General features: G+C 36.4%; 1 protein-coding gene across 1 annotated transcript; it reads left to right on the top strand.

The window, feature by feature from the left end:
• The first annotated feature begins 14677 nt into the window (after nucleotides 1–14677).
• Nucleotides 14678–120007, top strand: CDH10 (cadherin 10). The gene is made up of 12 exons (XM_074873881.1): nucleotides 14678–14976; nucleotides 52731–53108; nucleotides 79501–79795; nucleotides 89672–89791; nucleotides 91188–91355; nucleotides 96449–96636; nucleotides 99474–99727; nucleotides 102857–102993; nucleotides 105161–105282; nucleotides 115974–116082; nucleotides 117806–118057; nucleotides 118933–120007. Exons 2-12 carry the CDS (start codon nucleotides 52878–52880, stop codon nucleotides 119424–119426), a joined length of 2370 nt encoding a protein of 789 aa, XP_074729982.1. The 5' UTR covers nucleotides 14678–14976; nucleotides 52731–52877; the 3' UTR covers nucleotides 119427–120007.
• The last annotated feature ends 168351 nt before the right edge of the window (nucleotides 120008–288358 follow it).

Genomic DNA, 288358 nt, shown 5'->3' on the forward strand with positions numbered 1-288358 from the left:
CAGTGCCATTGTCCTGAATAGTTCATTCACTCACACAAAAGTCTGTGTTCCCTGGTTACTTACTGATTTGCTGATGGGTTGCTAGAGAGAGATGGAATGATTTCTGCACACTTGCTTAGACTAAAAATGATCTTTTTTTTTAATTCGGTGTATGATTTAGATGAAGACATTCCCTAAATTTGGTTAACATGTCAAAATTTGACCCTCACATGTTTTAGCAAATACATCTATTATAATGTAGTTTACCTCTCTATCCCTCTTTGCTTTTCTTTTCCACAAGTAAATGGAAATACAACAGAAATTTTGAAGCAAAGAACTGCTTATATTCAAAGTAAGTAGATAATGAAATAGCCTTTTTTAAGGATTAGCTTGCAGCTGGTTTTGTGAAGCCCTGTTCAAAGCCAAAGAATGTTAAAAGCTGATTTCTAGTTTGAAAATAAAGCTAAATGCAAATTTCAGAGTTTACAAATAAGGCCAAGATCAATACATTTTGAAATAATTAAAATATGTTACATAAATTATTGTTAAAATTAAGTACTGTTTAATTTTACTTTCCATCATAGTATGTTCAAGATTCCTTTTTGAAATCTTCCAAGAAAAGTAAAGGGTTTTATTTTTTAAAATACACCGCATTAGAGATGCACAGAAAACCACACAGTGAAACAAAGTAGATCTTGATATGGCTATTCACTTATGTGTGTTCTCAGTATATCAGAGGAAAGTCGGTAGGTACATGACCTAAATGTAATATTGCTGTCATGTGACAGAGATTAACCTGCAAGGCTAACTCTGTAGCAATACCTGTCATCTTTTAATAAAACACAATATTCTTGCATCTTTCAGTTATTTTCTCAGAATCTGAAAAGACATTTCTAATTTATACCTTGAAAATCAAAAAATACTGATTCTAAAAGGACAGAAACTTCAGAATATGACTGTAATCTAAGAGTGTTGCTTTTGATATTTTGGGTATTTTAACAAGATTAATTTTGTCTTTTATATCTGCAAAGGCTTAAAGTGATAAATAGGGATTTAAAGCCAAAATAGCTTTGAAATATAGCATGCTGTTAAGGAAAACCATAATTGTACCTTGCCTGTACGATGTGAAAGTTAGACCAACAAGGCATACTGCTTTCTCTGGAAAACGTGGCTTTCTGATAGCTTGACCCAGAAAGAATGCCATTTTGAGAAAAGCAGCATGTCTCTAATGAACACAACAGTTGTCTTATTTTGGATTTCTTTTTGCCTTTCTGTTGATCCATAGCAGGTTTATCTAATCTTAACTTTCCAATGACCTCAACGCCATAGGCTAGAATGTTTTGTTTTGATTTTTTTTTTTCTTTTGGCCAGTATTTCCTATGTATGTGTTTCTTGACACAGTGAAAAGTTAACTGCTGCTCTCTGCAGGCACTGTTTCCATCTCTCTGTGTGTAGGTTCTCACTGTGGAGTAAAAGATTGTTCTGGAAACATTCCTGGGTTCTGGGGAGAATCTGTTGACATTTCAGAGTGGGTGGTGACCTTTCAAATTTGTCAAATTTACTGCAAACCTTAGAATTGTTCTTCCAGCTCCAAATAAAACAAAAATTGAAAAAAAATCTCATAAATATAATATGTATTTTAATACCCTTTGTAGAAAGCATATGCTCATTGTAAATCATTACTGTTTCTTTTTATTATTGTCAACATCGTATTGCCTTCTAATAACATGGTACAAACATTAACATGACACTTCTTACAGTTCTTGGGAAAGCCGATGAATCAAAAAGAAATAAAATTATTATTTGGTAGTATTTACTCAGGTTATTTCATGTTCTTCACTGACAACTGAAGGATTATTTCCCATTATATTTCTGCCAATATTTTGTGGAAGGTAGTTAGGAATTTGTGGATATGTGTGGCTGGTAATAAAAGTTTAATTGGTTAAAAGCTGGCTTACCCAATTAGGAGAAAAAAGACAACGTCATATATGTTTCCAGACAAAATTAGCCAGCATTGCATGAGTTTCAGTGGAAAACATTTGTCAGCTAAGTTGAATGATTAATTATGCAGAAGTGGTGGAAGGAAACTATAAGCTTTGCATGAGCAATTTCAAATTGAAGGTGAAATACATTCATTCCGTAATTAATATCTCCATCGTAGTGATGAACACAGGTAAGTGATTGGCCAAAATTCACAAAAGATGTTGACAATAGAGATAGAAGAGAGGTGATTATCTCTAGAACTGTGTAGTTGCTGTTAGACTAGACACCTTTACAGTTTACAAGCTATTGTATAGTATCTATAGAAGGAGTTTTCTGTTATCATCTTCTTCCTACTCACATTATTTTTCCTGTAGCAAACTCATTAATAGTGAGTGATGTCCCATGCATCATCTTAGAGCTTTCATAGTTTAATGTTAAATTTTACATTTTTTGACTCATTTAAGTTATGCCAGTTTTTAAAATATTCAGGAGTGTTCTTTTCTTCGTAATGAAACCTTGGAAGCTGTTATGATAGTCTCCTTGAGTGCACTGTATTTTCTACTCAACTTAACTGTCCTGAGACCTACTTTTGAAGAAATTTCCTTTTTATTTTTTTTTTTTTACTTGAAAGCAAAAACTAATCAACAGCCATAGTATGTTAAAAATGTTATACAATGATATTCTGTTTTTCAAGGTTCTGTTCTTTTGTCTGCATCTCTTAATTACTAATTCTGCATATGACATTTATGACAAAATGAATATTAAAAACTATTTGCTAGGTCCTAAAAAAACTGTGCTAATAGTCTCCCGTAGGCCTTCATTATACCTTATAACTTCATGTTATATTGCACAGAAGCATAATTTTAAAATGCCAGAATTTGGAACTATCGAATACTTGCTTTCTTGGGGATGAGAATGTAGCACAATAAATGACCTAACAAGAGAGTGTACCCAAGCTTCTTAAGAGGCTGATGTCCAGTTTGAAGATAAGCTATAAAAGGCTGTTGGCTATTTTGGGTCTTCCTTGTTTCAGTTTGTTTGGTTTGGTTTGGTTTTTTTAATGCTACTGTCCTGAGTTTTATAAAATTAAAAATTTTATGGTCTTTTATAAAGCTGTATGCAAAATTCATTTTATGCTATGTTGTGACATTTTTGAACAAGAAGAGAAAGCATTAAATGACTGAAGTGTGAATCATTGTTTAGAGGTTTATGTTACTATTCTTGCCATAAAGGACATATTGTGATGAAATGGTGAAGGGTCAGAACTTGAAGGTAAATTAACTTCCTGTAACTTTTAGGTCACTTCCTGACTCTTCCGTAAAAATATCTCCTTGAAGAGGAATATGTTTCTAGAAAGGTATATCTTTAGTTTTATTCAGAATATTTCCTTTTATGTATCAGTGTATTTTTCAAAGGATAAGAAGTAGTTGGAAATATCCTTGTGTTAAAAATTATGTATATAAAGCCCAGAAGTTTTACATCTACTTTTAGGATAATATCAAAGTAACAATTCCTAAGGTTCAATTAGTAATGAAAACAATTTACATCTGTTTTTAAAAATATATCTAGCAAAACACAGAAATAATGGTTTCATTTTTGCTTATGCCTGAAAGTGTACAATTTTATAGAAAAAAGCATAAAGCTATACATACGTCATATACAGTCATCTTAAAGCATAGGTTTAACTGTGTCATATTATAATAATTGCAAGAAGTTTCCCTTGTCTTATTCTGACTAAGCCATGTAAACCAGCAAGGAAGCAACACACTGTGTGTATTAGCTTTCATTCTACTTAGGGACAACCAAATGTAACACGTTTATTTATTTATAAATTTTAAACTCATCTGATTTCATAGGCAGTTTTCTGTGCCAACTTTTTTCATCCATTTTTATTTTGGCATCAGATGTTATGCTGTCACCTAAACAAATCTCCTTTCCTTTTCTGTTGACTCTGCCAACAAGGTTGCTACTCTAATTAGTACTGATAACGATTTTTATGTGTGCATATTTATGCTGTTGGTATTTATTCATTTGGCAGTTGTCCAAGGCAATAAAGTGATTTTATGTAAACCACTAACTGGACATTAAATGATGAAGATTTCTCACATTAACTAGAGACTAAATTTTAGTATAAGGTACCTGCATAGTCTTGGTCTCAGTTATATACTTTGTCTATTCTTATGACATCCATTTCTAAAATGAGACTTGCCTGTAGCTATCACATGACTTTGAATTGAAATTTAATATGCTGTTATTTGGCTAAAAGATGTCTTTTAACAGTTAAAATGTTTCTTTTTCAGAAAGCTTGATGATGAAAGTTCTGCACACAATGTAGATACTGATCTTTTAATGGAATCAGTAAAAGACAGACTGGCTTGAAAATGAGACATTGTTTTGGTGACACTTCAGTAGGATTCTTCTCCCAGCACAGAAGATCAGATTTCAAGGCTTGAGGAGGGGCAACTCTATCATCCAAACATGGATGGGAACACTTGTTGACTTCTGGTAATTTGACCCTGGGGTTATTGTTGAACACATACCTGCACCCTGTAGTCTTTCCTGCTGGGTGAGGACGGTCATTCCTCTGCAGCCTGGAGTTCTGTGTCTGTTTTGCATCCCTCTGAAATATTAAGAGCATAAACTCTAGGGTGCTATTTCATACCTAAACCCCTACAAGTGTCCTGAGCAATCTGTCTCTGGTCTTGTATTTGGAATAAAGGAGCTGATGATTTGACTAAATTTTCCAGGAAAAAAGAAAAAAAGTAAAATGGTGAATACAGAGGATAAAACCCAAACAGTTCTGCTTGCAGATATTGATGATGGTTTTGCAAACTATAATGGGTGGTTTGACTTTGTGTTTTTCTTCCTTCCTCAGAGAAAGTTATTGCTATTTCTGTGGCAAAGATGTTTGCTCACCTGAGGAAATTTAAGACATGTTACTATGAGAGGAAAAGAAAAGAAAAAGATGCTGTGTGCAACAGCAGCTACATTGTTTTAGCACAGATGCAGAGTTTCAGTGAATTATCTGGCAATTTTTTTTTAAAGCATAATCCTTCTATTTTATGGGAACCTGTTGTTGGGCTTTTTTCTCTTAATTCAGAGTAAATCATACAAATGAGAGATTTGGCTTTGCAATTGGGAATTTAGGGTAAATTTCAGTGTTAACAAAAGGTGCTAATTTTTTCACTCTGGTGCCTTGTTTTCTTTACTACAAGAATATTAAAACTGCCTTCTGCTGCTTGTACATGTCTTTTACCATCCATCTATGCAGGATATGATTATTTTGTTTTAGAGTGGGACTTTGACTTTTCCTCACATTTTGTTTTCCTTCTAATTTAAAATATCAGTAACACTGTATATTATTCTTCTCTTTACAGTGTTCACCACACTCCCAAGTTTTCTGCCTTTCCAAGACTTATTTATAGTGTATTAATGCTTTTATTTATTTATATTTATTTTGAGATACTATCTTCAAATCCTGATTTAGAAACATTATTAACTAATCTCTATTGCAAGCATAACTTCTCTAGGATTATTTATTCTATTAATACAAGTACAGAGGAAACTGAAGAGAGGCATATATGTAGAGAAGAGGACAGTTCTGGCAGTCTGATGGGACTGATAAGACTCTTTCTGATACTGTCATGGTGTAACCTAACTGGGAGAGGGCAGAGCATTTAATATCTCTTGGTGCTTCTGTTTCTTGAAAGATAGCAGGGATAGTAATGGCCTTAAGGATATCCTTCTGAGGAGAAATTCATCATTATCTGTGATAACCAGAATCTGTAAGTATTTGATTTGCATGCTGATAATATGATTTGTTTTTTGATAAAGATCCTAAGCTTGGTCTCACTGCTTCTGTAGTATTTCAATGCATGTCCTTTAAGTGTATGATCTGAAACTCATCGTCTTCTCTTTGAGTTATGGTACTGAGTAAAAAATTGTACATTGAGGTACCCCCTCTATCTATTGTCAAATATAGACTGAATTATTGACCAGATTATCTAGAATAAATAGAAATATTGCCTGAACTATTTGGAACCAGAGCCCAGGCAGATTTTGCACCCTTCAACAAGGGACTTACCATTACTGTCATTTTTGGTAGAAGGTGAAACATTAAATGCCATATTGCATTTCTGTTGTTAGACAACTTCCCTCGCTCTAGCTGTTAAGTTTATCCTTATGCAGACTTAGATCTGCAAACCAAGAACTGATACCTGAATCAGTGCTAATAAGAAAAGAAAAAAAATTTTTTTTGACCTCTGCTGTTCCACAGTTTTGTATTCTCAATCAGAACATGAATTCTCATTCAGTCTCTAGTCTAAGTTCTGCTAAGGAGGTGATTCATAATAAAGGTGGAGTACAAGCACAGGACTGATTGCTATTAGGAGAATTTATAGGTGAAAACTTTGAAGGAGTAGAAAAGACTGCTAATGGGACTTCCAGACCTGCTGGTTGCAGCTGGACTTGGTAACTGCAAATCATTTAAGATCTGTTAGGAAAAACTGGGGATGGGGGGGATTGTTTTTGTTGTTGTTTTGTTTTATTTTTTCTTCATCTGGCTTGTTCCCTCTTAATGTAAATCTCTGTAAGAGAGGTTCACTGGAAAAAAACTTTCTCAGGTGTGCTGCTTTGCACATTGGAAGCTTGACTCATATCGGAGACAGCGTAAGAAAGAACAGGTCCTTTATTTCACTTCTTTTCTGCTAAGTTTAAGGTGTACCTCTTGATAAATAAGAAGGTGGCACAAGAGTAGCACTTCTCATAATCTGTTAAAGCTGAAAAGAGAGTCAATGTACATTCTGCTAATTGCATATGAACACTTCAATGAGTAAGGAGCTTAAAATGTCCCTAAGTCTCTGAATCCAAATGTGATATAGCTACAGTGTTATACATGTTAAAATGTAGCATTTCTTTGTATTTTTGTCTTTTTTTTTTGGAGCGAGGTTATGCTTTACTGTCTGCTTTTGTCTACAAATGTAATGCCTGGTATTATTTAGACTGAAAATGTATGCTTCATTAGATTTTATTTTCTGCAGAAATACAGCTTCTTTCAAGTGCAAGCAATTGATCTAAAGCTGTTTAGCAGTTTAGCCATTCTTAACATATCACCATCACATTTGCCAAATGCAAAATTGGTGCTTTTAATCTATGTTCTTTCATATATGTTATCAAGGGAGGAGCGGTTTCTTGTGTATTCATTTATTTGCAATTGCATATACATGCACATCCTTATTTAAGTGTAATGGGATGGCACTAAACCTCCTGACAAACCTGTAGAGACTGATATATGTATAACGTTGTTGGTATACAATAGTAAAATTAGAATCATGCAGCTAAAGCAAATATCTGAATAAACCCAATGTATAAAAATATTATTTACTTGTGAATGCAGGGAAACATATTAATGTTAAATGGGAATCAAACCAGTTGTTGGAATTGTTCTTGACATTTATGGTGCAATTGTCACCGAATAGAAACTAAGAAATGGAAAGACTAAGGAAAAGAGAGATCTGGTAACTTTCACATTGCTGTTACTAAGGACAACTACCATAGCAGTGCTGTTTACACAGTGTAATGACTTATATCTGCTTTAACAATATTTAAGCCAGTACTAACAGAAAAATCACAAACAGCCAACTGACTTGGAAAGGAAAAATCCAAAGAATAATTTTATTGGAGTCAACTAAAGATATTTTCTGTTATATTTATTTTCATAGTGTTATACAGAAATAATACCATTTGTCCAAATGAGAGGATACCTGTTCTACCAGAAGGCTTCTGCTTGGTTGTATTAATACAGCATTGTTTCCAAAGAGCACCCTGTCTGTTCATGCTGCTAAAAAAAATAAGTGATTTGAAGAATGCTACCAATAATCCATAAAGCTTTGTCTTTGTGGTTGTTTTATTTTTTTTTCATAATCATTAGATAAGCCATAGATGAGTTTGTATACAATATAGATGTTTCATTGACATTCTTCTTAGTAATTTAATCTTTTGTGTGTCAACTTTTGTATGAATTATGTTCCATTTATACCACATTTATGGATATTTTCTAAGTAACTATAAACTTCTTTAGTTTACTGTACTAAAAATTCAATTGTAGCATCAGAATATTTGAACTCTCAGATACAGGAGTAGGAGGGCAGATGATTTATAAAAACAAAAGAGTATTAGCAGATACCAGGATGCATGTGCTCTGGAATAACTGCAGTGAATGAAAGAATGGTTAGCTGATTCTTTGGAGGCAACTTATGCCTTTCAACAGCTGGAAAAAAATATGTGTTTGGGTTAAAATGAGATGCCATAAACTTAAAGAACTCAAAAAACTTCTTTTTCTTTCCCGTCACAATAGATCAAAGGAGATTTATAACAGAAGTCAGAGCACTGCAGGCATTGGTGAGACTGTATGGAGAATTAGAAGAAATGGTGTTATCATCAGAGCAGGAGCTGCAGCTGGTATGAACATTACTGAATGGAATGGAGTGGTAATGTTACTTTTTGAAGAGTAACATTTTGGACTGGGTAGTCCTCTGTTGATTTTTTTTTTTTTCTTAATGCATGTACTGTGAAATATTTTGCTCTTCCTTCATAAGCAGCCTTTTGTTCCTAGTAATATGTGTTCCTCCACAGCATTCAGGCTGTTTGACATGTGAGCCTCTGCTCCTTTATTAGCACCACCTCTCTCTACTATTTATCACTATTCTTTCCCTGCTGTTGTTTTTTGATTTTTTTTTTTACTTAGCCATCTTTTTATGCTGTGCTGTCCATCTTTTCATGTCTTTTTAGAAAAAATCCCTCTCTGTGGGATCTTTTGTTGTCATATTTTTGCCTGTGTGGTCTCACAGAATGGTTGTGGTTGTAAGAGACCTCTGGAGGTCATCTTGATCAACCCACCCCTGTCCAAGCAGGGCCACCTAGAGCCAGCTGTCCAGGACCATGTCTAGACAACTTTTGAATACCTAAAAGGATGGAGACTCCACAACCTCTCTGTGAAACCTGTGCCAGTGCTCAGTCACCCCCACAGGACAAAAGTGTTTCCTGATGTTCAGAGGAACCTTCTGCATTTCACTTTATGCCCACTGCCTCTGGTCCTGTCACTGGACACCACTGAAAAGAGCCTGGCTCTGTCCTCTTTGCACCCTCCCTTCAGGTATTTGTATACATTGATAAGATCCTCCTGAGCCTTCTCTCCTCTAGGGTAAAGAGTTCCAGCTCTCTCAGCCTTCCCTCATATGTGAGGTGCTCCAGTCCCTTACTCATCCTTATGGCCCATCACTGGACTTCCTCCAGTATATCCATGTCTCTTGTGCTGGAGTGCCCAGAACTGGACACAGCACTCCAGGTGTGGCCTCACCAGTGTTTAGTAGAGGGGAAGGATCCCCTCCCTTGACCTGCTGGCAATGCTTTTCATAATGCAGCCCATTAGCCTTCTTTTCAGCAAGGGCACATTGCTGGCTCATGTTCCATCTGGTGTCCAGTAGAACCACCAGGTCTTTTTCCGCCAAGCTGCTTTACCGCTGGTATATATTCCCCCCAGGATATATTGGTGCCTGGGCTTGTTCCTCCCCAGATGCAGGACTTTGCACTTCACCTTGTTGAATTCATGAAGTTCCTGTCAGCCCATTTCTCCACACTGTTGAGGTCCCTCTGGATGGCAGTATGACTCTCTGGCATATCAGCCACTCCTCCCAGTTTTGTGTCATCTGCAAACTTGCTGTGGGCACACTGTTCCCCATCATCCAGATCATTAATGAAGATGTTAAACAGGACTGTACCTGATACTGATCCCTGGAATATACTGCTAGCTAGTAGCCTGCAACTAGACTTTGGACCTAGGTACCTAGTACATTCATGGTCAGTTAATGAATAAGTAATAAAAATTTCAAATACTGATGTGCATGCAGTCATTGTAAAAGAGCACTACCAAGATTTCAGATTCAAGCTTGCAGAACTTAGGAAGTGCTAAAATTTTTTGCTTATCCTGCAACTAATATGTTGTGGTGCATAAGAATCATGAAATTTTGCTATATTATTATATTGAAGGCATATGTTTTCTTAACAATTTTGTTTCAATGCCATTATTCAAAGTAGTTTATGGCTTTGTTTGAGTCACACTTTTAAAATCATACTTTTGTATAACTTTCTTAAGGACTTCTGTAGTGCTTAATGTTATAATTGCTGAATGTTTTCTAAACATCAACTTATCATTTCTGTAAGTGTCTGACGTGGGGTCATGATGTTTGAGGCATAGCGAGAGATCATGATCAGAAGTACTTGGTGACAAGACACAGGGCACCAGACTTCATTTTTACAATTTTTTCTTTTATTATAGCACAGTGTGTGCTGAAACTGTGAGTGTTCAGCAACTCTAAATATCAGACACAGCTCTTCAGTCAGACACCTAGAAATAATAGGACATAACAGGAAAACAGCCATGAAAGAAATCTGGTTCAAGTGACATGCTCAGCATCATACAGGCATAGGTGGCAAAGGATTAGATATGGTCTAGTTCAAAGAAGAATGTTTTCATTGTGAAAGCTTCTATTTTCCCATCCATTCAGCTTCATTCACTACAAATTTTCTGGCTTCTACACCATAAAAGACAATCTTTTCTGGACAGCTGTTGCTAGGTTATGAGTTACCCATAGACCAGTCCATCTTGTGCAATGAGGAAGCATACTTTTGGGATTGTATGAAGGTAGATGGAAAGTAATGGAAGCTGTGGATGCCCCCTCCCTGGAAGTGTTCAAGGTCAGGTTGGATGAGTTTTTGAGCAACCTGATCTAGTGGAAGGTGTCCCTGCCTGTGGTATGGGGGTTGGAACTAGATAGTCTTTAAGGTACTTTCTAACCCAAACCATTCTATGATTCTGTGCTTCTGTGATAATTAGGAGACTTGTGTAATAAATTGGCTTCTTTTTATATATGCACTATAATTATTTTTTTTTAGTTTGCATTATACATAAATAAACAATTCTGGCCTTTGTTAATTTTGAAGCACTTGGGTTTTATTGTTAGGATTTGTGTGTATGATTTTATAGAGGTTAAAATATATCAAGCATAGATAAAAACCAAGGAGAAATGGGATTATCAGGTTCCATACAGTTCATTGCTAGGTTTGGAGTCTTTAAAAACACCACATTGATCACTATTTCATGAGCTCATGAACCAACTACTGTAATCTCTTACTCCATGTGGGTCAGCACTGAGTGGAGAGAATTCCAGTAGGTCTGACAGGCATTTGTCAATAGTGATACTTACGAAAATGGGGTCTAATTCCAGATTTTTTCCTTTCTCATCCTTCTTACACCTCATCATCTTCCTACAAATGCAAGTGTTGGCTTCTGGGATCTCTGCCAAGTTTGTAACCAGAAATAAAAAGCAAGGAAATTATCTCTACTGTAGTCTGAGTAAGCATCATGCTAGACCTATCATTTCAGAGGGTAAAGCTGCCTACCTTGAAGACAGAGATGGCAAAAAACAACTCCACGGTCCCTGGTAAGGTCTGTACCTCTCTGACTTTTTTATCTTGTGTGCTTTGGGTTTTGGGTTCTTTTTTGTTGTTTTTTTCCACCCCAGGTTTCCTTGTTCAGTCTCCATGAATTTGTCTTTACCCCTATTCTGCCACTGTTTCTTCCTTCTTGCTTTGTCAGAAATATGGCTTTTTTTCTTTGCTGGCCAAGAAGAATATGTCCTTCAGCCTCCAGTCCTTCTGCTCCTACCACTCTTCCTTTATTTTAATGCTCCTTGACCTAATCTGTCCCCATTGGTAAGCTTCTCTGACTCAAAGGCCAGCTGTGGAATTTCACATTCTGCCTTCAAAGTATGAAGGTTGTTTAACTCCTGTGATAAAATTCCAGCTGTATAATTTTTCCTCCTTCTCTGAAATCTTGGTATCATTTTGGCTGAAATATTTTAAAATTATTTCTGCCTGAGGCAGACCATCAGTGTAGAAAATTTAATCCTAAATAATTTGTTTGGTAAATTTATAAGCAACTGTAAAAGGACTCTTCTAATGGGAAGTATTAGGCAGTGTTAAAAATAAGTTATGATGCCACCTTGTTTTAAAGTTACTGTCATGTGTATGAATAAGTAGATGGTTGAAAAACTGTTTTCTTTTAGATATCCATATGCTATCAGTATAAATAAATACTGGCTTTTAAATAGCTGCCCATACCAACAGAAACAGGAGTTAGTAACAAAGTATGGCTTTTCTAGAGTTAAACCTTAACTCCAAAAGTTAGTCCAATTTAAGAGTGCAAGTGTGACTTGCAGTAACTATGCCTGAATAAATTAATATATCTCTAGGATAAGATTGGTTCATTCTAGCTGAATAAAACCCTAGCAGAAATATACCAAAATACTCTGCAGAAAAGGGAGTAGGCACACATTCAGTGACTCTGACGTTCTTGTTCCTGAATAATTGCACTAGATCATTTATTTTCTTTGACTTCAGAATTTGGTTTAGCTCTGTGTGTGCATATATGTGTGTGCACATGTGTAGAATAAACTTTTGTATATATACACAAATTGTCATTTATTTTCCACTTCATGGTTGCAACTTAAATAACAGAAGACAAAATGTTAAAAGGAACTGAAGCTTTTAACTTAATCTTCAACACTCAATATTTTGTTCATCACCCAGAAAGCAGTCCAGCTTTAAAGAGCTATTTCCCAGCCATGTATATACATTTCCACATATTTGTGTCTCCTTTCATTATCATTCGTCTGTATTACCAGATTGATAGGGCAACTTTTATTCTAAGACAATCTTTCGCTTTCTACTATAGGGTCCAAGCCTAAATCTAATATTTTAGGAGGCAGAAGCACAGTTGGTACAGCCAGAAAATAAAGTTGCATGAAATTTACCTTCATATCAATGTGAGAAGATTTGCCCAAAATAAGAGAATCTTATGCTTCCAGTTTTGCAGGAATACATAGGTAAACTTGGAAGACAATGCAGATATTGTCAGTTCCACATGGATCACTGGGAACTGTGAATGTGTCTTTACATAGTGTAACACCAAATGGTGACAGAGATTAGGAAACTTGAGTTAGATTCTGCGGTCTCCTCCTTTCCTGTGAAAGGACTGAGAATGAAGGTCTTTGGAAACCAGGAGCAGATCGACATATGACAATTCTAATTTTTGTATTGATACAACAATGGGAAGGGCAGAAGGAAGGCACTGGAACTTTTTCTACAGATGTGTTACGCATTGCACTGTGTATTTATATGCCCAAGTACAGTCAAAGTCAATGAACTCAATTGCCTTTCCTTGAAAGATTAAAAATCTAGCATGGTAGATATTTTTTTTTTCAAAACCAAATCATTTCATATATGGTAGCAAGAAGAGATTCCCCCCACCTCACCCCCTGGTATTTTGCTGCTTTGCTCCTTTCTAGCTCCAGATGTGTTCACGTGCTAGTATAACATGTTACTTAAATGCTGACTTGCTCATCTGCCGTCAATAAGGTTGAGCTTAGGTGGTGGGTCATTTCTGTTCCTGCTGATGGTTACAGATATGGGAAAACAACAGCAGTTGGTTACATTAGGAAGTGATACTAGGCACAATAAGGATCTTACCTTTCTTTTTAATTGTCTTTTCAACTGATAGCAGCTGAAAACAAGCAAAATTATTACCACTGAGCAGCCTAACAGCCAGTGATCTATCTACTCCTGTATTAGATTTTTTTAATAATGAAATAGTTTTCATTTTTACTTTGTTCCTCACTCCCAAATACATTTTTCAGCTCCTGTTTTAATAGAATTTGTCTTTTTTTTTTTTTTTTGGAAGACTTTTTTACAACCAGAGAAAGTCCCTTATGACACTTTTTAGATAGAGCAATACTGACATCCATTGGTTTAATCTTATGTGACTATTTGTTAAATCTCTTCTAACTGATGTACACATAACCCTCTACAGTATCACAATGAAAGGATTGGACTTGGTACGATCCAAGGAGGATTGTGCTAAGTCCAATTTGCTGTATTAGAAACATGAAACCAACAGATTAACTTGATGAAAAGGAACACATTGCAAAATGTGAAGTCCAAATACAGTGACTGAAATAAAATAAAAACATGCATTGCCAGTATCAAATGGGGAAAAAATATTAATGGGGGATTAAGTAGTGACGCTGACATTTTTTTTAGACAGCCTCTGGAAATGGAAAAATACCTAATATTGTATGACCTGCTCTTGTTTTATATTAATCATAAAACTGGTGAAGCACGAGGAAAAATGTTTCTAATCTAATAGCATAAGCAGTTCAGTGAAGAAAATAACTACTCTGTGGTTTCATCTGAGCCCTCTGAGGTCGTAATTTAACTTGGCACCATGCTATTTTTTTTTTTAATGTATATGTATATACATTTTATAAATATTGCTGTAAGATCACTGGTGGTATAGGAAAGTGGTTATATTTAATCAGGAAAAAAATACACCACAAAAACCGGTGGTGTTACGACAAGCTAAGCAGATGAGGCTGATTACCTTAGACTTCAAAAACAGAGAACCATTCTGTCAGCGAAGGGAGGGCAATAGGCTTTAACAGAAAAGCTCTCCGTTTGCTGTACCCTCCCACCGCATTCACTTGCAAATCACTGTGTGCTTGGAAAAGCCTGCACTTCCCCAGTCTCCAACCTTCCCAGGGTAAGTGCTGCGGCTCTGCCAGCAGCGCCTCTCCCGCTCTCGTCCTCGGAGGGAGAGCGAGTGTGTGCGTGTCTGTGCAGGGTCCGTGTATGTGGTGGGGATGGTGTGTTTTTTTTTTTTTTTTTTTTTTAATCGGGAGCTCTGAATGAAAGCCAGTCAGAGGGAGAGCTCCCCCTTAGCTTTGGTTCCCAGCTGTCCAGAGTTAAGTGATGCTGAGAGAAAAAGCCTGAGTTAGATCCAAGTATGATCAGTCTTAGAAAATAATAGGAGAAAACAAACAAAAAAAAGGACTCTAATAGCTCGGTTTTCAGTTTGGTTGGGGTGGACACTACTTCACTTTCTCAGAAGCAGAATAAAAGGTAGGAACCTTTCTTATTTTTATTTCCTTGAGCTCTTTGTAGTTGTTATGATTATAGCATGAACAGTATGGTCTTTAATACGATGCATAGAATTGTTCTACTATATCCAACTTTTTACATTTTATAAATATGCTTCAGGAGTAATGAGACAACGGATAGGAAATAACTGCTGTGTATTCTCTCCTCAAAGTAAACCGATATCATATTTATTCATGATTGAGACACTAAGCATTTATTTTTTTTTTTTTTTTTTTTTTTTCCTCCTAGTAAGCAGGCTATCTTTTGAACAGCAATTTCCATCTGTATTCAGTTCTTGCAAATTCAGTGCGGGGGAACAATACTACTTGAATTGAAAAAATCACAATGTTTCATAGTGTAACTGTTATGAGCATAGCATGAAACACACACATATGTGCCCTCACTTTCACTATACCAGTGCAAGTCTGTTGCAGCTTTCACTGCTATTTGTTCTGCTCTGAATTGAATTTCAGAATAATTATACACACTCAGAGCAAATGCTTCTTATGAAGGAAATCCCTGTAGAGAGGGATAGCAGGGTGGATACAGGCAATATTTCAAATATCTGTACAGAGCTACATACACACAAATGGTGAAAATATTGCCAAGGTTTGACATTTCAGTAAAGGGGGGATAGGAGGAGAAGGGAAGAGGTAGAGGAAGGAAAAATTTAGTCTGCACCTGTGTGAGCATTTATTGTCACTGCTGCAATAAAATCCATATTTGATGTGGTGTTAAATTAATGCAGCACAATGCAAGTCTAAATCCATGTTCCCAACTACTATTGATGGCATTGTCAGCTGCATTAGAAATTTGCAATAGGCTAATACTGTACATCATACTAGTTGCAGACATAAAAATCTAACAGTCCTTCAGCTTAAGGGAAGGCATCTGCACGTGCAATCAGTGACAAATAGCAACCAGCATTTTAAAACTGACCTATCATCTCCGTTGCTTCCACACAAATGGAGCTGTTGCCTATAATCTTCATCTTTCATTTCAGTAAAAGCCTCTGTATTACCCCAGCTGCACACCCGTTGCTTTTAAGGTATTTTTTGAATTCTACAACTTGTTGTGTATGCATGTGCTCACGCATATATGTGTGTGAGTATGTGCACTGTGTGAGGAAGCAGATTTGTTAAAAATTCCGTGTAGGTTTTTTTTTGTGGTGTTTTTTATTTGTTTGTGTGTTTGTTTTTGGTTGGTTTTTTTTTTTTTTTTTTTTTTACCTAGTAGGCTTTAAATTTACATGGTGATATTACTGGAGGGGGGAAGCAGGGAGTGGGAGACTGGAACATAGTTCTGAATCACTAAATCCTTTTTAAATATGCCGTTTAATAGGAATATTATGAGTCTGGTACAAGCATTTATTGAGATTTTCCAGTTACTCAAACTTTTATATTAATTGGTTACTTTTTGAATGTAATAGTAGTCTGTGCTATTTTAGAGAAGGAGATGAAAGAATGAACTTAGGGAACTGGGAAAGGCAAGTAGAAAAGACAAGCTATCTTTCTCAAGAGTTGAAAACCAGCTTTTTAGAGTCAATATGGGTTTACATCAAGAGAGGAATACTTCTTGGATTATAAAGTTGTAATCTAGTTTTTGCCTGAGGGAGTCTTCTCATATTTTTCTATACTTTGTTAGATAAAAGTGTGAATGAAGAGGTCATTTCTGTAGCAGTTTCTCTTAATTTTAGTTTAACTTTACATCCATGTTTTCTTTGTGTGGTGTCAAGATGATATTGTACACTTAAATAGGAACTCTGTGATGTCTGAGGAGTGTTGATTATAATACAGATATTTAAACTTGAAACTGTGGCTGCTGATTTGATTTTTTTTGTTACTTTGGGTAGCATTGGAAAATATGTCTAGTTGCTTGCTTTGCCAACAGTGTATATTTATAATGCTTTGTAACAGTTCATGGAAAAGAAAATAGCAAATACATCTTAAAGGGACTGCATGTAGTACCTTATATATTCTTAAATGGTCTTGTTGGCTTTGCATTAGGGTAAATGAATGTAGATGTACTAAAACTTTGTACTTTCGTGTTTTCAATAGACAAAGGATCTGTGAAGTAACTGATGAAATACTGAAATGTGCTCACAGTAGACACTGTGGTTACTGTTCTTTTCTGTGCCTAGTTGAAAAGGCATAAAAATAATGTTATATGTCAAAGCAAATGAGCTCATCATTAATTAAATTTAGAGAGATATTTATAAGATACACATCTATACATGCACACCAGCATACAAATTTCATCTAAGTAATGTAAGATATTTTTTTCCTTGTTAAATAATTAAATGTAAAAGGCAGAAAAGGTTAATTTGAAAATAATGTCTACCTCTGATTCTGAGAAAGTAATTTTCTGATCTCAACATGATTTCCCAAGGAAACAAATGAAACAGAGCCTGTCTCATCTGAATAATTCTGTGCAGGTGACTTAGTTTCTATGACTGGTAACCGCATTTACAATCAGGTTGCGGGTCGAAGTACTATAATTTTATACCTTATGATACCACTAGGTTGCAGCACTAGTGTAGGGGGTCAAATTAAGATTGAAATATTGTTGAATAGCAGCAGTGGGGTGAAGTTTCTGACTGTTACAATAATCCTATTTTAAATTCATTCATTATTTTCTCTTGAAACCAACTTGGTAAACACCAAGGTATCTTAATTGGACTTAATATGTCCTTGTTCATAAATTTTAAAGAAACTTCTGTACAGTTAATTCTTTGCTATTACATGACACACAGAAATAAAGGGAAAACATTATTTTGGCAGAATATAAGGATTTAAGAAACATTTTGTGAGTGCCTTAAGTCAGCCACATAAATATATATTCTGTATTACCATTGTATTTGCTATGGGCTTTTTAATAACATACTAATTGATGTATCACAATAATGTTGTATAACAAATGATGTATAAAAAAATTATATATAACAATATAAAAGAAGAAAATTTAAATTAAAAAATAAAACTTCTTTACGTATGAACAGTTTAATTATGCCAAAGTAAAACATTATGAAGGGTGACTTCACTGCACATAAGGATGACATACTATAGCACATTTTCAATTGTTGAATAGTATGCAGCTATCAATGAAAGCTCATGCAAACTAAAGGTGCAGTGCATTGAAACCTTGGCTGACTATACAACACAGACACTGCACATCCTGCACCCTCAAATCTACTAATGTGAACACTTGCTTTTTGAAAAACACATACTTCTCTATTGTCCAACTTCTGGAAAAACTTGAAAGCAGGAAACAGTGAAGAAACAATGGTATTCTGAATTCTGTCTTGAGCTAAATGTTCCCCAAATCTCCCTTCAGGCCAAGAGGAACTCTGGTGTTGAATGTTGCTTGCTTTTATCTCCCTGGATTTCCAGCTCTTCAGCTTTGAGTCCTTGGCATGGCGACTTCCCTAACTTGCACGTTTCTGTGGGATAGCAGCTCTACCATAGAGCAATGCAAAGTAATCCTCATCTCTGGAGAGCTGAGTGTGTTACAGTTATCAGGCTGTATTACTACACACAGAAAAAATCAACTAGACCTGAGCACTGCTTTTTTCCTTTGTTCTGTTTTCATCTGATGGGAAGCCAGAACACCATCCAACCAAAGAGCAATTGAGTTTATACGTTCTGTTTACTGGCTTATCTGTCTGATTTTTAGTATGTGGAAGATCTGCCAAAAATATGCCAGTTAAAGCTTTATACACATTTCTTTGTACAGGCAATCTTCCTGATTATTTAAACATCAGAGCCAGTTACCTCAAGTGTGTGTGTGTATAGTAGAGGCAAAACAGGGAAAACCTTTGTCTTATACAGGGATTACATACTAGCAAGCAGAATACTGTACCATTTCTCTCTTAATTTGTATCAGCTTTTTATTACTTCACTTTTTCTGTAACCTCCCACTACCATTTCTTGCCTCTACTAATTTATATGTTTATCACTTTTTTTGATAAAGAAGTATGCAGGAGGCATAAAGCTCTAGCAGTATTTCAGAGGTACTCTCTAGCTTGTGCTGTCACGGGACATCTGATCTGGGACATAAACTCAAGTCTGCTAGCTGGAAGTATGTAGTAACACATCTGTACCAACAGGCTGCATCAGGGGAATACAAATACTTAGAAAGTTAACTGGATATAATGAAAAACAACATGGCAGGTGTCTTTTTTAATATTGTTCCCACATGCACATCATTCTTTATACAATGGGGTTTTTTTTATTTATAACTTTATTATGGCACCTCTTAATTGTAATTCAAAGTGAACTTTGAATCATATTTCAAACAATAAGAAATCACATAAAGAAGACAGCATGTGTGTGAGTTTATGTAAAGGTGATGATTCAAAAAAATTAATTGAAAATAGATGTTTCCGGAATTCTGTTGCTCAAAAGATAGAACTGTGTTCTGTGTTTTACAAAAAATACAAAACCTCTCCAAAACATTTTCTCATGAAGAACTGTATATTAGGTGATATTATGTACGCATATGTAGGTTTTATAATTTTACTTTTAATATTCCACCACCTGGCACACTACAGATTGGACTTATTGTATTATCCTATTTCAGTGCTCTGCATTACAGCATAAAGAACATGACATACCATCACTTAGCCTGATCAGAACATGATCCTTAAAAATGAACGCAATCCTCATGAACTACAATGTTATAATGTTCAGAATCTTAAGACGTAAAGGATAGATACCAATGTAATTTAGAGCACTATGAGCAAGACTCAAAATGCAATGTCCAACTGTTAATTTTTCTCCCAAATTAACATTAAATAAAAAGATGTATAACTGAACCATATTTGTGTGCTTGTGTCTACCACACTTCAGTAGTTCGCATTATATTTACACCTGTTTAAAAAATAAAATGATTATCTTTTTAATTGTTATGCTAACCTATTAGTAAGCACAAGTAAAACAGATATGCCTGTGTCTAGGAAACTTAGATGCTGGGCATTCTGTCATTGGCTCCTCTAAGTATCCCAGGTATACAGCAGATTTTTACGTCCATTGGAATCAAGAGCTATACATGGATTTTCTTGAATATCTTTCATATCTTATACATAAGACAAAATACATGGAAAAAAATCTTTGAGTTTTTAAACCAGGGTAAGAACAGAGATAGGAACCCGAAGTATTTGTATTTATTTAGAGATAATATTCAGGACAGAGGGAGGATGGTTCTGCTTCTAATATTTCTAAGAAAAATGATCCTGTAAATTCCTTTCTCTTACATATAGTCACCTGCTATTTTCCTCATATCTTTTCTATGGTGAGTCAATATCAGTAATGTTTCTGTATGTACAGTGTTAGCATCCTTGCTTCTGTCCCCTGTCCAGGCCAAGCTCCTGTAACCCTGAAAAGGTCTTTGTTCTGATCCTGCTACTGCAGATGAAGTTTCCTAAAAAGGGACCTGGACACCCTTTCAAAAATAGGTGATGAAAGATGGGAAAAATGAGACCTCTTCCTCTCTCATGACACTGAGATTTTCCTGACTGACTCCACATGGTTTAATAGACATAATATAAATTTTTTTTCTTCATATAGTTATCATTCTCATAGTGTTCTTTTAATAATACTGTTCCCCACTAGACCTTGAAATGCTGTCAGATACAGCCTTGACAGGCACATGGGATTCAATTATGAATTGGGACTGTAGTGTGTTTTGTCTACAAGTTCCTATTTTTTGAGGGAAGGACTGTCATCTTTTCTCCCTATATCTTTCTACGACTCTGGCAGAGAGAAAAAGGGTAGAAACATGTTCTTGTAGTCTTGACTGAAAACTGTGTATAGTATTACTATACTTAATTGGAAATAAAGAAATATCTTATTTCAATCTTCAGGTTGTTTTCACTATTTTTTTTAAGTACATGCACTTACAATCATGTTTTCACATTTCATTGTTTGTTGGAGAAATATCCAATCCTAAACATATCAGACAAAGTGTGAATCTAAGTTTCTGTATGGGTCCTTCTCTGTTTTATGGTATATAAGATTTCTTGAAGACCTATAGATGCATGTTATCTGTGTGTCACCAGCAAATTAGCTAAAGGTAGACTTAAATGTCATTCGTCTTCATCATGAAGATTCTAAGTAATACATTCACTAGAAGTGTACATGTGCTAATTAGATGACTAAGATTTAATTCTTAAAATAATGTGTGTCTGTTTTTTTTAAAGTTGAGGCTACTCTAAAGATGACCTGGACTTTCAGTGGTAGACTGTCAGTTATTAAAAATAGAAAGAATACAAAGAAAGAAAAAAGAGCAGAAAGTGTTTAAAATTTAAAAAATCCCCAAACATGATGAATTGAAACAGGAGAATGACAGTATTTCCGCTCTTACTTTCTTTCTACCTGTAAGAATAAATTTTAATAACAAATTATGCAAATAATCATTCACAAAAATTTTACATCATGCTATAGATCATATTTTCATTTTTAATATAGATGTCTTCTAATTATTTTTTTTTCATGTAGTGGGGAAGGATATTTACATGTCAGTACTGTTGTATATTTTTTTTTCTTTCATTATAATCTTGATCCTGTAAAGTAAGCTATGTAGAGCTATTAGCCTGCCCGCATGACTTTCTGCTAAAAAATCAAAATAGGTGCCCTAATAGTCCCTTGGGTCATCTAGCAGTGAATTACAGTTAATTACATAGTTTAAAACAGAAAATCATCAGAATCTATAAACATTAGAATCTATAAAATCACTACAATAGAATAAGTGGAGTTTCAGCAGAGATCAACAGCATTCAACCATTTAATCAGCAGTCTTTAATCGAACTAGTCCTGTATTAAATGGAAAGTAATAATGTAGGCCTCAATTTATGAATGAGTTACTGGGATATACCCAGTCATTTTGCAGCTATGTGAAAAGATTTGCTGATTTCTAAGATTAGGGAAGGAAGACATTTCATTATGACATGAAAGATAGTTTAAGATCTGCTTAAGCATATTATATCCATGTTCCCCAAATGTGCTACTACTTTCTACTTCCCAAGGCCATGTTTTAAATAGTCTTTTTGTCTCCAAATTCTGCTTCTGTTTGGGATAGTTTCCACAGGCTTTTGGCAGAAATCTGTAGCGTCCATAAAAAGGTAGGACATAGAACACTATCATGAGTTGCATTTTAGGGAAGTGTGATTTTTTTTTTTTTTTTTTTTTTTTTCTGCTGGACAAAGTTTCTTCTGTCGTAGTGTGCTAAGATGTGTTCTTTCCCTTGAGTAAGAAAGAGTATGGGGCTCATAGTCAAGGTATTATTGAAGCTGACATCTTGATTAAAATGGGTGAACCAGGCCCCAGACATACTATGTACATTTAGTTCTCTCCATGACTTAATACTTCAGGGCATTTTGTTGACAGTTTGCGTTTAAGAACTTAAAAGCATATTTGTTACTAGACCTATTTTTTTCTGGTAGTTATGAATGGCAGATGTACAGATACAGATAGATGTTTTTTCCTCTGTAACATTGTTCTTTTATAAAATATATACTTTTTTCCTTGCTTGTACAATTCCTTCAAATTTATTTTATTAAGTGGTTTCAAATGAAGTAGCACCCTGATTTGACTACTTTGAGAAAATCTTTCCTAAGGTGGAAATGTATACCTTTTTGATTTATTTATATTATTTAGACAGTCATTAATCATTCTGATGATCAGAATAAACTGACCTCTTTTCTGAAATTTAAGTATGTATGTGGAATATATGTACAGAATGGAAAATTAAGAAAAAATTATACATTTCTTATTCTTCTTTCTATCCTAACAAGACACCTGAACCTACTCTGAAATACATGTGCTATTTGAGAATATATCCTAATTGTGGCTTGGTTTCCTCTAGTTTTTTATTTGAGGTCAGAATAATGAGAATTAAAAAAGAAAGATGAAATAAGACATAGTGTATTTAGTGTATTATAGTAATAATCCCATTAAAGTTTTGATGAGCATAAATCTTCAAGAGAATTTAGGAATTTGTAATGTGAATAAGAAAAGTCACTGGTCTTGAGCTATTCTAAACTAAATACCTAGAAGTTTGTGACAAAGAAGGAGAAATCAATTATTTAAGTTCTGAAATGCAGAGGTTTTTTAAAAGAAAGAGTATAATTTCAATTAATTACATTCAGAGGTTTCTTTCTGCTTGGTTTCTTTCTGGCTGAAGGCTGTGAACACTTTTTTAGTAGTTGTTTTGTTGGATTTCTTTTTAATAGATAAATGAAATCAAATAATTGCCAGTAAAGTAATTATGATTTGAAATTTTTCATCCCCCACAAGGCTTTGGTGATTTTGTTTTGGTTTTATTCAGTTAGTGCATTCTGACCTGTTCCTATAATATAATGCAGTTCTTTGTGAAGGATGAGGTTTTGCCATGGGAATAGAAAAGCATTCATTTGACAATAAAATATCCTATAAGCTAGAAATATAGTTTCTTCAGTATTTCTCAAATTATATACCACATAGCTTTTTTCAGAGTTCAGTAAATTTGAGATCAGTTTTTTTTTCTTTAATTGAAATTGAGTGGAGTAAATGAATAATTCTTAATGTATAAGATGTTGAACTTTACTTTGATAAATTGTCCTTTAGGGGAGACTATAAATTGTTGATGGGTTTCAAGTTATTTCTTCTTGTGTCTGTTTAGTTTTTATTCATACATACACATATGTTCTTATTTCCTTTTTAGGACAGGGAAGTATATAATTCTAAATGTTCATTGCTTGCTCTTTGTAATTTGTAAGAAATTTAAGCTTAAAACCTTTTTCTCCATATTCATTAACTGTGGAAAGTCTCCACATTTCAGCAGTTTGTCAGAGTAAGCAGAATGATGTTCATAACTTGCTAACCAAATCGAAAGTCAAATGTTGATGACATTTTTTGCGCAATTCCCTGAAAAGTTTGTTCATTTTTTCAGATGAGAAACTAGGAATGCAGATATTTTTAATCTTTTGGTGCCATCTTGTGGCAAGAGGATAATTATATGAAACCAGGAGGTACTGTCTTTTCTAGTCCACAGTTTCTATGCCTACCAGCAAAATATCTTGCTTAGGTGACAGATACGTATGTATGAATTTTTATAGTGGCTGTAAAGTAGCAGACCAAGTCATGCACAGGACAAAGTTCTCTTTTGTTGCTTTTTTTTTTTTTTAATCTTTTCAAATGCATTACTATAAACACTGATTTGAGAAATCTCACAAAAATTCACTATAATTACCACATAGAAATAGATTTATATTCTGTAATGCATTCGATCTTTGTAGAATACTTAAATACTTAAGTAGTTCAAGTCAATATTCACTTCAGCTTTCTGTAATGTTTAACAGAAATCCAAGGCCTATGCTACCATTCTTGTTTTTTGCTTTGTTATCTGGTTTTGGCCTGGGCAAATTCATACCAGCCTGCATCCAAAAAAGCAATAACAGAACGAGACTGCTGTTTATTTTCCTGATATTTTCATTGGGATTCAGCAAGATGGGTGGCTTTGGTTCTGTGCTAAATGAATATTAGTTTTAATACCTGTTTTTTTGAAGATAACGCTTGTAGACATCTGTCATCAGTACAGATGACATTCTCACTCAATTTCCTAAGGAGTTTTCTATGTGATAGTCCATATTTGTTTACTTATTTATCTCTAACTTCCAGTCATGCTGAAAGTTTCTAGATGCAAAAATATTACTCCCTGTCAATAAGTGGAAAGAAAATCAAGATGTCAGTCCTGCTTTTACTTAACCCAGTGGTTCTCATTCTTTTAAAAGAAAGGGTTTGTTGGTTGTTGGTTGTTTTTTTTTTTGAGATAACATTTACTATAGTCTGGTCCAAATAACATCTAAATATCTTGTAGTCATTGAAGAGCAACTGCATATTATAACTTGGTGAGGTATTATACCCTTTTTTCAGACAAGAGATATGAAAGCATGTAAAGATTAAAAGTGCTCATACCTCAGGGCAGACTGAAATTTTGAATTTCAGTCCAGTACTATAGCCACAAAAGACCAAAAAGAAAAAAATTACAGTATTTTTGATAGTTATATCTTCCCAGCTGAAGGAGGAAATTCTATCAATCAAAATGAGTAACAAGCGAGAACAGTGTTTAATACCTCACCTTTGAAATGGAAGTAGTGTTCTAATGGGATATTCTTGCAATGTCAGATACTTCCATCACTTTGTGTACACATGGCCAATACTGCCTTGTTTATTATATGTTTTCTAAACTTACACAGAAAATGAAAATATGATAAGGATGTTAATACAAGATATGTTTTCTAGCAATTATATGGTATATATTAAAATATTAGTCACTAGAACATGATTTTTAGTAAGCAATTACTAGCAGAGGTACAGTTGTATGCTGTGCCAGCTCGTGACTGTGATAAATCAGTCAACAGCTGAAGTGTTCCTTTTGGATGGTTAGAGATTGTGTGATTTCCCTGATTATAGCTGGCTGGATTAGCTAGAGATTAAACTCTGTTGCCTATCATCAGGAATGGAGAGAAGAATCATAACGTTAGTGTAATAAGATATAGAATTTCAACAGTTTGATACATGTATGTGATAATGTGTTTGTTAGAATTTTCCCTTCTGATCCCAGTAAAATTCTCCTGGCAATTAACACCCTTGAATACTTCTCTCTCTCTGTATCTTTTGGTGCCTTCTATGGTATACTTTGCCTACAAGATTGAAGTGGCAGGTGAATTAAGGAAAGAAAGAATTGCAATTGCTCATTCCAGTGAATTCACATGGTGTGAATTCCCTTACAAGGAAGACAAACCTAGATATGTGTCATAGTCTTTTTGAGGGAAAGGTGTGAAGTGTCTTGGAAAGATGAAATAACCCAAAGTATCAGTGTCTCCATTGAAGTTAGGGAGGGAAGGGAAACATGATCAAATAAGGTGATTATTCCTATTTGTGGAGCTTTTGGAGATTAAAAGAAAACAGAAGTGGTTAATGATTTTGTGATTATAATCAGGAACACCTGGAAATCTGTATAGCACCATTTCAGAACATGTTTTTGAAAGAAGTGGAATTGCTAGAAAATCTTCATCTCAGTTGCTAAATCCCTTTTATGCCCTCTCAGCAAATTACACCTGTTGAATAGTAGATTTTTCTCTCTCAGTCCCAGTGTGCTTAATTTAGGTAGAATTTTAGGTAGGTAAGTAAATACATTATTTATGCTAGAAACTGTTAGATCCTGTATATAAAGGGGAGACTGAAAAGTGTCTGTCACAGAACCTGTCTACATGATCAAAAGGAAAAAATGTTTTTTAAAACTGTTTCTGGGGTTAGTCCGTCAGATAAGATTGATTGCTGATCTGTGGAACTTGTATATTTAGTGTGTTCTCCTGACTGTCAAAATTATTTATGTCTAGTGTGACTAGCAGCTAGTCTAAGCAACATGCACCTAGGCTGTGGCAGTGAAAGAAGAAAATTCATCCTGCTGTACAACTGCAGTAATATATAACTGACATGTTTCAGGGCCTGAATGCCTAGAGAAATTCTAGACAAGTTATAAAGGTCACAGAAGCACAGGATCCCAACAACTATGGGTGCTCTTCTTACATACAAGACACAGGTGTATCATCTTTTCAGACAACTGCAGAAACAGTCTGAATGAGTTTGTTGCTATGACTTTGTTCTTAGGAGATTACAGTATTTAGGGCAAACCAGGAAGTGCCATTTAAATTGGAAAGACCACTGCTAAAATAAGAGTAGTGGCACTGATATTTCAAGTTATGTACTTTTTGGCATTAGGTTAAAATATCTTTCCTTTGCCAAAGTGAACTTGGTTGTTTTCTCATGAAGAGAAAACTATGTAGACGTTCGCTGCAAGTGAAGCACTTTTTTCCTTCCCTATTTTTTACAATGTAGAAATAATTTAAACTGTCTTTGATGTATGAATACACAAATAGACAAAAATTAAAATTATATTTTGTTGTACTGATGTAATGAAGTCTATTCTTTATTTCTTCAGAAATAAGACTATTTTCTTGAAATTGATTTATACCCATCTCCTTTGATGCAGAGCAAACTGTGAAACACTGTTGTCACTTTTGAGTATTCTAAAGAGAATATAGGAAATGTAAGACAAAAGACATTGTAGTTCCTTAAAAATGGGAGGAAAATGTCCTTTCTTAACAACTTTTAAAACTTTTTTTCCCCTGATTTAACAGTAATTTGGCAGTAGTCTCACAATGTCTTACGCAGGAAAAAAATTTTCAGAGAAACTGAAACCTTGCGTCTCTAGAACTGTCTTGCTCCAACAGTGTTCAAAGTCTTCTCAGCCAAAGGAGAAAAAATATCCCGATATTCCAGTAGTGTTACTGTAGTCTTAGACAGGCTACAGATCTTTTCTAGCTCCATAAGAGTTTGTGACAGCTGATTTACATGAGAAAAGAATGGTAACAATGATCATCTCTCCTGCTTTCTTTTTGTTAGTCTACATTGCTATCCACAAGAGCTCCACAGTTTTTGCACTTTGAAAAGACCACACTAGAGTCTTTCTTGCTCCTCACTTTAAAAAAAAAGAAAATCCTGAAGGAGAGGAAATAAGAGTTAATTTACACTGCCTCTTTCTGTGTGTTTTGGTGCTTTCTCTGAAAGGCATTTTGGTTAACAGCAGCAGTCAGGTGCTCTTGTCAATTAGGCCATACTTGAAATATTTTGTACTTGTTCATGCGTAAGAGTCATGCATTTGAAGAACCAGAAGATGCAGGGCTGAACAGCACTGCAGAATCTCCTGTTTTCAGTGGATTTCTGATGCCCTCTTCCAAATCAGAGGGAAAGAGTTTGCCTGGAGGGAGGATTAAAAGCCACCTCCTCCTCTGTATTGTAATCTTGGAGGTTGTATTAAACTGCAGCGTTTGAGGGCCAGGGTAGTTGTTAAACTGATGTGCTTTTGTGCATGGGAGACACCAGCATTTTGCAAATGATTTGTGTTTAATTTCCATTATCAGTGAGAGGATTTGATCCATATAGATACATTTTAGCACATTTAAATTGGTTTTAACATTGTGCAGATATGTACACACTCATGTGCTTTGGCCAGCTGTACCGTGTTTAGAGACTTTAATTTCCTACCAGAAAATAAGAATAAAATGGCTCTGTATTTCTGAGATTAACTGGATGTTAACCATCAACCTATCAGTCTTTGTCTCAGTTTGTGTTTAGCAGTACTGTGTTCAGGACTTCTAATTTTCTCAGACATTTTATTGGTTTCCACCTAGATTTTAATAAAAGGGTAATTTTCATCCCTCACATAATTTTTAGAAGGCAGTGATTTTTTTTTTTATAACCTGTTAATGATGTCCAATAGGTATTTGTCACGTAGTTGATTTAAAGTCAAAGATGAGAATTCTGCTTTAGTAATGAAATGCAGAGGACAGTTGGAATGAATTAATTATATAGAATACATGTGATCAGAGCTTGTCCTGGAAGACAAGCGCAAAATGAGAACCTACACTTAACTGATCATTCTCATTACCTAGGAAGTGCTTAATTTCATTTTTGTTTCAGTGTGCATTAAGCAGAAATTTTTGCATCCAAAGCAATATATAGAATTATATATTTAATAAAATATCAATATGCTATCTCACTAAAAAGGCTACAGTGTTGTAAGTCAAACACTGCCAAATATTTTAGAATTATTAAATCTTCAACGTAAAACTATGACGTAAAATTCTAAGGGAAATCAAATTGTGAGCTTTTTTTTCTGTGCTTTCTTTCACGCACATATTTTACTCCTAAAATGTTAATGTTTGTTGTGTTATCCTTTATGTGTTTCTGTTCATAAACCTTCCAAATTATAAGTGATGTTTTTGTAATGTTTCTAACATCCTAATGTTGCCCAACTCTTACTCAGAACTTAATCACCTGCTTTCTTTCTGTGCTGTGCAGGCGCTGGTAATTTGGTGTTCTTTGTATATGTCATGTTTTTTGCTTAGGACATACTTATGTTCATTGCTTCTCACTTCATATTTCCTACCAATGGATGTTTGACTTCGATCTGTATTATGCGATATAGCAAAATAAAAGTTGAATACTTTGAAATCACGGTTCTTGTGAACAAGACTGAGGTTCACTCTGAGAAGCTTAAATAAGCCTGAAGTTCTCTGTGAGAAATTTTACTATGTAGCTGAAACATAGCACTCTTTTTTTTTTTTTTTTTTTAAACAAAATATATGAATTCTGGCTGGTCATAGAAAATTTCTGTTCCAGTGAGTGGCTAAGTACTATGAAATACCTCTTCCAGGTATGCTCTTCCTGGGCTGTATCAGCAGAACCCACAAAAACTGGTTAAACTTTGATTGACATAATTTGAGTAGCAATGCCCCAAAGAAACATGCCACATTAGAGACAATGTGACACCCTAGCAAGGAGAAATGTTGAAAAATTGTTCAGACATAAACACTCATGTGATAAGTCCCTTTACATCTGTTCATAAAAATATATTATCTCTAGGTATCAGTGCACACATCCAGATACTTCTTAAATACTCTATGATAGTTTGTATGTCCTTGCAAATAGGTTTTTTCCTTGTGTTTCTTCAGTCTCTTACTCATTTTTAAATATGGATTTTGTGGTATGCTTTGGAGATTTTAAGAATATTCAATGCTATCAACAGTGTTCATGATACACAGCTGTATTTCCTGGATATTTTTCAGTGTACAATGGATATTATTTGTGAAGATTTAATTAATAATAACAGGTTTTTATCATATATCACTTATTACTCTAATCAGTATGTGAAGTACTGGGGGTTTTGAGTTGCAACAGTGTTTGAGCTTAGGCATTGTCCTCTTACCTATTTGTGCACTGCCCGGTTGTTGGCAGAGCAGCAAGGGCTTCAACCTCACTGAAGAGCTTCAGGCCTTCTTTTTGTCCATATAATACATTATAATTAATGAACACAAAAAAACCCACAAACTGTACTCACTCTCCTTAAGTCCATAGTCATATTAACTCCTAGAAATTTTCTGAGTTATGCAGAGTGTGGTGCAGCATAAAAAGATTATTACGTGAAATATAAAATAATTCATAATTCCATAACTGGTGTTTTTTTGTTTTGAATCTAAACTGAACTAACAATCAGTAACATTCTAGAGAGAGAACACCGCTGTTACCACTGTATACCAAGTAAAACTTAAAATCAAGCCTTTCTGATTATTTGGGATTATCAAATAATATATAATACAGTTATGAAGGTATAGATGTTGAAAATGGCATTCTATCTCAGTTTCATCTTGGAAGTTTGTCCTTCTAATTGGACTGCTTTATACATAATCACTGGGGCCCTTTCTTTATAGACACCCTGGTGGGACTTGGTTATCCTGTTCAAAAACCTTTTATCGGCTTTGAAGTCCTGTGCCATGATACTTGCTTGTGGAAGGATTGAGAAAAAAGTGGTTTTAGGGGAGAGAAGAACCAGGAAGTCTGAGATACTTACTGGGAGATAAAATATGTAACCCAGGTTACACATAATGTGTACAGAGGCGTATGGTTCTCTAAAGATGTGCAGATTTACCCATTTAACACTGTGCAGGAGTGAAAAGCAAACAAAAATGTCTTACTGTAGTGTGTTGGGGCTTCTAGCGTTAAATAAGACCTATGTAAACTGTCTAGTCTAGCTGCTTGAATTTCCTTTTTCTTTTGGAAGTATTTGCATAGAACTCTTTGTATGGAAATGTGGCCTGTTAGAGACTGTCACATATATAAGGCGTTTATAAACTAAGTAGACAAGACTGAAAAAGGCTAGAAGGTGGGGAATAGCTCACTGAGATTTGAAATTACTTGCTCTAGCTCACTCTTCATATGGCTTGAAAACTTAGGAATAGAAACTCTTTCTCTCAGGTTCATCCCTGTCCACTGACTATGTTATACTTAAGGAAAAAACTATGAAAATAGATAATAAAATAAACATGGGAAAAGGAAGAAAATTTCCTGGTACCTTTCAAGCCTGATGAAGAAGTAGTTTACCAATTTAACAAAATGTTGGGTTTGTTGGGTTTTTTTTAAAGAATTTTCTCTAAATTAAAAAATACTGATTTGTTTCCTCTGCTTCCCACCACAATCTCTCTGGAAACATAACGTTTTATGTTTGATGATAAATGACATACCACATTAGAGCTAAGTGTGATTTGAAATGGCTGAAATATCTAAAAAAATCAAACATCATATTGGAGGCAGGTCATCCTTAATAGCAGGGTGATTACAGTTTTCATACTACTTGTCCTCTTTCAGACAGCATTTCTTCTGCATACTTGGAATCATTCCATCTTCCTTTCTTAGCATTAACCATTGTGTGTTCTGGCCCGTGGGCTATGTTTCCCATTTTCAGTGATGTTAAAAGGTACTTCTGAAAATCCTATAGTCTAAACTGACAACTCTAAAAAAGAAAATGTATGGTGAGCTACTACTAAGCAAAATATAAGTAGACATTTAGTTTTTCAAATTATGTTTAATCCTTAGAGGGCTGTGGAAGCCAGGCTGAAAATATTACTTATTTTATGTTAAATCTAGGTTAGCAGAACTTTTTATTATTTTTTATTTCACGATATAGGGTCTGTATGATTAAGATTGGCTCAAAAAATTTGATTCTCCTACTTTGTTCAGTTACTGTGTGAAACTGAAAGATATCTGAAAGTATATAAAATAAAATAACCTTTTATTACTTTTTTCAGTGTAAATAAAATAAAGTTCAGGGTTGGTCTTCTGGGTATAGCACTTACAAAATTAAGGATGGATAGAGGTGGGAAGGAAAGTTAATCTCCAAGACAGTCTTAAGAGATGAATTGTACTATGTAAATGTGTGCTAGTTCTGTCTGTAGATGTAATTATCATTAAAGTTACCAAAAAATTCATTCACTGGGCTGGGTTTTGTGGGTTTTTTTCCCAGCCACAAATTATCTCAACCATTACTTCTTGTCATGTTCAGTAGATATGGCTAACAGATTACCCCCTGTCTCTTTTACAGGAGTCTTACATATTTGAAAGTTGTAACTTGTTCTCCCCTCTCACACACTTGTCTGTTATAACCCAGTGGCACCAGTTTGGTCACCTGTGCCAAGATAGTCATGACAATTCCTCTTTTACCTTGACTTCTTCACACTTCTCAAGGTGGGGTGTTCAAAAATGGATTAGTGGTTTAACTGAGCCCTTCCCATTGTTGCCTGAGTAGAGAAGATATACTTTATAGGTAGTAATCCTCATTATATATCAGTTTCTTTTTTGGATCCAGATGATGCTGTGGATCATATTCAGTGATCTGTTTGGTTCGCTAACATTAAGATAGTTGAGATTTACTGTTTTGTTTTGTTGTTTTTTTTTTTTTTTCTCTGTCTAAATAGCATGATGATAATCCAATCAGAGAAAGAATTTACAGTGGAATTGGAGTGGAAAATATACTTTTAAATAAGAGAATGGCTAATTATTCTGAAACTGCTTCAGCCAATTCATGTTCTGTACTAGCAGTAAATTGGTTAGGCCTAGTGCTTTAAAAACCTGTAATTTGTAGTGAACAGTGCGTGGTCCTTGAGCATGCCTGATACCCATGCTGAGTTGGTTTTATTTCATCAACACATGAATGTGTTGATTCTGGGTTGCTGGGTTTTATGAACGTCTTGTCACTGAAAGAGTCACATAATTGTGTTGCCTAGGTCATAGAAACACACCTTGTCTAGTGTCGTTCCATCCCCTTCAAGAGGAGTTCATATCAATTCCCACCTAGCAATTGTTTATGGATTTCTCCAATGTCTCATGACTCTTGGTTGCAAACCCAGCTTGTTACACCGCTAATAAGATTGCAAAGGCTGACCAGTCTCATCTCAGGTCTTCAATTAATCTTTATTCTAACTTTTTCCTGTTTAATATTGAGATCATAACACCTTGCTGCCAATATTAATTGTATTAGATATCTGCCCTAAATTTGCTCTTAGAAACAATACTGCTGAGAAAAGACACTGCATCCTCCAAATTCCTTCATTCTATCTATCAAAACACTATGTTTCCACTGATTCTTGAACCAAAGTTTTTAATCTTGGTCCTGTTGCTAACTGTCTCGTCCCACGCGGTGGGTTACGAGGGGGGTGAATCTTTTGAATTCCCCGAGAGTCTGCAAGCTGGTGGAAGAGCTGGTCTCTGCTTGGCAGAGCCTCAGGGTGGACCGAGTCACCACAATGACTCAGAGGAACAATTGTGCTGGGGACTTTTTTAACTGACCACTTTAGTAAGTGAATGGAGACAATTTGGCAACAATCAACTGATAACCATCCGGAGAACGAATAAAGGCACTTTGGCGATGAGACCCATCAATGATCAACCGATCGCAATTCAACTCCTACAAAACTTATACACATGAATATATGTGAGAAAGAGAGAGAGAGTAGAAAGAGAAAAGAGAGGAGGAGGGGATAGGAAAAGGGGAAATCACCACCCTTGGATCCCACGTTGTCGCAGAGTAGCCAGTGTGGTCTGTAGGTGGCGGGTCAACACGTGGGGTTTTGCCTTTCTTACACGTGCGCAGTAGGTTGTTCCAGAAGGTTCTCATTTTCTCTTGCTTGTAGCTGCACAGTTAGACAAGTTCTGTCTCTGGGCAACCACAGGAGGGAGGGGGAAAGAAATGGCCCACTGCCCCACCTCCTCAGAGGGAGAAGGCTCTGCTTCTCCCCCACAGGGCATCCCACTCAAGTTGTTTGAGACATCCTCTTTATGAACAGTTTCTTGTTTATAAACAGTTTGTGACACTAATTCTCTCACAGAATTATTTCAACCTAGATGTCTCGGACTTCTCATTTTGTGCCTTGACATTGTCCATTTTGCCTCTTTCTTTGCCAGCTATTCCTTTATACTCACATTTAACAATACAACATATTTTATATTTTTGACATGCTTGCATCCCTGTGTTTTGGATTAAACAACAGTGGCTTAGCCAAACTCTGTTCTTTACTGTATTTCCTACCCAATTTTTGCACTAGAAAACTTTTGTTTGTGCCATACAGTTTCTTTCAAAAGCTACCTCCTCCTTTGGTCTTTCTGTCTTTCCTGCACATAATATTATCATAATCTTCTAGTCCTATACTTCACCAGATCTCTATTATGATTATTATATGATTGTCAGATTTTAAAACAAAGGACTTCAAGACTTTTTTTTTTTTAGATTTGCTCACTGTGCTTTTTGTATTAATGTACAGATGTCAAAGACATCTAGATAGATGACTATTGTAGTACCTTCTTCATCCTTTCTGACTTGCTGTCACTGGTTCTTTTTATCCTGGTTGCCCTTAGACTGGTTTCCAGATATTTCCTGTTTATACGTAAATTACATGTTTATGTTATCATACCCATGTTTTATCTTACTTTAAAATCCTTTTTAGTCAGTTAGTAACTGAATCTTCCTTCCTTATTTCCCTCCGGGTCCCATAAGAAAGAATTCATCTTTATATAATAACTCAATGAAAAATGTCCCCTAAGTGAGAAAGCCATAGCAGTCCAGATGATACCATCAGTCATTATTTCCAGAATATCAGTCTATAGAACTGATGTTTTCTTTCTAATGAAGCAGTTTTCTAAAAGATGATGAATAAAAGGAGCTTGCTAATGAAAAGAGTAAGAGGTTGTTACATATATTAGTACTGTGGACAAAACTTGCATACCCTGGCACTGATGAACATTTGTAGAAGACCTCATCAGTTTGTGTAAGTAGAGCTTTTGGGAAAGAAAGTTTCAAAATTAATTGGGACAGGCTGTGGAACAGGATTTGGAAAAACACTGAGGCACAGAGGCTTTGAAGAGGCTGATGTCCAATTACAGACCAGAAGAAGGGACACACATGGAGCATCTGTCAGGAGTGAGGATGAAATCTAGTTGCTCTGTGACACATGACTTCTTGCTGACCTCATTGTCTGTAAGGTGGTGTTTGACGTCTTACCTCACAAGTTGCCAGAAAGGTGGAAAACTTTCAGCAGTGTGAAAATGACTTTATATCATATTCAGTGTATGGCCTTTTTTTAAAAACCTGGGTCTCTTCTAGAGCTGGTGTGTTCATTGTGGTTTTGTTTGGTTTTTTTCTTCACTATCATACAGCTGTCTTTCTTAAAGAGTTGCACTGAGTAATGTGATGAAGACATTGCAAATTGGAAGATTTGTTCTTAGGCATAGGAAAAATTTACACTTGAGTTCTTCAATCTTCACTCATATAACAATTATTAGAGATGATAGATCTATTTTATTTTATAATCGTGTTTAAAGGAGAGGGAGGAAATCATTGCTTGACATTTTCTCTAAGTTTTGTTAATGTGTCTATATATATAATAACATTGTAGTTCTGTGTTTCTCATCACTTAGGAAAAAATCCCCATAGTTTCTTTAAGTATGGTAATATACACTTTAAATATATATCACATTGTGCTCTGAGTGACACCAGTGAATATCTTCAGCAAATACACTTCAGTCACTGAAGTAGCTGACTTTTTGTTGTTAAAACTGAGAACAGATCCTTGACATTCTTGTAGTAACATAAATATAACACTTTCATTGACATTAGATTCTTATGCTAGCCTGCCTTTCTGAAACAGGTGTTTGGAAGAGGACCAAAAGAAATGCCAGGGATAAAATGAAAATGTTAGGGAAAGAAAGGATAGGTAACATATCAGTGAAAATCCATGTTCAAAATACAGGCTAGAGCAAGCAACTCATGAATAACACTGGATGGAAATTGCGAAAGTAAATGGAAGGAGTCATAAGCAAAAAACAGTCAGTGGCATGTATTACCATTTAATTTATGCAACATTTACAGCCTGTTAAGAATCACTTTTAATTCCAGTTTGGAAACACTGTTTTTGTGGACTAATGAATGGATGTAGGACCTCAAATAACCTTCCTCCTACGTTTGTTTAAAGTCCTAAACTTCTTATAATTGCTTGCTTTACTGTAAAGCAAGCCATAAACAAGAATAAGAAGCTTTAAATGTTCAGCATTGCTTCTTCCTATGCTGATGCTAGCACTAGGTCTATGCATGTTTCTTGGCAGGTGCAACAAATAAGGTTTGTAGCAATATGACATAGATTCAGCCTGACATAAGCCTTCCAGAAGTGAGAAGCTGGATGTCATTCTGTGAAAATATCAAGGCAGATTAGATAAAACAGTAATTCTTTGGCTATTAATTAAGTCATGGTATGCTTTGGATGGAAATGGACTTACTTCCCCAGGAGTGATTTTGATCACAGACAGTCAATATGTCCTATATTGACACTTCCCAGAATATTTTTTTGCAGAAGGTATCTGAGTATATTGTATCTTTATGTGTACTCTTGCATTTGTATCTTTGTGGATTTATTTCCTAGCCAGCTTTTAGATGATAGTGTTAGTAGAAGATATGAGATTCAGATTTTCCTGATGACTTTGCAACCCAAGAATGGTATGGAGAGTCTATTACAAATAGTTCTGTGATGTCCTATAGTGCTTCCCTCTCTGCAAGAGATTTGAAGGTATTTGTTGGTAAAAATATACAGGTCATCCGGTTCTTGTTATCCTGAAAGATTACCTTTATTTAAGATAGCTTTCTGTGAGGAAAAAAATGGATGGATGCTGTGGGTTAACCCTGGAAGTCAGCTAAGCACCACACAGCTGCTTCCCTCACTCCCCCTGCAGTGAGAAAGTGGACAGAAAGGGAAGGATAAAAGTGAGAAAACTCATAGCTTAAAATGCAAGCCAAAATCTGCGTTCACAAGCAAAGCAAAACAAGGAATTCATTCACTACTTCACATTGGCAGGCAGATGTTTAGTTGTTTCCAGGAAAGCAGGACTCCATCACACATTAATGGTTATTTGGGAAGAAAAATGCTGTGACTACAAATGTCCCCCCCTTCCTCTTTCTTTCCCCAGATTTTACTACTGAGCACAACATTATATGGTATTGAATGCCTCTTTGGTTTGTTGGGGTCAGCTGTCCCAACTGTGTCCTCTCCCAACTTCTTGTGCACCTCCAGCCTACTCACTAGCAGGGCAGTCTGAGAAGCAGAAAAGGTTTTGACTGTGTAAGCACTGCTCAGCAACGACCAAAAGTTATTCCTGAGTTATCAACACTGTTTTGGTCATAAATCCAAAACACAGCACTATACAAGCTACTGTGAAGAAAATTAACTCTATCTCACCCAAAACAATACAATGGGAAAATGAATTGAGGCATTCTAGTTTATTATTACTATGCATCTAGTGGGATTAAGCGATGAGATTTCTTTGCTTTTTGCCATAGCTAAGTGAATATTTTAAAATACTGTCTTACAGAAACATTTTGTTTCTGTCCAAGCTATTAGTTTATAGTGTCAAGAAATTCTATGTAAAATATCTTGGTTATATGCCCCATATATTTATATATATTTCACATATGCAGATTTGAAGGGGTTTGCTTTTAAATATGAGAGAGCTATCAAATACCAGTTGTCCTAAGAATACACCTTTGTTCAAGGCAGCTTTCTCAGGATATTAGGTGGTATTTACATCATTAGTTTTTCATTTATGAGGACAGGATGGGATGGAAGTCTGTTTATCACTGAGTAGACATGTTGTTTGAGTAGGTTGTTGACTCTTGCAATTAGTGAATTATTTTTCTGCAGTCTCCTCATGGTTACATAGTTGTGATCTTTACAAGAGAGATTTCTCCTCACTTTCTGTTCTAGACCTTTGGTAAGTTTACAGAAGAATATTCTGTAGAGGAAAATCTGTACATATGGCCTAAGACAGCATCACTCATTCAGAAACAATATTAAAAAGTTGCATATAATACAGCACAAGGTAGGGATAAGCCCCTGTAAAAACACTTTAAAAGTTTTTGTAGAAAAAATTGCTTTGTACCCTGTAAGTGTTGAAGATCAATATGTCATTAGTCACTGATAATTTTTCAGTTTGAAAAAAGACTGTTGTTTAAAACAAACCTTTAAATTATTAGCTGTGCACATTGTGACGAAAGAGTGCCTAATTCTAAAAAGAAGTAAAAAAATGGAGACTAGGTAATAATTGACAGACATAAAGAATTCTAGTAATCTAAATGTCTTGTAATTCTTATGTACAATTGTTATTCAGTCACATTAAATACAAAGAACATTTTTCACACAGAAGTATGTTTTGACTCCTAATTGACTTTCAGTTATAATTAAACTACAAAAATTTGGTTTCCAATTACAATAGTAATTTATTCATATTAGATTCAAAATACCAAAAAGAAAAAGGAGTGAGATAATAGGAAAATTTTATAAATACTGCATGCATCATAAAAATTCTTTGTTTATGCAAAACCACAGAATTCACAGTAGATCATGTATATTGTTATAAATCATTGAATTTTACTGGGATAATCCTACACCAGAATCTATCAGGAAAATTTTTGATTTTTCTAGGTAATTGTATTTGTGGAAATATATAATTTTAACTTAAACTACTTGTTGTCTAACAAAAGAATGAGTTGGATAACCCTATAACATATGAATCCATTTTCACTGGACCATGATAGCTACCTTGCTATAGTAATACAGTATCCTTAAATTGTCTTGCAGTCTGTTTTAGTTGTTTGATTGCTAGCTAACATATACAGAGTTTGCATTTTCTTTTCTGGTTGTTGTGGGTGCAGCTGGAGAATCATTTGAGCAAAATAGAAAGACTCATTGTCACTTTGTATATGATGTGGACAGGCAAAGACTACCTCGTAGAGGCCCTTTCACCTTTGCATTTTCTGTTTGGACTAAGAGAGCTGTTAGGCAAAAGATAATCTCACTGGATGTGACAAGGCCCAGGGAAGGCTGGTCGTTATTGGTTGAATAGTTAATATTGGTTGCTACTTTACAAATCTCCAACAGCCATGTAAAAGGAATCTGTAACTATAATGATACAGAAGTGAAAAGAAAAACTAAAAACCAGAAGAACAAATGAAATGCAATTGATCAGAGGGGACTTGTCAGAGAAACAGAATAGAAGTGGGTTTACTTGAAACAGAATATTGAACAGAATTAATAATAAAATATAAATTAAAAAGCAAAACAAAGTCTTGAATGTTTTTAGTTTTCTGTTTCCCTTCAGATATTTTCCTATCTTCATATAATATTCCCACTATTATACACTTTGCTGTATATTATCCTTATGTCTGCAAAGTTTATACATACACACATACATAGAAATGAAATAAACAAGTAACTGCCCCCAGAACTGGATAACTTAAAATTTTATCAGCCATCCAGCCACCTGTCAGATAACACTTGTGATAAAGCCATTACTGTTTGAAGAGCTCCAATTTTGTAATCCTGATTCCAAAGTCTTTCTTGAAATTATCTCACAGAATTCAGCTGAGAAAGAAACCAGCATAACACTAAAATCTATCAAAAAGGTCCAACTGTATCTGTATTCCTCCAGCTTTTTTTCATCTTGACCTTTTTATGTTATTCTTAGTTCCTAATGAATTTAAAAAAATAACTACAGACCATTGTTTTGCTTACATGACTATTCTCTTCCTTTCCTTCAATCTTAGTTTTTGTCCAATAGGTGAATTTCTCATTTCTTTTGAGTGAAAAGGATGAAAACTTTCCAGCAACTGCTGTGTCTCATCTGCTGATTGCCAATTCACTACATTCCAGTCTTCCAGTTTGGAAGTTTGGTTGGTTGGCCAAAAACTGTTGTAAGAACAAAAACGTAACATCTGTCACCAAAGTAATCCTTACCTAAGTTCTCACCTTCCAAACATTTTTTTTATAAATACCAAAAGCCCACAGTAAAAGAAAATTCCTTTTATTATCTGCATTGTATCTAGTAAAGAATTTGTGTATGAAGTTTATTATCTGTAAATTACATTGAAACCTTGTTCTCTTCACTACAGAATGTTACAAAATAAAGTTACTGTGCAGATGATACTCTATGCCGTTCTGTCATCAAAAAACCCCCCAAACTTAAAAAAGGTGCCCAATGCAGGTTATATTCTGTTAGGTACTGTCAAAGTGTTTAATATAGTCTGCTGGATGATCACTTCAGAGTGGTATTAGTGGTCACTGGGTTTGGGAAAAAGGAGGAGGACAATCTTATCTGTCAGAAGGATCATGACCAACCTGTTCAGTTGTCCACAGGTTTAGAGCACTTCAGTTTTGAAGCCCCTAAATAGAACACTGAGGTTAGCCTGAAATTCATGGGTAATTGGAGGTTTTTGTGATTGTTATATGAAAAATTAAGTCTTGCAAGTCTCAAAATATGTTTTCAAAATGTGTTAGCACCTTGGAAATAATTGATGAAAGCACTGTTTTATTCAGGTTTTTTGTGTGGTTCCCGGAGATATTAATTTGTGTTGCAAGCAGAAGGCAAGAGCAGTGAGAGATTTCCAGAATGCAGATTAGCAACAACTATAATATAATATTCTGCCTGGCTTTGATTTTTCTTCCTTTGAGGCCTTCTTGAATGGCATGACTACTGGGCAGCTGCCATCTTCCCTTACTTTTTTTTCCTATGTTTCATCAACTATGAAAAAGTCTACTGTGTTGAATAATTTCAGTGAAAGGGGCTGTGAGAGATCCCAAGACCTGGTGATCAGAACAGTCTTCTGGAGAATGGCGTCGGTTAACATCTCTGCCTGATTAGCTGCCATCTGTACTGAATTTGTGAATGATTCTGGAGTTAATGAAGTCACACTTCAGAGAGAAAATATGTTGGAGAAAAAAAAAAAAAAAGCCCCTACCTTTTAAACAAATCCTCCTTTCTTGTATTAACAATTTTTAAAGTTAGTATTTTACAATATATCACCTACACACAGCACTTAGTGGGCTTGATGCCATGATATAGGACAAACTGGAGGAAAAGAAAAGAAAATTTAATACCACAACTGTAGGTGAAGCTTTTGCTTTTTTATTTGTTTGGGGGTGTTTTAATTGAATGCTTGGCCATGACAATAAATTCAAAATTTAAATTCAAAACCTCAAATCCAGTAGACTTTTCTTAAGGACCTGTCTGTCATCTTTCCTCTTTCAGACAGTCTGCACAGACCACCAGGAAGCATCTCAGCTGAATGCCAAGGTCTGGGAAATTTCCCAGACATTCTCTTGTTTTCTCCCCTTTACAGCTCTTTTAAGAATAAGTTTATTTATCATTACATGGTATTATTCCAGGCTTTCTTAAGTCCAATCACTGTGTCAATTCACTTTCACTTAATGCTGGAAGATCTTGACTTCCCAGGCTAAAACAAATAAATATGCACACATACCAATATGGGATAATCATTCCTTCTAAAACGTACCATGAGTCAGAGCTAGTTTCTTGCTTGCTGCCTGATTCCTCTCCTTGCAAATGTCATTACTCTGGAGTATCTTCATGCTGTACACCATGGATGTTGTTAATTCATTACTTGCTGCTAAACAAGTTTTTGGGGTAGGAGAAGAGATTAAGAAATGGAAGATGCTGATTCTCTACAGTCTGTTTTTCCTCTCACTTTCCACTTTTTCCTGTTTGCAAATATATGTATTGTCTCATTTTCCAGACACTGTGAACCATGCTTAGACCTTCAGGATACAACCGCTCATGCACTAATTACAAATGAATTACAAATTCCCGAATATGCGTCAAATCTCACATCTTTTGAAGACAAGGCCTGCTTAAGCTTACCCACAGAACTTCACTCAATACTTCATCTCGCACAAGTTTCTTCATTTGGGGCAGCAAAGCAGATAGTTTTTGGTCACCTGTACCTAAGAAGCATTTACTATTTCAGTGTTTTCAATTTTCAGCATCTTCTTTCTGGAGGACAATGTCTGCCCTGTATATCTCTCCAACAGTTCCTTATACACTGTATGATTCATTCTTCTATTATTTATCAGTCCTTGACAATTATGTTTTAATAGGTTACCAATTTCATGTTTTCAGATGTAGTCTCATAAACTATGACACTTGGTACCAAGTTTTAAATTTATTTTATTCATATTTGAAAGTGACATATGGACACTTCTTGGTCTGCACATCCTCTCTCACATAATAGCATAGATAACTTCTGTAAAACACTGCTAGTCTTCCTACAGAGTAAGGAGATTCTGCTTGTTATTCCATTTTCTAGTTGCTCACCAGTCCACACTCAATTATGTCAATGCTCTATTACTTGAGTTATACAGCTATAATAATTTCAGTGTATTTATAGCTCTTTAGAACATAACTTTATCCTACAGGTAGGAGCTTACTATTTTTTTTCTTGTCTACCACACACACCTCAATCACTGAGCGGCCAAATGATTTCACTTGACTAATAGTAAGCCATTACTATTCATAAACTTGATGACTTCATCAAACAGGCTTGAAACAGGATAGAGGATATAGAATAGAAGCCTCTCCAAAGAGGATAAATGAAAGACCACTCAGTACTGTACCTTGAGACTTCAAAAGATGTAATTTGACTACTTGCTTGTCACATACTTGCTCTGCAGTCTCAGGTGATCACTTTGTCTTTACGTGAGTTTATTATTCATACAGTCTAGAATAACAGACTAGAATAACAGAATAGTATTTTATTATTGTTGTTCTGTAGAGTAATAGAAAAGAGTATATTCCTTGTCTACATCTTGGATGAAGCAGTAATGAATGACATAAAGACTGTTAGTGTTTCTGTAACTAATGATCCAAGGACTTGCAGATGAGGTATAGCTTTTTTAATAAAGTCAAAATATTTTATTATACTGTCTGGCTGTATCTGGAAAAAAATTACATTCTTTCAAGCATACAGGCCCTTTTTTAGATCTGAAATAGAAAAAGTGGACTAACGAAAGACTAAAAAAAGTTGAGGACAATTTCTCTAGTTTTAATTAGCTATCAATTACATGAACTCTATAAAGAAAAATATATATACATATATATAGTTGCCACAAATGAAATAGACTTGTATGAGAAGGGTGCTGACGAGGAAAAAAAGGTATTTATCTCTCAAAGAGAGACTTAAGTAGGTTATAACCTGAAGACGTACAGAGGTTAGAAGAGAAGTGAGAGAGATTATAAAGTTCAATAAAACCAGAAATTCATTTGAGCCCATTGTTTTTGGCTTCCAGCTGAGTTTTGAAGTTCTGTTCAGGTTTATCTTTGAAAAGTGTTTTGTTGGTTTCCCTTGAAAGTCAGGAGTGAAAGATCAGAGATGGAATGACTATTTTGAAAAAAAATGTGTCTCCTGTGACAGCTCGGTGTAGCACTTCAGTATTACCTGTGCAAAGTTCATTTCAGAGCAAAGTGGTTGCTGATTTCCACCCATGTATTTATCAGAAAAGAGTACAGCACAGTGTGTGAAACATACCACATTAGGGGAAAAAACATATGTAGAATTCAGTGATCTTTTTCTCCAGGTGAGTGTTCTTGTCAGAAAAAGTTCCTCTTCATATTATTGAGGTGGATACCATAAGTGTTCTTCAGTACATTGTTTTTTTTCCTGAAATAATAATTTTTAAGTATTTGTCTTCTGAAGCATTGTTCTACATAGATGACATCTGGATGGGAAAAGTAGGCACTTCATTACTGGCTTTCACCACAAATTCAGTAACTGTCTTCACACCATCTCTGTAATAGTCCTATACTATTACCATTTTCTCAGATGCTATGGTCAACATCAAAAACCATTAAGCTACAGCACATAGAAAACCACCAAACCAACATATATCTCTGTATAACCAGCAACCATGAAAGACAAGTCAAAAAAAGTTGTATGTTCTTAAATATCATCAGATTTGCTTAGAGAATATTTCTGAAATCCACAAGTATATCTCCCTTTCCATTAAGATGGACAGTAACAGATAATGTATAAAGCATAGAAATATACAGATATTTCAGGAAGCATTCAGAACAGCCTTCATGCAAGTGTGGAGCCCAGAGTCAGAATGTGCATAATTTCTTTTATCTGATCAATGTCTGCCTCTATGTTCTTATATAGCAGTGCCAGTATATACTGATTGTGAAGAGCTCTCTAAGTGTCAGTATAATTACAGTGCTGGTGAAGTTTTACAGTACACAGAAGCATTCTTAGAAAATTTCCTTACCTCTGAAGTTTCTAATTGACACATGTCCATCAGCAGTTTATCGTGCCCATATGTGATGCCTTATTGTAAGGGTAATATGCTACTTAAGAGCAGATATCTCTTTTCAGAACTAGTCAAGATGCATCCTTTTCATTACTGAGATATGCAAAAAAGGTAAATTTTTATGATGTGAATTGCAGGTCTTTACAGTTATTCCTGGTGTAAAAAAATTTTTAAAATATGTCAGTTGCAGCCTGCAGAGTACTGTTTCAAAGCAAGTACTGTTTGGGAAAAGTAGGATGTGATCTTCTAATTAGCTCTTATCATCATGCATACATTGTACACCTTGCATACACAATACCATATATTATAGTGCCTAAATTGAATACCTGATCTACAGTACTTCATCTTGTTGCAGTGCACTGTAGATGGTACAATGTTAGGCTACAGATTATTATGCACTATACATATACATAGTATATTCTTAAGAGGTTTCTCAACATGATTTAACATTTAAAATATCTTACAGACAAGTTATAAAGGAGGCTCTGTAATTCTGACTCACTAATGGTGAAGAAATTATGATCATTTTATCCAACCATAGCAAACCAGTATAATAAATTATATTACTTTTTTTTTTTTTTTTTTTCTTCATAATTTCAGGTCATCCTGGCCCAACAAACTGCATTCACCCCATAAAGGGATTTTTACTTTGCTTTATAAACTGATAACAAGACAGAGAACTCTAACAGGACTTTTTAATATGCTAAAATAATTATAAAGGAATTGAACACAAGGTGAAACTCCAAGCACTTTAAGAAATATTTAAAGTAAAATGTTCCAAATGCATTGCAAATATACCTTCTTGTCATTCAAGTTTTATTTTTTTAATGCCAAATACAACATTTATGGGATTTGTGAATAATAAAGTGCATTTTTTAATACTTACACTTTAATGAATGTGTGAGATACAATCATATGCTTTAACAAACTTTCTTAAAATCTGATTCTCTCTTATATTTCAACTGTGAGCTTACATGAGAAATGGTTGTTTCCATTTCTTCCTGCTTGCTAAGAAAGAATGTAATCCTTCTGTTATCATCTAATTAGCAGGAATGGGACTGTCCATGCTGCAGGCACAGGCACTAACACAAGTTTGAGGAGCCACTGTGTAGACATCAATGAACACTTTATTAAATTACACAGTTTTGTAAGCAGGCACGGTCTTTCAATGCCCCAGTTCTTTATGCTTTACTGAACTGTCTCTGCTCTCTGAAGCTGTAAAGTTTCAGCCTGGGCTGAAGATATAAACTCCTGATGAGATTATGGTGAGTTTTTAGATACTTGGCACGCGTCTGTGCTTATTCTGTTTCTCTAATAAGGCTTAGTTTGCTGGCAGGTGAAAGCATTGGATAGCAAAAACTAGGAGATTTAAAATTCCACCTGCCCTGAAGGAAAAGAATGTCTTTTTTGTAACTGTTCAGCATTATTCACTACAATTCACCCTGTTCAGGAAAACCCTTCAGTACAGGGAGAAAGAATATTAAGTCCCCAGGTCTCAATATTCAATGATCTCTCAGTTTTGGCTCTTGGCAACATTCAGACAGAATTTTCTGATCTTTTCATTTTCAGAAAAATCATGGTCTTTCAAAGATGGATTGTAATGAATAAAGAAAACAAAATGGGGTGTTAATAGCATATACTCTTGTGTCTAAATTACAATGCTATAGTGATGCAAATAGATTTACTTTCTCTGATAAATCACTATTTTCCTCCTACTCCATACTTCTTCAGAGAAGAAAACAACATTCTGGAACTTGTTGTTTGCTGCTTTCCATCAGAACAGGTCATTGTCCTCCTCTCCACCATCACTCTTTTCTCCCCTTCCCCTAGCATGTATGTTAAATATCAGAACAGTTGGTTGTTTAAAGTTTTTTTAGATTATGAGAGGTGTTTTTTGTTTGTTTCTTTTTTAATTAAATAAACAAAGAATGAAAGGAAAAAGGAAGCCTAATCAAATACTAAAGGCTATAACTGGTTTGGGATTTTTTTGTTTGCTTGTTTTTAATAGTAGAGGACTACCTTCTTTATAAAAGAAAAAAGTTTGTTAATAATGGAATGTGGATGTTTTCAAAGGCAGCGTGGCCATAGGCTAAACACAATGGGGATAATCATTTAGGAAGGAGTATATAGGATGAATTCAGGATGGAGTAGGAAAGAGTTAAATTCACTCTCTATCTGGAATAATATAGCAGATAATTGATGGGATAACAGCAACTCCAAAATCTTACAGAGGGAGATTCAGAGGACTGGTACAGGCCTTATCTAAAAGGGAGGGAACCGTGTGGCTAGGACTATCACTTGATGTGGAAAGGAATGCTATGTTGGCTGACAAGCAAGAGAATTTAAGTTGCTTTCAACCCACAACAGTATATCTACAGCTGCTTTTGAGATGAAATCAGATAAATGGTAAAGAATTGGTTGAGCTGGAATGAATACTACATATTCATATGTAGGAGAATAGGGTCACCACTGGTAACACTGGCACCAGACATAGGAAGACATAATGAGGAGAAATAATGACATGGAAAAAGATGGGATAGAGTTCTACAGGTCAGAGCTTGTAAAGATGTTGAGAAATCCTCTGGTCACAGCAGCTGCAGGCAGCCCATTTCTGAAAGCAGTTCACTCAGACTGTTCTTCTAAACCTTTAGTTGCATCTCATCTCAGCTGCCAAATACCCCTGCAAATGCATAGGAAGTTTTTCTTAATGCTTAATCTAAATCTTCGTTGTTGTGATTGAGGTCAATTGCTTATACTGTCTGTGGTGTGTATTGAGAATAATTTCTTATTTTTAACAGAGTTTCTGAAAACTACAGTCTTACCACCTTCTTCATCTTTTTTCCTTCCTGTACACTACACAAATAGGTGTAGTTGTTCTTTCCTCAAAAATAACACTTTCTTTCCTAAACACTTTGTTGCTAGCCTGATTTCTGATTATTTACATGTTAGAAATGTGATATTCAAACCTGGACACATATTTAAATAGTGCACTACTCTCGACGTCTTGCTGTGAGAAAAAGTAAATTCACCACATATAGAAAGCTAAGAATTATTGTAAGGTATCCAAGTAATCTAATTAATACAGAAAATCCTCATTAATAAAGAGTCAAAATTGTTATGCTAATATCTTCTACCTTTTCTATGGTGTTCTGCTCACCCCTTCAATGCTCCGCTGTGTCTTAAGACTCAGTGTTTCAGTCTTCCTTAAGAACAGGGAAGGGTGTCGGTGAGACATCCAAAGATTGTTACAGGGAGGAGGACAAAGTTCAGTGCAGCAGGGGAACTGGGGGGAGTGAGGTGTTAATGCTTTCTTCTTCCCCAGTTTACTGTCTGCTTGGGGTTATTTTACCCATTTTTTGGATATCACATTTACTGAACTACCAGTGGAAGGCAGACTGAATCTTTAATCTTCCACTTTGAAATCAGTATAATGCATGTTAACTTGCTTTTTTAATAACAATTAGGATTTGTACTATATAAATATGCTCCAAACTAAGACATAAGTAATTCTTCTATGTAATCTCTCTCTTGCCTAAAATATTACTTAACTCTTGTAGCAAATATTATAATACTTAGTATTTCCTTTTCTTTTGTTTCCTCTGCTTGTTTTTCAGTCTTTCTCTCTGTGAACTATGAAAATAATACAAAAAATCTCACTTGAGTGAAATAGTTCTGATGATTGGGGAATATGATTAGTATTACTAATTAAAATAAGTAATTCCTGAAATGTTAGTTCCTTTTTTTAGTTTAGCATCAAGCTATACTCAATTCAAATTCCTAAATGGATCAGTGGTTGCAGGACTTTGTAAAGAGGATTGAGTTATAAGTTCAAAGGTATAGCTGACTACTTTGCAAATCCATGTTATAAAGCGTGGTCACTGCAGTGTGTGTTTCACTGGAGGCTATGAAATAAGCAGCTTATTGACAATTTACCAATTATATCCTTAGTTCAGAACTACGCAATTAAATTATGAACAGCTTTAGGCAATTTCATTTGGATATAATAGACAAAGCAAGGAACATAAATCTATAATACAAGGAATGATGAGATAAGAATCCATTAAGAATTGATCATTTGAAAGAGCTCATTTGTTTGTTTCAAGTACTCTTAAAAACCTTTATGGAAAGTATTGTCATCTTGTTCCTTTAAGGGATAACTTACAGCTATAAGTTACGCTTACAGAGGGAAATATTTTGTTGTGTTTTGAATAAGAATCTCTTGCAAAGGTGTTTGTTTAAAGTACTTGCTTCATCATATTGTGGTCTAAAGCATTAGAACTTTATTCCTGGTTTTTACAAAATGATGGCAAATAAGTTAAAATAAATTAGCTGAGCTGGAGGCTCTTCTGAGGTCCATTGACAATGCAGCTTTTTCTGCACTTAGCTGCCTTCCTACTTCCATTTTTACTAGCTTGTTAAATAGTTCCTATTATTTCAAAACCTAGCCAGAGTTTTGAATTCTGTTCATGACATCATAAGCCAGGAGTCAGACTTCTAATGAAATAGAGAGGCACCTTATGAAGTTACCTACTTTAAGGAGGAAACCAAAATGGCAGCAATTGTGTCTCATGGCTGATGGCTTTAGCTACTTTGAAAGAGGGTCTGCAGCCTGTCATGGTAGCTCTATACTTGCGGCTGGAGGGGGACCAAAGATTGGAAGAAATGGGGCAGAAAATATGAGAAGTTTCTCACAGTGGCTGTATAGAAGAATAACTCTATTGGTGTCACCTCTGCAGATCAATAACAAAACAAGAACAAAATATGCTTCAGTGTCTTCAGTTGTAATAAAATTAAAGATTGTACTGCTCATAAAATTCCAGTGTAGTTTAACCTAATTGTCGTGAAGCATCTTCGGTTCCAAAAATATCTTTCTTTTGTACAAACATAGCAAAGAAGGACTGAAAGACAAGATTAGAGATGTGAATAGATAATGGCTCCCCACTGAAATAGAAACGGTGAAAACAGAAATGGCATTGCTTAAATATCTTTCTTTAAACAAGCTTTTTGAAATGTTACAGAATTAAAATTCAGTTCAAGTTTGTCCAAGGTTAAATACAGAAAAAAATTATAAATAGCAACTATCACAAGTAAAGTGTTTTGCTGTTCAAATTTGCATTTCACGAGAGAGGTTTACTAATATTTCTTGATTAAAACAAAACAAAACAAAAAAAACAAAAAAACCCTCAAGCTATTGAACTATATTAGGTTTTTTACTTTAAATTTAATTCTGCTGACTTTTAAAAGCAGATATACAGTAATGCAGGACAGGCAAAAAGAATAAATTGTACACTAAAGAAATAGCATCTCAGTTGTAAAAGAGTAGCCTTCTGGAGCAACCAGTAAATGTAAGTCTGAGAAGGGCATCAGTTAAAGGTATTCATGTGCTATCTTATATGTCCATTAAATCTCATGAGTTTCAAACAGTATAAAGTATGTTTTAGTATTATTAGGGGAATTGTATGACTGAGCAAGCAAGATATGTTTTCCAAATTTTGCAAAAGTTACATCTGAAATTACATGAATACAGTTAGTGTTGCATTGAAAAAAAAAATGTATTCTAAGTTCTAAGAGATGTAGAAATGATTAACCTGTGGAAAGTGGTGAAATGGTTAGTAACTTCAGGGGTGATTGATCCATCTCATCCGTACCAGAGATTGTTCCAAGAAAACTCATTAAAAATAATTCCAAAACAAAAACCTGTGTAAACAAGAGCAGAGTTGGGCATAATGTTCCTCTGTAGTAAGTTTAATGTAATTTAGAAGAATATTACACAGAAATACGGAACGTTGCATGTATTTGATAGTTTTTAGAAAGCTTTGATTTCTTTGTTTGCTTGTTTTTCTCTATTTCCTTTTTATCGTGGGAAAAAAAATGAGAAGTGATCTTCTGGAAGAAGAGGTAGAGAGATTTGAGGATATACACTGGTGAAAGAGTTTCATTTCAAGCTATTTAAACCTATTTAAGCCTATTTCAGTTCTTTAAAAAAAATACTTACTTTGAAGCCAGCAAAACTATTACAATTCTGCTGGGTTCTCAGACCCTCTTCTAAGATAAGATTTTCACCAAAATTTAGACATTTTCCAATTAGTTTTTTAGGGAATTAAAGAAACAGATCATAAATTTATCTTCCTCTACTAATGTTACAGCTCTGGCAGGGTAGCACAGAACCCAGATACGTGATGTATTACAGAATTGGGACTTCCATCTGTTTTCTGTAGTTATATATTAAAAGGTTTCCTTCATCTAGTTCTCTTCAAACATTTCCTTTATTCCAGTGCTTTTTGTTATTAGTTCAGTCTGTTTTTTCTTTTTTGCTAGTTTATTTTTAAAGGTAAATGTTATTGCTTTAGTGTAGATTACTATCAGACTCATTACATTTAAAGCAGGAAGCTGAACTCCCAACAGGAGTCTCAAAGGGGGGAAAAGACCTTGCTGGTACGTACATGCATTAAGCAGCTATGCTTGCCAAGTCCATGTGCATTAGCTACTTTTATAACTCTAACAAATTTCATCTGAGCTTTCATTCTGGTGACCTAATTTAACAAGAAGGAAATTCAGTAACAACCCCTAATATTGAAGGACTATTTCCCAAGAGGTATTTAACAACACTTCTACATCAAATAATAATGTATGATTAATGGAATATAGATATTGATGGTGACAAGAAGGCAAAAAAAGAATAAAAAATGCCAGACCAAAAAAAGAAAACATTTTACCTTCTTTAAAAAAAAAAAAAAATCGCTTTCCAATTTATAGGAAAAACTGATAATATCCTGAAGAGCTAATTTCAAGTTTGAAATTCCTTTGATCTTTGAGAAGAAACATTTCTAAGTATCTGAGAATAAATCATAGCCCTCCTCTCTCACTCAATATACATCTGTTTCAAAAGAACATAAATATGAGTTGTGACAAATAATTTCCAAGGTGGAGGACAACATCTCCAGTTTGTACATGCTGATACAATTCAGCATATTTTATTAGTGGTTTATATTAGAACAGTTTGTTCTAGTATTCAGAGTTCACAGATCAACTAAATGTCAAAATTTTAGGAGAAAAGAAGTGGTAAAAGAAACAATACATAACCTGGTGTTTATTTAGACAAATGGAAATGAACATCTGAGTTACTGTGAACAGCCTTTGTGCTAAAGTCCTTGAAAGCAGTGGCTTTGAGAAGTACTTTAGACTTCCAAATGTTGGAGGAGAGGGAAAAACATTCTCTGAGACAAATTAACTCTGAATACAAAAGCTGGTTCCTGAACTGAGTCTGTTAACACACACACACATATGCACGCACACACACAGAGTTAACTGTAAGTAATCACTACATTTCATAGGCTTTCTACTCTAAAGCCCTGACATATTATTACAAACTCTTTTAATCAACACAGGCTTACTGAAAATATCTTAAGTAGAACATGAATATCAAACTGAAACACAGAAAGAATTTCTGAAAGTTATACATAGCTCTATTTCAAAAAATAAAAAAGATGATAGTGAGCTATTGTATAATATTATTCAAACCAGAGGACACATGGGATTGTTGTGTGCAATGTTATCTACCAAAATCAGAAAAGTGAAGAAAAAACACCCCAAGCTTTATACTACTTGAGTTTTGTGCCACATGTAGAAGAATATACAAGGAAGGAACCGCAACCACCATCCATGTATTTTGTTTTCTGTGGGCATGCTAAAGAAAAAACCCACCCTGATTAAAATTTGCAGAAACTATACCCTATTAAGAAGACAAATCATAGGTTTTCATGATTTACTGAAATAATGAAATATTCATGAATTACTGACATTTTCATGAATTACTGAAAAACATTACTGAATGATCTCACTAGCAAAAAGTGTTACTCTGTAAATGCTGGGACAGAAGTAAAGTGAAGAGAACCTGGCTAAATTTGTCTGGCTGAAATAATATCTCATTGTTCTGTCAGAAGAAGGAAAAACTAAAAGAAAACAAAACAAAAAAAAAAGTGGAGACAAAACAAAGATGAGTTAGGAGAGGCTTGTCTTCTCTATTATTAATTTCAGTACTTTCCAAAATCAGTTCTCCAGGATACTTGCAAAACAGGCCCTCATTTTTGAAATACTTCCTACATTTTACGGCTAAGTTTCCATCAGTCCATATTGCAAGATCATCTAAAGAAATTTTTCTATTTAAAAGTTCACTTCTTTTCATGTTGTATTTCTTCTGATGCATATGATGTTCTCTTTTACCATTTAAAATACCCGGAGAACTAGTGTTTTACCATTTCCTCATTTCTAAAACTACTTTGTGTTGGCAGTAAGATTAATAAAACACTGGAAAGCTTGTAAGTCAAATTGGGTGGAAAACATTTGAAGTAAAGGCAGCAGTATTTAATATGTAAGTTTCAGTAATATTAATCCCCCAGTCTATATAAAGAACACTCTTAGAAATTTCTAAAGTTTTTCACGGGGAAATGATCTCAGGGCACTCTTACTCCTTCTTAGGAAGTGTTTTGACATCAGCTACCTAACATATCCACAGTGTACTCCCTGTCTGGATAACCCTTCTATTCCTAACTAGGTTGCTTTCTATGTCATAATGTTTTGTATCTACAGGGTACAGTAGCAGGGGCTGTTGGACACTAAGGAGTGAACGCATTTCAACTTACGTGGTCTCTTCTCTGTTTACTTTCAGGATTTGGTTATTATGTACAGTTCAGAGATGAATTGCTGGAAACTGTTTGGCTGTATCAGCAACTAGAGACATAAAAATCAAGTCAAGAAAAACAAAACTGTAGACTCCATTGCTGACCAGCTTGAAGAGCATCAGCAGCGGAGAACTATGACAGTACAGCAAGTCCTATTACTTCTGCTGCTCTGGATGTGGCTGCCACATCCCTGCCATACAGAAATGCTGTTCAGAAGGACTCCTGATGTCAGACCCAAAAGCTTTGGAGGACGTACATCAGGGAATGATGGAAAAGCAATTCATCGCCAGAAGCGAGGCTGGATGTGGAACCAGTTTTTTCTTTTAGAGGAATACACAGGATCTGATTATCAGTATGTAGGCAAGGTAGGTTTCTCATTAAGATTTCTGTATAATCGTCAAGTTTACTTATCTTTCTACAGAGCCCTAGTTTCTATGTTTCTAATGCATAAGAAGCAGATTTCCAGGCAACATATATATATTTTATGTCCTGTTAGAATCACTAAATTAATGTTGCTAGTTAAAGTTAGACAGAAATATTTGAATGAAAGAAATTAAGGTATCTTTGATAAATTTATTTGCTTTAGCACATCATTCCTACCAACAGCCCACTTGGTATCTCTTCTGTGAAAAAATATTTTATAATTCATTATAAAATTCTTTTTCAACTCTTTCTCTTTGAATATTTTATGTTTCACACAAGATAATGCATTCTTTTTTTGTGCTTATGTTTGAAAAATGCAAAGTATTTTGAAGAAAAAATATTCTTCCTTTTTTTTTACTCTCCATGAATTTCAATAAACCGCAATGAGTAAAATTAATTAACAACTGTGTGATAGAAATGAGGTGGTTGGGAAGTGAACCACAACAGAAGTCAATATAAGTGCACGTATGACTGCATAGCATACTAGATGCATGCATAAAGGACACTGGAAGTGTCCTTTAAATTATTTTCAGTTGACCCTTTTGTTTTGCCATGTGATTTATTGAAAAATATATAATGATTAATGCCACAATAATATACAAAGAGGTACAGGGAAATAACTCAAAATGGTAATTTGCTTGAAAATGTAAGTCTGTGTCAGCAGTAATGGTTACCAGTTAGCACCAATGGTTGGTGATAAACACAGAAATTTAATTTTCTATAATACAGATTTTAAATTTTTACTTGGTTTTGAACTTGTAAATTACTGCAGAGAAATACTTGTTGAAGATCACAGAATAGCTGAGGTAAGGCATCTCTGGAGATCACCTAGTTCAAACCCCCCTGCTCAAAGCAAGGTCACCTAGAGCTTACCCAGGACTATGTCCGGTCAGATTTTAAATATCTCCAAAGGTGGAGAATCCACAATCTCTCTGAGCAACCTGTTCAAGTGTTGGACTACCTACTCAGAAAAAAGTTTGTTCCTATATTTAAAGAGAATTTCTTGTATTTCAGTTTGTCACTGTATCAAAACACTTTGATATTATATTTGGAAGTCTATTGCTCCCAGAAGTCCCAGGAAATGAAAAGCTTAACAAGGAACCCTGAATTTCAAATTATTTAGGCTCCTTCAGAAACCTGCTGATTATTTTTTTTTTTAGTGCATTATTTCTGAATATTTATGATCCTAATCGTAAAGTGTGAGTGTTGTTCCTTAATTTTCTTCCAGTCAAGATGAGTGAAGGAAGACTCTTTAGAGGGAAAATGGTTAACATTTTTATAGGATAATTCATCTGCATTAGAAAAAAAGAGAGTGATCTTAATAAACACAGAACTGCTTTGGCTGAGAGAAAATACGTGTTTGCAAATGGGAAGTGATAAGTAAAGATAAGTTAAATGGCAAATAAAGAGTAAAGAACTGAGAAGAAATTTGAGGAGCAGTTAAGACTGCACTTTCACCTTTTCTTCTCTGCTTAGAGCAAAAAAGTTGTGTGGTGGTTTAGCCCCTGCCAGGGTCTGAGACCACGCGGCCGCTACCCCTCCCCCACAAAGGGAGTGAAATACAAAGCCCCAAGACTGAAATAAGGAAAGGTTTAATACAACAGTGCAATAGCAACACAACAAACCACAACAATAACAATAACAGTAATAGTGATAGCAATGAACAGAGCAAAATCGCTACCAAATACAGCAGTTTGAAGCACGATGTACAAAACCACGAGTGCACCGCGCTCCCGCGCCAGGAAAAATGTGACCTGCCAGGATGTGACGTCGGCATGGTATCTGAATAACCCGGCTAGAGCTCCCCCCCGCACTGCTGAGGAAACTGAACCCTATCCTGGTTAAACCAGGACAAGTTGTTAAATTGAACAAGCAAATTTCAAATTAACTTGAGTATATAAAGTTGCCTATAGTATTTTTTGACAAGTTTGGGAAAAGTGCAGGAAACACATGCAAAACAAAGAGTATCATAGCACTGTATGTGTACAGGGAGAGTTTTACACAAAGGAAGTAAAAGGAAACAAAGATTATATATGGACCTAAAAACTGATTATGTTAATGATAGTCTAAATTCTCAAACTATTACATAAAAAATAATTCATTATTAAAATCATAGTACATAAACTTTATAGTAGCTATCACTTTTCCTTGATGTTGCACTTACCTTTCCAAAGGCCATCTGGGTTGTATAGTCAAAACATTTCTGGATGTTTCCTTTTATCTGATTTTATACAAAGTCAGTATGATTTGGATAGGTAGGTGACATAAAATGCCACCTTCCTGTTAATTTCTCTGCAACATGTTTGGAGATGATGTTTGGAAATTATGTGAGATAGTAAGAGAACAACTTAGTGATTTGTGGCCAATGACTAGGAGAGAATGTTTGTCATGGAGAGGTTTCAGTCAACAATAAGTACTAAGTGTGATTTTTAACACTGACAACAATAGTTAGATGACAAATATGCCAGTGAAAGAATTAGCAGAAATTCCAAAACTGAGGCTACCAGATTCATCTGGATTTGTGATTTACATCTGCTTGGGTTTTGAGATCACAATTGATATATTTCTTCTTGTTTCCTGGATCTTTACATCTGTCAAGGGAGCTTGAAAACTGTTGAATATTACTCTTGAAACCAGTATCTACAATTCACAATGGAATTTATGCATTCACTTATTCACTGTTTAAGTTGGCTGGAGAATGTTCTACTAGAATAATATGATGGAAATGAGGTTCAGTGAATAAATGGGATATGTAATCCAGTAACAGCTGAGGAGTTCCTTGTTTAAGTCAACATGCTTGTGAAATGGCGGCAAAATACATATTGACTGATTATGGATATTCACCGGTTGTTTCAGGTCAATATTTATTATTATGATAAGAAAGGATGGTCATCCTTTCCTTCATGTAATGCACAGTATCCTGAGGGTAGAAATCAAAACAATATAAATGAATTTTGTATGTGCAGAACCTCAAGTAATAATTACAACTGTAATTTCTAGTAAAGGTTGAAGCCATAAAAAAGAGCAGTGTGGGAAACCAGACCTATATATGTATTACAGAATTTATCTTCGAGCTATCTTTGCAAAAATGTACTAAAAGACAGTAATTCTGAGAAAAGTACTTTTCCCAGTGTCAGATGCAAGGATGTTTAAAAAGAAGCTTAAACCTCATATCAGAAAAGCCATTTTATTCATATTTGGGTTTAGAGTCATGGTTAATACTTCCTTTATGTCTTGTTCTGTGCAGAAAGTCTATGTAGGCTCTATTATTCTTTCTTAACATATGGAAAACTGATGAATAATTTTTATTTCCTGTTGTTAGTATGTAGTTTCGAGGCCCATTTATTATTTTTCAAATAAAGTGGTGCAATTACAAAGTATTATGCATTTTCAAACTTGTTCTGAAAAACTTCAGTTTATTTTGAGTAAATCTGGAAAAGACATTTTTCTTTTAAATCAAAAAATTATACTCTAATAGTTGTCACCTAAAGGAAGCACTACTGTGTACAAGGAGTGTCTTAATACATAGTCATTCAAAAATAAATTTACAAATAAATTCTTCATCCACAATAAAGTTTATTATTTCACCAGATCTTGGGGTTTTTTTTTATTCTTGCAAATATTTTTCCCACTCTGTTTTGAAATAGTGACTTTTTCCAGCAATTTTCATCACAGTAGTTTTATTGAGTAATCAACTGACATGAATTTTTCAGTATTTTGAGCGACTGAATTTCTTAATTACACTGCAGTGGTTTTTAGTATCTTCAGAGATAATTTATCATATATTTGCACATAAATTTATATATAATTTTGCATGTGCCATATTAGAACTGTTACTAGAAAGGATTATCCTGGTAGTATTCATAATTGCATACTTCTAAGAACACCCATTATCTTTGATGGTGTAAAGGGCAGAACATGTCAACTTCACTTAATCTGTCTCAGTTCGAGAACCGCAACACAGACAGGATTCTGAGGAAAGGACTTGCGGTATTAGCAATGTATACATACATCACACAGTTTCAAGAACAGTTACTGGTTGGTAGCCTATCATTTTCTTTTAGTAACTATCTGTGTCTATTGATACTGTGGATAATATACCACAGAACTGCTACCTGAAGGAGGGTCCCACATATTTAACTGGATAAAGCCTGAAAGACAGCTATCCCAAAAGTGGCATTGCTTTGAGACATCTCAAGAGTAATGTGTAACAGAAGTGTGAATGGAACCCATAGTCATAAAGATGTAAAGTAAGGAAGCCTCAACTGTTGCTTGTACTCTAGTTAAAGCTATACGTATTGGAATTAAATACATTGTTTTAAGTTATTATTGCTAGTATTCCATCTTATTGCTTAGAATTTTTAGTATTGCTTTGTACAGTCCATAATCCAATGAGAACTACTTTACATAGAATTTGACATCAGAAGTCAAAAGATGCATTTTCCTAAAAGTCCCTGCTTTGTTAACATAAAAGCATAAAGGTTATCTAAGATCAGACGTGCATAGAGTCGCTGTTGGAGAAACAGTCCATTTTAAGGAAAGATTAAACAAAACAATTTTCTGAAAGAAATGAAAGACAGTAACTGTACTGGGCAGGAATTTTGAATGGACTTTTCCTTCTGATGAAGCAGCTACCAAGAATACTGGTTTTGGAGAGGGTAATACAAAAGAGCATGTTGTCTTCACTTCAAAGGGTTTGCCATAATATCGGACACAGAAAAAAATATTCCAATGAAGTGTTGCTGTTGTAGTGGTAAGATGAAGACTTACTAAAACCTTTTAAAAACTTCTGTATTTTGACTCCTGAAGAGTGTTTCTACCATAATTCTTTCTTTTATAAAGACATTTGGTGCAATGAGAGACTAAAGAGTAGGATTTTAATTGAAAGTGCTCATATGCAGGCTTAATATTTGGTGTGAGCGTCAGATTGAGCATAAAATTCCTTCCCTTTCAGGTGAAGGAAACCAGCTCTGTGGCACTGAAGTTCTGTACAGGTTGATTTTTCATCTAGAGCAGATTCTTGTGACAGGGATCAATAAAGAAGAATCAAAAGGGAGAAAAGATATTCTTCAAACTGAATAAATTAATTGTGATCTGCCGTGTCTAGGACTCAGCTGCCAAGGTGAAAGAGGACAGCTTGTCTTTTAACAGTTTCCACTTGGTATTTTTTTGGTGTAACTCTACAGGATGGAAAAAGCAAGTTGTCCATAGCTATGTAACTTCAGAAATCTTATTGAAGACGCTGCAGTGTAGTGGAATCAACATTTGAGGGACAACAAGATTTAGAAATTTATTTATTTCTCTGCAAGACTTAGCACATAGGCAGTGAGGAGCGTTATTTCAGGCATCAATTTATGGCAAGGATATGAAAGCTTGCTTTTAGGGATACAGGTGTGGGCTCCTAGATATTTCAGCACAGGTCAAGAGTGTCAGAGTAAAACACATTTCAATTTCTTTTCTTTTTGAAGGGCTAGTTCTTTTCTACCTCTTCTTGTAGTGCAGAGCACAGGAACTATGATGGTTTCTCAAAACACATGGTACAACCATTGTTTTTCCATAACAGCAGAGGTATCAAAAACTTCCTGTAAGATTGTCCTGGAAGCTGATTGATTCTCAGTGAGTGCTGAGATGAAACTTTTTCTCAAACTGTTTTGGGATCCAGCTTAGCAAGGAGTTTATGACTACAACTGGTTAGATTCATCATTTACCCTAAATTGAAGTGTACAGAGGGTTTATATTTTCTGTTTGCAAAAGGACTATTCCTTTGGAAACCTCTGTGTATGTTGGAGTGTGTGACTTCTTGCTTCATTAAACAGTAGCAGAAGGTACTGGTGGCTGACCTGGCTGAATAGTAAGATTTTATTCCCATAAAAAATGAGTTATTTGTTAGCTACTCTACTGGATGTATCCCTGTGTCATGTCCCAATTTCTTGGGATGATGACTCAGATTTGCTCATTCCAGGGTCAGGATTAAGGTGAAACGACACCAAGGATTCTTAAATTCACAAAACTGAATTTTTATTCACTCACAACAGATATTTGGCATGAAACTTTGTCAGTAAGCCTTGTAACCTCTGCAAGAAGCAGTAAACCTCATAACATACACTGACAAACCTTACAACATAACACCAACTAGTGGCAGATCTTATAACAAGCCACAACAAGCCTTAAACATGCCCTGACAAGCCTTGCCTTGTATGCAGGGATACAAGGATAGAGAATGGGAGATAAAAGGAGAGAAAGAGAGTAAAAGAGAGCGAGAGAGAAAGACAAAAAGGAAGATTTCACCAGTCCTGTTTCCATCGTTGGTCCAGTTCCAGAGGGGTGCAGCCACCCAGGGCTTTGACTCATGTCCTCTTATAATTCCTTGCCCCCCCTCCAGGGGGGCACTTGGACTCATACTGTTAATTAGCATCATGTGCAGTCTATGCTTCTGGAATTCTCCTTGGTTTGGTACATGCGTAGTTCATACCTTCAGATTCTTCTGGAAATGGGTCGGTGGGCTTGGGGATCGTTGGGGAGTTACTCCACTCTACCTGCAGGTATGACCATTGTCTGGCCTTTCCTTTTCGCACATGCATTATGAAAAAGGCTTCTCTATTGGGTCTTTACAGAGTCACTCAAGATAGGGAAGTTCAACCCCAGAAAAGTGTGGTCCCACCTCCTCATGACCCTCTCCTCTTGCTGAGTCTTCCTGCCATTACCTGTACAGCACTGGCATTTCCACATAAACAGTTTCCTTTACCAAAGTTCTTTATTGTATCTTTGAGACATTAACTATGGTTTCATCAGACTGTCACACCCTACAAGACACTGGGTTTTGCTGGATGACACAGGACAGAATTAACAGACAGTCGTTGAGGAATGCAAAGGCTTTGTAGCATCCACCAGTCTTTTAGTGAACACCGAAGAAGCCACAATTGTCGTGTGCCTGAAACCAAAGCCAGATACACTTGTTCAAAGGCTGTGGATTTCCAGCCCTGAACAAGTCTGTGCATATGAGTTTCTTAAAAGTGTTGCCTGGTAACAAGGGAAGAGGGGTTAAGTCACTTGGGTAGGGCATACTGAGGGCATACTCAACACAACTGCTTAAGGCAATGATCCCCAGTGTTCAAATTATCTGCTTGTAATTTTGCTCAGATGTGCCAGGCACTGTAAATGAAATACTGAAGTGAGCATTCCCTGTTGCCTCTTTAGACTGACAAATCTTGGAAAGGTTGAGGAAGAACAGAAACCTACAGTGAAACTCCAGTTCTTCACAGTGAAATAGTACTGTAATGGATTACTGTTCTTTTAGACTTTTTTTATTTTTTTCTTTTTTTTTTTTTTTTTTTTAGGAGTGCAGGCCACATCCAACAGAGCTGAGGGTAGATGTTCCAAGGAAGTTTTTCCCTTCTTGGGGAGCTCAGTGTCAGTATTTGTTCTGTTAAGAAGAAATGCTGGACGTTTTGAATGTGTCTGTTTAAAATCTGCCCTTAAAGATCAAACAGGCAGACTGCTTTGGGATTGTGCTTTTTCTCTAAAATGGTAAAGTCAATAGGACTGTTCATTCAATCAGAAACACCTAGCACTGCAAGAGACATGTTTCATAAAACCAGTGGGGTCTCATTAGGTGCTGGTACCTCAAGCTGTCAAGTGAAGTATTAGAGGAGATACAGCATGCATAGGTCAGAAAGAAAGGAAGGAAGGAAGGATGGATGGATGGATATAGGCAAGGATAGCAAAATGAATCAAAAAACCCTAAAAAGATGAAAAAGTAGCCTAACGAACAGTGGTGTCATTCAAACTCTAGCTTAGAAGAGATCTGGTTTCACAGAACCGAAAGGCAGTGTGTCCTATGTATTTATTACTGTATGACTTGGACACAAGGAAAAGAGCTCAGAGAATGTCAATGACTGTATGGGTGCTGCTAGGGAAAACTGTCTGGCTAACAGTGCTAATCTAGTTGTAATCAAATGGACTACCAGCTGGTATTCTTTACCAGCTGGTATGGTGAAAAATGGGGGAAGCACCACAGCTCCAGGTTTGTATCTGCATCAGATTTTCACTGGCAATGAAGTCTGTGCCAGTTCCAGGCTCACATCACACATCCATTCATAACTAATTGCCAGAAGACCTTGAGTCACATGGCAAGTCATGCCCTAGTGAACACAGTGAACCATGGTCCCAAGAAGACACAAACCACTCTCTGAGACCCCAAGACTCCAAACAGAGAAGTGAGGCAAGCCACATAAAAAGAACTGTAAGACACTAACTTGCTTAGGTAGACATATCTGTGGCTTAGATTGGCATATGTAAATGTGTTTGTTAGACAACAGCTTGAAGTTAAACACTAAGCTCAGTCCAGGACCTTTTTCACTTCTACGGGTACAGTGTTATACATACTTTGCATAATTTTAAAAGTCATGATAACTGGAAGAGCTATAGTGAATGTAGTGGGGTATCATCCCTAAAAGTTTTATTTGCTCATCTTTCAAGCTAGTTGGATAGTCTGTTCTTATTTCTCCTTGGACCATAAGTACTATACTTAAAAAGTTTAATACTAGTAAACAGAAGTTTAACACTGTTAATGGTCTTTAATTGAAATTCAAAGCATGGAAGCTGAAATAGATTCTGAAAAACATGAGATTGTTTTAATCATTATTCTTTTTTTCACCAAATATCCAATATTGGGGAGGGTCTTAAATGATCCCAAGAGTGAGATTAAGACACAAACAAGGTCAGATGCAGCACAAACCTTGTAAGCTTTAACGAAATAACTGATAATAGCGATAGGACAGAAGGGAAAAGAATGGAAAAGTCTGAATACCCAAGCAAGCAAACAAAACAGATGCAGCAATACTAGTTACCACCACCACGAGTCTAGCAGCATTCCGTTGGTCCAGTCCCGGTGCAGGCGGATGGAGAGAAAGCTCAGCAGGCGATGAGGAGAGAGCAAGCAAGCGAAAAGCTTCAGCACGCGATAGAGAGAAGGCAAGTGAAAAACTACTGGAGGTGAGAAGCTTAGCCAGAGAGGAACATGCAGCCCCTTTTATCCAGTCTCCACCACTAGTTGGCTTGTTGCCACATTCGCCGCCCTGTGTTACCCCATGTGCTCATGTCCAGATGTCCACAGTGGTTGTACCAAGGTGGGGATCGGCCATTGATGCCTTCAGCTTCTGCACGTCCCCCTCATCCCCTGGCCCTGTGCGCACGTGCAGCTTTTCTAGCTCAGGGCAGATTTTGTCCTCCCGGCAACGGGACGTCAGGGCCCGGACTATGAAGTGGCACGGTGCTGAAACAGACAGCTGCCATCTTACACCATGCTGTGGCTTGGGGCGGGGGGGCTGGGGTGGTAATGGTGTAACAACAATGCTGAGACAAAATGGCTGACAGTCCCTTACACATCTTAAGGAAAAGAAACTAAAACTGCATGTCGTTTCTTGTAGGAGCTGCAAAGTACAGGAAGCTGCTCATTGAAACAGGTCTTGAAACATTAAATTCTGCTGAACAGTTATTAATCAGTTGAAAATTAAATAAACATTCTAGGTCTTCCTGACCAAAATGACCCTTTGCAGGCATTTAAAAGGTTTCTGTTTCAAGCACAGCTTTTACATACTACTATTGGTATGTTTAACTTCTGATGTAAAGCACTAAAACGTATTTACTATTTGCTATAATATGTCACATGCAGCGCTTTGCCCTTCCTTACCCAGGCTTTCCCCGAGGCGCCCGCCCGGGGCTGAGGGGCTCAGCTGTGCCCTGCGCTGGGGCCGTTGGAGCCGCCTGGAACCGGCTGTGTCCGGCGCGGGGCAGCCCCGGCCGCTCCCCACAGGGGCCCACCCGGCAGAGCCCTCACTGCTGCCCGCACCTGGGCACCTGCACCCTATTTGGTAACATAATTAACTCATGTATATTAAAACAGTTTTTTGTAATTTCTTTTCCTATGCGTCAACAGATCTCAGTATTGTAGAATCATAGACTATGCTCATATTTATTTTCAATCTGCTGTGAGTGCTTCACAAATAACACTTTCAAAACAGTGTGGGGGTTTCACTTCATGATTTTCTACATCCATCTAATTGTTCTCATGTCCCTACCCCTTATGCAAATACTTTTCAAGTCTACTCAGAAACTCATGCAAATATGAGTAGGGACTAGTAGCTGAATATTGTTTCTTCTTTTTCTGTCAGGTAACTGGAAGCTACATCTAACGGTGTTCAATGCTACAAGGCAGCATGGTAAATGCAAGCCACTGGGCATGTATAATGAAACCTTGCTAGTTTTTATACAAGAGTGAAGAAGATTAATTTGACTTCTCCATTTTACTTTTTTTACGCATTGATACTTTAGTGCAAGCCATTTATCAATTTGATGAGAAGTTAAGTGATAATGAGACTGAGTGGTCAGCATGGTCCTACTAGTCACTGGGATAGGTTTCCTACCACTGCCTTTCTCAGTCTCTGAGAAAATAATTTTAAAATGTGTGACTTTGGTTTTTTTTTTTTTTTTTCCCCTAATAATCCCAATAGCAGTGGCCTGCCATTTTGAAGCTAATTTCTAAAAGAGATCATTCCATTCTGAGCAAGCACAAAGTGCAATAGCATCAATCAGTTGTCAGGAAGATTTAGAGGGAAGATAGTCTAAGTTATGGACATCCTTCCAGCAGGTGTAAAATCACCAGCAAGATGCATTTTGCCACCTTCACAGAGAAGAGTTATAGCTCTCTTGGGAGGTTTCCAAATTCAGAGTTTGTACCTGGTTATGCGGTGCACTTAAAATAGAATCATGCTTCAGAATAATATAAGAAATGTGAAAGTAGTTTAGTCTGAACTCTCCAGTTCCTTTTAGTTCAATTTCTCTTTCAATTTTAAAATTGTACCTGCTTGTCACAAAAAGATATTCCAAAAAGGAAAGAACTGATAAAACTGAAATGATTTATATTCAAATCCATAGCTCAGGAAAAGTAGAGTCCAATTCATTCACTCAAGGAATTAAAAAACATAATAGAAAAGGGAACTTTAGAAATGTTTGACCTACACCTTGTTTGAAATGATAAATGTATAAATAGCCAACAGTTTCAAGAGCAATTCAAAAGTTGATACTTTGGAGGTTTTTTTTTCCTCTCTTGATTTTTTTTTTTTTTTAAATCAGATGCAGATGACCTTTTAAATATCCTATATACACAGATAGCAAGGAAGAGCCTGGGGGATAATACTGAGGGAAAATTGGTGACTTGTAACAAAATACCCATGAGGGAGAAAGCTCTAAGAAGTTAAAAGTTGATGTTTACCCTTTTAAAATGTCTTCTGGCTGGAAGATTTTCCTTATGTTTATAAGACTGTCTTTGTCTTTGAAGATAATTTAAAATAATCTGAAACAAAAAGTCTGTAACACCAAGATCTTTCAAACCCTCTAACACCTTCTGTTTTGAGGCAGTATGTAGCTATACAGTCAATGTATCTGAAGTCCCTGGCGTACAGTAGGATTTGTTTCAGGAGTAAACAAACTTCATTGTCCAACTCAACAGTGTTACTTCCTCAAACTAAATTATTTCTGTTTCCTGAGTCTTTTAATAGCTATTTTCTTGAGAGTGTTAAAGGAGGACTGGACCACTGAGGGGCAAAATATTTGACAATATTTTGGTCTATAGCAAATTTAAATGTGCAACCACAGGTAAGTTGATACACTCTTCAAGTCTGAGAAGATGTCTTGTTTTCATTTCAAAGATCCAATTCACTGACCATCCGGTTGCCTGAAACACAGGTGCAAGGTACCTTACATGTCTGAACACACCTAACTTGGAAAGGCATTAATGAATATTCAGGTGGCTTGCATGCTAAAAGGCATGTCCAAACAGACTGTATGAATACATCTAGATGAAAAACATGAGTTGAAAGAGTGAATATTATGTTCTGGGATGTTCATGATATTGTAGTTTTGAAAACTGTGTAGTTGCAAAGGTTACTGCCTGCACTGTAAGACTCATAGCCATCCAAGAATATGTAGAAATTGAAGAAAACCTCACTGCTCAATTGCAATTCTGTTCATATCTTCTGTGCCTCTTTCCCTAGCTGTAGAAAAGCCTTGTCTCTTTATATTGCCTTACATTTATACTCTGTGCCTTTCTACTATTTCCCACATCTGTGGTCATCAGTTCAGCTATGCTACCTGGATTTAGCATTATCTTTTACACACAATGCAAACCCATACAGAATTAAATTTTCTTGGGTCATTTTTATTTAGGGAAAAGTGTAGGTGATTTCTGTTTCTGCTCTTTTATTCCTTCAAGCCTGGCTTTTCTTTCAACTTGCTTATATATTAAAGCAGTGGTGGGAAGACATGAACATATTAACTTTCCTCTTGATATAAGTTCAGGGTATTCATACTATCCTTCATTGCCAATATTTTGGTGACTTCTGTTTTTTATTGCCCAAAGAATGGTTGTCCTTTTGTAATAATTCTCAAGCACATTATGTTTATTAAGACAACAAGGTTGGAAATAGAGGTTGGACTTGATGATTTGAAATGTTTTAGGGTGAAATTGTGGTGGGGGAAAAAAAAAAAAAAAAACAAACAACAACAACAACAAAAAGCCCCCATACTACTTTGTAGAAGAACTTGGAAGAGTGTAATTCTGAGTATTTTGTAAAGTAGCTGCATGATACAGTAGAGATGATCATTCAGAATACTTTTTCTCTTCCTCATTCAAAACAGTCTGAGTAAAGAAGCAAACTCTCTTCCTCCCATTTAGTTTAGAAACTGTTTTATATTATGAAAATACTTTTCTGGGATTTCTTCCTAAAAAGTTTTAATAGTTTTTTGTAATTATATATAATTTAGAAGTACGTATGCTACAATATAGTGATTAGTAGAATAAATTACACTTGATATACAGACATGAAGTAGTAAGAAATATTTGTTCCTTCTATAGTAAGAACCCCATCTTCCAATGAGAACTTTTGCATATCTATTTTTTGAAGTATGGCATTTATGTAAAGTATGCATAAATTAAAATTTCTGAGTCTCTGTGTTTATGATTGCCAATTCCATTACAAATGGGATCTTTAGGAAGTAGAAATATTTAAGAAACCTAATTTTGGAGTGAGTATAATAATTAAAAACTATTACTACCTAGGCAATCATGGTTATAAATAATCTAGTTTACTACTTAATGATAAAAATTATATTGATATTTTAAATTTTGACAGTGGGAAAAATGACTAATGTAATTTTGCAAGAGTAAACCTGGAGAAAAAATGAAAGTTCTATATAAATTTTATTTTTTAAAGTGTAGGAGTTTAAACAAATGTCATGAAACAATCAATTTTGAGGAAGGAAATAGAAAAGATAGATAAGGTAATGCAGTGATCCAGGCCATGTTACTAAAATTTAGGAAAATTTTTAATGAAGTGGAGGTACTTATGAAATGCTAAATTAATGTGATAAATAGAATATATGAGCTTCAGGACAGGTTAAATGGGTATAGCTAAATAGCAGATAGATACATCTATGAGGGGACAGAGCCAGGAAAGATACAAGACTTGTAAATTGGTATTAATTTTTTTACTTGCAAAATTTCCCAGAACTCTCCACTCCTTTGTACTTTAAAAATATCTGTCACTTGTAAGAACTACTATGCAGGAATATGGTCACATTTTTGCACAGTGATGCTACTGAAAATGCCAGGTCCACAGAGAATTCCTCAGAGGACTTAAAAATACCTTTAGCAAACAGCAGGATGTCTTAGGTCATTCCAAAAGGATAATGAGTCTGCTATATAAATAATAGAGTTGGAAGATAAGGAAATGGATTGTTTAATTATCTCTTTAGTTAGGTCAGGTTATTTGACAGACCGTTCTCTATGTGTCAGGAATGGCATGTTGTCTAATAAAAACCGAGTAAAATAAATGTAATAGCTAGAGGACTACCAGGTGGTGTGACACTGAAAAGAGCTGCATGGGATTAATCAAGGTTTATCATTTAAGAATAATGGTAGAGATTTCAGTAATACTGATGTATTTGCTAGGAAGGGATAATGACATGCTATAGAAAACAAAGTTATTGAAGGAACAAGGAATACTATTTCAAGTGCCATGTAAGACTGTGTATCATAAAAGAGACTTAGGAATTTTTCTAGGAATAGTGTAGAATTCATTTTACTGCCAACAGAAGTAGGAGCTAATAGCTCACAAGGCAAGAACTAAAGCTTCGTGAAACTGGCCTAATTCTGGAAAAAAGAGAATGCAAAAGCTTTCTGTGGTTCTATATACAAAACAAAAAGAATAGAGGGTTATGGTATAAATTATAAAGCAGTAATTTATGCCAAACCAAGGGGATTTAAAAAAAACAAACAAACAAACAAAAAAACCAAACCACAAACCCAAACCAAACACCAACAGCATAACTAGTATAGTATGTTTTATTTGAAATTAGGAAAATGGAGATTAGGTACAGAGTGCTTCTGATGTCTTACAAATGCCAGCAAAAGTCATAGAAGCTTTATGGAAATACCAGCTGGCCCTATCAACTGATTACCAGAGTTCACATAAGTTAGAAATAATTTTTTATCAGTGATGTACTACACAGACACATTTTCAAAAATAACTAACATTGAAAAGTAAAGTAATTGCTATGGTGTACAGTTCTTAATTTGTAGCAGTGAAGATCAGGATGGGCTTTCTGTCTCCATAAAAGTAGTTGAGGAATACAGTTCACTGGGCTGATGATGCTGTTTTGTATGTATACACACACAGCATGTAATGCGGTGTATGATTTATGGCAAGATTTATATATAGATCTGGTTATTTTCTATTTTACAGTCTGATAGAGGAATAAAATATGCTACTTTGGTAGGATGTCTTAATTTCAATATTCATTAAATATTTAATTAATACCTACCCAGTCTTAATACAAATATAATCAAATTCAGTTAAATTTCACTATGTAATTGTAATTCCCTATGTAATTCAGGTGCCCACAAGGTGTCTATTGTGCATAAATCTCCCAAACCCTCTCTGGGAACTCAACATGCTGGGATTCCCCTCTTAAATGCCTATATACTAATGCATGCGGTATGGGGAATAAATACAGTGAGTTAGAAATCTGTGTGCAGTTGCAGGGCTGTGATCTTGTTGGGATTAAAGAGATGTGGTGGGATGGCTCCCATGATTGCAGTGTTGCAATGGAGGGATACAGGCTCTTTAGGAAGAACAGGAAGGGAAGACAAGAGGGAGTTGCCCTTTATGTGAGATAGCAGCTAGAGTGCATGGAGCTCTGACTGGAGATGGAAGAGGAGCCAATGGAGAGTTTATGGGTTAAGATTATAGAGAGGACAGGCAAAGGTGACATTATAGTGGGTGTCTGCTACAGGCCACCTGACCCTGAAGAGCAAGTGGATGATGCCCTCTAAAGACAGATAGGAATAGCGTCACGTTCACAGGCCCTGGTACTCATAGGGGATTTCAAACACCCTGACATCTGTTGGAGAAATGACACAGCAGGGCACCAGCAATCCAGAAGGTTCCTGGAGTTCATTGATGATAACTTCTTTCTCCAAGTGATTGATGAGCCAACAAGGAGAGGTGCTCTGCTGAACCTCATATTCACCAAAAAGGAGGGCCTCACTGAGGACATGAAGCTCAAGGGCACCTTTGACTACAGTGACCATGAGATGGTGGAATTCAGGATCCTGAGGGGAGGAAGCAGACTGAAAAACAAGCTCACAACCCTGGACTGCAGGAGAGCAGACTTTAGCCACGTCAGAGATCTGCTCAGAAAAATACCATAGGATAAAGCCCTAGAGGGAAAAGAAGCCCACAGGACCTGGTTACTATTTAAGGATCACTTTCTGCAAGCTCAGGAGAGCTCCATTCCAGCAAATAAGAAGTCAAATAAAAATGCCAGGAGGCCTGTGTAGACGAACAAGGAGCTCCTGACCAAACTCAAACAAAAAAAAAAAAAAAAAAAGTATACAGAGGGTAGAAGTAAGGACAGGTAACCTGTCAGGAATACAGAAACATTGCCCAAACATCCAGGGATGGTTAGGAAGACTAAAGCCCCAGTGGAATTGAATCTGGACAGGGATTTCAAAGACAACAAGAAGGGCTGCTATAAGCACATAGGAGACAAAAGGAAGACTGGGGAAATGTGGGCCTGATGCTTAATGAGATGGAGGACCTGGCTGCACAGGACATGGAAAGGATGGAAGTACTGAATGCCTTCTTTGCCTGTCTTTATTAGTGAGATCAACCTTCAGGAATCGCAAGTCCCAGAAACCAGGGGAAAAGGTTGGAGTGAGGAATATGTATCCTTGGTGGAAGAGGATTAGGCCTGGGAACACTTGAGCAAACTGAACTTTCACAGGTCTATGGGCCCTGATGTGATGCACCCATGAGTGCTGAGGGAGCTGGCAGATTCTTTGCAAGGCCACTCTTGATGATCTTTAATTGGGAGAAATACCCGAAGACTAAAGGAAAACAAATGTCACCCCCATCTTCAAGAAAGGCAAGAAGGAGGACCTAGGGAACTACAGGCCAGTCAGCCTCACCTCAATCCCTGGGAAGGTGATGGAGCAGCTAATCCTGGAAACCATTTCCAGGCACATTAAGGACAAGAAAATTATCAAGAGTAGTCACATGGCTTCACCAAGGGAAAATCATGCTTGACCAACTTGATAACCTTCTGTGATGAAGCGACTGGCCTGGAAGATGAAGGGACAGCAGTGGATATTGTCTACCTGGACATTCTCTTCATAGAGAATCTGCTGATGTACAAACTGGATGAGCAGACAGTGAGGTGGACAGAAAACTGTCTTAATGGCCAGGTCCATCGGATGCTGATCAATGGCACAAATTCTAGTTGGAGGCCAGTAGCTAGTGATATATCCCAGGAATCAATATCAGGTACAGTCCTATTTAATATCTTTATTAATGATCTGGATGATGAGGCACAGTGTACCCTCAGCCAGTCTGCTGCTGACACCAAATTGGGAGGAGTGGCTGATGGGTCATACTGCCATCCAGAGAGACCTCAACAGGCTAAAGAAATGGGCTGACAGGAACTCTGTGAAGTTCAACAAGGTGAAGTGCAAAGTCCTGCATCTGGGGAGGAACAAGCCCAGGCACCAATATATGCTGGGGGCTGACCAGCAGGAAAACAGCTTGGCAGAAAAAGACCTGGCAGACACCAGACGGAACATGAGCCAACAATGTGCCCTTGCTGAAAAGAAGGCTAATGGTATCCTGGGCTGCATTATGAAAAGCATTGCCAGCAGGACAAGGGAGGGGATCCTTCCCCTCTACTCAACACTGGTGAGGCCACACCTGGAGTGCTGTGTCCAGTTCTGGGCACTCCAGCACAAGAGACATGGATATACTGGAGGAAGTCCAGTGATGGGCCATAAGGATGAGTAAGGGACTGGAGCACCTCACATATGAGGGAAGGCTGAGAGAGCTGGAACTCTTTACCCTAGAGGAGAGAAGGCTCAGGAGGATCTTATCAATGTATACAAATACCTGAAGGGAGGGTGCAAAGAGGACAGAGCCAGGCTCTTTTCAGTGGTGTCCAGTGACAGGACCAGAGGCAGTGGGCATAAAGTGAAACACAGAAGGTTCTTCTGAACATCAGGAAGAGCTTTTGTCCTGTGAGTCCTGAGGACTGAGCACTGGCACAGGTTCCACAGAGAGGTTGTGGAGTCTCCATCCTTGGAGATGTCTAGACATGGTCCTGGACAACTGGCTCTAGGTGACCTTGCTTGGACAGGGGTGAGTTGAACAAGAAGACCTCCAGAGGTCTCTTCCAACCTCTACCATTCTGTAATGTGATTGTATATAATGATTTAAACTATAACTTCTGTACTGATTGGTAATTAGTATATAGATAGGATTTTCCTTGAGAATACTATTCTCTAGAATAATGGATTTCATAATTAACTCAAAGGAGAGACAAATTTGATGGGCAAATAAAAATGAGAGTTGCATTTAAGGGTTTATACATATTCCATCTCTCTTCTCTCATAGATACATCTTTAATACCTTGACTACCCTTGTAGGGTTGTAAGATATCAATATATCTCTCCTAGACTATGCATCTATTACATGAATAGCCCCACTGATCTCACTGTGATATAAATGAAGCCAGATCGGTCCACAACATCTTCGTTCCTCACTGTTTGAAATCTTATCACAGAATCACAGAATCATCTAGGTTGGAAAAGACCTTGAAGATCATCTAGTCCAACCATTAACCTAACATTGACAGTTCCCAACTACACCATATCCCTAATCGCTACGTCGACCCTACTCTTAAACACCTCCAGGGATGGGGACTCCACCACCTCCCTGGGCAGACCATTCCAATGCCTAACAACCCGTTCTGTAAAGAAATGCTTCCTAATATCCAGTCTAAACCTTCCCTGGTGCAACTTGAGGCCATTCCCTCTTGTCCTATTGCTTATTACTTGGTTACAGAGGCTCATCCCCAGCTCTCTGCAACCTCCTTTCAGGTAGTTGTAGAGGGCGATGAGGTCTCCCCTCAGCCTCCTCTTCTCCAGACTAAACTAATAGATATAGCATCAGTTCAGATTCATCAGTAGTTTCCTGAGACATATGAAAAAGATGTCTACTCTCTCTCTTTCTCTCTCTTCCCTTCCTTGGGATTAAATTTAACGATAATACTGTGTTATCATGGATATCACTGTTTTGGAGTTTATTAAAATATCACCGTAATGTTTTTTATTCCTTAATTCTGATATATACCCTCCACCTTAGCTGACATTTTTCACTTTCTGTGTTGATAGACATTGTCATTCAGTTCTCTGTGCTGTATTTGTTGTTGCCCCTAAGTATACCTCTTCCAAAGGTACATATACTTTAGAATATTCACGAGGAGAAAATGCACACATAATAAAGGTAGAAAACCTTCACAGCTCTTACCAATTTACATGTTACAGTGATTTTAGATGGAAACAAAGACAGTCTTATTTAACATGTTTCTAAATGGGCTCCAGCAGTTGGCAACATGAACTAAGCATCACTATTCTTAGCAGTGTTCTGCATTTGTTTAAAAAAAAAATGCAGTGCTTTTTATGTATAGTGCAAATTGTACATCAAGATATATAAAAACTAAAGCTGTTTTAATGGTTATTTTGTTAATAACTAGGCTACTTTGGGAAAACATATACAAGCTATAATTAAAAATTATTGTTAAAAAAAGAATTACCTAAAATTGCTTCTTAATTACCTCCTTGTCATTAATGCAGAGAGCATGAGGATTAGTGGTTACTTTTCCTTTAAAAAAACCCCAGAACTAAACACACAAAACCCAAAGCTTTCAAATACATAAAAGCTGTACTGAATTCAGTAAATGAAATATATGTGTTGTTTTAGCATATTAAACTTCCTAGACCATTCCTTGGTGGAATAGAGAGATTGTTCTGGAAGCTAGTTAATCCTTTATACAATATTTGGTATAGATTTTTATTTTAGTTCAGAATCAGCAAAGCAACATAAAACATAAGAAGTATGTATATTTAAAAAACACCAAGTCTGAGGAAAATCTTATCAGACATATTTCTATCCTGAGACTGTAGGTTAGTCTATAGAGACTACTCACGGAAATAGGAATACAGGTTTGTGCCACATCACGCTGAGTAGGAGGACCAAAGAATGTTTCTTCATTTAGCCCAATTTTTAAGAAATGGGAACCTGAACAGCAGACATAAGTCAGGATTTTTTTTCCCCATTAACACAAGAATTCCCTTCTGATAATTCATAACCAGTCATCTACAGGAGGTGTTAGGCCAAGCTGCCAGGAAGTAAGGGCACTTCAGTTTCACTGACAGTTCTCTACTTTCTACCTTAACCTCAGGTACGGACTATATTTGTTACACTAAAATTGGAAGAGAACATGCATATTGGCTCATGCAAGAATTCTTTGGTGTATGAAATTCAATTAGTCTCCAGTTCATGTTAGTTTAATGCTTCTGTGTCTTCTAGAGTGGAAACTGCAACAGTCTAATGAAGCTGAAACTTTCTTGTTCTAGCTCTCTGAACATCAGCTAAAGACCTTGGCTTGACGAGAGAGTTAGGTTACTGGCACATTGACTCAGTGCATCTATATAAGACTCTCTGCTGCTCATATCATGTGTCATAAAAAAAGAAACTGCCTTTCTCAACTGAAATCCTAGAAGATTTTGTCAGTGACAGGAACATCTACCTTCTCCAGACTGTGAATCCTTGCTTTAGAATAAGATACAATAATGGGGAAAAAATGCAAGTCTAGTTATGAAAAAATAGCTTTCCTATATGATTAGTTTGTGGAAATTGAAAATCTTGCTGATGATATCACTTGGTAGTGAAGATTGTAGGAAGCTGGGAAAATAATATTTCTAATCCTGTGATAGGCATTGCTTCACCAGGGATGTGTAAAGGAATGCTAAAAATATTATTAATTTTAATTTATCTCTTACCATTTTAAAACATTGGTAGGAGCGAACAAAAAACTTGAACAGCAAGGAACTACTATAATCTTTCTCAATAGAAATGGTAATAATTTTTATCTTTTCTTTGGATAATGCATCAAGGTAAAGTAAACTAATATAATCTGAAAATGCACTGCAGACTGGAGCTTTTCATTTCTGTTTGTGGCTTCTTCTCAGCAAGCAAAAGAATTTCAGAGCACTCCTCATCTTTCATTACTTGTTATGCTTCCATTTTAGTTTGCTCTCCCTTTATCTTTTCCAGTCTCAAAAAATTTTCCTTTTTGAAATGTGCCTTTTTCCTTTCCACCTATCTTGTCTTTTAAATAACACGCAATAGCACAGGACTGGCAAACTGACAATATAACTGAGTGAGAAAATTAAATGTGTGACATGTCTCATTAAAACTTAGTGCAAATTCTTGCATCACTGAAGAGAGTTGCTTTAAATGTTACCTTAAGGATAAATTGAAATAAGTGAATCTCTTTGGTGAGTAAAACCTGTCTCAAAGCCATGACAGTTAAATCTGGCAACTAAGAGAATACTGCACAGGACATGAGCTCGTCTGAAAATCTTTTAGAATAAGTGCAGCTAATGTTAAAAAACTACATAATTTAATAGTTCAGTTCATGATGCTTAAAATAAATATCTCCATTGTGAGAATTCCATATCAATTATTCTCTGCTGATTTCAGGTCAAATCTGCCCACTGTTGTGATTATGTTTAAAGGGACTATCATTATTATTCTACAAAGTATCCAGTGAAGGTGCTAATATTATATGTGCCCTAGAAAATTTAGAGTGAAATTGTGAATGCATCCACAGGTGCATTTTGACATCACATGCCTAATATAATTACTTAGGAAAGAGCTAATAGGTTACAATTTGCCCTGAAATTTGTCCTCAGAATTAGTAGAAATTCAGGATTTATTTGAATAAAATCTAAAACAGAGAGTAATTCAGGAGTTTACTGAGGTCTTATTGTTACTGTGATACTTGGATGAAATTAAAATGTTGACAAATATATTGCAGAAGAAAGCAGAAAAAACATTTTCTAGATTATACAAATAAAAATTACTTATAAACTAGGAGAGTAAAAATGCGTTTAGTGAGGTAATATTGGAATAGTCTGTTATTTGGTAAAGATTACGAAAAACTGAACTGTATTGGAAAGTGTGCTATATGTTATAGCGTATTAAATGAAGGTTAAAGAAGCCAGCTTGAACTGTATTAATGCCTAAAGTAAGAATTGAAATGAAAGGCTGATTCATTAATACAGTCATATTCTTGTCTCTTGTTATCTGAATACCAATCACTGAAAATTCATAGAGGAACTTCTGAATCTGAAATTCAAATAGAAATAGGTGTGACAAATCTTTAAGTCTTTATCTGGCATTGTCATAAATCGTTTCAAATTCCAGAAGTAGTTTGTCTGATAAAATGGGTCTGACTAACCTAATCTGCTCTCTGTTTTTCACAGTAGCATCTTCTGACTTTTTGGTGAAAATAGGATTAACACTTTGTATGCTATTAGAAAAAAGTCCAGGACCTTTATATTCAACTAGGAGATTTCAGATGGGTGGAATTCATTGTGGGGGGAAAGAAGACCCAAACTACTACAATTGGCAGGTTGGAATAATTGGAAGTCAATTAACATAGAATTCCCACATTGTAATTTTCAAGTAGTTTTTAAAGCAGAATTATGTTGTTCCTCTAAAGTCTTCTGAAACATGTTTTACAAAGACCTTTTACAGTTCTAAAAAGATATCAAGCTTAATTTTACTGTGCCATCTTTTCATTAACTCATTTTATTTATGGTTGCATTTACCTTGAAGAGCAAGGTAATATATATTAATTAACTCTGTTTTTATTGTAATTGAAAAAAAAGAAATCCATCTTTTAACACCTGTTTTTCTCTTTGTCTTGGATTGGTAACTCAGTTTCTTTTTTAAGTACTCACATAACACTCCACTGTTACCCTCTCTAAATATTAGTTATCTTCTACTTAGCAATACCTTCCTTTTTCATTTATATGAAATCCTTCTCAATTTAAAAGTTTGTTCAATCAGTTCAGCTAGATGATGAAATACTCAAAATTGTCTTTCACAGTAATTGCAGTTACTGTATGATGAAGCAGGGCTATATAAAATAAAATCAACAGACATTCTGATTTTCTATACAGTGAGAAAAATTATATATAAAGTACATATACCACTGACAGCTGAAAAGGGAGGTATTTCTGTGGAAGAACAGCAAGAAATTCACTGAAACAAGAGTTTGCAAAATATCAGTGACAGATATGAAAACAAAACCACATCTTCACAGCTGATCATTTTGTGCAATAAAATTGCTAAATGAAACAGATGTCTCTCCATTTCTTAGTTTGGCTGACATGAATCACAGATGCCCATTAGCCAAAATAACTATAGGAAACACTTTATACTAAAATTAGCAGAGAAATATTTCACAGAACTTTTTTTAATACTAGAGTAAAATGACAAAACTTTGCAGTGCTGACTGACACAGTGCTCATTTCAGAGCTGGGTAAAGATTCAGTGTTCAAGGTTGTCAATCACTTAGGGTGGTCTTTAGCCATCTTGAGTCCTCTAACAACATCTGGATAGAATTAAGGGCTAAGAAAATGAAATGAGAGCTATTCTCTTTCCTTTCTTATATATAATACACTCCTTTTATTATGTCTAGAAGCCTTGCTCAAGATATCTATAGCTTTGTGTTTCCTGATTACCCAAGAAGACCTTCTGAAATGTCATTCTGAATTTCAATTTTTTCTACAGTAACTGTGGACTCTTACGTGTATACATAAAATTTAAATTGGATTGCCAATCCAAAGTTAAATTATTAATTTTTTTAGAAAATGCAATGTGTTATAGCTTAAAGCATTCTTCTAAACTATGCAGGTTGGTATTCCTTATAAATATGTTACTCTGAATTGCAACTATCAGCTCCCTAAAAGCCTTTATGTGGATGTCTCAAAATCTTATACTCAGGTCTCTTTACAGTCTTTTGGCTAATATAGTTGGGGAAAAAAAAACTATAAAGTTTAAATTTGTTGGAGGTAAGAGGTTAATGATTTTATGAGTGGTGTCAAAAGAATATTTTTCACTTCCAAATCATCTTAGTAAGAATTTTTGACACACACATAACTACAGGGGGAGCAATGGAAAACCATCAACATCAATAGGACCTTATGTATTAGACAAATAAGTATGTTAAAAGATCTTTACATCCTGAACTGGATCTAAATATAATTGTTCAAAAGCTTCATATTTTGTAGTGTAGGGGTTTTCTTCATTTTATGATTCAGTTCTGTTCACTACACTGTTTGTTCTTCTAGTGCCAGGAAACATTCTCAGGCACCAGAATGCGGTTATTGGGATTGCTAAATTACTTTACAAGTTCCTGGCATACTTTTGCTAAATATCACTCTTCAAAACAATTTCCATGCATGATTTGTGAGTTAAATTTGGCCAGATACTATTCCTTGGAACATTTTGCATAGGGTTATGCTATTCTGGAGATAGAGAATTTATTAAAATGGATTTTACCAGACTGATTTCTGAGTTGAAGAACAGGCACTACAGCCTCCATGTACATCATCAACTTTTGTAAGAGTTTGTGATACCAGATCTCACTTGGGAAAGCATATGGGAAAACTGCAATGTGCCTATTTAAAGATCCTTCCCCCCCCGCCCCCTCCAATCTTTCGTGCTCAAATGGGCCTTTATTTTGTATTTCTGGCACACATGTCCAAGGAAGAGCAGCCTTCTATAACTGCTATTTTTCACTCTGCTGTGAAAATATTGTATCTAGTGGTTATGGATCACCAGTGAGCTTTTAGGACCAAAAAGTTTTTGATGATAAGGTGGTATCCTAGGAAGACCTGGAGAAGAAAACACTTAAAAGGCTTTTGAGACTAGTTAATGAAATTATTAAATGGGCCACAGCCTGCAAGATACTGTCTAGTCCCCTAAAAAGAATGTTACTTAGAAGGGTGAAAGGTCACAACTTTAATGGGCTATCAAGAGAGGAGCATGAGGGATTAAAGTTCACAGTAGAAATTCATTCCCCAAAAGAGGGGTGAGAACATCTTGAAACCTTCAGTTTGAAGTCACCAAGAGAAATGGAAGGAAAAGAAAGAATGAGATTTATTTGCAAAAGGCTTCTCTTAATGTCTACTTTCATATTCTTCAGGTTTGGTGGAGATTCCTATTTATTTCTTTATTATAGAATGAAATAAAGAAAGTAGTAAGAAAATGTGTATTTTGTAAAGTAAACTTACACATATGTAATGTAAGCAAAGTTTAATTTGTCATTCTTTGATAAATATTCAGTGTTTCTCAAAGTTTATTTCTGAACCGAAAGAAAATAAGAAAACCTTTATATAGAAAAAGGCTTTGGTCTAAGATCCCACATGAGCTTTTCTGTTCCATATATGGCAAATCCGTGGACAATATTCAGTGTTTGAAAATGTTTCATGGCAGAGTTTACTGTTTGACTACAGCTTATCCCACCAGTCCACTGTGTACATTTGGTGTCAGCACAAAAAGCAAGGAAAGGCACATTCAAAGCCCTAACAGTTGAATATTCTACCTCTGATACTGACTTAAAATGGATGGTGTGGAAGACAATATGAGGGTACCATAGACAAAAAAGAGAAATATTTCCATGACTGCATGCCAAGGTGGATATTTATGCTAAGCTACACGTATAATATTTTCCATCATCTGAAATGTGAGCTTAAATTAAAAAAAAAAACCCTTACATGACTAAATACGATATTGGGGTAGTTCTAATTGATGTTGTTAATGTGTGTTTAAGTAACTCTTTTTAGAAAGGCAAAAAAATGCACTAGTTCTATCTTAAAGTTTTTGCGATGCTCTGATATTTTTAAAGTGTGATGTTTAAAAAGTCTTTATATTTGCACTTCACTTTTGTAATCACAGCTTCTACCTGATTTCATTGTTCTGCTGAAACCCAAAATTTAAAAAGTATACATTTCATGGTGAAAATCAATCTGAATGCCAGATTCTTTCAGTTAATTATGAAATCAATGAGATTGGAAGGAACTTTCCAACAAGGTGATGACAGAAATGAAGGTGTCTCCAAAAGATCAAATGAGCCAACCACATTATTGTACTAAACAAAGCAACATAATTGAATATTTTTTTTTGTTATGATGTACTAAAGTCAGTCAGTATTATAGGTCATTAATAGATGAAGTTAAGCTTTATATTACTTACAGAATGAGAATTAAATCAATATTGAATGCTTAATAAATTTGATTCTTTTAGGCTATTTACATTAGTTGATGGAGTGAAAATTATAATGACTTAAAATTAAATGTTCTCCAGTTTAGGAGAAATATAAATAATATGAAATAAATTTTTAAAAAAATTAGTATGACATGGAACCTGTTGTTCTATTTTCCTTAATTGTCATGTATTCTGCCATGTTCTTTATCTGCTTAGTGAATTTACATCTAGCAGAGCAGGTTGTGAATTTTTAATAGGATCTCTTCAAGGAAGGAAAAGGTCAGTATTAACATAAAAATCTTCTTTAAGAATTGTGGTGCAAAGGTTTCTTGGCAGAGAACAGGTGTTGCTGCAAAACTAAAATCTGCCACAACAGTCAGGTTAAAAGATTCTTGGCACTAAATTAGGAAACAAATGCCTCAGTATGACACCATGACTGCCAGTCAATGGTGACTGAAAATTACTTTGTTGTGTTGGTATTAAACATGTTTGTTCTATGCAGAAGTATTTAATATATAATAATTATTATTAAAAAAAAAAAAAAAAACAAACATGCAATTTTTTATTACTTCTAAATAAAATGTTCTTCTTTCTTCCTTTTCAGCTTCATTCTGATCAGGACAAGGGAGATGGATCCCTCAAATACATTTTGTCAGGAGATGGGGCTGGTACTCTTTTTATAATCGATGAGAAAACAGGTGACATTCATGCTACTAGGAGAATTGACAGGGAAGAGAAAGCTTTTTACACCCTGCGTGCCCAAGCTATTAATAGAAGAACTCTGAGACCAGTGGAACCTGAATCTGAGTTTGTCATCAAAATCCATGACATCAATGACAATGAACCAACATTTCCGGAAGAAATTTACACTGCTAGTGTTCCTGAAATGTCAGTAGTGGGTGAGTGCTTTATACTGAGGCACAAATGCCTGTTCTATGTTACTTGAATAATTTCCCCATCCTCTGAAAATTCAGTCATGTTGGGAATTCTACCTGATGGGTTAAGTATTTTCATTTGATTTGTTTGTTCAAATATTGGAATTGCATCTAGAAAGAGATTTTTGTGATTCGAGATCTATTTCTACTTAGAATATTCAAATTATTAATTCACCGCGATTTGGAATATAAATTCAAATAGTAGTTAATGGTGAATCACACTCCTCCTTAAGAACTGTGAGAATAAGATCACTATTCTGTTGAAAGGCTATTGAAAGCTCAATTAATTTTTTCTTTCATTTTCACTGGATGTCCCAGTAGTGATAAACACTGAATGGAGAGTTGTCTCACTTTCACACTTTCTGTGGCTGAGGAGAGTTACATGTTTACTCATGTGCTGTTGATGCACTGCCTGAAGGTAGACACACTCTTTATTCTCTTTGCTTTCAGTTTTTTAGTGTATGAACAAATCCTCTTGTTCTCTCAGTTTCTCCCTTAACTCATTCATGAAGGGCAGCTTCAAGAATCTTAAACAGCTGTTTGAGTTAATCTTTCTTCTGTTTGCAATGTATTTTCAGTTCCTATCTTAACTCAAAGTTGTGGTCTGGATCATGTCAGCTGGTCAGATTCATAAACAATAGCCTTTTGGAATATGAGCTATTACTACTTCTTGCATACAATTCCTTAGGAAGAATTTTGAAAAGCTTAAAAATATATAGAGTCTTTTATTAAAAAAAAAAACAAACAAACAAACACCATTCACTTATTCACTGTATAACTGTAGATATAATGCTAATTTCCAAATATTCAGAAAACACACAATACCTATCCTAGATTTGCCATTCTAGATCTGTTGTTTATAAACAGAGAGGGTCTTGCGGGCAAAGAGGTAATTGGTGTCTGTCTTGGTTGCAGCAACCACGACATAGTTGAATTTCAGATCGTTGTTGATAGGAGAAAAACTGCCAGCAAAACTTCAACCATGGATATAGGGAGAGCAGACTCGGGCTGCTGAAGGAGCTAGTCAGTAAAGTCCCCTGGGAATCTGCTTCTGAAGGTATTGGGGTCCATGAATACTGGTCGCTTTTTAAGAACCATCTCTTAAGAGCACAGGAGCATGCAATTTCAAAGTGTCAGATGTCAAGCAAGCGGGACAGAAGTCCAGCTTGGATGAGCAGGGACCTTCTTCTAGAACTTAGGCGGAAAAGGAAAGTGCATGGACGTTGGAAGCAAGGACAGGTGACATGGGAGGACTACAGAGGTGCTGTTCACCACTGTAGGGAGAAAATTCATGTGGCCAAAGCTCAAGTAGATCTCAAGCTGACCAGCACTGTGAAGGACAACAAAATGGCTTTTCAAAATATGTTAACAGCAAAAAGAGGATCAGAGAGAACGTTAGTCCATTACTTGATGAGGTCAGTCACCTCACAAATAGGGACTTAGAGAAAGCAGAGATGTTTAATGCCTTCTTTGCTCTGTCTTCACACCAATGATGGGCCTTGGGACCCTGGAGCTCTATGCTGGAAGACCTTGACTGGGGGGATGATGAACTCCCACATGACTCTGAACATGTTCGAGACTTGCTGCTCCAGCTGGATGTGCATAAATCTATGGGGCCTGGTGGCATTCCTCCCAGAGTATTGAAAGAGCTGGCCAATGTCATCGTGGGACCTCTCTCCATTATTTTTCAATGGTCTTGGGAGTCTGGAGAGGTCCCAGTCAACTGGAAACCGTCAAATGTTGTCCCAGTTTTCAGGAAGGGAGTGAAGGAAGACCCTGGTAATTACAGACCTGTCAGTCTCACTTCAGCGCCTGGTAAAATTATGGAGAAGGTTATTCTGGTAGTTACTGGAAAACACGTGAGAGACACATTGTCTTTGGTCATAGCCAGCATGGGTTCATGAGGGGAAAATCCTGCTTAACCAACTTAGTTACCTTTTATGACAAGGTCACCCATCTAGTTGACCAAGGGAAGCCAGTAGATGTGGTGGTTTTGGATTTTAGCAAAGCTTTTGATACTGTCTCTTACAGTATCCGTCTGGACAAAATGCCCAGCACACAGCTGGACAAGTCCATAATATGTTAGGTGAGAAATTGGCTAATGGGTCAGGCTCAAAGGGTTACAGTAAATGGGGGTTACATCAGGCTGGTGGCCAGTCACCAGTGGGGTTCCCCAGGGCTTCATTTTAGGGCCAGTGCTCTTTATCTGGTCAAAGCTACATTAAATAAGTTTGCCAACTATACTAAATTAGGAAGAGCTGTGGAGTCCCTTCAGGGTGGAGCAACCTTACAGGAAGATCTGGATAGACTAGAGAGCTGGGCAATCACCAACCATATGAAATTTAATAAGATGTCATGGTGTAACCCCAGCCGGCAACTAAACACTACACAGCCACTTGCTCACTCACCCCCAGGGGGATGGAGAAGAGAACCAGAAGGGTAAAGGTAAGAAAACTCATGGGTTGAGATAAAGACAATTTAATAGGTAAAACAAAAGTCAAGTGTGCAAGCAAAGCAAAGCAAGGAATTCATTCACCACTTCCCATCGGTGGGATGGTGTTCAGCCATCCCCAGGAAAGCAGGGCTCCATCATTTGTAACAGTTACTTGGGAAGACAAATGCCATTGCTCCAAACATCCACCCTCTTCCTTCTCCAGCTTTATATGCTGAGCATGACATCACACTGTATGGAATAACCCTTTGGTCAGTTGGGGTCAGCTGTCTCAGCTGTGTCCCTTCCCAGCTTCTTGTGCACCCCCAGCCTACATGCTGGTGGGTTTTTTGAGAAGAAGAAAAAGCCTTGGATCTGTGTAAACACTGCTCAGCAATAACAAAAGCATCTCTGTATTATCGACACTGTTTTCAGCACAAATCCAAAACACAGCCCCATACTAGTTACTATGAAGAAAATTAACTCTATCTCAGCCAAAATTAACACAGAAGAGCAAGTGCCGGATTTTCCACCTGGGACAGGGTAATCCTCATTATATGTACAAACTGAGGGACAAGAGGCTGGAGAGCAGCTCTCCAGAAAGAGATGTGGGGGTTTGGGTTGATGGCAAGTTGAATATGAGTCAACAGTGTGCCCTGGCAGGAAAAAGGACCAACTGTGTCCATCAAGCACAACATAGCTAGCTGGTTGTGGGAGGTGACTGTCCCACTCTACACTGCACTGGTGCAGCCCCACCTCAAGTGCTGTGTGCAGGCTTGGGTTCCTCAATATAAGAAGGACATCAAACTATTAGAGTATGTCCAGAGGAGGTCAATCAGGATGGTGAAAGTTTCTGAGCACAAGATTTATGAGGAGAGGCTGAGGTTACTTGGCTTCTTCAGCTTGGAGAAGAGGAGGCTGAGAGGTGACCTCATTGCAGTCTACAACTTCCTCAAGGGGGCAGCAGAGGGTGAGGTGCTGATCTCCTCTCACTTGTCACCAGCGATAGGACACAAGGAAATTGAATGAAACTGCATCAGGGAAAGTTCAGATCAGACATTAGGAAAAGGTTCCTCACTGAGAGGGTGATTGGTCACTGGAACAGGTTCCCCAGGGAAGTGGTCATGGCACCGATCCTGTGAGAGTTCACAGAGTGTCTGGACAATGCTCTTAGTCATATGGTTTAATTTTAGGTAGTCCTTCAAGGAACAGGGAGTTGGAGTTGACGATCCTTATGTGTTCCTTCCAACTTGAGATATTCTATGATTCTATGATAGAACTATTCACCAAATTGTATCTATGTGTTTATAGAATGCCTTTCACTCCTGCTACTGTCTGTGCATCCAAGTTTGATAGTTTACTATCAATCACTTTATCAGGTGGGAAGGTTGGAGCACTAGATGGCACGTACACAAATGCTGCTTTTTAAAATTACAATTTAATTAAACCAACTACACAGAGAAAGATATAAGTATGACTGGTGAGTGGTAATAGCAAAATGGGTTGAATAGCAAATAAAAAGGTATGGCTCTTTCACTACCAAAGGTGAAAGAACACCTGCTGCAAATAGATGGTACTATCGATCAGATGTATTGAGGGAGACAACACTGGAACAATACTTCTTGTTCGTTGGTTCCAGTCCTTGTAGAGGTTGGCATCATCTTTTATATCATCTAGTTATCTTCTCTATATTTTAACCATTCAAGTGATGTTTTACAGATTGTAGATATTTGTTCTTTTTTCTTTTTGTTATACTTTACATCCAAGTCAGTCTGTAATAAGACCAGTAACTTGCAACTTCTATTTATGCCTTTGGGGCCTCTAGTATGTTATTCTGACACTGTATTCTCAAAATCCAGTGCCTGCATTCTCAATCCCAGTCCTGAATATCACTGTTTCAAATGGATGGTCTTAATCTTATCTCTATTTTAAGAAGTATCAAAAAATAGTCAACTAGTCTGCAGTTTTTCAACTCTGTTATCTATTTATACAGATCTATACTGCGACCACAGTAATGAGACGTTCATATTAACTCTATATGTACTCATTTGAATACCAGAAAGATGACAGACATGGTAGCATATCATACTCTGTAAGTTTACTCATATGCTTCATTGCTTTAAGAGCTACACTGTATAATGTAGATAGCAGCTAGAATTCAGAGCTGTTGGGTTTTCTTCATTCATTTCAAGTTTTCAGCCAGATTGCATATATAATTCATTTCATCAGTATATGGCATACCTCTGTTACTTAATAACTCTTAAGGTATCAAATCATGATGTAGCCATACACCAGCCTCTTTCAGACCAGAAACAGCAGTTTTGATTTCTTCCTCAGGCTGCAGTATTAGCCAGATGGAAGCTTGAGAATGTGGCTATTTCTATTATCAAATACAGTGTCTTGACAAAGGCCCATGAATTCTTTGTTGTCTTGTTCATCTTTCTTCTACTGCTCATTAATCATAGTAAAGGCAGAGATAAATGGGCCAACTTCAGGATCTTGCACTTGGGTCAATATCCGAGAAAAGATCTCGTTCTCCTGAAGTCTTTGCACTGATTACAAAGTACATTTTATCTTCTTTCACCTTTTTCCTTTCCTTACTTTCAAAGATTATGACTCAGAATATTATGGTTTTGACAACAATCTTCTGTCCACCACGTTCTTCACCTTTCTGTCTCTTTCTGCTCATTTCAGGGTTGCTTTTCAGAACTGCAGATGAGTCTGTTTTCCTCTATATGGCTTTCCCTGTGGATTTTGCCTATTGGTATCTTTTAGACAAGCTTTCAGAACTTTCTTCTATTTAGACCTTTTTTTTTTTTTTTTTTTTTTTTTTTAATCATCACATCCTTTCTTTTATTTGTTGATATTTCTCTATTTATCTGTTGTAGGCTATAATCATAATCAATCTGTAATCATTCATTATCCTTATTCCATTCTGTATCTCCAGTGCTGTTTCTACTACCTGTCATGCTGGTCTTTTCTGCTTCTGAATTAGGGATATCAATATATGCTTTGTAAAATGTAACCTCTCTCTGGGTTTACCTGTGAACTACAGTTTGGGTGTCCCACAGTTAGCCTGTCATCTTTACCTGTGGTTATCTTTTTGTCTTTCTCTTCAGAAAACATGTAGAGCTACTATTGTTTGTCTTTCTCCTAGGCTTTTTGTACACTCTCTCATTAGTGCTGTTCCACCAATTCCCAATGCTTAGTCCTCTCTGCCATTTATCCTATAATATGTCCTTCTTGTTTCCTATTACAAAGATTTTTAATTTTTTTTTTTACAGTTCTCTTACCAAACCCTTTTACATTATAATTTTATACTATCAATAATGACAGATTTTGAAAACCCAAATTATTGTATTACATTTTTAAATTTTTTACAAACTCTGATTTCACTCTGCACACAAATCTTGCCATAAAGAGAGGGGAAAAAAAGAGGAAAAAAATTAATCTCAAGATTAAACATTATTTTTCTTTAAAAGGGACATCTTAAACAAATTGGAAATATCCACTGATGTACTTCTTTGGAGCTTATTGTTTTCCAAGATACAGGAGTACCATGTAGCCAAAGATCTTTCTGACATTGACTTCTCTGAATATGCATCACTTTCTACTTCATCTCTGCTATTCTGCTGCATTAAATAGTTTATTTCAGGGGAGAACATGTGTCAGTATTTCCTCTCTTTTCTGCTAGAAAGAGCAGAAAATGTCTGTTAATTCGACTTGTCATTTGTATGGATAATTTACTAGGGAGGGTACTTGCTGTAGCTAAATATCACATAACTCAGTTGGGAGTAAGGAAGAGGAAATAAAATTTTCAAATTCAGCTCTACAATGGATATTCTGTGAGTTCTTTTTCCTAGCTAATTATCTTCAGTGATTCTTGTCTAATACATCTACATCATAAATGTGTTGTGAGGTCAAAGTCATTAATACTTGTACGGTGTTTGAAGATGCGTGCAAGGAACACATTAAAAGGGGCCAAATATATTAACTACTATTATAGTACCAGACCCTAGGGAGATTCAAACATTATAATTAAAATTATGTTAAAATATGCTTTCTGAGAAATACAATATTCTGACAAATGACTGTTTATTTCTGGGGGCCTAGCTTACCATCATGAAATTCTAGTTTATCGTGTAATAAAATTTGCAAGTATACGAGGAGAAAATCACAGAATTCATATATCTGATTAATAACATAGCTGGCACCATATTCTCCAGTATATTATCACTGTCTCCTTTATGCCCTCCGATAGAGTTCAGATTAGTCTTTAGATCCTGAAGGCCAAAGACTCTTACCAACTTCATCAGAAGCAATCTATGCTTATGTAAAAGACAGAATGAGGCCCAGATCATGTAGTGCTAAGTCACACCCACACCATAGTTTTTAAACTCCTGTATGACTTGTCATCTTCAGTGCCTTGTGATTTCTGGTCCAGATTTCAGACCAGAGCAAACAATATATGTGTAGTATAAGCATCAGTGGTCTTCAGTGACTTCACTGAACTGAAACAAAGCAAAACAAGCTGATGGTTTGACAGCTGATGTGCACAACATAACTGGTATACTCCTCCTGTTCACTTCTTTGCATGGTTTCTGTCAGGTTTTTCATAGGAATACCTCAGCAGAAGCCTAGAAAGCATGTCTCTCTTCCTTTTATGAGCAAGGGCCAATATCAAAGTGGTGACTTCTGCATCCTGAATGGCAAGCAGAAGTGTAGCAGTGCCCTTGTACTTTTCCTGACAGGTACCTGACTGGTGGCTGGTCCGCAAAAGCCAAAGAGCTGAAGCAACATTAAAAAGTATAGTTTACCCTTACTGGTTTTGGGTAATGGGTTGTATGTTACCCTGAGCACAACCCACTGAGTAAATAGCACTGTGTGATAGTGATGAAATTAAGGGGCCCAGATCTTTTCCCACAGACTTTAAAGAGAACAGGATCAAATCTACAGTTTTCAGAATAAGTGATAGATTTTATTTGGTATATATGCAGCTATGCTCATTGCAGCTAGAGAGAAGGATATGATTTGTTCTGTTTCATGTGTATGTGTATTAAAATAGCATTAATTAATATTTTATAACTGCATTATGACACATAACTGAGGCAGCAGTAACTGTTAAACACATATTATTACATTGCACATGGAAATTTTTTAAAATTTGTTTTAAAGCTATTAAACACTTTCTTCAGTTTTCTTCCAAATTATCCTTCAAAGTTGATTTTCATGGTTTTTTTAAACTAAAATTAAATAAAATTTCATACATTTGACGTATTAATGAATACTTCTAGTTTAAACCTATGAAGGAAATGTGAAAAGTAGAAACAAGAAATTATTCAGTTACATGTAATAGAGACAAAATATCACCTTTCATGTGTTTGCAATGTAGACTTTTCTGGTTAATACATTGAGCTATTGTGATAGATGTCTTGATGATGGCTGTTCTCTGTTTATACAGATATAAAATGAAGGATTTGTAAACTTTACTTGGATAAAGCCATGATAATTGGTGTACTTCGTGGTTTAATTTTTTTCTATTGCCTTTTTTTTTTTTTAGTCACAGCACTTAAGTTACTGAACATGATTTGCTGTTATCTTTTTTTTACACAACACCTCTGCTATTTCAGAGCAAATGTTCTATAGGAGCAGGTATATATTCTAATACTGCAGTTTGCTACACACTAGGATGGTCCAAAAGGTGCATTTCAGAATCAAGACAATAATCCTCAGAATTTAAATATATTTAACAAAAATGCCTCTGTATCTTTTAACAGAATAGTTACATAGACACATATCTACAAATGGAGTTCAGTGTGGCTGGAAATCGCTGAAGTGACAGTGTGAATCAGAAAAAGATTAAGTTGTTAGGACAGCTCTACCACCCCTAAATTCTTATATTTTAAAGATGTTCCTATTTTCAGTTTCAGCCCTAGTCTAGATGATCACTAAAGCAACCATTAGTACTGTGGAAGGTATTCATAATTTTTATATTTTTTTTATCATTATACTTGTGTAGCAATTTTTAATCTTTTTTAAAATTTTATTTTGTGTTTGAGGTTTTATTCTGTTAAATCAGTGATTCATTCCATTTTAGTATCAGTAATAATATTATCAGGAATTTGACTATTATGCCTTCTTTATGAGATGGAAGCACTCTTAGGAACTCACCGAAACAAGTGTTTCTGTTCTAAAACAGCTGAAAACTGAACGTTTCTGAGACCTCATCTGTGATTCAACAGTTAGGCACATGCTCATTCCATTGATATTGGCACAGTTGTTCACATGATTGAACAACTGGCTTGTCAAAAGCAGGTTTGCTAGCATCTTGTGAAATCCTAAACAGAGGAAGCTTAGCATTTACTTCTATTTACCTTTCTATGTATGTTAGAATAAATGTGTAATGCGGTCAGACTATGAGAGGGAATAAATAGTTGTGCTAAGTGTCTTGGATTTGCAGGTGTTTTATTTCACAATATTTGGCAATATTTGTTAGAGGGAAAGAATTGGGGTAAAAGGAGAAATAGGTTTGAAAGTCTTCTAATCTGCAGAGTAGCCTGTGGCTAACAGTCACATGCATATGATGATTTATTATCTTTTCCTTGTTTTTTTCACTTCTTTCCTATATACTTAAAATTATATCTGCACTTTATGAAGGTACAATAGGGGAGATCTTTGTTGTTAATTTATCCCTCTGGTGCAAGAGTTGAACAGGATGTAGAAACTATTTTGATTAAGCAAGAAATGGTAGAGGCAATGGTAAGTGTTTCATGTTTTGAAGAACTGATATATTCCACAAAAATTTAGAGATGGTCTTTAAGATTAGAAAATTTTCTGGAGTCTATCCAGCAGATTTCAAAGTCCATACGGCAATATATTTTCTGGTAGTATCTATCTATATTAGCACTTAGAAGGTGGGAAGAATTGATGACTAGTTTTTCCCAAATTCCAATGACCTATTTAATCATCTTTTTCTGTGATGTTCCTGCATGTGTAGTTTCATATCATGTTGACATCATTGGACAAAAAGAAAAACCTGTTCTTGGTAATGGAAAGCAGATATTTATTGTAATAAAAACAAATAAGTCTTCTGAAAAGAGGAAGTGAGTACATTAGTATGAATTCTTTGTAAGTGGATAAGAATTCAACTCAACCATAACTATTGTTTAGCTTTGTTAACTAGATCTTAATCACAGTTGTGGGGTTAGGGAACTTTAGATTCAATTTATGTAGAATGAGATCCTGAAATAGAGAATAATGTACCTGAAATTGACTCTAAGATCATAAATATTTGAAAAGTCCAGTTGATAATAGCTGAAATTTTCTTTGGCATCTGCTTGAATGGAAATTGATGTTCTTGGACCTCCACCTAGTACCATGTGAAACTAAGTTGACATTGGATGTTTCAGGTACTTCTGTGGTGCAAGTTACAGCCACTGATGCTGATGACCCTTCATATGGAAACAGTGCCAGAGTAATTTACAGCATACTTCAGGGACAGCCATATTTCTCGGTGGAACCAGAAACAGGTCAGGAAAATTGTCATTATTTCCATTTACCATAAACTGTAGACTTTTTCTTTCATTGCAAAAATCTTAGATCACCTAAAAAATTCATTTCAAAAACTAACTGAAATAATATTTCTTGCCTTTTTCCTCATAATTTATAATTCTTATAATAAATATAAAAACTTAGAGATAACAGCTGACACTATGAAGGATAAGTAGCTTTACAGTGATACTATTGATAGCTATTTAACATCTCTGATAAAGGCAAGAATGAAGGTTTCTGTCCTAGAAAATGTTGTTCTTTTTTTCTTAATGGTTCTAACTTGGATTAATAAAAGGTGTTCTTTCTACTCATAAACCATGTGCATAAATATCTTGAATCATTTTTAGCATGAAATATAAACTGGTGTATTGGGTTTGTGAGGCAAGGTTTTGGTAGTAGGGGAACTACAGGGATGGCTTCTGTGAGAAGCTGCTAGAAGCTTCCACTATGTCCAATAGAACCAAGGCCATCTGGCTCCAAGACGGACCCACTGCTGGCCAAGGCTGAGCCCATCAGCGATGGTGGTAGCGCCTGTGTGATAACATAATTAAGAAGGGAAAAAAGCTGCTGCACAACAGAAACTGCAGCCAGAAAAGAGGACCCAGGCTGGAGCAATCTGTTCCTGAAGGAATGCACCTCATGGAAGGAACCCATGATGGAGAGGTTCATGAAGAGCTGCAGCCTGTGGGAAACACGTTGGAGAAGTTCATAGAGGACTGTCTCCCATGAGAGGAACCTCATGCTGGAGCCAGGGAAGAGTGTGAGGAGTCCTTCCCCCAAAGAGGAAGGAGTGGCAGAAACAACGTGATGAACTGACTGCAACCTCCATCCCCCTGTGCCGCTCAGGGGGAGAAGGCAGAGAAAATCAGGAGTAAAGTTGAGCCCAGGAAGAAAGGAGGGGTGGGGGGAAAGTGTTTTAAGATTTGGTTTTATTTCTCATTACCCTACTCTGATTTGATTGGCAATTAATTAAATTAATTTTCCCCAAGTTGTGTCTGTTTTGCCCATGACAGTAATTGGTGAGTGATCTCTCCCTGTCCTTATCTTGATCCACAAGCCTTTTCCTGTATTTTTCTCTACTGTCCAGTTGAAGATGGGGAATGATAGAGCAGCTTCAGTGGGCACCTGGCATCCAGCCAGGGTCAAGCCACCACAACTGGAAAGGGAGCTGTGATGTAGAACTAAGGTTTGTTCAACAGGTAGCCTGTAATGAAGGCTATATATAAAAGGAACAGAAATGTTTACTTTAAAACGTGAAATTAATATTTTTAAAAAGTATTTCAGAGAGTAATTTAAAAAAAGATGCAGCAGATTGCTGCACATCAAAAATAAAGAGATTATTAACAATTTTTGTTTTTTCTTTCTTTATTTAAGGCATCATCAGGACTGCCTTGCCAAACATGAACAGAGAGAACAGGGAGCAGTACCAAGTAGTTATCCAGGCAAAGGACATGGGAGGCCAGATGGGTGGATTATCAGGGACCACCACCGTGAACATCACTTTGACTGATGTCAACGACAATCCACCTCGATTCCCCCAGAGTAAGCTGCATTTAATATTTGCCTTGCACTGTGTGAGCTTCAAACTAAAGAGTTAAGCAATCACCATCTGGTTTAATTTACAGTAAATCTAGATTATGGGGCACACATGAACAGAAGACTTATGTACTGATTTATTCACTATTATTAAAGCAGTGTATTAAATGTTACAGCATTTATTTGTTAGGAAAACAGTTACATGGTCAAATATAACTGCAGCAAACCTGGAATACTTTCCAGTACTGTGGGAGGGGGTGGTAGGTGGACTCATAAGAGCATTAGAGCAATGTTTTTCTTTTCCCTTACCTATTGCTTAAATCCTACATACTCCCCTGCCAGAAAATAAAACATGTAGTAATTCTAGATATGCAGAAATGTTTGAATTGTAGAATCTGCTTAAATATTTAATCATGAAGAACGTGGAAAAAAAATTACTTGAAGGGAATCAAGCAGATTTGTTCTTTTCCAGTTACAGTGTTACAAAACCTAATAGAAAATTTCCGAAAGTAAATTAAATGACATTTAATTTTTTTTAACAGCTTGTGTTTACCAGAGATTTTATAATGCTTTTTAGCTTCTAATAGTACAGCTATCAAGACTTTGTATCCTCAAATTAAAATATAAAAACATTCTTGGTCTCTATGTCATATGGAAATATTAAACTATGTAACATCAAACTTGTTAAACGTTAAGCATTTTAAATATATTTGAAGCTTTTTGCATATACCGAAGTTGTAATATTTGCAAGATGGTTTGGACATACTTAATAGCTAAAGGATCTAGAATATCCTCACCACCCATTTTTTATTCTGTGTAACTACTGAATCCAGTAGTTACTGATAATCAGCCTTCAGGCTCAAAATAACACAATCAGCTTGAAATGATCATGATTTTAATATGCTCTTTATGGCACAAATGGAGTATATAAATTTGTTCAATTTAATATTGTAGTTGATATATATGTGTTTAGTTAAGATTTTGTATTACCATGTGATTTCATATACACACTCAGAAAAAGCATGAACGATTGAGTACTTAGAGTTTGTGCATTTCCACACAGGCCCTATTCTGGACAAAATTTATTGTTAATTTGTCATTTTATGTTCTTTTTATTTCCACAACTTTTTGATTTATTATTTTTGTTTCCATTTATATATAGAAGATTATGGTAATTCCAACGCTGTGTAGGTGAGGATTGCTGTATTACTCCTCTCTAGACCTATTGAGGAAGACTATTCAAAGAGGCGTAATGTTCAAAGCTTTACAGAAAAGCTAATTTCAACAGTTAAATTTAAGACAGCATATAAACATCAAACATGCATATTTATGCTGTCCTTTTTTTAATTTTTATCTTGTTTCTTACACAGTGTGTTAACTTAATATTTAGAATGATGGAATCAACTTTCTAGACCTTTTTTACATGACTTATCTGGCAGTCCAACATCATATTTGAGTCAGATGAGGATCTGATGTAGCATCCCAGAAATATCTCTGCATTTTTCTATTAATGTCAGTGTAAATCAGATGTGACCTTTGCATTAGAGAAATTTTTTAGTTTTACTCTCATGGGGGGGTTTGTTTTGTTTTGTTTTTCACTACTTTCTCTCTGCCAATAGCTTTGGTAGATATAAATGTATGTTTCACTGGAAATGAAAACTAAACATTTATAAAGCTGACTCATTTTACTAGATATATGAAAGTAAAAAATAGCTATTGACTTTTTAAAAATCTTTATATTTAATTTCAAAATGCAAATAGATATTCTAATCATTCATGATTTTAATAGAGTTCAGTGACTACCAGAATTGATACAGGTTAAGTTAAATTATTCTGTTCCACTAATAAAAAAACAGATGTGTATGAGATTCATGAGACAGTCATATTCATATCAGATTTATAAATTACCAGCAAAAATATTAAAAGGTCTATTATGTTTTCTCAGAACTCAGCATATTACAGCTACATGTTTCAGTAAAATGTTTCATAATAGATTAAACTTCTCCCACAAGAAACTCAGAATTGTGGAAATTTCTACATATTTTACTTTATCATACTTCTTAAAAAAAAAAAAAAAAAAAAAAAAAAACCAAAAAAAACCCAGAAGAGCCATTAATTCCTCTGTTGTTTACATTACAGAGCAAGAACTCTTCAGAATATTTTTCTCCTTTTAAAGATCTCCTGCAAACCATATAGGTAGCAGTGGCTGTTCTTCTGAGGAAACATGATAAAATTTAAAATGTTATCAAGGTTCTGCACAGAAAGGTCATCAAAGATCTCAGATATTAGATCTCTGTTTCAACTGTAATATCTCCAAGTGCTCTCAGAAGTAAAAAAATGGTGTTGACCAATGACAAATTGAAGAAGTTGTTTAGGGACTTAGGAGCCAGAGTCTGACTGAAACTCAGTGCATCTGAGTTATGGCAGCCCGTCTCCTGTGAGACTATAGCCTGTATTACTCTATAAAATTTTTTACATTTACATTATGTGCCTATTCAAGAGTAAATAGGAAGAAGGGTAAACATGAATAAGATTGCTTTTTCATTCTTTATGACTGACTGAAGTATTTCCAGACACAAATGTGTAGACTTTAATCTTGCAGCTGATTTCCACTTGCCTTAGTATATGGAAAAGCTTTTCCTTTTCTTGTGCCTCCCATTTTTATTCCTGACAGACAAATGAAAGAACATCACTCACTGGAGTAAGTGCAAACAGTAAATTACTCTCCTTGAGGAAGAGGAGAAGTGAGAGAAAAAGGATTGACAGCAGTTTTGCAAGAATAATTCTAGTTTGATGTAGTTTGTGTTCTTATATAGTGTCTAAAGCTACACTGCATCCCATATTTAGTCAATATATTAAATGTCTTCAGTGACAAAAATAATAAAACAAAATGTCTCATCCTATGGTGATTTCTATAAATGGATAAGTTAGACATAAAATTATCTTTCAGATGATAGGTTTCTGCTTATTTTCACTCTCTGTTTCCACTATTTTATTAGCAATTCAAGATACAAGCTTTGTAGACTACATTGAGTTGGGTATTGCAGTGGAAGTCAAGTACCATCCACAGGGCATAGCTTGGGGATGTGTCTTTAAACACTCCAGAAGAAAATGTGGGGAATAGCTGACACACCATAAAGTTAATTCTAACATATAAATATTAGTTGGGAAAAAAGGTGGTCTTTCACCATAGTCTTACGTAATACTGAATAAATATTAAAGGGAGCAGAAGCTATTTTTTCTTCTGTTTTTTAACCATTAGGCGATTACAGAGGGATTATATATTAATGTAGCAAAGATTTAGGTATTAGAGAAAGGTAATGAAAATGTCAGAGCAAATGCAAGATAAATCACTAGACTGAAACACCAAAATGTAACTGAGCAAAAATAAATTCATATAAATAGAATGTGGAGTGTATATGGCCATAAAGTATTAATTCTGCGGCTGTATATCCATTTCATATGAAAAACTGCCTAAGCAAAATTCTATGAAGAAATTCAATTTCAATATTTCTCATTCAACATTTAATTACAAACTATATGTGAATGTGTTGGGTTTTTGAATTTTTGCTTATTTTTCTTTTTTTATGTTTGACAAACTATAACATAATGTAACAGAAAAGACTAGTTTTGTAGAATAAGAGAAACTCTCAAACATCCCAATGAATAATTGGTTTTTTTTCAGTGAGTGTTCCCAAAATCAAAACCAGTTCCTTTGTCACTCTGTAGCTGGCTTCTAATGTACTCTGTTAAGACACACTGATAATCATGACATGACTCATCTGTGCTTTCCTGAAGATATAAAGATCAAGCTGCCAGTGGCCTTCCCATACTGCCTTTCCACCACTCTCTCCCCACAATTCTTCCTGATCACAAAAAACTAATAACTCCCTTTATGGCCTTTTCTGTAGTTCTTATTTGTAACGAGGTATATATGTGCTGCCTTTTGGGTAGCCTGTTCAGCTTTTCCCTGTTGTGGTTGCTGGCCTTTACCACTTCCACTTTTGTGTTACTGTTAACTGAACTGTCTTTCTAAGTCACTTCACTTACCTTAGGAAGTCTCTAAGTAAAACGGCAAATCTTCGAACACTTAAATAAGGCCAGAGAAGAAAATGTTTTTCGGTAGAGTTTTGATGACTTAACTTCAGTCTTTAGAATGACAACTGTATCTGCATTCATTTTAAAATAATCTGAGAATTCTTCATAGTGCATTATGTATTCCACGTGTTTTCCTGCCGTATGTTCTGACAGATGGGACCAGAGATCTCAACCCTTATTTACAGTTTTCACAGTAAGGCTAAGACATAGAATACTAAAATGTATGGTAAGATATTTATTTCCATTTATTGCAGCATGTCTAAATGATGACAGTTTTATTCCTATGTTTTTTATCAGCTGTATGACACCACAATAAATGGATACAACTGAGCTGCAGAAAGTAGCACAAAACCAAAATTGCAATGTTCATAAGCCTTATTTAAGTATGAATTAACTGTTTTAACAAGTGTAGGCACACCTTCTGCTTGTGGATTTTCAAAAACCTATCCCCTCATTAAGATGTCATTCAATTTTATTTAATATTGTATCTGACTATCTAATTTTGAAAGCTGAAATTGCTCAGAATTGGCCAGCATAGTCAGGGGGTTCTGTTCTTTGTATTGCTTCCATGATAAAATAGATGTAAAATGTATCCCAAAAGATTCATCTTAGATATTAAGGGGAAAAAAGCAGAGTGAATCCTGAAAGGAACCAGAGCAGTCCTTCAAGATGATGTTTCAGGAATGACATAGACAAGAAAAGTACAGACATATCTGATTCTTCTTTGAGATAGGAGAAGTCCTTTTCAAACCTCTTTTTCTCTGAATTTGTTTTTCATTGCCTTTGTTTTTCTACAATTTTGTTTACAGTCTTCTACTTAAAGTTTTTCCCTGCACAGTCCTCTGCTTCACATTTTGCCCATCCTCCCAGTATTAAACAGCAAGTTCTCTAGAATAAAAGATACACAAAAATATGTAATCAGCTATTGTGTGAGACAATGTTACTTAATGCATGGGTAGTGGTTTATGGGGCTCCTGAGTGGCTCTTTTTCTCTTTGACAGGTACCATCCACCTCCGCATTCCCGAGTCCTCCCCAGTTGGAACAGCCATTGGCAGTGTCAAAGCCACAGATGCAGACACTGGAAAAAATGCAGAAGTAGAGTACAGAATTATAGATGGCGATGGGACAGATATGTTTGATATTGTGACAAAGAAGGACACACAGGAAGGCATCATAACTGTGCGAAAGGTGTCTATTAACAACACTCACTAAATGATTTTGGTGTCAATGTTATGCCACAAATGTTCATTGGAAAAAAGTGCTTAGATCATGTGATGACATGTTCTAACTGCTTAACACTTGCAAGCATCCCCCATCAGTGACTAATCGGTACTATTTCCTTTTAAGATGAACTGGAAGTAACAGGTGGTAACAATATCTGAGATGTAGCATAAAGCATTATTGCCAGCAAAGTATGTAAAAAATGGACCATCCCCAATGTTAGTACTAATTATCTTTGTGATTTCAAATACAGACTTCTTTAGTATTCATGTAACCTATTTTCTTCAGCAAGCAATATGCAGTTCACTCACTACTGAGAGACATAGGTTTTCATTATCTAGGAGATTCCCATCAACTTAGGTGACCAGTGTATGGCAGAACACAAACACGCTCATGGAAGCAGAGTCATAAGCTATATTGTTTTGTTCCTGTTTCCAAACGTGTCAGCTGGTTAACGCATGAGCAGTGAATAATGATGGTGTCCCTGTTTCAGATTTAGCTTTAGTTCTGCCCTCTGTCTGGCATGTCAGAGCATTTTCAGAAGTACAAGATCTCACACTTCGAGAAATTACGTTCTGCTGCTGCTCAAATTCTCTTCCAGAAGTACCTCAGTTTTTTCTTTGGCATTTTGAGGTGCGTTTCTAAGGAGTTCAGGCACCATTTCTAACATAAAGCACTGTTTATAATAGCTTTTAAAACAAATCTTCGTAAGCACAGAATAATGAATTAAACACTAATATAAAATATATCTCCACAGGTCTTGATAATGGCAACCAAGAAAAGTTCTGCAAAGATTAGAGTGTGTTCCTTTTTAATCTCTATATTCTATGTTCACAGTCAGCATTCTAGTTAATCTGGGAAGGAATGAAAATACAAAGCTTCCTTTTCCTAGAAGTTTGTGAAGGCTTCTCTTGAGATGCCCCTTTCTTGCTTGCTTCCTTCAGATTTTTCATACAGACTGCTATTATATTAAATCAATATGGTCTTGAAAAAACAGTCTAATAACTGGATCAGGCATAAAAAAATCATAACTTATAACACAGCAGCTCCAAAAATGTCACCAATAAATGCTAATAAACAAGATCTTCTCATTTTGTCATTAGCAATCTGACAGATTTTGCATTTTTCAGGATGCTTTCTCATATTGATAAATAAATAGCTTATTTGGATAGCAACAGCATTAACTAGCAAGGAAGAAGATATGTTCAGTTTGTTCATTTATGAAAATATTATTTATTTTTTTTATTTGGCCACGTTGATTGTCATTTCTATTTTCAGTGGTGAAGAACTACAAATAGCTGGTGTTCCTTTACTGAGTCCTGAATTTACTAAGTCTGAATTTATTTTCTATACAAGTTTTTCTATACAAGTTCTCACAGATAAAATAATTGCTTTGCCATAATTTCATATATTTGGGCAACAGTTTTGTTCATTACTGGTGATATGTTGGAATGCCTGTATAATCCATACATTTTATATCTGTTTTGCAGCATAGCCTGGAGATGTCAAAACTGCATGTGAATGTACTAGTAGCAAGTTAAGTACATCTGTGTGGCACACCTTCTGGCAAATTAAGCCAGTTAATTAGAATAAAGCAGGACTAACATGGCTTCTTTACTTCTAGGCTTGAAGCCAGCATCCCTTCACAGCAGCATGCTGTACTTTATAGACACAATAGTCTCAGATCTAGCATAAATAGCAGCACTGTGTTGTATTTCTCAATTATATACATAGATATTCTCCCTTCTGCTCTATTTTTTAAAAACAAGTTTGGGTCAGTGGGGAAACTCATTCTTTTACTGGACTTCATCTTTCTGCTCTTAAATAAATTATTTAAATTTCTAGGCTGTTACTCTGGCATCTTTCATGAATATTAATTTGTACTTAAAAGCAGTTAGGTGAAAAAAACAAGTCTTCTACCAACCATTTTGATGAATGAAAACCACCAGTTTGATATCTCCCTGAGATTTTGGGGGAGTTAATGAAGTCTTCTTTGTGTCAGAAAGGTAAACTCTCAGCTTGCTCATTTCCTCAATATCATAAATTAGCTAACACTTTTCATCTATGACAGTTAGAAAAAGGAACGAATCAAGGTTCTTCTCTATCCAAAATGGTTTCTAATTATAACCCAGAACCTTTCCTCCTTCCATTTTAAAAAGGAACTGCTGACAAAAATGTCAAATCTATTTTGAAAAAAAAAAATCTCTGATGTTGGATTCATTAAATTAAATGAAAAGGAACAAGATTAAACTCTTACTGTTTCTCTGGATATAGAGAACTTTGACACACATCCCCTCCTGAAAAGAAACAAAAAAACATTCCTGATATTTAAGGCCAGCTACATTTATTTGACAAGGATACTCAGGACATTTTGAGTATTGAAGAGTTTATAGTATTTCTTGAGAAATGTTAGTATTAAGTACTTTGTTCTGAAATGTCAGTATTTCAAGTCTGTATTTCAGTTATTTTAAATGCTTATATGATTGTTTCAAATCCATATTCTCTTGAAACACCTGCAAAATTCACTAAATAATTGGTAAATTTACACTGAAAATTTTTTTGTCATTGGTGCTATGACAATTGAAATAATATTTAGTAAGAGAAACTTCCTCCAAAAACAATGGAAATTTCTTACTAGAGAAAGTGGTCCCTATGCTGTGGAAAATTTGAACTGTATTTGGGGTTTCTGCAACCCAGGGCAAGATCTGGCAAGGCTTGAATCCTCTTCAGTTTCCATTATGTATATAGGTCAACATCTGTCAATATATAATGTAATTTAATAAACTTTATCATCATTATTTTAGCCACTGGACTATGAAACGAGAAGACTTTATACCTTGAAAGTAGAAGCTGAGAATACCCATGTCGATCCACGCTTCTATTATCTTGGGCCTTTCAAAGATACAACTATTGTGAAAATCTCAGTAGACGATGTAGATGAACCTCCCGTCTTCAGCAGATCTTCTTACCTTTTTGAGGTGCATGAAGATATTGAGTTGGGAACAATAATTGGAACTGTAATGGCACGAGATCCTGATTCGGCCTCAAGTCCTATAAGGTAATACTCCAGTCTCTGTAAACACATAATCACGTAATTTGCTAGAGAAATAGTAATACAACAAGAATTGTCACGTACACATGGTGGACAGGAAGAAGATGCTAATATTTTTTCTGTTATTCATTAGTGTCCCAGAGATAGACAGAATTGAGAATGATGCTAAGACTCCGAACACCTCAGGGAACAGCCATTCACTTGCATGCAAGAGACACAGGAAATGTTTTCTAGTACTTCAAATCTCAAAAATCTTTAGAAATTACACACTGATTTCAGGTAGGCTCTTCGGGATTACTTCTTGCTTCACACTGTGAAAAAGTGACAAACCAGTCTATGGCTGAGGAAGGGCACAGAGCTTTCTAATGCTTTTTCTAGTCAGTCCTGGAAAGTATGCAGTGTTGATCTCATCTGCCTGCTGCTTTGTAGGCTTGCCAGAGTGATCAAAACAAAAATAATCTTTGTGTGTGCTCAAATGCCCCAAGAAATTAAACACTAAAAAATTAATATATTTAAAAATCTTTTTTATGTATACTACTAGATGCTACATGCTACACTGCATCTAGCTGAATGCAGTAAACCATATTTTGGTGTGGGTTTTTTTGTTTGTTTTTCTATAATATATAAACTTTAAGAAGCTGGTAAGACAACACTGTCCAAGGTGGATGTGAGTTGTCTCAAATGCCGAACAAAGTACAAATATTACATTCTGGCAAAAGAACCTTATTTACTGACTTTGAAGTCAATTGCCACATACTTGTTAATGAGGCCCAAGTGGTAAAACTGGATTAGGAAGTGAAACTGAATCTATTTTTCTCCCATGGTGATCTGTGTAGATGGAAAAGATAGGAGATGACTAAAATTTAGATCTCTAAAATTTAAGAATATATAAATAACTTAGCATTGCATCTTTACCCACTCTAATTGCATGAGACAACTGACAATTTTAGTAGTAATTTTTTCCTAATCATGACTGGAAAAAGAACAAACTTGGATGAATTGAAGAAGAACTGTGGCAGGTATTTCCCTAATCACTATTATTTACACAGAGTAACTACCTAAAGATTATTTTATATAATTTTTCTATGTCCTGTTGATGTTTCAGGTTGTAGAATTGATTCAATTTTTTCTTCTGTTTAGCTGTTTATTTTAAAATATTAGTTTCTGTTTATTAACATTCTATATAAGGCTTCCTATAGAGTGCAAATAGCTCCTGGTTGCACTGATTTTTATTTCTGTTCGATGAATATGGAGGTATTTTCTGAAAATAACAATTTTGGTAGCATTTTCAGGCATTAGAAATAATATGATGGGGTAAAAGTATGTGCTTATCTCATAGCTATTATCAAATGACATAGAACATTTAACAAACAAGAAACTTGTTAGCCAGAGCAGTGATTATTGCAAATTGGAAAACTGTTAGCTAGAGTGCTGTCAAAATTAGTTCTTTTCTTCATTTAAATGCCATCCATGGATGAAGTAAAATCAAATGGTTATCATAAGCCAAATAGTCTTAAATACAATTTATCTGAAAAATGACAGATTTTTGTTTCATTTTTAGCTAACAGTTATTATGCTTAACTAGTAGTAAAAAAAAAAAAAAAAAAAAAAAAAGAGCAAGTCTTTCCTGAACTTTCAGAAGTCTTTTTTGCCTGTTTTAATTTCCTTTTGTTTTGTTTTTGTATTCACTTTGGTGTCAGCTTTTTTGTTGGAGTTTTGTTTGGTTTACATATTTATGTTATTGTGTGTGGTGAACAAACAAAACCCACCAAAATGTTATAGATATTATTTTCATATTACAGCATTTTTTCATTTGGCTCAATTTAGTTAAGTAAAAACAGATACACCTGATGAACTGTTTAGATCACTCATAAAAATTCATAGAAACTTAAACAATTGTTTCTATTGCACTGTACAAGTGTACTGGCAGACTTTATTTTAATTAGGCCCAATTCTGCCAGGTAGTTAGATAAATGTTCTGTTTTTCACAAAATCCTACATTTAATAACACAGCAAAGGTTCAATCCTAACTTTGAAGGCAGTGTTAAATATTAGAAAAAATGGAGGAAAGTGCAATTTTGTGATTCTAGTTTGACATTCTGCCATATTGTTTTAGTAGAAGTTATGCCTGCAGAAGTATAGCAACTATAGCAACATATAAGGTCCCTTAACATCAGCACATTCATGAAAGTGAAAGTTCTGCATGTGAACTTATTTTTATAGAGGTTTTTTTAACTTGATTTCTAGTAAATTAATATATTCTAAAGTGTCGCAGATGAGCTTATAAAAAGACTTCTGAAAAGCTCATAAATTAGCTCAGTCTCAGTCTGAAGGAACAGTACATCAAAGACAATTTTTCTTTCAGGATTAAAACAATTCTTTAATTATTTTATTGAAATTCTGACATTTTTATGATCCTCATATATATGCATAAAAGCTCAGATGATCAAATATTACACTTTTGTATCGTATTGTTGTGGTTTGAACTCAGCCGGTAGCAAATCACCACATGGCCAGTTGTTTACTCCCCCCCCCCTCCCTGGTGAAATAGGGGAGGGACAGAAAAGAAGAAATTTGTAGGTTAAATAAAAAAAATTACTAGCAAAAACAACAGTAATGATAGTAGTCCAAAACGGGTAAAATGCAGTACTGGCTCACCGAACAGCGACAAGTACAAAGCCCGACCCCAGCAGCGATTCTCGACCGCACCAGAGAAACTCCTCCCAGCCAATCCAGAAACCCAAAACGAAACAAACACCACACGTGAGAGAGCATGTGCCGCCTATATGCTGAGCTTTGACATCACATGACATGGAATGGTCCGATGATCGATCGGGACCCAGCCCTCCAGCTGTGCTCACTCTCAGCCCAAGGAAAGTTAACTCTGTCCTGGCCAAAACCAGGACACGTATTTATTAAATTCTTGCAATTTTTATTCCTTATTCTATGGAACTAACCCTGAGAATTTTCATAAGTGTTTATAGAAGCTAAATGTATGCCTTCAAAAAAATAACCTTTGTAGTGTAATATATAGAACCTAAAAGCTATATTGACTTGTGAAACATATGCTTCTTCCATTGTTTCTACCATTTTGGCAATACTTTTTATTTTTTTATCATTTCATTTCTTTATCAGGTTTTCTCTGGATCGTCACACTGACCTCGACAGGATATTTAATATTCATTCTGGAAACGGGTCCATCTATACTTCTAAGCCACTTGACCGTGAAATATCACAGTGGCACAACCTTAGTGTTATAGCAGCTGAGATCAGTAAGCCAGTTTGGTCTTCTTTTCCTTTCAGTTTTCCTTAGCCTGCAAAGTTACAGCTGTGACTTCATGAGAAAAAAACCTCCCTTCCTTCCCCCCCCACCACTTACTGCAAAATATTCTAGGAAAGTAAATTGGGTGTGGCCAACAGCAACTGTCTTCTCATTGCTTCTTTCCTCACCTACTTCCACCACTGACCTTTAACATCCAAGCTACTTCTGAAATGTTACTCAATTAGATAATAACACTGGAGTAATTCTGTTTCGTTCCTTTTCTTTGAGGACAATGGCATGTTTTTGCTGTTAAAGCAGCAGAGCTCAGGATTCCTATCATATCTACACCTACAGCTCTTGGAATCAGTGCATCTTACAAGTTAGGTTCAGTCTGATCCCTAAGCTGTAGCATTTCTTGGACTATTTTAAACACATAGATATTTTCATGTTAAAAGTACAAAGATGAAAGCTAAACCTGCTACATTATAGAGGTTAACTCAAATTGCCCAACAGAAAATTTCCTAATGGACAAAGGTCTGATCTTTTGAAATCAGCTGGTGAGGATCACTTGGTTTCAAAGACATTGTTTTTTTAAGGTTAATTCTATATCAGCCAGAAAAAAAGAAAAAATGCTGATCAGCAATGAAACATGGCTGGCAAGAACTATGCTGCAGAGAACTAAATGGAACATCGTGTCCAGCCAATTAACTGCTCAACCTGCCTGTCCCCATTTCTGTAGTCCAGAGTAATAGTCTGGTTGTACTAAGCACACCCGATAGCTGTGGGGGGTTTTTTTAAACTTTTTTTTTTTTTTTCCTTGTGATGCATGGTCCTGAGCTTACAGTTCTTCACAGTGCTGTCCAATGTTGTAAGAATACTTTTCAGAAGTATTTATATAATGAAAAAACTTAGTATCCTTGTATGCTTATATCATAGTGCTAAACTTACTTCCTGGTCAGGATACTTTAGCAAATTTACATTCTGGACTTAGCTGGAGTAGCTAGCATTCTCCAGAAAGGTACATTAGTTTTGGAGAAAGATGTGAAAGGAGAGATTTAGGTCTTTAAATCTTTAAAAATATTACCTGTGAAGCATGACACAACAGAAAAGCAGTGTTAAGAATAGAACATATTTGGAAAGTTACTACAAAAATGCAAGACTATGAAAAACAGTGCTTTAAACCTGCCATTTAAAACTGAATTGTCAAAAAATGGATGTCAGAAAGATCCACATTACACTTTAGCAAAGATGTTATTAATAGCAAGTGAACTTAATGCCAGCTACTCCTAAATGTTTACTGTTTTATTTGAAGCAGCTTAAAAGGAAAAAAAAAAAAAAAGTAATTTTAAATCATCTCTATTTTTACTTATCCTCATTTCATTAAAGTTGCAAAATCATATAGTGTTTAGCTACCATCTAGCAGAATTCCAGGTAATGGCTGCACATTTTTACTCCCGGGCATTATTTCAGATTATTGGTATGGTAACTAGATAGAGCAAGTGAGAACAGGAAGCACTCTAAATAATGCTAGGGGTTTGGCATTTGGCAAGGGGAAGGTTACTAATCTTGTTTCTTAATCTAAGGTCTGAAAATCTAAATTCATATTTTTTAAGGCAATGTAACATAAACCCTCTGATTCTTATCAATTCATCACCAGAATTTTGGGGGGATGCTTTCATTGGTTTTCTTGGAATTTCTCCCTACTTAATAAGGCACAAGAGAGGAAAGCCAGGATTGAAAAATTTTCAAAATATGTATACACAAAGTCAGTAATGTCTTTTCTATGTAAAACAAAACAGATCATAAATAATTTTGAAATTAAAAAATCAAAACCTTACAGCAGAATAATACTCTCAAGCCCACCCTATAATGAAATTTGTCATTATAGTAGTGGGCATAATTTTCATAGACTATATTTGCATAGATTATTAACAGTTGCAGCCCCTATTTTCATGTAAAATCTTAATTGCTCACTAGATACCAATACTTTATTTTTTACTCTAAGCAAATAATCTCCTTATTTTTCAGGAGACCTGGTTCTTACCTGGTATCAGTTTGTACACTGCATTTTCACGTTTCACACCTAATCTTGCTTACCTATTGCTTATGAAATTTGGAAGAAAACTGAAAAATTTTATTAGAAAAATAAAGTCATTATTCTTCTCTTCTCCTGTCAGACAACCCCAAAGATACTACTCGTGTTCCTGTCTACGTAAGAATTTTGGATGTTAATGACAATGCCCCACAGTTTGCTGTATTCTACGATACTTTTGTCTGTGAAAATGCAAGAGCTGGACAGGTATGCCTTTGATAAACACTTCCCACTATCCAGTCTTGCTACAGCACTCAACTGTAGATCATTCCTGTCTGTTGCTTGGGAGAAATCATGTCTGAAATAGCTTTTGAAATGTTAAAAATCAAAGCAAAGTAGCTCTGTAGGTGAGGCTTAGAGTGAAAAATCAGTATATTAAAACAGCATCAGTGTGTGAATTACTTTACCTAACCCTGTACTACTGTTAAATCCTGACTAGATATGTCCAAGAGACATGGTCATATCTTCACAAAGTAAAATGATAAATGTAACTACTAAAAAGTTAATCTATATTTTCAATAACTCTCAAATAGCAAAATTCAGATATATTTCAAACAATGGTGATGGTGATTACAGACATCTACATCTGTCACTTTTTTTTTTTTTTGCCATTGTCAGGCTTATCTTTTATCATTGCAGCAAAAACTTTTGAGGAGAAAATACAAAACATACCTTTTTGAACTGGTAACATAATATTTTGGCTTGACTCTTAAAGGCTACAGAATGTTTACTCCAGTTTAAGTGAAATGACTGCACTGCTTAGTATGTAGTTCCTAACAGCCAACTGCTTATTAGAACTGTTAAAAAACTGTTTTCCTATTACAGCACAGCATGTCCCAGAGCACAGTTAGCCGATAATAAATCCTTTAAAGAGGTAGCAGTAGTACCTCAGTGCAATCATTTTAGCACCTTTGAATAGAATGTGGGAGAAGTGCCAGCTTCTCTTAACTGTTTGAGACCTACAGGTATGGCATACAGGTTGTATTACAAATTTCACATTCAGGTTGCCATTCTTCTTTCTAAAGTAACATCAGTTGGAAAATAGAACAGAGGGCTTAAGGCCGAAATCTATAATGCATAAAATATCTAAACATACTGAGCAACTGCATTTGTCTGCTATAGGAGTTATAAGATAATTCAAGCTGTTAGATAACTAGAAATTGCTGGTTAAACAAGTAGAATTTCTGACAGTTGCAGTGTCTTCTGTAAATACTAAAATAATATTTTAATCACTTTCAATATGAGAGAGGGATTAAGTATTGAAAAAGCAGAGCACTGTATTTTCCTCTTCCAGTTTCACAAAAGAAATCCTGGGTAAAAAAAAAAAATCTAAATGCATTAATCTACAAATCTTACTCCATTTGAGGTTTTAGAATCTGTCTGTTCAGGTTACTAACTATAGAGGGTGCCGCAAATGCTTAATAGAAGTGTTATATTTTCATGTAAACATATTTTGAGGAACTTTATTTTTTTGAGCTATCTAGAATATTGAGGTCAGTATAATTTACAAGTAAATATAAAAGTTATTTCTGCATTACACTGGTTTTCTGTTCACATTCAGAAAAGGCTGTCAGTTAAAAAGTTGAAAAAAACCTGGATTAATCATTTATAATTAATAAATGAGAAGCTAAATAAATGTACGCATCCATAAATGTTTGTTTAAATTGTTACAGAGTTCAGTAGTGTCTCCTTTATTAGAAAAAAGTGCCAAGCTTACTAAAAGGGCTATAAACAGTTTTTTAAAAAAAGTCTGAGTAGCAAATGATTGTTTAAAGAAAACAATTAACAAGAAGAGAAAAAAATTCAATGCAGGATAACATAAATGATCCATTGGAAAGTAATTATATTCTTTCTTAGTGGTAGATCATAAGTAAGACTTGTGATTTTGGAATTCTGTCTGTCCTGAGAAATTGAATCTAATCAATCCATACTGAACATCATTCTCTAAGTTTGGTTCCTCCCACATTTATGTTTCGTATTTTTCGTTCCTTTCAGGTTTTCATAATTATCTTTGATCCATGATCAAATTTAAAGCTTCCATTATATCACTGAAACTATTAGGATATTTAATCAGTCACAAATTCTGTGGTATTCATTTAAATATTTCCTCTCTCCTACTGACAAACATTTTAACGAATATTGTAGTTTTCCAGTTTCTTTATTTTCCTTTAGAATTCCACTGTGTGATTTACATAGAAGTATATATAAAAGACACATATATAGACACACACACTATATATAATAAACATATAAAGTATAAGTGTATATACATACACATATATGCATAATATAACAAGAGTATTTTTTAGGAAATGTGATTTTTGGAGTTAGAGTGACTCAAAGGGCCTGTGATTGTTTTTCTGCTTGCTGTCACTACTGATGTCAGATCATACCATAACCTTGTAAACGTGAATACCCCATTCCAAAAAGCTCAAACTACAAACAGGCAGCACCTGTGGCAGAATGCCATTTTGATGGTGGCTGTTCTTTCACACACACACACCTCCCACACCCCCCAAAATGAGGGCAATCTTGGTGTGATGGCATACAGGGGATGGAGGCATTCATGTGAACTATACAAGGCTGACTCAGTAGGAGTTGAGGGGAAGAAAGGAGTGAGATGCTTGTACTGCTGCAGCCTTGTATGCCGAGAAGTTCAGCTCTCCTCTACACCCAGGTGAGAAAAGCCAGGAGCTGGGCATCTGGGCACATGGATTCCCACTGTTTTTGTAAGCTCCCAGATGTCACAAATCTGGCAACTCCGCAGCCAGTCCAAAGATCCTCTAATGTAAAGGACAGGAATCAGCATAGAAAGCAGAAGTCAATCCTACTTTAGAGAGGTTTTACATTGAAGCTGAGTATATTTTTTGTACTTACTCAAGGTCAGAGGAGGGGCCCTTCTTCTCCCTTTATAAATGACCTCCCAGAAGAAAGGAAGACATGAGTTGACCTTGGACAGAAGCCAGGTGCCCACCCAGCCACTCCCTCCCTCCTCAGCAGAATAGGGGGAGAAATTAAGGTGAAAAAGAAAAAGGTTGAGACAAAGACAGGGACATCACTTACCAATGACCATCACTGACAAAACAGACTCAACTTCAGGAAAATTAATTTAATTTACTGCCAGTTAAAAGTAGGGTAGGATGGTGAGAAACAAAGAACTAAAACACCTTCCCTCTATCTCCCATTCCTCCAGGTTCATCTGCACCCCTTCATTACTGACTCCTCTACCTCCTGCTCTCTGCTGCTTGTTCCTCCTCACACTTTTTCCTGCTCCAGTGTGGGTATTCCCCATAGGCTACAGTCCTTCAGGATAAACTTGCTGCAGCATAGAGTCCTCTCCCAGGGCCGCAGGGGCCTCTCTGCCGGGGCTCTGCCTGGAGCCCCTCCTGCCCTCCTGCCGCTCTCCCCTCGGGGCTCGCAGGGCTGTTTCTCCCCCTGTTTCCCTCAGCCCTGGCTGCCGGGCAGCTCTTTGCCCTTCCTTACCCAGGCTTTCCCCGAGGCGCCCGCCCGGGGCTGAGGGGCTCAGCTGTGCCCTGCGCTGGGGCCGTTGGAGCCGCCTGGAACCGGCTGTGTCCGGCGCGGGGCAGCCCCGGCCGCTCCCCGCAGGGGCCCACCCGGCAGAGCCCTTACTGCTGCCCACACCTGGGCACCTGCAGCTGGCACAAATATATTGTGATGTTTAAATGGGCAACTGCTTAATTTTATTTCCCTTTTGCTGTTCATCATCTTCCCCTACTCTGGTCATTGTAATACATATGTATATGTGTGTCTGGCGGTTTATATACATGAAATTTAAAAATACTGAGTAACAAACACATACCAAATCACATCATCCTTGCGTTAACAGACCTATACTGTGATGGGTGCCCAGTAGTGTTCTGCTCCTTTCAAAGATCATGTCCTTTCTTTGAAGGACTGCCTGTCTGAGCCACAGGTATGAAGCTGGTAAACTGTATGGTTCCCTACAGATTTCAAAGCCTCAAAAGTAGTGAGGAAATTGTATTTTCATCTGTTTGGGTCTCTAAGCATGCTTGTTACAATCTTGCTATTAGCCTTCATTTTACCAAATCTATACATCCCCACTCCTTTTTCACATATCCCAATGTTATATGAATCAGTCTAGCTCATCGTGGAGTCTCTTTCAATGACATTTTAAAATATGGATTTTTTTTTTCTTTTTTCTATATCTAAATTCAGCATAAATTATATAAACACACTAGGTTTCTTGAACCAATTCTTCTTATGTTGCTCTTCATCTTATCAACTCATTTGACCCTTATAAAAAAAAACTTTGTCAGGGATATTTTTCCCACCATAACCTTACTTAAACATGGCTTTTCATATCTTTATATTTTCAGCAATTTCCTTATTATATTCACCAGGTGTCTTTCTAATCATTATTCCTTTTGTTGGAAAAATAGCTAATATTTATATATCTATTGAAAAACTAAATTCCTTGTGGGTTCATTTTCTAGCATTCAATTTTCCTTCTTTTTTTTTTTTTCAGATGTTTTTCTAGAACTTGCTTATATCCTTTGATCCTGAAATGTTGTTTTATCTTTGTTTTTTGCTTCTCCCTCAATTTCTTTTGTCATACTACAATTTGTGGTCAATTTATTTGAATATTTTTTTCTCTTTCTTTTCCATCTCTTCTGATTTATTCTTACTTTAGTTCCTTCAGTATATTTCCATAGATCTTATATCTTCCAGTGGTTTTAGTAGTAACAGAATTTTCTTCTTGCCTTACTTATTTCAAAAACTCCCAGAGTTTTACCTTTTTACTCTGGTAAGAGAGTTTTTGTAATGCAAATCAATACAGGGTTTCTAAATAGTTGTGAGGTTTTGTTCCTAATAGCACATTATATTTTCTGCTCTTTGTACTGAATTTAAAAGCATATACATAGTGTGTTTTAGCAAAAAATAAACACTTATTTAAACAGTGGGTAGAACTGATGCTCAGTGAGGACCTACCAAGCACAAAGGTGCTTGGAATATGCAGTCTACACAGCAAACTTCTTTCTTCTGTTTTATCAGTTTTTAGTTGCTAATAACCCTCTTTGACTACTTTTCAGCCCTTACTTTCCTGCTTGTTTTCAGACAGAGTAACATCCTTGGCTTCCCTGAAGTTGTGGCATTGCTAGCAAGGAGAAGCAACTTACTCTGGGTGTAGTGCAGGTATCCCATAGGTGATTGGTCTAAGAGAAAAACAGCACTATATGAAACCATGTGTAAAACAGGATATATCACATTAATATAGTTACCAGTATCATCAGGAAATAGTATGCAAAACATGCAATATAACTTTTTGCAACTTCTGTTTATTTGGTTTTTTTTAATGTAAACCAAAAGCACTCCCCCTGACCTGTCCTATGGGAGTCAAACAGAACAAAGAAAGACTAACACTAACTTATGCATTTGAACACATTGGAATACTAACTAGGCTTGTCTCTTGTCAAAACTCCAACATTATATAAGTTTCTTCAAGTATATACATACTGGTATGCATAACATCATGTAATAACCCTCTTAGCTTATAACTACTGTTTTGTGTCGGTACAATTACCAATATAGCTGCTGTAGCTATAAAGGCTATGGAGAATAATTTTTTGAGAATTCCAGGGAAACAAAAGAATTCCCAAATTTCTATTTTTGGAATAAAAATTTTTGATAACTTCTAAACTTCAGACAACTAGCCATTTCCTGGTAATCTGTCACTTTATAAAAGTCTAGTTTGTTAAATCAGTTTCTCACAGAAAGGCAGGGGGACAGTAGAAGTTAGCTGTACTTAATTCCTCCTTCAAAGGGTCCCTTAATCAGGATTTTCTAATAAGACTTAAGTACTTATTTTCTGGTTAGTTACTGCTGCTTTTTTAATTACATTTTTAAAAAACATAGTACAAAATGGTATAGTCAAATTTAAGAAACTGAGGACTAAAACCTTTAATGATTAGTATCACTCAGTTTTACTAAGAAATAACAAAAATGTACACTAAAAGTAGCAGATATTCTGCAATACCCATTGTCTATATTTACAATGTAACACTAGGTGGTAGATGACCCATAAGGCAGAGTTTACTCTCTGCCATTTCTGTTGCTTTCAATTGTAGGTTTATATTTGAAAGTCACTGAGAAAAGGAAGAAGCTACTAACATACATGTTGGTTACAAATAAAGAGGTGTACCCAGTAAGAAATTTCTTTTTAATTCAATTGGATTTACATATATTTAAGAGACTCTAAGTAGTTACCCTGCCATCATTTACTGTCCAGAGGTTCAAAGTCAAGCAGGCAATGGCTAAAAAGCAGTACACCAAAGTCTTTATTGGTCCTTGAATCTTCAAGAATGAGTCTAAGTTTGGGAAAACACAGTATTGCAAGTGGCTGCCTAGCAACTGCACAAAAGGGAAAGCTCGTGCAACACAGCTCCCCTGGTTAATTACAATCTTAATTACTCCTATCAGTTCTGTGCCCACAAACAACTGGATAATAACTGGATAAAAATTGTAGAGTCATTGGATTTACCTGTCATACAGTGGTACAGTCTGCTTAAAGTGGTTAGGTTTGTGAAAATAATTAAAAATTTGAGCAAAGACCCACTTTCATGAGATCCATAAGGAGCCGCAAGATGGCTGAGACTGGAATGCTGAAGGAACAAGAAATGGAGCAGTGAGCACAATACACTGAAAGTCCAGAAGATAGTAAGTGTCAGTCTTAGGAAACACTTTCTGTCACATGTTGCTTGCACTAGGGAACAAAAGGAAGAGTCAAACACAAAGAGCAGTCCAATACAAATGCTATGGGATGGAAAGGTCTGACTCCATCCCAAGTCTTAATTAGAGAAGTCGTGGAGAAGAGGCGGACTGGTTAGAGTACAAATGGCTAGTCTGAAAAAAATTGTGAAAGCATAAGTCCCTGTGCCACACTGGGATTCTCAGTGGCTCCTCACCTTCATTGTGATCACAACTGGTGAAATAAAGGAAATAGAGCAGAGTGAAAGAAACAAGTACAACAGAACTATTTTGACCAAAAAAAAAAAAAAAAAAACCCAAAAAAAAAGAAATGCAGCTAAGAGGGATTCCAGACATCAACCTACTCTCAAACAGAAGTTGTGATAACTCTTTTTGCTCAAGTCAACAATCAGGAAGTCAAATATATGCTACTTAGGGCATCCAAACCTGTGATGCTGCTGTAATTGTCTATGAGAGAGATGAAGCAGGAAAGCAAAGGAATCACCAAAACATTCTGTATCATTGACTATGGCCTACATCTGTACTTTTATTGCTTCCCAGCAATGCAGGAGGAATCTGTTTTCCCCCTTGCTCATTTTTATGTTATGTCCATGTGTTGTCTGAAGTTCGCTTCACATACAGGCCTTGAAAGAGCACAAGAGATTATGCAGTGCCTCAAAAAGTTAAAAGGAAGATGCTGCTCCCTCCAAAGACCAAAGGCCAACTCTAAATAAGCTTCATCCACACTGAGCTCCCAATCTGGTGAATAGAACGTTCCTTGTGATGACATACAAGAGAAACTTGATTGCACCAGTAATAATGCAAGGAGAACTTTCCAGACTCACACAGGAGTTGATGAGTACTTGCTCCATTGGAATGTGTACTTGGCCTCATTTGAAAAGGAACTAGTAATGCACTTCAAGTGTGAATTTCCAGTAATATCCTTATTTGAAAAAAAAAAAATTATAAATATTTTAAAAGTTTAGGTTCTAATTGAGAATGCCAAAGCAAATAATGCTTTTGTTTGTGATATATTTTACAATTTAATCTAGATATACTTTGCAAATTAATCTGCTGTAAATGTGACAATGTATGTAAGCACGTTTCACTAGGATCATGCTTAAAACTTTGCCTTTTAAAGAATAGAATCGTAGAATCATAGAATACCAGGTTGGAAGGGACCTCAAGGATCATCTGGTCCAACCTTTCCTGGCAAAAGCACCATCTACACAAGATGGACCAGCACCCTGTCCAGCTGAATCTTAAAAGTGTCCAGTGTTGGGGAATCCACCGCTTCCCTGGGGACATTATTCCATTGGCTGATTGTTCTCATTGTGAAAAATTTTCCTCTCGTGTCCACCTGGAATCTACCCAGGAGTAACTTATCACCCCTAGTCTTTTCCATGTGACTCCTTGTAAAAAGGGAGTCTCCACCTTCTTTGTAGCCACTCTTTAAATACTGCAACATGGTGATAAGGTCTCCCCTAAGCCTTATCTTCTCAAGGTTGAACAAAACCACTTCTCTCAGCCTTTCCTCACATGGCAGGCTTCCCAGGTCTTTTCTGGCCCTCCTCTGGACCCTCTCCAGCCTGTCTACATCTTTTTTGTATAGTGGAGACCAAAACTGAACACAGTATTCCAGGTGTGGTCTGACAAGTGCTGAGTAGAGTGGGGTAATGACTTCTTTAGCTCTGCTGGTGATGCCCTTGTTGATGCAACCCATCATCCTGTTGGCTTTCTTTGCCACTGCAGCACACTGTTCACTCATATAGAAATTGTTGTCCACTAGGACCCCCAGGTCCCTTTCCAGAGAGCTGCTCCCCAGCCAGATAGGTCCCAGACTGTGCTACGCTTTTGGATCATGTTTTTCCAGGTGCAAGACCTTACACTTGTCGTTGTTGAACTTTATAAGGCTCTTGTGAGCCCACTGTCCCAGCTTATCCAGGTCTTCCTGCAGGGTGTCTCTCCCTCACGAAGTGTTCACTTCCCCACTCAGTTTGTAACATCAGCACATTTCATCAGGGTACACTTGATCCCATCATCCAGATCACTTATGAAGATATTAAACAGCAAGTAACTTGAAATTGCATAATTTTTAGTCAGCCAAATGATTACTGGTATTTTTTCATTTTCCTTATATTTTAATATCTAAATGATGTTTGCAACAACAACAAAAAAAAAAAAAACACAAAAAAACCCAAAAACAACACAAGCAGGGTTTTTTTATTCGTAATGTAAGCAAATTAGCTGAATTTGCTTGCAAAATGTATCATAAGGTTAAACATGATCGGTATTTGAACAGAGAAGTTCCCAGAGAACTTCAGTTGCTACAATAAGTGATGAATGAGGGAGATAATAGGAGATCTTTTCTTGCTGTCTGTGTTCTACTAAGGGATGCTGGTTGGTAGTACATAGTAGGTGAATAATCCCTGTAAACCATAAATGATTTTAGGCTATAAAAAAATTCTACATACTCCTTTTAAACTAAATATGGACACTCAGAAGTGGACGAGCAGATTTTCATCAGCTTAACACCAACCACATTCGTGGTCTCTAATTGTAAAGTAAAATGGACTAATGTTTTTTTGACTTAATTTTGAAAATCTCTAAAGATTTATTTTCTAATTATTCACTAAATAATTAAAAGTTTCATTCTTTAAAAACAAATAATTTTATATGCTTCTATTGTCTGTTTGGTTAATCTTGTGAATTATTAGAGATTTATGAGAGAAAATAAATTTAAAGACAAAAGTCCATTTGAGAAAGCAAGCAAGCTGCTACTTTAAAGAAATCCAATCCTTGCTTCATATAGAAATTTGTTGCTGTATTCTCAATGGACAAGAGAGAAGTTGGGAGTTAATCATGCATTTGTTAAGGCAAACAGGAGTACATTGCAATTGTTAATGTTAAAGATGATCAGTCCTGACAAAAGCTGTGATATGAAGAGAAATGGCTGTATTTGGAAGAACTGGAAGAGGAAAAACAAACAGGGTTTAAAAAGTACGCCATAGGGAATGAGAGTGTCAAAAATTAGATGTAATTCCATGCCTGAGAAAACACTGCAATTTAAAATGATGGATCAGAAATGAAGAATAAAAATGACTTAGGCTAAAGAGTAACCTACTTCTGGAAGTTAAACTTAAGAACATAACTGAACATTCACTCATGCATGCACAAAAAATTCAGCTATAGGTACAGTTTTTATTGCTATGGTATTAAAAAACCCCAGTCTGAAATAAAGCAATAAATATGTCAAAAATTGTATTTTGTTTGGGAAATGACATTTTGCTACCCTTAGGTATAGAAACTTCAGTGAAAAAATGCCACACATTCATTTACTTGACAGATAAATAAATGTTGATAAAGGGCTTGCCATTACTTCCCCAAAAACTACGCAAACTTTTTTGTATGCATTGCAGAAAGCACTCAGTCCAAGTATTGAACTGACTTGATGCAGTTTACTCTGAGAATTATGACACCGGATTCTCATTCCATGCTGAGGTTGTGCATCTGTAGAGTATGCTACAATGTTTTGCAAAATTTGAAATATATATATAATCTAACTGGCATTTTTCATCTCAGGAATCTTACTGGTGTATTTTGCTATACTAATAAATAGAAAAATCTTGGTTTAGAAAGTTATTTTTTTATTTGGAAATTTAATTTGAAACTTTAACTTCACTATCAGGAGCATCTATTTGATAAAACACCATATTTATCAAAAAGAATATAAAACATCTTCTGAATTCCTGTCTTAGGTGTTGATTTGAATTTAAAATCATGTATCAGAGATGAAGAATAAAAATTACCTAGGCTACAGATAAAACTATTTTTGGCGAGTTTTGTCCTCTATGTAGTTACAAAAACATATAAATATGTATTGAAAAAAAGGAACAACGGAGGACTAAGAAGCTGGCCATTTTATACATGTACCACCACATGAAACATGTACGGCTGCTCTTGTTGGAAAAACTTATATATGCTTGTTTAACATTTTTTCAGTTAATATGTTCTACAGATTAAGTCATTATTAACTATGAAGTCAATAAGTGCATAGTTTGAATATTAAGTTGTCTTAACAATTCTAGTCATTCTAAAGTAATCAGACAGCTGTATCAAAAACCTGGGTGTATTTGGTTTTTTTTGTTGTTTGCTTCCTTTTTTCCCTGCAGCTTATTCAAACCATAAGTGCAGTAGACAAAGATGACCCTCTTGGTGGACAAAAATTTTTCTTCAGTTTAGCTGCTGTTAACCCTAACTTCACTGTTCAGGATAATGAAGGTAAAATTCATGCCTGTTCCAGGGAAGGAGTTTATCTTTGCTGTCTGGCATACATTCCTGAAATATATTTCATTTTGATATCTATCAGTATGTGGAGAAGCCATTGAGGCTACTGCTAGCAAGAATTATAATTTAACCTGACTGTGGTTTAGGACTTCTACATTTCTATCTGTGTAAGGGAGGCAAAAAAATAACATGGCAAAAATGTGATAAAACAAATTATAAAGAAAATCAGTAAAAGTGTTGGTTTGAGGTGAGTAGCTGGATAAAATGCTTAAAAATGGCTTCACCCAACAAGTTCAGATTTTTCACTTTATCAGTATGACTTAACTGAGAGGGCTCTAGATTACAGAAGAAATAAATGAGGGGGGACATGTTATCAGCCTTCAAATGTGCTAAAGGCATAAAGGCAATGGGAATAATCCTCTTTTCCTGGTGAAGATTTCAGGAAGTAATAGCCTGCAAGCAACATGAAGAATTTTACAGTAGATAGAGAAAAAAATTCTAACAGTAGGGAAAGTGGAGGATTGAAATCAAATTGTTTGAGTACCTTATAAAATCCCCAGCAGCAAAGGTATTTAAAGATCCATCAGACACATAATTTTGGTGTTGAGTGAACACAAATAACATACAAATACCCCAAACCAATGAAGAGATGCAATAAACTTTGTGTTTCACATCGTGGACGCTATAGAAAAAAAAAAAAAAAAAGTTTTAGACAACATTATATCCTGGTGACTAAATCCTGAGTGTATAGAGGTATAGATCTTGCTGTTTCTTTTCTATCTGTAATTATTTTCATTCTTTTTGCACATGGGTTATTTTAATTCAGCCTGAAATTGTCTGGCAAGATAGCTAACCCCTTACCTCAAGAGATCCACAACTATCATGAAAATTAAATTTCCCTTCTAATGGAGACTAAATCTGTATTTTCTCTCTTTTGGACTAAAAAGTTAACAACTCCAGTGTTGTGGCCCTAGCTATAAAAGAAATAGTTTCTCCCTGTTATTCATTACTTCCCTTCCTTTCTTTCCCTCTGGCCACTTAGTGAACAGCTTTTGATGCTGAAAGATACTGCATACAACTAAGATTTGTTTGCTACAAATACAGTTTAGTAAATTCACTTCTCAAAACAGTGCAGGAAAACCTACTGCTTTTCACATTTTCTAAATTCCTAAGACAATTTTTACTCCCAAAATCTACTCCATGTGTTAAGGTACATAATTCATTGTTCTACAATACATTGAAAGTGGTTTGGTGTGGAAAATCTCATACTGAGTTTAGAGATAGCATTCCCGTGGGTGTTGTCACAAAAGATCCGTAGAAAGAATCTTTCAGAACAGAGTGCTTGTTGAACAGCATGAAGTGGAAGGTTGTTTTTTCTCAGTTGACCACTTCATTTCAGGGCTTCAGCCCTGAACTGGAATTGTGTCACACACTGCATGCATTAATCTAGAAAACATTTTAAGCTTTGAGAAATCCTCTTTTCAAATCATACTTGAAGGTGGTGCTGAAGCACAGAGAACTGGGCCAGATGTACATAAAAAATTCTAAATAGCTTTCGAATCAAATGGGAATGTTATTAGATAAAGAGAGATATCACTGTGATATTAGGAACAGTTTCAAATGCTACCAGTGATGTAAAATATGATGGTTTGCATGTTCTATAAATGATACATTTTATATTCATATAGTCTACAACAGTATATTTTAATCAATCTAGATAACACTGCCAGAATTCTGACAAGACGGAATGGCTTTAGTCGACATGAAATAAGTACTTACCTTTTACCAGTGGTGATATCAGACAATGACTACCCGATCCAGAGCAGCACTGGCACACTGACCATTCGAGTGTGTGCCTGTGACAGCCGGGGGAACATGCAGTCCTGCAACGCTGAGGCCTTGCTCCTCCCTGCTGGCCTCAGCACAGGAGCACTGGTTGCCATTCTCCTCTGCATCATTATCCTGCTAGGTAAGAAAAAAAAAAAAAAAAAAGCATGTTTCCCGCTATGAACAAAGGCCTGACTCATTTTACAAAACTGTATAGGTTGGTAAAATTAATGGTCATGGGTTTTGCAAGAAGAATTCAACTGCAACTTAAAACAAAAGAAAAAAAAAAAAAAGGCAAAACCCATTTGTCTGGGAATTGGACATTGTAAATAAGAATTCAAGTCCAAGACTGTTAAAGCTACTAGTGTGCAACCAGAAGCTCATTTTTGTTCTTTCGTTAAGTTGTCTGAAAAAGAAAATCAGAGAAGGAATAGCATAATCAAAATTCACTTTCATGTCTTCAATTTTAAATTTTTTGGAGGAAATGTCTCTTTTATATTAAATAGCTATCTAAAGTCAGCATGCAGTATATATTTCACACCGAATATGCAAGTAAATAGTATTTTTACTATATTAAAGCACTGTCTATTCAGAGTTTTCTGTGCTATAATAAAAAGATGTAAATTTTGTAAAACCTTCACTTTGTGGTTTTCAGAATATCACTAATGACCTATAATTCACCTCAAAACCAGTTTTTAACAATATACTTTGGGCTTAAAAAAGGGAAAAGATCTTCAGAACAGACCTGTCTACTTTAAAACTCATTAAAGTTACAGAAAGACCATATAGACAAGCTCATGGTTCTATAAAGCAGAGCACACAATGTGTGTGCAAAAGAGCACATTTTGATATAGATCTTACTGTGCTACTGTAATACAGATGGAGATGTTTATCCATTTATCAGACAGAAATGAATTTCTGAAATATAGCTGAAATAAAGCTTTTGTACTTGGTGGATTTGCTACTAAGAAATTGTTAAATAGAGATCTTTACCCATTTGTTGTTTCTCTCTTTAAGTTATAGTGGTGCTGTTTGCTGCTCTAAAGAGGCAACGAAAGAAGGAGCCTTTAATCCTCTCTAAAGAGGACATCAGAGACAACATTGTGAGTTATAACGATGAAGGCGGTGGAGAGGAAGACACCCAAGCCTTTGATATTGGCACACTGAGGAATCCTGCAGCTATTGAAGATAAGAAGCTTCGACGAGACATTATCCCTGAAACGTTCTTTGTACCACGGAGGACTCCTTCAGCCCCAGATAACACAGATGTCCGAGATTTCATTAACCAAAGGTTAAAAGAGCATGATACTGATCCTTCTGCACCACCGTATGACTCGCTTGCAACCTATGCCTATGAAGGAAATGATTCAATAGCTGAATCCTTGAGCTCCTTAGAGTCGGGTACTACTGAAGGAGACCAAAACTATGATTACCTCCGAGAATGGGGCCCTCGGTTCAATAAGCTAGCTGAAATGTACGGTGGAGGGGAAAGTGACAAAGACACTTCTTAATCTACAGTAGGCTACATTTTTGTTTCCTTTGAGCGGAAGTAATTTTACAGACACCTTCTGCACTCAACAGTATTTAACATTCAGGAAAATTTTCCTGCCACTCAGCACAATGGTTTCCTTTTAAAATTTGTTTTTAATTTGTCCATTAATGTCATTCATTCTTTCTAGTAGGATGCCACTTGGAATATATACAGCATTTTATTTAATCACCTTCCAAGAGCCAAAGCTATGGAAATTCAGTGTTGTCCATTTTAGTAAGTAAAATAAAAAATACCTTACCTTCAGAAATTTGAACAGGGTGATAATCCCTTAAGCAACCTCATGTACAAGCCGCTTCTGTTAGGTACATGTCCTATCCTTGCAAGTGCAGCTTTTAAGATGGCAAAGAAGAAAAAATCCAATATGTCCTGATCTGTACATTAAAATTAAAACAAAATGTACACGTGGTGTTAATAAGTGTAATATGCAGCTGGTTTAAAAAAAAAGTTTGTGCAACTTCATTCCATCAAATTCTATCTGCCAATGTTTTATATTTATATTTTTGTATTTATTTTTAAGAAATAAACCAGGTTTTACAACTATGTTGATGCTTGCCTGCCTGTTCTGGCCATCAATTCCAGGCATGAAGAGATCATGAATTTTCTCTAGTGACAACACAGACAACTGCTAGTACTCTATGCTGCCGTATTCTCCATAGATTTAACACAATCTGAAGTGCTTGTGCTCACAGGGAGAGGATCAAGTTATAGACCTATTTGCTTACTCATTTGTTCTATTTCCTTATTTGTTCTATTGTTCTCCATTTTAAATCACAATTGCGTCATCAGAGGTGATCTGTAACTGCAATGGATAAAGTGTAAAAAGATGTTTGAACAATTATTTTTAAGCACCATCCTTTTATGAAGGCAAATCATTTGGTGACAAACTGCTGTGTGTTGTATTGAAACCATCTGAGGGTAACCGAATCTCCTTTAAAGCTGTCAGCCTGAAGACTGACAAAGTGTCAGTAAAACTAACACACCCCATACCCAATTTACCGAGTTTTCTAATAGCTTGGAAAAGTCTACTAAAAAGAAACCTGAGCAACTAGCCAACTGCAACAGAAATCATACTTTAGTCATCACAAAACAAAGTAGACATTTTAAGATGTCTCTTTTTAATTTCAATCTTTAGATTACACAAATCCATTTAGTAAATAAGCATTGTGATTTTGAAACATTGCTGACATGATATCATTTCAGAGCAAAAGCAGGATGTTATAGGGTCTGTATTTACTTATTTATTGTAGAAGAAACACATCTGAAGGATAATCCCTCCTCTGTCTCTCATAAAATCAGTAGATTTGCAAATATATTACTTCTTCAAAAAGTACAATGCTGACTTCTTCTTTGATCAGATATTTCTTCTCTTTAATGGAGTGATTAAACCCAATGAAGTTGAAAGCTGAATACAGTACCATTATGCAAGCTATTTTGGTGCAATGGAGACAAAATTTTTATTGACTTGATACAAGTTAATGTATTTGATCTATTAAGAAACTGTGAAGATTACAGATTTTTCTTAATTTCACTCAATAATACTTTAATGAACTAAGGAATTTTTATATTCCTTAATAGAAAATATTTCTGAGAATATTAAGAAACATCTTAGATAATCAGTGTTACAAAGCTTTGTAGAAGTCTTACAGGCCATATAAATGGTTGATCTTCTTTATGATTATCTAATGAAATGGATCAATTTTTTTCTTCCTTTCTAATCTCCGTTTGTCCTTCAACAGCATCTAATACGAAGAAACAAACAAACAAAGTTCATCCATTAAATACATCAGTGACACCCTACATATTTAACTGAGTCTGTATTAGGGCAGAAGATAAAACAGGCTGTAATACAGCTGGTTATTGCCTCTTCATTAAAAACAAGATTTTGGTTAAAACATGTCCAGCCAACACTTTTACATATAACTCAGTAAGAATATTTGTTTGTTTCCAGAAAGAAAAACCAAACACACAGAGGTCCCTCACTCCTTAAACATATCAGCAAATGCAAGTAAGACTCTATCATTTTAATTTGCATTACAGTACTTATTTCTGAATAATAATTATATGGAAATATTTGTCTATCACTATGTTTAAGTAAGTTATTTTATAATTGTTCAGCATAATCTGAACATAATGTTTAAAATTTAATCCTGTATGAATTATTAAATAGTAGTATACATTGTAGGAGTATATAAAATATGTAAGCATACTACTAAAATTATTATATAAACAGTATAAATGAAAATCTGTTTTACCCCTTGCCATATCCTTGGATTTTTATTTCCCATTACATTTTAGGAAAAGAAAAAAAAAAATCCCATTTCAGCACTACAGATGTTACTGTACAAATAGCATTCCACTGTACAAATGTACACCATTTTACTGTACAAATATCTCAGCCTAGTGAAAGTGTGCATATGAACATGCAGTCACCTGTGCAGACATATCATAAAAAAGCATTCAGGAAGTCGTAATTCATTGTCATATCTAATTTATTTTGGGAACTGGATCAGTTAAGCACCTGCATCCTGTCCTTAGTATTACCTGCAGTCACAGAATAGTCCACAATGTTCTCCATGTACTTACATGCCACGGATGAGTCATAACAGCTTATTCAAACATAAGGCCATGTAGTAAAAGATAAAAGCCATGAATACCAGATGGCATCAAGGGCACTATCTCAATGTCTTTCTTATACCCTTACAATAGCGAGGAATTGGAAATTGAGACTCCCAGACAATTCAAAATGGATAAATGTAAAATAGGATACCTGCTTCCCACATAGTACCTAATAAGCCTAGCCACATGAAGATGTATGAAACGTAACAAAATGTAACATGTAATAAACAAGACCCATGTATTGTTTAGTCCGAATGAATTTTCTATACGTTCTTATGACACAAATGCCACAAGACCATACTAAACAAAGAGAAAATACATTAATATTGCATTTCAGGTGGAACTTACAAATGACTTACAAGACAGACCTTATGAATGTTTAAAAATTCAGAAACATATCAAAACTGTTTCAGTCACTGGACCCCCGGGAAATGGTGAGTTCTTAGAGTCTGTTGCAACAAACTGATTTTTTTTTTTTTTTTTGAAAAAGGAATTTTGTGAATGAAGGTATGTACAAGATCTTATGTTAACAACAACAGCAAAAATAACAATATTTCATAGGGCCTTCGGGGTAAAGGTTGACGGTAAGAACTGTCTAAGCAGACTAAAAAAAACCCAGGTAATAAAACAAGCACCCAAATCAACAAAATCCTCACATTGCACATTATCAGGTCAATATCTACCAGCTGCCAGCTCTGTATATGCAGATGTTTTTCACTCATTCACTGTTACAAGGTGTCACATTTCCAGCATTTCTCCTTCAACCACATGCAATACTATTCCCAGGCCAAACTATTTATCAATTATATTACTGTTTGTCAAGAGTCTACCCTTCATTCCTCTCACTTATTGTCCATTGTGACTCTATTGCCCTTGAATCACATTTCCTATAGTGATTTTTTAAAATTATTTTTATGCAATTTATCACACAAAGTTGGAAGAAAAGGAACCAAATTTGCTACATTATTCTCTTTCAAAGCTCTTCTTATAATTTGTTCCTACTGGAGTAACTACAAAAATACCTGTTAAGGGCTACAGAGCTGCTTACTATGCTAATCACAAACGGTGGAGACAATTAAATCCAGTCATTGCTCCAGGTTGTTTCAGACTGGTTTGCATTTATTCTAACAGATGTCGAATTATTTGACAGTGTTCATCTAGGTTTATCCAACGTTTGGGAAAAAGTAAATACTTTCTATTCACCCATCACTAGCTATTCAAAAGAAAAATCAATTAAATTTTTAGGAAGCTAGTTAGTAACATATATTTGATATAAACATATCAACAAAATATTTTAGGCTTCCTTACATTTTTGTCAAATGAGTGAGCTAGGGATATGATTATAAAAGTTACCAGAAGCCTTCAAACACTGTATTGTTGTTATCAGACTCACTTGAACAGCACAGAAATCACCCAGCAGTAATCCGTTCACAGCAAGATGAGCAGATAGATGTTCAAGCTAAATCAATTTCACTTATTCATAACATTTTTATCAATTATGTCCAAAAATATTATGTAAATTGTAATCATAAGGAGATAATAGCAAATATAAGGAGATGTGAATACAATTTTTTTTTCCAACAAAATGTCACGGGCTTCTCTATTGTCTCTGTGGTTTTTCAGAGGCTTACTCAAACCCTATTCTAATATGGTTGAACTGGCTGAACAGTCACTTTCCAGACAACTGAAGATGTAAAATATAGTAATAATAACATGGGAGTCATTAAATACAATAAGCCAGATAGGTAGAATTATTTAAAAAAAAAAATTGTTTTCTTTAAAGCTATTTTTGTTTTCCCTTTAAAGGAATATAGTCAATTATGGAATCAAAATGACAGTTTTTAAACTAATGTTTTTTTCTGAATGTTTCTCTTTTTTAAAAAAAATTCAAAGCAATCATTTAAATTTTGAGAAAACGTCATCGTTTTTAAGTTGTCAACTTCAGTAAACAATGAAAAATAAAAAACTCTTTGAAAAGAAATATGACAAATATTCCTTTGATTTTTGGCTTAAAATCAGAGATCAGATATATTTTGAACATATACTTGGCAAAATACTACTGAACATTTCCATTAATGTTTGAAAAATAATATTTTAATTACTGATTAAGCATTGGAAGAAGAACAGTTTCTAAATATACTGGCACCCATGTTTAGGTTCTGTGTGTGGAAACTTTCAGAAAGCTTCTCTTATATCTGTCCTTTTGAGGGAAACAGAACAAATTCTATTTATATAAGTCATTAAAATGCCAGAGGAAAGCCCACAGTTAAATCTAGAAAGTATCTTTTAAATTCCAAATAGACTATAAGATGACAAGGTAGTATGACTTGCAGCTGTATGATCACAAAAAGTACAGCAAATCCAAGCAATTCATTGATCAATAACTCCTGAAAAGTTTTCCTGAAAAGCTAGTTTGTCATGTCCTTGTATTGAATATTTTATTGCAGTCCTTATCACATTCTCCCCCAGACAAGATATTCTAATCTAGAAAAGATAAAGAAGAGGTTGAGGGATGATCAAAGACAGAAAATGGTTTCTCTGTGAGGAACAATGAGGCAGGTTAGGATTCTTCAGCTGATAGTAGATATGACAGTTGTCTATGAAAATCTGAGTGATATAAAGGATCTACTATTCACTGTGTTTTCAATAAAAGAAAAAGGAATCATCTAATAAAACCAAAAAATATCAGGTTCAAAAAGAAGAGTTGTTTTTTAGACAAAATATATCTAAAGCTGTGGACTTCCTTGCTGCAAGGTTTTGTAGATGCTAATAGCTTACATGGATTACAAAACTGTTGAAGGAAATGTTTCAAAAGCTCCTCAATGCAATTTATGGTTGTAATGGTTTAGCCCCTGCCGGGATCTGAGACCACGCGGCCGCTGCCCGTCCCCCACAAAGGGAGTGAAATACAAAGCCCCGAGACTGAGATAAGGACAGGTTTAATACAACAGAGCAACAGCAACACAACAAACAACAACAATAAGAATAACAGTAATAACAATGAACAGAGCAAAGTATACCTACCAATACAGGAGTGAGAGGAGCTGATGTATAAAACCACGCGCCCCACACTCCCGCGCCAGGATGTGACGCGCCAGGATGTGATGTCCACATGGTATCTGAATAACCCAGCTAGAGCTCCCCCCCCACTGCTGGGGAAACATAACCCTATCCTGGCTAAACCAGGACAATGGTCATTCAAGAAGCCCTGGAATTTTACATTACCAGAGACCATAGAAGTAACTTCTGTGTGGAAGTATCACTACATGCTAACTTTGTACTTTCGCTCTTCCCAACCATCCACAGCTGGCCACCATCAAAGACAAGCTCTACAGACCTTTGGACTTCTGGTACAATGATGCATGTTTTCTCATTTTTATGACATTCCCTCTACCCCAAAAACAAATGCCATCCTATAATTCTGAATGCAAATGGATCAGCGGACCTTGACTTTCTTTCTTTATACCTGAAACTGCTCTGAATCATCATGGGATACTTTTCCAGAAAATTTTTTAACAGTATCCACAACAAGAGAAGTAGACCATCAAAATGATAGATGGTATTAATAGAAAAACTTTACTTTGCCCATACTCAGCTAAACTCACCTTGCCTCACTACAGTTGCATTTTAACATGAGTGGGTCCAAAGTACTAATTTATTTGAAGAAAATTTAGTGACTACATTTGCAAGGCATTGCTGGTGTAACAACTAACAATTCTTAAGTCTAATCTAACTATGTTTAAATTGCCATCTAAAGTATTTCACTCTGCATGAAAGTCCATCAGACACAGTAAACTATGTTGTAGTTAATTTAGCTGCTGTAAGCAAAATTTAATAACAAAACATTTAGTAACAAATTTGGTGAAACTTGTTCATAACACAGAGGGTCATGAAAAATATTATTGGAAAGACACTGCCCATCTTCTCTCTCGCTTCCAAATTATTCATGTTGAGAAGTATTGCTTTGCTTGCTACTCTTTATTGATGCATTCAAAGCAGAATACAACATAAAGAAACTAATTCCTCTCATATATAGTATTCCACATATATGTATGTGTATGTATGTACGTATTGTGGTTTAACAACAGGTGGCAACTAAGCACCACACTGCCACTTTCTCAGTCCTCCTCCACCCCCATGGGATGGGGAGGATAATCAGAAAAAGAGTAAAACTTGTGGGTTGAGATAAGAATGGTTTAATAATTGAAATAAAATATAATAATAGTAATGTTAATATTAATATTATTAATAATAGTAATTAAAAGGAAGATAACAAAAAGAGAGAGAAATAAATTGCAAGTAAAATAAGTGATGCATAATACAATTGCTGACAACTTGCTCACTGATGCCCAGCCAGTCCTCAAGCAATGATCGGTCCCCCCCAGCCAACTCTGCCCAGTTTAGATACTGAGCCTACGGTATAGAATATCCCTTGGCTAGTTTGGGTCAGCTGTCCTGGACATGTTCCCCACTGCTTCTTTTGCACCTCCCTGTTGGCAGAGCATGAGAAACTGAAAAAAAATCCTTGACTTAGGATAAGCACTACTTAGCAACAACTAAAAGATTGGCACGTTATTAACATTGTTCTCATACTAAATCCAAAATACAGCACTGTACCAGCTACTAGGAAGAAAACCAACTCTGTCCCAGCCAAAACCAGGACAGTATGTTCTAAATTAATATATATGTACACGATATATATGCATGACATGGGGAACAAACATGTTTTGTTCATCTTAACAAGACACAATTCTGTAAATGTCACAGTAACCTTTCCAGATGACACTCCCAGCAGAGAAACTTTAGACAACTAGTATGCACAATTATGCCAAAGATATATAAACCTTCCTGCATCATCATCTCAAAACAGTGACCTGAGCAGCCCTGTCATAAGTGAGGCTGGAAGACAAAAAAAAAAAAAAAAAAAAAAAGCATGAAGGTTGTCTTCTGACCTTTCATTATATCATCTGAAAAACAGTTCTTGTAAAAAAACAGTCCTTTGTATCTAAGGGCTCAGTCTGGCCTTCTATACTAGTGCACTATTAAGAGAAAGGAAGAAACCTTCTTCCTTATTGCACATTTCCATATACTCCAAGTATTATGGCAATTTCTACATTCTCCTCTATGTTAGTTCATGTTGCTCTATTTTCCTCAGTTATGAACTGGGTAGACTTGCTTTAGAATGGTTCAAGGCTACTGTATAATGGCTATTCTGCGTAGAGATTTGCCTTGTTTGATACAGAGATTGACATTTTACAGTACAAGATTCCAACAAAAACTGCATTCTTCCCAGGGAAGCAGTTTTCTATTTCTGCTTCTACTACAGTATCTTAAAATAAAATAAGCATCGGCAATCATAACCTATATAGGTTTGAATTTCTGAGTTCCAAACTTGTGGAAAAATGTTTCTGATATGAAAAACCATTGATCCTTAAGACCAAGAATTCAGAGCTACATATCTCAGCTGGAAGGTATTTTCTTACTTTAGTAGTTAGTCCTCAGCTTCTAATTTATAAAATACCAATAAATGAACCATTTAGGCTATGAAGATTTTTCTGATTAAATTAATTGTTTGTGAAACACTCAATTTCTATAGTGGTGAGCACCATAGGAACACCAGAAAAAAACATAATACTTGATAGATCACTCTGAGCAGAAGAGCAAATGAAATGTATTGCCGCCCTTTGGACGAGGACAATAGTTACTTACAAAGGGCATGCCAGCTTTCTTTCAGTAAAGGAGAAACCTGAAAAAAACACCACATGATTAAAACTAAATCATAACACACATAAAATAAAGAAATAAGCACAAACTACCTGTGCTAGGTAGACCCTGCCTGGACACCAGGTGCCCACCAAAGCTGCTCTATCCCTCCCCCTCCTCAGCTGGACAGGGCAGAAAAGATAGAACAAAAGGCTCATGAGTTGAAATAAGAACAGGGAGAGATCACTCAGCAATTACCATTCTGGGCAGAACAGACTTGACATGGGGAAATTAGTTTAATTTATTACCAATCAAGTCAGAGTAGTGTAAAGAGAAATAAAAGCAAATCTTATAACAACTCACCCCACCCCTCCCTTATTCCTGGGCTTCACTGCACTCCTGATTTTCTCTACCTCCATGCCCTGAGCAGTGCAGAGGGATAGGGAATGGGACTTGTGGTCAGTTCATCACATGTTGTTTCTGCTGCTCCTTCCTCCTCATGGGAAGGACTCCTCACGCTCTTCTGCTCCAGTGTGGGTCCATTCCATGGGAGACAGTCCGCCAAGAACTTCTCCAGTGTGGGTCCTTCCCATGGGTTGCAGTTCTTCATTAACTGCTCCAGTGTGAGTCCCTTCCATGGCATACTGTCCTTCAGGAACAGACTGCCTCTGTGTGGGGCCCCCATGGGATCACAAGTCCTGCCATCAAACCCGCTCCAGTGTGGGCTTCTCTGTCTCCACGGGTCCACAGCTCCTGCCAGGAGCCTGCTCCAGTGTGGGCTTCCCACAGGGTCACAGCCTCCTTCGGGCGTCCACCTGCTCCAGCGTGGGGTCCTCCATGGGGTGTAAGTGGATATTTCCTCCACTGTTAACTTCCACAGTCTGCAGGGGCACAGCCTGCCTCACCATGGTCTGCACCATGAGCTGCAGGGGAATCTCTGCTCCAGAACCTGCAACACCTCCGCCCCCTCCCTCTGCACTGACCTTGGTGTCTGCAGAGTTTTTTCTCTCACATATTCTCACTCCTATTTTCTGACTGCAGTTTCTGTTGTGCAGCAGCTTTTTTCCCCTTCTTGACTATGTTATCACAGAGGCGCTACCACCATTGCTGATGGGCTCAGCCTTGGCCATCAAGGTCCATCTCAGCCCATCTTGGAGCCAGCTGGCATTGGCTCTACTGGCTGGACATAGGGGAAGCTTCTAGCAGCTGCTACCAAAACCTTGCCACACAAATCCAATAGAAAACCTCAGTAATGGCATTTCCTGAGTTGCCTTCGCAACCTTAATAATGTTAACTAATAAGGTGTTTGAGTATGATGTCAATTTCTATGTGATAAAGGCTGTCAAATTTTTCAGTCTTGTAATGTGTAATAAACCATTTCATAGGTACAATTTTCAAACATGACTGGACTAAGATTCCTTTGTAGTTTTAGCATTCTTAAAAACTGGAGTTTATTTCAAATGCAAAGAAAACTTCTTTGTTTCTTTGTTCCCTGTAAATGAGGCTCTACCAGATTATTGTTTCGTAAAAACCAGAATCTTCTGTTAAACTGCCCAATGAAACTTCAGAATGCTTTTCTGCCATATAGCAGGATTTAAAAAAATACCCCAAACCTTCAAATAATAAAACATTAAAAAATGAAAACCTTGACATTAGCAGACAGATAAAAGTAAATGCTATATATTTCCCTAAAATTCCAGTGCATAGGGTAAAAACACTATTTGAATAATGAATTGTAAGTATTGTTAAAAGTAGATTTAAGATTTTGATGTATTTATTCCTTTCTGATAGCACATTAAGAAACATCAAAATAAGAGTATGAGATACTGTCATTTTATTCATAGGCGTGCCTTAACTAATACCATAGGCCTTCCCTCTACTCTTAAGAACTGTTAGAACAACATCAAATATCTAAAGTGAAACTACATAAAATGCTGTAGCCTTCTACATTTGGTTCAGGGTATAGCATTCTTGCAGATATAAAACAAGTTTGCAAAATGAAAGGGTATATTTTATCTAAGGCAGCAAGCAAACAATCCTCAAAGTATCTGCTTTCAAAATTCAAATCTGTATAGTTCTGGAGCTATAAACCTGATTGATTATTCATTGTTACAGAAGGATGCTAGTTCAGCATCAGGTACAGCATGTGTTATGAAACAAGCAAAGACCATTGTTTCTGAAGTATGCCTTAACACTATTAACATGAATGCCAGCCAGCTTTATTGAAGATGCTTAAAACCAGATTTGAGAGTAACTTTGAAGACTTGTAACAGGAAGATCAGGGGAAACCTTCCTCGAAGTTTTTTGTAAGAAAAAACAAAACAACCCACAGAGCTAACAAGGAAATACATAGTCTGAATAGTTAAGTTTCAACTTTGTAGCTATTTGTCATCTCTGTCCATTTCAATGAAAACAAAACATTTCTATGATTACATCCATTAATTTAATTAAGTAAAAGCAATAGTAATCAGCATTTATCTGCGCAGATACAGTCTGTGTAAGCCCACAGATAATAACTCCTCCTGGTCACTGTCAGCTATGTATAAATTTCTAAGCCATTTAATGCACAATTATCTTACATAGGGTATTAAGGGAAAAGCAACTCATGTTGAAAAGGAGAATGTCAGACAGGAGAGGCAAGCACTTTAGGTTTTGCCTAGATGCAATGTGAAATGAATGAGCATCAATTCATGCTGCAACTGGAGTTGAAATATAAATTAATTCTTATTTATAAAATAGTGCAAGTTGAACAATAAGTTTCATTGATTCTTGTGAAGTGTTACTACAGGACAAAGTATTAAAATAATATAACAATAAAATATTGCTGTATTACTTGCAAAGCTGGCAGATGTTTCCTTCTGTCATCGGTTTTGCTTTATTTCTTCCATGGTAACAGTGGATGTACCTCAAAGAGTTGAGAAGTTCAGTTCGGTTCTGATAAGCACAGTAGCCTAATTGAATGTTTTTACGCTCTAGTCCCTCTTGGTGCCTTGATATTCCATTGCTGATGTTAGCGAAAGTAGAGCCCTAAGTCTGGTAGAGGAGTTTGATATATCATGAGACAACTGTAATGTAAGTTCAGCAGCAGCCAATCTGAGTTAATCAGGACCATCTACTTTATGATTTCTGAGCTTTTAATCTCTTTCATAAGTATAGTGGGTTTTGTCATGCACAATCAAGAAAGTAGAGAGAACGTGTAAATATAAAAATATAAATAAATAAAACCTTCTATTAAAATATTTTGTTTCTGAGAAACAAGTATGTACAAGGTAAAAAACAACTTGTTTATTCATTCTGAAAGTAATCTGTTCTTCAATACAGAAGAACGGTCACAGAGCTATAAAACCAGTGGACTGTGGATTTTTTAACTTTCTTCTTCAGCAGAGATGGTCATAAGCCACTCTCTGTTCTGGGCAGAAGGGAGCTTGAATTTGAAAATAAGTTTTAGTAGATTCTACTACTATACCCTGGTGCAATTCCAAAGAGAAACACCATTAATTTACTTCAATAGCATCTATCCCAGATGGATAAGGAGAAAAACAAGATTAGGGAAAAGAAGATAGAACTCCAAAGTCTGTTACCCTACCCTGATTCATGAAAACAACCAGAAGCAGTATAGCAGGTTTTTACTTATTACTCTCAGAAGACTGACTGAGATTGAAGATTACCTGTATCTCTGCCTGGCATTACTGTGGCTGAAGATGACCTATAGCTCTTACTGGCATTACTGTATTTCAGGGAAAACATTACTGTTGCTATTTCATAATTTCTCCGAGAATCAGATGTATATGTTAATACCACACCACATTTATTAATTGATTTTAATATATTTGGTTACGCGTTGCTGCTATCTTAACCAGAAGGCTTATGAAGGATGACAAGATTTATACAAAAATGGTCCATTTTATGATCTTCTTTGTTAGTGGTATTCCTAAAATGTATACTTTTCAAGAGTATCACCTAGGCCACTAAGGAGAGATTCAAGATACAACTGTCTACAGTACATTCTATATGCCCAAATATTTCTGCCTTTCAGTAAGAAGCCCTGTATTTCTAATGTCGGTGTAAGATATCATCTGTTGTGCTGAATATGCAAAGATCAGCGTGTTGCAGTTATATTTTCTCAAGTATACTTAAATAGAAAGCCAAATATTTAGCAAGCAACAATGATATGTTTACATTAAAAAAAAAAAGTAACTTGCTTAAATGTTAGGTATTGTATTACCAAGAACTTGTATCAAACTGAAGTCCTGACTCCCATGTTAACTGCATATGACATTCTAGGAAAACACATTATAAAAGTGTACAGGAATCTAAGAAATTATTTCAGAAGTACTAGTATATGTCGTAACATTTCCACAATATAGGTATATCAGCTCTCTCTGACAGAGCTCTGATCAGCATATCTAGTTCACATTTCAGCATATTATTCAAGGGATCAATTTCACGAAGATGGAGTAGCTCAAGGAACATGTCATATAGATTTGTGACTACACAAGGCATACTATTATACCACTAAAAGAGGTACAGGAACTTTGAATCAGAACACTTGAAATCTCTTCTCTAGACAAGATCATTTTACAAATACAAAATTAACCATTGAAAAGTAATTCTCATTCCCAAATAAGCAACATCCCAATCATAACATTTTTTCTTCAGTGCTGTGTCAAATGGGAAAAGAATGAATAACATCTAGACCAAAAAAAAAAAAAATTATATCATCTTATCCAAACACCAATTATCAGTATAATTGGTGTACCAATTGATAACATCAAGCAAAGAAAAGAAGTAAAATCACAGCATAATCTAATGCTACATTTGGAAATCAAGGCACTTTTAAATGGGTTTGAAATCTTCCTATTTTGATTTGTGAGTCTTTCATCCCCCTTGTACCCCCAAACATTATGTTTTTTTTCAATTGGACTGACATTTTAAACAGATGCATATTATGCAACAATGCTGCCAAAGTACTTTCACCTTAGTGTTTTGGGCTGAATCACATAATGATGGCATTAATTGATTCCACAGGAAAGATTAGATTGCTGGAATAATTTTTGTTTCAACTGCATTATTTTAAGTCTTTTGTTTAAAGTCTACTCAAGTACTAGATGTCCTATTATCAATTATTAACAATAGATGTCCTATTATCAATGCAATTGATAAAAAACTAGAAAGAATTAGAAAAAGGACAAACTTCAGGTGTTTGTTACGTGATTTTGCATACTAGTGGAATATCTGTATGAATACTCTCTTTTAAAAAGAAAAAAAATTGAGTTAAGATTAAAATAACATTACCTTCATAACAAAAGGTCTCATGTCCCACCCCCATACTGCATCTCTCAGTGAAATTCTATTAAGAACCTCTCAATATGTTTTACATATACTGTAAGTATAGGACAAAATTGCGACCCTCTTCAGCCTCTCTTCTGGACTGAAGTTTCAGAATTGTTCTAGCTCTTTTTCAGCTGGTAACGGCATTCTGCTCAAGACTCTGAGAGACATTTCTGGTCAGTCAAATCCTGTGTCTGATGCCTGAGGCTATGACTATTCATTCTTTCCATGTAAAAACATTGGGAAGGTTCACTTACTGTATAAAGGACCTGTATTGTTTTTCAAATACCAAGATATGAAAATATAATGGTGTTCAAAGTTTCCTGAAGCCTTATCCATTCTCTTACTAAATGTAAGCCATTCTTTATTACGGCATTCACAGACTTAAAGGAAGGCCGTATGATTTCTCCAAGGAAGCTAGATCAGCTGTTGCAGAAGGTTATTGGAACACATATTTTTCAGGCCAAGACAAAATGCAATTTTTGTATAAGGTCTCATCTTTCATAAAATGCTTTCTAAAACATGGCAATAGAACACCTAATTTAGCCAATTCAGCTTCTGCCGTCATAATATTTATAGCAGTGAAACTGATATAATTTTCCTATATGCAAATTTTGAAGGAGAGTAAGTACATTTCAGTGAAGTTATTTCAGATTTTAACAAGAAAAAATGAAATCTTGACATCCTTTTTTCAGATAAACACTTGATACTTTTTTCTTTAAAAATCCTTTGTGAGTAAAATTCTAAGTAGTAGAGGAAAAATAGCCAGGAGCTTTCTTTGAAAAGCACAAATCCTTATTTCTTTTAACCCTTTTGAAAAGGTGTTTCACACCTTATTTCTGCAGATGTTATACCCTATGAACTGCTCCTTACTTTCATGCTAATTAGTTATCTCACACATTTTTCACAGTTCTGTTTTCCTGGCAATGTGTGAGGGTTTGCACTATAAAGTGAATGGCATCATCTTGTGGGGGAGGATTTTTTCCCTATTAAAGTCAAAACCTGTATTCTGACTTTCTCAAACACCCACTGCTATGCAAGCTGTTGTTCAGGGCTTGACTGTCTATAAACTGTTTTCCTTTTCTCTTGGTCATGTACTGGATTTTGACTAAGAACTGAACAGATGTGATCAAATGCAGGAGGAATCTACTAACATACAGTGCTAGCATAAAGGAAAATATGAAATGTTAATACAAAAAGTTTCTTCCAAACTTATTTTAGCCAAACCATAATACTCTTGTGGAAGGCTTTGTTTAATTTGTGATTAAACACAGTGCCACCCAAACAGATGGACAAGGAACACTTGTGACCAGAGGCCACACATGCACATCTGTCATTGGGTGGGGTTCAAGTTTTATTGTTGTTGTTGTTCGAGGGGTGTGTGTGTGGCGGTGTGTGTGTGTGTGTGTGTGTGTGAAGCGAGGAGCAGTATTTCCAGTCAGCAATGTCAAAACTGGCTCATTATTATTTCTGCATAAATTATATGTTCTAAGACACTAAACTGTGGACAGTTTGGGTTTTAATGTAAATCAAATCAAAACAAATATATGTTGCAATATTGCCAGCTGCCAATGTTTGGAATAGATATTTGAAAACCTTTGTTCAATAAAACTTTTAAACAGTTTTGTTTACAACTGAAAATACTGCATCTTTCTTGACTGCTCTTGTTGTTTTACTGAATAAAGAATCACTGATTATTCTTGATACAAACATACCTTATAAAAGTATAAAACATAGATAACTCAGTAATTAAACAGACCGAGTCCAACTTGATTATCTTCAAACAGCTCAGGTTCCAGGTGTGAGTCTCCAACCCTTGTTTTCACACCATCCTGCTCTTCCTAGTGTCAGCAACATTTCAGCAGAGAGGAATAGAACTGTACTTACCTATTTGAGGCTAGAAGTAATGGATAATTGCCATATGGTGATGGTATCCCTTTTAGATGTAGCAAGTTAGTGTGCACATGTGGGTCAATAGAATCATAGAATGGTTTGGGTGGAAGGGACCTTAAAGATTATCTAGTTCCAATGCCTCTGCCATGGGCAGGGACACCTTCCACTAGATCAGGTTGCTCAAAGCCCCGTCCAACCTGGCCTTGAACACTTCCAGGGAGGGGACAGCCACAAGTTCTCTGGGCAACCTGTTCCAGTGTCTCACCACCCTGAAAGTAAAGAATTTCTTCCTTATATCTAATCTAAATCTACATTTTTTTCAGTTTAAAATCATTAAACCAGGTCAAACTCTTGTCCTATCACTACACTCCCTGATAATAAGTCCTTCCCCATCTTTCCTGTAGGCCCCCTTGAAGTACTGAGAGGCTGTAATGTCTCCCCTGAGCTTTTTCTTCTTCAGGCTGATCAACCCCAACTTTCTCAGCCTGTCCTCATAGGGGAGGCACTCCAGCCCCCAATCATCTTCATGGACCTCCTCTGGACCTGCTCAAGCAGGTCTATGTCCTTCTTCTATGGGGGGTCCCAGACCTGAACACAGTGCTCCAGGTGTAGTCTCATGAGAGGGGAGTAGAGGGGGAGAATCACCTTCCCTCAACCTGCTGGCCACACTTCTCTGGATGCAGCCCAGGAGACAGTTGACTTTCTGGGCTGCAAGTGCACATTGCTGGCTCATAGTGAGTTTTCCATTCACCAATACTCCCAAGTCCTTCTCCACAGGGCTGCTCTCAATACACTCTTCTCCCCACCTGTATTTGTGCATGGGATTGTCTTGACCCATGTGCAGGACCTTGCACTTGGATTTATTGAACTTCATGAGATTTGCATGGGCCCACCTCTCAAGACTGTCAAGGTCCCTCTGGATGACATCCCTTCCCTCCAGTGTGTTGACCACACCACACAGCTTGGTGTCGATGGCAAACTTGCTGAGGATGCACTCAGTCCCACTGTCCATGTCACCAGCAAAGATGTTAAACAGCACCAACCCCTGAGGAAGGCCACTCGTTACTGCTCTCCACTTGGACATTGAGCAGTTGACCACAACTCTGAGTACAACCATCCAGCCAATTCCTTATCCACTGAGTGGTCCATCTGCTAAATCCATGTCTCTCCAATTTAGAGAGAAGGATGTCATGTAAGACAGCGTCAAATCCTTTACACAACTCCAGGTAGATGACATCAGTTGCTCTTCCCTTATCCACCAACGCTGTAACCACATTGTGGAAAGCCACCAAATTAGTCAGGCACAATTTGCCCTTAGTGAAGCCATGTTGCCTGTCACCAATCACCTCCTTTCCTTATTTTCATGTGCCCTAGCATAGTTTCCATGAGGATCCATTCCATGATCTTTCCAGGGACAGAAGTGAGACAGACTAGCCTGTAGTTCCCTGAGTCTTATTTCCCTTTTTAAAAATGGGGGTTATGTTTCCCCTTTTCCAGCCAACAGGAACTACGCCAGACTGCCATGACTTCTCAAAGATGATGGTTAGTGGCTTAGCCACTTTATCCACCAGTTCCCTCAAGACCCACTGATGCATCTCATCAGGTCCCATGGACTTGTGCATCTTCAGGTTCCTTGGATGGTCTTGAACCTGATCTTCTCCTACAGTCCTTGCATGCATTTTGCATAGATTGAAAAAAGTATGGTGATAACTTACAACGTTCTTGAGTATCTCTTTAGGGATCAGGTCTGAGGTCTCAGAATTGTCTTAGCTCATTTTCAGTTGACAACAGCATCTTACTCAGGGCTCCTAGAGACAATCCTGACCAGTCATGCCCTATGAATTTTCTCAGCTCATTATTGTTTTGCTGATTAAGGATACCAATTAAACTTGGACACCAGAGTGAAAAGAGTAGGCGTATTTTACTGCTGATAACTAAATAACGTAACAGTGTAATACAGAAAACATGCAGTAAGAAAAAGCAGAATAGTGCACTTAAAGCAACAAACAGGAAAATACAGGGTAATGCATCAAATCATTACTACACAAGAGAGAGAGAATAGTGATTAAGAGAAATACATCACCACTTGCATATATTATCATCATCATCGAGATCCGCAGACGCTGGGGAGCCCCGGTTACAGCGAGGATTTGGAGAGCCTGTCCCGGCAACTGGGAAATCCTACACGGTGCATCCACCCATAGGTGAGGCATCCAAAGTCGCTGCAAATGGGCCCAGCCTTATATACCAGAGATCGACAAGCTGGAATAGCTGGCACCTTTGTTTTGAGCGGAAAATTTCTGGTTTCATTCTCCTGTTGGATTCCACCCAAAGCCTTGCCAGGGCTCGGCGGGGGGAACCAAGGGAGTTTCTAACAAGGCCAAATACTTGGGTTCTCAGCCTTGAACAAGGCTGCGAAAAGAAAGTTGGATACATTCTCTCCTCACTACTGATTATATTTTGTCTAAGCTGCATCTTTCACTAGCAAGTTTACATATTTTATTAATGACTACATGCTAAGTTAGCATGTTCAGCTTGGGGCCTGTTGTTCAGGCTGCAGTATTTCAATGCTTTAGCACTTTTTACACCAGCATAAGTGGTTTGTTATAACTTAGTACAATACCTACTAGCACAATGGTTATCAGTTATAAAATATACAGGATTCATCTGTAGGTCAACTCTGGCTTGGGCCTGTTGTCCAAGCCTTAGCTTTTCAATTATACGTTTCTTTTGTTGTTAACTTTCTCAGCTTTCTTGCTTACTTTTGAAAAATGCCTACCTCTTAATTTGACCAGACATAAAAGCAGCCTCTTCAAAATTGACCAAATGCTAACACAACAACCTTAAAATTGTCTCTGGGAAGTAAGAAATAAAGCCTTAATAGCTGTATTAAACTTGGCAATAATGTACTAAACCAAAGCCATGTGGATAAGCATTAATACTTCACTGACTTCTGAGACTGCCTAATCTTTTATTAGTTGCTTTTTCCACTTTCTCTCTGTGTACAATCATCTCCGTCTAAAAAACTCACAATTTGGATTTAGTTAACTGTCTGTTAACAGCACAATTAGATAAATAGAAGCTAGCAAATGTAATTGATTTTGCACTAAACTGCATCAGACAGTTGTACATGACTGGTGATGAACACAATTGTTTTGATATATTCTTTGTCATATCTGTTTGAATGCAGAAAGCTGGAGCTGCAAATGAATAACTGGACCAAGTATTTGCTGCTTATGTTGGTGGATTAGAGCACACAGCTCCCAATCCCACATGCAATTAAAGTATTCTCTTAAATACTTTACGACAGCTTTTATTTAAATGCTATTACTACCCAAGACTACCCAAAATCTGGATCCCCATATTCTTTTTTGGATTTTGAACAGGACTAGCTTCTGCTCCTCTTTCTCCTTCACTGAAGCCTCCTTCCTCAACACTTTTAATTTCACTGTGGATGAGATGGTCAGACATAAATGGAAATCAGAACTCTGGAAAACATTGAAAATGAGTTTTGGTTTGTTGTTGATTTTTTTTTTTTTTTTAACATAGACCCCATAATTTGAAGTACATTATAGTGCAATATCATTGCACAGCTGGAGGTGAAAATGCTTTTTAGGTGCTAAATGAGTCCAAATGAGTTTGTGGATACATTAACCTTTCAGGAGAATGACAGTGGTAATGAACTTAGGAAAGATATCAATTTAAATATCTTCATATATTATCAAGGTGGAAAAGCAATGTACTGAATTAGTTGGTGGGTGGGTTTTTTTGTGTGATGAAGTCAGAGATGCATCAATAAGAGCCTTTTAGAACAAACAAGAAGCCTGAAACACACCACAAATGTTTATTTTTATAAAGGTATTGAAATCGCTGCCTAGCAAACAGGGACATGGCTAAACAATACAGATGAGTCAATTTGGTAGCTTCCTGACACAAAAAACAAAGGTTTTATTCTTCACAAAGTTCTCCTGTGCATCTCCAGAATTTCTGCAGCATTCTACCACCTCCTATGTGCCAACTCTGATGCTTCTTAAGCTGACTGTTGAGGAATTAACCAAAAGGCGAGTAAGACTTCCAGAGGGCAAACTTTGACCTGTTCAAAAGATTGAGTAACAAAATCCCTTGGGAGGCTGCCTTGAAGGATATGGGAGTCCAGGAAGGCTGGACATACTTCAAGAGAGAAGTCTTAAAGGCACAGGAGCAGGCTGTTCCCGCGTGCTGAAAAACAAGCAGACGGGGAAGGAGACCGGCCTGGCTAAACAGGGACCTTTGGCTGGATCTCAAGAACAAAAGGAGAATCTATTGCCTTTGGAAGAGGGGCCAGGTCTCTCATGAAGACTATAAAGATGTAGTGAAGTTATGCAGAGAAAACATTAGGAGAGCCAAAGCGCAGCTAGAGCTCAACCTGGCTACAGTTGTTAAAGATAATAAAAAATGTTTCTATAAATACATTAACCACAAAAGGAGGATTAAGGAAAATCTCCCTCTTTTGTTGGATGCAGAGGGAAACATGGTAACCAAGGATGAGGAAAAGGCTGAGGTGCTCAATGCCTACTTTACCTCAGTCTTTAGCAGTGGAACTGGCTGTTCCCTGGATACCCAGCCTCATGAGCTGGGAGATGGGGAGGGGAAGCAGAATGAGGTCAGCACAGCTGAAGAGGAAGTGGTCAGAGACCTGTTACACCACTTGGATGCACACAAGTCTGTGGGACCGGATGGGTTACACCCAAGGGTGCTGAAAGAGTTGGCAGAGTGCTCGCCAAGCCGCTTTCCATGATTTACCTGAAATCATGGCTAACTGGGGAGGTCCCATTGGCAAATGTGGCACCCATCTACAAGAGAGGCAGAAGGGACGATCCAGGAAACTATAGACCTGTCAGTCTGATCTCGGTGCCAGGGAAGGTCATAGAGCAGGTCAATCCTGAGTGCCATTAAAATTCATATAATGGACAACCAGGGGATCAGGCCTAGTCAGCATGGGTTTATGAAAGGCAGGTCCTGCCTGACAAACCTGATCTCCTTCTATGACAAGATGACCCGACTGTTGGACAAGGGAAAAGCTATCCATATTATCTACCTGGATTTTCAAAAAGCATTTGACACAATTACCCATAGGATTCTCATAGAAAAATTGGCTGTCCGTGGCCTGGATGAGTGAACGCTCTGCTGGATCAAGCACTGGCTGGATGGACGGTCCCAGAGAGTGGTGGTCAATGGAGCTAAATCCAGCTGGCGGCCGGTCACAAGTGGTGTTCCTCAGGGCTTGGTGTTGGCACCATTTCTGTTCAACATCTTTACTGATGATCTTGATAAGGACATAGAGTGTATCATCAGTAAGTTCGCAGATGACACCAAGTTAAGCGGGAGTGTCGATCTGCATGAGGATAGGGAGGCCCTACAGAGAGACTTGGATAGATTGGATCGGTGGGCCAACATTAACGGGATGAGCTTCAACAAGACCAAGTGCCAGGTCCTGCACTTGGACCACAACAACCCCATGCATCGCTACAGGCTTGGGGAGGTGTGACTGGAGAGCTGTGTGGAAGAAAAGGATCTGGGGGTTCTAACTGACAAGCAGCTGAACATGAGCCGGCAGTGTGCCCAGGTGGCCAAGAAAGCCAACGGCATCCTGGCATGTATTCGAAATAGTGTGACCAGCAGAAGTAGGGAGGTGGTAGTCCCCCTGTACTCTGCACTGGTGAGGCCACACCTGGAGTATTGTGTCCAGGGCACTTCAATACGAGAGAGATATTGAGGTGCTGGAGCAAATGCAGAGGAGGGCAACGAAGCTGGTGAAGGGGCTGGAGAACAAATCCTATGAGGAGTGATTGAAGGAGATGGGACTGTTTAGTTTGAGGAGGAGAAGGCTGAGGGGAGACCTCATCACTCTCTACAACTACCTGAGAGGACATTGTAGAGAGGTTGGTGCTGGTCTCTTCTCACAGGTAATTAGTGATAGAAAAAGAGGGAATGGCTTTAAACTGCAACAGGGGAAGTTCAGACTAGACATTAGGAAAAAATTTTTCACAGAAAGAGTGGTCCGACAGTGGAATAGGCTGCCCAGGGAGGTGGTGGAGTCACCATTCCTGGATGTCTTTAAGTGACGTTTAGATGAGATGCTGGGGGATATGGTGTAGGGGAGAACTTTGTAGAGTAGGGCTGATGGTTGGACTTGATGATCCCAAGGGTCTTTTCCGACCTGAATGATTCCGTGATTCTGTGATTCTGTAAATTCATCTGAGCAACCCAGCATAAAAGTTGTTCTTCTTTTTTTCTCTTTGGATCAGAAAAAGATTAGACAATCAATAGAGCAATTGCAAAGGAAGCAGCAGAAGCACATACTTTGCTCCTGTTGGAGGGAATCTTTGGTAACAGCAAGCTTGTGTCTGAGATTGCTCAGATGAACTCAGGATCTAACCTAGCAGTTCAGCATGAGATGTAATGCAATGCACAAATATCAAGTAAATATTTGAAATATGTTTCATAGCCAGAATGTGACTCATTTGGAGGAGAAGCCGGCTTCTCAGGAACTCTTAAAGTGAGTCATGAGCTTGATTTATGTTTTTCATCTGTTTGAGTATTTTATTTTTCTCTCCAAATGTAGATAGGACAAAAGTTTTCAGAAAATGTTTAAGCACAAAGAAATCAGGTGAATTGGAATGGCAGCATACAAGGTGACAGATATGATTAGGATGCTTTGACTTAGTCCAGGGTCCACTGGAAGAGGTTTAAGAAGTTTTTGAAGATTAATATATCTGTATCAAGCATTAGAAATCAGTCATTACCCCTTCTAACTCTGGTAGGGACAACTCTCATTTTGATATGTAGAAAATTAGCACGTTATCTTGGGACACCGTTTATTTTAATTATCACATAATGAATAGCTATACTTTCTTTTTAAACTCTATTTTTATATGTATGTATGCATAATTTTTTTTATATATAGTTTTGTATATAGACATATATAAGAGGCTGCTTATTCTGGTTTAATACTCCTTCCTTTCTGCTCCACTGACTTCAGGTCTTCACTAAACCACAGAACTCCATTCTATGCAGCATAGATCCAAGAAAAAACATGAGATTATTACATGGCAAAGAACCTTCAGTTTTTCACTTAAATCACATAGTTTGAAGTTAGCAGCATCTAAATATTTCCTTGAAACATTAATCTTAGTATGAACAATATATCTAATTAGAACAGCCAAAAGAGCTTTAATTTTCATCTGATTGATACACATTAGATGAGTGAGAATTAATTTTAATTTCCCCTTCAGATACATGCAATTTTTTTTAGCAATTTGAGACTTTAGTTTCCAATTCTTGCTTGAAGAGAAGTGTGCCAGAGTATATCTTTTTCAGACTGTTCTTTGAAATGATATCTAAAGACTTAGGATGTGATTTTGCTTACCCTTACATTACTGTATAGCAGGATTAATTCTGCTGAAGCTGATAAAAAACAGTAGTATAAAACTGTTGCAAGAGAAGTCAATGACTTTGAATTCTTTCTACTTGAGTTTCCTTCTTGTGACCTAGGTCCCGAATTTTCTTCTTCACCAAGATTTTTCTATCACTGTACAAAGCAATTTGTAGAACTTCAGAAAAAATAGAAGATGCATAGATTTGTTTTAGCAGTCAGTGGAAGTCTGAAGATCTCTGTTGACATAATTCACTGCAATTGGTGTACATTATTCTGACAAACAAAACAAATAAAAAAGAGGAGTGTTACAGAACAAAGTACTTTAAGTACTTGACAACTGATTTTCCAGGCCCATTTAGAAGAACAGAGAATACTAAAGCCAAGCTCCACATTAATTCATCTTCAGTTTTCCAATGGTATTAAAAATTAAAAAAGATGGCAAATTTATTCAAATACATGTGTGTCTATTAGCAAACACATTTAAGAAAAACACACTCTACTAGAAGAATAGAATATATACATACAACCCTCTACAAGGGGTCAGAATCTTGTTGTACCCCATGAAGATGACATCACATAATATTTTGATAGGATCTAGACAGAATAAAATTGACTTGGAATTTATATGAATGAGGCCTCAATTTTTAGTCTGGCAAAGCCTGGGAAATATCACATACTTGCATGTTATAATTGTGAATAATGATTAAATTAAGCAAACAAACAAGCAAGCCAAATAATAAAACACCACTAAAAACTAGTTTTCATGTCCATTATTTCAAGATAGGTTGTCCCTTTTTGACATGCTGTAGTTCAGGGTTGGATTCCATACACTTCGGCCAATTTAATATATAGGGAGGAAAAGACTGTCAAAATAAAATGCCTTAAAATACTAAATGGATTGTCCAGGTAAGGAAAATCTTTTGCTGTCAACCTCACTGAGCAAATACAACCCCTCTCAAATACCTGTTCTTCCCAAAAGACATCAAGTGGGGAAACTAAATTATAACAACTAATTACAGGAGCAGCTTGATGATCAATGTAAGTTTCACATTAAGAAAAGAAAAAGAAAAGCCACTAGTTTTTCATTTATGAGATAGGGTATAAATATGACAGTCCCAACACAAATGAAAGAGCTCTCCATGTTTTTCCACCCTTCCAGAGACATTTGCTTTACAGTTAAGGTCATAATTTCTCCTCTCTTCCTGCATCCATTCTACACTCCCTGCATCAGCTAGCAGAGGAGGAGCAAGCTCACAGAATTGATTAGTTTGCCACATGTTCATGGGGTAGCTCTGGGTGAAATTATACACACTGTAGGAATACAGATATCTTAAGGCAGTTCTGTACCAGTTCTGTCACAATAAGATAAATGTAACAGTACTGCCCCTAGGGCTTGTACGTATTTCATGGTACCTGAATGATTAATATCAGTTGATTAGCTAGCACAAAGCATTCTAAGTAAAATGTGAGAGAAAAAGTAGGCTAAGCTTGTACCTCACTCAGGATCATCTCAACATCTCTTTAAAATTAGATTCATTTATTATATTCTAGGACAGTTTCTGCAACTATCTATTCATAAAGTCCCTACTATCCCTTGTCTGCCAAAAATATATTTCATAAAGTTTACAAATGTCAGAATATTAGTATATGTGAGTGGGAAGATTACACTTTCCTTAGTATTATTACAAAATTAATATTTTAGATCAAAAATCAAACATTCACTGACTCAATCTCCCCAGTACTATCAGGTAGCTCTCAATTACCTGTAAGAACTTTTCAATACATCTTTATATTCTGTCAACCTGTAGAAGTATGAAATGTGAAGTCAGGCCAAAATAGTGCCTATTCTTTCTCTGTGTGAAATATACTTTTCCACTTCTCATCTCTTCCGTGTATGTTTCAAAACTTCACATGGAAGAGATTCTTTAAATTGACTGTCCATGTACAAAATTACCCGGCATTGCCTGTACAGCAGGTATTGGATGTACAGCAGCTACTAAAGTTATGTTAGTTATGTGATATCTGAACAAGTGCCAAAGCCTCCTTAGCAGCCAAGGCCAAAGTAACTGCTGCGGAAAGGTTACCTGTTATATTGGCGTTTGGATAAGAAGCACTGGGGGTCTACCCAAACTGGTAAACTATGGCACATTATCCTTAAAAATTGCTACCAATCAACAAACTTTGTGGCCAGTGAGAGTGCCGCTCTCTACTAGAGACTTTGGATTTGTCTAATTTGGAGAAAAGGAGGCTTAGGGGTGACCTCATTGCTCTCTACAGCTTCCTGAGGAGGCGGAGTGGAGAGGAAAGTGCTGATCTCCCTGATATTCAGTGATAGGACACATGGGAATGGTTCAAAGCTGCAACGAGGGAGGTTAAGTGTGGACATTAAGAAGCATTTCTTTACTGAGAGGGTGGTCAAGCACTAGAACAAGCATTCTACAGAGATGGTCGATGCCCCAAGCCTGTCAGTGTTGAAGAGGACTTTGGACAACGCCCTTAATAGCAAGCTTTAACTTTTGGTCAGCCCTGAATTGGTCAGGCAGTTGGACTAGATGATTGTTGTAGGTCACTTCCAACTGAAATATTCTATTCTATTCTATTCTATTCTATTCTATTCTATTCTATTCTATTCTATTCTATTCTATTCTATTCTATTCTATTCTATTCTATTCTATTCGTCTAGTTTTCACATTCTGTGTTTCATGTTCCCTTTTACTGTTAAAACCTAGAAAGGTACTAATAATAAGTATTTATGTTTTATGTAAAGACCTAGATGGTCTTTACATTTTATGAAGTCAGACTATTACAACTTCTTTATATCTTTGAAACATTTTTGGGTACTGTACGTTGAAATGCTAAGGCTTGGACAACAGGCCCAAGCCAGAGTTGACCTATAGATGAATCCTGTATATTTTATAACTGATAACCATTGTGCTAGTAGGTATTGTACTAAGTTATAACAAACCACTTATGCTGGTGTAAAAAGTGCTAAAGCATTGAAATACTGCAGCCTGAACAACAGGCCCCAAGCTGAACATGCTAACTTAGCATGTAGTCATTAATAAAATATGTAAACTCACTAGTGAAAGACAAAATATAATCAGTAGTGAGGAGAGAATGTATCCAACTTTCCTTTCACAGCCTTGTTCAAGGCTGAGAACCCAAGTGTTTGGCCTTGTTAGAAACTCCCTTGGTCCCCCCCCCTGCCCCGAGCCCTAACCAGGCTTTGGGTGGAATCCAACAGGAGAATGAAACCAGAAATTTTCCGCTCAAAACAAAGGTGCCAGCTATTCCAGCTTGTCGATCTCTGGTATATGAGGCTGGGCCCATTTGCAGCGACTTTGGATGCCTCACCTATGGGTGGACGCACCGCGTAGGATTTCCCACTTGCCGGGTCAGGGTCTCCAAATCCTCGCTGTAACTGGGGCTCCCCAGTTGATGGTGATATATGCAAGTGGTGATGTATCTCTCTTAATCACTATTCTCTCTCTCTTGTGTAGTAATGATTTGATGCATTACCTTGTATTTTCCTGTTTGTTGCTTTAAGTGCACTATTCTGCTTTTTTTTCTTACTGCATGTTTTCTGTATTATGCTGTTACATTATTTGGTTATCACCAGTAAAATACACCTACTCTTTTCACTCTGGTGTCTGAGTTTAATTGGTATCCTTAATCAGCAAAACATACGTCCAATTATGGGATTCGCCTTTCTCAAACGAGGGAGAGGGTCTCTGCTCATGAGCTAGCAGGGATCATTGACAAAACTTTAAACTAGACTTGAAGGTGGAGGGAGATAGTATCAGGCTTGCCTGTGACAAGCTGTAGGATGACACACTAAGTTTAGAGGGATCGGGTGCTAGCAAGGGTCCTCAACCTGTTGCTCTGAGATGTGCTGGGTACACTGGAGAACACTTGAAGTCTTACGGAAATGAGCCAGGGTCTCCTGAGGAGTCAACAGGGAAACACTGGTGAAATAGAATAATGGAATCATAGAACGGTTTGGTTGGAAGAGACCTTAAAGATCATCTAGTCCTAAGCCCCCTGCCACAGGCAGGTACACTTTTCACTAGATCAAGTTGCTCAAAGCCCCATCCAACCTGGCCTTGAACACTTCCAGGGAGGGGGCATCCACAACTTCTCTGGGAAACCTGTTCCAGTGTCTCACCACCCACAAAGTAAAGCATTTCTTCCTTCTATCTAATCTAAATCTACCCTCTTCCAGTTTAAAACCATTTTAAACAGTTTAAACTCTCGTCCTATCACTACACTCCCCTATAAAGAGTCCCTTGCCATCTTTCTTGTAGGCCTCTTTAAGTGCTGGAAGGCCACTATAAGATCTCCTTGGAGTCTTCTCTTCTCCAGGCTGAACAACCCGAACTCTCTCAGTCTGTCCTCAGGAGAGGTGCTCCAACCCCTTGATCATCTTTGTGGCCTCCTCTGGACCCACTTGAACTGGTCTATGTCTTTCTTGTGCTAGGCACCCCAGAGCTGAACACAGTACTCCATGTGGGGTCTCACAAGTGTGGAGTATTGGGGGAGATTCATCTCCCTTGACCTGTTAGCCGCAGATCTCTTGATGCAGCCCAGGGTACAGTTGGCTTTCTGGTCTGTGAGCACACATTGCTGGCTCATATTCAGTTTATCATCCACTACTACTCTCAAGTCCTTTCCTGCAGAGCTGCTCTCAATCCACTCTTCACACAGCCTGTATTTGTGCATAGAGTTGCCTCGACCCATGTGCAGGACCTTGCACTTGATCTTGTTGAATTTCATGATGTTTGCACCGTCCCACCTCTCAAGTGTGTCAAGGTCTCTGACATTAGGGTGTTCATCTAAGAAGGTGAGATGACTGACAGTGCAGCTGAAGTGCCTCCACACCAGTGCATGCAGCATGAGCCACAAACAGGAGGGATTGGAAGCCACCCTGCTGTTAGAAAGCTACAACCTAGTTGCCATTATTTGTGGGACAAATCCCATGACTAGAGTGCAGCTATGGATGGTGTCACATCCCAGTTTCTCAGGATGATGACTCAGATTCACTGATTACCAGGTCAGTATTAAGGTGAAACAACACCAGAGATTCTTTAATTCAGAGGCAGGGAGGGAGAAAGAAAGACAAAAAAGAAAGATTTCACCAATCCTGGTTGCAGCATTGGTCCAGCCAGCCTAGGGGTCCAGTTCCAGAGGGGTGCTGCCACCCAGGGCTTTGACTAGCAAACTGGTAACAAGGGATGAGAAGAAGGCTGAGGTACTCAACAACTTTTTTGCCTCAGTCTTCAATGGCAACCTTTCTTCACACACCTCTTGAGTGGATGGACTGCAAGACAGGGACTGGGGGAGCAAAGTCCCTCCAGAGAAGATTGAGTTCGTGACCACCTGAGGAACCTGAACATACATAAGCCTATGGGACCTGATGAGATGTATCCCAGACTCCTGAGGGAATTGGCTGATGCAGTTGCCAAGCCACTCTTCATGATATTTGAAAAGTCATGTCAATCAGGTGAAGTCCCTGGTGACCAGAAAAAGAGAAATATTGCACCTATTTTTAAAAAGAGTAGAAAGGAGGACCCTGGGAACTACAGACATGTCAGCCTCACCTCTGCCTGGGAAGATGATGGAACAGATCCTCCTAGAAGCTATGTTAAGGAACATGGAGGACAGGGAGCTGATTCAAGATAGTCAGTATGGCTTCATCGAGGGCGAGTCTTGCCTGACCAAACTATGGGCCTTCTATGATGGAGTGACTACATCAGTGGACAAAGGAAGAGCTATCTGGACTTCTGTAAGGCCTTTGACAAGGCCACCCACAACATCCTTCCCTGAGTTGGAGACACACAGATTTGATGGGAGGACTGTTCACTGGATGAGGAATTGATTGGGTGGTTGCATCCAGAGATGGTCAACAGCTCAATATCCAGATGAATATTTGACAAGTGGTGTCCTTCAGAGGTCCATACTGGGACCAGTGCTGTTTAATATCTTCCTCAATGACATAGACAGTGGGATTGAGTGCACCCTCAGCAAGTTTGCAGAAAACACTGAGTGGTGCGGTTGACATGCCTGAGGGATGGGATGTCATTCAGAGGGACTCAGACAAACTCTAGAAGTGGGCCTGTGTGAACCTCCTGAGGTTCAACAAGGCTAAAGGCAAGGTCCTGCACCTGGGTCAGGGTAACCCACAGTATCAATACAGGCTGGAAGATGAAAGGATTGAGAGCAGCCCTGAGGAGGACTTGAGAGTAGTAGTGGATGGAAAACTGACTATGAGCCAGCAATGTGCGCTTGCAACCCAGAAAGTCAACCATATCTTGGGCTGCATCAAAAGAAGCATGGCCAGCAGGTCAAGGAAGGTGATTCTCCCCCTCTACTCCACTCTTATGAGACCCCACCTGGAGTACTGTGTCCTGCTCTGGAGTTCTCAGTACAAGAAAGAGATAGACCTATTAGAGTGAGTCCAGAAAAAGGCCACAAAGATGATCAGAGGGATAGAACATCTGTCCTATGAGGAAAGGATGAGAGAGTTGGGGATGTTCAACCTGGAGAAGAGAAGTCTCCAGGGAGACCTTATTGTGGCCTTTCAATATTTAAAGGAGGCTTATAAGATAGATGGGGACAGACCTTTTGTTAGGGTCTGTAGTGATATGACAAGGGGTAATTGTTTTACACTAAAAGGGTAGACCCAGACTAGATATAAGGAAGAAAACTTTTACAATGAGTGTTGTGAAACACTAGAACAGGTTGCCCAGAGAGGTGGTAGATGCCTCATCCCTGGAAACATTCAAGGTCATGTTGGACAGAGCTCTGAGCAACGTGATCTAGTTGAAGATGTCCCTGCTCATTGCAGGGGAACTGGACTAGATGACCTTTAAAGGTCCCTTCCAACACAAACTATTCTATGATTCTATGGTTCTTGGATTCTATGAAGTCATTGCATGTAGGTTAGAAGTTAAAAATATTAAAATGCATTATGATTTTATGAAGTATTTTAAAACACTTTAAAGAAGCATACATGCTATACAGTTTTCTTATGCTGAGATATGACTTTCTTCTTTACTTCGACCTGCATATTTTTGGCATCCCCGATAAATATTACTTTATTGTTATAGGTCTATAACAATGTGCTATCAAAAGTTAATGTAAAAATGAGATTCTGGGGGACCATATAAGTAACCATATCTAATCACAGACTCTAGGATTTTGTGCACTTACTGAAGTGAATTCGTAGTGACCTATTTACCATCATGCAGTAATTGCTTCTGATGATGGCTTCAGTGTACTGAAAATACCACCTCTTTTCCAGCTATTATTGTCTATACCATGGAGAGCTATTAAATCACACATAACACTGTTGGAATCTTTGATATAATTACTGATTCTCACTATTCATTGTAAATTATCTGCCTTTTTATTACAGATGCATAATTTCCTTTGTAATTTATCTGTAAATTATAAATATATATCTGAAGAGAACAGCAATGAAACAAATTCTGCAGTATCTTTGCCAAAGATCACTATTCAACAGTTCTTGATACTAATATATAGGTTTCATTGTCTAGAAAGAAATATGATACATGTTATTCAACCAAAACAATTTATAGTAAAGATAGTTCTGCACTGTAATCTACAAAAAGTGAATTCAAAGTGGATTATTTATTCCTGGTCATATCAATCCCATAAAACTATGGATACTATCTAAATAAAGACAAGATCTATATGTGAAAAATGCAACATAAGTTATTAATATTACTGATTTTTCATTCTCATTGAGCAAACAATTTATTATCCCAGTACTGAAGAAAGGTCACCAAATTAAATAGGTCATAGTACTGATATGTTTTAAGAAATAGCAAAAGAATTTTATTTTGTGGGTTTTGTTTTAGTTTTTCATTTTAAAGAAAAAGAATAAACAAAGCTGTTGAAAGGGAAACATAGGGGAAAAAAATAAGAAAATGTGATCAGCAGGTTAACATTTCTATGCATAAAATTGCTTAAGATTTGAATTTTCATTTCAAGGACAACCAAAACTCCATTTAAGGGGAATTAAGAAATATGACAGGCATTGTTCTAGTGAATTTTTTGAAATCTAAAATCCTTTCTGGAACTCATTTGCAGGTGTTTAAGACATCTTATGAACTAAGAATCTTGTCCTAATACTTTAAAATATAGGTTTCAAACCATAATATTTTTGAAACATGCAAACAAACTTTAATTGTTAATATTACCATAGAATTTGTAGCTTAATATTTACAAAATGTTCCAGTCTGCTAATTAACAAGATACATTGTGTACTGAAAATTGGCAAGCAAATAATTCCAAATAAATATTTATGTAGGCTTCAACCTCTCATGTTTCAGAAACCTAGGAAAGTGCTTAACTATGAAGAAATTAAGTCACTTGAAAAAATGAGATTATTTAGGTTAGTATAGCTAAAGTGTATGCACACAGAAATTGTATACTTGAAGAACCAGAGATTTAGGTCTTTTGTCCACTGAGTGACAATGACATAAACATGTATACATATTTTCAGGACTTCATACATGAGTTAATTGATATTATTTAGGGTTTTTTAATAAAAGTTATTGAAATAATAAGGATCTTCTTATATTGGAGGACTAAATGCATGACTCTACATGAAAGTGGGAAAAAAAGAACTAATATAGTTTGCAAAATCCTAAGAATGCATTAATCAGCATTTAATTTGTTTGTTATTACTGGCTATAGCCTGTAAGAAAACAGGGTACTTATATATGTAGACATACACACATACACACATATATAGATGCAGAAGCAAGGATGTTTGTGGTGGGTTGACCCTGGCTGGATGCCAGATGCCCACCAAAGCTGCTCTATCACTTCTTCTCCTCAGCAGGACAGAGGAAAGACAATATAACAAAAGGCTCTTGGGTCGAGATAATGACAGGGAGAGATCACGCACCAATTACTGTCATGGACAAAAGAGACTCAACTTGGGGAAAATTTATTTATTTTATTACTAATCAAATCAGAATAATACAATGAGAAATAAAAACTAAATCTTAAAACATTTCCCCCCACCCCCCCCTTCTTCCCGGGCTTAACTTAACTCCCAATTTTCTTCACCTCCCACCCCCTGAGCAGTTCAAGGGGATGGGGAATGGGAGTTGTCATCGGTTCATCACGTTGTTTCTGCTGCTCCTTCCTCCTCAGGGGGAGAACTCCTCACACTCTTCCTCTGCTCCAGTGTGGGTCTCTTCCACAGGGTGCAGTCCTTCAGGAACATACTGCTTCAGTGTGAGTCCCCACTGGGTCACAAGTTCTGTCAGCAAACCTCTTCCAGTGTGGTTCCTCTCCCTCTCCATGGTTCCACAGGTCCTGCCAGGAGCCTGCTCCAGCATGGGGTCTCCACAGGGTCACAGCCTTCTTTGGGTGCTTCCATCTGCTCCAACATGGGGTCCTCCATGGGCTGCAGGTGGGCATCTGTTCCACCGTTAACCTCCATGGGCTGCAGGGGCACAGCCTGCCTCACCATGGTCTTCACCACAGGCTGCAGGGGAATCTCTGCTCCAGCAACTGGTGTACCTCCTCCCCCTCCTTCTTCACTGACCTTGGTATCTGCAGAATTGTTTCTCTCACATATTCTCACTCCTCTCTCTGGCTGCAGTTTCTGTTGTGCAACAGCTTTTTTACCTTCATAGTTATGTTATCACAGAGGCATTATCACTGTCACTGATGGGCTTGGCCTTCGTCAGTGGTGGGTTTGTCTTGGAACTGGCTGACATTGTCTCTATTGGACATAGTAGAAGCTTCTACCAGCTTCTCACAGAAGACACTCCTGTAGCCCTCCCACTACCAAAACCTTGCCACACAAACCCAATATACTGTTGTATGTAAATCCCCCATTAGTGCCTTGCAAATCAGCTGCCTGATTTCTACTACATCTGCAGAATGCAAATAGTTTAAAAAGATATTATTTCTACAGCCTTCATGAAATTAAATATCCAGGTAGAAAAGAAAAATATATATATATTTATTCTCCAAACTGCAGAAAATATATCAGTGAATCTGGAGAGCTCTATACCTTGAACACTCAAATCCACCAGAAAAATGCTTTCAGTAGTTCTACTGTTTGCAGAAACTTCCTGTTTTAATTTCCAAGTCAAAAAGTAAAATGAGTTTATGCACTAGGTAGAAATCATGCATAAAATTTTAAAATTTTCATTAGCACAATATTGTCATAGACAAACAGTCATAAAATCACAATTTGGTGGGAAGGGGTGACATTTTCTTATAAGGCTTTCTTCCCACTCCCCTTATTTTTAAAAGACCATTGTTTGTAGCTGCTCAAAGTCTGAGTGTTAATATATGTTCCAGTTAAAAGGAATTAATGGGTATAATTATACACCCTGGCAATAACAACTACAATCCATTAAATAGGTATGCAAATGAGTTGTGGTGAATGCAGTTAAATCCAACTGGCAGCTGGTCACAAGTGGTGTTCCCCAGGGCTCAGTACTGGGACCAGTTCTGTTTAATATCTTTATCAATGATCTGGACAAGGGGATCGAGTGCACCCTCAGTAAGTTTGCAGATGACACCAAGATGGGTGGGAGTGTTGATCTGTTTGAGCATAGGAAGGCTCTACAGAGGGATCTGGGCAGGCTGGAGTGATGGGCCGATGCCAACTGTTTGAGTTTCAATAAGGCGAAGTGTCAGATCCTGCACTTGGGTCACAACAATGCCATGCAACGTTACAGGCTTCAGGATGAGTGGCTGGAAAGCTGCCCGTTGGAAATGAACCTGGGGGTGTTGGTCAACAGCCAGCTACACAGGAGCTGGCACTGTGCCCAGGTGGCCAAGGAAGCCAGTGGTATCCTGGCTTGTGTCAGAAATCGTGTGGTCAGCAGGACTAAGGAAGTGATTGTCCCCCTGTACTCGGCACTGGTGAGGCTGCACCTTGAATACTGCGTTCAGTTTTGGACCCCTAACTACAAGGAAGACAGTGAGGTGCTGGAGCGTGTCCAAAGAAGGGCAACAAAGCTGGTGAAGGGTCAAGAGAACAAGTCTTATGAGGAGTGGCTGAGGGAACTGAGATTTTTTAGCCTGGAGAAAAGGATGCTGAGGGAAGAACTTATTGCTCTCTACGACTACCTGAAAAGACTACCTGAAAAGAGGTTGTAGTGAGGTGGATGTCAGTGTCTTCTCCTGAGTAACAAGCAATAGGACAAGAGGAAATGGCCTCAGATTGTGCTAGGGGAGTTTTAGATTGGATATTAGGGAAAATTCCTTCACCGAAAGGGTTTCAAGCACTGGAACAGGCTGCACAGGGAAGTGGTTGAGTCACCATCCCTGGAGGTATTTACAAGATGTGTAGATGTTACACTTAGGTACATGGTATAGTGCTGGATTTGGCTGTGTTAGTTTTACAGTTGGACTTGATGATCTTAAAGGTCTTTTCCAGCCTAAATGTTTCTATGATTCAATGAAATGTTCTCACTGATTAATCAATCTAGGTGTGAAGTATATTTACCTGAGCATAGCATGCATTATTATACAGCTTTTGGGTTTTGTTGGATAGTAAGAATTCTTTCAAACTATTCTTCACTTTACATCAAAAAGTCTGTCTGCTGTATTTATGACCAATATTTACTTTTTACTTTAACATTACAATGATTGTACTGTGTATGTAAGATACCAGGGTTATATATTAAAATGACATCTTTATACACTTTTATTAATATTAAAATAGTTTAATGATTATTGCTATATTAATAAGATATATAGATCATCTTTCTAAGGGTTACTGTAATATTAATATTTACAATGTTTTTGCAATGGTAATTGCATTTTAATAAGAAATATAGAAGATGTTTATAAGATAAGAGTATTAAATGCTTTCCTGACTATAGAATAAGCTGTTACAATGCACACTGTAAGACACAACAAACAGATGTCAGTGATTATGTGTAATAAAGGAGAACTATATAGCATCCTTATAGATGCTGAATATATGTACTACAAGATAGCTTAGGTTATTAATTTTAAAATAATATCCTTTAAAAGTATCGATGTTTTATTCATGATAAAAATAAAATACTGTAACATTTTGTCCGGTCTCCAATTCAACAGTACCTTCTTTTCTATGAAGAAGTAATATGATAAAATGTGTTTTGAGGGGAAAAAAAAGCAGGCATTTGAAAATAAGACATATGGAGAACAATGAATGAGAAGAAAATAAAAGCAATCAAAAGTGCAATCCCACAAATTCTAGTTATTTAGTGAGAGCAATCTAAAACTAAAATGTTGAGAAAATGTTGCATTGTGGCAGCTTTTAAAGGTTTCTATGAAATTTATGATCTCTACACTACTCATCAGTGAGATAGTTATGAAAAAGACAGAAAAAAATAGCTGGTGAATATGTAAGATGGAAATCTTTAAACAAATTCATGTTTTTCAAGATGCTCACAGTTGAATTTTGCAAATTCTTTATGTTAGATTTTTACGGCAAAAGGCTTAAATAACAGTCTATAAACATACAAATTCAAGAATGTGGCAGAAAGGACAGGAAAGGCTTCACACATCTTTAGTTTCAGTGCCTTGTTTTTCAGAAGAAAAGGCAAAATTAGATGCATAAATTAGGAGGTTGTATGTGGAGAGAATGCTACCCCTCTGGAAGACAGTTTAGAGCTTTTATATTGGCTCCTTCACCTTCGCATAAGAATCTAAAGAGTATCTGAAAGATCACAAAAGCCCTTTGATTTTTTTAATTGACAACTCACATCTTGATTTAATTCAGCATCATGAAAATGATACACCAAAAGATCAAACACTGTCCAATGCAAAGGAATAGCAGAACACTTACCTTCCAATTGGAAACCCCAAAACGAGAGGAATCTTCAGGAACTGTACGTTTTCAAACACTGTTACAGTGTTTACAGCCCCTGGCCTTGTGCATATCTTTCAGGTTGCAAATTAGCCTGTAGTCATTGAGCAGCCTCCTTAGGTACCTATCTTCTTTTAAGGGCTGAGGCCCTGTCCATCCTACAGTACCAGACTTCACCTGCTGTGATCTACATGCCTTAATACTACAAGAATCACAGAATCACAGAATCAGCAAGGTTGGAAAGGACCTTGAAGATCATCTAGTCCAACTATTAACCTAGCACTGACAGATCTCAACTACACCATATCCCTCAGCGCTATGTCGACCCGGCTCTTAAACACCTCCAGGGATGGGGACTCCACCACCTCCCTGGGCAGACCATTCCAACGCCTAACAACCCATTCTGTGAAGAAATACTTCCTAATATCCAGTCTAAACCTTCCCTGGCGCAACTTGAGGCCATTACATCTTGTCCTATCACTTATTACTTGGTTAAAGAGACTCATCCCCAGTTCTCTGCAACCTCCTTTCAGGTAGCTGTAGAGGGCGATGCGGTCTCCCCTCAGCCTCCTCTTCTCCACACTAAACAACTCCACTTCCCTCAGCCGCTCCTCGTACAACATGTGCTCCAGACCCTTCACCAGCTTCGTTGCCCTTCTCTGGACACGCTCGAGTAATTCCATGTCCTTTTTGTAGTGAGGGGCCCAAAACTGAACACAGTAATCAAGGTGTGGCCTCACCAGTGCCGAGTACAGGGGTAAGATCACTTCCCTGTCCCTGCTGGCCACGCTATTTCTGATGCAAGCCAGGATGCCATTGGCCTTCTTGGCCACCTGGGCACACTGCTGGCTCATGTTCAGCCGGCTGTCAATCAACACCCCCAGGTCCCTCTCTGACTGGCAGCTCTCCAGCCACTCCTCCCCAAGCCTGTAGCGCTGCTGGGGGTTGTTGTGGCCCAAGTGCAGCACCCGGCATTTGGCCTTATTGAAACTCCTGCAGTTGGCCTTAGCCCATTGCTCCAGCCTGTCCAGGTCTCTCTGCAGAGCCTCAATACCCTCAAGCAGATCAACACTCCCACCCAACTTGGTGTCATCTGCAAACTTACTGAGGGTGCACTCGATCCCCTCGTCTAGGTCATCAATAAAGATGTTAAACAGGAGTGGCCCCAAAACCAAGCCCTGGGGGACACCACTCGTGACCGGCCACCAATTGGATTTAACTCCGTTCACCACAACTCTTTGGGCCCGTCCATCCAGCCAGTTTTTTACCCAGCAAAGCGTGTGCCCATCCAAGCCACGAGCAACCAGTTTCACCAGGAGAATGCTGTGGGAAACGGTGTCAAAGGCCTTACTAAAGTCAGGGTAGACAACATCCACAGCCTTTCCCTCATCCAATAAGTAGGTCGCCCTGTCGTAGAAGGAGATCAGGTTTGTGAAGCCGGACCTGCCTTTCATAAACCCATGCTGACTGGGCCTGATCATCTGGTTGTCCTGCATGTGTTGTGTGATGGTACTCAGGATGAGCTGCTCCATCAGCTTCCCGGGCACCGACGTCAAGCTGTAATTTCCCCGATCATCATTCCGACCTTTCTTATAGATGGGCGTCACATTGGCCGATTTCCAATACGTCGGGACTTCCCTGGTCAGCCAGGACTTCTGGTAAATGATGGAAAGTGGCTTGGCGAGCACCCCAGCCAGCTCCTTCAGCACCCTCAGGTCTATCCCATCCGGTCCCATAGACTTGTGTGTGTCTATGTGATGCAGTAGGTCACTGACTATCTCCTCCTGGAATGTGGGGGGATCGTTCTCCCAATCTCTGTCTTCTGGCTGAGGAGGCTGGATTCCCTCAATACAACTAGTCTTGTTATTAAAGACTGAGGCAAAGAAGGCATTAAGCACCTCAGCCTTTTCCTCATCACTTGTTGCCATGTTTCCTCCCGCATCTAGCAGGGGATGGAGGCTCTCCGTGGTCTCTCTTTTGCTGTTGACATACTTATAGAAACATTTATTGTTATCCTTGATAGCTGAAGCCAGATTAATTTCTAGCTGGGCTTTAGACTTCCTGATTTCCGCCCTGCATAGCCTCACAGCATCTTTGTAATCATTGTGAGTGGCTAGTCCCTTCTTCCAAAGGCCATGAACTCTCCTTTTCTCCCTGAGTTGCAGCCAAAGCTCCCTGTTCAGCCAGGGTGGTCTTCTCTGCCACTGGCTTCTCTGACAGCACCTGGGGACCGCCTGCTCCTGAGCCATTAAGACTTCCTTCTTAAAGAGTGCCCAGCCTTCCTGGACCCCTATACCCTTTAGGATGAACTCCCAAGGGATCCTGTCAAGAGGGTGCCTAAACAAGACAAAGTCGGCTCTTTGGAAGTCCAGGATGTCAGTTCTGCTGCCCCCTCTCCCGGCCTCTCTAAGAATAGACAACTCTATTATCGCTGTGCCCTAGTCGGCCTCCAACCGCCTCATCATCCACCAGTCCTTCTCTGTTCACAAAGAGGAGATCCAGCAGGGCACCTTCTCTGGTTGGTTTACTCACCAGGTGTGTCAGGAAGTTGTCTCCCACACATTCCAGGAATCTCTGGGACTGGTCCCGCTCTGCTATGTTGTATTTCCAGCAGATGTCTGGGAAGTTGAACATGTTTCTGTAATAGCCACTACATCATTATTTTCCAGTTTCATCATGGCTTCAAGCTCCTCCTGTTTGTTACCCATGCTGTGTGCATTGGTATACATGCACTTCAGATGGGCTGAAATCCCCAGCACTTTTTTGCATTTAGAGGTCCTAAATCCAGCCTGACCTTTCACAGGTTTTACCATGGTTACTGATCCATCCATATCCCTTGCATTTTTGTTGTGCGGCATGTCTCCATCCCTTGCCTCCACTGAGATGGCAGGGTGAGGGTCATCGCTGGCACAACAGCCTACAAACTCGGGTAATCTACCCTGGGGCTTATCTGGGAGTTCCAGTTTTGTTCCCTTCCCCCTTCAAATCTAGTTTAAAGCTCTCTCAATGAGCCCAGCTAACTCCTGCCCCAAGATCCTTTTTCCCCTCTAGGACAGGTGCATCCCATCTGATGCCAAAAGGTCTGGCATCCTGTATATTAACCCGTGATAGAAAAATTCAAAGCCCTGCCAGTAACACCATTCTCAGAGCCACAAGTTCATCTGTTGAGTTGTAATCTCAACAGATTAAAACATAAACCTGTAATCTTCATCTGTCCCTGCAACTGAAGGGATGGAGGAGAACACTGTTTGTGCCTCCAACCCCTTAACCAGGTTCCTCAAGGCCCTGAAATCTCTCTTGATTTAGGACTTTTCCTCATAATATCATCACTACCTACCTGAAAAACCAAGAGAAGGTACTAGTCCTTGGGTCTCACTAGAGTGGGGAGTTTTGCCATGAGGTCCTTCACCCGGCCCCCAGGGAGGCAGCAGACTTCCCTATGAAGTGGGTCCAGTCTGCATATTCGACACCCCTCAGAATGGAGTCACCCACTACAATGACCCTTCTGGAGTTCTTTTTAAAATCAGTTTTAATACCTGGTCTAGAGTGACCCGGCCTTGGTGGACCTTCATCTTCCTCCTTGTTTGACTCATTTTCTTTGTCCTTCTCTACTTAATTCAAGAGTTCCAGGGCCCCATATCTATTGTGAAGGGACACCATGGAAGGTGAGGGAGGTCAGGAGGGGATTTTCCTGCTTCCCTGAGCAGGGACCTGTTTCTAATCTCCCCCATCTCTTAGGTCCCCTCCTTCTGCCTGGTAGCAAGAGGGTGAGGGATCGCCTGCCTCCTTTGGAGCCTCCATCTGCTCCTTTTACTTCAGGGGTGCTAGGGTGTTACTCCACCAATCAATTTCCCTTTCACACTCCCTAATACTTCTTAATCTCTCAACCTCTTCTTCGAGTTCCGCCACCAGGCTGAGCAGGTCATCCAGCTGATCACAGCACACACAGGTGTTGTCACTGCTGCCCTCCGACAGGATTGACTGGCTCAGGCACCCCCTGCAGCCTGGGACCTGGACCGCTGCATGTCTGCGTGGCAGCTCCCTTTGGGTCACCACGTTCTTTCTGGTGGTGGTTCTGATGCGGGTGGAGACCATGGTTCAGTCTACTCGTGGAGGACGATAAGATGACAACTAGCTCAGATAAGCTCTAGACCCAGGAGATGGACTGTGCCCTGTCCGCTCACCCTGCCTGCACGAACTGCCATGCAAACTGATGCGCCTCACCCTTCTGACGTGCCACGCCCTGTTTGCCCATCCCGTTCGCTGCGCTCCTGGTTGCTCGCACTCCTTGGTGGATGCTCTTGTATGTGAGAGGCGTTGGGCGTCGTCACTCCCATCTCCACCCACTCTTAGTCCCCACTGTCCTCTATCACAGATCACTCTTCCCGCTCAGGGGAAGGCAGCCCGAGGCAATCCTAGTTGCCTGGGCTTCTGCCTTCTCAGCTTGCGGTTTTGCCGTGGGTTTTTTGATGCTTTCAGAAGGGTCCCCTGCCGCTATCCTCCTCTTTGGAGCCCCTCTCCTCAGCAGATTTGATGCCAAAGTACTGGAGGTCTAAGGTTCATACCTATGCCAGCTTTGCTGGTTGAAATTATGAGAGGCTGAAAAACCCAGGTATGCACACAGTAATCCTGCCCTTCTCAGAAGGAATTCCTTTTGCAATACCACTTTGTAAAAAATGGTAATACAGTGTCATATAGTGTGAGAGTCTCCCTGCTGACTTTATCCTTCCTGACGGGATGGGTAGGAACCTGTTTCCTGGGCCACCGAGGTAAAATGGGTGACTGACTAGAGAGTACACAGTTACAAGCTTTCTTGTTGAACAGTTTTCCACACATCACATCTTACATGACTTCTTTTCTATGGTTCCTTTTCTAAAGGAAAGAACAGAGGTAACAATTCCCCTAAGAATAGCACACATCTTGCACTTGGGTTGGCCAAAACACTTACCTGATGAGTATTCAGGGCATAATCTTCCGTTCAAAGTCATCCTCCAAAGGAATCCTTTTCTCCAGTAATTGTTTAGAAAACCAGCTTGTTGATGAAAGTACATTTATTCCCATTACACACATTCAGCAAATGTACAGCTATGGCAGATAGAAATTAAACTAAAGCATAATCATCAGAGTTGGAATAAAATTAAGATATTCAGAGCTTCCTTAAGTATCTCATTCATAAGTAAACCTTCTTCACCAACATATATGTGGAATAGTTTGACATCATCATAATTATGACCAAAGACTATATAGCCAATAAAAGCACAGTCTAAGCTTCTTACTCTTTTTTGTTGTTGTTCATTTCCCTTTGTAGCTATTCATACAGTATTTTGCTTCTCTCTGTATTAAACTTTAAATACACACAGAAATACAATGTAGAATTATATACAAAACACATGTGTCCCGATCCAGTGTCGGGGGAAGTTTCGATATGATCCTAAGAGCGAGATTAAGACACAAACGAGGTCAAATGCTGTACACCCAAACCAGTTTTTATTACTAAAAGTGAAGACTGGTAGTAGTAGGACAGAATGGCAGGAAAAGACAGAAATCAAGCAAGCATCTGGAATTGAGATGCAAGAATAGTCACCACCATGGATCCAGTAGCGTCCTGTTGGTCCTCAGTCTTCAGTTCTTTAGTGGTGGGTGCCAGAAAAGTTTTCTGTTGCCTTTTAAGTTCATCATATCAGCTGATTAGCATATCTGCCCACCTTTAGTTTTTCCTCTGCTCCCACAGGTTTTTGCTGACTTCATGTGACTTGAGCAATCATCTGGCTTAAGAGGCAGAAATGCTTGCCTGTTTTATCAGTTCATTAGCAATGCATGCATGGTGTCTGGCCTACACAATAGAGCCACAAATGGCTACAGGATGGAGCCAGTGATAAACATTTGGTTTCGCTCAGTCCATGTCTCCCCCTTTGAGGCTTATCTAAAGAGTCTGACAATGCAACTGCAAGGGAGGGGAGGGTGCATCCTTCCATACACTCCTGCTTCCTTGGGTGACATTCCTTAGACTAATCCAAAGGCCACAGCTTGTCCTTGAGGTTTGCACAGACACAAGCAAGCTTTGAGACAGTCATTTGACATTTCAGTCTCTCACAACAGGTTACAGAAATATTGAAGTTTGTGAGACCTTTTCATCACACTCAAGGAAGTTAAGTAGGTGCGACTGAACCACAGTAGTATATTTTAGCAACCTACCATATTATGTATTGTTACAGACACAAAAGCACTGTACTGGAAAACAGTAGGTATGAAACTTAGACCTCTAGCAATTGTAAGAACAAAATTCTACTTGTTCTGCAATTCATTTAATAATGTAGTACTTTTGATACAGTTTTTGTTTTTTTCTGATGAGATTTATGAAAGGTATTACACAGCTTTAGGGACTGATTGATAATAAAATGACTAGATATGATGACCCTAGCAATGTTTTCAGTCCTTTGTTATTTTTTTACTTCTTGAGATTTCGCATAATTTATTTTCTCTTCCCATTTATGTTGCAAACAGCACTTCAAGATTATATCTTTTTAGCCTACATTATTAATTACTTAAACTGACAATCTGACAACTACTTAAATATTTATTATTTTTATTAAAAATAAAAGATAACTGTTAAGTGTAGCTGGAGGTAGTATAATCTACAACAATGTTTCCCGGGAATGATTCACCAATTAAAGAATCCTAATTGTTAAACAAGACAATTGTAGAATGAACATAACTGTAGAACATGGTTCATTAGACAGTAATCAGTCCTATAAATTATCTCATGATGATGACTGAAAGGAAGAAGTGTCCTTCCTGTAATTTCCATTTCTTCTATGCTGTTTTCTCTGACTTCACTCTACCTTGCTTCACCCCAAAAAAGAAGAATCATATATTTCAAAGGTTGTGTTTAGTAATTGCTGAAAATTAAGTCCATTTACAGCATCTAATATTGGTTATTAAAATAATAAAAGTCATAATGACACCAGTCACTGGTGAAAATCTTGGTTGGTGGCCCAGGATTATAAAGTCATTCACATGAAATGGAAGTTACCTGTCTTATTAAAGCTTCATTGTGACAGACTTCACATTTTAGAACAGCTCCAGTATGTTTTTTTCCTAACAATAAACAAGCTGTTCCAAGGGCAAATGAAATAACAAAACTTAATTTCCTAGGGATGACAAATGTACCTATACTTCTCCTCATTTTGCAGAGACCTTGTCCCTCCTACTCATATTTCCTGCATTTCTTCCACCACCTTTTCCACTTATTTTTATCACAGGTCCAACATTTTCTTTCCTGATCAAGAGACACCAAGTAACAGGCCAGACATTGCTCTTGAGGTCACATATGGGTCTCTCTCTTTTGTTTGTCTTTCAAATTTCTAACTTTTACATCTTTGAGAAATTTGGTTCTAACTGTTCATGGGTTCAAAAGCTACAATGGGAACTAAAAGATAGAAGGCAGACACTGATCTCTTGATTCTTGTTGCTTTAGAAAACCATCAAAGATTTCTGATGATAGAGCTCTTCCACCAAAAGTTAATCTGAAACCATTCTAACTAGAACTTAGAACAAATTGCAAAAGTTTAGTTATCTCTATGTTTAAAATATCCACTTTCTGTATCTGAGCTGCTCTGCTTGTCTTTCAGATATACAGGACCCATCCAACTAACTCATATCTTATAATAATTTCTACCTTAACTAAAGCGAATATGTTTCATGAACAGCATGCTTCTATGCTTCTACCTTATACAATCTGTTAAAAAATAACAGTTATTCCTTTCCTAAGTAAAATATGACAAGAAAGTTATCTTTATCAAGAGAGCTGTTAACTTCATGTCTTTGTCAGTGAGAGTACTCACTCAATTTTCATGACCCCAGATGACAGGAATTCATTTCCTAATCAAGAGAGCAACAGGAAATACTGCAAGTTTCTACAGAGCTTTGACAGTATTCAACATACTCCAGTGTATCCAGCAATAAGACTCAAAGATCTTAATCAGTCCCTGGATTTCCATCCATTTTGGCTTCTTCATCTCACCTTCAGAGCTGCTCCTAGAAAAAATGAAGTTTAATTGAAGCAAGGTCTGCCTGACATTGTTTCCAGTGAACATTTCCCAATAGGAACAGTTGTGACATTCCGAATGGGGGTTATTTGGAACATTCTTTTTTTCAAACTTTTCAGAGAAAAATGTATAAAAATCTCTGACCAAATAGAAATAGGAAGAGAGCAGTTATGTTCCAGCACCTACTAAATACAAAAAATAGATGTAAGTCTCTAAAAAAATGTTATTTCTACAGCAGAAAAAGAAGTAACTTTTGTGAATCTGGTTATTATTGTCATCAATATCAATATATAACCTCAATTTTGTGTTTCCTAACTCTTTTGCCTCAGAACTAGCCCTGTATCAGTTATGCCCTATATTTAGCTAAAAGTATCGCTGTTCCCCTAAAACTCTTCTAAATCTTCTGGAAAGAGAACAAGTGATGGAAATCCTACTGTTGTTCACACAGTTACAACAAATGTCTGGCTACTTGTAATGGTTTCCCAAATGCTTTTATTTGCTTCACAGACAAAATAAAACAAACTGAAATAAAGATTTTGTCATCAGTATCTAGGGACAGATGCATTACTGAAATTAAAAACAGTGTTACTGAAAAAGGTATTAGTATAAATTGTTTCAAGTAATGAGCACCATTACAGAGAAGAATTTAATGTCACATCAGAAATATGAAGTAATCTGAATGTAATGGAGCTGGACTAAAGTAGAAAATAGTTTCAGACCTATCATATTCAAGTCCAGGCATAAATGCTTTGCAGAATGAGAATCACCCTGGGTTCAAATTTAGCTGCAAGACCAATTCTTTAAATATTAAATACTAAATAGTATAATACTAATGATATTTTAAAATGTAAAGGACTAGAGAGAGAAAAAAAAAAAAAAGTAAAATGAATTAACATACCAAAATCAAGTCTGGAATATACTCTAAAGTGTTAGTGTAGATTGGCCATGAAATATAAATTGGAAAAAAAAAAAAAAAAGTAAACATATTTCATCCATCTTCCAGACATACACATTGTTTCCTATGGTATTTTTCCCTTACAGACTAGTTTTACTGTGCCAGACATAGAATCAAATAACTAGAGGGCATTCACAGATCATAGCAAGAGCTATAAAGGGATGAGACAAAAGATATAAGAATGAAAAAAGTAAACAATGTTTCACACTCCTACAGAGATACTTGACAGAGGCTACATTGAAGAAATGAATCATGAACACGATGAACCAAATTACCACTTGAGATTATAAAATTACCCTGACTTCTCTATGAATGCTATTTAAAATAATTTTTTGTTAAGAGTTTAGCAAAAGCCCATGAGCCTAAAGGCTCAAAAAAAAAAAAAGAATAGTCTTTCCATACACATACACAATCTATTAAAAGAGCAAATCCATTTTACATAACAAAAATTTACTCATTATTTTGACTAGCATTTATGTAAAGGAGAGGAGAAAAAACATGTGTGGCAAAAAATCAATGAGAATTAACAAACTCGTTTGAGAAAGGGAATGTAAGAACAAAATCAAAGTTCAATCAGTTTTTATTCTTAACTTATAAGCATTTACATACAAATACCTCCATGGAGCTAAAACTTTTTATTATTATTTTTGAATATGTCTTATTAACTGTATGCATTTTTGCGGGGCCAAGACCTAACCTCTAATCTAGAGTACTAAATGCTTTCTTTCAAACATATGGACTCCAAAAAAATTACCTCAGGATTTAAAATAAATTTGTATATACAGATAAGATATTAACAAAGGGGAGAATTCATATTGTTATAAGACAGGAAAGCATTTTTTTATTCAAATACAGACTGTTTCTACTAAGTCATAAGGTTGTTGCTGTAAAACAAAACTCATTGCATAGATAAAATAAGCAAAGATCGCTGAATTTCAGAGGGTTCTTTTAAAGTAGAATAGCCATAAAATGAACTTTTTTACAAATCACCATGCCAACAATATCAATGCTGCTAACAAAGGCTGAACTGCTAGTTCCTTTGTAGTCTTTGATTCTTAATCCCAGAAGAGCCAAAACTGAGCTAGTATGCATTCTATAATTTCACAAAACTTAATCTATGTCACCAAATAATTATTTGGAACTGTTCTGTGCCAGTAAAGTCCTAACATTAACCTCATATTTATAGAAGCTTGCTGACATTCTAGCTTACATCAGCATTAATAGGTCTGATACATTTCCTCAGTTCAGCCACCCTACCTTTTGAGGTGAAGAAAATGAAAGTGCTCATTGCATGTCTGGCCAAAAATTGTGGGAGAACATTGGATATAATACAAGATAAGAAGGCAAGAATGAAAGTGCCATATTTTCAACATGTATACCCTGTGAGTTAAACAAGGAAACAGGTCATAACGGTACAATGAAAATAATTTTGCTGTATAGTTACCTCAGCCTCTAACCTTTCAGAGCAGCTGTCTTTCTCCCAACAAAATGCCTGTTAGCAGTTGCCTGACTCTGCTCTAACTTTTGTGAGGGCTATTTGAAAAGAACTGTTAGACACCAGTAAGAAATATTATGTATGAAAATATGGTATTTTCATTCTATTTATCAGTATGATACACCTTATATGGTCTACATGAATAATTAAAGTCTATTTTACAAGGACCTGTATGTGAAGTCTGAAGCAATATCCCTACTGTATCTCATTGCTTTCCAAGAAAATGAATAAAATATTCAAATTTTTAAGTTTCCCCTTTTCAGTTTCTAAAACAAAATTACTTTCAATATGGCAGTAAAGTAAAAGGCCTAGGAAGGCATGCAGATTAATCTTCATGCTTTGTATTATTCCCTTTTTGGATCCACATATTTATTTTGGAAACAGTCTGAGGACGGACCTGCTCTACAAGTGCATCCCAAGCTGGATATTTACAGGAACCTTTTGATCTCCTTGAGGTGGTAGAATAGATATTGCCATATGACTGGATAACATTTAGATACAATTGTTGAAATACATTATTTGAAGACTCCACGACAAAATTTTTGAGCTTAAAGCAGAATTTAATTCAATTCCCTTCCTTCTGCTAAAGAAATAACAATTGCATATCTTAGAACTGTAGCAAGTACTCAACACTGAGTGAATTTTCTCAAAATATATTTAAAAATAAAGTCTCTATAAATGAGAAATGAGTATGAAAAAATATTTCTTAAATAAAGAATGGAAAACTCATTTCAAAATAATGGGTCACGCTGCTATCTGCAAACTAGACATCTCAAGACATCTATTTAGCCGTCTAACCCAGGGGTTGTGGAACTTAAACCACAGGCTTCACACATGCCTTCATCATGGTGGTTCAGATCTGTTAAACTAGTCTAATTGGAGTATGCTTACCATTCCTCATAGGCTACATAAAAGCTTTTCTGCTCTCTGAGGCAAATTTAGTACTTTTACATTGTACCGTGGCACAATGTTGCCTACAAGGACTATCAGGCAAACAGATAATCTTGAACAGAAACATAAGTCAGGCTTTCACAAGTAATCCTTGTATTCACATGGGATCTGGAACATCACATCAGGAACAGACAACCTTTTTGTGACTGCAGTGCTTGTCTAGGAAATAAGACAAACTCGCTGAGTTTTGGAACAGTCAGGGATGAGATCCTTTCTTCTCCCTGTCTGGTGAAACTTGATCATGGTGTAGAGAGAAATGTAAGATTTATGTGGTTTGACAAACAGAATTTTAGTTTGTAACTCACTGATGCAGATGCTTACCTTGAGGGGAAGACTTAGATTTTAGGCCCTGATCCCAGTGTTTTTATGCATTTTATCCAATAATTCTCAAATAGAAATTACATGCACATCCAAGCTTCTGTGCAGATACCAAGGAGCTGTATGCCTTAAAATGACAGACCTAGATTTATTTCAGGTATTTCCAACAAAAGAGATAAACTTCTACAGGAAGTTCACATCAACATACTAAACCAGAGAGGAAACCGAAAAATCTTAATTTTTAATTGATACAGAGCTCCTCTTTGGGGCCTGTGCTCTGAAGATTTTGGTCACCAGTCTTCCCTTACAGATGACTGATTAAAAATGAGTATGAACAAGCATGCAAGGTGTATTGTAGGAGTTTGCCTGCATGCAGATGACAGCAATACTGAAAGAAAGAGCAGTAATATGAGAATAAGTGCATGTGAATGTGTTAAAAAGCTAGGCAAATTTCAAGATACATGCGGCATCTGACAAAATAAAGTGACTTTGAACTGAAATTAATGTGCCAGAATGTTCTGTAAGAGTAGTGTAAAACATTTGCATTACTAATGTAGCCATTTAAACTTAGTATTTCACACAATTGAAATTAGCATAAGGTAAGATTTTTTTGAACTTCCTTAATTGTGTGGGGGATGGTTGTTTTTTCTTAAAAAATGAAGATGTTCAGACTCAATCAATAAAGTATGAACAGCAGCAACTTGATATAAAATACTTGTAATGATATTTCACCTGGCATTGAAAAACTGGGAAATTAGAGATAAATTTCAAATAACAGAAGAGAAATACATTTAAAAAAAGGAAATGTAGAACACCCAGTATTTGTAATTATAAGTAGCACCACAGAGAGAAAGACTATATCTAATGTATATATTTGAAAAATAGCCTGTTGTCTAAAACATCCATAATCTCTGATGTGCATTATTCACTATCAAACCCTTATTTTTGACGTTATCACATACATAAGTTTGTGTGGCTAAAATAATTATACAAAAATAGACTAGAAACAGTAACTTTTTATTTTAAAAGGTTAGCAAAAAATTGAAGATAAATAGCTATCACAATGTTCTACTTGCAACTGGGTCTGTAGCTGTTGGGTATGCAGTTGATAGTATTGGTTGGGCACCCATTCACCAGAATAGAGATGCGAAAGAAACGCTTTTGATAGAGCTCTTTGTTTCATGCTTTGTTCTTTCAACATAGTCACATATATCCAAACACAAATGACAGAACCCACAATAGCTGAAAAATTTTCCACATGTAGGGTATTTGCTGCATTCTTAAAAGGACTGTAAAAATACTTTTGCACTGTCATTTGAAGAGGTCAGATTAGTGGCAATAGACAAACAAAATGACCCAACTAAATTTTTTGCAACAGAAAAAAAAGTTAAAAGAATTAGTCAGGAAATCTTTCAGGGTCACTTTTCATGAGATAGAAGCACATACCAATAAACTCATGTTTTTGTTTTTGTTTTTCTCTTCACAGACAGCTAATAGACTAATTTTTAGGTATATTACTGGACATTAGTTTACAAAAGCATGAAAATACCTGAAGTATTATACGCCTACTCCACTTTGTACCTTCTTCAGTGGAATAACTTTTTTACTACATGGCATTCTGCACCATTTAACAGAAATGAAATGCATCATATGATTCACATAACTGTAACTAACCATAAGTTCATGGGTTCACTGCTCCATGCAGTTTATTTTCAATCTTTTCTGCAATTTAAATATTATGATTATTATGACTATTACAATTTAAATGCTATGTCTGACTGTAGCTGGAAGCATAGGAAGTGAATGTTTCTTAATTTCAGAAAAGTTTGCAGAGTACAGACCTCATACCTGTTTCCTGCTAATGCACATATCATAGATCAGTCAAATGTAGGACCATAATGCTGCATTAATCTTCCATCTCAAGAGATATTCATGTTCTGTATCTTGTTACATATGCATATAATAATTCAAGGTGGTGAAATATTCTTTGAAAGGGATAAATTTATGAAAAAACCTGTCACAAAATATAGTATAAAGTGTTTGATTTTTCACCTCTAACTTGTTTGCAAGCTGGAATCCAAATCATTATTGATTGCTAATTTGTAAAATAAATAACTGTAGTGATATTTTAAATCCATTATAATCACAGTAAGAAGCAATGATATAGTGGCACTTTAGAATAACTACTTTATCATTATTTTCTACCTTTCTTATTAAAATCAGTTAAGAACAGATTAAAATTTATTTTGAAATAGTACAACTGATGTTAATCATAATAAATGTATTTTCAGGAATAACAAAAATTATGGGAAAATAAAACTAGAGAAACTTGGACTAAAACCAGTCAATTTTTAACTTTTTTTAAAATTTCAGCAAAGATAATAAGGTCTGTAAATAAGCACAGGACATATTTCTAAAACATAGAATCATAGAATTGTAGAATGGTTTGGGTTGGAAGGGACCTTAAAGATCATCTAGTTCCACCCCCCCTGCATGGGCAGGGACACCTTCTACTGGATTAGGTTGCTGATATTATAGCCCAATACGTGGGCATTCTGTAAAGATGTTGGGGTGAAGTTTCAGGGACTATGTTATGATTGTGATCATTTTGTCTGCCCTTCTGAATATCTTTCCTTCTGAATGGTATAAAAAACTTTTTTTTTTTTAAATTGTTTATGTCATTAAGTGGGAAGCATTGTAATTACATTAACCAAACATAGCCTAATTTACATAAAATGAACTGAATTATAAAGACTAGATTTCATTTATTGCATTCACTTAGGTAGCATCACAGAATGACAACATATATTCACATGAAGTGAAAAACTCAGATCATTAGATATATTAACGATGTACAGACACTGGCTTGTCTGCAGCTATATAATGTTTTCTGGTCTTCTAATTCCACATGTTCTTGCAAGTTATTCAGAATATTTATACATTAAGGGTTACATAAATTTAGGAGTATATTCGATACTTTTCAGGAAGCACTCAGATATCATCATATACTGTATTTCTCTGATTCTTTTGACCATCCTATGAAACTTGTATTCATTAACATTTGACCATGGCAGTCTCACCCCAGTCTGTTAATGCCTGGTATGTTTAAAACAATCATAACTAAGCTGCAAGGCTTTCTTAATTGCTACATAAGAATTTTGTATTACATACTTCATAAAATATCCATACTATTTCAGTGTCTTTAAGCAGGATATCATTCTACACATTTTTTTTTTCTTCACATTAGAGAAGACTTTTAAACAGTGTATAACAGTTACATATTAATCTATTAAAATCCAGTAGTTTAGTTCATTATTTGGAGAACCTTATAAATTAAAGAAACATTAGACATTCCCTCCTCCCCCGCCCTTAACACAACATCAAAATCTTTCTGATTCATTTAGGGTACAAAATTAGGAAGATGTAGATTCAAGCCTGATATGGGGTATAAATCAACTTCCTATGAATGTAAAGATTTTATAGCAGCATTTGCAAACTAAAAAGCCTGAGATTTATACAATAATACATGCATAATTTCCCCCTTGTATGTCACATCCTTGAGATGGAAGTAATTTTGAAACACAAGGTCAGAGAAATATCTGCCAATGTCACTGAAAAAAATAAAGGAAAATGGCTAAGAACAATTATAGAAAGCAATTTAGCATTTTTCTAGTCTGCATAACATTTAGTACATAATGTTAATTTTCACACAGAATCAGGGAAAGAGGTAACAATTTCTTCTGTAAGATAGAGATAAATTCTAGCTAGAGAAACTTTTTCTCTGATTTAATGACTACTATTGCTCATTGGTCAACAAAACAGTTGGAACCACTCTTGCAGGACCACCATATCTTCTATATCTGATAGATGGTATGACAAGAACAACCTCAGTCACAGCAGGAAAGACACTGAACAAATTGACAGCATGATTTACATACAAGTTGTCAACAGCATCTGGGTTGCTGTGCAGAAGAATGATGGACAACAGATGTTTCTAGAAATGTTCCCATCTGCCCTATCTGAATATACATCCCCTGTGAAACAGTAAGTTTCAATGGCTACAAGAAATCATCCTGCTCTGATTTTTCAACTTTGATCCTTCTTCCTATAACACAAAATTTCTCACAAAGTATAACATAACCAACATACAATTACTTGCTGAGTTATTACTGAGTTATGTTCAGTCTTACTACTACTACAGAAATTGTGGAAGAGTATCCGAAGATGGCTGAATCAAGCGGTCAGTAGTACCATACTGACCATGGTACTTTCAGGGGTCTAAATAATATTTTCAAGTGTAAATGTGCTTTTGACTCTTTAACCAAATCCTGCTTAAATTAATAAATACATAGCAAGCAGCAAATGGGTATCCCTAACAACTGTCTATCTCTAAAATAACTTTTTACAAAAAGACAAACAGAAAAAATATTTTTCATTGTGGACCATTTTCCTCTCTTCAGAAGAACAGCTATATGCTTTTCCCAAAATTAACTGTTCCTTATAATATAAATATATAACTATTGGTGGAAACTTTCACTGTCTTTCATATATAAATATATTTACTTATAAATATATATCTGTGTGTATCTATACGCATATACACATATTATATATGCATATACATGTATATGTATGCACACATACCCAGAAAGAAAAAGAATCCAGCTCACAGAAACTGTATTGTTATCATAGCTCATACTTGGCAGTCATAGAATAGTGAAAAATATATGATGGTGAAAAAAACACCAGCCATCACTATCTTTTTGCAGTACAGCCTACTGTGTCTTTATTGCAGTCCTAATTATTGATTAAAGTTTCTCTAAATTGATCAATATTGTGTACTGCTATGTGACAGATATATAGCTCTGATATATAGTCAATCGGGTTTTATGTATATATCAAACTAAAATGACGTGATAAAAATATTATAGTATTCAAGAAAGAAACATCTGAAATTAAGCATTTATGAAAATATTACCTGAAGATAATAACTTTATGGAACTAGTTAGATTATATGTTTTCTTTCTCAACACAGGTGATACTGAAAACTTGCATCACCAGCTGTCTGTTCCTGCCCAATCAGTTCTAATTATAAACAGTTTATGAAGCCCTGTCTATAAAGTGCTAGCAAGTTTTTAAACATAAAGGGGAAGGAGGGAGAATGGTATATTGCTGAAAGATATTGTAGTGCAAAAGCTAAACATTTTCAGTGGGAGGAATGGTATGTTACTGAAAGATTTTGCAGGGCAAAACCTAAACATTTTCAGTGAAAACAAATGACAAAAAAAAGTGATTAAGCATCACAAAAACTAGTTATTGTTAATTGTCACTAACTAAAAAATAGAATTTATATTAGATAAGATGGTTCAAAGATTCTACAGATCATGCTAAAATTAGAAAGTATCTCTCTAATATGCCATCCTGCTTCATAGAAGTTTTGTTTTCTTAGTATGATTTTGTTACTTGCAGTGAAAATACACATTTAAGAAACCCCTTTCCTTCTGCAGAACATGAGAGAAATATTCAGTACTTTATTTAAATTTATCTTAGAGAAAGAAGTCTGCAAACTTCTCACAAGTCTATGAAGACAACAGAGAAGTAAAGGAAACGTTTCTGTGAAATAGTACTGATGTCTACTAGGCTACTTTTAAAAAGATGATTGTAAACCAGACACAGTTTCAGATGAGGGAATGTTAATGCAAAACAGAGCTGTCAGTTTATTAAGGGAGTTACTCTTTTTGCTTCCCCCATACAGTATTAGCAAACCAGTGATGGTCTTTAAGAAAACAAGTCAAAATGTTTCTTACACATTAGAAATAGACAACAAGTAAGAAGTAATAACTGGAAACTGAGAACATAAGACAAATGCTTTAATCTCAGAATACGAATAGGTTCCTGAGTAATTTGTATCTATGTTAGTTGGTTGGCAAATAATAACATAGCTAGCAAGGTCAAACAAGAACATAACATGCATTGGAAAATGCAATATAAAGGTATATAGTAAATGATACTATTATTTACAAAATCTAATCCTACATTGCAAAACACAGTAAAGGTATGATTAATACATTCAAAACAAATTTACATAATATTACTGAACAATTTACTTGGAAGGAGCAAGCAATTTGCAGTTTTCCCCTCTGTCTTTTAACAGTCTTCGTGTTTTTGTCTTCATGAACACTGACTTCATTATAAGTATATAGGTACAGCATTTCAGCAATACAAGATACTCTGTACTGGGTCTGGCTGGGATGAAGTTAAGTTTCTTCATAGCAGCCCATATGGTGCTGTGCTTTGCATTTGTGGCTAAAACAGTGTTGATAACACACCAGTGTTTTGGCTCAACAGTGCTTGCACAGCATCAAGGCTTTCTGTCTTCCCACTTCCCCCCCACAGCAAGCAGACTGGGGCACAAGGGGTTGGGAGGGTACACAGCCAGGGCAGCTGATCCAAATTGGCGAAAGGGATGTTCCAAACCACATGACATTGTGCTCAGCATCAAAAGCCCAGGGAAAGAGGAATGCAGGCAGGCACGCAGGCACGCAGGAAGGGAGAGAGGGAGGGAGGGAGAAAGGAAGGAAGGAAGGAAGGAAGGAAGGAAGGAAGGAAGGAAGGAAGGAAGGAAGGAAGGAAGGAAGGAAGGAAGGAAGGAAGGAAGGAAGGAAGGAAGGACGGACTACAAAGTTTGTGGGGTTTGTCTATTAAATCTACAATCATAAATGGCAAGTGTCTATTTTTATTATATCTAAAAAATTATCCCCGAGGCTGCATGAAATGACTCTTTAAACTAAACAAAAGATATACATAAATGCCATAAGCTCCCTCTGTGCACTAAAATGAAAAAAAAGGGCTTGTATAACAGTATAGAAAGAGTTGTGTATGCTTCATATTTCCAAGGGTCCACAAAACATTTGCATTTAATATTGATCAAATATGGCACCCCAAAAAATGGAAATAATTTATTTTTATAGTAAAACTGGGATGGCAAGCAGTAACTTCAGCTATAAATTGGATCCTACAGTTGCAGATGATAGAAAAATGGAGATAAGTGGGTAAAAGATTGTCACTTCCTTCTGAAGATTATTTCACCTCCTCCTGTCAGCTGCATTTCCTGCTAAAATATCTTGCTCACTTATTATACACTTAATTTAACTACTCACTACATGACAAATCAATGCAAATTACACTTTTTCTGGCTATACCACTATTTATGATCCATCAGAATATTATTCCAGGATTGAGATGACTGTTGCACTCACTCAGTTGATGATATGTTTGGTGCATATTGGTCTACAGATCCTAGACTAACAGCAAGTCTAAAAAGGAGATAGATAAGCAGAACTGACAGTGAAAGGAGCTGTAAAATGGAATAGAAAATGTGTGTGGGAAAAAGTAAGTTATCTATAAGAAGGAAAACAAAGAAGGTAGCAGCTTAAGATATCCAAAACGAGAGATAATTATAACAGACTTTCAACATATGTAGCACCACTGTCACTCATCCAAACCAGACATCCCCTAGTATTACCTGGAAACCTAATGAATAAAGGTATAAGATTAACAGCATAAATATGGCTGAGTATCTTGCCAGTAAGGAATGCAACATGTTTATTCTGTTATTCTTGATGGCAAAAATGCAAGACCCTTTCACGACAAAGGCCCTAATGCTCAACATTTAATGCACTGGTGTTGTGACTAGTCTAGGGATCCCTCCCCCATCTCTAGTTCTGGATGCAGATGGTCTTCCTCAGCCTTAAGTGCTGAACATGACTGATAATCAAAACCAGCTCCACTTCCATTCCTTTTTGTCTTTCCTCTTGCCCTGCTTGATGGCAAACCTGATTGGAATCATTACTGGAACTAACCAATTTGTCAAGAGTCTCCCTTTAACAAATCAGTTTTTCCTTAAATAGAGCCAGCTTGTTGCTTAGAAAAATTACAGGTCAGCAATGGAGACTTTAAAGCAATAGCCCTATTTCTGCTATCACTGAACCCTCACATTTCTGAGCTGTTTCTGAAGACGGGGCTGAAAAAAACAGCAAAGAAGCAAAAGGCTTCATGTATGAACTGCAAATACCAACCTGGTATTTGTACATACAAAGCATTAATAATAAAAATTCATAAACAGAATTCTGCATTTTATCACAATATATTCAACTGGTATCAATAAAGATACAAAATACAGTAGGAAAGACACAGAAGACTATAAAGATCTGCCGAATCCATGAAACTGCTGAGATAGTTTAAACATGCATTTCATTGCATCCTGATACCCTTTCCTCTCTCAAAAATAAATTGTTGATTTTCAGCTTTTTAAATAAGAGCTAAAATAAATCCCTAGTGACTTTTGAACATGTGGAATAGAAACATTTCTGACATTTTAATTTACAGATGAAGTAAACCATAATGCACAAAATATTTTAATATATTGTTAAATTGCTCATTTACCTCCATTTGCTAGACAACAAAAACATTTAAAATAATAGACTAGCATGTAACATTATTAGGTCTAAAAGCATAATTTCCTAGATTACATTTTACATGCAGTTTTAAAATCTGTTATGCCTTAATTATCAGTGACCTATCCAACAGAGCAAAGAATGAGATGACTGAGGTAGGCATGGCAAGCTGCATATCTGCATATATACATATATCATTATAAGTCTTTTGGTCACTACACTGAACAGTACAAGGAGATTTATTTGCTTATATTTACAATCAGTCTATCTCAAGTTTGACTGGTGAACTTGAAACTAAAGCAAATACATGGTTCATTTACATTTCAATCCAAAGCAGGGGTAGGGTGGCAGGAGTAAATCATCTTTCAGAAAAGATAACATTAATAGTAACAGTGCATAGAAATTAGATAAACTTGACAGATAGATTTAAAAAAAGCACAGAATATGCCTAAACCCTGCAAAGATGTTGACCCTTCTATCAATTCCCACTGTCAAATGTCAGTCTTTCAACACAACCAGAAATGAATGTTTATCTATCACTATCTTGAAGTAGATAACAAATTTATAATATTAAAGATTTTTCTGCAAATTACAGCTACATACTATCTCAAAAATTTTAGGATTTCTTTATTTGCTTTCGCAAAATGATCTCTGAGGTACACTCTTAACTTTTTAAATAAGTTTGCATTAAGCACAAGGTGGGAACAGACAATGATCAGTTACACAGAGTAACAATACTGTATGAAAAAAGAATGCCATTTTTGTACAATATGAGGTGTTCAGTTCTCAAAGTGACAAAGAATAAAAATTTAAGGATTTATGTATCTGTGTAATAGTGCTGTTGTTAAAGCTTGTTATAGATGACTAACTAGTGATTTGAGCCAACGGCTTATTGCTATACAACTGGCATAAAAACACATATCTATAAAAGCCTGAGTGAATGCAGAATTAAAACCCATGATCAGCCAACTTCAAAATGGATTTGAAATGGCTAAACTCTCGAAAGGAACAAGAGTGTGCACAAGCAGTAGGCCAAAGAAAGCTGTGCAAAACAAATATGCTAGGATGTGGACATCTAGAAAAATATGTTCCAAAGACATTTGCATCAGCTGTGCCCATCTTTCAAATTCAAGTCAATAAACCTACAATGATACAAAAAAATTATATAATCTGGGATTCATGAAATGAAATCCACTATACCAATGTAAATATAAAATCTAAAGAGGGTTTTTTATTAGTTTTAAAACACAATTAAAATACACTAAACTTGGATTCATTTAGTAACAACATTTGTATCAGGTTTACAATTGCATATTCATATAGTCCAGATTTCTGAGTACGAGAGCAATAGCAGCTTGTATACAGACAAGAAAGCTGGTGAGGGACTTTTTACAAGTGCATTTAGTGATAGGACAAGGGATAATGGCTTTAAACTAAAATAGAGTAGGTTTAGATTAGATGCAAGAAAAAAGTTCTTTGCTGTGAGGGTGGTGAGATGCTGGAACAGGTTGCCCAGAGAAGTTGTGGATGCCTCCTCCCTGGAAGTGTTCAAGGCCAGGTTGGACGGGGCTTTGAGCAACCTGATCTAGTGGAAGGTGTCCCTGCCCATGGCAGGAGAATTGAAACTAAATGATCTTTAAGGTCCCTTCCACCCAAACCATTCTATGATTCTATGATTCTATGATTCCATGGCCCAAAATACCAAGATTCACTTCTGCTTCAAATTAAACACCAATTTTCTATAAAGTTATATATTTATCACCAAAGTAATTATATGAACCTAAAATTTATATTCTGCTATGACTATCCACTACTCCAGATCTTGAAATACTATGTATTTATGCCAAATTCAGGATCAGAAAATATTTCACTAGTTTTTAAAAGAAAGCGGTAACAACTTTTTGCACTTTATAGCCATCTGCATTATTATGAATGTTACAGCTATCATAATTGACAGAACAAAACATATAACTGGTAATGCAGTGAACTCCAGTTGCAGCAGCTGGCAAAACACACAATCACAAAGAAATAGTTACTATCCACTGCTCTTATTTATTTTTAATATTTAGATTTTCACCTCATATTTAATTTAATTTAAAACATCAACTTTTAAAGTCAGATTTCAGTAAATATTATTGTTTTTATTTTACTCCAGCAGTAAAGCAATCCTAAATCCAATTCAATAAAGATTTCCTCACAGGTGAACAAAGAATTAGGCTTTAGGATTCAGCATTACCATTAATAGGTATATTATTTATACAACACTATCTTTTTTTCCATTAGGTTTTTTCATATTTAAATAGCAAGAAATGGAGAAGAATAACAATAGCCTCTGATATTCTTATGAAAATGGGTGAAGACCTTGTATTCTATCATGCCAGACCTTAATGTGAGTTACCAAAATATTAGAAGCCTTTAAGAAATCTAACAAAACAGGGAAAATCATACGAAGAGTAACTGAACTTCCTTCACATGATCAGAAAGAACAATAATAAGGATTGTATTTGGTTCACATTATGACAGTATGAAATAAAAGTGAACACAGGTCTATGTGTCTCACCTACATTTCACCATTGTTCATATAGGTTGAGAAAGACAGCCTAAATCCTTGACAGTGCTATGCACAACAGACCACATAGTTAGGGAAAAAAAAAAAAAAAATTCTTGTGTTTAGTAGTTAATCTGTTGGAAATGACAAAGACAATAGGATTGGCCATGTGAACACTTGATCGTGCGATGCACTTCATGCAACACAGCTGTGTGATTGCAGATCAGGTATTTCCAGTGAAGGAGAGGCAATGCTTATACCTTACCTAAACCATCATGCACATTTCACCTGTAATGAAGAATAAAATCCTCAGACTGGAACAGACACAAAGATGGGATACTGACAAGACTGTGGAAAATGGACATCTTTCTATTAAAGAGGAGTAGTTTTGATCTAAGAAAATTAAGTCCAACAAAGGATCTGGTTGCTTTACCTAAAGCTATCAAGCTGTGGCCATAAGGAAGCAGAAAACTATTAAAACTTAAGGACAGATGTTGACACAAGAACCAACATGGATATATTTAAGACAGGAATTAGGCTGACTGACAGAAACGTCCAGTATGTACTGTTCTGTTAGTAGGAATAGTGGGAAAAAGAAAACAAAGCGCTGTCAAAACAATGCTTGGTAAAATCATGTCTGCCTGTAATGATAAAGCACTGGGGTTTTTTTTTGTTTTTTTGTTTTTTTTTAATCCAGAATTGCCTTCCACTTCTATAGTTCTGTGAGAACATCCTACGTTTTGTAAGTACATTGTGCGTTAACATTGGCTGGACACCAGTTGCCCACCAAGGTGCTCTATCATTCCTCTTCCTCAACAGATCAGGGGAAGAAAATATGACAAATAGCTGTTCCCCTGCTCTAGCATGAAGTCCCTCCCACGGGATGCAGTCCTTCATGAACTTCTCTAAAGTGGGTCCTCTCCAGAGGTTGCAGTTCTTCAAGAAGTGCTCCAGCATGGTTCCTTTCCACAGGATACAGTCCTTCAGGAACAGACTGCTTTAGCATGGGTCCCTCACAGGCCACAGTTCCTGCCAGAAAATCTTCTCGTGCTTGAGCTGCTCTCCATGGGTGCAGCACCTTCCAGGAACTTGCTCCAGCTTGGTCTCTCCATGGGCTACACTCCCTTCAGGGCACATCCACCTGCTCCAGCGTGGGGTCCTCCACGGGCTGCAGGTGAATCTCTGCTCCACTGTTAACCTCCATGGACTGCAGGGGCACAGCCTGCCTCACCATGGTCTTCTTCATGGACTGCAGGGGATTCTCTGCTCCGGTGTTTTGAGCACCTCCTCCCCCTCCTTCTGCACTGACCTTGGTGTCTGCAGAGTGGTTTCTCACACATATTCTCACAATTGTCTCCCAACTGTTGCACAGCATTTTCTACCCTTTCTTAAATATGGTATCACAGAGGCACTACCAGCATTGCTGATGATGGGTGGAGTGGGGATTTCATTTCTCATAATCTGGTTTTAGAAGCAAGAATATGATTGGTCTTACAAGTCACTTGGAAAATATTTAAAGGAAGTAAATATTATGAAAATATCTCAAAGAAAACCAAACTACTTTGCTTTCCTCCCTCTACATCACAGCTTTTGGGGGCAATAGAGAAAGGTATCAGTCTCAAACTTAATGACAACTCAGAAAAAAGCAATATTCATCTTCACCGAATAGGATGCATAAACTCCAGGTAGAACTGTTCAAAAGAAAAGTCAGAATTATCAATGAGATGACCTATCAGATGAAGTAATTCTCCAACTGACCAGAAAGAATGAAGCATTCCTGAAGTATGTCCAGTGGTAAAGCTTTGAATTTTTCTGAGTTACAAATGCAAACCTTAAATGCATTTTTGTATTGATTTTGGCCAGGATAGAGTTAATTTTCCTCGTAGTAGCTCATATGGTCCTGTGTTTTGGATTTGTGACCAAAACAGTGTTTATTGCTGTAGAGTGCTTGCACAGAATCAAGGCCTTTTTTATTTCCCACACTGCCTGCCAATGAATAGGCTGGCATTGCACAAGATGTTGGGAGGGGACACAGCCAGAAGAGCTGACTCCAACTGACCAACTGGACATCCCACACCATGAGACATCACACTCAGCAATAAAAGCTGGGGGAAGAAGGAGAAAGGGAGGACATTCAGAGTGATGACATTTGTCTTCCCAGGTAACCTCTATGCATGGTTTCCTGGAGATGGCTGAACACCTACCTGCCAATAGGAAGTAGTGAATTAATTCCTTATTTTTCTTTGCTTGCGTGTGCAGCTTTTGCTTTCACTATTAATCTTTATCTCATCCCATGACTTTTCTCACTTTTATCCTTCTGATTCTTTCCCCCATCCCACTACAGGGGGAGTGAGCAAGCAACTGTGTGGGGTTTAGCTGCTTACAGGGATTAAACCACAACAAAGATGAAACTATGCATCATTTCTTTTCCTCACTCAGAAATATTTTCTTAATATATAATCCATATTTCACTGCTGCAGGTTAAACATATTCCCTTTTTCTCCATGCAGTACAGTAAACCAGACTATTCTTACCTCTCTACCAGCCACCTTCACGCATTTAAAACCTTGTTATTCTGTTCCTGACAAAGTCTTCTAATCATTAAGTTAAATAACTCAAATTAGTTGATGCTTTCCTCAGTTTTTGTAATTTCTAACTTTCTGGTTGTTTTCCATGTTTCCTAATGGATTTGTATCCTTTGTTGAAATTGAGAGGTCACAAATGCATCATTTTCTCAGAAGAAGATGAAGTTATTGACTCCCTGGAATAGGATTTGAAATCCAATTCCAGCAAGATTTCCTAAAGTGATCTTTGTTGACTAAAATTACTTCATGGGTCAGCATATTTTTCATCCAGGAAGAGGTAAATTCATGAATCATTTGATACTGAATCTAAATTTGATTTATAAAAATTTGAAATTGTTTCAGAGGGTTTTGTTTTTTTTTAAACTTTCTCTGATAGAATTTTTTCAGATTGTTCCACAACCATAAAATTTGTAAAAATAGCATGCAATAGCACTTTTAAATTTGATTTTAACTACATTGTATTTACATTGCAATGACTGTGGAAGCATGGTTTGGTAATTGTCAGTTTCATATTAGCAGAAAGTTGAAATATGTCTAGTGGCTCATCATCATTCTATTTTCTGCATACTTAATGAAAACATTTTTAACATGTAGGTATATTAATTATATTATAATCTAATCACAAGAGATTGGCCATGATTATAGCCGTCAAGACAAAACTGTTGCGTATTACATGGTGCAGCATGCTTATAAGCACCATATTAAAAAGTCATTCCCTATTGAACCTGAATATTCATAAGTTAATGATCACAATAGTACTTATTCAGTACATACAATGTAAATGGCACCTTTTGTACTGCTCCAAATCTTATGAGCCTAATTGTGTCTCAAAGACTTAAAAGGTAATTCACGTTTCAGATTAATATGCACTAATAACTCCTGGTGTTCCTGAGTAAAAGGTTGCATATATTTGGAGATATTTCTTATCAAACATATTCGACATATGTACTGCTACAAGCACGAATTTCAAAGGGATTTGTGGTGCTCAGGCCCTTTTTCTTAACAAAATTGGTGATTGTTTTTAACCAATAATTTTCATACTTTCAAGACATCATTTTTTTTATTAAAAGTTTTCTCTTGTTTATTGTTCACAGTTTGTGCATTATTTATTTAAACTTCAAGTAAAATCTTCTTCCTCTCACATCTCATATCTGAGTTTGTGTTAAACCATTTAGGAAGGTAAAATTTTGTAGCAGTAATAGAAGTATTATAGTAATTTCAATTTTGCTTTGGTATGTTGTATCCATCTCCCCAGTCAATGTAATCCACTTTCCAACTATTTACTTTTCTCAGTTTTCTTTTTTCCATAGCTCATAATGTCACTAGGGAAATGGTAAGAACATATTTGTAGTTATTCTCCCAAAGCACTATACATTGTTTCATTTAATTAAAAGACTTTTTGGACTTGCTTTTGAGCAAGGTCATTTTAAAATGAACCTTTAGCTACTGTCTGCAAAAGTAATTCTTGTATATGACCTTATCTAGACACATGTTTACATGACTCATTAGTGTTACATGCTTTATTTTAAAAGACCATATCAAACCTTATAGGTCATCGAACAAGATTAAAAAACCAAACCAAAACAAAACAAAGAGTTTGTCAACAAGGAGTACATGAAAATGAAATCTGAAAACATACCACAAAGAGGTGTTTTACTTTCTAAGGACTAATACAATTAGAAGACAATCTTTTGTGATAAATGATTGTACTTCCCTCCTCACTGGAAAGCACTAGGCTTTGCCAAAACAATAGTTAATAATAAGGTATATATTTGCCCTCCTTCTTGCACATTTTTCCTTCTGCAGTTAATCTGACTGCCTTTTGTGATGAATTTTTTTCTAAAAAATACACTGTGTATAGGAGTTAGAGAGAATGAAGGATATCAGAGTTGCATCAAGTGGGCATATAGAAATCAAATAATTTCATTAGCAACCATGAGACTGAAGCAGGTATCATTGAGTTTTGCTGAGAGCTAACAAACTGCCGAGAGAGCACAGGATTGTGAGTGGTGCATTTTGCTTTTACCTCAGCTGAAGGAATACAAATAGTATCAGTAGCAGAGTATCAGTTTGCAGTAAACATTGTAATGACCACATTCTTGCTGAGAAGAGAGGATTCAGAGAAAAATGAGTAGTCACTGTCCAAGTAAATAGATTAATTCTACTAGTAGACACTGAAAGCATTGTTTTCTCTTAAATATGCTGGAGGTAAAGGTTTTGAGTATGAAGAGTCATTAAATCAGATGAAAATGACACATCTAATATGAACTGACCTTTAAATCATTACACCAGTTACGAAAAAATCTAAAAAACAGAGTGTTTGGAAAATATCATTTGGGCCTTTAGCTAAGTAGCAATTCAACAGATGATTAATATTCCTCAAAGGGCTGTCTTCAGCATCTGTATCATGTAATTGGAAGATGAGGACAGAATCTTTACTTCTTCCTTTCCTCCTGCCTGCAACAAGGGAACATAACTACAAGCTTAAATGTTGTATCAAGTAATCATTTATTTTTGCTTCAAATTTCCAAATGCAAAGATATTTGTAAGTGCTTCACTGCAGTCCTGATCTTGTCTATTTGTACATTATAACAAGTAGGATATATTATAGTTATCCTTAGATGCTTCTTTTTTTTCCTCAAAATGATAATGCAGATAATAAAATATTAAAGAAAAATCTGAGAGCTGTATAATATATACAAGTTACAGCTGGAGAAGGAACATTTAAACTGAGGTCTTTTTTAAACTACACCAGAAGTCACATTTTAGAAGAGCCTTTGAAAGAGTACTTGTGGGATATATGAGTTTATAGATTTAAGCTGCGATGGCCCAGATCTCTGAAAATCTTTAAAGTGAAGTTACATGTTCTTTCACCACCTTTGATTTAAAAAGTGAAACAAACACCATATAAAACCAGTAAACTTGGGATGTAAAATTCTGAGTGCCTTTTTTAGTGAGTGAATGTAATTCTGGTGGGGGACTGCATGTACATAATTACTACTAAGAAAACAGCTTTACAGTCTGAGATGGCAAAACATACAGTTTAAAATTTTTTATTCATTGGAAGCTGTCTCTTATCCTAAACTAGAACTTCAGTTTTATTTTACTTTCAGTAGTACAATAACAAAGTAGTCATTTTAAGGTCTAGACTCACACATTTTTTAAAATTAACATTAGTTTATTTAGCTTTCAAACAAAGGCCTGAGTTTTTCTTTTCACTTCGTCCAGAAGAGTTAAAAAATCAATGTTTATCCTGGAATCTTTTGTTGTTTAAGGGATTACTAGATTATGTGTATCCTAAAAAAATTTTTGTCTTTGGACAGATAAAGGAAACATGGTGTACATGGTGTATGCTGAATTGACATGGGCTATTTTTTCCTCTATGAATTAAAGCAGTAGTAACAACGTAATACTCACTTACTAGTACATATCATGCAGTCTGGGTATGGCATCTGCATGAACTAATTAGATTGTGTATACTCATTCATCAAAATACATTTTAATATCTTATCACATTAGAATGAAATTTTATTTTCTTTTGATCATTCAAGAACAATTCCAATATAATTGTCATTCTATTAAACAAGAGTTGGAAAGTATATCATATTCCATTACGATTATTACCAGTAAGAAGATAAAAAAGAATGTATCAGTGACAATTCTCAGACATTTTATCACTTATGCAACATTTATGAATTTTAAGTAAAGCAACCAAATACAATGGCAACAAAAATTACTAGCAAAGAATAATCTACAACATTGATCGAAATTCTAACAAACACAGATGCTGCCCAAGCTGTTATTCTTCTTCAGGGAATATTGCTCATAAAAAGCACATGAGGACTATATTACTGGATTCAATAGGTATCTATTTTGTCTATATATTCTCTTTGCATATTTGATTGAAATGTTTTTTTATGCTGTTACATTCTGACATCGACATCTAACTGCAAAAGGGCCAAAAGCTACTTTGACATTTAATTTTAAACTGGAGAACAGTTGATGGAGAGGTGATTAAATGAATTTTAATAGACTAGGCCATAATTCAGAATTATTTTAACATTCATATAAAAAAACTTTGTTTTTATTGTTTGTCTTGAACTTTACAACCCTACAGCACATTGTTTGTTCAAGGGACAGTGTTATCTCTTTACTTCTTTTGTAAGTGTGGGAGGATCACAATACTGATGAAAGCACTTGTTAGAGCATATGATCCTTAATAAAATGTGGCAGGATAGGACAATTTTGCTTATTACATTGTGTAAGAGATTTCTTTATAACCCTAAAAGCTCACATATTTCATTTTCCAGCTCTCAAGTACAAATACTTTTTTCTTTGTTTCTCTCCTACTGTGCAATCTGACAGACTCATGCTGTGTCCCAACATCACTAATACCTTCTTTGCTCCAGATTTCTCCTAGGCTCCTCAATTCCATGCATATGTTTCCATTGCTTCTTTTTGCTCCAATACACTTCTGCACACCCACTTCTATTAAATTTCAATTTCTTCTCTCTAAATTACTTTTACTCTCTTCCTCCTCTCCCTAAAACCTTGCATTTTCCTTCCCCACCTAGCCTTATTTTTACTCTTCCTTTCCACTCAAAACTTCCCATTCTTACATGTTTCCATAAATATCTCCCTTTCATCTCCTCCCTGTGATTTTCTACAACGATTCAAGCCTCTTCTTCTTTACATATGCACACCTCATGCTTTTTTTTTTTTTTTTTTTAATTAAAGAATAGAGGACTTTTTTCTCTTGCTCCACAGACCTTAAATAATTCTAAGGAGAGACCTAAGCTAATAAGGTAGTGAGCTGGCTTGTTACTGGATCCTATCAAAGGAGAGAAGAAAATGCATCTCTTCAAAAATGAGTGGCAAAAAAAACCCCAAACATTTAAGGTACTTAGGTACTAAAGAACTTAACTTCTTTCTGTTCCTTTGTCCAGTTCACTTCACGACCAGCAAAATGTACCCCCTGAAAAGAAACAAAGTCTTCAACTTTCTTCCCTATAACTGTATCTGTGGCCTAACATAGGATGGTTCTCATCAATTCAATAGTTTCTCCTATTTGCTTTTTAAGAGGAAAAGAAACATTTAAAATTACACTAAGAAAACAGAGACTAAAAAATGCTAAATGGCAAATATTTCTTCAATAATTCCACCATTAAGAATCCAACAGACAAATAAAACCCCAGAACTGTTTTGTCTCGTGCTGTAAAGGAGACAAAACCAAGAAATTGTAATTTTCTCCTTCAGATGCTCTGAAAATGAGTCAGCTGTTATAACAAGTTTTCAGGATCTGCACACAATTCTCTCTTCGATGATTGAATTTGCATCATCTATTTTCTCTTTTCAGGAGAATGATGGGTTTGCAAAAACAACTAACTTTAATTGCAAAGACTGGACCACAAGTGAGCGAACTTTTCACCTGACAGCTACAGTTAGGTCAAATGAAACAAGATATTAATATAATTTTTTTTTTGTTTTTCATATACAAGTCTCTGAAACACAAGGAACAAGAGAAACTACAGGGCAATTATATTTATTGGGACTTTTGAGTATACATCCAAATTTTGTATTCTACATCTTAAAATTTCTTTGAAAGACCTTGACCAAAAAATGTACAGGTACCTGAATAAGAATAATTATCCTTCCTTATCAAGCACCACTCATTGAATATCTGTTTTATAGTGTCTTAAATTTACTACCAATACATTATTGCTTATCAGTATTCAGGACCACATTTCACAGTGTGTTGAAGAATAGAAAAATCTATCCAGAGATGGAGCAGTAAGCTGATGAAAAATGCTTTTCAGTCTATTCTAGATACAGCTCTTCCCCACCCACCCCCCCCCCCACCCCCCCAGTTATCATATTTCAATGACATTTTAACAATAGTTGAAAACAAATTCCTGAACAACAACAATTATTATTATTTTATAGCCCCATACATCTGCATAGGAGTTAAATATCATTTAAATCTCAAGAACCTCAAAATAAGATAATCAAATGTTATAATGTTATTCATAGGCACAGGTCTGCTGACATTCAGCAGGGTAGTCATGTGAAAAAGGTATGTGGGATTTGGTGCCAAGTTAAGAAATACAGTTGCTGAGGTTCAATGTGCAGGTGCATCAGTTGAGGCAGAAAGACTAGTATCCATTAAAAGTTTTATGCTTCAATTTACACTTCCAGGTTCTTAAAAGTTTTATTTTAATTTCATAAAGTTAGGTGTGAAACCAAAATTTTGGCAGAGACACTGATATTGCTTTTACCTCTTTGCCTAGCAAACCTGATCTTCCACTGCAATTCTTGACTCTGTATTTGGCACATTAAAAAAAGATCTGCAGAGTATTTCTCACCTGAGACAAACAGAAAGCTCTCACAGACAAGAAGGACCTGAAATCATTGATTTCTAAGAAAATTCTCTCCCTATTTTCAGAAAAGCTGAGTTTCTATTCATAGTAGTTGTAAAGAAACCCTATAAAGGCATGAAATGAGGAGCTGTTATTGCTGCAGCTGCTGTCAGAACTTAAAAGCACGGGAAACACTACATATTTTTAGTGTTTAGAGGAATTGTGATTTGACTTGAACCTAAGAAATGAAGATCTGTAATGAGTATCACAGAGCTAATAATTCCTTGGTTACTCTGGACTCACCCTCTCTGAGACTGCTAATTCACAGGGTGGGCATGCTTATTCCTCATGCTCAGGCTGGGAGAGCCAGGCCCAGGCATTCTTTCCACCTGAGGGTACCACTCCTGTCTCCAGACAACAGAGAGCTAAAATATCAGGTTGAATTGGCTGTGCATCTAAACAGGTTTCTATGGGAACTGAAGAACCATGGTAGACAAAAACAAAGAAAACAGCATCTGTCAGAATGAGATGAGGTAATGAGGCAACTGCTGTGACCATGCAGAGATTTAGCCCAGGGACAGAGAGGCCAAGAAGGATCAGGGAGGGGACAAATGCTTAGGAGACATCCATGTTCAAATAATCATTGACAAGAAGCCATAAAATATGCTAGGGCATGAAAAGAAATTACTGAAATTACTGAAATCGTGGAAAGCAGAGGCTGAACCGAAAAGTTATTTACTTAAAGAAGAGATTAGAATGCGCAGTCTGTGAACGGCTCAGGTTAGTGGAGATGATAATTGTGAGGGTAAGAGGGTAAGCAGAATTAAAATAGGGTAAATATGACCAATTCAGAAGGACTGTTTAGTGAACTAATGGCAAGATGTACCATGTACAATATGAAGCATGAAGTACTTAAAAGACATGAATTGTAAGGAAGGACAAGATTATGTCATTGGCTATTGCATGTGTTATTTTTATTAAGACCATCTGTTGGCAGTTTTACACCAGATTGTTGAAGAAAGAATATCTAAGAACTAATAAAAGCTACCTACCAATATTTCAAAGGAGCGGAAACACATTCACAGGCATCTCTCTTTTTTTTTTTTTTTTTATCATGGAAAAAAATCAACTTTTTTTTTTTTTAAATTTCATTGATCTGGATCATCTCCTTCTAAATCTCAGCATTTTCAAATATGATCATGAATTTTTCTGATTCCAAAATGATCTACTAAAGTAATTATCTTTGCTGTTCTCAGCCTAAGCTTTTGTTAGTAGGCAGAAACAAGCAGAATAAATTCTCTACAATGAAACATACTGGCCCAATGAAATCGGGCTTTATATCAAAACAAGAAACTCAATTTGTCTCCTAGCCAGTAATATCTGTTAACAGTAAAAGAAACCGTCAACACAAGTCACCACAAGATTTTAAAAGAAAGAATTATATCACACTTGCAAAGGGAGTATTCCAAATTCAAAAAGTCATTGTGCAATAAAGCTAGTCACATTAAACACCTTCTTTAGAAAAAGCGGTAAAATTTATTTGCATTATATAAATATTTAGCATTGTAGACTAACCTGTAGCAACTGTGTTATGATTTCCTCTTGAATGTTTACTCTTTCATAAGACTCCCCTCATTGAGATGCATGTGTGTTTTTCATTTTAACATCAGCAAATCTTTGAAGACATAAATCATGCAGCATAGAATAACATCTTTTTTAATTTATAAGGACGATACACCACACCACCAAATGCTTAAGCCAGAAAATATTTTTCCTTTTCTTCTCATCTCCCAGGTTTTAAAGTAGATTAGAGAAATAAAAGCTTTCCACTATTCCTTTACTACCTGAAGCTCACAGGTATCTGACATTGGTGCTATTTTCTTCACATGATAGAACTATTTGTTGTCTTTCTTTTTACTATGTTATTGCCTTAACTTCAATGCACAGGTCACATTTCTTAAACAATAGAAGAGGGTATTTGTGTGGAAAGAGAGGGGGCAGAATTCTATCTGAGACAGTGGTGAAGAGTTCTGTTACAACTTTTACATAAAGTGTTATTGAAAGAACACTATATCACCAGTAGCCATTAGAAGACAAAGTTATTCTGCCAATTGATGGTAGTGGGTTTTATCCATTGCTCTAAGGTTAATTACACTGCCTTTGATGAAATGTAAAAAAAATAATTCTAAAGGACATGTTGCTAGCCAGCAACTCAAAATCTATTTCTTTTGCTGAAATGTCACTAACCTTTCAGACCTTGCATTATTTTTGCAGAAACAGAGATGGCATTGCTTTTAAAGGAACTGCTGCTTGATATATCAATCAAACTATCCGCTATTATTGATTTTTTTAAAAAACAAAGTCAAAAAAATTATGAGGTAGTTATGATTTTACATTCTAATCCAGTCAAACTTGTGACTAAATTGAAGAAAAAATCAGAGAAACATTGAAGGTTTCTGTAAGCTTTTTGCTTTATGTTCCAGCATGTCTCTTAAAATAGCAGTTCTAAGTCTGAATAAAGTGACATTTCAAGCATGAGGAAAAAAAAAAAAAGAAAAACAATCTGGCAGAGACTAGCTTTTGAAAAAGGAAATAATTGCACTGTGTTAGTGAAAAAAAATAGAGTATGAATATTAAAACTTCAGTCTAACCATTTCTTTGCATTGAAATATAGGTCAGTTTAGCAAAAGAACTTCTACAGTGAAAAAAACCCCCCATACATTAAAAAGAACCACATGGATCACAAGTTTAATAATGGGATCTGGAGCCTATCACTTTGAAGTCATAGGTTCAAATTGAGCCCAGTTTAGAACTGTCCAAAAGTTAATAACAACTAATGTTTTTTTGTGACTTGTATGTGAAATGATATAACAATATCATATTACTTTATAGTGGGTATTTATGATATAAAAAAAACCCCGAACAAAAACAAACAGCAAAAAGCCCACAAAACCCAAATATGAAATACTGTAGATTTCTCACTTTCCTTAACAAAGATCAACTCTTTAGTCAATATAAAGAAAACATATTCTTCCTGAGGATATACTGGTAATTCCATCTTTGTTTTGGAGAGATCAGCTTTTGAAAAAAAAAGTTGTAAAGAGGTTAATATTTGTAAGGACAATGTTGCATCAATATTTAGTCTCAATTTTTCACCATCTGATCACCAGCTTCTCTACTGACATTAAGTTCAGTAATTAGTCATTAGTGGATTTGAGATCATAGTGTCACTGAAATGAGGCAATCGAGACAATTAAAACAGAAATACTCCAGATGACTGCAAGGGGTTAAAAAAAGTCTCCAAACTGTGTCCATGTAGGTTTTCATGAAAGATGAATATCAACATCACTGATCAAAACAGAATTTGACCAATACACACAGACTGTGATTTCTATTTTTGAAAAGATTAGATTTTTAATATGAAAAGGGAGGAATAAACCCCAAGTATTACACTGCATTAAAAAATCACTGGAACATACCTATGAAGTGATTCATTCTCTGGAGCTGCCTGTCTTTATCCATTGATTATGGTAGGACTAAACCTCACTTCTGTTTTACTTAAAGCAAATACCTGAAGTTTTCTAGGACAAAGTGCATAAGCCTTATGTATAATTTTAGAGTCCCAATTTCAAAAGCAAGCATTCAGCAGTATTGTCTTCAATAATAATTATATCTTTATTATTCGCATTAGGTGCAGAATAGATCACTTTTTCAAAGCCCTTTTAACAATTAACATTAAATCTACTAAAGAGATAGGAAATACGCTCACTGCAGAATTACAGAGGTTTGCATCTTTTCTGAAATTCTGGTTAACCTGAGCCTTTATGCGTAAAGTCCTTACAAACCCAGAAGGAAAATACACCTTAAATTATCAATACAATTTTCACTCAATCTGTCAGTTGTGGATCTTTTTTCTTTAATAAGTTGTCTAAAGTATCTTGCAGGCTGTGTTATTCCTCTTTGATGTTACATCAAGTGAGGAAGATTAAAGTCTAGCTTGAATTTATCACCAGTGACATTTCTGTGACTTTGGTCCATCAATCCTTTGTGATGGGGAGATGTCAGAACAAAGTCATCACAAATTATGTAATGTCATTCCACCTAAGCCACAGTGCCAAATAAGCTGATGAAGCATACTGTTGTGGAGTCTATATCTTTCCATAGGGTACATTTATAGCTACATGCCTTTGATTTATAATTCTTCTGAGATGATGAAATTCAGAAGGACCAAACCAGCTTAGACTGATCGTTCTATATCCTGTGTGATATCTTGATCCTTTAACATACTGAATAACCTAAATTTCTAAAGTATAATTCCTCTTTTTGGTCTTTCAGGATTCATTAAGTTGTAGAAACAAGGAGGAATTCAGCAGGAATTAAGGATTAAGTGTTCTATGTTTGCACTTTTTATAGGCATGCAGTTAAAATTTTAGTTGTCACTTCTGATAGTTAACAGGGGACAGTTTAAAATCCAAATGGTGAACAAAGCAAACAAATTCTAAATTGAGTCTTAAAAACATCAGTAGGGAGACAGTTGTAGATAGATGGCTACTATCACAGAGGTGAAAATCATTTTCCACACTCAGCACTGTACATTTACACTACTTCCACTGCCTAGCTCTCTGCTCAACTCCACGTCAAAAAAGCCAAATTTTTTCTGAGGGTTTGTTGGCACCTGTGCCTCAATGAACCACAGAGAACGCATACTTTACTACTGTATTTCAAAACATTAATAAAAGTAGTTTTCTAGTAGTAGCAAAAGTAACCTCTACAGAGATGCAGCGTGTCAGAATGCCACAAGACACCATTGGAAGAGGGGCTCTGGGACACAAAACAACTCGAGGTAGATCAGAGAAAACAAAATCAATAATAAAGTTAAAGATGTTCATGTGCATGGACATAAAGAACAGAGAGACTATTAAAGCTGGAGACACAAAAATGAGAACAGAGAAGTTCCACGGGCAATGTGGTAGTCTAGGGATGACTTACGACACATTTCTATGAACTGGCTATACATAGAGCCTGATTCCTCAGGCTATCATCCAGGAAGAGTATTGGATCCTTTGCCAATAAAAATCTGGAAGAAACAATAGGAGGAGGACAGGAAAAAAGAGAGTCTGATAGAGAAAATTTCATGAGCCATTATTTATTACCTTTTTTTCATGAAACAAACTACCTATCAGAGCTGCCAATAAAAAGAAAAACCTTCCGGGGACAGGGAGAACTTCTATTTCAAAATGAGCAATCAAATTATCAGAGTCTCTCCAGTGGAAAGCTTCAGTGGATGACTAACTGCTGCCTTCTGCTCATTACTTCTCTCAAAAGATGAATTGAGGTCCTTTGTATTCTCTGGTAACTGAAGTTTCCGTTTTGCCTTTTCTATTTTTAAGAAGTAGTTACAGATGAAGAGAAAATGTGCTGCAGTAATAGAGCCACATCAGGAAATATCCTCCTCAGCTGCTGTTCAGAAACATTTGAAATGCCTTGTAATAGAATGCTGCTTGTCCCATAACATTTGTAAGTGACTGTGCTTCAAATGCAAATTTCTTCATTACATTGAATTGCATTAAATTTTACAAGTACTCTGCTGCACATATCCCCTAAAAACAATTTGCTGAGAAAATAAAATGATGTGGTACGATGATATGCATCCATTAGATAATACCTGAAAATAGCTTTATAAACATATTTCATTTTAGTTGCTACTTAATGATTTAGTTTTAGTGGGTAGCTTATGGATTCAGCCATTCTGGTGCAATGAACTAGAATCATCTTCAGAGCTGGAAACTTTATTAGTTTGATTATTATGCCAAATATGATGAGCACATGTAGATTTATAAAACAAGAAAAAAGTTACAGTCCATTGACTATGCCCTTTTTCAGCCTTTAAAGGCACTAACTAGAAGGACAGCTCAGCACTGTTAACAGCAGTTCTCTTCCCAGGGAGTATCTTATTAATATTTTTGGTAGTGGATAATAATATTCAGATACTTTCTGACAATGTCAATGTACTAAGTTTGGGATGAGACAACAAAATTTAGGCTGAAATCACTCATGCTCGTTAAAGATTCCTTTAAAACCTACTCAAAAATCAGAGGTGATAAAATGGGATGGCAAAATCCCAATACCCTTAATTACATCTTACTTGTCTTAACTCTCTAGAACTACAAATGAAGTGGTCTTTACTGATTATTTAGAACTATTGTGCATTTCTGCTCAATCTATCATGCCAGCAACTAAACTGTACTTCACATGCAACTCTACATAAGGTCACTGGTGAGAAATATATTCATTAAACTTAATTCTAGGCAACATTTTGCTCTTAGACAATCTCTACAACTTCATTGCCTTCATGTTCAAACTTAATGCCCAATTCAACTAGCTAACCTTTGCATATATACAAGAAAAGATGGATAACTGTCGCATACGTTGACTGCTTGGCAGAGATCATGCTAATCCAATAATAAGTAAAACAATATGAGCTCCAAAACACAGTAGTTTGAACAGAAATAATGTAATGGCTAACTAGTTTCCTATGTCTGCCTAAATCTTGTCTTTAATTTATTTACAAACATCTGTATAAGAACTGACTGATCAGACTCCTGTTTCTGTTGCAAAAGGGCTCTTAAGAAACCTAAGTAACAGGAACAGTAGTTGTCCTCAAAAGCGTGATTTTGATCTGTTAAAAATAAATTACAAAAAGTAATAAATCAAACCACCAGCTTATTAATATTACTAGCAAAACACCACAAAACCACTCCTTCATTTATCTTGTACTTGTGTAGGCTTTTGAGAGCTGGAGTATTTTTGCAACGATGATGCTATTTCTACGAAGCTTTGACATACACAACTGTATGATATGAGGCACACATAATTTCTTTCAGAGCTGCAACACAACAGGTCCTTCTCAATTCCATGCTTGCTATCTCCCAGAAAGTCCTCTTCTCACCCCCTCCTGTGCCCTAATTCCTGGTTTTCCTTGTTCAGTGACCAAGTCCCTGAAAGCACTGTGAAACAGGCAATCGAGCTGAAGTGGAGCCAGAAGCTGCAAAGGAACAATAATACTACACATTACCTCTTTAGCATTGATTTCCATATAGACTTCTTTATTATTAAGCAAATGACTTGTTGCAATGCAGTGCAGGAACTCTTATGAACTTGCTCATGCAATTTTTGCACATGCAGTTTTCTGGAACTGACTTATTTTCCTATATGTAGACAATACAAAAATGTTTAAAGCACTTTTATTGGAAAACAAAAGTATAAGATTTTAATAAATATAATGTTTGTTATACTGACTCAGTATTTACAATAGAATGGTTGGCTTCTTTCACACGTAATTTTTTTTTAGTTGGTTACCATGAGACACAACTCCTTAAAATAATTAAATAAAATCATGATTGCTGGGGAACAATCACTCTGCCTCAAAGTGAGTGGCAATTTCTCAAATATCACTAGAAAAGCTGCAATATGTAGCATATGCAGGTTATGTCACTAGCAGCTCTTTTTTTGGTGAACAGGTGGAGCTAAGAATAAGTTGTCAATAGGAGGGATATCCTGAATTAGGGTTTATACCATTGTGATAGACACATGACAAGTAACACAATGATAACAACAGGTAATACCTTTTGTGAGGCACTAAAGGATTGTCATCATGAATGTGGGTGAAAGTATTGCTCTTTGATGGCACAGAAATAAAGAATTACAAAGTGGAAGCTGTTAAAACATGCAGATTATTCCATGCCTCAGTTATTCAGAAATACTGCCCTATGTACAAGATAGTGATGAATATTAATTATTTAAATAATTTTCTAGAATCATTGTTTCAATAGATCCCTTTACAAAGCAGAGTTTAGTAAATCAACATATCCCAAAAGAAACTATATAATATTTTAAACTAAAAATAAACCCTGTACACAAACCCAGTACACAAGTGTAGCAGGGCTATCTTGTATATTTGAGTGTTTCTTGGCATACACCTGGGTATTCTAAAAAATCTCTTGCTTTACCCTCAGGGTCATGAAATAATTCTGACAGGAAAGAGAGATCAAAGACGTGCTTGCAGGGACAGGGAAGTGCACATGTTTCACATCAGTAAACAAGAGACATAACTCCTCTTTTTCTCCATTTTCTTAGCTTAGTCCTTGTTTGTATAACCCAAAGTACTTATCTTGAGCTATAGGACACCATATAAAAGCTGTCTTTAAGAGAGAACTCTCACTCGATAAAATTACAGCTATTGTGTTGTTTACAGTTGTGTTATTTTTTCCCCCATTTAGGCATTAACATCACATCTAGAAATCTTATCTGAGAATAAAATTTTACTGGATAAACTGAGAAACCATGAGCATTTAATTTTGTTTTTACAGCTTGTTAATTTTTGTGACATTTTAGAGGGAGTGAACAAGGTACTATTAGCCACAAATCTGTCAATTTCCACACTACTGATGACATGCTTTTTGGTAAATGTATTTATGGAAACCTGGTTCAGAACAAAAACTTTAAAAAACAGAGAACACTTTACTAAAGAATACATTGAGAAAAGGCAGCCTCACATGTGGAAGTAACACACAAACCAAGCACTGAAAGATATTATGATTTTATGGAAATGTTTTGTTCCCTGAAAACCATTAAATACTTTCTTTGAACATTTTGCTGTTTCTTCATTTCTCTGCCCTCGAGATGGCAGTCTGCAACTCTTCTTGAATACAATCTTACTGTACAAAAATCTGGTTATACTTCAAAGTATAATCTTTAGAATCCTAACAGTCATTCTTCAAGAGCCTGTTCATATCATTAGCTTCCTGTACCATCACAAAGATAGAGAGTTTAGCTATTACAGGAACTGTGGGTTTGGTTATTGGTAGTGAATGGATTATAAGGGACACACAGGTACAAAAGAGTTTGCATGGGATATTACTGCATGAAATGGCGGCAAGTACAGCAATCAATATCTGTTCCAGCAATATTTCAGTCATGATGCATTTCTGCAGCCAAAGGGATTCTAGAAAATATGTTCCCTGCTGCCCTGTTTGAAAAGCTGATATGAATATTATGTCTAATTCAAAGAGCATTGCAAACTATATGATTGAATTTTCATTACTGTGTGTGGAATGAATATTGCCAAATACCGATTTTGAAATGCTGGCAATATATTACTTAAATTATCAGTGTCATTTCTCATTCACAAATAATGTATAGAGAGTGGGTTAAAAAGCAAAGCCACAGAAGTTTCACAAAAAGATAAATCTGAATTTCAGGTTTTATTTTATTCTCCTTTGAAAAAAAATGCAGTTGTTCTGTATCCTGAGCTTTGCCTTATGTATCGTTTTTTACACACACACACACACACACACACACACACACACACTCTTATACAGACAAACCTAGTTATGCACAAGAAATGTGGCAAATGAAGGAGTAAATATATAGTATGTTTTCATTTTCTTAAAAAGAATACTAACATTGCTTATGAAATTAAGTAGTATTTTTCCTATTATATGCAAATATATGCTTAGACTAGACAAAACTCTGAAAGTTAGAATTTTGTATTTGAAAGATGTGACAATTCATAAGTAATAACTGAAGTCTCCAAAACAGTTTTTTCACCCTGTTTCACCCTGTCATCCTTTGGGATGCAATTGCAACAAATTGCTTCATTTGAAGATTGTGATACATGGCTTAACTATCTTTCAGAAGTTAATAAACATCTAAACAGTTTCAGAAAGTGATAGAAAACTAGGATCTTCTCTGACTTTTCCCATGACTATGAGTTATATACTCATTTTAAAATAAAACGAGATGTTCCTGATCTATTTAATTCAGTAACATTTTAGAAGAGACTTTTAAGATCTTTGCCTACAAGAGGTTTATTTCCTACCTTATCTACTGCCTAAATATGGAGATCGGGGTCCAGAAGGTAAGGAGAACTTGTGGGGTCTGAAGATCAGTTTCTTACCACAGAGGATTTTTATATACATATATATACACACACACAAACCTGGGATAGTGAAAGAAGGTAGTAGGATGAAGCTAGTGTCTAAACTGGTCAATTTAGCCTGAAAGACTAGCTATGTACTTATATGTGTACAAAAAGCTTGCCAAAATATGCCATCTAGAGGAAAACAACCACACTCTTCTCCCATACAGAGCAAAACTTTAAGGCTACAAAAATGCTGCCCAGCCACTATAGCTTCTCTGTACTCCATGAAGTCAAATGCATACCTACATATGTTAAGCATTGTATTTTCTCTTTTTTACAAGTCCCACATAAGTCCAATTCTACTTTTTCTGTATCAGTTCAATAAATCTTGCAACACCTTAACAAGTGGCTGAGAAAACAGGTAGTGTAACATCCCGAGGGAATAATCTCTAACAGTCAGATGAGCACTGTAACTAAAACCAGTATGGAAATACAGAAGAAAAAAATTACAGTTCTGTAAGAGGGAAGTCACTGTTCCAAGCTGGGCAAGGTATTTCAAATTAACAAAATTTATTCATAAATAAATAAAAAAAAGTAATACATTAGAAGTGCAAAATTAGTTACTTTATTCAGCAGCTCAAAATAAATTTGGGAATCTTCAAGTTGCTGTTCTCATGTGGTGTATCATTTGGTCCAAAACCATTAGTATACATACATCTGAAATTTGAAGAGAGATAGATAAACCAAGACTGGGTAAAACAAGGCATTTCATAAATAGATGTGCTGCCCTCTGAATACTTCAACAATTCCTTAAAAGAAAGATATCATCTCTGGAGGAAGAACTCCAAGTTCCTAGTAGAAGGGAGAACATTTTGGGGAAGGAGCTCTACATGCTTACCCTTGTTCTTCTGGTCTTCCTTAAGACCTTGATGTTAAATCATAATCTAAGAGAGGATACTGAGTTTAGTCCACCAAATATGGTTTAATATGGTTGTACTGTTCCTTGGACTGAAGAATTTTTCTGAACAAATTAACATTTTGACAGCAGTACTGAAATGTTTTGAATGGTGCTGTCTTTGCTGTTGATGTTGAAATAATTTGGAAACCCTTGCATGAACATGTATTTGCAGATTCAAAGTAGGTGGACTTTGTAGATTTCTAAATGTTGAAGTAACATTCAATGTTGTACTGTGCATCTTCATAATTTCTTTTGTACATGAGTTTCACAACAAGCATTGCATGTTCGTTAGGGATCCTGAAGAACATTCAGAATAAAAATCATCCAGACCTTCTAAATACCTTTTTTGTGCTCCTTTTTTGCTGACATCTCACTTCAAAAACTGTTTTACTGTTTCTCAGAATGCTATAAAGTAATAACTACTCCTGCATCCCAGGGTCTAATACATCTGATAGGTTTGTTCAACAATATTATGTACTATTGTTACTGTTTTTGCAGTACAGGTACCAGCTGTCCTGGTGGAAGGAGCTCATAAACTGTCTCTTGTCTCCATGAGAAGTAAGGCCTGAATCCATTCACATGCTGTTTAGCTGACTGTCTCTCCATCAATTAACTGTCAATTAACTAAAGAACAAATGTTCTAAATAATTCAGAATGCAGCTGTTTGCCTAAAAATTAACAGTTTATGCAGCACAAAAATGCTCAAAAATTTTAAATTGTGGCAGTATGGCATATTGTTCCATAATGCCTCTCATTAACTACCAAGAATATGAATACAATGTCTTTGGCGTATGTGTCACCTTTCAATAACTATCAAAGATGAAAGTCTTCTGAATACAGAATACAGAAATAGCAAGACACTTATTTCAGAGCTTTTAAGCTCAGAAGGCTCCCAAAGACACTTCCTATTGCTAAATCAAAGCTCCATTTATTAATAATTAGCAGTAAGATAAAATACTACACCATTAAGCATTGTGAGACTAAAGAGATCTGGGAATAGACACCTATTTTGTTTCACACCTTTATCCTCAGAATACCCCAATAAGACACAAAACCTCTGCATTGAAGTTCTGTATTCAAAGTAAGGATACAACTGATACTGTTGCTTTTGTTTACAGATACATAGTCTAAATGAGATTGCTCTGAAATTACATACGACTTATATTTCCACTTTTTTAATTAATATTTACTATGTCAGTGATGTAGCTGTGGATCAAAACTCAAAGTCTGAATACTAGATAGCCAAAGTTTTTGGATGCAGGCTTTTGACTCCAAATGAATACATATCAACTACAAATAGTAAGACTAAACTGAGACATTTAGTTTTGATACGATTTGGTTCAAAATGCGTTAAATTAAAGATATTTGAACTACAGATTAGAGAGCAGTTAACAGAACCAGTGTGGGGGGAAGGTGTGGAAGAGACGACAGCACTCTAACCTCCTTGTTTCCACTCTTGCTTCCTGCAGAAATACTACAGTTCCAACAGCTGGTGCAATAATGGATACCACTACCTCCTCTTCCTTCACCATCTCTGGGCTTCTGCTAGTATATCCTGCCTGCTCCAATGATCTAATTCAACACTGTGTTTCTAATGCAATGTGCACCACTGATCTTGGTTTTTCACATACTAATGAGGAATATACTCCACAATTCAGCCTCACGTGTCTCCCTTCTGTGTGGGGGTATTTTGCTTCTTCATCTGCCTTCTAAGGAAATGTTAAGGCAAATTCAACAACAGTTAGCAGCTGATCCAGTTTTCCTGTGTTTAGTAACTGAAAAGAATATTGCTGTATTGTCTATCACATATTTTGCTTTTCTGCTTTTTCATTAATGATTTTCCAATAACAATATATTTTTGTTCTTCGTTCTTTACCCTACCACTGCAAAACTTCTTTGGTGTTTCCTTTGTTTCCCCTTAAATAAATTTTTGCCTAGTATTACTCTCCTGTTTCAGATTTCAGCTCCTTCCTCTCTGTTCTCTCACATGTTCTCTTTTAATCTGACCTGGTGTTGTTTCATGTGCATCTAATCTGACCTTTTTAGCTACTATTTGCCATCTGAATTTTCCTGTCTATATTTCCTTCCTTTCATTATAAGAATGCTGTTATTTTTCCTTATATATGATCTTCTTTTTCATTTTTCAGTAAAGATACCAGAACTAAGAATTTCTCTAGATCTTAATGTTAGTAAAATTTCCTCATGTCACTATTGAATACAAGTTATTTTGGCCACTAATAATTACACGATCAATATATTTTGCCTTTTCAGCTTGTGTTTGTCCTTGTTATGCAATGTGTGTTGCAAGGGTAAGGGATCTGCATTAGTCTACTTAATCCACACAATGCAAGGCTAACATCTTGTCAGTATCCAGATATGCCTCTCTAGCATGATTATTGTTAACTTAAAGCAGAAAAGTTTTCCTAAATGGTGGATCCCATGAAGGCCAGAAAAACAAGCACGCACAACCAAAACATCCCAACATAAGAGAGACGATGAACTCAGATCTTTGCACCCCATAATGATGGAATACTGCCTGAACATCTACGCTTTCTCATCTACGCTTTCTCATACAGAACAAAGCATGAGCATCAATTGTCCCCTCCCCCCAGCAGGCAAAATCTCCAATTACTCAGCTCCCATGAGGAAGAAACATATACAGAAGAACTTGACTGACATCCTTATTTCTGACCCTCCATCTCCCTCTCTCCATCATGCTCATATCACTGATCTTGTGTTCTCAAATCCTCCTCTCCTCCAGCTGGTCAGCTGGGTCTTCCTAACCCTCTATTTTGTCCAGCCACCTATTCTCTTACAACTGTCTTCAACCCTCTCGTCCATTCCAGTCCCTCATCTCTTTTACCTAATTCTAACTCCTTTCCCCACAAATACTAGCATGTAAAATTATTTCTGTTTAAAAAACATTTCACGCTTTTTCTGAAGTTCCTGCTTAAACTCAGATCTTTTCCTCCTTGATCCACAGTCAGAGACCTTTTGATGCAGACTATGAAAAGAAACTCACACAGCCAAGGTTACACACCAATGTAAAATGCCTGAGTGTTGTCAGCTTGCCACATATCGGTAACTGTCTCACACTATTCCTGGGACAACAGCCTTCTACACAGCAGAATTAGCTTATGAGCACAAAGAAAGATAATGTTCTCTTTCCCACAGAATATATCTGAGAAATATTGCAATCAACATTTTGAAATTAACAGCACATCCCTAGCCAAATATGTTGGTTTTAAACTGTACCTTAAAAGTTTTGCTTTGGTAGCACATTATGTCAATTTTTCAGTAATACACATCACAAATTATCTATTAACACCAAAAAATATTTGTGCACCACTGCTTTTTCATGTGATTAGAGGATCAGACATGAAAAGATTCGATCTTCCTTGATTTTTTTTCCTTCTTCTCAATAATGAACAAAAGTTGCAGATTTCCTGCTTTCCCTCCCCGGCACCTGCCAGCTTTGTCTAACATAGCTACAACCAAGCTGGCAAAGGGCTGAGCAACTGGCTCAACACCTGCTCTGAGGCCAGGACTGTTGTTGTATCGAAGACAGAATCAGTCCTCCAGGAGTTCACACTCCTCCTGCTACAAGAGTCAAAAGAATCAGCAGAGTGCATAATGACAGACACGAAAAGAACACAATCTTTTTTTCTTTTTTAATCTGACAGACAACCTTTTATTCTTTTCATCTGGAGACATTTGATCAAGGAAGATACAATTTCAGAAGCTGAATTTGAGGTGTGAACAATTGGTGCTACTTTTTATAGATGTTACAAATCCAAATTGGTTTTGAGATGATGTCTGGCCCCAAACATGCATTTTGTTACATGTAACAGATTCTGCTAATCTTCAGAATAATTAATTGAAAATCTTTTATCCCTGGCCATTAAACAAATTACTCAGCCTGACAGGCAATTACATAGATACATACTTCTCTCTAGATGAATGCTTTCAAATGTGTAAGTTTGACAGATGCTGTTAAGAATAAGCTAAGTAAATGAAATGTGTATGTTAATACCGAGCTACCTCTTTTCAACTTATTGAAAAGATTTTGGCTCCTCAACTCTCTGCATAGGATACTGCTTACATTTTCTATTGTACAATATCTCATGCCTTTTAAAAAATATATATGTGTAAATGTTGTACTAATTACAATTTTAAAATAATGTAGTTTAATAATTTACTAGCAAGTGTAATTAACTTCTATTTATAGCAAAAAGCACACATATTTTACAAAAATAAATATTATTGTTAGTGAGGACCAATTACAAATTTCAAAGATGCAGAAAAATACATCTTTCTTGACTTACAAGCCCTTCATACTCATCAACCCTATTCATACACTTCAGATAAATGGATAATTTCTAAAAATCAAAAGACAAGATTGGTAATGTTGTAACAATGAACACAATAAAACAAAAAAGAAAACAAAAAAAAGGAGGAAATTCACCACATATCAGAAATTAGATTTAATATTCAAAAGTATCTGCTCCTAACAGCTCAGAACACAATGATAATTACTGATGGGAACTTAATTGGGTTTCACTTCAAATCACAGTTAAGGGAGTTGGTTTTATTTTTTCTGTTACCATTCAACTGGAAAAACAAACCTTTCAAACTTGGTTAAATAAATATTTGAATAAAATGCCAAAAATTTTAAACTTCTTATAGAACAATACATAGCATCTCTTCAAAACATTCTAACATGCAATACTTAATGTAAAATACCACCCTGCCCTAGTAAATACTAAGAAGCGAAATAAAATGTTGTGAAAAGATAAGCAAAACAGAGCATTGACATTAATTAAATTAATTAAGAATTTAAAAAATTTCAACTTCTTTTCCTCATGAAAATTTAATTGGGAGATACATACTTGTGAATATTAATGTCTAACTAATCTACTGTTGCATTGTGGTTTTTCTTAATGTACATTATGTGCTATATTATAACCTTCTGTTCAGTTTGTGATCAAATATCTAACTCATGTTCTAGAAAAAAGATTTATAAGAGAGACTGTAAAGAATTAACATCTGTAAAATTCTTGCATTTTGAAAGCACTCAAGGAAATTTATGGTCTCCGATGTCATTTTTCTGTAATATACAGAAGTTTATTTAAAATGTTTTTTCCCTATTGTTTGCCATAGATACACTGCTAATGATGATGATGAAAATTCATTTCTAATGAAGTCTGTTAAAGTCCAACAAATAAAGTACATAAGAATCTACACCCAGAGATTAACACCTTTGATATATGAGAATCATAGAAGAACACTGATATGCTAAACAACTTCATAATTTTTAACAAACATTTAGTGCTTTCAAGAAGTAACAGAATAGTAGTACTGGTGAGTAATCAGCGCTGTAAAGTAAAGAAGAAATTCCAACTTGCTTCCTCTCATTATTCTATTGAGTTATCTTACTTTATAAGTGGGAGGACTACACATTGGCAAAAAGAGGAAAGTTTATAAACTTTCCACAGACATTCCTTGTAGTCTCAGTTTTGAGGCACCAGGGGTAACATGTAGTGCCAAATACAATGGTAGTTTTCATATTTGCTTGGGTAGCACAAACCCAAGAACGTTATCACACATGTAAGTGTGCAGCAGCTGCTCATGTAAGTGAACACATCTCAGTGTAAAACAATCCAAATATCACAGTGGAAAAGAACTTTGAATTGATTAGTGGTTTGCATAGTGATACCCTGTTTCACCGAATGCAACAACAATGATCAAAGTGTTTTGCACAGGAAGCAAGTTTGACCAAGTGTAGAAAAGGCTGTTTTCTTGCAGTTTCAATGTGCTATTTTTAATGTGGGTTTATGTTACCTTTTACTGTTCTAATTTTCTGATCAAGTAGCAGTGTTACACATGTGTAGGAAAACAATTAACCTTATCCAAACTCTCCATCTTGCCCAATAGTCAATTTGCTCCTTTTCTTCATGAAAGCTCTCCTGTTTCTGAGATTCTTTCATGCTTATTACCCGTATGTTTGAGTCCATTTTTTGTTCAGGTTATCCACATGTCATGCTATATAAAGGAATACATGGTATATCTGGCTCAGAAATCATTATCCAGCATTTTTTGTTCCCTACAGAACTATTTGCACTAGTTCCTCACACAAAGATCCCACACTCAAGGCTGCTGTATTGATTTTCAAAGCACTATATGCTTTGGAACTTAGCTGTTTGAAAGCTCCTTTCTCCCCCTCTTGCAATTTCTTTGCTCCATTGAAAACCAGAATGTGAGGGCAAACACTTCCTGTTATCTGGAGGAAAGAAATTTTTCATGAGAATTAGGTTAAAAATTCAGAACCCAGCACAAAGAGCAGTCCTAACCTAGCTTATCTTCAAAACAAAATGTGAAGCCTGCATCCTTCAATTCAGATGAAACTACTTATCTTTACACTTTCACTATCACCCTATAGAATGCTCAGTGTCTTCTTGTTAGTTTGAAAATGGAGTGGTTTTTGTTTTGTGGGGGGGTTTTTATTGGTTTTTTTGTTTGTTTTTTTTTTTTTTTAAGGACGGATATGCAAAGAATGATCAAATCTGGACTACTCACATAATAATAAAAATACTAGAAACTTGAAAAAAACCCACAAAAGCCTTTTAGGTGGACTTGTGAAGCCCTTCTAAAATGCAGTAAGTCAAATGCATATTTGATATATAAAGTAATCAAGTGCACAAATCAACAGCACCAGGAAAATCTGCATCCATAAATCAATGACAGGATTGCATATACCCATGATACAAGCAGATTTCTCATGTGGATCGACATGACGTATCAGATATTCATAAGCATTGTGGGTCTGAATTCCATACAAACTTCTTGATCTAAGTCATGAAAACAAATGTTTGTTTTATCTGACTAGTGATCTGACTACGTAGGCTGGAGATACCAGGAGAGTTTACAGAAAGGAAAAGCTATGTAAAATTTAAGATTAATTATATGACTTCATTTCAGATAGTATATTCTATAGCCTCTGCAAACTGGTCAAATTTCTGTTGAAGTTATAATCAGATTTGAAACCAGTTCATCTAAAATGAGGGCATTAGGTAGTCCTATAATTATTTCAAGATGATGCAGGCTATTTAATGCAGTAGATATATTTCAGCCTTAGACAATTCTTAAGTGAAATTTTCATGGGTATATTCCCATAATCATAGATTTAACAAGCATACCAAAACTGAAGATTCAAGAATACAGTAACTTTCATAAGGGGATTAGAGATTTCAAAAAAGCTTTTTGTAATAGATAACACCATTAGTTTGCTCCTATTCAAATTCTGCTGTATTTGCCTAAAATGAAACTGTCAGATATTAAAGTCTTTTTTTTTTTTTTCTTGTTCAGCAACATTGTTACTTTAAAGGCCATAAAACTTGAAGAAAAAGAAAGAGGACGAGTGAAAGGACAGAAAATCAAAATGCAGACTGTAAGAAAACAGCTGTTATTACTGGTGGGAAGATGTTAGTCTTCCTCCAGAGATAAAGTCTCAGAGAACAAAACATTAAATTTGCATACATTCATCATCCATACTGTTTAAATCAGCATGAAGATCTCATTCACATTCTCTTTTAAAAAATATTTTCTTATTCTTTTCCACACTCCACTTCTGGGACCTCAGTTCACCAGTCATTGCTGTAAAAAATTTCTTACATCCTTAGTCAGCTCTTCTCAGTGTCCTATGTTCAATTGTACCTATCTTCAACTGTTCCTCTCATTTTTTTCTGATTGAATAATTGTTGTAGTCTGTCTTAATTTGGTTTAAATCCATGTATTTTATAACCCTTTGTTTTCTCCAAATAAAAGATCCCCTTTAAAGGCACGTGAAGGTAACAGTCACTTTATGAATATTGAAAGATTTCATTCTTCTGTTGAAAGAAGTAGAAGCTTTAATTTGAAGATTTCTTTTAATGACTGTGACATGGTAATTGCTCTGCAGATAATACTTGATTGATCTACATGTCCTAGTATGCCAGAGGAGATCTCAAAACTTCAAACAATTATATTAGCACTCCTTTACCTTCCATATTCTGGATTTATACCAGGTTGCACATATACGAACCTAGTTGCATACTAGGACTTTTTAATCTTCTCTGTCATGAAAGCTTTATTTCCCTTTTCATCATTTAAACAGTCTGCCACTAAAATTTTGATACTGTGAGGTAGGAGTTACAACTGTTGGATATCTCTCAGGAATAAGATTAAAACCACCTGGAACTGCTCAAGACCACAATCAGGTCAGTATCTTCATGGAAATTTGAGACAATTGAGCCTCTTCATAGCTGTACAATTATGTGAATACATAGATTAAATACTCAAACCACTAGTCAATTAAGACAGTAGGTTTTTCATTGGCTTCCCTCCCACCCCAAACATGGCAAGAGATTTATGGCTAGACATATGCTTCAACTAATTAGTGTCTTTACAAAGCTGTGTGCACATGAAGGGATACATAAAATGCTACAGACAAAAACTACTGAGAAGAAATAGATTCAAATTAAAAATAAGCAACAGTGCAGTAAATAACATTTAAATACCACAAGATTTTCTCTTCTCAGATAACTAAAGCAAAACTTCACAAAACTTCCCTTCATTCTTATCTTTGAGAGACTTATGGAAATGTGTTGTGATAAAACTATCAACTAGTTAAGGAAAGGAAATTATAAATCACACACTAGAGGGAATATTACACCAAGTAGAAGCTTTCTTTCAGTCATAAACAAAAACCCAAGCTACAGTTTTAGAAAATCACACACAAAAAAGAAAAACAATCAAAATAACAAAAAATTAAAAAGGTAAACACTGACAGTATCAGGAGTATGCTGAAGAATATAATCATACACTGCAACTGTTACATCTTCAAGCTGGTAATATACAATTACATTGGTTATGGGAGAGGAAATGCAGTTCTAAAAGGACAAATTGAATTAAGTGGTGAAGATGGCCCTACATAACAGTACATTACCAGTATGAACTAAGGAGTATTACCAGTCTTAACAGATAAGCAATGACTAGTACTACTAAAAGAAGTGGTTAGCTAGTAGTTTCCAAGGACCTGAAATGCAAACATACTTGCAGTGATCAAGATGGGTACTGAGCTCCCTAAATCTAACATGAAAACTCACATTAACATCCCAAAATATAGCTAATGTAGTAAATCCAAATTTAAAATTTCAAAATTAATCCCTTATTTTCAAAGGGAGGGAATGGGAAACAATCAGTTTTTCCTTCCACTGTTGACTCAAACTGTGCCCTCCAGAAGAACAATACTGACCAGCGATGGTGCACACAGTCAGAAAATGTAGTCTTCACTGTCTTTCTAGTAGTATTTAACACATTTTCTACTTTATGTTCCTTTATGTACCATTTGGCTATTACAAGGATTTAAGAGTAAGTGTCTATAGCAGTCTATTCACTGCTTATCCTCAGAGAGGACCTGAAAATAGTTTATGATTTTTAAGGCTATTTGTAGCTTCAGCTCCAAATTTTGTCACCCTCAGACACTGCTACAAGAGGCACAGAGATTTCTGCCCTGGTCTCCCAAGAAACAGATGCAAGGTACAATCTCAAGGCAAGTGTACTTAGTTTTTTTATTCTTGCAAAGCTTAAATATTCTCTAATTGGAAAAAAAAAAAAAAAAAAAAAAAAAAAGACCAGCAACAGCCCACATTCTCCAATGTTCATACTACAATCAGTAATTTTCTTCTTTCAAATGCAGGTTGGGAGCTGTGTTAATCCTGCTCACTTGCCATTGTTAGTGCAGGAAAAATACATTTCTGTCCACCATTCTTCATATCTTCACTTCCTTTTTGAAATTCAGTGTAATAATATGCTTCATGAGTATCTTTTCTATGTTAACTTTGGAATCTGAGTTTTCATTGCTGGGATAAAAAGGGAAATTAAAAAATGGTGGTGGAGAGCAAATAGGAGAATGTTAGCTGGAACAAATTAAAAAAACCATGCTCCCGTCATGTGCATCACCAGAGTATAGTTCGTGTAAAAAATAAAGTGACCTTTATCACAATGTAAACAGCATAGGTTCATCTAAGATGCAAAAAGGGTTACTGAAAATTAAATTAAGAAGTCTGAATTGATGCAAGCTGAAACCAGCAAGGGGCATATTTTCTTTTGTTTCTGCAAATAAATATGATAAGATCTGACCAAGGTGAGTCAAATAATATACATTTTAAGGATGTATTTTATTTAGATGATAGTGATAATTTAAACTCCATATCTAATATAATCAAGCAGAAGTAGCTGAAAGAAAAACTTTCTGTTATTTGATAGATAGGCAAGGTAACATATAGTGTCCATTACTGAAGGTTTTTTCAAGATCTTAGTCTCTGGATTTCACCTGACATACAAAGTTTATGCATCTACGTATCTAAAATATCACTGCTAATCTACAAAAGAAAACAAAAATTCAATTAAAGTATATCACGTATATCCTAACTGAATAGTTTCCTCTAGAATCAACCACAAATTAGAGTCTAGTACAGCAATTCCTAATTAAAACATAAGTTATTTCAATACCTCCTATCCAATAATAAACTTGAATTACTTTACGATACATTTCTGAATGTCACACCAAGATTTCACATATGTAGTTAGCACAGTACCAAAAAGGTGCATCTGATCCATGAAGATCTACTGCAGCTATTGCTCTCCTAGTCACTCCTGTAAACCAAGGAGTACTACACATGGTCTGTTATTTCAAAAGAAAGAATAATGTTTGTGCAGGTATAGTATTTTTATTATTACATACCTGCACCTGCTCAGTCTGTTGGAGGTAAGTTGAAGGTCATCTGCTGGAAACAAACAGTGTGGATAGGCAATATTTTTTAGTAATCAGTTACAGGAGATTGTGCATGGAAACTTTAGATTTGTTACTACTGTTTCACAACTTTTTTTCTCTGATAGCAAATAGATGTATTTGCCAGATCTAAGCCATGCCATTTCCACACCATCACACTAGATGTTTTATACAAAGAGAATGATGTCCTCAAAATCAAATATATGGGTGATTTGGGGGGCAGGAAGGCATACCTATATGTGCATATAAAAACATACATATGTTCTATAACATATATAACAATCCAGGGAAAAAAAGATTGGGAAAAAATCATTATAAAAATCAGATTTACAGTAATGTGAAAAGATAAACAATCTAGGAAATTTCTCTCAGAATGGTGAGTTAAAAGTATTCATCCTGTAATGGACAGACAGATACTGCTTACAAGGTTTAATTAAGCTTCAGGTTTTACATGACAGCAACTCTAAATGCAGAAAACTTTACTCAAAACTGGAAGTTACTGTAAGATATGTAAGATGTTATAAGATAAGACTCTCACTTGTTAACTGTATGTGCCATGCCTCAGTAAAAGGGAAAGGCTCACTATGACCAGTTACACCACAAGAGAGATTTTTTATGTTTGTATTATTCTCATTTTGTTATTATATTTTGAAGAGAAAAAGAGTTTGATCCCGAACATAAAATCAAGTGGTCCTTCCCTCTGTGTCAGGCAAAACTTGGAGTCAGCTTCAAATGCAGGTTAGTTAACTTAGGCAGCAAAATCTGGGAATATTAGCCAAAGCACTGCATTTAACTTATAATTTGCACATAAGCTTAATTATATGATTATTAATCTATCCCTAGAACTGAAGTTAATTTTAGAATTAACCTCAGAATAACTTCAGAATTCAGCATGGACAAACAGAGATAAGAACATAAAATGTAGATTACTAGAAAAAGAAATCATACCATTTGTCTTGAGAGCCTGATTAAGCAAAATGGGTCTTCAGCTGTTGGAAAAAGAAAAAAGATGGTACAGCATGAATGTGTTATAAAGCAAAAACTATTTAGTATATATGGTGATAAAATTTTAGTTGTATTTTCTTCAGCTTAGAGCTAGACTTGAAGTATTCTTTCATATATAACTTTTTGGTTCACTGCCATTATTTATTTTTTTTTTTTTTTAAGTTATGGCAATTTGTATAGTCATAGAAAATTCAGATGAGACAGTTTGGTTTCCAAGACTTCTCTTTAAAAAAAGTAAGCTGTTGATAATGGTGTCTGCATCTAAGATAGTGTTAGCAGACACCATGTAATTATACAAACACTGAAAAGGTAACATTTGTGCAGTGTAAAAAATGTTGTTGGAAAAATAGAAACTTGTCCCAATAAAATTATTAATGTATTTTGCTTTGTTTGGGGGCTGATAGGTAGTGGGGAAGGGCTAATGCTACTAAAAATTCTAATGTTTCCTATTTGAATATCATTTATTCTTATTAAGCCATTCCAAAATTACACTAATTTATCATGAGCAGAAGTCAGTCCTGCATGTATATTATTCCAGCGAGCTTGTAATTCTGTATATGTCTGGAGAATATATTTTTGTTCTTGAATAATTAAACATCCTAACTCTTTGATTGGAGAAAACAATATCAAACAGGAAAGGAATGAAGGAGAACAGAGTTTTCTGAAATTAAGAAAACTATTAATTGGCAAAGGAAAATGTAAGTCTAATCAGAACCTTAAACACTAAAAATATTCAAAGACACATAGGTTTTGGGATTTGAATATTTTACTCTGCTAAATTAAAAACATATTTTTTCTAGCTATCTTGGGATTTGTTCCTGACATGACAGTCTTGAGCCTTCAGCATGCTTGATTTGTCAATATATGATCAAAGATCACATTATAGAAATCCCAATGTAGAACCCGAATACTTAATTGAAAAGAATCATTGCCATCACCTACATAATGAGTAACAGCCTATATAGTCAAATCTCTGATGTCTTTTTTTTCCTTATCAAGCAAGTGCAATCTGAACATCATATCAGAACTAATTGCAACACACGCATTACCTGTAAGACAAGCTGCAATCTACACAGCTAGCCATTATTGTTTCTTTTAGTTGTTGTTGGTTTAAGTAATCATGATTAGCTGGCAGCAGATACTATCACTGATAATGAATTAATTCAAACTGACTTTGACATGATATTGTCATGAAATCTGCCAACTTGCTGAAAAACTGTAAATTACGAATGTCATGGACACAAAACCAACAAATGAATCGCACTACTAAATCAAACTGAAGTAAGTTTGTAATAACAAATTGGTGGTTGGGAAAGTAATACTGAGAACACTGTCAAATCTATTTTTCTGGAACATCTTAAAAATCACAGCACAATGTAACAAACTTTTAACAAAATCTGCAGAGTCCTCCAATTAGAAGGAATTGTCACTAATGGCCGAATAAGTAAAAATAGTCTCACTGAAGTAACCATGGTTCTTTCAGGTGCAGCAAAAGTTGATCCTGTTGTAGGTTTACATGCATCTTGCATGCATGCACTCTCAAATTTTGTGTTTGCTTATGCATCTTGTAAATCTTCATACTTCTTTTTACCTGAGTGCACACAAGCCCAGCTATGAACAGAAAGACATAGTGAATTCCGAAGAGAGACAGTAATATGAAAGATGCACCAGGCAGCACTTGTTATGACCAGAGTACATAGCTTCCTTCTGTCATGCAAATAATTTGGTGAAGAACCCAAATAATTTAGGTGTTGGCCTTAGCTGAATTAAGGTATGGGCATGAGGTTTTGGGTATGAGTTTTTCACAAGTTTCTAGGATCGGGCTGTCCTTATTGATGTATGAGGAGCAGCTGAGGGAACTGGGGTTGTTTAGTCTGGAGAAGAGGAGGCTGAGGGGAGACCTCATCGCCCTCTACAGCTACCTGAAAGGAGGTTGCATAGAGCTGGGGATGAGCCTCTTTAACCAAGTAACAAGTGATAGGACAAGAGGGAATGGCCTCAAGTTGTGCCAGGGAAGGTTTAGACTAGATGTCAGGAAGTATTTCTTTACAGAACGGGTTATTAGGCATTGGAATGGATTGCCCAGGGCAGTGGTAGAGTCCCCATCCCTGGAGGTGTTTAAGAGTAGGGTCGACATAGCGCTGAGAGATATGGTGTAGATGGGAACTGGCAGTGTTAGGTTAATGTTTGGACTAGATGATCTTCAAGGTCCTTTCCAACCTAGATGATTCTGTGATTCTGTGATTCTGTGAATGAAACCTATACGACAGTTCTGCTGTAACTGTCCAAAGATCATTCATTTTTCTTGCTGAGTTGATAACTAACAAAAGGATAATTTTTCACCATATGTTGGATGAGAATGAGCAAAAGAATTGCTGGAGTTAGAAATCATTTTAACATTAAATTAGGAAGGCAAGGGAGAAAGGTTGATCATGGAACATCCAGGAATAAACAGCCAAACAGGATGAGTACTGAAACTGCTGTTACTCTTATTCCCTTTTGTTGCAGGGGAATATATTCCCCTATAGCAGGGAAAGGGTAGCATCTGCTCCATTTTTTATATATTCTCATGTGAAAGCAGTATATATGGACTATAGAAACAATTTAGAATTTATGGGTGAGGTGTGCACAATGTCAAAGAAGATATACTGAAGGAACTATAATAAATCTGGAAATAAAGAAATAATTACATTTATCAGCAAAATATGTATGCTACCTTATTTGGAGGAAGTAAGTATTTAGGAAGAACTAAGTTGAGGTTTTTTTCTTAAAAAAATGAAAAGCACTAATAGCAAAAGAAACTGAAATAACAGTAGGCAAGGAACTGGACATAAATTTCTCATTAAATACATTGGCAAAGAAAAAAAAATCACTGCTACATTTTACTTTACACAACTACAATTTACTCTAATGTTATCCTCTAGAATAGATATCTACAGAACACAAACTCAGAGATCTAGGGAAATAACTATTTGGGAATTTTTGCTTTGGAATATATTTTTCGATTATTTCATCTCCATCTTTGAATATTCTGCTATTTTCTTAATGTATTCTTCACTTTACAGGGTTATTTGAAAAACCTTAGTTTTGGCATCACTTTCTCTTCACTAAAGAGAGGCTACTTTTTCTTCTTATATTTATTCTCTCTCAGAAAACCCTTGGTTTTTTGTAAAATCTCTAAAAATCCATACTCTTATTGAATATTGGCATCTTTATGTATGAATAGTTATTCAGCAAAGCATTTGGAGATCAAGAATATATTCTTACAATCACATTGATTAATCAAATTTTAAAGGGGCAGATGTAATTTGTATTTGAACAAATATTACCTTGACCACACTATTTGATCAGCCCTACTAACCAGATATCAAGCAGCTCATTTTCCCAGACTGGCTTTAGGTTAAAGGTACTCTTTCATCCACTCATGTAAATTTGTGTCTGTAATCTTTACCTGTGCTTTTCTTCATTTTATGAAATAAACGTATGACTAGAAGAAAAACGAAAGAGCCTATCCCGAAAGGTATCTTTTACCAGAACCCACTAATCAGTGGACTGTATTAACATGGATTCTTAAAGTAGGCAACAGCTCAGGAAAAGAATTATGAGTTTTTGATCAAATGACATTGCTCATAGCACTTTTAAAAGACACATTTGTATGTTAGATCATGAAAGGTTTATACTTTTACGCAATAATCTGAGAACGAAATGGCACAGTTGTCTGTTATTATTTTGTAGAGTTATGCTGTTTGCAAAGCATTTTGAAAGAGTTAACTAGCTGACAGCTTTTACATCAAAACTTGTATTTGGCCCATTATAACTGAAAAATAACCCTTAACTCCTTGCTTGCGTAGCTTTTGTGAATGTACTCAGTTCTATCACATAAGGAGTCATGGTTTTCAGGGTTCCATTTTTGTACTAAATTGCTAAAAGTCAGTCATAATTTCAAATACCTTATCAGGCCATCTAAATCTGTTTGCATATACACAGATTGAAAATCGTTTTGTTTTGTTTGTTTTTTTTCTTATCTAAATTATGCACACATTTTTGTGAAATGTAATTTTTCCTCCCCCTAAAACAGATGAGTACAGACCAGTATGTAATATCTAAAATCCTCCTTAAACTAGAATAAATTTCATTTATGCCATTGCAACTATCCTAATACAGATTGAAACTAAACCTCAAATTCATCATTATTCACTGAGGACAAAACTTGTATCTGAATCAAAATCCCAGATTTACCAAAAAATGCCTGCTTTTAGTTTATACAAGAAAATTTTCAATTTGCAGTTCGGGTTTTGGCAGATTAGAATTACAGTTCAGCTTCAAATTAGTCTGTTCTCAATTCATTCATAGGGTCATTCAGAAAGTTTTATCCATGACGGACTTGAAGAACTCTCAGTTTTGAGCTACTCTCAGGACTTCAGGAAACAAGTGTGATTCAAGACTGACACTAAAGTCCTTCCAAATGAAGGAGCTCGAACTCAGAAGTATAATTGCATTTCTCCATTGAAGTGTCAAATAACACTATTTATAATGCTGAACTCAGTGTGTCCTCAGGTAAGGTGTCTTCCTTTGTAGTTCCATCCATGACGAAGTTGCTTCACTCCCTATACTTTTTTGCAAGTCTCTTAGTTGGTACTTACGCTGTGGTGTTGCTGATTACCAAGTCAGTGAACTTCCCTGTCCCTAGAGCATTTGCTCTCCTGAAAATAGCTCAGTAATCCCAATTTTTGTCCTCTCCTGAGTTTTCAGGCTGAGCCAGAAGACAGCAGTCCGGGCATGGCAAACAGGCAGCCTACCTCCTACCCACATCCAGCTGTGTCCCTTTCAACAAAACACAGCAGACAACACCCTGGGAGAATTAAATAAACAAATACAACCCCAGCCACACTCACAAGACATTCATGCAGGTTTGTGTTAGTCCTTCCCATTACTTATTAGCCAGAATAATTAGTTTTATGTCAGAATCTCACTACTCAGCAAGGGTATCCTGAGTAACTATCTTACAGAAGGATACAGACTTCACTGTGATTCATTGCTGACTACTACAGAGGAATCTGAATTATCTCACTGGGTTCAACATCTCTATTAAGCATCTTGCAGAGAGCATCCAAAAGTTCTTTCCAAATGTCTATGAAGTTAATCACTATAGTCTGCATTTCACTGCAATATGTTGCCTTAATCAGTTTCTTTTCCTAAAAATTTTTTAATATTATTTTAAGCACCTGGAGCTCAGTTATTCCATCTGTCACAACCCATACATTTGTGTGTAAAAACATATCTAAACCACCTCAAAGAGCTTATGATGCCCTATATCACATCCTAGGTCAAAATCCCAGGTCAAAGGGTGTGATATCACTCATCGCTACTACAGCAAATAAAGATCAATAAAACATGGAAGAACCAGTTTATGAAAATGGCCTGGCCTTCCACAAAGAAACTTAGTCCAAAGCCATGACAATCACTTTAAAAGCATCATGGAAAATTGAATGAACAGCTCAAGATAGGTAAAACGTAGTTCCTTCTCTTTTGGCACATGGGACTAATGCTGATTTTGCTCAAAATAACTTTTTAGACCTTTTAAATAGAGTAGTTTATATTGGAAAATATAATATTTGAGCTTGTTTGTCATCATCTCAACAAAACCCAGAAAAAATAAAAAAAAAAAAAAAGGGCGATGCACAACAGATGTTCCTATTGTAGGGAAGGAATAAAGAGAAAATTGCCACTGTTATTCTTGGATGTGCTGTTGGGCTGTTGTGTAAGAATCCAGTCTACAGAGTCTTCACATTTTCAGCTATTTATCCAAAAATCACCAGATAGTCTTGCTTCATTACCAGGAAAGCCAAAAAGAGAACAAAGCTTCCTAAAATATCTTCCTAAATCCTCCATGAATTATGGTTGTAACCCCAAGGCAGGGGGTCCCACAGGTAAAAGGGGAGAGACCAAGTAGCTCTGAGGCACTTGGTGAATTTCCTTCCTGATAACACCCCACAGCCAGAACTGTCTATGGACTTCCTCTACTACAGGAAGGTTCTCAAACCAGCCCTTCTTTTATCAAATGAATTCTTTAAAAATGCTATGTGTGATTTCTGAGAATTATTAAATTATTTCAATGTAATAATAATGGAGCTACAGCATATATTCCTAAAATGTCTCTGGCTTAAACTAACACAACATCAGATCAGAGGATATGTAACAAGAATAATCCCAAAAGATACAAGGCCCTACAAGGACAACCTAGGCCATTCACAAAGGCTTATACTGTACCTGTCCAATAATAGCCATACAGTTTATAGTACTAAATTTCTTCATTTCAGCAGTAGTAGTATTCCATCATTTAGTCATTATGTGTACTTTTTTCCTTCTCCATTCCAAGGGAGTCATAAGATTTGCTCATCAATTTATTCTATCTGATTCTTCAAGGTTTGAACCTTTAGGACAATATCCTGCAAATAATTAGAACCCTTAGGAATACGCTCATTTTAATTGCTATAGTCTTATCACTAAAAATAAGACCAGAGCAAATTTTAAAAAGGTTTCCTCTAATTTTAGTTCAATTACTCTTTCAGAACTGGCATTGTACACTCCTAGATATGTGCAGATTTATTTCACTTTTACTTACGTAAGCTATAAATATTTTCTGTTTTCAAGAATCATAGTTCCTACTTGTATGTCAAATACTTGAAAATTGAATCACATTCCTGCATTGTTTTCTTAATTCTGAGATGGACTTTGAAAGATTACAAGTATAAGAAAATACTATTCATACAATGAAACAGTTATTTGACTGTGGCTTGATAGAGATGCATCTATAGACAATCTGGCAGCTTATGCATCTGCAGTATGTCTGACTGGGTAATACTATTTAAGAACTGTTAGTGGTATAGAAGCTGTATTGTGATGGTATTGGAAGCAGTATTATCTGACAGGTAATATCTACATAGTGGAATCTGTATAGCACATGGACCAGTGTGTTATATACAGTCCTTCTGTAGGTATTTAAACTCTTGGCAAGGCAAATATTCACTAGATAAACAATTCCTGTACCTGACTGACAAAAAATTCCCTCTTTCCTTTCTGTGCAAGCCAGCTGCTCTCATTCGTAGGAGAAGCAGCAGCCGTAGCTGGAAAAAATCTTCATAGGCTGAAACACTGAAGACTTGGGAGTCTGACATTGTTTCTCTACCTCATTTGCCCCTTTCCCAGAAGCTGTTAGCTTCTTTTCATTCCTAACCTTAGAGACTCCCTAAATTTTTGGCAGCCAAACCCAAGCATCCTCGCACAAAAGTTCTTTCAACTGTCTTTCTGAAATGCATTTCTTTCCCCAACTGTCCTTTCTGCTGATACTTAGTCCCAAAACTTACCAAACCTGTAACTTCGTATTGTGAAAACCAAAAAATAATGCGCAAACAAATGAAAAAGAATAAGCAAATTAAAGCTTTATAATTCATCATCATGCTTTCATAAGAAATACAATACTTCACATACCTAATATAAAGGTATGTAATGCTAAGATATTATATGTTTTATTGTTACATCTACTCAAAGTGGAAATCTATTTATATGATGTGAAAGGAATGGGATAAGAATAAGGTTTTTAAATGTTATATATAATATTGCTATAAGTGATAAAACATACTATCCACAGTATAATTATTACAACATTGTTCTGTGTACTTACAAATATGACAGGGATAAATCCAAATCAACGAGCCTCTGCTGAACTTCCAGATACCCTTCTTAGCAAATAAACTATAGCTCCTTATTTTTAGATTCTAACACACTCCTCACAAAAGAAACAGGAAAATATAGTGTGTCATCTCAGCTTGGTCAGTGCACATCCACAAAAAAATATTTTCAATTCCCATGTTACCACTTCAAAAAAAGTTGATTTTGTTGCATTTAGGAGTCTATTCCAGTACCATTGGAGCAAATAAAGCTCCCAACCTGTTACCAATTCTCTCATGAAAAATAAGTTACATTTAATTTTTATGTTTTTATTTCTGTACACTGGACACAATCTTGCAAACTCAGCCAAATAACAAGTGTATTAAAACCAATACTAGAAAAAAAATCCTTTAAATTCTCTTGAATGGATAGATTGATGAAAGTTGATTTCAAGGTGTTATTAGCATTGCATTCTGATATGTTTTAATTTAAAATAAAAAAATTAAAATTGTGGACTTCTAAAAGAATCAGTGGCATAATTAAAATACTGTCAATGATCTTTTCTTAGATGGCATTAAAAAAGAGAGACTTCAGATTTTTAAAGTGTATTTCAAAATCATATGCCAAAAAGTCTCATAATGTACATTTGTATTTTGGGGAAAAAAATAAAATTCTACAACTGGTTGTGTAAGCAACTAGGGTAACTTCATTATTTTCAATAGAATAATACTAGTGTGTCAAAGCAAAATTTGGCCCTAAGAAGAGGATATAAGGCTGTGCAGTGCTTAGGCTACTCTATGGTAAAACAACAGTTTTGGTAAATAATTCTGAGTATGCTAAAACTCTTTACAATGCTTGTTCAGCAGTGAGTCACATACCTTTTCTCCTACTGAAGGATTCATCACACATTTGTCTTCAAGTTCTAGTTTTCCATCTTTTGATATCAAAAGACAAAACGATTTTTTATTTTCTGACAGATTTCTCTATTTTTTTCAGAAAAGTTGACTCATTTGAGTCAAAAACAGGCATAAAACTTGGTTGTCTTTTTCATCTGTAGGAGCCTGCTGAAGTCACTGTAACTGTCTAAAGCAAAATTTCTTATGGCTTCTACAAATCCTGTTTCCTGAGTACATAAATTCAGTTTTCAGACTATACAGTTTGTGATGGTGTGCTCCCCCCCGTCCCAACCTGACCTTTATTTCCTGTAACTCTTCTCAAGTGATAACCACCTGTGATGGTCATAATGGATGCATGTCATCATGTGGATCTTGGGGAGACAGATAAAAAAAGCCAAGGGTTAATTTGAGCAATGAGCCCACCTAACCACAGTGCTGGTCAATGTCTGACTCAAGCCAAATTGGGAAGAAACTAACATCTGTAGTCAGTATGTAAAGATGACTATAAGTCAATTATCTTACTCCATAAATATCGGACAACCCAGGGACCATTGAGTTCTCCGGCACGGCAGTGGGCTGCACGCCAGTACCTCCCCTTGAGTAGGTACAGCTCTCAAGGTTACTCCTTGAGGTTGAGAGAATACTTATCACATCGAATATTCAGGAAGTGAATTGGGAATATGAGCACTGAAACCAAAATCTTAGATAAGTGACATAAAGGAATGACTGTGCATATATAACCCTTTAGACATAAACCTCTGACCAAGTCTGGGACTACGTCTGGATTCAGGCACACCTAAACTCCCTTCTGAGAGGAGTTTAGAACACAAGGGGGTCTTTTCTGAACCTCATGACTCAATGGAAGGGTCTCCCTGACAGTTTTGTCCAACTCTGTCCTCTGTGCAGTAAATAATAAGTGAATCTTGCCATCAGATCTTGTTAAACCACTGTCACATTTACATTACAAACTTTGTTAACTCACTGTCCTATATCAATAAAACATATTGCTGCTTCTCTCTTGTGAGTCAAGCACATGACTCCATCCATGACACAGCTGTGTTCATTACAAAAAAGCTAAACAATATAACAAAGTATAGCATAATATAAATATCTTCAAAAAATGTTAAATGACTTTTAGCCATTATGTTCCCTGTACACTCTATAGAACAAAGCTTTTGTTTGTTTGATTCACAAGATAATTATTAAATTTTCTAAATTAAATTTTAAAAGGAGTTTACTGTAGCAGTTTAGGCCAAAGCAATCAAAAACATTTCGGTACCAAAGACATGACTGTTTCCTTTTCGCAGTGAAACAGCTTCATTAAGTCTCATTGTCCTTATTTAATATAGAAATGGAAAGATTTCAGACATTAGACTGAGAACCAGACCATTACTGGTAGGCTAAATAATTTAAAAAGAGATCATAAACCCTTTACATATATTGATGAGAAGCAGTCCTAGTTTGATAGATATTAAATATCTTAAAGAATTAAACAAATGAGAGAAAATGCAGGAAAAAAATAGGAAAAAGTAGGGGGAGGGAAGAAAAGTGATTAGGAGGATAAAGAAAAAACATGAAGGAAAGACTGACAATGAGATGATGAACAAAGAATGATAGAAAGAATGACCAGAACATATGGAAGAACACAGGTGGTATCATTCATACAATGCAAGAATATAAGTGAGACAGAGGTAATGAGATTAAAATATTGGATTTCACCAGAATTGGGCATAGTATCATATATCAAGGAATGGAGCAGAATCAGACATTAAACATGTCAAAGAGAAAGAAAAGACTCATCGAGAATGCAGAGAAAAAGGATTCTCATACTCTTAAATAAAATCTAAAAAAAAAAAAAAAAAAAATAATTCATATTCAGATACAGCATAAATAAAAATAAAGGAATAACATAACCAAAACCTTATTCTTATATCTTTACCTCAGAAGGTATAAGACTGTACTATTACATCAGTAATACTGATAATCAACTAGTACCCAAATGCAGAGAGCAGATCACTTTTACTAAATACATATGACATCAAGAGGCTTATCATTCTAGGTGATCTCAACTGACTTTAAGCATCAAATTGATTTTGGAAAATTAAAGAGAGCTATAAGAACTACACATGACTGTTCACACCATTTATGAGTTTGTTGATCTCCAGTATACTGTCCCTTAAACTGCCTTTTTTCAAACTGAAGAATCCTTAATCTCTTCTATGAAAGCCAGTTCATTCCTCTGATAAACTCTGTTGCCTAAGCTTTCCCTTATCAATTGCACTTAGTTTTTGACAAGATGCAGTCAGAATCTGGTTTTGGTTTGCTATCCGACTTTTCTCTTATTATTCATAACACTCTATTTGTGGTTTTCATCACTGCTAACAGCAAATTTTTTAGACTACAGTCAGCACTGGTTTTCAGACTTCTTTCCTAAGCAATGATAGCCATCAGTGTGTGCAACTTTAGAAATTTTCAATCCATTTTCTTTAAAATGCAGTTAACAAAACTGAATTCCACCTATTATTTGGTATACTCAGTTACTTGGTACCATGACACCTTTCAGGTTTTAGAGTGGGATCCAGGACACTTCCACTCTAAATTTCAGGTCATTTATTAATATATTCAACTTCAAAATTTCCTTTTCTACACACCATTAGAAGTACCCCTGCTCTGATAATTTTTTGAGATTGGTGGTGGTAAACAATGACAAAAAGAATTTATCTTTTCTATCATAGTCTTAAAAGTCTTTTTTGTACCATAGTCATATTTAACTTTCTATGATCTGTGTGAAGAAACCTCTATTTTTAGATTTTATACTTCTAACAAGCTCTTTAGGTTTTTTGTTGTGTTTTTAATTTTTTTTCCTGTGATTATACATCTTTTTGAAGCTTATGAATTTCCTATTTCTTTTGTTTAGACGTGACACCTACATTTTAAGGGTATCTTTTTCTTTACATTCCTCCTAAGAACTCATTATTGTTACTATTATAGAGTGGCTCTTTTCTAATTAAGTATTTTGTACTATTGAAAAGATTTTGCCTTACCAGTGAGGTAACGTTTACCCACTCTGTATGGAGGTTATCAAAATTGCCTATCTCTCTTTTCATCTGTACAGCTTCCCTAATATCCTATAACTTTTTGTAATAACTTACTCCTGATCAGTAACAATGTCCTCTTCCTACATACATATAGGTTTTAAATCCATTAAAAAAACCCCACAGCTAGTTTGACTATAAAGTTTACTTTTGACCCCTTTTACAGCAATACTCCTGTACAACCTTCTGTCATTCCTACATAACTTGTACAATTCTCATATTGAAGAAACTTGAATGTAGCAGAAATTTTTCCCAAATGACAACAGAATCTGTGACCACTACTTAGAGAAAAATCCAAATCCTAAAGATGTAACCTAAACCTAGTTCCTGAATAAGTCTTTTATACCAAAAGTACATGCTATTTCACTACTGGTCTGTAAAGTCAAAAGACAGAACTGGTCTTCCCTTTGATTGTTCTGGTTTCTTAATCAGGTACTAAAGCATTCACTGACTTCCTTATCTTTACTCAGATGTTAATATTATGTATTTAGATACTTGATATTAAATAAAACTTGTATAAAAAAGAAAACGGAATATAAGCATTTTCCCACTGTTAAAGCAAAGAATTTGTAAATAGGAAATTATTTACTGTTTTATAAAACCTCTAAAATTATTTCCAGATTATGTGGTATAACTTCAGTTTGGATTTATTCCTTATTAAGTATTGAAGAAGAGGGTTTTTTTTCCCATGATCTATTCTTATATCCTCAATTGTGAGATATCTCATCTGACTACACACACATTTATGTTCCTATCACAGATCACATAATATTTCAAAATAATATTTTAAATATTTCTGGAAATATAAAGTATACTACAAATGTTTGCAAACACTACCACCACAAAGCTCCCCTCCCTGCCCCTAGATATATTTAACTCAGATTGTAAAGAAAAGCTACTGATTACACAATATAATGAGATTACCAACAAGGCTGGGGTCCTACTGTCAAGCATGTAAAAAAAAAGAATGTACAAATTACTGCTGCGAGATAACTACAATTTGGGAAGGTCTTTACATGCTGACTCCTAATTAAAACTCAACAGGTTGTCTACCTGTTTCAGGATGGATGATATACACAATATTACACTGAAGACACTATTAAAAGGAGACATACTACAGAAAGCTTTTCTTGACACCTTTCTCAGATACAATGGAATTTCCAAATGCTCAGAATGCAAAGATGCTGAAAGCAATGATAAAATAATTATCAAATCACCCATATGCTTTTGTTCCCCTTCCCAGTTCTTATATCTATAGAAGCTACCTGTTACCTGCCCTCTGATCTGTACCACAGAATGTATAACCTATTAGAAATACATTACAACACTGATGTGTTAAAAAGACTGCCTTAGTTTCTGTTTATAGTGGATAAACAGCACTCCTACGAAACCCAAAGAAGTGCCTAGGCTGAGAAAGGGCTCCAGCAAGGATGAGGAATGAAATTGAACTTATGGTAGCTCCAAAGCTTTTCTTATAGTACAAGGTCCAGCAAACATGCAGAACCCTTCACCTAAGCCAGAGAAGTGTTTTAGCCTAATATTTCCATGAATTGTCCTTATTTTTAAAGAAAGGCTTATAGAGTCCACCTCTGCCCAGGAAATCCTTCTTACACCTTCGTGAAATTTGGTGGTTTCACTGACAGATTTATAAGTTTTTTATTCACCTGTATACAGGTGAATTTACTGTAAAACACATTCACTTTTTTACCTTAAGAAAAGGCCAATATTCCAAGAAAGACCTGGACTTAAACAGGTTTCCTGTTATGGACGTGATGTAAGCATTACAGGCTTGACTAAAAATAACCCCTAAACCCCCAAATGAAAACAAACAGATACCAACTAAAGCTGAGCTATCTTATAAATTCTGGGGAAAAAAAATTAAAATCAAGTAAAATTTTATGTATCTGCAACATTGATGACAGCAAATTATACAGATCTGAGATAACAACCACTTCAAAATGTGAGCCAGTAGGTGACAGCTGGATACTGCTGCAGGTTACACTGAACTCAGACATCCAACTTTGTGTCTCTTAATTTTGAACTGAATCCCATCTCAATTTCTTTTATCTTCAGGTATCAATGAACATTCACCTTATCTTTAACAATATCTGTTATTAAATAGCAGAGAGACTGTAGTTTTCTGGTGCCAATTACTGCAAACTATCATCATGTTTTGACCGGTGTTTAAAAATGTGACAGAAAATACACGAGTTAGTGATTTGGAGCTTTCTTGAAAATTACTAATAGAAGCCTACTTGCCTTGTTTCATTAAGTTCATCATTGCTTTCTGTTGTTGAAGAAAGATTAAAAAACTTAGCATTTCATGTTGAGAACTGACCAACATTGCTTAAAATACTCAACCCTGAGACATAACCTTCCTTTACAAATCGAAATATTTGTTTGCGTTTTGAATAAAATAACAAGGCAGTAACTTTGCAGTGACAGATTGGTAAATCTTACCTACTTTACTTGTTGATTAATGCTGCCAGTTTGCCCTGTACTGTTTGTCACTCAGAAGACTGAAACGTTATGTCAGCGATGATGCAACATATGGTTTATAACAATTTTACCAAAACCTTGCTATCAAATGCTTCCTTGTTGTTTTAAGCCTAACTGCTGTGACTGTGTTTATGATATTTTCCCGGTGCTGCTGGCCTAAATGCACAGAAAGCATCCTTTTTTAAGTTAAAAACACATAGCATGACTAGTACAAAATAAAGAATAGAGAGCATAAGGGGATGAGAGTAATGAGAATATACAATGGTGCCACAGATTAAAACTTCATTCTGTTTTTCCACCTAGTAAATATAGTCCTTTTATGAACAGAAAAGAGATTAATTACTCTCCATAAAAAAAAAAAAAAAAAAAAAAAGAACATTAGAATGTATACTGTCTCCCCTGCACCAGTTCAACCAGTAGAAAAGAAATGTAATTTGGGAAAGCACTACTACAGTCTTGCTGCTTACTTCATTAACACATTATTTATCTGGATTTCCTTTTGTAGATGTTTGGACACCATGCTTACACATAAGCTTGTTGTTGAATCCAGTGCTTTTACAGGCATATCTGTGAACATGAACAAAATGCACTATCTGTTCTTTGGGTTTTTTTGTGAAATATTAATAAATCATGGTACAGTAACAATGATATAAAAGCTAATCATTAAGAAAACCTGGATCCCACTCCAAAACCTGATAGGTCTCCACATAACCACAGAGCATCTGCAGCAGAACCCTGTGTGACTTTGCATTGATCCAGTTCCCACCTCAAAGGCATGTGAGTGCCTAGGGAAGCTATCTGCATCTAAGGGGAAATCGCTGATACATTGGACAAGATGTGAAAGTGAGGACCAAGAGAACTGTCTTATTTCTGACATTTATATTCACTTTTTAACTGGTTACTTTGCTTTTCTCCATCTCCACTTGGAAAGCACCATTAATGACAGTTTTCATATCAGAAAACATGCTGAAAAAGATGTTTTATTTAAAAGGCAACAAAACCAATCTGGCCTCGTATTAATTCAACACTTAGAACTATTTAGTGCACCAAGAAATATAAAAAAGAAAAGAAAACTATAAACTGAGCAGAATTATTTCTTTCAGTATTTCTTTGGGCCAAATATTGTACATGTATGTTTAAGAACATGTACAAAATGGTGACTTAACCAGTTCTTATTGCTTATTGGGTGTATTAACGTACTACAAGAAAAATATTAGACTAACCTACACCAATCTTTAAACTTCTTCTAAGCTTAAAAAATCAAACTATAACATTTGACAGGTTTTCTTATTTTTATTTCTTTATATCTCTTTCAAAACTAAGAACTATTAGGCAGAAACAAACTTGTAATACTCTTAATTATATTTGAGAATTCCTTCATATGATAAGCATTGGAATATACATTGCCATCTGCGAAAGTATAATAAGACAGGACATATCTTGCTACACAAGACAAAAGAATACAATCAGGGACAAGAAAAACAACAACCTTGCTTTCTCCAGAATATATCAGAATATTCATATAACAGCCATACAGAAAGGATTTGCAGAAATTACAATTTTTAGAGCAAATTATCTTGACTTTCCTACAGTCTTTATTACCTGATTGGTTGACAGTTTCCCTTTTTTTCAAGGCTCCTGTCTTGTTCAGTACATAGGAAGTTTCTTTCTATCTTTCACATTTAAAGTCTGTCTTCAGGTCTCATTTGAAGTATTTCACGGAACAAAAAAAGCATAAATAACTTTGCAATATTTGTATAGTTTTCTTACTATTCCATGAGAATTCTTCATTTACAATACATCTATTTTCACATAAACCTACAAGATAAGGTTATATTACTAACCTTTTATGTTCCTCAAAAATGAATAGGCTGACAAAATATCTTAAAATTCCTCAGCAGCAAGAGGAAAGACAAACAAGAGTAAAATAATCAATGGTAACAGAAAACTGATGACAAATTATCTGAAAAATTTTGAAGAACTTATTATGCCTCTTTTTTCTTTTATTTTAGTCATGTAAAAGACTAATTACATGGCTAAAAATTAACATTATCAACACAGCTGAAAGACTTCTTCACCTAATGACCAGATGAAGTTTTACCTTGCCCAGATGAAGAATAGACAGTGTTTTCTCAGTGAATTACTGAATCCACCCTCTCTTTTTTTCCCCCGTGTGGAAGCTCCTGGGAAGAAAATTAGTCAACAGAAGCAAAAGAGCTTAGAAGCATACATCTGGATTTTGAAGATGCAAGAATTGGATTTGCATTCATCTACATCAGAGAAAAACAGTTAGCTGAAAGGAGTTCTCCCAGAGAGATACTCGGTCAGCAGTATTAGTAGAAGTCAAAAATTAGTTGTAGAATTAGTTGTAGAATTGCTCTAGGATCCTTCAATTTTTTTGGTCAAAGAATCATCAGAAGTCTAGATTCCGAGGGAAAAGATGGACTCAAATTACTTAAGAAATATGTAAATTGCAGGACAGTTAATTCCATGGTATGGCATAGACAAGTGGCATTTCTTTCTCAGAGAAGGAAATAAATGGGCTCAGACTGTGAAAATTTGAAATATGGCTCAGAATGGGACAGTAAAAAGCTGGAAGGATCTGTGCAAAGGCTGGAGCAGAAGGGCAGGACCAAAAGCCTTGCAAAGGAAGGGTTTTTACTTAGAAATCTTGTAAAATCAAATCTTCCAATTCAGGAAACTGTGACCAGGGACTTGACTCTGGAATATGCCTCATTCACTGGCCACAGGAAATATATTTAAAAGTGCCCTTGATTACATAAGTCCCAATCTGTGACTGAATATAAATCACAGACATACAGAACAGAAGATTGACACAACAGACAGGAATAAAGGAGTAAGAACGTAAAATAGAATATTGAAAGAATGGTGTATAGACTGCTTAGATAAAGTAAATTTTCTCAAATCAGCTGGAAGCCATGAAAATTGCTAAAAATTACTTTGTAAACCTATGAGCCTGTCTCAGAGCTGCTAACAGCTAAGCTTTAGAACCAACAAGAAGCCAGCCTGGCAGAAGACAAATATTTACAGTATCTTTGAAGGGGGAGAAGGAGAAAAGGACACAAGAAACTATAAAGCAGACAGCTTAACAGATGAAATTCCTAGGAAACTACTGGAATAATAAAACTTGGTAGTTTGGGAAGAAATAGGTGCAGTATATTTCAAATATGAGAAAAATTTTGATCCTATCTTATGAGAATCTCTCAGGCATTTTGGGGTGATATATTTTATATGGAAATACTTAAAAGGTCCAGAATTAATTATGAAAACACTCAAAACTCTAATCAATATTCTTTGTTTAACTTGGATGGTTGTATCCAGTAAGGCTCTGCCAGCATAGCTCTTGTAATCACTGCTATTCAACATATTAAAAGGAACAGAAAATATTTGCATTTGCAGATGGAAGAACTTCATGGACTTGGGAGAAAGGATCAAAATTCAAAATTTTTATTTGAATTATCAAAAAATGTTTAAAATATCATATATCTATATGTAAAGAAGAGCAAAGAATAATCATCAGTTAGAAACAGTGTGAAGTAGATAGGGTTTTTGAAAAAAATACCAGCTTGTAATGAATTACTCAAACTGAACATGAATCAAGATATTGAACTAAATTATATTAGCATACATAAAATACAGTATTATGGAACAGGCTGTCTGAACAATCATCTTTAAAGAAAGAGACGGAAAGTCCAGAGAACAGGCAATTGGATATGGTAAGGTCCATTCCAAAGATTTCTTCTATAATTATCTCCATTTTAATGATGGTAGCTCAAGAAACAGGATTCCCCAAGAAGGAATGGGGAGGTTGTGGGAATGTCAGATGAGAATCCCAGTCCCAGAGAGAAGCTTTAAAGGATCATCCTCAGAGCAGACTTGTTCAAATAAGTAAGTCATCTACAGGAATCTATCATGTCATTATTAAGTTACTGATATAGCTTAGTTTCAGCAAGTATTTTCAGAATGCTTCATGTAAAAGCTAACTAATTTTCAAAACTTAACTAGGAAATAGGATATGAGATTGGAGAGACTTTTACTTTTTTTTTTTTTTGTCTCTGCAGATTTATACTAACATAAAATGAGAATATTTTTATAACACCAGAAAAAAACACTGCAGCAACATCTTCCAGAGAGAGTCAGTTTCCCGTTTTACATTTTGCAGAAGGACTCATTTCCCTAAAAATTAAAGTTCAGCAAAAATTGAAATTACCAAATGCAAGATGATTTTGTTAGGGGAAAATCTTGTATAACCTTAATGATAAGGTAATGGTGTGACAACTCATCGTAAACATGTCATTTCAGGAGCTATCACCTGGCTCCATTTGCATAGCGCTCAGACCAACTCATTAATCTCTGAAGTAAGAATGAGCAAACTTAATATGAATAATATTGGGTGTCCAAGACTTGGAGAGCAGACGAACAAGAGAAAGAAAATTAAATGTCAAAATTTGTTCATCAAATCATTATAAGAGATTTCTGTGGTACTCTTTCAGAGTACCTGGTAACTACTTAAAAGCCCTTTAACGAGATTAAAATGTAGCATATTGAATCAGTTTCTAATGCTTTTCCCAAATACTTCTCTGTGCTCCACTAAAGTGTTAAATAAAATAAAGGATAATGTATGCAATAGTTCCTCTGATTGATTTGCCGTGCTATTCTGTCTATCTACAGATATGGGTAATTTGAATAACAAAAAATAATTAAAAATGTCATTTAAACAGTACCTAATTTAATCTCGTTATTTTAACTGTTATTTTATCTAAGAAAATAAATTTTCCTAGGTAAATTTGCTAACACCAGACCTGGCTTCTGAGGTATTTATTTCTCTAAGCAATCCACAGAAATACTTTCTGAACATTCTTTCACAGTACTGGAGTTCCCAAAGACAGAACTCAGTAGTTCCCAAATGTACTTTTCAGATGATACTATTTTATAAACACTTGTCTCTCTTTTTTTCACAGTTAAACTGTACCTATCTGGAAAGATATGAGATGTTTAGGTTACTTTGAGAGACCAAATGAGATTGATGAATTATCTTTGTTCTATCTAATGCAATGTGGCCTTTTTTTTTTTTTTTTTTTTTTTTTTTCTTAAAAACCAAAGTATTAGTTTTAATTACTTGGATAAGTGAATCATTGTTATCATCAATAACATATAAACATTTCATCAATTTATTTTCACTATTAGAAATAAGCTTTCTACATCCATTACAGAAATTGATTCTTAACAACTATAGGGTTTATTGATTTCTGACTGAGTTAACAGGCTTCCAATCATTAAATAAAAAAATAGACTAGATAGATTATGCTAGTAGATAGATTATCCCAGTTCCCAGGTTTATGGTTAACCAAGATAAGGAAATGTTTATTGCTCAAATAATTATTTATATTAATGATATCTTCATTTCTCGAGACTTATTTTTTAAATTAGCATCATTAAGAGTAATAGATACATTTTTTTCTTCCAAACTGGGAAAACATTTTCCCGTGTAAAATAAAATAGATTTTCCTAGTTATTTTCAAAATAAATAGAAGGGATGCTCTGACATCTCTCCTTTTGATATTTTATAAAATCTGAATTATTACTGATAAGTCTAAGATTTGCAAAGCTTTTCCACACTTAAGGTTAATAAAATATTTCATTTGGGCTAGACAAAGGTGTTAATTTTTCAAATCAGATCAACCTTGCAGAGAAAAAAGTGTTTTAAAAAAATATTGTAGGTAAAAAGGATTCAAGGGCAAACCAGAAAATACTAAAGAAATATCAATGGAATTATCCTTGCTTTATAGTTGTGGGGCAGAAAAATTATGACAATTAGTTTAACATGGAAGATGACTCAACTTTTAACTCCATGAGGTTTGCTAATTCTTATTTAACACAAATTTCTGAGTTATTTTCAGGTGCTGGAACATGGAATGGCACAGTGTGCACTTCTTTTGGAAATCACTCTTTCTACAAAGAAGGTGACTTTGTAAAGTAATAATGAGAGCACTGCCACAACACAATGAGAATTAGCAGCAGTGAAAATGAAAGGTAAAATAGTCAAAAATTGCAAAAGTCATTCTCAATTCATTCAAACCATCCTAAATCTTTTAGCTTTCCACAATGAGCTAGAGTTCTCAGCATTGTTTTTCTCCAACCTCTTAAGTGCCATGCATAGCACTCACAACCTGCTCACTCCATTTCTAGTTCTTCAAACTCATATTATCAACAGTGAAATTATATTCTGGAGATTGTTTTATCATCTGGCCTTTTATTATATACGTTATGGCATGTCAATCAATCCAAATTTTACATGATGAGAGGTCAGATTAACTTTGACCACGAGTCTGATGCCATACATCTCAACATTTGAAACACAAAAAACTGGGGGGGCGGGGGGGGGGGGGGGGGGGGGGGGGGGAGGGGAAAACAGAAGGCAGGCTGAAAAGAAGTCTTTTTAATCTGCTGAAACCTTGGAAAGCTTTAAAAGAAAATATACATACGGATATTTAAGAAGCAGGGAACTGGGACTTCCCATTAGAGCCTGAGACTGAATTTACATAATTCTTTACCTTGTTTTTAAAGGGAACTATTTTGGTCACAATTTATGAAGCCCCAGGATGAAGCATAACCACTAATAGGTGAATTGGAGAACAAAGCTTTTAACATCACCATTGTTTCTCAACCCAGAGGGTACTCGGAGTCACTGGAAATTGCAGAGCACATAATTTAGTGCAAAAATTATCAAAATATCTAAATTCTGAATTTCTGATTTCTGGTCATAACATGAAATATTCAAAAAAAAAGGGGGAAAAATATTTTTTTTCCATGTACTAAGCGTTTATGAAAGTCACCATTATTCATCAGGCACAAGCATATCCTACCTGTAAGAACAGAACCTAAATGTTTGATTATTCATTTATACCCACTGAAACAAGAACAGTAGTGTTTTAGATTACAGCTGTTAGCCTGGGTTACCCAGAATAACTTAGAAATATTCTTACTAAATAAGTCAGTATAGATGATCATATATCTATAAACACAGATATATAGAGAGAAAACTATAGATCTCTGGTTTATGTATTAAGGACTTTTTTTTTTTTTTTACATGCATACTGCCTTTTTTAATTTTAAAGCAGTAACTAAAAATGTCTTTTGGTGGTGATAAAGCATATTTTAATTTAATGAAACTCCAGTCCCAGAGAGATTTCTAATAAATAATATTTTGAATTTTTTACACTCAAGAAAACAGTGCTATGTTTAAGAAAACAGTGCTATGGTCAGCAAAGTCAGGAGAGAATTTGCACACATGAGGAGCAATATTTCACACATATATTAAAAGTAAAAGTAAGCTGTATATTGCAAAACAAGAACACCAGAGCAATATGAGAGATGTGGAACATCACAGGAGAATCTTGGGAGGTTCACACTTCAGTTGACCAAGTCACCAAGATGATTAGGGGCTGCAATATGAGACATGCAAGTACTGATTAAGAGAGCTGGATTTGTTTAGCCTAAAGAAGGAAAGGTTAAAGGAGGATTTTACTGCTGTCCTCAACTACTCAGCGTATGGTTGCAGAGAAGCTGGAACTAGCATTTTCTTGGTGGTACAGAACAAAAGAAGGACAATGGGTACAAACAACAACAAAGAAAATTTCAGTTAGGTATTTGGAAAAAAATTAATCCACAATGTCTGCCAAACATGAGAAGAGGTTGCCCAGGGAGATCTGGATGAAGCCTGAGCCACCCGATTGAACTACAAAACCAGATCCAACATCAAAATCAACCTTGCTCTGAACAGTGGGTTGGACTAGATGATTTAGGGACATACCTTCCAATCTCAACTATTCTCTAATTCTGGTCTGTAATACACAGATCCTTTTTTCCACTTTCTGTGTTTCTTCCCCAGATTTTCTGACTACTCCTTCTACATCTCTCTACTTTCTTACCCAAATCCCAGACATGAAACAACTTAATTAACTGTATCAAAATAACAAAAATAGTACAAAATAGTAAACATATGATACCTGTACCTGAGAGGCTGATGAGGAACAGTTGTGATTACTGACCACAAGTAGACAGCAATTTGATTCATTTTTCTGGTTGAGGTTGTCATCTGTTGTGAGATCCTCCCTGCACAAAAGTGTATTAGCTGCAATATTTCAGACTGTAATGTATACATAAATGTATACTTATCTTAGAAAGTTTTTCAAGCTGTATTAACATCTTCCCTGGAAACAGGATGAAAAGAAACACAAAAAGCAAGAAAAGTCTACTGCTTTTAATTGTACAGGAGTAGAAAATCAATTACAAATGCAGAAGCATAATACTGCAATATGAATTTTGTAACAAATTAGAGGATGTGATTCAGAACCACAAAGCATAATTTCTCATACTGATTTTAACATTACAGTTCATATATTACATCAGAAGCAATAGTTATATGCATATTCTGTGCATCTTTCTATAACCATGAATAAATATTTATAGCAAAGACCACATATCTTCCAGAAAGAATCATCACAGCAGTGGAATTTACAAATATTCTTGTTAAAAAGTCAACTTTGCAGTTACTGCATTGAATAAAATGTTATTTTGTCTTTTTTTAATCTAATATGTATGTTCTAGAGGTAGAAAAATAACTGAGATTGCTTTAACATATCAGGTTATATTAATGTAAGATTACTAGATAAATTGTACATATTCTAACCTCTCATGTAGAAATGTGATGCAAATTATTTGTAAATGTGAAAGCCTCGGAGCAGGGCTGCATTAACAGCTCCTATTACAAAGGTATCCTCAATAATTTACAAGTCAACAAAGGCTGAATTGGATATAAATTGTTTCTGTCACAATAAATTCTAAAATAAATGCAGAGAGCACCATCTTCTGGAGTAAATGAAGCATTTACAACTCTTTACAGTGAAAGCAGAGCATTGAGTTTCAGTTAAATAAATGTTTATATATGCAACAAGCTTCGCAAATTGTTCTGTGAGCAGAGTAACTAATGAAGTGTGGTTTCAAACAGATTCGTGTGCTGTGTCTCTCAGCACATAATCTTCCCAACCTTGCCAAACTCCCTCTGTGTCACTAGTGCCTGTCTTCCTCTGCAGTGTGATACACAGCTCTCTTCACAGAAGCTCCTTCAAAGAAGGGTTTCTTTTCACTGGACAACAGCTACTCATACTCTGGCTAGTTCAGAGCTATGTGTGTAGTCAACCAGTACATGTTCTGTTTGGCAAACTGTTAGCTGTTTCTTGGAATAGCTATAAGACTGAAAATTTTATTGGAACTGTCCACCCATTTAAAAAGTTACTGGGAGTTTAACAAGAAATTCAGGCTTATGGAGTTATATTAGGATATCAGTCCAAAAACAATTGGCATAAAGCAGGTAAGCTGTACCCAGTTAAAAAAAGGAAAACCAATATACCAATTAGCAGATTTGCAGAAAAAGACCTGGGGTCCCGGAAAACAAGCTGACCATGAGCCAGCAATGTGTCCATGCAGCAAAGGCAGCCAACATCATCCTGGACTGCAGCAGGAGCATTGCTGCCAGTGGGGCAAGGGAGGTGATTCTTCCCTTCTGCTCAGCCCTGGTGAGACACATCTGCAGTACTGTGGATAGACCTGGACTCCTTTGCTCTGAGCAGGGGGTTTCGGCTAGTGTACCAGTTGGGATGGAGTTAATTTTCTTAGTAGCAGTCCATACATCTCTGGGTTTAGATCTGTGACCAAAACAGTGCTGATAACACACCAATGTTTTAGCTGCTGCTGAACAGCACTTGCACAGTATTGTGGCCTCCTCTGTTTCTCACTCTGTCCTCTCCCTTCCCCCAGCGAGTAGGCTGAGGGTGAGCAAAATTTTAGGAGGGGACATAGCCAAGACAGCTGACTTGAACTGACCAAAGGGATATTTCATATCATATATCATCGCACTCAGCAATAAAACTATGGGGTTGTGGGGTATTTTTCCAAAGTAGTCATTACTCAGAGACTGACTAGTCATCAGTGTGCTGGTGGGACATGGTGAGTGATTGTCTTTGCATAATTTTTATTTTTCTTTTTTTTTTTTTTTTTTTCTCCACCTATTAAACTGTCTTTATCTCAACCCACAAGTTTTCTTGCTTTTGCCCTTTTGATTCCCTCCCCCATCTTGCTAGAGGTGAATGAATGAGGAACTGAGTGGGGGCTTAGCTGCCAGCCAGGGTCAACCTGCACAACTAGACAATCTCCAGAGGCACCTTCTGGTGCCTCCGGTATTCTGTAATCTAAAATATCATACATGTGGAGCTGACTTACCACAGCATTTATTTCTACAATACTATATTGATTTTTGATCTTTAAAAAAAATCAAAAAAGTGAAAATTGGTACTCCATGCATGTAATTATCTCTGGCACTATTTTCTTGACCTATGAATTAAAGACAAAGCAAAGGTGAACATTATTCCACTACACCAAATGTTGAAGCCCCCTTACGTAGAAACTCTTGCTTAATCTTTCACTGTAACTAACTCCTATATTCTTTTGTCTTTAATTCCACACTGGTGACAGCTCACAGACTGCAGGACTTTCTAGCACAACACCCAGGTTCACAAGCACATATATTCTCCATTTCTGTCTAAAATTTCCAAGTTTTAAAAGTAGACACAGATTTTTCAATACAAAGCAGGTTTAAGGTTTGCAAAACAAGTCAGTTCTCGAACTATTCTTTTTCAGTATCATTTTCTTCACATCTCATACAACATAGCTGCTTTTAACAGGATGACAGTATTATCACAGTGTTATTGCTATGTGATCTTGTTCTGTTGAGCTATGAACATGAAATTGGCCACAAGGTAGTTTCAGATTTATCTTCTCCATTAGAGGTCAGCAGAAAACCATTTATCTATACAGGATCTGGATGGTTCCCATTTCTTCTTGAAATTCTAGGTCAAACCACTAGCAAGAAAAAATGAATTTGACATTATAGGTCAGAAAAAGCCAAGTCTAAAAGTTCACAATAACTATTGCCTGTTCCATCTGGAATAACTTAATTGTAGAATCATTGTAGATAAATTTAGATCACTCACAAAAATTGTGGAATGTAAACAATTATGCCAAGAAAACTAATGGCAACATGAACAGACAGATTCATGAAGAGTAGTCATGTCTATAAGATCCTTCTTATGCAGACAAACTGCAATGGAAAACTCACAATTTTGTGGCCTCTTACTACTGTTCGGGTTGGGGAAGGGCAAGTCTAGCAGTCAAGAGGCTGTAAGTTACTTCACTATCTCTCCTTACATTTTCACTACCACTGAAAAGGCACCTTTACCTAGGAGACCTTCTAGACCAGATGACTGACTCCTATTCCAGTTTTTGAAGTATTCCTTTCTAAAGACAGCACTTCACCTCACTTTCCACAGAAGACCATCTATAAAGCCACTGCTTCTCCAAGCCTAAAATTAGTCATGACCTTCATACAGCCACAGGTGTCCAATTAGTAAACCTTTAGGACTATATTTTTTTTTTAGTTGCTGTCACAGGAACTCTATTATGTTTTCACTCCTGAAGTTAAGCTTAGTTACTGTTTTGATCAGAACTGAGGAGTGCTTCCAGAACTATTCTGACCAGGATTTGTGGAAGAATGAAGGACACTCACATACATCAGGTCATTATAAATACTGAGGTTTACAACACACAGTAAACTGTTCTCCCAAAGGCCACATTGCCATGAACTCACAATTCACCAAAGACTGTAAATGTTCAGACTAATGAGTTAAAGAATGCATACAGGGAAGCATTTCTTAAAACACCAGAAACACCTAGCAGCATATGAACAATATGTTATTTGAGAAAAAAAGTCACAATATTAAAAAAGAAATCATAAACTGAAATATGATGATATACACACACACAAATTCCCCCCGCTCCAATTTTCAGGCAGATTCCAGGTTCCCCAAGACTTTTATTTTTAGATATCACATATTTTATAATATGTTTTTTCTTTAAAAGTTGGCTTAACTATAGTAAATTCTCTAAATGAAATTTTCACAGTATCATATTGTCTACCAAAGTTTATTATTGAAAAATATTTAGTGGATATGCTTTAATGGAAATAATCTAGACTGGGATTTCCTAATCGGGGAAAGAGAATTCCTTTTGAGGATTATCAGACTGCTTCAGGAGGTTGAGGACATCATTACTAGGAAGAGAAGCAATATCCAGGCAATGCCCCAAAAGGTTTTATTCATTTCTAGAAAAGAAATTTGAGTTATTTGCCTTTCCCCACTGTTACATTCTAATACAAAAAACATCGTCTCTACGTGAAATGTTTCATACCAGTTTTTGGTGAGTTTTTTGTCCCCTTGTTTAACCACAACAGGTAGGTTTCATTCTGTGTATACATATATAAAACCATATTGTGCAAACACTGACAATAAATTGATAAAAAATAAACTAATTATGAAATTGATTACAAAATCTCACTTTCTATCGGGCAACTAAATCCTCTTCCTGGGGTCTATTTTCACATTAAGCTAGCATTTATAAAAAGAAAAAGTGGAAAGACAAAAAAAGCTTTCCAGAGAAAGCAACTTTTCTTGTACCCTAAGTATTAATATACTGTATAAAGATTTCATTGATGCAATCTCAAAGAGAGAGAAGATGCAGTCCTGCACAGATTTAAAATGTGACTTCTCATAGTATTGTAGGACACAAAAAAAGGAACTTTATGTTGTGGGAGAATAAAGTATAATTGCCATTTCTTGTTTCAGAATACTGAAAGTAGTCCCCCTCCTTCAGCAGAACATTTCAGAGCATATATATAGGTTTTCAGGATGCCTTAATGTGTTAAATTTTCTAGACAGAAGAATAGAAAAATATGCTAAACTGTAAATCTCTCTGAAATATTATAGTGTTAGATGAATTTTTAATTTTTGCTTCCCCTAAAGGATGCCATACTTCAAGAGGATGCACACCAATGTGGAACAATGGACAAGTCTCATTAGATCTTTGCATGATTGTAGTGATGGGACTCAGAAGCCTGAAAAAGATCTGCATCACTCATTTTTGCAGAACGAGCACAGAAAAGCCTTTTAAACTCAAAGTCAGATTTCATTAGAATATAGACCAGAATACTTAACTTTTTAGTTAAAGCTATAGCAACTAGACTAGACAGTGTTGCACTCAAAATCTTGTTACTGACAAAAAAGGAATAAAAAAATGGAAGAAAACCCCCAACAAACCATTGTTAGCCTAATTAAAGTATTAGTAATTTAACTAAAACCACAAGTTATGACTGGTCCAGTAACACTAATATTCATAGTCCAACTGCAACAGTAAAATCTCCATTAATAAAGTCACCTTTAAAAACACCATACAAGAAAATCTGTTAATACTGACCCCCCCTTCTTTGGTGCTAAGCTCAGCCTTGCAATGCCCTTCTGGATCCTCCCACGCGCAGCTTCAGTCTTCCTCAAACAAAAGCACTGGGAAGAGAAGGGGAGGTCACACGTGGTTGGGGTTTCTTCCTCCTGTTTTCTGTAAGGAGTAGGATGTCGATGCTTTCTTCCTCCTCCTTGGTCTTGTTTGGGTTTATTTCTGTACTTTCTCTCAGCATGGCCCACACCACTGATGGTATCGCACAGCCTCAGCTCACCCCGGGAGGAGAGAGTCACTCACTCCCCAGCAGCGGGAGTGGCCAGGACCACCCAGACCAGGACCAGGACCAAGCACTGGCCCCACAGGCCCCAAGGCACCACAGGGCTTCTGATGATGATGGCAAAATCATATTTACAGGCTATACATGCTGATCCCACATTTCAATTCTGCACTTGGAGGAAACTGCATCCACAGTCACAGTCTTAAGTGGTGTCTTAATCTGACAAGAGCCCTGCTCTCAACCACTGTATCTTCCTATTACAGTTGCATGACAGCATCTTATACTGTCTTGCTTCAGTCTACTTCTGCCAGTTATCCTGACAGTCTAACATTTGAACTGCACCTGAAGATTTTAGAGAAAGAAACTTGAGGACCTTTAACTTTACAGCAAACTGGAAGCCTGTACAAAGGAAATACAACTGAGCCATAAAACTCAACTGTCCCCAGAAAAAAGCATAGAGAGAGGTATTTGTGTAAATACATTAGGTTGTCAAATTCTCTCTCTCTCAGGAAAAAAGTAATTTTTATACACAGACTCTCAGACACATACATACTGACAGATCAATAGATCAAATAACTTTTCTTTTGGTGGCAAAAAAGAAAGCCTATGCTTTCTTGCCATCTTTTAAGGTCAGCAGATTTATTTCCAGTGAAGAACTTAAATTTACAACATAAATTTATCTTCTGAGAAAAATAATAGCAACTAAGAAAAACATAGGAAAAACTGAGAGCTTCACTAATACAGACTAAAATCCATGGTGGAAAGCACCATATATTCCATGAGGCAAATATGATGTTGTAATTGCTGTGTTTGTGAAATCTCAGACCAAAAGAATTGCTTTTTATATCCATTTCATTTGTTTTGTGAAACACGTGAAACATTCATACAGTGTTGTTTTATCATAGATTATGTGCTAACATCCTCCCATATTGCTAGTCTTACTCTGACTCAAATATATTTTACTCGAATGCTGTTAAAATAATTTCTAATAGAAAGAAATAACAAAACAAACAACTTCATCCAAATCACTTCCACTGTAACTTACCAACTAGGGGGAAATAATCCCCCAAACAACCCTAACAAACTATGAAAAGCACACCAAGAGTAAAAGTAGCCATCTGAAGTAATTTGATATGTTTACTAGCTAACCTGGTATTCTTGGAAAGCCTATAAAAATTTATAAGAGTACTGTGCTGCCTTACAAGCACTGACAGAAAATGGAGTCAGTGTGCCTCATACAGTAACATCAGTGATTAGACAGGATTCACTGTCAATTATTATTTTTTGACAAAACAATAAGTTGTTTCATAAGTGCTGCCATCATCTCTTTTCTATTTCTTGACCGTGACCTTTCCACGTGGTGAAAAAATAAACTAGTATTCAAAGGAGTAAACCATAAATCACAAAACCCAGTATTTATCAGTTGTTTTGGAATCCAAACAAGTTATGAAAAGCAACATTACTACACACATATGAAAGTTTTATTGCAGCCTCATGTTAAAAATAAAAGAAAAAGATTTCTCAAACAAATATAAAAAGGTAGCACTGATCTGATACACCACAGTACTACTTCCCAGTAATTACAGCAAATGTGCAGCATGGTAAATTATCATTATTGTGCCTATTAACTCATGTTCCATCAGTCTTTCTCCTTGCAGCCATCTCTGTTCTCCCACAGAAAATAGTCCAAATGCCACCTGTTTTATTAGGTTGAAGATGCACTACTATGACAGAAGATTTCTTCAGTAATTTACTGAATCTTTCTCACTAATTATATTACAGAGAGCACCATCATCATATTTTGGTTCCACTGGCAGTAGTATAAGTTGCAGACAAGCCCGTCTGGCAGAATTATTTTCCTAGTTATACTAGGTTTGCTGGAGCCTAAAATAAAACTATTTGACCTTTTCTACAATTCTGTGGTTGTATTAGGTGCTAAAATATGACACAAGCATTATGAATCTAATTCTATAGCCTTACAGAGGCAAAACTTCCAAGGATCCTGAGATAAATTTCCTGTTAGTACTGCAACAGCTGATTTCATTCTCTGAAAATTGTTTTTTAAATCAAACACTTTTTCAGACATATGCTATCCACATCACATAAACTGCAACACAGAAAACAAACTATAATAGTACAGATCCTAGCTGTTAAATCCTGTTCCAGTCAAGCTTTCACCAATGATGCTGCAGGATTTTGCCCAACATTAATATCTGACTCTTATATGTTTGCTTGCTTCCTACACACCCCCACCGTCTATCGTGTGTGTAGCTTGTTCTTTGCAATCTAACCCTTAACACTAACAGACTTGGTATGTGGAGTGGTAGCCTGCTGAACAGTTTTCCTTCTATGTATTGGTTTCTTTGTGTGCTTTTGTGTGCTTTGTTCCTTCAAGAAATATGACCACACAAGGTAGATCTGGAAAGAGGGCAGTGATACGCACCAGAGGAGTTTCCATATTGCCAATTACATCAAGCAGTCATGGCACAAGTGGCCAAACTGCAGCTCATGTAAAGACATAGACTACTGAAGGAAGCAGGCAACGCACAGGCAGGCCACTGTGGGGACAGGAAAAAAAAGATCTAAAGGGGTTTTAGCAGAATTTGCAGTAATACAGACAGACACTGAATAGACTGAAACTAACCTAGGAGCACAGTCCAGCTTGCAGTGATCCATGAATAGACAGGGAGTTGTTTATAGAGAACTTTTCATTCTAATATGTTACATAGTCATTCTATTAGAAATTGCAAATATGGGGGCTTATATTCTGAAAAATTCCAATTTTTGTGTCTCAGAACCTTTTGGGGTTCCATTGAGAAACATTACTACAGAAAGATTTAGAAAGATCAATTTGTAAGCTCTGGCTAACTCCTTATGTCTTCTTTGGCTAATACTATATGGTACATAAAGCTATACTGAGATGAGTAGGTATCATCATGCACTCACAGCTGTCTCACATTTCTCATTCCTATTCCCAGGACAGAAGGTAACATTCTATTGCATGCCTACAGATGACTTTAAATGTGTATGTCTCAACTGCTCCCCTCCCTATCCAGCTTATTCTTTTCCTTAGGCATTTCTGAACAAACGTTTCAAAATTTCTAAGATATTTCTTCCTACCTTTTTCATTCCTATTATACATTATACATTCCTACAATACACAGATTATATGGCTGTTTGAGAGTTTTATTTGTAACTGTTCAATATAAACCTAAAACTAATTCATGCCTCTGAAGAGAAAGGACCTTCTCAACTTCCCTAGCCTTTATAGAGAGTGCACAACCAGCAAATTCATACTGACTGCAGGAAAAGGAAGGTTTTGAGTCTTTGTGAAAGAGTATGAGAAAACGAAACACATTCAGGGGGACAGGAGTAGCACAGAGCTAAGGGTAATGGGAGAGACAGAAAACACAGAGCTGGACATATATAATGCATTTCAGCATGCTTTTATATTAAGGATTGAAATTCTTCTACTAATATCTACTAAGACTATTCAAGACATGACCCTATATGCTACTAGAAAACAGCTTTAAATATATCAAGTCACAATCTAAATTAAAGTAACTGGTGTAAGATCGGGAAATTGCTCATCAAATTACGCATCTTTATTACACGCTCTGCATTAGTCATCTCAATGACCTCTATGACACAGCAATGCACAGTCATTGGAGTCAGAATATTTTTATCTAATTTTCACAGCTAAGTCCATTTGAATTTCAGAAGTTGTCATTTTATTTGGGTAAATCACAGGCAACTCATCCTCAGAACTGAATACCAGCGCAGTTCCCTAGCCAGAGCAAGTCAAAAATCAAAGAACACTCTATCAAGTAAGGTTACTTTAAATTCCTATCTACCAACTGTGCAATCAGCATATAAGTTGATGACAGGAGTTTGTCATTTGATCTTAGATAAGAAGAGAGAAAGGAAAGGACAGGAAATCTTCAAGGTGTGATAGGCATCTATTTTTCCTTGAAGAATGGTAACTCTCAGAGAGGATGAGATAGTCCTCTTTTTTCTGTTTCAGGTTCTTGGCTCTCCAATAAGTGGATGTCTTTCTTTGTTCCAGATGCTGATAATGCTATCTCCCAACCAGTGCTGCTATCAAATGTTCTAATAACCAGTTATTCCTCTCTTCATTCTAGTGTAAATAATAATAGTTTCTGAAATTAATCAATAAAACCAAACATACTGAGCAAGCAGGCCAATATAGTTCCAAATTCTGAGCTGACAGAGATGTTTTTTGTATAAAGAAATCATTTTAGGTCAACAATATTTCTTCAGTTTTAAACTAAAACAAGAGATATTACACCTTCAGGAGTACAGGACGCTCACTGCCTTTTGGGCTTAAAAGGCAACAGTCGTTGTTTCCTTTCCAATATTCTTGTTCTAACGGTTCTCCATTACTTGGAAGAGCTTTCTTCCTAGCATAATTTACAAGTATCTACACTGCTGTGTTTCTACACCTGCATTTTGGACATGCTCCTTCTTGTATATTATCTAAAAACAAATAATACCATTACCTCAGCTGGAGATCGAGTAGAAATTGCTACTACAACAGAAACTTCCTTATTTTAGGATTATTTTTGTCTCTTTTCTAAGCATACCAAGTATTACAAACAGTGCTTGGGGTTCTGGGGTTGCTTCTTGTTGTTGTTGTTGTTGGTTGGTTGGTGTTTCTTTTATTAAGTAGCCATTTATAAGTCCATAAGATAAAGGAGTGCAGTTCATCTCACCTTATTTTTTGTGTCTCATCTGAGCTAGTCACCTAGTCTCCCTTCACAGTTAGTGGAGCAAAACCACACCTCTTGGACATGTTTAATCAGATTTCATTTACTTCTTTACTTCATGACGCACCAAGGAAATATCTTGCTCTTCCCTGATTGTAAAACAAATCCTCGGGATTATTTCAAATACATGTATTTTCCTCTGGGAACATGACTGCCCCCTTGAAACACTTCAAGGTGTTTACTGAGGAGGACATCTAAACATGTGTTCCTTCATAACCTCTATACCAAAATACAAAGTTTATAGACCTTAAAGGATGCAATGCTTCACCACTTCTTTAGTAACTGCCTGAAGGACAGGCAGAACATTTTGCCTAACTTGACTTTCTCTCTCTCTCAAAATCTATGGGTTTATTTCTGTCATGGCTGAAAATCTGAAGTATGCTGACTCTGTAAAATATTATTTTTCAAGCTTCACACCAAAAACACTTTGCAAGCATAGTGCCAGATTTGCTGCTAGCAAGCAAATGAGTATCACAGGAAGAAACAAAAATACTGTGTACTAATTTGCACAGGGTTTTCCCCCGATTTCCCCTCCCCAGTACATTATTCTACAGTATTATTTTAGTGCCCTGTGGTGCTGAATATTGTAAGCTGATGGAAAAAAAGTTGAAAACTTGTCAGAGAAAGTAGAACTAAATGACTCTATGACCTTTCAGTGACATGCCAACATAAGATGGTGAAAAATTTGCATGAAGGCTGAAAGGATTTTAAAAGCTACTCAAATGTACTTATATGACATAATTTTATATTTAAACCGTACCATTTCCTTCAAAGAGTTCTTCATTATCTTTCAGGGGAAAAAAAGCAAAATCAAAAAAACAAACAACACAACTGTTGCTAGAAGGTCTAAAAATGAAAAAATCCCTTTGAAAATTATTTCAGAATCGAAATTTTATGTGTTCCATTCAGGTTTAATTATGTTTTGCATTATATTAGAGCAGGAAGTGATTTTCATATTTTAAAAGAAAGGGGGTTTTTGTCTGGTTTCTTTAAAAAAGCTAGTACACTACTTTGTCATTTAAATGAACAAAATAATGAATTGCAAATGGAGAGAACTCAGTGAAGCATGAGACCATTTAGCAAAATATTTATACATCCTGCATAGATTCTTGTTCCCCTGGAAAGGTTATTTGAGTGTAAATGTGACATTTTGAAATGTGTGACTGCAGTGAAAACTAAATCAATCATAAGTCATTTATCACTTAGTAATGAAATTTAATGTTTATCTTCATTCTCATTCTCATTTAAAGAGGTCTTGTCCCTGTAATTACTGGCTTTGAGTCTGACCTTCATACTTTTTCCATGCAATTAACTTTTTCCTTGCTGACATCTGACCTAGATAGGGGTCTGTTCTTCTGTAACAAATATGTATTTTAACAAAAATAATAACCAAGTTTCAGTCATTGATATGTCACTGTATTTTTTAAAATGGAATTCCATAGCATTTGGCACATTTACTATATGTTTATCACTAGCTTTATATCCTTTGCAGCCGTTTTAGGTAACCAGACAAACAAACTATGGTCTCCAGCTTCACAGTCCTAATCTAAACTTTTCTACTCCTTGGGCTTCCACTTAAGAGGACTGGTTAAATAAGAACAAAAGTTAATACATTTTGTGTACTAGCAGAATAGTCTATATGTTCACTAACATGTAATTTTCTGTTTCTGTGTTATTTGAAGTTTCCCAACTTGCATTCATTTCACATATGCATACATATTACCTGTACAAATAAAATGGTTTTACAGCGTTACTCCTGTAATGTTTATGGTATTTTGTACTATTTCTGTACACAAATAAAGGAAACATTTCCCCTACCTCCATGTCCCCCCCAAAAAAGGAAAATAATAAAAAAAACCCATCACTACATGATCAGGAATTTAAAGGTTGGTTAAAGGTTGCATGTACATACTAGATCAATAAGGCAAATTAATGTCTAAACAAACAGCATTAATCTTAACTCTGGTTTTCTAGATCAGAATCTGCTTTCTTGTAGCTCGATTATGGAATTTATATACACTCATGTGTTCCTAATTCAACATACTATAAAACATGATATCCCATTCAGTGCATGCATTTTACAAGGTTTTATCTCACAGATCCTTCTGAAGGGAACAGCTATTTTGATGTTGCAGAAAACTGCCTTTTCATCAATGTTAACGACATTGAGGAAAAAAATGGGATACAGTTCAGACTGGGTCAGAACAGAAGTAGTGTATTACTGCAGCTATAGGAGAGAACACACAGCAGCAATGTGTCAGACTCTGCTGATAAAAACTCTGTCCAAGTAGGAAAAATTTATATACCTTTAAGTTATACAATCCATTCTTCACCAGCACTGTGCCAGATAAACAGGATATGGTAAATAACAACAGCGATTGAAATCCTTCTGATAAGGAGGCTTTAGACAGTACACCCTGTTAGGACTGGTCCACTCCTATGTTAACTAAATTGTGCTGACTGACAGGACCATTAGCTGCAAATGTTTCTTAACTAGTGAGGCCTGCAAAGGCCCATGAGATGTTAACTCTCTTGCCTCCACAGTGGAAATCTGAATGATTTTAACCACTCCGGTGTGTGCCAAAGCTAACTCAGAGAGCAGAGAGATGCAAGATTTGGTTCTGAATCTGTATGCCTTTCAGTAATGCAGAAATACTGCATTAGTAATCTCTCCACCAATAAACAATCTAATCACTGAACATTTTTGGCTAGTGCCAGTCATTTAAAATAAATGCAGCCTGTGGTCAAGCTATGTTCCTAAGGCAAGAATGTGCCTTCCAGGCAGGCATTGTTCATCAACAAAGAAGAGTGCACTTCCTTTCGGTCAAGTGGAAGTTATCTGAAACAAAAACATTGATTTTTTAGAAAGGCAAAACCAAAAATGGAGGAATTCTATGCATTTTCCTCAGACAATATATCAGATTTCACAAACTCTATTAAGTTTGTTTAAATGACCAGAATTTCTGGTCAGAATGGAAATAAATTATTTTACTGTTGGGTTATCCTAGAATGTATCGTTTCTTATTGTTAATGATAATTCTCCTAGTGGGAAGAAATTTTACTTCTTTAAAGTTTATATGGGACAGTAAACCCAGTTTCCATCCATTTCAGTCAAAGTGCCAGGTTGAGCTACCTTCTGTTACAAATGCAAGCTGTACTTCTTGAACTTGCCTTTTGTAACAGAAGAGCATCCCTCACCTCCACTGCACGTTTTTTCCTTTAGATCTGTGAACTATAAATGGCATTATAGGAAGGTGGTTAGATGCTGCAAAATCTGCGTGTGGATTGTTTTGGTACTGTGGTCAATAATATATGGAAATGCATTCTTTAATACTGAAATTTTTTGCTTATATATAATGTCAATAATTGTAGGGTTGGTTTATAAGTTTCCAAGTGCTTGCAGGAGAGAAAAGAGACTGACAAATTAAAAAATTAACAGTTATTAACCACAGAATCATAGAATGGTTTGGGTTAGAATGGACCTTAAAGATCATCCAGTTCCAACCCCCCTGCCATGAGCAGGGACACCTTCCACTAGATCAGGTTGCTCAAAGCCCTGTCCAACCTGGCCTTGAACATTTCCAGGGAGGGGGCAGCCACAGCTTCTCTGAGCAACTGCTTCCAGTGTCTCACCACCCTCACAGTAAAGAATTTCTTCCTTATATCTAATCTAAATCTAACCTCTTTCAGTTTAAACCATTATTCCTCGTCCTATCACTACACTCCCTGATAAAGAGTGGCACCCCATCTTTCCCGTAGGCACCCTTTAAGTCCTGGAAGGCCACTATAAGGTTTCCCTGGAGCCTTCTCTTCTCCAGGCTGAAAAACCTCAACTCCCTTGGCCTGTCATCAGAGGGGAGGTGCTCCAGCCCCCTGGTAATCTTCATGGCCCTCTTCTGGACTCGCTCGAGCAGGTCCATGTCCTTCTTATGTTGGGGGCCCCAGAGCTGAACACAGTTACTCCAAGTGGGGTCTCATGAGAGCAGAGTAGAGGGGAAGAATCCCCTCCCTCGACCTGCTGGCCACACTTCTCTTGATGCATCCCAGCGTACCATTGGCTTTCTGGGCTGCAAGCACACATTGCTGGCTCATATTCAGTTTTTCATCCACCTATACCCCCAAGTCCTTCTCCACAGGGCTGCTCTCAATATACTCTTCACCCAGACTGTATTTGTGCATGGGATTGCCTCAATCCATGTGCAGGACCTTGCACTTGGCCTTGCTGAATTTCATGAGGTTTGCAGAGGCCCACCCCTCTCAAGCCTGTCCAGGTTCCTTTGGATGACATCCCTTCCCTCCAGCATATTGACTACACCACGCAGCTTGGTGTCATAGGTGAACTTGCTGAGGGTGCACTCAGTCCCACTGTCCATGAACCCAACAAAGATGTTAAATAGCGCCAGTCCCAATATCAACCCCTGAGGAGCACCACTCATCACTCCTCTCCAGTTGGACATTGAGCCGTTGACCACAACTCTCTGAGTGTGACCATCCAGCCAATTCCTTATCCACTGATGGGTCCAGCCACCAAACCCATGTCTCTCCAATTTAGAGACAAAGATATCATGCAGGATAGTGTCAAAAACCTCGCACAAGTCCAGGTAGACAACATCAGTTTCTTTTCCCTTATCCATCGGCACTGTAACTCTGTCATAGGAGGCCACCAAATTTCTCAGGCACAACTTGCCCTTAGTGAAGCCATGTTGGCTGTCACCTATCATCTCCTTATTTTCCATATGCCCTAGCATAGTTTCCACGAGGATCCATTCCATGATATTGACAGGCACAGAGGTGAGACTGACTGGCCTGTAGTTCCCCAGGTCCTCTTTATTTTCCTTTTTAAAAATGCGTGTTATTTTTCTCCTTTTCCAGTCAGCAGGAACTTTACTGGACTGCCACAACTTCTCAAATATGATGGATAGTGTCTTAGTCACTTCATCTGCCAGTTCCCTCAGGACCCGCAGATGCATCTCATCAGATCCCATGGACTTGTACACCTTCAGGTTCCTTAGATGGTCTTGAACCTGATCTTCTCCTACAGTGGATGGTTCTTCTTTCTCCCACTCTCTGCTTTTGCCTTCTGTGTCTTGGGCGGTGTGGCTGGAACGCTTGCTGGTGAAGACTGGGCAAAAAGTCTTTGAGTACCTCAGCCTTTTCCATATCTCGGGTGACCAAATCTCCTTTTTCCTTCCAGAGAAGGCCCACATTTTCCCTATTCTTCCTTTTACCACCAACATATCTTTAAAAACTTTTCCTGTTGCCCTTGACATCCCTGGACAGATTTAATTCTATCAGGGATTTGGCCTTCCTAACCTGATCCCTGGCTGCTTGGACAGTTTCTCTGTATTCCTCCCAGGCTACCTGTCCTTGCTTCCACCCTCTCTAGGCTTCCTTTTTATGCTTGAGCATGTGAAGGAACTCCTTGTTCTTCCATGCAGACCTTCTGGTGCTCTTACCTGATTTTCTCTTTGTCGGGAAACATCGCTCCTGTGCTTGAAGGAGGTGATCCTTGAATATTAACCAGCTTTCTTGGGCCCCTCTTCCCTCCAGGGCTTTATCCCATGTTACTCTGCCAAGCAGATCCCTGAAGAGAGGCCAAAGTCTGTTGTCCTGAAGTCCAGGGTAGCGAGTTTGCTGTGTGCCCTCCTAGCCACCTTTAGGATCTTGAACTCCAACATTTCATGGTCACTGCAGCCAAGGCTGCCCTTGAGCTTCACACTCCCCACCAGCCCCTCCTTGATGGTGAGAACAGGGTCCAGCATAACACCTTTCCTCACTGGCTCCTCTGTCACTTGGAGAAGGAAGTTATCATCTACGCATTCCAGGAACCTCCTGGATTGCTTATGCCCTGCTCTGTTGTCCCTCCAACAGACACCAGGGTGGTTGAAGTCCCCCATGAGGACTAGGACTTGTGAACGTGAGGCTGCTCCTATCTGTCCATAGAGGGTCTTATCTACTCAGTTTTCCTGGTCAGGTGGCCTGTAGCAGACCTCCACTATAACATGTCCTGTCTCTGCCTTCCCTTTAATCCTGACCCATAAGCTCTTTGTCAGCTCCTTGTCCATCTCCAGGCAGAGATCCACGTACTCCAGATGGTCATTGACATAGAGGGCGACCCCCACTCCTTGTCTCCTCTGCCTGTCCTTCCTAAAGAGCCTGTATCCTTCCATTCCAACACTCCAGCCATAGGAGCCATCCCACCATGTCTCCATGATGCCAGTAGGATTTTAGCCCTGCAGGCATGCGCAGGTCTCTAGCTCCTCTTGTTTATTTCCCATGTTATGTGCATTTGCATAGAGGCAGTTAACTTGGACCCTCAATGAAGCTGACTTTCTGGCTGGAATTCCTTTGTGCTGCTCTTCAGCTGCTCCCCTGCTGACCTGTGACCCCCTCTCCAGGATCTAGGCAACTATCGCTGGCACTGGCATCAAGCTAGTAGGAGTGGGATGGATTGAGGTGCTCCTACCCAGGCAACTTTAGTTTAAAGCCCTCTTCACCAGCTTGGCAAGCCTATGACTGAAGATGCTCTTCCCCTTCTCTGTCTCTGAGGGAGTCGGCTTTTGGGTTCCTTACCTAGCTTTACACATGACAATTCCCATATCTTTGTCCTATCCAGAAGCTGCACAGCAGTTCTTGTGTTATACTGTGTTGTGTTATACTGTGCCTAGCTGGTAATTCTCTCTGTGCATCCCTGTAGAATTTTCCTGTAGCACCATTAATATCAACATCCCAGGAAATAGTTAAAAATGGTATAAGATTTTCAATTATAGTTCAATTAGTACAGTTTAGAGACTAAACCATAAAGAGTGATCATTCAACAATTAAAGTGATAGCCACTGCCAAGTTGCCAATCCACAGAATAATTGTTTTTTATGTACAGCCTATCATCAGAGATGTGGGTGAGGGAGAGGCTGTGACACCACACAGAAGCACATATAGACTCATATGATAGTTTGACAACAGGTTTCATACTGTCTTTCTATTCTTTTGGAAATATTTCTACTTATATTTACAAGATCCAAACAATCTTTGTAATTTGGTAAATCGTACTCCCCAAGAAGCCAGGTCTGCAAATAAGAAAATGTCTTCAGCATAAAAGTATAAGGCAAATTCAGGTCTATATAATAGGTTTTCCAATGAAAATATTAGGTGAACTTTTTGATATATTCTTCTTGTTTCTAAACCCTATTAAGATACTTATTGAATACAAAGAGGCAAGCGATATCCATACATAAGCGTGTGAAAGAGTGAAAACAAAAAAAAGAGGTTATCCACTAATGGTGGCAAGGGACACAGTAAAACATTAGGAAGAGATAAAAATATGCATTTGTGTCAAAACTCTGGAAAGTAATACATCAAACGTAACTGAGCTACTGAGTCGTTTGAGAAAACACAAATCTGAAAGTAAAGTGATTGCATATTTGTTTAATCCTGTTTAGTAATTACATTTAAATACAAAACTAGCTAGCTGATCTACTTCAATTAGTCTCTCTCCAGACAGGGGTTCTCTAATACTACGTATTTATACTAGAGTTTATGGCAACATGCCCTAGGATAAATTGGCCTTTGAATATCAACAAATAGATATAATTAGTAATAATTAGAAAACCTTTGGATTTGTTTAAGAGCTCTTCATGGTTGAGAATTTATTGTTTGTTTTGTTTTTAAATATAAATTTGTGTTAATCATTTAAAAACATTATAGACATAAAAAAAAACCCTCTAACAATTTATCTAGCATTTTATACTTCCATAAAACACTCCAGGGTGCCCATTACTGTATGATATCAGCATGCATACTAAACTCAATGTAGGTGAGCTGTGTTAATATTATGCTTCAACAGCACACCCTGGAGTGTCTTATTGCTTAAATGATGGAAAGGTCAAACAGTTACAGCATACTATCATGTTTCTCAGAACAATTCTACATTATCATTCTCTGTTACCTCATCCTTTCGGGAAAAGTAGCTGCAAGAAAAAATAACAAACACAATTCAATTAAACCAGGTTTGTTAAAGTGCTAATATGAAGCATAATCTTGTAGTTCTCTTTGGGTAGTGAGTAAGGTCACATCTTGTGTATACAGTGTTAGCATAAATTATGTATCAGTAGAAAATCCAGTAAAGCTTCCAATCAAAAATCTAACTAGATATTAATATTTTTAAATAAAATGGAAGGACTGAATATTGCAGATGCTGATATGTTTACTGCAGAATATATGAAGCTTAACAAACACCAGACCTGCATTAGCAAGGGGAAAATAGAATTTTAGGTCAGAATCAGTGTCTCACTACACGTCAGCTGTTGTAGCACAGAGCCTTTCATCTTAAGAACCTCCCTGGGTAATAGCATACTACAGTAGAGCAGAGTAGAGGAACCTGCAGCCAGGATGCATGTAGCACGATTGTTCTATGAGTAACTATATATTTGTGGTATCCAGAACTGTTAGTCTAGTAGTAACCTTTAGTAATAAATGTCCAGAAGGAGAATATTTGTTAGTGCTGCCTGTACTTACTCTGCCTTTGATTAATTCAACTGGTCTGTCATACAGCAGTTCTATATACTATGAAAACTCAGATTGCACAAAATATTATTCCTCCTGAATAGTACTTCATCTCTGATTCAGAATCAGCAACATTTGACCAGTCCTAGAGGGGTAAACCAGGAAAAACTAAACATGGCTTTTGAAAGCAGAGTATTTTTGTTTGACACTCTAAAAGCTCTGGTTCTCTCAGCACTTCAGCTCTCCTTCCAGAACAAAAGAAATTTTCTCAAGTTATGGAAAGGGAACAATGCTTCTGCAGGCTCCCAGCATTCTCTGGTTTATGACATTAAGGCTTTTCTAGAAAACACTGGATCCTTTTTCTCAGACTACTTTTCTTGATGTTGTAGGAGTAATCATACCAAGATGCCCTGTATCTTCGTAGAAGAATTCCTCTGAGGTTCCTAAAGAAGGCTGTAGGCACAAACTGCTCCCTAAATGTAACCAAAAAAGCCTTTAATCTCTGCAAGAGAACACCACCACCTCAGCTTGGCCTGCAAGATACCTCTGAAATCTGAATACCATTGAAAGAAAGCTGTCTACCATTAAAAAAAACCAAACCAAACCAAACTAAGTGCACACCCAGCTTCAGTTGTTGTCTACCATGCTCCTGGCATTTTCTTCTCTATCAGTTCTGAATCCCAATACTGCTTTTTTTGGTGTTTTGTTACTGTCTATGGTGGACTGAGTAGAGTAGAACCACATTGGAAATACGTGGGAGTTCTCCACTAGTAATGTTGCCAAGCATGTGGGCTGGAATACTTTCTCCTGGTTTGTAGAAAAAGTTCCATTTAAAAGTTAAAATAATTATTGATCGAAATTCCTGAGCATCACTTAGGAGGGAAGTAAAAAACCTCTTTCAGGGTTAAACAGTGCCAAACAACTACTTATTTTGGATACAACTGTAGTTCAGTTAGAAGAATGTAATTTTCCTCATGGTTATAATAAGCAGCACTGATGATGGTATCAGTTAATTTTAAAGTGTAGAAAGAGTTACTTATGAGGTGTAGATTTGTTTTAAATTTCTTTAAAGTGGCCCCAGTAAGGCAGATTCTTTTTCCCCTTTAAGCTTTAACTTCAACGTAAAACATTTTTTCAGTAACTCTTGGAAGCTTCCTCTATCCGAGTGGATTTAAAAATGCACATCTATTTTATGCAACAGTATCATTAGTGTTTCATTTATGTGCTGCCATTATTTCTTCTTTTGCTTTTCATGTCTTTTATTAGGTATTTATATGAACAGCACTTACACTGTGTGTACACACATAAGTAAAAAAATAAAATAAAAAGAAAAAAAAACATTTCAACATACCTTTCTGATTCTTCTTTTCACCACAAATTGGGACTGTTCAGGGACATTGGGAATGAACAGATCATAAATGCTGCTGCAAGCTTTTTAGGACAATAAATTATCAGTACCCATTTGAAAGTAATTAGTCAGTAAAAGGTGACTTCTTTTTCACACCTAAATGGGAAATGATTCCTTTGCCTGGTACACAGAGTTAAAAGACACTCTCTTATTTCTCCTAGTTTTTGTGTCCTATCTGAAGCTTAGGTAGGCTGCAACTATTCTGAGACTAGAGAAACCATACTTCCCAATACATAGTTGCAAATAGAAATAAACCAGAATGTAGGTGCTTCAAGCACTGATCACAAAATACAGCAGATATTTAGGAGTGAATCTCATAAACATTTTTATGTAGAGTAAAAATGTATGTGCAGACAAATGTATACGACTATAATTTTTTTTTAAATTTTAATACAGACAACATCAGAAAAGTGAATTTCAGCGGGCTTCCATGTAACTAAACCCTGATCATTCCCTCCTTTCAACACCATACAGGTATTTCTTTGACTCCACAGCTAAAGCTGAGTGCTTCATGCTTTAAAAATCTAGCTCTCACCCTGATTTACTCTGCTTATAAAGCAAATGTAAGAGTAACATGAATATGAATTTTTATTTAAAGTACTTCTTGAATATTCCCCTTAGTTTATCAATCACTTAAGACCTTATCTTGCAAATATGCCTTGTGCAGTGCTATCAATGACCCATGACTACACTGCAAAATAAGCTTCCAATGCAAAAAAAAAAAAAAAAATCCCCTTTAAATGCTAGATTTTATGTACTCCTAAATAACCATTTTTTATTTTTGTAACATTCAAGAGTAAGGCAGTGCTTTAATCAAACAAGTGCATGCTGAAACTAGAAGCATTCTTAACTATATCAATCACACTATCATGTTGCTGTCTTCAAAACAGCCATATGACCAACCAGGTATTGTATAAAGTGATGGAAGATGCAGATTTTAGACTTATATTGAAATCCGTTATATTTTCTTAATTCAACAGGCAAATCAGTATAACAGACAAGTTAATTTTAGAAGTATTAGCTTTGCTAGGCAAGTATTTTGGAGTCAAAATTCCAGATATTTTGTCAATGACACAATGTTACCATTCTGTCTCCAAATTCCCATTTAAACCCTCTTATAATCTATATACATCTCTAACATATTCTAGAAAATCTCCTCTCTTTGGAATCAACATCACTGCTTCCTGAAATGTCAGGTATCCATGCATCCTTTCCCACTACAAGAGAAATTTTCAAGCCCTTCACAGAAGCTGAAAGTCAAGTAGTATCCACCATGATAGTGCTGATAAAAAAGCTGAAGTAACAGCTAACATTATATATGTAATAATTATAAAAGAAGACCCATTGGTCATCTTTTGTGTATTTTTGGTTGTGTAATATACTAATTAAACAGAAGAGATGCAACGAGGGAAATATTTGTTTTTCCTCCCAAATCTTCCAACCATTAATAAGGAGGAATGAGTCCACAAACCCAAAGAAGAGCAAAACGGGAATGCTCCATGAATTACAAAGGAGAAAACAAATGTGTGTCTTTACTGTATGAGGGATGCTCAGTAACCTGCAGGTTGCACAATCTTTCTGACAACTGTAAGCATTACTCCACAAAGACAAAGTAGGAAGTAAAGAAGTAAAATGAACATACCACCTTGGTATTCATAATTATATAACCAGAAAACTAATTCCTGGTAAAAGGTAATCCAGTAAAGATGCTGCATCTAGTCAAAGAATGGAGAAGATGGGTAGCAGTAAAACATAACAGTGAAAAAAGACATCTGCTAATTACAATCAAGGGGTAAGTGACAGTTTCAAAGTGTAATTATTTAGGCACAGGTTTCCAAGGCAAATTAACAAAGCATCTGAAACATCCTTCTATAGATAAATAATGATTACATTCTTTCTGTCAAGAATTTTAACTCCAGATTTCTACAAACAGAAACAAATTTGGAAAATAGGGAACAGAAATTGTTTTCTTTTTTAGATTCAAAGAACCTTTTCCAAAATACTATCACCTTCCCAGCATCTCACTGCAGAAAAAGTATTAAAATAATACTTATGTTACAACTACATTTGAACTCGCCACTGATTCTGCAGTGGAAACTAATCTCTCAGTTAAGACACTATGAAAATGCTGTGAGAAATTAGATAGCATCAATAAAGTGAGAGACAGAGAAGAGGGAAGCCTACCCCTTATACATCTTTCAGAAGATTATCTTACATCTATTGAGCGTCACATAGATGTTGACAAATCTCGAGTCATTTTCCCTTTCACACACAAAGTATTGAATATGTGCATGTTTAAATGAACATGCCCAAGGTGTTTAATAAATAAATAAATAAACAACTCTTGACCTTGAGAAGTTCTTTAGTCATATACCAGGAAACTACCACCTACCATTATTAGAATCCTTAATAACACACACACACAAAAATCTTATTTTAAAACTTCCTTGACTGAAAGAATGTTTACTGTCATAGTCATCCTGGGAGTGGGAAATTCTAAGTATTATTACAAGGGGTCAATCATACAAACATGTTAATGCAAGTATATTCACAAGCTGAGTTGTGCATGTGGAAATATATAATCACTTGGTTCTTCAAAGGAAGGATATAGAATTGGATACATAAATGAGCAGCAAAAATCCTAACAAAAATAATAAACGTAGATAAATTGTGAATCCTTAGCCATAGAGCAGAGAATTAAAAGAACAGAAAGGAAGTTTAGGAGAAAGATTAAATTTTGGTTTATCCATTTGCAAAATGTCTGAAGACAATATTCTTACTCCATGACTAGGACTCCTACATGATATTGATAACTACCATTGACAATGAAGAAGGAGCCACATATGACCTGCTTCAGTGAAATGCAACACCACAACAATCTGTTTAATATATCTATCAACAACCCACAGAAACGGACACCATCAAGTTTGCAATGACACAGAATTACAGGGAATAGTCAATATATTCAAGGCCATGCAGAGAGACCTAGATAGGCTAGAGAAATGGACCAACAGGAATCTCATGAAGTTCAAGAACAAGTGCCAAGTCCTGTCCCTGGTCAGGAAGCACTCATGCAAGGACACAGGCTGGGGCCTGCTGGCTAGGAGCAGATTTGCAGGAAGGCACCTTTAGCAAGGCTTTGGCAGACACAAGCTGAGTATGAGCCAGCAGTGTTCCCTGTCAAACAGCACTCTGGAGGGTATTTATACAGCCAGGAGAGAGAGGAGGACCTGTATGAACATCATGAAATTCAACAAGGACAAGCGCAATGTCCTGTACATGGGTCAGAGCAATCCCAAACATGAATATAGGGTGTGCAATGAGTGGATTGGGAACAGCCCTGTGGAGAAGGACTTGGGGGTATAGGTGGATGAAAAACTGAATATGAGCCAGCAATGTGTGCTTGCAGCCCAGAAAGCCAATGGTACGCTGGGATGCATCAAGAGAAGTGTGGCCAGCAGGTCGAGGGAGGGGATTCTTCCCCTCTACTCTGCTCTCGTGAGACCCCACTTGGAGTAACTGTGTTCAGCTCTGGGGCCCCCAACATAAGAAGGACATAGACCTGCTTGAGTGAGTCCAGAAGAGGGCCATGAAGATTACCAGGGGGCTGGAGCACCTCCCCTCTGATGACAGGCCAAGGGAGTTGAGGTTTTTCAGCCTGGAGAAGAGAAGGCTCCAGGGAAACCTTATAGTGGCCTTCCAGGACTTAAAGGGTGCCTACAGAAAAGATGGGGTGCCACTCTTTATCAGGGAGTGTAGTGATAGGAGAAAGACTGACAAACGAGTGAGTTCAGCAGAGGTCCCCCAAGCAGATCGGAGCTGGATCACCTGCTATGTGAGGAGAGGCTAATGCTCTGTGTCTTCTTGTTCAGCTTGGCTTAGGGGGACGTATGAGCAGCTATGAGGAGTTACTGAGAAGATGCTGCCAGGCTTTTTACAATGAAGGATAAGTTACAGAATCATATAAATAGTAAAGAAATACACAAAAATGGGTAATAAATTTTCTCATATTCCCCTAGAACATATTTCTAAAATAGCAAAACTTAAATCTGATCTGAAATGTTAGCATGCATTTTGCATTGGTCTTTTTTTTTCTTAAAAAAGTTGGTATTTTCCCCAATTCAGAGACAAACCAGTGATACTAGCAAACATAAGGAAGATACAATGCAAGAAAACATTCTGCAGTGGTTCAAGAACCAGAATCAGGCAGTTGTCCTCTTCATTTTTCATCATGAAATCAGTAATGCTCTTCAGATTTTCTTACTTCTAAACCTCTATGTTAACTTTATGCTTGCTCTTCTAGACACTGATATTGCTTTCCTCTTCAATTTATCTGCCTCATCCTTTACTCTCAGAAACTCTTTTATTCCACGATATCAAATCAGCTGATGGTTACTGATGCAGCAACCAGTTTTCTCTCTCCTTCACAGGTAATATCAAGAGGGACAGAACAGAGTTACTGTGATGCAAGGACAGAAGAGGCATTCAGCTGTCTTGATTTGCCACCAAAGCCATCTGCAGTTTTGTTCTGGAGATCAATTAGTTTATTTCAGAAAAAGATCTTTATATTCCAAAAGTCTGTTTGTCAAAAGTAGTCAATTAGCATCTACATCGTTTCATGGGGGTTAAAGCTCTGGAACATTGTTTATTAGTGTTCTTTTCTCTCTTTAAAAGTATTCATCTAAATCATGAATTTATACCTTAATATAAGAAGCTTTTTTAAAAGCATCCTCAGCAGTTTTCATACTTCTTAGCAGAAATACAGTAGCTTATGGCTATAATACATATAGAAGAGAACAGAAAGGTCAACTGATTAAAACGAAATACTTGTGGAAAGTAGATTTGATCATTGTGGTCATAAACTTCACAAATATATATAGTTTCAAATTCTCAGCTTGAAATAATTACATACCTCAATATTTTAACACTAGAATTTTAATTCAGTTCGAGATATTTTTGCAATAAATGCAGTTCAGCTATGCAGAAATATTTGTTCTTGTCGTGGCATGTAATAAAGTTTTTTTCTCCTCCCTGACCAAGAATATTTCACCAAAAGTGGGGGGGGCACTTATTTCTTGCTGTTGCTATAGAACATAGATTACAACACAGTCACCCATAGGTACCTTAAAGTTTTTGTTAGAACAACTATACTTTTGACTTAAATATAGTGTACACAGTATTTACTCTGAAATGATGCAGTTTTTACTCAAGAGAAAAATAGTGAGGTTGTAAGTGTCTTAAGAGCTCTCCACAAAATTCTGTTTTCTGAAGAACTTTTGTGAATACACTGATATTTAATTTATAGCACTCATAAGACATGTTGAAAAGTACTACACTTTCTTTACTAGCATATCAAGAAAATGTTTTGTCACAGTTACTGCCATCAGTCAACATGAAGCATTAATGCTTAAAATGATAGTGCTCAGAAAACTGTATGAGTTCTCAGCATTGCTAATGACAGCTCAAACCCAGAAGTATTTTGAACACACAGAGAATAATGTGGCAAAGGCATACCAATGAAGAGGCAGACAAACATAAAAGGAATTTTTTTATCCAGCAGAATTTGATTCTGAACTAATGGACAAAACAGACTAGAGAAAACTTAAAAATATTTTTTCTGTTCATTCATTAAGCTCTGACACTGAACAAAAAAAAATAGTTGACAAAGGAAATCTTAAGTACAAACTTGATTTGAACCTAGACTACTCATACATGGCATAGAATAGCAGTGCTAGAGAAGCTAAGATTTGTGTGTTCCCTGTGTTCTCACATATTCCCCCTCTCATCATCTCCCTGTCCCTGCTGGTAAGTGTTTCAGTACATTTATCATTCTACGTCACTCATCACCCTGTAAAGCACTGAAACTCTCCTGTGTGGGATGGGGGTTGAGTAAGAGCCTCTGTGAGCAGCATTCTTTGTGGGTGAGGGAAGGCAGGGCAGGTGGAGCCTGGAGTAGCCACCACACATGGAGTAGCACTCTCACCTGCTACAAAGACACAAAAGAACATAAAAGAACAGTTGGAAATTTGAATTGAGGATCAAGGAAACCTCCCTTGGTCATGTGCTCAAAGATACCATAAAGACTGCCCAAATTGTGTCCTTTAGATGAATTTAGCTCATTATTATGTGAAAACCACACCTCTTAATGAGAAAAAGCCCCCTACTCAGATAAGACTCCCACCCATTGAGTTTACACAGAATAATAAAAAGAGACTGTAACTTTAAACAGAGAGGAGGTATGTTGTTAACCAATGAGGAACAAAGTAATAAGAAACTAACCAATGGTCATTACATTAAATGTGTATTCATGTAGGTTGAAGTGTATAAATATATCACTTGTGGTGTGCTGACTTTGTGAAATTACCACCTCGCACCCATCTCTGCGCACATTTGGATTAAACAAACATCTTGACTCTGTTTTTTGGCTCATTGCACACCGGGTAGAAGTTTTTGGGACAACAGTGGGACCATTTATTTTACCTGGTGAAGGCATTCAGGATTATCTCTGCAAAACTCTGAAATATACCCTAAAACTGCTAGCAAAAAAATACCTGGCGGGGGGGTGTTTGTGTAAAAACAAGGAGAAGAGAGAAGAAGAAAGGATGTGATGTCTATGTCAGATCTGTCTAAAAAAACATAATAAACCTAATTTGCAATGATAGGTGCATTTTTAAGGTTTCTATATTAAAAAAAAGTATTTGTATTAGGTGCAGGTGCCCAGGTGCGGGCAGCAGTGAGGGCTCTGCCGGGTGAGGCCCTGTGGGGAGCGGCCGGGGCTGCCCCGCGCCGGACACAGCCGGTTCCAGGCGGCTCCAGCGGCCCCAGCGCAGGGCACAGCTGAGCCCCTCAGCCCCGGGCGGGCGCCTCGGGGAAAGCCTGGGTAAGGAAGGGCAAAGCGCTGCCCGGCAGCCAGGGCTGAGGGAAACAGGGGGAGAAACAGCCCTGCGAGCCCCGAGGGGAGAGCGGCAGGAGGGCAGGAGGGGCTCCAGGCAGAGCCCCGGCAGAGAGGCCCCTGTGAGAGACCCCGCTGGGGCCGGTATCTGCACTGTGGCCTGTGGAGGGCCCCGGGCCAGAGCAGGTGGATATTTCCTGAAGGAAGCTGCAGCCTGTTGAAGGACCCAAATAGTTATTTTGTGTATCGCTAATTACATCCTTCAACAACATCCTTTCTGTTAATGAGATAAATGGCAAATGTCTGAGGATCTTTTAAAAACCTTTTTTGTGGCATTTGTAAAGATGAGTAACAATAATATAAGACATTTTACTCAGGCTTTCATATGAAATGGTAAAAACTTGAACCTTTGCAGAGTACCCTCCCCTGTTCCCCAAAGGTTTAAATATCTACCTGAGTGAATTCAATATTCAGAAAACCATATACCGGAGACTTAGTTTTATTCTATTCCAGTAACTAGAGATAGCCCCCTCACTCCAGAGATAGAAAGAGTTTTAAAAATATTTCTCTTCAACCTTTCATATATGGAGCACTACCTTTAATTATTCTATTCCAGAACAGCTTTGGTTACTTTCTTGTTATCCACAGTCATGGTATTTTGATTCAAGTTTAGCACACCTCCTTGATTCCAATATCAACATCAAAGGAATAGCAAGTAAATTTTACATTTGCATATGGGACTGAGATTTCAGAGAAGAGCTTGCTAAACTTAACAGTAAATGGTTTATATCCATTTGAAGATGCAAATATTTCTTTTGGACTATAAAGCTCAAATTCACAGTTTATTCAGGAAACCTAGGTTAACTACAGCAATTCTTACTACACTCTAAATTTTCAGTGAAGACTTAATATCCCTGGTCTCACAGAATGCGCCAGTGATTAGGGGAAAAAAAAAAAAAAAAAAAAAAAAAAAGGAATTTAGTGAATAAACTGATTTTTTAAATACATTTCTTTTCATGTTGTAAAGTTTTCCTTGGTTTTGGTTTTTTGTTTTTTTTTTTTGGTTTTACTACAATGCCTATGGAGAAACAAGCAAATTTAAGAATATATCCTATAAACTAGACATACTTCATTTAGTTTCTAAATTCATTCTAAAAGCGTCTGACACCCTTACTTACTTTTCTTTAAAGAAAACAAATAGAAAAGGTTTTCTTCCCTAAAAGTTACATCAAAATGTTAAAAACATTAACGAGAATCAGAAGATACTACTGAAGTAAAAACTACAATATGATCAAACTGTTGCTGTTGCGTTCATGGTGAGGCTAAATTTGATAAGAGATAGATCCCCTTGCGTTCTAGCCAGTCCTCAGAGATTAGAGGGGCTAGGAGTGGCTGGATTTATCTCTTAACAGGTATGCCAGTTAGGGCCGTAACTATAGGCCTGACACCAGATGCACGAACAGCCCATGTGCTGTAGGTCCGGTTGCATTCAAGAGCAGCAGTCAGGTTCATGAATAGTACGGTTTATTCTTATGCAACATCTATAGATTTTTGAGATTGCCTACGATAAATGCACAAACTGCAGGTTGGCTACATAGCACTACACACAAAAAGAAAAACGATTGCAATCACACACACTTAATTCCCGGGTAATCACTCGGCATAGCCAAGGGCTCAAATCTTACCAAAACGTGTCCCTTCGGGTTGGGGGGGGGGGGGGGGGGAGGGCAAGGAACACAAACCCATCGATCTGTCCCTCCGATTTGGTGTTGGATTATCGTCCCTCCAATTTAGATACAAACTCGGGGTAGTATTTATCATAGTATGTATGTGTGAGTGGGTGGGACTGTGGCCAAGCCATTACCTCTTGAATAATGACACAGCACATTCCTTGGTGCGAGGGGTGCGCTGGTTTTTGTGGGAGAGGAGAAAAAGTGAGAGACAAGGTGGCAGACTACTGCAAAACATTCCTTGAGAGGAGATAAGTGAAAGAATGGGACGGCGCGTGGCCTCCACCTCGCTTCGCATTCCTCCTTGGTGGCACGGCAACACAAATCAGTGGATCTCCATCCTGTCCTATGTTTGTTCTGGGCACCATGTGTCGTGGAACTGTGTGTTTTGCAGATTTTTCATTGTTTTGCTCTTCCCACACTTCCAACACCTAACAGTTCCTAAAGGAAGTCTGAAAATATCAGAAGGGGAAAAGTATTGAAATAATAATGTATTAAAAACTGAAAATATAAGAGTTTTTTACTTCTGTTTGTGACATGAAAATATAGCTACTAGATGCATATCTGTGGCAAATTCAAGGTTGAATAAGGAACAGCTGCATCAAAAAGAACAAGTCCCAACAGATATAGATTCTTCAGAGATTGTACAGGCACTTAGCCATCAAAGAAGAGAGAGTGATGTATGACACCTGATTATGAAAATGCTTTTGTTCTCCCAAGTACTAGAAAAGAAATGCAGTCACTTGAGATCAGTATGGTTGAAATCAGGAACACCCATATGAAAGACCGGTGAATAAACAGCATCACATACAAAATTATGATAGTGATTAAATCACCTTAATTAGATAGTATTGAAGTGATAAAGTAGGCATGTAATCACATCTGACCGACATGTATTCATAAAACTTAAGAGCTGGACAGCAGATTATAAAATATAATCACAGACTTTTAGCAACGTGTTTGCCCTAATTCCTCATTTAGTGTGATTCTCTGTTCTTAAATAATTGATTTCCAATGTAATTGATTTTCAAATAACTTGAAGACTTCAGTCAATATTAGTCAAAAACATATTTTAGGATAAAACCAAATAGCCTAGAAAAGGATACCGCAGTTTATTTTTATTTTTATATCTATGCAAGTACTAGCAAATCCTACAGGCAGTTCTTCTCATCATACTGGTTACTATTTTGGAAGTTCCATATCTGTTTTTCATCACATAGTTAAAATAATTACATGATTCCTTTATTTCCTATGATTCAATTTGGTTGGTTTTGTCTTTGTTTGGTTTTGTTTGTTTGGGGTTTTTAAAATATAATATGGACTGGATGTTCTTCTCTGGTTCCCTTAGGACTCAGGCTTAGTGGTCCTCAGCAGAAATAAAATGAAGACTAGGTGTGGACCACAGTACGTATACCTGCTCCCACTCCTCTTCACATTTCCCATCTGAGTTCAGGACAATGGAAATGAATCAGGTCTGTCAGCTCACTGGTTTCTGATGTAATGTTCAGTAACTAGGTAGTGGTGTCTTTCTGTCTCAAGTCCTGAGTATCTTCTCAGATAAGCATTGTGCACTTCTGAAGCAGAAGCTGATTAAACAAGAGATAGTTGACATTTGCTTCTGTATTGGGTTTATGTAGCAAGGTTTTTGTAGTGGGGGGAGCTGCAGCAGTGGCTTCTGTGAGAAGAGGCCAGGAACTGTCCCCATGTCAACAGAGCCAGGCACAGCTGGCTCCAGAACAGACCCACCGCTGGCTAAAGCTGAGCCAATCAGCGATAGTGGTGGCACTGCTGTGATAACATATTTAAGAAAGAGTAAAAAATTTTGTACAGTAGCTGTGAGAAAGGAGTGAGAAAAATGTGAGACAAACAACCCTGCAGACATGGAGGTGAGTGCAGAAGGAGCAGGAGGAGGTGCTCCAGGCTCTGGAGCAGAGGTTCCCCTGCAGCCTGTGGCGAAGACCATGGTGAGGCAGGCTGTGCCCCTGCAGTCCATGGGGGCCCATGTCAGAGAAGGTATCCACACTGTATCCTGTGGGAGGGACATCATGATGGAGCAGGGAAACAGTGTGAAGAGGAAAGAGTGGTAGAGACTGTTATGAACTGACCACAACCCCCTATTCCTTCCCCTATGTCGCTTGCATAGAGGGAGGAGGTGGAATAGTTAGGAGTGAAGTTGAGCCTGGGAAGAAGAAGGATGGGGAGGAGGTGGTTTTTGGTTTATTTTTATTTCTTACTATCCTACTCTGTTATTAATTGGCAATAAATTAAATTAATTTCCCCAAGTCTGATTCACCCATGACAATAATTTGTGAGTGGTCTCCCTGTCATTCATGAGCTTTTTCATTGTATTTTCTCTGTTCTCCTGTTGAGGAGGGGGCATTAAGATAGCAGCTAGGTGGGCTCCTGGCAGCCAGCCAAGGCTAACCCAAAGCTTCCCTTGAACCAAGGCATAGATACACGCGTAACAGGTAACTTGTACATAAACTTTTGTTAACACTGTAATGCCGCTAAGTATAAGTAATAGGCAACCACAAAAGGACAAATAGGGGCTTGTGGTATAGTTGTCCAAATAAGGTACAGGAAAGCATGCACATAGTAAAATCTGCAAGATGAGAACCCAGGATGAAAGCAGGCAGGAAAGGTATGTGGTAAAACCAAAATAATCCTGCAGCAGGGTGTCCGGTGCAAGCAGAATAATCCTGCAGAACAAAGAATAAAACATGACTGACAAAACCAGAATGAGGCCTGGTCTAAAAAATTAAGATGAGCTATGTCAGAAGCAGATAGATTCTCCCTATTTTGCTCTGGGGAGGAGGCTGAGGAACATAAAACAATGAAACTGGAAAGGCAGGGAATAAAGAAGTAGCCCACAGAGTTCCCTCACTGATAGCTCTCAAGCCTCATTACTTTGATCTCCACAGCTAAGACCATCAAGGATCCCAGCCATCAGTGCTAACTTCATGGCATCAACTCCCTTGTGTAGCATACTCACAGGTAATTGTAGGTAAACTTTTAAATTACTAATTGTATTCTATATGGAGTGACAATAATGGATAACGGGTAAGAACTAATTATTAGTAGTGTATATTGTTAATTAATGTTAATCCAGTATTGTTCTGAAATTTGAAACTCTAAAGACAGAGATTCCTGGTATGTGTATACATAGGTATGCATTCAGTTGCAAAAACTGCACAAATCCCAGATTACTTATGTTTAAGGATTAAACAAAAAAATAGTGTGTTCAATGCTGCATTACACACCTCAAAGATTTGATGCATATAGAGTCAATAATTCTTCAGATATGATACCCTAAAGGAGAATAACAAGGTGTACCTTTTTCTGGGCAAAAAAAAAAAAAAGTTTCAATAGCAACAACCAATTACTGGTCTGGTTTTGACATTGAACCTAGCTGCTGCTGTTGGGAAAGACTCCATGTTTCTGTCTTGTAGCTCTCAGACTAATTAACTGCTTGTACTTTGGTGATGTATCTCCTTGATTCCCAAGAAAGGCTGACATGCATGTGAAGTGAATTTTTTCTAGTGTGTCAGATATAGTTACAAAGGGCCTGAAAAGCAAAGCAGAGGTGTAGTACTATCCTGTAATACAGCAAACATGCTAGAAGCAATACAATATATTCATCCTCTTAACATTAAATATGTACTGTATGCTCTAGTTCTTCTGACAAGCAAATCTCATTGCAGTTTTAGAACTTGTCATATATGGAAAAAAATGTACTCTATTGAAATTCATCGAGCTGAGAGAGCAAGAGGAGGTCTGTCCTGTAGGGAATAAGGATGTGCCAGTCATATTACTGATTCCTTGAATCTAAGCATGGTTTTTCAATTGCAGCCCCTCTTTTCCTACAATTACTCTGGGCCTAAAGCCACTTAGGGTCTTTATATTACTAGATAGTCTACTTGTAGAGGTTTTTTAAGTTACTAACTGGCTCTTTGACTTTATCTTTTTGAGCACTACCCCATTCTCAGATGGGAGTTTTAAATAAGTGTCTGCTGTCTAAGGTATTAAAGTTAGATAAGGGACAGATAACATGTCACCAGTTGAGCAGAGTCCAAAGGTCAGGATTTCATCAGGAGCAGATCTAGCTAGCTAGCCCTAAAAGTTAAGGTCAAAGTCTTCTGGATTTTAATTTTGTTGTTAAACATGACCAATGTACCTGGGTACAGAAATGCCAAAGTGTTTTTCTGAGAGAAATAGAAGATCTATGTTTTCTGTGGTAATGTTATAATGACAGATAATACCATATTATTGAAGTAGTTGGTCAGTATTTATGGGAATCCAATGGATGGATCCAAGAAAACCATCATAATGCTGAGATATTTAGGATGTCATTTTATGCCAGATATCTGTACTTCTGTTTGCTAAATCTATAGACATTCTTCTTGCAATAGCAAAGACTAAGAAGTACTGATGAACCTTGTTCCTATATGCAGCAGTTCTTATGTTTCTCTCTCATCTGCCATCAACCATCTGGTCAGAGACAGAATCACAGAATCAACTAGGTTGGAAAGGACCTTGAAGATCATCTAGTCCAACCATTACATCTAGTCCAACCTAACACTGCCAGTTCCCATCTACACCATATCTCTCAGTGCTATGTTGACCCTTAGACGTCATTAGGAAGTGCAGTAACCTTATCATGTATCATGAAAAGAAGTATCCTTAAGTATACCACCATATACCACAGGGATAAGTTTAGTTTATCTGATGTTGACTAGCCCAACGCTTTTCCAAGTGCTTTTACTGATCCCAGGAGTGCCAAATTTTTCTTTTACAGATACAGGGCTCAGTCTGATGTCTCAGCTGGCAGTCTTTGTAAGACAAGTACAAAGTAGTTACTAGATGATGAGCACAAAGATGATTGGTGGTGGCAGAAAGGAAGAGTGAAACACTAAGCAAAACTGAACAAACATTGAGTAAAAGATAAGGGAACAAGTCCTAAGGAAACTAGCTAGGGTATCTAACATAAAACTGCCTGAAGTCTGATAGATGCAGAAATTTGCCCTTAGGTTGGAAACATTAAAATGAATTATCACTGTCTATGAAACATATAAAAACAAGTCTTTGCAGCCATAAAAATTAAGTTGATGAAGTAAAATAGTACTATAACTGTATGGTTTTCTCATCGTTACTCAAAATAAAGGGGAATTACACATTGAACTAACATAACGTTAAAAAATATAATTCTATTCAAATCCTTGAAACATTAATAAACTCCTTCACTAGTAGTCTTCTAAAATTAAAATTTCACACCACACCACCACACCCCCCAGGTATCTTAAATGAAATGTCACTGCCAGAGACAACACTGAAAAACAATTTTTTCAGGGTAGCTTTATCCAGTTTTGCCTTATAGTTTTACTTATAGCCTACTCATTACTCTCTTCCTTAGCACTGCTGTGGAGTCATTCCAGGAACAAGATATATAGGAAAAAAATACATTTCTTCTATAATTTCATTATTACATTTAATATCCAATAAAATGATTGTGTACTTTGCTGCACTGAAAGTTCAATTCATTCCCACCAATAATGCTGTTATGCTTAGCCTTCAGAACTTAAATGCATGTTTTTCACATGTTATTTGGCTTTTTGATTAACTTGTCTTCAGTTTACTGCAAGAACCAGGAATAGTTAGAACTACACCTATGTCTTCTCAGTACCTATCGACAGTTCAATATAATGCTTTGTGCACTGCATTCTCCACAGGAGTTAGTCTTCAAATGTTTATTCAAATACTATCAGAATTTCATCTGGGTTATAGCAGAATAATAGTTCATTTAATGAAATCCCTTACTGTCATTTCAGACTCAGGTCCTGCACTACAAGTTTTCTTTATATGTGCCCCTTATTATTTATACTGCTTTCTTCATTTATCAATACTGCAAAGACACCCTCCCTTCTCTGGAAAATGGACATAGTCTTTTTCTTTGGAAACACATATACTAAGGCCCTATATGAAGTTTCAGAGACTGTATTATGAATCCTTCTATCAGAGGTGTGAAATATTGATGATGTAAGCTGCCATCTGCTTCCTTGCTCCAGTATCTCCAAAACACTGGTATCCAGAGCAATAGTAGATAAACATTATGATTTTAGCTCATATTATTTTATCTCATATTATTTTGTTTATGAAGTTTCAGAATAGTCACAGATGAATGAAATAGATAACAGCTATTAGCTAAAAAAATAAAGACACCAAGCGAAGTATACACTGAAATTTCACTCATAGCAACATCAAACAGCATCAGAACATTTGTCAAGATGATAGAATAATTTATATGCTAAATACATCAAAAGTCTGCAAAGATAAAATAAAGCAAACACTGTTTGCCTGACAAGTCAGAAAACCAAGAGAGTCAGAAAACTAATGGGTCAGCTTTTACCATCCAACCGCAGTAATCAAGAAGTGTGATCTCATGGTAAGGTTATGCTGTAAGGTAATTCTAAATGTATTAAGTCCAACAAAGTACCTTAAAGGCCCAAACTGCTAATTTACACAGACATAAACTGGTAGAGGAACAGAAAGTAAGGAGAATTGTTACAAGGAAGACCATCTGACAGAGGCCAGATTTGACTTTCCCCAACAGTACATCAGCAAATTTCTACAGGCTCTAACAGTATGATTGCAGTTAACAAGTGGAAAGCCACCTGTGATCTACACATGACTCATCGTAAAACTGGAGGGTCATAGAGCAAGCAAGCCCAGCAGCAGAAAGAGAAAAAGCAAAGTATATGCTGAGCTTGAGGAACCTGTAATTGCTTTGGATCAGAACACACAACCCACTCTGTAAGGAACTGAAAGAAGTAATGCCTCAAACATTCATCGACAGAAACCCTCAAGGACAAGCTGTGGCCTTTCGATTAGTCTAAGGAATGTCACCCAAGGAAGCATGAGTGTATTGAAGGATGCACCCCCCACTCCCTTGCAGTTGCATTGTCAGACTCCTTAGATAAACCTGAAAGGGGGACACATGTGTGATAGACAGTAAACTGTTTGTTCATCAAATTCCATTGAAGATACTGGGAGCTCGTGACATGTTATTCCATAAACTGTAGGCCTAAGCTTAATCTTAACTATTACACTGTGTAACGACTAACTGACTGCAAGTGCTTATCTAAGTTGAAATGCTGAAGCAAGGACTCCTGCTAGGCAAAAGACTGAAAAGAGGGAGAAAGGGAAGAAGGACAAAGGGGAGAAAGACAAAGGGGAGAAGAAGAAGAAAAAAAAAGGGGGGTAGTGTCTATATTCTGTAAGATATAAACAAAGGCTTTGTGAGCCACTCTCAGGAAAGTAGGAAATACGAGAAGCTGGTGACGTGAGGAAGACCTGGATGGAGCAACCCCCTAGCTGCAAAGTGCGCAGACGCAGAGTATGCCCCTCAGAGAGACCCGATACCGGAAGGCGGAGGATATAAAAAAGATGGACCCTCGGGAAGTGAGTGCGCGCCGTTGGTGGAGCAAGGACTCCCCGGCCGCCCAGCGCTGTTTTGCTTATTGCCGCTTGCTAAAATAAATAATTGAAATTTAATTTGTCCTAACTTGCATCATTTTGGCAAGATAGTCTATAACAACATGGACTGAGCGAAACCAAATGTTTATCACTGGGTCCTGCCTGTAGCCTATTGTGTAGACCAGACACCATGCATGCATCGCTAATGAACTGATAAGAGGCAAGCATTTCTGCCCCTTAAGCCAGATGATTGCTCAAGAAGCATGAAGTCAGCAAAAACCTGTGGGACCAGAGGAAGAACTAAAGGTGGGCAGATATGCTAATCAGCTGATACGATGAACTTAAAAGGCAACAGGAAACTTTGCTGTGTGTGCACCCACCATGGAAGCTAGATCCATGTGCACGCACCACTCAAGATTATTGGACCTGAGAGAACACTGGATCCATGGTGGTGATCCGGATTTCTTTGACTCTCTTTCTCCTTTCTTTTTCTTTCCTTTCTTTTCTTTCTTATAGATTTATAAGGGACCAGACTGCTTATTATCCTTTTCCAAGTTTAAATTGTTCTCTACTGCAAGTGAAACATTTTAACCAGTCATTTGGTGTCATTTCACCTTAATTTAACCCGAGGGGAATCACAGAACTGTTGCAATTCTCTGGGCCTCCAGTCTAGGTTGTGACACACTCTCCTACCGAGGATGCTTGACAGGAGTCCCCAGAGGATACAGTAACTGTTGGTAGAGTGGTTACCTGATGAGATGAGGGGACTGTCCATTGCTGCACAGGAAGAAAGCAATACTGTAATGCAAATAAAAATAACGCTCTTGGTCACCATCATTTTCTTGTGGGAAGGACCCTAGTTACATAAGGATGCATATCCTATGCATATTCAAGGCATAAGAAGAACTGAACTAGAAAACAAGAGAAGCACATTTTTTTCTTTAACAACAGAAAACAATGTAAATGGAATTAAGAATTTGCCTTCCAGTTTGGAGATGATGGGCTGCAAAAAACATCTGAAGATTCAGAAAACCCTGACCAAAAAATGCTCTGGAAGAATAAAAAAATTCAGGTAGGTAAGTATTCATTTGGTTTACTAAGTTGTCTAGAAAGATAGGGGTTTCTTTAAATTATTATTTAGGTAAGAAGGAATTTATTTTATACTGTTTATTTTATACTGATATACTGATATTCAATCTTACTAGTTCTGAACAAAGAACTAAAGCTCTAAACTGCTAAACTAGTTTAGTTCTTTTATGAAATGATTCACTGGTACCTACTAATGTACGAGTTATTCAAATACATGGCTTTTTGATTTCCTGATTTGCCCATTATTTACAAATTGCTATACTATATATTTAAGTTGTTGCGCTATAAGAAAAAATAGAAAACAGAAAAACTGTGGAGTTTGCAGTGTGTTTTAAAATCTGAGTTCAAAGGTTCTACACACTGGTACCTTTTAAATAGTGGCTTGAATAGGACTTTGAGCACTTTATTGTACTAACTTGGCGTGTCCTTTAAAACCAACCCATCATCACTGTTATTTCCAGTATATAAAATGACAACAAATATTCCTTAAATTGCTTGTTAAATAAACACTAACATTTTTGAGACTGACAACTCTATTATTAGCTTTGTGATTTTGTCTTTCAACTCCTAACAGATATATTGCCTCCCTAAAACAGCCCTCTAGAAATCACAGCTCGACCTGCCATAACAAAACCATGAAACTTTTAGCAATTATTTTAGCAATTATTTAGCACGATTTCCTATTAAACTGTATAGTACCTCTTCTGGCCCAAAAAAATTCTATACAGTGGTATTACCACTCTCTTTCCAGAAGTAAACAAGTCTTACTAATCTGCTTGACTGTAATTAAAATATAAAGCAATCCGGAATTATAAAAAACCCCAACTAAATTGTAGGGAGATAACTGCAAGTTATCACAACCAAAAATGGTTGAGATGGATACATAAACAGAAGGTAGTGTATCACATCTTCTATATATGTAAACAGGGCAACTTCAGCACTATGTTTACATAAATATATAAACTGCCACATTACTCAAACCGTTTACTCAAATATGAGTAAATGTAACTCAAACTCAAACATGATTACTACATGCAGTTTTCCATAGATTTTCCACCTAGCCTTAACTAAAAGAAGAAATTGATTATAATATGAATTCTCATTTTGATGGAGGTAAAAGGATAGCAAGGCCTAAATCAGACTGCTTTTTTTTTGGTCTAGACTTTCACAGACAGCTAGATAGCTAGAAACAGCTTATGATTTTCCTCTTTTCTACCATGACTGTTATAATCACATTGAAGAGTACAGAAGTATAACCTTTATTCTTATGAAGTTAATTTAAAATGAAAGCATGACACAGTGAACGGCAAGTCCATATGATACAGAAAACTGAGTTTTTGAAAGGCGTTCTTCACATGAATCTCTTTTAACTGTGCAGTAAATCTGAATATTGAGATGATAATTCAGGGGGAGTTTTGAAGATCACAACTGCATAAAACCTATTAAAGGATAGAAATCATTAAAAGCTTTTCCCTCCAGGAAAGTTTCTAAGTCATACATAGAAAACATAGGAAGACAACTGTTCCCTCTTGCAGCTACAAATGAAAAAACAAGATACGCCCCCCCCCCACCAAGCAGTAAATATTTTCAGCTGATTTTTGAGAAAAATTATAATGTGCTTAATATAGGTGTATGTTCAGAGGTACAAACAGAAACCACACCAACTCCTCTTACTGCCTTCTAATAAAATGTAGTTTCTCTGAACATACTTCAGCCACCTACCAAGGGCCTCGCAGGTAATTTAATAAAAATTCTGGATAATATTAGCTTTGCATCATTAAAATGAAATGGCATAAAACTTGAGCTTTGATGCTGTCTACTCTGAAGTAAAAATCTCATCACTGAAGAAGTAAAGAGTTATGCTAAACACAGGGAAGGATGAGATAATACTGGGCATTCAGTGGGAGAGAGGCCTTTGTGAATAATCAGTTTTCCTTCATTTCTCAAAGGGTAACAAGTCTCAATAATGGCACTGTTCAAACTCTGTAAAGTGGAAGATCTCACCCAATCACCAGGAGTGTTAAAATAGCATCAATATTTTCACATTTCTTAGTGATGAGAAAAAAAAAAAATATTACTAAGAACTCTAATTTGACTTCTTGTCCCCACAAACTTCCTTTGTACAATATGGAAAGATTAAACAGCTTGCCATTGCTCCAGTAGCCAGTAGATGTCAAGAGAGTCAAACAATCTAACACACTCTGCTTTATATTTTAAATGAGGTGCAAAGAAATAGATTTGAAGCTATCTTTGATACATGCATTTATATTGATATATGCTTAAGCAAATGTATACTACTTGGCTCCATACAAAATCCAATCCAATTCAGTTAAAAATCCAATCAACTTAATGTAGTGGAAGAGTAGTAATAATCCCACAAACACACACATAAACACTTGCAAGTTCACACATCCACATGTAGCTAATCATGTTGTAAATATAATTTTTTGGGGTATAATTTAAGATGCCAACAGGTGTCAAAATAAGCTGATCTTTCTTGCTTGGATGAGAAGTGAACCAGACTGAGTGCTTACATTTGACTGTGAAAAGGCTAGGATAATTCTTCCTTTTGCTACTTTAAGATCCGTGCAAAAAGGCAATGAGAAGAGCTGTGGCAGATTTGACATGACCTACATAGTGTATGCAAATGGGACACTTCCACTTTCCATGCTTTCTTTCTTAAACACCTTGCTTCTTTATGAGACATTTGTGACTTGCTAGAGTCCCTTTGTCTACTCTCAGTTGAGAGGTAGAGCTGAAGCATACTTTTACTTTTGTGCTAATCAGGGAAGCTGGAAGTAAGAGAAATAGAATTTTCCCTATGAGAAGATAAAAAAAAAAGCTGAGCACTCCTTCATTCTGACAGGAAAAGAGAGGCTCAAACTTACATTGACAAGAACTAGAAAATTAATGACCCTTTTTCTCTTTGAAGCTCACTGGCCTAAATATCAAGATGAGCATATACTCTGATGACATTGTCTCTCTCACAATTGCACCAGTTGCAGAGTGATAACAAACCACTCCAGATCTAGCTGATGTCAACAGATGCCTCAAATGTTTATCAACCATTTGTAACCAAAATAAGGAGGCCACAAAAACCACACAGTACATGTTCTAGTTTAAATCTCCCTCTACATCTGATGACTTCTTTTTGAACCATTCAGATTCTGAACAAAACTATTCCTTCCTATAACAGATAAAGTTCTGGATAGGAAGACTTGACATTCTTTAATTTACAATATTTCTAGACCCACATTTAGCTGTGCAATTGCTAAATGAGACACCTAGAAGAATTTTGTAATACTTCTTAAATCGGCATTTTTGCTCTGATAGTCAACCAAGTATTCATACCACAGCTGTGTCAAAGAAAAGCTGATTAGAAACTGTGGGATCCAAATTGTCTAAATGCTATTCATTTTGTTCAAAAATGCTATGGAGTATTATGCTTTCTTTTAATTGTGAAAGCATTAACATAGAATGCTTTCCATTTATTATCAAATAGTTCGGTCCTCAAAAAATTTTTTATTTTTTTCCATATCTAAATAAAGCAAACTAGGAAAGATAGGCCGTGTAAATAAAAGGGCACATGCAACTTTCAGATAATGAATGAAAATGTGAGTCCTATATTTCTTTCCTTCTGGATTACTGAATATCAGACATAGTACCAGGTGCACACAATACACTTCAGAAGAAACTCCCCTGTTGTTTCTTTCTTAGTTGTTGCAGCAGCTATTCTGATTTTTAAAATTTCTTTGGAGCAGCAACACATGCAAGCATAGAAAAAGCATCACAACTCTAGCGCAGGTATCCGGAAAAAAACACATAACCTAGAATATACAAAACAAAACAAAATTTGCTTCAAATCTACTGAGCTATCAGTTTGTTTTCTCCTTTCCCAATAATTATTGGTGAAGTTTAAAACCAGATTAGTTAACTACAAGGGGGAAAAAAAGACTGATGACAACTGATGACAGAACATAAGGAAAGACTCAAAAACCTTTTGTTCTCTGAACTTCTTAAAAAATATTTTCAATATATATTTGGAATTAAAAGGTTAAACTGGTACAATTTTTTCTTTCTGTCTCAATTTTAATAACTATTTCTAAGTCTCACTCATCTATGCTGGCTTTTAAAGCACTCCATTCGCTCCCAAAAGCTCAACAACATTTATTTATCTGACTAAGGTTATTTTTGCTAACATCAGCATTACAGGAGAGACAGCCATATTGGCTCTTCTCTCTTGTACTGCTCTGAGCTTACACAAGTCTTTTCCTCTTTGGTCCACTTCAACTGTGGCAAATTAAAAAAACAAACAAGCAAACAACACTGCTCCCCTCTTCTTAAAGTCAAATTATTTGCACTGACAAACTACTGGATACTTTGATATGCATTCAGAAGACACTTGCATGCAGAAGTACTTCAAATTAATGCCAAATATCAGATTTTGAAAGCTTGGATGAAAATGTCTGAGAAAAAAACTCTGCAGTTTGAAACCTCCTCAGTTATGAAGACAATCCATTTCAGCAGTTTAGTAAGAGGGTGCTCTTTAAGAAATTAAAACCACTTTGTGGTGCACTGGGTTTTTTCCAGTTAAAGCTAAAGATTAATTTAGATGGCAGTTGCACCTCAAGATTACAAGCACCAAAAGGTTTGTTTTTTTTTTTTTTAAAAAGAGTTACACTAGCAAGAACTAAAATAGCTCCAAGATAAAGGAGTTTGGAATTCCTCACTTTATTGCATTTACTTTAGTACCCTTGAAGGTGAAGGTTTTGACAAACAATATCTAAGCAGGTTTTCAGAATACACATTGATTCCAGAAGAGATAACACTGATAATTATACCACAAGAGATTAACTTCCACAAGAGGAAACTGTAAGGTGTGACAGAGGGGAAGAAAAAAAAAAACAAAACCAAAAAACCCCCCAAAAAACACAAGAAAAACAAACAAATACCCCAAAAAGCCTCTTAAAACTGAACAGTATGAAGAATGAACCTATTTAAGTACCCAGAAGATGATGACAGGAATTGGAAGAGGGAAAAGGAAGCGGTCATGGAAAGCAGTGGTTATTGCAGCAACTGGTCGTTGCAAAAGACAACATTTATACCTTTAATGAAAATCAGACAAATATCGAGGGTTGCCATCAGCATCTCCTACCTGCTGATTTTTTTTACTCCTATGCCAGAAGACGAGTCTTGATCTTGCCAAATGGAAGGGCAAAGCTGTTATTAGTGTAGATTCTGCTTCAGAGGCAGCTGCACCATCCAGAAAAAAAGGCCACGCTATTTGGCTTGAAATTCAGTTGCTCTTTGTTAACTCTTCTGCAGTTAACACAATTGGTCAGAACCCTGGCAAGCTGAGAAAGTAAGATCCATTGGTATATAAACATACATGCTTGTATATTTGTACATATGTGTATATTCATATTTATACATATATTTTTCCAGTAACACATCTCCCTACAGCAAAGGCCTTGCATGGTGTTGATAAACTTCCCCCCAAGGCATAATTTCCATCTTCAGTCAGTCACAAACAAAATCATTGTTCTGTTATTTGTGTTTACACACGAGGGAAAAAGCAGAGTGGATTATAATTTCCCTCCCATATCCATAAGAATAGATGACACAGGATGAGCTCTATAAATCCTGTCTCCTGTCTCATTGTCTTTCTCTAAATCACTAGACTATATGTGATTTTGCACTTGCCGTATATCACTTCTGAATGACCAAAGCTGGCAGAGCAAATTTAATTTTTATATGTATTAACTATTTTATGCATGCATGTGTGCATGTCAATCAAACCATAAAGTAATCAGGACAAAGACATTATTATTTTAATTATATAGTAAAAGACTAATTTTATAGTCATGTAAAACTGCTGTATTTCTCAAAGAGCTGTATAGCATTGCATAATCCATAGCAATTAGTTTCATCAGGCAATAAACCTTTCATCAGCAATATGGTACACAGTAAATTATACCAGGAATACAGCTTTGGAGAATGGCAAGTTGACATATACAATGTGAAAAAAGAAATAGATGTATTTCTGGTAAAAATCCAAAGCAACTTCATAAAAATCAAGAAACTTACTCCAGCCTATCTGAGAACAATCCCATGTAAAATAGATTACAATGGATCATATAGTGAACCTTTAACATGCACAGTGTTTATAAACATACTGTACTTTTATTGTTGTGAATATTAACAAATATACCTGAGAACGCTTGTCTTTTTTTCCTCCATTGTGCTAATGGTCCCAGTGCATATGAACTACGAAGTATTGCAGGCAGGAAGCAGGCAGGTACTAAAAAAACCCTCTCTCTTTCCTCTCCATGTTGCTTCCCATGATTAATAAACAGGTCTCAAACAGATCTAGACAGCCTCCCAAGAAGAAAACTTTTGACATCTTAGTACACATCACATGGAAAGGCAATGCAGTCATATCAGCAGGAAAATATCCATCTGTCAAAAGAAGCCATCTACACTGGTGTAAAGTCTGATAGAACTTCTTTACGAACAAATTACAGTCCTTACAATGTAGATAAAACTCCTCTTTTTGATCACTGCTCCTCTCAAACTCAGTTTTGGGGCTGAGATTTTTTCTTGTCAGACTGCCTGAAAACTAGCTTACAAAATTATACAACTGCTTTACTTCAACAGGTCTCTTGATGAACCAGTCACATGGACAAGTGAACTTCATATCTAGCAAAAGAAAAAAACAGATTCATATTCCAGTGTTATGCTGGACCACTTCCAGTTCAGTAAGAGCAGGATAAAATAACAGTCAGGTTTCCTTTCCCTTTCCTATCTTAAACATCTTTGCAAAAAGCAAAACACAAAAGGATTGCATAGTCACCACACCTCATTCATTGCATTTGTTTTTTTAAAAGAGGAGCTTGTGCTTTTTTCACCCCCTTCTTTTTCTAAAAGCCACAGAAAAAGTAAGACTTAAGATGAATGGCAAGAAAGACTAGTCATCAAAAAGCTAGGGTTATCTAAATGTCTCTTACTCATTACTTAAATATCTGTCACTGGGAGAAGAAACAAGAAACACAGGAAAGAAACTGCCCGATTTAACTTGCCCATTTTAACATTTATAAAGAACAATATGACAAAGTGCAACCAAAATGAGCTGTATATTCTACTACATAACACTGTATATATCTAAGGAGGTCACTATCACAGTGTGACAGAAAAAGATTTAATAATTCAAGATTACAACAAACAATACTAGTTTTTATTGAAAATTTCTTCTAAAGGTATAAAACAATCACCATCTGAAGTGGATCTGAAAGAAACTTCATTTAAGGTCATTCTTGTTCATTATGAACCTTTGCTTTTTTTTATGTGAAAGAGCTGACATCAACCACCATCAGATGGAGAAGGCTGGCCTAGATTGCCACTGGTGTTACCTGTGGCTTACATGACCTCATTACGAATAAAGTCAGCATGGATTTTTTCTGAAATCAATAAAATACTGGGATTTTTTTCCTGCTTGCATTTTGGATGATAAATTTAGGATTGGCCAGCTTAGAAGTATCTGTGACAAGTGTGAAATTGACATCAAAGTATTCAAGAAAATGTAATGGGAAGAATTTGAAAGGCATAGGATTTTTAGCTACCTTTTAAGAACTCTGCTTTGTTTGCTTATGACATCTTCAGTTACTACTATATGTTTAAATACCAATGTCTAGTACACTCCCAGGAAAGATTCATTATAAAAAGTCAATGCTTGTGCTGTGTCAATTATGGAAAGGATTTGCAATGCAGAAAAATGTGGGGAAAAACACTGACAACTCTGAAATTTTTAAGTGTCAATCACAAGATAAGTAAATATATCTCTGTGTCATTAAATATTAATAACCACAAAACTAAGTTACAGGAAAACTATTAATCAAGTAGTATCAAAATCATGATGAATGCAAATAGGTATAGTGTAGCTTATCTCAGGGGAACTATAATGATTTGTTCTCCTTGAGGATCTCTCTCCAAGTAAAAGAACTTAAGGATGTTAGAAAATGTTTGTGAATATAAGTAAAATCTAAACCTAGACTGACTTGTTAGTTCCTTAGATATAAACTTTTATTACGAATTTATGGAATCCCTTGTTATTTCAGGGTGCTGTCTGTCCTAGATCATCCATGAAACAGACTATTCTCAAGGAAGATGAAGAAGCTCTGAATCAAAAAAAAAATTATTTTTACCTTTAGAATTTTGTATTTTTTGGTACAAGAATCACCAAAAACTAAAGCCACATCCTAACAGTGAGTAACAAACAGATAAAAAAACCAAAGGAAAAATTAGTTTTCTGTCATAGACATTTAGATACCAATAGTTTGATTTAAACAAGGGATTACTACACAAATCAAAATTAAGAAAGCAAGAAATTAGAACATCAGTAGGGAAACGTTACTCTGAATAATCAGTGATGCTTATAATGTTTCATTTCAGAAGCTCTTACTGGCTAAGGGCAAACATGACTTAACTGAATGTTCTCCTGTAGATTTGCTTATGCTCTCTTAATATACAGAAGAAAGAATGGTAAACAAAAATGTTAATAGGAAATAATTTCAAGTCATATACTATAAAACTGTTTAAATAATCATTATATCCCCCCTGTGTATAATGGGAGAAATTTCTTTTAAGGAATCCTGAAGTAGAAAGTTTTATACCTGGAAATAATGTTTTGAACTTTTTTACAATCTATAAGCTAAACTAACATGACCAACTAAACAAGGTACTGCAAGGAAGGGACAAGATTAATTATACCTTCATTTGATGTATTACAATGTAGTCTTAGTTTATATTAGAGATATTGGTTTATATTAGAGACCTTTTTGGAATCAGTGAATTGGCCTCTCTTCAGATTTATTTATCTTATGACTTGTTTCAAAGGTAGCATACCCAAAGACATACATAAAGATAATGTTGCAGCATTTTTTTCTAGCATGAGCTTTAAAACTTGATTATTCCCATGACAGGAAATGCAATATTTTAAAAGCATCATATTTCCATTAATATTACACCTGCATCTCATATAATCTAGTTCATGTTCTTGACTAAAAGCACCTGATGGTATCCGGAGCCGTACACTAAATGACCTCATGCTCTGAAATGGGTAATGCAATAAATAACTTAATCAATTCTCATTCTATCAATGTGTGAAACAGGTTTTATAAGTGTCCCAAACTTGCAGGAAGCAATCCAAAGGGTCTACCAAGGAAAACAATAGTCAATGCAGAGAATTTATTCCATAATTAGGAAGGGCAGCATATGCAGCTAAAAGAGAAAGGAGGGTTTGGCATGCCTTGTTGTGCAGTTCAAAATAGTTCAGTTCAGGCTATCTGAATGAAATTTTACTTTTTTTTTCACTGGCTGTCAGAAAAACAGCAAGAGCATTCTAGGAGCTTGTGTACATAGAGTCAGTAGTTTGTCATGGTCAAGATAAGGTGCATTTCCATAGCCAATTCTTTCCTTATAGAGTCAGCTAAGTTCTGAAGCATCTGCATAGAAAAGATTATTGCTTTAAAGCTCCAGGAACATTACTCCTAGTCCAGTAGCAGTGTTTCTGGAGTAGGAGATTATAGCTGTTCCATTTATTAGTAGTCTAAGTCAGGAATATCTAAAGTATTCTTACATGGAAAGTACAAACTGAACAGCTACCTCAGCCTACAAGAAGTTCAAAATGATGCTTAGAGTCAATGTTAAAAATACCTTGGAGAGACTAATCCCTAGAATGATGCTTGGGGAGTGAAAAGCATAACTTAGAAATGCTAGAGAAGAAAATGCAGCCAGCTGTGACTGCTTTCTGCAGAATACAAGGGAAAGATTCAATTTTTATTTTTAGTTTTTCTTAATTTTTTGTTTTTTCTTATTTTTTCTATCATGCTCCTTCTCCCTTGTCCAGCATAGATGTGCAAGCTCTTTGCCCCTTTTTTGCATGCAAAGTTAGCAAAGAGCAGGGATCCTATAGGCATAGGAAAGATGCAGCTTAAAGAATTTTTTGCTGTGTAGCATAATATGATTTTCTGTAAAAATTAGGTGTTCTTCAAGCCAGCCCAGTTGACAGGTGGTAAAAAGGTGAGTTGATTTAAAGATAATGTTGTAAAAAGGTAGTAAGAAAGCTGTTATAATCCTTCATTGCCTTCTAACACTGCTTTCCAAATACTGTACTTCATGATAAAGTGTCTTTAAGTCTCTCTTTAGCAACAAATCTAATCTTACCAACTGCATTTGTATCCCTTTTAGCTTTTATTTCTCAAAAAAAAAGGAAAGCTGTAGCAACACTATTTGTGTGTTACAAGTCATCTCCTGTAAAACTTAGGAAAAGAGATGTTACACTCCTTTTTAGCAAAGCTTAAACTCCTTAAATGCAGTTCTTTGAGTACATCTGCATTGTACAATATAGCATACTTATACAGCATGTTATATAGCGAGAGGGAGAGAGTTGCATATCATAGAATCATTGAATCATAGAATCTAGTTCCACCCCGCTTCCATGGGCAGGGACACCTTCCACCAGATCGTCGCTTAAAGCCCCATCCAACCTGGCCTTGAACACTTCCAGGGAGGGGACAACCACAACTTCTCTGGGCAACCTGTTCAAGGGTCTCACCACCTTCACATGAAAGAATTTCTTCCTTAGATCTAATATAAATCTACCCTCTTTCAGTTTAAAACCGTTACCCCTCATCCTATCACTACACTCCCTGATAGAGTCCCTCCCCATCTTTCCTGTAGGCCCCCTTTAAGTCCTGGAAGGCTGCTATAAGGTCTCCCTGAACCCTTCTCTTCTCCAGGATGAAAAACCCCAACTCTCTCAGCCTATCCTCACAAGGAAGATGCTTCAGCCCCTTGATCATCTTGTGGCCCTCCTCTGTACCTGCTTGAGCATGTCCACCTCTTTCTTACTTTGGGGGCCCCAGAGCTGAATGCAGTACTCCAGGTGGGGTCTCACATTATAGTTTTATATATAGTTATATATACCATTATACTGTTGTATATAGCATGCTTTGCATACTTCACAATGTGACTGCCCAACACTCTTTGCCTTGGACTGACAGGTGGTTGCAGCGACTTTGGGAGGAGGATACACCTGCCAGCCCAAGCTGCTCCAGAGGGCCTGGGAATTGGACTGTTTCATCATAAAATTTTTAATGATATAATACCCACATGAGAAAGACTATTAAATGGCACATTTATCTTTCTTAAAAGACTACAATCAGAATCATACAGATCAGATTATTACCTATCGGGAGCTATTAACCATATGCCAGTGCCTGACAGTGTATTTATTCATTACAAATATGAGCAACAGAAGTTGACAGAGAAGCAGCAAATTTCTGATTTGATCATTGTTAGCAATTTAGTCCAGGTTTTGGAACATTCAGACAATATTGGAGGAAGAGTAAGAAACCTAAGTCTGGGTGAACCTGCAAGCCAAATGAAGTTAATCTATTACTAAGATTCTGGAATTGATGGAAGAATGCCATTCTCACAACATCTAAGCTTCTCAGATTTTACCACTAATCTAAAGGCAAAACTCTGGCTTCCAGAGGGACCTGCACTTTCTCCACTGGTTTCTGATGGACTGATACTCTATTTGAAAGACACCAAAGTCAGGTTTTGGATGTTGGCACAGGATCAAGAAGTCCAGGGATTTCCCACTCAGTCATGCATATGTCAGATGGACAGAGTTGAGTCCAATAACAATACTGAACTTCTCAAGACAGAAAACATTATACTTAATGTATCTCTTTAAAAAGGATAGGGAAGGAGTATGTAAACATGTGGAATTGAAAAGAACACCCTACTTGATGCCTTTAAAGCCTACCATAGCACTCTGAAAAGAAGATTATCAAGTGTTTTGGGAGGGTAACTAGTCATCTGTGTCTTTACAATGAACAAACAGTCCAAATAAACACGTCAGATATACTGTTTTAAAGAGGCAGTTATTATAGTACTGACTTTTCATCCTCTGAAAATGCTGAGATAACCTGCAGTGAAAACAAGGATGACAGTAGAATTTCTCTGATTTCTTTTACAAGAGAAACATACTCCTAGGACTAGGTAAGTTGAAAGAACAAAGCTCTTAGCCTTTAGTTGTTCCTTTTACAGTAACTTTTCAAACAGCCAGTAGTACCCTTGCAGAACTATAACTGTTCATCTCTTATGACCATTATCAGATCTGAAATATGAACATTCTCACTATGAAGTTTTTTATTCAGAGGAAGCATCTTACTGGAAGGTTTCTGAATTCTAGGATCTCCTTAGAGGCTGAAGAAATTACAATTACCTATAGGAACCATGGTGCTAGTATGCAAGAGAAGCAAGCTGTTTCAGTGGAAGTTGACGCTACAGTCAGTCTGTTAGAGACAGACTCCCTTTCCAAAGTGCAGTGTAGTGGTTGTGACCTTCTGGTAATGACTGACTCCCTCATTACACAAGGAGAAAGAATATTTCTTTTAAGCTTTAAGACATGTATTAGATGCTACATCTCATCAGCACATAAGACTGCTGAATCAGAACAAGCAGCTGACAAACAATACTGAAGCCAGAGAATTTAATGACATAAATACAATGGGCCTGTTACTGAAGGTACCATTATTGTGTATCATTGAGAAACATTGCCAGTGCTCAGATTTTTCCTTTTTTTTTTTTTTCTTTTTTTGTTTTTGTCCTGAAGAGACCAGTGACAAGGAGATAATGTCATTAATGCAAACTGACCTTTTTGAAAAGGCCATCTTTCCATTTGAAGTCTATCACCAAGTTCGATTTCTATGGAATAGTGGTCCAACAATAGTCATTCCCAGTCATGGTATTCCACTGACTACTTAATAAAACATATTTTAGAAAAAAAAAAAAAAATGAAGGCTATTTAAGCTTCCAGCTGACAAATTTCCTGTGCAATTCTGAATTTTCAACAAGTATGCATTAGTTCTTGTTGGAAGTGTGGGAAAAGCAAACCAGTGAAAAATCTGCAAGACACACATTTCCTTAACACATGGTGCCCAGAACAAACACAGGACAGGATGGAGATCCAGTGATTTGTGTTGCCGTGGCACCAAGGAGGAATGCAAAGGGAGGTGGAGGCTGCATGGTCCCATTCTTTCACTTTTCTCAAGCAACATTTGACATGGCTATGCAGATTTATCTCCTGCTCTTTCCCTTCTCTCAAGGATTGTTTTGCAGTACTCTGCACACCTTATCTCTCATTCTTCCTCTTTTCCCACAAAAACAGTGCACACCTTACACCAAGGAATGTGCTGTGTTGTTACTCAAGAAACAATGGCTTGGCCACAGTCCCACCCACTCACACATACACACTTAGATAAATAATACCCCGAGTTTGTATCTAAATTGGAGGGATGATAATCCAACACCAAATCGGAGGAACAGATCGATGGGTTTGTGCTCCTCGCACCCGGCCCCCCCCCCAGAAGGGACACCTTTTGGTAAGATTTGGGCCCTCAGCTACGCCAAGTGATTACCCGGGAATTAAGTGTGTGTGATTGCAATTGTTTTTCTTTTTGTGTGTAGTGCTATGTAGCCAACCTGCAGTTTGTGCATTTATCGTAGGCAATCTCAAAGAATCTGTAGATGTTGCATAAGAATAAACCGTACTATTCGTGAACCTGACTGCTGCTCTTGAATGCAACCGGACCTACAGCACATGGGTTGTTCATGCATCTGGGTCAGACCTATAGTTATGGCCATAATTGGCATACCTATTAAGAGATAAGTCCAGCCACTCCTAGCCCCTCTAATCTCTGAGGACCGGCTAGAACGCAAGGGGACTCATCTCTTACCAAATTAATTCATTACCTTAAATGCAGCAGTTCTTCATTTAATTTCTTTTAAACAAAATTTATAAATCCCCTTCTTTTCAGAATGTGCATATATATAGCATACTACATGATACATATTAAACTATATGTCCTGACTTGATGAATTAATATTTTCAGTCTTAGTATAAACAATTATATTGCAAGGATTCAAACCCAGAATACTAAAGAGTCTGGTAGTATTATCTGTATCTTTCTTTCTTATAGTTACGCAAAATGAAAAATGGATCTTATTACTGAACTTTCTCAGCAATAAAACTGTTCTGTACTTAAGCTTCCCATGGAAGTTTGGCTCAGTTTTTATTTCTGCTATATTCCATAATCCTTGGGAGAAGTATTGATAGATTTTGTTATCCCTATTTCCTTCCATCTGAAAGGACTGTGTTAATATAAAGAATCTGGAACAGAAGAAAACCCTACTCTCCCTCAAGAAAGTGTCTGATGTGTTCAATTCTTGACCTGTTGAAGTCATATTAAGCTCACTGGCATCAGTGATCTATCTTCCAAACTGAATATATTTTATTGTTTCATATTTGTGAATCCAAACACAGAATAATTCAAGGCAGAGAGCAAATTTATTTCTCAGAAAGAACAAAAGAAAATTTCAAAAGTTACTCATCAGTCTAACACCTCTTTGCCTTAGAGAGGCCTAACTTTTAGAGGCTAACCTGACTATAGTGATTATATCAAATGAACACAGATGGTTAATAGAGGTGATTATGAACATAAGCCTCATTCATATCTACCTTTACTCCTTATTCCAACTCATTTCTAAGAACCCATCATTGCAGAAAGAAAATGAAACAACCTTACTAAAACCATTTAATATTATAAATAAAATGAGTAAGTGGGAACACATCCAATGTACTCCGTGCTGCACCTATAAACTACAGAAATAATATCTTTCTACAATATACTCTGAATGGGAGACACAGTAGATAAGATTTTTTTTTTTTTTTTTTTTTTTTTTTTGCAGACCTCTAGCACTTAAATGACTGAAATTTGGAAAGGAAAAATGAAGTATCACATGATCATTCAGATACAAATATTTACAAATACCAGCTTTTTATTAAAGTAACATCTGTAATGAGTGCTCTGGGCCATAAAGAAACAGAAAAAAACAAAACAAAACAAAACAAAAAACCTGCTTTGCTTTGCATTATACCTAAAAATTTCAGTATTGCTTAGCAATCTCAAAGCAGCTTGGATCTTTAACTGAAGAAATATTCTAACAACTAAAACTCAAACATTTCACCCAAACTTGATGTTTCTGTCACAGAACTACTACAGATTCCTTAGCAGAGTTTATGGAATGCTAGCTTTCCACTTCAAAACAGGAATCAACCTCGGTTCTGCAACCCTACCCAGTCAGCCACTCAGTAACACTCTGGATTATGTTCAACTCTTTTTTTCCCTTCTTCTTTTATCCTATGCACCTATTTAATGGTGTATGACAACTACTAGGAGACATGTATCCAAACAGATTTTATCATCTCCCTTACCACAGAATGATGGGGAAGAATGAAAATATTTACCAACTGTTTACTTTATTATTTTGTAGACTAATAAGCATTACTGTAAGATGAATGTGTAAATTGGTATTTAAGTAATGTTGAAATGTTGATACCTCAGTCAGCCAAAATTTATCACTCAACATGTTTTATTGCTAGAAACAAGCAGTGAGCAAAAAAAGTTTTGAAATCTTGGATTCTCTTTTGATGTGTATACACACCTCAAGGAAGTGCATATCTTCTTAAATGGATTTAAAAAAAAATATTACTGTTCTCTCTCAATATGAAACATAACCAATACACTTACAAATGCAATACCTTTTAAAAATCTGTTCTGATATTAATTTCACTATATACCTTATTTCTATACCTATGATATTATAGAATAAAGCTCAGAATCTCCAATTGCTTCTCAGAGAGAGGACTGCTGCTGATGGTGCACACAGTGTTTAATATCAAGGATTCTGTGTTCAAAGATTTTACCTGATAATACCTTAGAACTACACTGAGGTGATACAACCCTGCTTGCCAACATATTTCTGACAGGTGTTTTGCTTGTTAATTTTATGCACTACCAAAAAACCCCATGAATAAATAAGACAATTATTATGCCCTTGTTATAGTCAAATTTCAGCTTAGATCTTTTTTTTTTTTTACTTTGTAGTGTTTCTTTTAGTCCTGTGAAATGTTTTCAAGTCCCCATCAGCTTGCCTTTGTAAATTTCATGTCTCTTTATCGATTACCAAAATTGAAATACAAGTAATCAGATATCATGGTAATAGATGTCAAAATTAGATGTTTGGTTTACAGATAATGAGCTTTCAGCATATACAATAAGTAGATGCAATTAGAAAATGGCTTTATAAGTAGCAATTTCAATTCTTCAGACAGACAGTTGTATACCTATTTGTCAGTGTGGAATACTTTCATTCAGAGTTTGAAAATGTTTTGCTAGATTCATAATGGAGTCTCCAAAGCTGGCTGAGCACCGTTAGTCTATTGCTTTCTCTTATTTTCAAAGAATTAGGAAAAGATTCCTTTGTCACCTGTACTGCTTTTGGCTGAGATAGAGTTACATTTTTTTGTAGGAGCTCGTATGGGGCTATGTTTTGGATTTGTGCCAAAAACAGTGTTGATAACACACTGATATTTTAGCCATTGCTGAGCAGTGCTTACACAGAGTCAAGGTCTTTTCTGCTCCTCACCCCACCCCACCAGTGAGTAGGCTGGGGGTGCACAAGAAGCTGGGAGGGGACACAGCTGGGACAGCTGACCCCAACTGACCAAAGGGATACTCCAGGCCATAATGATGTCATGCTCAGCAATAAAAGCTATGGGAAAGAAAAAAAGAAGAAGGGGATGTTTGGAGTGGTAGTGTTTGTCTTCCCAAGTAACCGTTACTCATGATGGCACCCTGCTTTCCTGGAGATGGCTGAACTCCTGCCTGCTGATGGGAAGTGGTGAATTAATTCCTTGCTTTGCTTTGCTTGCACACATGACTTTTGCTTTACCTATTGAACTGCCTTTATCTCAGCCCATAAGTTTTCTCACTTTTGCCCTTCTGATTCTCTTCTCCATCCCACTGGGTGGGAGTGAGCGAGCAGTCAAGTTATTCCGCTTGGTTGCAGGATGGGGTTAAACTATGACATCACCTTTGTCTATAAATTTTGTGGACATTCAAGCACATTAATGTTTTTGATTTTAAGTTGCACTTCCTCTGTTGTTCCTCCTGAAGCTTCACAATTGAGCCACACATCAAAATGACTTGAGAATGTATTTCAAGTAAACCACCTATTCTCTGATTATCTGGGTCTGTTGCACTTCATTCTAGTGTAGTTAAAGAGCTGGCATGTGAGATGTCAGAATACAGTCAAGTATGTCCCAAAGATGTCATAGAGCACACAGCAGTCCAGGAAATACAGAATGCCCAGCCAGCAAAAGCAAGATAGAGAGCTTGTTGAAGGATCTGCTACTCTGTGATACATGCAGAGAAGACAACATCCGTCTCTTGGAGTGTAGTTCAATTTTATAAACCCTGACACGTCAAAGTTGTGTGTGTTATCCTAATCTCTTTTTTGAAGTGAAATGTTTTGACATAAGCCTCCCTTATTGGACTTTCCCAAGTACATTATTGATCAGAATAAGGCTATCTGTTCCTCATCTTTGCTGTACTCAAGACTCATGTCACATTTGATGATTTATGATGCTCATAAAAACCATCACCATCTTTGGCCTTTTCAGATCTTTGTTCTTGCTCCTGTATTGCTCTTGTCACCTCTAATGCCAATACAAAAGTGCTCATGCAGCATTAGCATGATGAACCTTGCTATTGAACATCTTTTTAAAAGAAGAGACAGTTAAGGAAAACCACAGAAACCCAGAAGTAGCAGCACCCAAACTGGGGTCCAAGCTGGATCACAGCAGGCAGTCTTAGGCAATCCAAACAGTAGATGCACCTGGACAGAAATCTGGTTTTAATTCGTGAATGACAGCATGCTGTTGCACTAGTCCTTGCTAGGAAAGCAGAAAGGTGTCCAATGCAAGGCAAGACGTTTTTGAATAGAGAGGTCCAACACAGAGAACCTATTCTACTACTACTTGAACTGGCCATTTATACAATAAGAACTGGCCATTTGTACAACAACATACCATGTTATTAGTACTAGTGAACTGTTAAAAACAAAACAAACAAACAATTGAATAAACTGTTGAGTTATTCCTTAAATAATGTTACTTATGAGATAACTTGAGAATTACTCTTTTGTTGAATTCTGTTGAATTGTTTTGTCAGTTGAACTTTTCATAGGAGACTTTAAGATGTTATTTATTATATAATTACTGAAGGTTTGAGAGTGCTATAGAACACTCTTAAGTTGTGGAAGCAAAAGAAAAGCCAAGAGTAGAGCCTAGGTAGACCTAGTGCAGAGAAAATAGTAAAAAAAAAATTTAGAAATTTAGTATGCAATCAAAAAACTTCTGGACAAAAAATCTATTTTTTTGAGATGTATGAGAAAATTTGGACAAAATTGGTTGCTCATACAAATGATACAAATACACTTTCTCTGCTGAAATATTGTAGTACCTATTGAACATCAGTGAGATCAAAGATGCATCCACTATGAATAAAACATACACCTTGAACAAGTTTCCTCTTCTCCCAAGAGGCATTTAAAGCTGTTTGAAGTAAAAGCATTTAGAGCACCATCTCATATTTCCACACAAGATCTAAATTAGTATGGGTATTTAAATTATTTTTCCAATAAAAGATCAAGAAAGAGAGAATTTGAAGGACAGAAAGCCAGAAAAATAATTTTATACTTGTAGCAATTGTGACATATAAACACAGTCAGAAGACAAGTGTACTAGCAAAATGCACGTTTGTGCTCTAAGTATGCATTTACATAAATAAAAAGGCCCAAACATAAAATCAAAAAAATCAACATACAAGGTGAAGGTTATTTGAGAAGCAGCTTTATTACAATGCATGGATTTTTAAAGTCAAAACATAAACAAGCCCGCCCCTCAAAACACCAGAGAAAATTCTGGCTGAATAAGTTAATTTCATGTTTAGATGACAACAAAGGCTTCACAAACAGCCCATCATATTG

This window comes from Strix uralensis, chromosome 1 (genome assembly GCF_047716275.1).
Source record: "Strix uralensis isolate ZFMK-TIS-50842 chromosome 1, bStrUra1, whole genome shotgun sequence".
Classification (NCBI taxonomy): Eukaryota; Metazoa; Chordata; class Aves; order Strigiformes; family Strigidae; genus Strix; species Strix uralensis.

What these genes read in the sequence shown, in the direction of transcription:
- CDH10 (XM_074873881.1), top strand. Translation starts at nt 52,878, where the DNA reads ATGACAGTACAGCAAGTCCTATTACTTCTGCTGCTCTGGATGTGGCTG. An exon ending in AAAATGCAAGAGCTGGACAG is followed by an intron (nt 105,283 to 115,973) that starts GTATGCCTTTGA and finishes TTTTCCCTGCAG; the next exon opens with CTTATTCAAACCATAAGTGC. An exon ending in CACTGTTCAGGATAATGAAG is followed by an intron (nt 116,083 to 117,805) that starts GTAAAATTCATG and finishes TAATCAATCTAG; the next exon opens with ATAACACTGCCAGAATTCTG.